Here is a 271,598-nt window from a genome sequence, read left to right as displayed (position 1 = left end):
TTGTTTAGGCTCAGAGTTAGAAAAAACTGCAGGAAAATTAACGCTGATTTCTCACTCTGGGGACAGAGACCCCAGTGGGACCCCTGACTGTGCCCAGTGCCTGCTGTGAGAGGCAGCCACACTGGGCCACGTCACCCAGAACCCGACCAAGCTCCTTTTTGCAGCCACCAGGCTGTCTTCCCAATTCTCCTCTGAAGTCAATCTTGTAGAGCCTCATGGCTCTGATGCTTGGTCAGCATCTCCTCATTTCAGACATGGGGTTTTCCATGGTCTGTGCAGTCCTACTTGTCTTGTACCAAGGTGGTGCCAGGGTGTAGCCTGTGTCCCTCCCTGGTATCTGTCTCTGGTTGTCCACAAACGTGTCTTCTCTCAGCATCCGTTTCTCTGAGATCAGGGAGCTGAGTCATCTCTGTAAGACACTCTCCTCTCTCCTGAACAATCCAGCAAACTCTCTCTGCACTAGTTTCAGGCTAAATTTTCTCAGTATGGCTCACTAGAACCAGGTGGCAGCCCAGAGCATCTCCAGAGCCTTAGTACTTCTCTGTGCCTCCTTTGAAATGACTCTTCCAAGACAACTTGGGATCATTCCCCTTTTCCATCCTGCTGGTGGATCACAGCTATCCAGTTGATGGATCACAGTTCTTCCCTTGGTGGATCACAAATCTCTTGGTGGATCACAGGTCTCCCATCCAGCCTCAGGCAGGTGAACGTCTCAGACACGGACAGAGACACATGGGCTCTCTTTGTGTCTGATGGGAAGAATAAGGCAGTTCCAGTGAGCAACTCATCTCACTCCATGGGGAGTGTTCAGAGCATGGGAATGAATGGTTTCTGGAGGTGCTCATTGTCATACACCGACTGTAGAGGCAGTTGAGACACCCACGTACCTCTGGCTGTCCAGCTGTGAATGACTGAAGTTACAAGAGCCAAACATCATCCATAGTGATTCAATAAGTCCCTCAACATACTCTAACCCTCCCCAAGAAATTACTCCCATCTGCCAGCAAAAGTGATGGTTATTAACTCCTGAGTTCAGTTTGTGTTGCTCGGCACTAGCCAACGTCCATGGATGGGATGGGTGCCCCCATGCCCACCCCTCTGCCTGCCTCTGATCCCACCCAGCAACACTCAGGGGCAGTAGGTAGATAGTTCCAGTTTTGGCTCTATTTGAGTACAAATCCAGGTGTTGAGCAAGGAGATCAGGTGTTCAAGGCCAGGTTGGACGGGGTTTGGAGCAACCTGGTCTAGTAAAAGGTGTCCCTGCACATGGCAGAGGGGTTGGAATTAGATGGTCTTTAAGGTCCCTTCCAACCCAAACCATTTCATGATTCTATGACTTCTCGAGCACCTGATCGGATGTCTCTGGTGGCACAGCAGGATTTCATCCCCTGCTGTACGTTGCAGTTTCTGACCTCTGCAGGTGCCAACTCCTTTGTCCTGTGCATGTCCACTCCCTGGTCCAGCTGAGCATTTTTGTCAGAAGAATAAAAATTTCTTTAGAACAGAACACAACTTGCAGGCAATTAGAAAGGCACTTTAAAGAGAAAAGAGCAGCAGAGCACTCAGGTAAAACCCAAACCCAACCTTTTTTGCATACAGTATAAATAGCTATGGACCTGGAGGCACCACCTGTTTGTCTATAAAAAATTCGTCAGCAGACACCTGGTGCTGAACACACCCAGTACCTGCAGCCAGAACTGACCTATGAAGGTCCAGCGCCACCAAACAATTCCACTTCCTTTTTCCCCCTATCTTTAAGGACAAGAGCAGCCTCAACATCATGCACTCTAATTTGGTGTGTCCTGAGAATGCTCATGCAATGCAAGTTAAATACTCATTGAATCCATGCTGGATTGGGACGTAAAATATTGATCTGAACACTCAGGCTGGTGTGAGTGGTCTGCGCAAAACAGTCACTCAGAGGACATCAGTTCTTGGCATGGCTGGCCTTGCCTTCTCAAACTAGGGAAACTCCTGTCCATGCTCACCAGAGAGGGAGCCTCTGCATTGCTTTCTAAGTGGACCCCAAACCTACCAATGGGTGGGCTGAGGTAGGAGAAGACATCTGCCCATGCCTACAGTGGTGTGAGAGGACATTCCCTTTGCCCTGGCTCCTCAGCAGTTCAACTGCAAGGTGGGGAATTCGGTGGTGACCTCAGCCAGGAGATCTGACCATGGTGAAGAAGGCAGCACCACCCCTGAGCACAGCAACTCCTCAGCAGAAGCAAAACATCCTTTTACTCCTGTCCTCATTCAACGTCTCCTGCAAAGTGTCTGGACTCCAGCAATGAGAACTTCCCTGGCACTCACGGACATCCAACTGTCACCACACCACCCACAACACTGATTCACCAAGTTCTCATAGGATCCCCTCCATGGCTCCCCCTGTACCAGCTGGCTCTGAACACCAGCTCAGCCAGTCACTTTATTTGGGGCAGGTGGATGCCCAGGGGCTGGAGGAGGCTGAGAGCTGAGCCCAACTTCATCCACAAAGTCTTTGTGAGAAAGTTGCCCACTGAACCCAAATTCTGCAGAACATCCTTTTCTTTTCTGCCATTTCTGTCCACTCACTGCTCCTCACAACCAACCCTGGAGAAAGCCATGCTTCCATGGCTGGCTGAGGCTTCAGAGGATGTCCATCCTGTTCATAGTGGTCGCCAGAAATACTGCAGCACAGCAGCAAGTTCCTGTAGGCATCCTGCACAACGTGCCTTGGGGTGAAAATCCACAACGGGAAAGACCCTGTGCACTCCCTGAGTCCCTCTCCAATGGCATCATGTTGGGATCCATGCAAACTGGATGGGGACACTGGGAATTTTTTGAGAGGTGTCCAGACATCCAGTGGGATAGGGAAGGTCAACATGATCTACAGTGGCATATTGCAATAAGTAATGCCAAGGCTCCAGTGTCATGGACATCCCCTGGTTTCACTGTACCATTCTGGTATGGCTAACCTATGGCTCAGCTCCTACAGCGTTCCATTTCCACCTCGAGATCTGTTGGATGGGCACCATGCAACTGGCACAGGGCAAGGGGCAGTGAAGAAAACTGCCCTTCAGCCATGAAGTGCCCTCACCTTCCCCCATGTCTCCAGCTTTGGCATGTGGCACCACGGCCAGCTGTGCCCCGGCTGCTCTGCTGCCACGCCCAGCACCTCCAGCACCAGCCTCTGACAACTCACTGACACATCAAATTCCTCTTCCAGGTTCCCACAGACTCCCAGCCCCTGCTCCTACATCTCATGCCAGCCCTAGCACTCCTGAACACATAGGCAGCCCTCATATGCACCAACTGGGACAGAGCAGGTGTGTGGAACTGCTGAGTGGGCATGGAACACATGTGTGGCACTGCTGAGTGGGCATGGAACACACGTGTGGCACTGCAGGACAGGTAATGGAACACATGTGGCACTGATGGACAGACCAGGAGCACATCCGTGGCACTGCTGGGTGGGCACAGAGCACGTATGTGGCACCAATGGACAGAGTGGGAGCACGCATGTCACTGATGGACAGGGAACACAGGTGTGGGACTGAGGGACAGATGGAGCACACCCATGGTACTGACGGACAGACTGAGACCACAAGTGTGGCATTGATGGACAGACAGGGAACAGGTCCTGGCATCAAGAGACAGACCAGGAGCAGACACATGGCACTGCTGGGCGAGCATGGGACACACATGTGGCACTCATGGACAGACCAGGAGCACATATGTGGCATTGAGGGACAGACAGGGAACACATATGACACCAACAGGCACATCAAGAGCACACACATGTGACACTGTTGGATGGGCACGGAACATGCTTGTGGCACTGATGGACAGACCAGGAGCACACGTATGGCACTGGTGGACAGGGAGCACATGCATGGGACCAAAGAATAGACCGGGACCATAAGTGTGGCATTGATGGGCAGACCAGGAGCACACGCGTGGCGCTGCCGGGTGGGCATGGAGCACACATGTGACACCGATGGACAGACCAGGAGCACACGTGTGGCACCACCAGCATCACGGCACATGCGTGAGAGCGCCGGGCAGAGCCCGAGCCGCAGCCGCCGGCCGGGACGGGCCGCCCCATCTCACCCCCCCGGGGCCCGCCGTGGCCGCCCCTCGCCTCCGCCCCCTCGGGGTCGGAGCAGCGGGATCGTGTCCTGACGCCCCCCGCTCGCCCCGCAGTGGCGGCGCTCGGTCCCGCCGCGGGACAGCCGGGGCTGCGGGGCGGATGCGGAGGGCGGGGGAGCGCAGAGAGGCACCGGGGCCGGGGTCCGGCCTTTGTCTCCCGCTCCAGGGGCCGGCAGGACCGCGGTTGCCCCGGGGCCGGGCTCGGGGCGGGGTGCGGCTCTGCCGGTCCGGCGGGACAAGCCGCAGCCGCTCCGGTCAACCGAGGGCGCTGCGGGACGATCCCGGTCCTCCCGGCGGGTGGCGGACCCCCCCTCACCACCTTCCCCCTGCCGCTCCCGCTGCCCCCGCGGCTCCTCCCCGGCTCTGCGGCGGCTCGGCAGGTGCCCGCCTCCGCCCCCGCCGGCCCGTCCCGCCGCACACGTGCGCCCGCGCCCCGCCGGCCCTTTGTCTGGGACCGGCACCGGGACCCGCGCCCACCGACACCCCCCACCCCGCCCCGGCCGTGCCCCCCGCCCCCCGCTGCCCCGCTGCCCCGCTGTACGGGGCCGTATGGCCGGGGAGCGGGGAAGCGGGGAGGGAGGGGGAAGGCGGCCGAGCCGGGGGAGCGCATCCCACCGGAGCCGGGGCGGGGGGAGAGGCAGCCCCGGGGCGGGGGGTTGGAGGGGGGGCCCGTCGGTGGCGGCGAGGCCGCTCTAACAGGTGGGATCCCGCTGAGAGGAGGAGGCGGCCGGAGGGGGGCGGAGGAGGCAGGGACGGGCGGGCGGGCGGGCGGGCGGAGGGAGGGAGGGAGGGGGACGAGCCGGAGCCGCCTGTGATCCTGTGACAGGAGCGGCTGCTGCTGCTGCTGGCGCCGCCGGTGCCTCCCTCCGGTCGCTGTCCGAGCCCCGGTGCTTCCCCCCCTCCCCGTTACAGCGGCCGCCACCCTCCCTGCGCTTCTTGCTCCCCGCTCCATCCCGCCCGTCGCCCCCGCAGCCCGTCCCAGGAGCGCCGCTGTCCCTCCGCCCGCTCCGGGACAGGGCGCGGGGCCGGGCGCCGCCGCCGCTGCTGCTACCGCCGCCGTTACCGCCGCCGCCGCCGGTCGGGCGATGCCGAAGCCGCCGTTACTGCTGCGGGGGAGCCGCCCCGGGGACAGCGAGCTGGGGCGGCAGTTCCGGGACTGGTGCCTGCGCACCTACGGGGACTCGGCCAAAACCAAGACGGTGACCCGGAGCAAGTACCAGCGCATCGCCGAGGTGCTGCAGGGGGGAACCGGCTCAGGCGGCGGCTCCGGCGGGGGGGAGAAAGGCAAGTTCCAGTTCTGGGTCCGGTCCAAGGGCTTCCGCCTGGGAAACGGCACCAGGGAGGCGACGAAGATGGGTCAAGTGGTGGTTTATGTGCCGGTGAAAACGGGAACGGTTAGTGCGCTCCGTGCCCCGGGGGCTCTGTGTCTGTCTTGTCTGCCTGCCTGTCCGTGTCTGTCTGTCCTCCCCGGGGGTGCGGGCAGGGAGGGGGGGGGTGAATTGCCCGGGGCTGGGGCGGGCACCCCCGGGGCCGCGGTCCCCTCCACCGCCGCGCCGGCCCTGTCCCGTCAGCACCGGGCGGCCCAGCCCCGCCGGCCGCCGGGAGCGCGCATGCCCCATGCGGGGCGCGACGCGGGGCCCGGCCGCTCCCGCAGCCCTCGCCGCTCCCGGGGCAGCCGCCGCGCCCCCGCCGCCCCGACCCGCCCGGGATGCGGATGGGGAGAGGCGCCCGCCCGGAGCCTCGCACCTTCCGCCAACCCCCCCCTCGGTCCCCGTCCCCGTCCCATCCGGTGCTGCTGCCGTCCCCGGGCGCTGCCGGCGCGGGGGAGGAGGGGGCGGCGGTGCCCCGCGCCCGCCGCCGTGCACCTGCCCCCGCGGGGGGGCCGCGCCGCCGCCCGGTGCGGGCCCCGCCGCCCCCCCGCTCTGTCCGATCACGTTCGCCCGGCATTTCCCATCCGCCCCACGGCCGGGGACAGGGCTGCAGTCAAGGGCAGCGGGCGGCGGGGAGGGGGCGCCGGCACCCCCGGCCCCCCCCGCGCCGCCGCCGCGCCCTGCCCGCCCCGCCACCGCGCCGAGCGGAGCGGAGCGGGGCGAGTCCTGCCGAGCGGAGCGGGGCGAGCCCGACCGCCGCGCTGAGCCCGGCCCCGGCGTCCCGCGGCGCTGCCCGCCCGGCGCGGCCGCCGCAGCCGGTGCCCCGGGGGGTGCGGGCAGCGGCAGAGCCCGGATTAGGGCAGCCCCCCCCCCCCCGCCTGCCCGCGGGCCGCCGTCCCGGGAACTCCCCCGCCGGAGCCTCATTGTTCGGCGCCCGGCCGGGCCGGGGCGCGGGGCACCGGCCGCCGCCTCCCTCCCTCCTCCCGCCGCCGCCCGGGGCTGCCCCGCCGCCCCATTGTTCCCGTCCCGAGCGTGTCCCGCTCCCCGGCGCGGGGGGAAACGCGCAACTTTGGCGGCCCCGGCCCCGCGCAGGGAGCGCCCGGCGGGGCTGCCCCGGCCCCGCGCCCCCCGCCATCCCCCGCGCCCCCCGCCGCCCCGCCGGGACCGCGGGCACCGGAGAGCTCCGGCAGGGATTTTTTTTTTTTCCCCTGTCCCTCCCCGCCTCTCCCGCTGCTGCTGCTGCTGCCGCTGCTCTGAAGGGTGCAGTGTTTTCTGTGCACACAGACTCCAGCATTGATGTGGCTGGAGGATGCTTCCATTGAGGGCAGCCCATCTGTGGCAAATGCTTCTAAACGCACTATTTACCTCCCATCTGGTCCGCCTGATTATTGGGGGGAGGGGGAAGGGTCATTATTTCTCCCTCTCCCTTCGTGGTGCTCAGAGGCTCCTTTCTTTCTCCCCTCTCAGCCCCCCTCCCCCATGCCATGCCCCAAAAAAATTCTTTGCGATTTTTTTTTTTTTTGAGACCTTTTAGCAGCCCTTCTCTCCTGCTCCCCCCGCTCCAGGAGCCCCTGTGGAGGGCGGATTAGGAGCGGTACCCCCTTCCACAGAGCCAGCACTCCCCCCGGGTCCTCTCCATCCAGCCGGCGACTCTATCCCAGATCTTCCAAATGCTGCAGAGTCATGGTACCCCAGAGAGGCCGAGCCAGACTCCCTCGACCCTGCTGCTCGCTAGACGCCCCCTCCCCTTTGTCCGGGAGGGAGTCCCAAGGGTCAGGGGCTCAACCAGGCTGGTGCAAGCCCGCATATTCCCAAAGGGCCTCTGCACAGATGAAGTTTCAGCAAGGAGCGTGCCTAGGCCCCCGCATCTTCCCTGGCAGAGTCCCTGCAGGCTACAGGCAGGAGTTACACCCAGGCTCCCCTAAACCAGCAAACACTGACAGGCATGTCCTGGGGGACAACCGAATTTTCCAAGGGGCAGTACAGCTTATTTCCCAGTGCCTGGATGCCTGCTGGACATTAGGGCTGGGAGTGCTTTGCAGAGCCACTGGCTGTAGGGAGACCAGTCATCGTGCTCCCCAAACCCTCCAGTGTGGGGTCTGTAGAAGTTGTTGCCTCCTGGTCCCTTGGTCCCAGCCTCCCTGGCCTCACCATGCCTCTCTCTGCCAGGAATCGCGTGGACCGTTTCAGATGGGTGCAGCTGGAGTTTTGGTTTTGCCTCAAGTGGCTCTTAAATTTAGAGATAACTTGACAGGGATTTTCTTCAGCTCCTCGTAATTCAGTGCTCTCCTCATCCTTGGTGGTTTGGGCTAGGTTTGGGGTGTATTTCATTGCTCTCATGCACACAGTCAAATAATTCACGAAGCTGATACAAGGCTTTTGCTGGACAGTAACACCTGGATTCTGGTTTAATGCCTGTTCAGCTGCTTTTCCCAAATACTTCTGGAGCGGTGCTTCGGTTGCTTTCTCCTGGCTGTGCTCCTCAGCAACCTGATCTGGCTCGTCCTGTCTGCTCACCCTTCTTTGAGCACATCTGCCAGGTGACCACCGTGCTGGGGATGTCCCCTGCTGCAGGGACAGGCAGAGCCCCCAGCCTGGGTGCAGTGGGGGAGATGCTCTGCTCTTGCTGCAGGATGCTACAGGAAATCCAAGGGACTGTGAGGGAAAGCTGGAGGAGAGGTGGTAAAGAGTGTGTAGAGGGCAGCAGTGGGGATAAGATTTCCTTTCCCTGACAGGGCTGGGGCCACTCCTCCTCTGGAAAATAATAATAGTAATAATAATCCCAAATTCCCCAAATTAACCGCCCCCCAGCAAGCCAGTAGAGCTGTTCCTTTTGGCTTATGCACCCTGAGCTGGTTTGTGTATTTTCTGCGGATCTGTAGTGAAAAATTAATTAACATGTGGTTATTATTTTCTCTCCTGAGTAACTTTCCCTTGCCCTCCTCCAGGCCTCTCATCAGAACAGGCCTAATCAGATTTGGGTGGCTTGAGAGCGGGGACTGTGCACTGAGAAGGGGGCATCTGCCTTAGGTGGTGGTCAGAGCAGATGGTGGTCTTCTCAAAGAATGCACTGGGAATAGGAACAGCAGTGCGGACGGATGTCTGGCACAGAGACTGTTCACATTTCTTTTTCCCAGATGAACGTCCCAAAGATGCTGGACATTTAACACATACAATTAAAAAAGCCCTATGCAGATAAACAGAGGCGCATTAGTGGTGTGGGACATTGTTGCCTGACAGCCCTATTCATGCACGGGCTGGATGCTGCATCCTTTAGGTCAGGGAGTTGGAAAAAAAATGCATTTAGGCTGTATTGAGGAGGAAGGTATCTTTGTGTCTGCAGCACAGACAATGGATACCGCCCAAAGTGCCCAGATATGCCCTTCTTTCACGTGGCTGAGGAGCACTAAGGTGTGAAGCCCCTCATTATCTGTGGGCTGGACTGAACCCTGGCACTGGATGTGCAGCCCTCACCCTTCTCCCCAGCTTAGCTAAGAACTGTGGGAGAATTTGCCCATGACAAGGTGCTAAGATGCAGTTCATTATAATCTCATGTCCCTCTTGTCCTAAGCATTTAGCATCATTTAGACAGTCTTTCCCAGACAAACGTGGAGTGAGATGGAGCCACGGTGCAGGGAAATGGGCAGCGCTCAGTGACAACCGGCGGAGCAGATGGCTGTGGCCGGAGCAGCGGGTGTGCAGGGGAGGGTTCTCCTCAGACTTCGGCCCGGGCGTTAGCTGCTCTCTGGATCGATGCTGTACTTGGCCGTGCGTGGTGGGAGCTTGTCACAACTCCGGCGCGGCGGCCAAGCCTCGCAGGACAGATTCATGCTGGCAGGCCGTGGTGCAGGCTGGGGGGCTGCAGGATGACAGGGGAAGCCTGGCGTCAGCCTGGCCCTCTGGGGGCTGCGCGGAGCCGTGGGGACCGGGCAGGCTCTGCAGCGCTGCCCACGTCGGATTCTGCTTCCCTGCTCTCTCCCCGTCCCCCGCAGTGCTGACACGAGGCTTGGGGGCTCGCTGACAGCACGAGGGCATTGCTGGGTGGGTTGCTGCTGTTGTGCAGGTACAGCTCACCTGTACTGGCACTCCCAGAGCCAGATGTTCAAAATTATTTTATGATTGTGCCCGATGAAACTCAGCCGAGGAACGGTGCTGTGCTGTAGTGGGGGGAGCGCTAGAAATAGAATTGGTGAGTCCAAAATGCAAAATGGATGGAGGCTTTTGTCGACAGCAGGAAAACCATCCTATGGGGCAGTGGATGAATCTCACAGTACAGCCTATCCCTAAATATGTTTTAGCTCCAGAGACTGGAGTGTTGTGATGTGAAAGCTGCGGTGCCAGGCCGTGGGACAGCACAGCACAGTGGCAGAATGCCGGAGCTGAGGAGCCAGGCATGTCAGAAAGATGCTGCTCCAACTGCTAATAGAGGCTACATTTTTCCTGGTACAAGTACCCTTCAATGCCCATATTCAGTGCCCCAAAAAGCTGCACATCTATAACCTCTAAGAACATCAGTCAACAGAAGGTTTTCACGGCGTGAATAACCACTCAGACTTTCTGGGGACTTCAAGTGATAAAAAAAAATAAATCAAGACCATTCAGAAGAGCCTTAGACAAGGCAGATGGGCCTGAGGGTATTATCTGAGAAATTGTCTATTACTCCCATTGCACCAGCTTTACTTAGAGCACACAGAGCCTTCACCTGCAGAGACATCCCACTCCCAGCACATGGGGCAGCACCAGCTTTTCCAAGAAGTGGAACTGATGGCAAGTTTACATTTAAATGTGCACTCAGGAGACTGGTACAATGCTGGCCTGGGTGCGTGGTCCCCTCCAACCTATCTAGAGAAAATCCCCCACATTCCACAGTTCCAAGTTTGCACAACACCAGGTGCAGATTTTACTTTTGAAGGTGCTCATGATAAAGAGTCAGAGCAGTGACACCCGGTCCCATGGGCCCAAGAGCTGGCTTAGGCTCACCAGGCAGCAGCAGAAGCTTCCAGTACCTTGGCAAGGTGAATTTAAAGAGCTCTGACGATCCACAGTTACGCAGCCTGGTAGAATGAAGTTCCTCACTGAGCCGGGAGCAGAAGATCTGGCAGCAGAGCCCATTTCCAGCTCCTGCCCACTCCCACCCCTCGGGACAGCCTGCTGAAGCTGCTTCTAGGGATAAGGGGGGAACCAGCATTTAATTCAGTTCTTGCTTTATTTCTGCCAAGTCTGCAAGCCTGATTAAAGGCAGCCCCACTGTGGTCATTAGTACCACAGTAGGGCATGCATGGCACAGCTGCAGCAGGAGATCCCACCATCCCAGCCAGCCTCAGCCTCAGGGACTGACTTTAGTGAGTGGCACTCATGGGACCTGGAGCCCCATCAGCAAAGGTCCCAGTTCCCAACACATGTCTGACCAAACAGTTTTTGAAAAAATAACTCCTTGCCATCTATACTGCTCATCCTACGTGATTCCAGAAACAGGGATGGCATTGCTGATCCGAGAGGAGCAGCATTTTTCGAATAACATTAATCTGATAGTTATCTCCTTCACCCACAGTTGTTTTCAGATTTATGGTTCTTAAAGGGTGCCACTCTGAAGAAGGTCCAAAACCAAACAACCAAAGCACAGCTCTGCCAGGCTTTGGTCAATGAGGCTGAAATGGAAAGGACCCCGGGTCTGACAAGGGGCTGTTGTTTGGACACTCCAGGTTATATCCCACCTTTGCACAGAAAGAGGGTCCAAGCGCTCACGGCTGATTTAATGAGGAGCAGAAAGGACTGGCTGTAAAGACAGTACCTGGCTGTTCTCAGCTCTCCTCGTGGGCCATGGCTGAGAGGGACTTGCTCTGACCACAGGCAGACAGGGGAATTCGGTCACTGACTAAAGACCACAGCAGAGCCCAGAGAGGCAGCCAGACTCCTGTCAGCAAGAATTTTCTCAGGACCATTCTCGGCAGTAATCTCCTGCTGATATAATTTCTTCAGTTTTGGTTTTACCATTATATTAGGCTTGGTATGAGCAGTCTGTGAACTTACACTGTGGACAAGCAAATGGCAGAGAAAGCCCAGAGGTGTGGAGGAGCATTGGTGGGGTGTCCATTCACCTGGCCCCCACAGATGCTCTGGCATTGCTGTGACAGAGGGATGCATATTCATATCGCTTTCTTCAGTGCAAATTAGTAATTATCTTCCCCTGATCTCATATCAGCTGTGCCCACCTCTAAAGAATCACATTGAGATGGGCCAGAGCCACCCCTGAGTTTTGATGTCTGGTTTAATTAGCTGATTGTAGCAAGGGCAGGTACCTGTTGGCCAAAATCACTGTCTTTGTTGGAAAGCCGCTGACTTCCACTTTAATGTCTGGTGCCAAAGAGTAGCAATTTATTTGAGGAGAAATAGCTGCAGACTGACTGTGCAGTGTATGGGAGCAGAGAGCAGAGCAGAGGTTTGGGTAACTGTGTCTTTGCCGCGTGTCTGAGGTTAAGGCAGCAGCATTTGGAAGTGAAGTGGAGGCTGGTTGTGTCTTCCTGGTACAGAATGACCGCCGGGAAGACAATGCTGTGTGAGTGGTTTCTCTCTGTCCTTGCTCTGCTTCGTCTTGGCAGCCCTGGAGGACGTGTTTGCCTTCTGATAGATGGGCATAGGCAACACTGGTGGCTCTGATGGATCCACTCCTCACCAAGAGGGAGGGGGTGCTCTGGGAACGATGGGGTCACTCAGCCTGTGTTTCATGTTTGGGCTCTCTGGTTGGTGGTGGGTGTCTCTTATGGCAGTCTCTGGCCTAAAAATCCAGACTCACCAGCCACCCCCCAGAGAAAAGGAGACTAAAGTTTGAGACTCCTCTCCTGGTTCGCATTTGAAGGAGGGATCTCAAAGCAAACCCCGAGTCATCCCCTCATCCACACTGTGATGACATCCAAAACCTTATGGGTGTCGGTGCTGCGGGTACCACCCGCACCAATGCCCACGGGCCACAGGGTGTGCCAGTTTGCAGTCTCACAGCACTGGGACAAGCAGCCGGTGCAGGGAAGCTGGTCCCTGGGGGATGCTCTGGGGTTTGTCATTCCCATCATCAGATTGAATGCCGGTTGTGTGGCTGCCCCAGCTGGGAGGAGGCTGGGAGGAGGCCTGCCTGCTCCCGCTCACCTGCACCGGGCGTTTGGATCCAGCAGAAAGCCCTTGAGCTGGTGACAAAGGTCTGGATGTGGGCTGGAAAGTACAGTCCTGTCTCTTAGCAACTGGTTCCTACCTCTGAGCTCTCGGAGCCGTGTGTGGGACAGAGAGCATCAGTCACGCTCCCGCTGCCGCAGCAGCGACGCGCCGAGGAGGGGATGGGGGATCAGGCCGGCTCCAGCCACCGCCGAGACGCCTAAAGAAGCTCAGGCATTTCTAGCACAAGCAGTCATCTGTGAGCCCAATCAAAGCTCCGGTTTAATTGCTTTCCTCGTGCCCTTCTCTGCCCGGCCCGCGGGTGCCGATTGGCTGCGGCGGCAGTGCCTGCCGGCACCCAGAGCCTGCTCCCCTCCATTTCGGTCACAGGGTGGGGACAGGGAAGGGCGGGGGAGGAGGAAGAGGGAGGACACGGCCTGTGTATTTCTAGAAAAATTAGATGTCATCGGGTCCTCCCCTGAACTCCTCCACACAGCACCTGGGAATCCCCGTCCCCTCACGGACATTTGCATGGCTGTTTTCTCTCTCAGGGCTCGTTCTGCTGTTTCACCCTCGTGTTTCCTCTCCCAGCCCGAAGCAGCTCCTCTCTGGTGAGCGTTTCTCAGGGGCTCCCTTGCCAAGCGCTGTTTCATAAACATTTTCACGAATCCTCTGCTTTGTCCTCCTAATTAACCATCCAATTGGCCCCCAATGGAGCCTTCACCTCTCCTATGAAGATCCTGCTTGCACAGATTATAACCTGTCAGCTGCCAATTTATTTCTCATGCAGAGGGCAGGTTGTATTAATTGTCTGCCTTCCTTGCCCTGCTCGGTTTGCCCCTCCTTTCTTCTGCTCCCAGAAGCATCCCAGTTTGGAAACACGGACCCACAGAGGACCAGGGGGACCCAGATGTGAGGCCACTCGGAATGACCCACATGTCCAGCCTGCAGTGATGTGGCACTGAGACCAGATGTGATGGGATGATGGGTCACACCTGGGAGAGGGATCTCTGTGGATGGATTACCATGACAGAGCATTTAAGAACATGCTTGACTTCTTCTCCCCTCATGTGTAGTCTCAGTTAAGAGCTCAAAAAAATTCCACTTGGTCATCCCAGGTTAATGGTGAATCCTTCCTGGTCTTACTAAAGTCAGGGCTCGGCTTTTGGAAGAGTTGGGGTCCACCTAGAGTGGTTATGATGGATGTGAGTCAGAATACAGAGGGGAGTTACCTGAATGCAGGGGGAGACCAAACAGATTTCCATCAGCATCTCTTCCCTGTGCCCCCTGCCCCAACTCCCTGCACAGCCCCCTCCAGCCTTGCAGAGCCATATGTGGGCCCAGAATAAATACAAGTACCTGCTCTCACTGAGAGCAGTGGCTGACTGTTTTTCTGGGTTCCCACATTGGTAAAGGGGCTGATGGAGTCCAACATGACCCTCATGGGTTCTGCACTGTCCCCATTTCTTGAAACCAGTATGTGCTCACAGGGAGTTTCCAGACTCTGGTGTCAGGGCTGGGCTGTGCTGAAGCCACTGTGGTGAGGTGCAGCTCGATCTCTGTCGTGCCCTGACCTGGATGAGGAGTCTGGTTTGGGAGGGGAGGGTATGCATCCCCTTAACCCCCCCCCCCAACATCCACTGAGCTGTCAGCATTTCCCTAGAGGCACATCATGCTGTTGCTGTGGGAGTCTCCAACGGTGGCCCACATACTGGGAACTGCCAGAGTACAGGGAGCTGGCACCAGGATGCCACACATCCAGGGCTCAGCCTCTCAGCCCAGCCTGACCTTGATTCACTGTAGCATCATTTGTAACTGATTTGACATAATTTTGCTTACCCCTGACGAGCTGAACTGCCGCTGCTGCTCTGTACCTCCTCCTCAGTTTCATTTTGACATCACCGTGTCCTCGCTGGGTGTGATGATGTCACCTGGCTGCCCTGACACTGCTGGGTCTATTCCCAGGCACAGAGGGGTCACCTTGCTGTGACAGGTCACCTCATCACTTTTTACAGTGCCTTGGCCCCCTCCGACTCAAAGGGATTTTGCTTTGGTGGTGATCTTTATTAGATTAGTGCTCAGTGCTGGGGAGATTGCTCACAGTGATAAGTTACTTCAAGGAAGAGACAGCTCTAGGCATGTTTGGAGTTTGTGCTACAGCTATGTATTATCAATGTTCTTTAGACTTCTAGTTTTACATTTTTTTCTGGATGCTATGGAATATAAACGCTCTTCTGATTGTAAATTCGGTTTCCCGGTTTCCCCCTTTTTTCCACTCCGGTAGCAGGTCCCGTCAAATCACCTAAACCAAGATCCAAATGACATTAAGAAATTGCTACCTGTCTTTGCAGATTTATTAAAAAAAAAAAAAACAACAAAACTCAAACTCACATTTTAGAATCATAGAATACTAGGAGGGTTTGGGTTGGAAGGGTCCTTAAAGATCATCTTGTTCCAACACCCCTGCCTTGGGCAGGGACACCTTCCAGTAGACAAGGTTGCTCCAACCTGGCCTTAAGCACTTCCATGGATGGTGCAGCCATTGGGCAAACCCTGCCTATTTCAAAATAGTAAGAAATACTGCAACTTTATAATAATCCCCAAATAATAATGCCTGTGATCTCTTCCCTGTTAGTGCCCACAGCATGGCCCTTCTGCTCAGGCCCCACATGCAGAGTGTGAGCAGAGTGTGACGCTCACTGGCTGATGGGGAGTGGGAAACCCACAGCCCCAGGGAGTGATTGCCCAGGCAGGTCAGTCGGGTGCTCTGCTCATGCAGCCTTTCTCACCAAACCCAAGCGAAGCAGTGCTCAAACAGCAGCTTGGGCTGCCCCACAGCACCCAGCATTTTGTTACCCCTGAAAGAGCTGGTTCCCCATTGCTCTTGGCTGGAGGGTGTGGGGTCACATTTATTGGGGAGCACCGGGCTCGCCTCTGCCTGCCAGATCCAGCTGCTCCTGTGGCTTCCCCGCCGGCACAGCCCGGTGCTGGCAGGGAGGCAGCTCTGCTCTCCTGCGCCGTGCAAAATGTCCTCTGCCTCCTGGTCAGAGCAGGCATCCGAGGAGCCTCTGAGCAGCCATCAGAGCAAGGCTCTCTGCCTGCTGGGCTTCTCCAGGCAGCCCCAGGATGGATGGCAGCCCCATTCCCCAGCCGCCCAGCAGACCCCACGCCCACCCACCTCCCCTTGGCATCCTGCACCTGGGCCCTCTCCACTGGCTGGAGGCAGGGCTGCCATTTCCAGGCTCGCCCCTCCCAGGCCGCTGTGTTTTCATTCCCAGGCCTGGGAGCTGGGAGAGGAATAAGCCGAGGTCAGAGCAAAGGCCTGGACCTGTCCCCATGGCTCAGCTGCGGCTGCTGAAAGAGTGGCTCTCTCTGAAGAGGCGCCTGAGCCCCGTGAAAGACACACACCTCAGCTGTGTTTGCCGGCTAAAAATAAAGCACCCGGCTCCCCTCACGAGGAAGTATTTACTTTGAGAAAAAAAAAAAAGTATTGTGTACAGTTCTGGGTAGAGAAACAATGTGAATGCCCCCAGTCCCGGCCCGAGTCAGCATGGAGCATGGGGAAAATGACTTCTTCTTTATGCCTCGGTTTCCTCAGGAGAAATGAACCCTCCTGGGCTGGAGCGACTCTCAGCTGCTCAGCAGGGCTGGGGCTGTTTTCACTGCAGTGGGTAGACCTGGAGCTCTAAGTGCAGGATGGAGCTTCATGTTTGCATGGTGCAACATGACACAGAAATGCTCAGTGCAGGGAAACACCATCAGCATTTTAGCAGCTGCTTTTCTCCCATTTTTCAACCAGAAATGATCAGAAAATTTTCCCAGCAAAGTATTTCCAGGAGAAAAAAGAGCAAAATCTGTGAGATCAAGTCCCGTCGTCATCTAGTGGGTTCCTTTATTATGAGCAATACAACTGATACTGTTCTTAGCCCAGCATCTCCCCAGTGCCTATTCCTAAGGCACTCACTGTGCCCATGGCATGAGGGGCAAGAGGAAAAGGGAAGTTCGAGGAATGTAGCTCCTCTTTCTCCTCGCAGCATTAGCAGAGGGAGCCTGCTGTGGTTTAACATATCCCCCGCAAAAGCTGCTTTCATCCTACACCTAAATACCATGAGGAGTGAACTTCCTAAAGCCCTGGAGAAGTCTAAATATAGAAGCCAATCAAGGGCTGACTTCCCAGAGATGCAAAGTACCAAGAACAGTTTCTTGATCAAAAGTTGTAAGAGTCCATATTGAAATAAAACGTCTGTTTTGGTACTGAAGCCTGTGCAGGAGGGGAAGTTGCAGAGGTGGGCTGTGTGCTGATGGTGTCTGCAGCAGGAGGCCAGGGGCTGCCCAGGGAGATTGACTTGAGGAGTCATAGTGTTTGGAGGAAATTCTTCATGGTGAGGGTGGTGAGACACTGGCACAGGTTGCCCAGAGAAGCTGTGGATGTCCCATCTCTGGAAGTGTTCAAGGCCAGGTTGGATGAGGTTTGGAGCAACCTGGGCTAGTGGAAGGTGTCCCTGCCCACAGCAGGGGGTTGGAATGAGGTGGTCTTTAAGGTCCCTTCCAAGCCAAATGATTCCATGATTCTATGATCTCTCAAGCACCTGATGTCTCTGGCAGCATGGCAGACAGAGACATCCTATCCTGTATGTCACAGTTTTGACCTCTGTCCACTCCCTGGTCCAGCTGAGCAGTTTTGCTAGAAGATTGAAAATTTCCTGAGACTAAAACACAACCTGTAGGAAATTAGAAAGGCACCTGAAAGACCAAGGAGCAGCAGAGCACTCTTGGTAAAACCCAAACCCCACTTTTGCTCATCTCAGCACAGGGATGCACCTTTGTGCCTGCACCAAAAGGAACCACCCAGGGTGGTGGAACCAGAAAGGGCAAGAGATGGCTGAGCGCCACAGGGATGGCACTGCCAGTGTGAGCTGTGGAACCTGTGCTCATGCAGAGGGGTGACTCTAGCATGGGACAGGGGAACCCTGATCCTGACCCGGCTGGGGACAGTGGCTGTGTCCCTCAGCCAGCGGGCAGCAGGAGGGCAGGCAGAGCAAACGACACGGCCTGTCTCTGTGTGCAGTGGAGGTGACCTTGAGGGACAGCTCGATACGGCTGGCCCCAAACCTCCTGCTCCGCTGTCCCAGGGACGAGGGTGACAGTGGCCCTTCCAGACAGCAGCAGGAAATTAGAGTTTAACGTGCAAGAGACTCTGTACTGGGGCGGGGAGGTGCTGTGGTTGGGAGATACAGAGGGGAACGCTTTCATGTGGGAAGTGCAAGGAGAGGCGAGGGCAGAGGGTCTGCTCCCAGGCAGAGAGCAGAGTGCAGCCATTATCAGGCAGGGCTCTGCTGGCAGGAAGTGGCTTTTGACTCACAGGAAGCTGAATTTGGCTGGTATCAGCCCCTCGCGCGAGGGCCAGGGCAGTGTTTTATCTGCTGTTGAGCACAGCAGATGGGGAAACAGTCGGCACTCCCTCCCAACCCACTCCTGCTCCAGCAGCCCCTGACTGATGGCCCTCCAGCGTACCCCCCTTGGAAAAGGGATGCTTCCCTGTGGAGCCACGAAGCAGGGGCAGCTTCCCAGGCCCCAGGAGAGCTGCCAGCCCCACTGGAGGAGGCAGAGATTGTCCTGCCAGCTGGTGCAAGGGCAGAGCCAGGACCCTCCTCCCAGATTCTCCCAAATCCAAGTCCAAGACGGGGAAGGGCTTGCAGGGTTGGGGAGCCCTGACCTCTCTAGAGCTGCCCGGGCTGGGAGTCTGGTTTCGCTCGGGGTGGTGGCAGCTCACTGGGGCTCGAGGTGAAGGTCACTGCGGGCAGTGTGGAGGGGATCGGGTGGCAGCTGCCGGCCGTAGACCTGCTGCTCCATGGAGAACACAGTTTGCTCCTTAGTGCTGCAATTTAGCTGCAAAAACATCAAATTGTGGCAGTTTTCACACCCAGGCCAGGCTGCTGAGGAATGGCCACGGGGGCTAGTGGAGACACAGCGGGTTGCTGAGAGCGGAGGGAGCAGGGTAGGTGGAGGAGGCTGATCATGGAGTGGTGCAGGTGCTGCTGCCGGGCTCAAAGGCAGGGCAGGTCCATGTGGGAGCCATGGCAAAGCTATGGGAGCCATGGCAGGGCTGTGTGGGAGCCATGGCAGGTCCGTGTGGGAGCCATGGCAGGTCCGTGTGGGAGCCATGACAGGTCCATGTGGGAGCATGGCAGGACTATGTGGGAGCCATGGCAGGGCTGTGAGAGCCATGGCAGGACTATGTGGGAGCATGGCGGGACTATGTGGGAGCCATGGCAGGGCTGTGAGAGCCATGGCAGGGCTGTGGGAGCATGGCAGGTCCGTGTGGGAGCTATGGCAGGGCTGTGTGGGAGCCATGGCAGGGCTGTGTAGGAGCCATGGCAGGACTATGTGGGAGCCATGGCAGGGTTGTGTGGGAGACATGGCAGGGTTGTGTGGGAGCCATGGCAAGTCCATGTGGGAGCATGGCAGAGCTGTGAGAGCCATGGCAGGGCTGTGAGAGCCACGGCAGGGCTGTGGGAGCATGGCAGGGCTGTGTAGGAGCCATGGCAGGGTTGTGTGGGAGCCATGGCAGGGCTGTGGCAGCCGCGGCAAGGCTGCGGTAGGAGCTGAGCGGAGCACAGCGCTCCAGCGGGATGGCGGTGCCAGGGGGTGGCAGGAGACCGCCCCGCACTCCGCCGCCGCCTCTGCCCGGGTCCCGCCCGCCCCGGGCTCGGTGAGGTCCGGGACCGGCCCTAGCGGGGCCCTGCCCCAGGCCGTGCCTGCCCCGGGCCGGTCCGCGCCGGGCGAGGCGCAGCGGGCGCGGGGCCACCGGGCGCGGGGCGGCGGCGGCGGGCCCGGGGGAGCGGATTACCGCCGGTTGCCGTGGTTACCCGCTACCTGCCGGCGGGCCCCAGCCCGGCCCGGGCGGGGGGGCTCGGCCCGGCCCTCCCTCCTTCTCCCTCTCTCCTTCCCTCCCTCCCTCCCTCCTCGCCGCCGCGGCAGATGTCACCCCGCGCTGCCGCTCCGGGCGGCCCGGGCGCTCCCCGTCCCCTCCCGCCGCACCGCCCCCGTCCCGGGCAGGGCCGCCGAGAACAAAGGTGCCGGGGCTCGGCGCTGGCAGCGCCATGGCCGGTCCGCAGCCCGTGGGAAGCGCTGCCCGGCCCGTGCCGCACCCGGGACAGCGCTGCCTGAAATGGCTGTCGCCGCCCGGTGCCGGGCACGGCTCCCGGCGACCCCGGCCCGCACAGCCGCCCCCGGGCGCTGAGCCCCGGGGTGGGAGGGATGGGGCAGAGGGCAGGAGGTGCCGGGGCGGCGAAGCCCCGAGGGGGCTGCGAAGGGCAGGAGGGGGGTCCCGGCGGGTACGGGCGCTCCGAGATGTGAGGAGGAGGCAGGCAAAGAAACGTGGGACTAGAGGAGATGGGGAAGACAAAGGACACTGGGGAGGGAAAAGACCCGATGGAGGAGAGGAGGTGAGAGCGCTCACAGCGCTGGGAAGGTGGGGAGGAGCTGAGGAGGGGAGGGTGAGAGCTGTGGGACAGGGTACGCAGGGACAGAAAAGGAGGAGAGACCGGGAAGGGGGAGACAAACGAGTGCAGGGCAAATGTAGGAGAAAGGAGGATGGCTGGAAGGTGGCAAAGGGACTCCTCAGCACCTGAAATGCTACCCACTTCTGAGCGCTTATGTCAGGGCTCAGCTTTGCTCCTGAAATCTTTTACGCCTTTTGGGGACAGATGACTTCTAATAAAGCCCCCATGCCAGAACAGGATAAAAGCATCCCTTCTTCCCATATGATTTTTTTATTGCTATTTAAACCTGAAGGGTTTTAAGCCGTTCTGAGATATTATGGGCTCTGACTCATGCCTTGAATACTGGTGAGCAATACTGGGTGTGGAAGGAGGAACCCGAGGGGCGTGGGCCCCTCGGAGAGGTACTCAATAGCACACGTGTCCTCTTAAATCCTCCGTCAACATTTGGGTATATTGCCAGATATAAACCTCTCTAATCCTGGAGGTACTGACTTGATACAGCTTCTTATACCCAGTGCCTTTGATACCGCTTGCATCTCACCTGCTTCCCAGAGCTAAATAATCATCACAGGGAGAGCAGTCACAAGGCTGAGGAGGGGATGGAGAAACGCAAGGAGTCAGGGGAGGATCGCTGCAGGGAGTGGGATGCTGAGGAGGCAGCTCCGGCATCCGGCATCCAGCCTGTGTGGAGAGGAAGGCGCTGCTGGGTGTACAGGGAGGCTGTAGCGATGCCCAGACCCTGAGGTTACCTTCATTCCTTCTGAAATGGGGGAGGAAACACAGACCTGCTGGCTGGCGGTGCAGGGAGGAGGGCATTAGCTGACTGGAAATAGTGATTTGCATACAGGGTTGGTTACAACCTTAATTTTGAGGGCTCTGCTCGTTACATCTGACTGTGCTTTTCTCCTGCTGCATTTTCCTTTGTCCTGTTTCTGTAATTATCCTCATTTCAACCCTGCTCTGAGGATTATTGGTCAGTAGGAAGCCTCCTAATGCCCGCTTCTCCTTGGCAGGGGAATACCCATGCCCTCGATTAAACTGAAACTCTCCGAACGGTGACAGAAGAAATTAGATCTATATTCCTCAAAGACACTCCCTGGGGCGAAGTTTCCCGACCCCCACCATGCAGCCCTGCCACCCTGCCCCTTGTGTTCGCTCTCAATATTCTCTTTGTTACAGCCACCTTCAGACCCGGCTCAGGGCTCCTCGGGGAGGGCAGAGGTGGTTTGTGTTGGAAAATCGTCGTGCCCGTGTCCCGGCTGAGCTCACCAACTGTCCTGCTGTAGCCCCTGCCCAGGACAGGGAGTCTCTGTTCTGAAATTGGGGTGAGGAGCCAACTCTAATAGGCAGCACTGTACCTTAAACTCTGAGATGCTGGGTGGCTTTAGCATAAGGTGGGCCCACTAAGTGATTGATTTTTGAGAGGCCCTTGACTGGTGGCTTAAAGAACAGCATTTATTCAATCTATAGACTGTGTAAGACACATGGACCCCAACCAAGGACAACACAAAATACAGGTTAGGAGACTGGGCGTTCCCTTTGCTTGCAGACCCCTGCCAGCCCCTGCCCACAGGCCCTGCCAGCCCCTGCCTGCCCTCAGGGATGTGTGAATGCACATGACAAAGATAGTTTGCAGGTTGTTTAGATGTGCAGGTTGCCGCTCAGCAGCCTGGTGTGTACCCACTGGACAGCATCCATGTATTCCTTTTGGAAAGCAGGTCTTAAAGGGACATAGTGTGTGTATATATATGTGTGTATATATATATATATATGTCTAAAATATTTTTTTTTGTCTTTGCAAAAATGGCATTTTTTCCTTGAGCAAGCTAAGCGACCTCCCAAAGCCTGGCCCTTTTTTGGTCCCCCCTGCCATTACAGTAGCCACTGACCACCTCCCACTAGCCCTCCCTGCTCCGGTGCTTTGTGCCGAACACTGATAGCAGCTGCTGGGTCCCAAAGGCTGCCTCCCCTTCCCACGGCACTCGCTGCCAGTGTGAGCTGACACCGTTGGTGCCAGTCAGCTCGGAGGAGCACTGCTCCCCACACTTCCCACTCCCATCAGTCTGTCACCACTGCCGTGTGGCAGAATTACTGCCTCCTGCTCTCCAGCACATCCGAACACACAAAGAGCTGTGCTGCTGCTGCCAGCGCTCAGCTGCTCTGCGTCTGTGAGAGGGAGGGAGCCTTGGAAAGGTCAGTGCAGGGAAGGAGGGGATGTTGGCTCCTTCCTTTAGGGGCTGTATCCTGGCATCACAGTGAAACCTTGTCCTGCTGGCTGATCCACGTCTGCAGGGACTGCAGCCACTGAGAGTACCCCACGTCGCAGGGCTTCCCAGGATGGTTTAGCACCATGTACAGGTCCAAAGAGCTTCCCCTTGCCTGTTCCCCGCCTAGCAAAACCATCCCACATTATGGAAATTGAATTTCTTGATCGGTTGTGGCTCCACTCTGGACCCTTCTCTTGTTTTTATTCCTGGCCCAATTTCACTGCCAGCAGCACAACAGCAGCAGCCGCCACTGCCCTGGCTACAGCAGGATGCTCCCTGGAGCGCTGTTTAATTTATCCCCCACATCCCCCGTGCCCAAGGCAGCCCGAGGCGGGAGCACCGCCACTCTGCCCCCTCCAACCGCGTTAGCCCCGGGCCGATCTCGTCACCCCTGTCACCCATCGCTGACACTAACTCAACTTGCCTGCACTGTTGTAGGGGGCAGATGGACTGTCGGAGCCCGAGGGCATCTCTCTGAAACGCGTGGCTGTGGTGGAAGATTTCTTTGACATCATCTACTCGATGCATGTGGAAAGCTCATCGGAGCCGGGCAAAGCACCCAAACATGCCGGGCAGAAGAAAACCTACCGAGCGGTGAGAGTCCCCCCTGTGCCCCGGGCAGTGAGGGGGGACTGGAGCGAAGGGGCTGAGGGGCCGTGGGAGTGAGAGTCCTGTGGGGATGGGGATGAGAGGGCAGGTAGAAGCAGAGGCACTGGCGGAAGGCAGAGGCGAAGGAGAGCCCCGTGTGCCTGTGCGGGGAGGCGTGAGGAAGGAGGGGTTTAAAGGCAGAGCAGCTGTGCTTGGGGACGGGAAACGGGGCTGCAGCGGCAGCACAGCAGCACGGCTGCTGGGAGAGGAGGGACCCATACAAAGACACTACACGTCTGAGGGGAAAAGAAAGAGGAATCCTCAGTATTAGTGATGAGCGAGGGGATGTTTGCTCAGTCCTCTGCATGCTCCAGGCCATCTGCCTCCCTGTCTCCCTTGGCCAGAGGGAAATGTCTCGTGTGGGCCTTGGAGGGCAGGAGCAGCCAGAAAAGGGGACTAGGGCATGGCTGCAGCCCCTCTCCTCCTCCTCCTCAGCCTCCCTGGCAGATGCTCCCACCAGCCCATCCTGGGTTTCCTCAGTAACAAAATGGAGGCAGGCACAGAGCTAAGTCTCATCAGGTGCTCTGTGGATGCTGAGAACCAGCTCTATCCATCCTGAAACCACTCTAGTTAGGTCAGGAATAATTTAGCTTGAAGTGTGCTTCTCCAGGGAGCTTGCTGTTTCTCCTGACTCTGCACAGCCCTTCAATGCAAACATTTGGGCTCTCCTTTTACAAGAAGAGCTGTCCAAAACGAAGCTACTCCCTTGATTCCTACAGCCCTAAGGACCAGGTCGCTTAGAGACAGGAGTGGCTGGCTGGCAGCTCGGCTCTCCAGTGTATATGTCGTCTTAGAGAGGTCTGTGCAGGCTGTCCTGGTCTCTGTGATGATGCCTGAGGTTCTGCAGAGCTCAGTGTGCTGCCAGAGCTGGTGCAGGGCTGGAGTCTGTCCTGACTGTCCTGCCTGCGGATGTCCCTGGTCCAGCCATGCTGTCATGCTGGCAGTGCTGGTGAGACAGCCCAGTGCCCTGCAGCCTCCCACACGTGGTGGGAGCCTCCAGGGAGCAGGACTCTGAACACAGAGCTCACAGCATCGCTCTGTGCCCTGCGCACTCGACTCCTGCCCCTGGGGCAGAGTGTGGGGCCGGGGGCTGGAGAACACACTGACCCTCCCTGGCCAGGGGCAAGTGACCTCTTTATGGTCCAGAGGGGACAGCCCCACCAGCATGACCACAATTCAAAAACTTTCTGCTCATTTCCCCAGCAGACCACTCCGACCCTCCCCTAATTCCTTCAATTCAGCTCTCTGGAGGACTAATCTGTGCCCTGCACAGCCCCAGGGGAGCAGGCTGGATCCGTCTGTTTTCCCAGGCCTGCTCGCAGCAGTCAGAGAGATTCACGCTCCACCCCTCATCTCCCTCTTGAGCTGAGATCATCACATTAGCAGTGTGTATCCCCTCCTGACCTGGCAGGACGCTGCTGGCTGGGCTGCCCGGCCTCACTCCTGCCCTCACTCCCCAGAGCGCCTTTGCAGCCCCGGCTGGAAGGAGAAATGGTGCAGAGCACGCGCCGTGCCTGGCTCGGGTGTACAAAGGGATGCTGCTGGATGGCCAGTTAGGAGGCTCCAGGGTCCCCTGTCTCTTTCTTCCAGCTCCCTTTCCCCACCGCTTCTGATTAGAGGCACTGGAGAGTTTGCCCTTGTCCATGACCTCCGGAGGGAGGCAATCAGAAAGGGAGTTTGGATGGGAGATAACTCATCAAGGAAGCTGTCTGCTCTGCAGAGCATCAAATCAGCTGAGAAATAACAACTGTATCACTAAAATTAGCTGAGCATTTGCAGCAGAGACTGTGGGCTTGCTGGAGCAAAAGAGGCAGGGAGACGGCTGAGCCCGGCGGGCAGCGCGCGGGGACAGTTCCCTGCCTGCGCCACAACACCACGGCTGCCACCAGCAATTTTCAGGCCCCTAATTTCAGCATTTCTGTGGGAGTCCTTCATGCTTGTGCATCAGTAAATATCGCACAGAGGCAAAGACTGAGCTGGCATCCGCTCGGTCACAAGAGAGCTCGCTGGGGCTGCAGCTAAACAGGAGGAGAATCCCATGAGGACCAGGCACTGCAGCCTCCATTTGAGTGCTGGGACAAGGTCCCCGCCTGAACTTTCCACCCATCTGGCATTCTGTGCATGTGAAAGCCCGGGCTCTGCTGCCGCGCAGTGGAGATGGATGCGGATCCCTCCCACCGCAGCGGCTGGGGCTGCCTTAGCCATGATCCCGCCAACCCTCTGCCCCTGCCCTACTGCTCTGCTTCTAGAGCAGGATTTTATCCAAGCTGAAGCATCGCCCTTTCCTGTGGAGTAGAAAAAATGCTTGGAATTTAGGTATTTTTTTAATTTAATACGTATTTGTATAATTTAGGTATTATTTGTGAACAACATAAGGTGGGAGGATGACACCCACCAGCCAGAGGAGGGGGACTGGGACATCCTGGGCCACCCTCCCGGCTCGGCCCCGTCACCAGCCCTCACCCACGAGGTGTCTGGTTGCAGCCCCACTTCCCGTCCTGAGCCCCACTTCTGCCGGGCTCGCAGCCCCGAGGACTGGCACAAACAATTGAATTTCTGTCTGCTTTATGACCCCACTTGTAAGAGCTGTGACCCCTGTGGGGGTCACGGCCCCTGGTTTGGGAACAGCCGTGCTAGGACAAGTCACTTAGACCAAACAGGATGGGTGATTAACCGTAGGAACTAGCCCCAAACTAAGAGGTGGGCTCTCCACCTCTTAATGCCTTCCAATTAAGACCAGATGTCTTCCTGGAAGATGTTTTAGGCAAACCACAGGCCACTGGACTGCAGGAGAACCTGGGTGAACTTGCCTTACATGTGCTACACAGGTCAGACTCCAAGATTTGATGGTCTTTTATGGCCTTAAAAAAGTCGACATTAAAATTGACTAATTCCTTCTCCAAATAACCTTGATCTTTAGAAATACTGTAAAATTGCTGCTGGCAGGGATTCGTTGGAATAATAAGACTCTAGGATTGCCAGGCACCTTCTCTGGGTGCTTAGGTCTGGATCTAGTGTTTTAACTTCAAGCATCCAAGTTTTAAATATTTATCCTTATCTTTTCCTCATCTGTAAAATACAAATATCCCACAAAGGTTCAGGAGACTTAATTCATTACTGTTTGTAAAAATGTTTTCAATTCCCTAGATAAAATATGTCACAGAAGTGCAAAGTATTATTAACAGTAATTGATTGTCATTGTGGGAAAAAGTGACCTGCCCTTACGAAAGATTAATGGATTCTTCAGGTTACTGGTGTGATGATAATTAACAACGCAAACAGAGCTGACAAGACCTTACTTTTGCATTTGATTCTTACACATCTGTAGCTTCACTCTTCCCAGACTCCAAGGGGGAATGGGAAGGAGTTTCTGGGAAGACACGGGTATGCAGGGATTCCAAAGGTCTGTTCAGTTGTGTCTTGGTGCCTCTCTGACGCACCAGTTCCCCTCCCAAAGCATTCCCCCATTAACAGCTGCTCTGGAGGGGGAGATTTGGGGCCGAAGGGAACAATGTGTGGCTATGAGCTGTTGATGTTCCCAGTGGGCTGGGCAGGTGAGGTGGGAGTGTCCCGCACTCCACTGGCCGTTCTCCCTCTCCCAGGACATTTAGCTCTCTTTTGTTTCCCCAGATTGCAGAGACTTATGCTTTCCTCCCGAGAGAGGCTGTGACCAGATTCCTGATGAGTTGCACCGAGTGCCAGAAGAGGATGCATTTCAACTCCAACGGCCTGGAGCCCAAAGGTAAGGGCGAGTGGCTTCTGCCAGCAGAGCTGACACTGCATTTTGTACCAGCGCGGTACCACCGGCAGCTGCCAGATACTGCCCCGACCAGGAGAAACATATCAACTTAAGGATTTTCCCAACCCCCGTTATTTTTCATGCACTTTTATAGCCAAGATGAAAGAATTGCTTAAACCTGCTTTGTCTGTCACTGCTTTCAGCTCAGGGAGCAGAAGCAGCCTGGCTTTCTTTGCCAGCTTCCCCAGTAGGTCAAAAATATCACAGATATGGCTGCAATCAGCCCATAATCATGTGTGGGTGGAAACTTCAACGTCTAAAAAAACCATGACCTAAAGTTTTTCCTTTGAACTGTTAATTTTGTATTGAAAGACACGGAATATATGTGAATGGCTGAAGTTTCTGATAAAGAAGCAATTTACACTAATTAATAGATAAGCACATGATCCCGGGTTTGATAATGGCAAGTGTTTTGGCAATCACAGTTACATTGTGCCTGTGTACCCACCCAATTAGTGTGATGGTTGGCTCGTTATGGTTCAGTGTGCAGCTCTTAGGCCTGAGAGAGAAGCAGGGGGAAGATGATGGGATCGGGTTCTCTTCCAGAGGAGGTGGTTAAAGTTTGTGTGTTTGTGTGTTAATGTGTGTTTGTGTGCTAATGTTTGTGTGTTAATGTTTGTGTGTTAATGTTTGTGTGTTAATGTTTGTGTGTTAATGTTTGTGTGGGTTTTTTTCTGAATTACAAACTTGTGATCAAGTGCAAAGCATCACACTGATGTTGGTTTCACACAACAAAATAATTTCTTTAAAAAAACATAAACAAATTGCAAAGACTTTGGTCTGTTTCAAATCTGGAAAGGCAAACTGGCTCATTTGGCAGCTCTTACCAAGGAGGGAAGCAGAATTTAAGGAACAAAAGGCCCAACAATAGAAAATTTCTAGTATTAAATACTGATTGCCAACTGTTTGCTGCTGGGAGCAGAGCTACAGACATCCCAGAGGTTCAGTGTAAGTGGATTACGTGCCAGTTGTCCAAAGGTAGTGACTGAAATGCTTTGTACTCATTACATTTTTTAGAAACTCTCCCAAATAACCCCATGAGACTTTTACTAGCTGAAGCTCCATTACTGCAGCACTTCCCACTCTGCCAGGTAAGGGCCCGATCCCTGTTTTCCAATTATGTCAGAAGAAGTTCTGGCCTTTGGCCTCGCTGGGAGCAAACCTGACCTTCACACTGATTGCACTGCATCCATCACGGGTGACGTTCCAAGCACTGCGGCTGCAGCGGTCGGCTCAGTGGACGGCAAGGACGATGGGATGAGTCAGGCCAACAAGGATGTTGCCTGTTGGCTTCACCCAAACCAGGACACCTTCCAAAATGCCTGGCACTAGCTGAGCTGCCAGACTCAGAGCTCAGGGTCCTGCTTCAGGAGGCAGCTGATGAAAAGGGTTGTTTCCTTCATAGAATCGCAGACTGGTTTGGGTTGGAAGGAACCTTAAAGTTCATCTCATTCCAACACTATGGGCTATGGGCAGGGACAATAAAGAAGACCAAGCTGATCTTCCTTCAGGGGGTCTCACCCACCATCCTGCATCTCCTGTGCCTCTCCCAGCAGCACACACCCATCCCAGTCCAGACGCAGCTCAGGGAACACCGGGTGCTGGGTATCCTCCCCAGAGCAGTCCTAGCTGTGGGAACCATGATGAGGGCTGAGAGCTGGCTGTCCTGAGCAAATTTATAAATTAATATCAATTATTGATTTATTTTCATAAAGCTTCTCCCCTTAGCAGTTCTTTTAAAAATATATCAGTCAGGAAAACAAAGGATCCCACGTGTAAAAAGTCCCACTTACCCACCAGGAATGAAAGGAGAGAAGTGCTTTTCTGCTCTGAATAGCACCTAAATAGTGACTAAGTATATGTGAAAATGCATTGAGTAGATTAGATAAGGTAACTTTTACTGGGGAAGAGTGTCTGATTTCACTAACACTTATTCAGGAACTTATCAGGAGCAAATCACCTAAAAAAACACTGGGGTTGTAGAAGAACCACTGAGGTGCATGCACATGCATACACACATACAAGCATATACAGGTAAAGTTTAACTCGGTAAGATGACAGAATTTGAGTCATTTCCATCTTTTCCTGCTTCTCTTGTCCATGAAACAAATCTCAACACATTTAATTTGTGATCACAAAAATCCCTAATTAAACATATCTGACATCAAACCCTTCAGGGCACCCACATCATTCATAAAAGCAAATTGTCTTGCTCATGGGAAACTTTGAACGTCACTGGACTTCACTGGGATCTCTTTACAGTGTTACTAAATTAGGATTAATTCCAGTGGAGTTAAACAAATGTGGAATTAGGATCAAAACCATTTTACTTTCAACCATCCTGCTTGTTCCATCTGTATGTCCAACATGTGGGGCATGTGATAGAGATAACTGTTTGAAAAATGAGCTAAAGGATTCCAGGAGCTTCCTCTTGTGACGTAGGATGTAAGGATTGTTCTCGTGGAGCCCCCCAGGCCTTTTAGAACAAAGGTTTTCTTTCTTTTCCAGATAACTTAAAAAAGAGGGAAAAAAAAAGGGTTTGGTTTCTTAGGCTCAAGCCCTTATGTGCTGCAGTTGCACAGATTCACAGTTAATTTTTGGCTGCTAATGGGATTATTCCAGATTTACATCAGGCTTTAGGCAGAATCTAAGCACCAAAGATCATTTACCTCCCTCTTCTTCCCCACCTGAAGTTGCTGAGCTGCTCCTGTTCAGCCTCATTCATCTCCGCAGCGCTGAGCACTGGAGTGGGGGATGTCAGGAGAGCAACTTATCATCCTCAGAGGTCTGAAACACTCTCCTCATCCATGCCTGTGCTTCAGGAGAGAGTAGCTCTATCTGTGTTACTCTTAGCAAATGCTTTTCTAAACTCTTCTTAAGGACTCAGCCAGCTGAGGGAGGTGGCAGATTCTGTCCCTGCAAGAAGGTCCCCTTTTGCTGGGATTTTTGCATCTTTTCATCACAAAACAACATCCTTGTACAGCAGAATAATGGGTTATTTTGGGTGGTTAATATATAGAGGTATAGAAGTGCTCTTAATTAATCTGTAGGTCAAATCATGACAGAGACTGATGACATACAGCCATACAAAAAAAGGAGGAATCAGTTTACAAGGTTCCTAAAAGCTATGGACCTTCATATTTGGGCAAGTTGATGGCCTGAGGGGCTCTGGCTGCCCCTTCCTGCATCCACAGCCAGGAATGCTTCAGCTGCATTCAGGGGTGGACTAGATGGAGCTGGGAAAAAAGCATTATATTGCCATGGACCCAGTCAGTGTCTTGATAGAGAAGATTTGCAAAAACCTGTGTGATGTTAAGTCACTTACAGCTTCGGGGTCAGGTCATTTTGTAATCAGACATGATAGATCTGGTGTTTCCAGAGGTGTGGAGCATCTTCAGGTCTGCTGAGTTTCTCCGGGATTTTTCGACACTCAGCATTTCTGAGCAGCAGGCCCATTACAGTTGGGATGATGGGTTTTCTGAGGTGCTGTAAAACATTTTGTGAAGGCTCTTTTTCAAGGGGCTGTGTCAGAGGTGCCTGTGAAACCAGTGACCCCAGGAAATGCAAGCCAGCCATGGAGATTCCAAACCAGGAATGGAAACCTCCCACCATCAGCTCACCTTCAGCTCCTGGAAATCCTTCTTCCCTGTCCATTGTTGCTTAAGCTTCCTGTCCAGGGGACACCACACATCCTTTCAGCATGTGCTGGAAGGCTGGATTAATTCTCCACACTTGCATCTGCCTGTCCTGAGGACAAAGAAATCTTCCTTGTAGCCAGCAGCCATCCCTGTGGACAACAGCAGCTTTCCTCCTGGGCAAACCCACTGCACGAGCCTGTAAATTCAGTGTTAGAACAGATCATTCTGGCAGCCTTCATGTCCTGCATGGAGAGATCACAGGCTCTCCATTGCTTGTGGCACAGGTGGCAAATCCTTGAGAATTCAGAGAAATCACTGAGAATTTGCTTTGTGGGGTCTCCTTTGGCCTGGCCACACAGAGTGATCTGCAGCAGTGTCCAAACCCAGAGCCATCCCTAGAGCTCAATTTGATGCAGCCAGAGGAATTAACGGGAACAATTTAAATTAAAGATCTTTAAAATTAAGTTTGTGTTTTAATGAGGATGTTAAAAATAATCTTCATCATCAAATACAGATACTTAATATGTTGCCTTAATGTTAACTCCTACCTGAGGGAATCCCAGCAAAATCAGCAAGACTTTGCAATGCTAAAGCAAGCTGCAAATAGATTCTTGTTCATCACCCTCCACATAAATCCCATGTGTATGGAAGCACTTCTGAGGCACAGGCAAGACTCTGCTTCTTCCTCTAGTTTGGGAGACAGTGAAAAATTACACATTATGTGTAGTTTTTTCCACAGGTGACAGCAATGCTTGTTTTCCTTTTTTTTTTTTTTTTCCAAGACAACATCTGTTCTGTAATTATGTTCTTGGTGGGGTCATGTTCTTAGAGGAACCTTCGCTCAGCGGGCAGCGGCTCTCGCCAGGGGTTTGAAGTGCTCCAAGATACACAAGTGTAGAAGTTATGAGAACGTGTCACAGGTCCCTCACCTGAGTAAAGTTTTTCCTCTGTTCTTCAGAGAGCGAGCCACCTTCCTCCTTGGTTTCTGGGATCATTGACTACAACATGCCCCTCACCTCGACTTACCTGAAGCAGATGAAGCTGCGGGTGATGAACTCACAGGAGCAGGTGAGCGGGGCGGCACGAGGGGCACAGTGGGGCTCTGCCCATGCCAAAGGGCTGAACGGAGCAACCGGTCCTGGGCATGTCGGTTTTTGGGAGGATGTGTTTGGGAATGGCCAGTTTGTCCAAGCAGGTCAGGCTCTGACTGACAGATGGTGCATGGAAGCTGAGGGGCAGCGTGTCCTGGATCTGCTGGCCCAGAGGAAGCAAACCAGGCTGTTTCAGGCTCATGTCAGTGGAGAGAGGCAGAGATGGGGTTGATGCAGTTACTGCTTGTAACAGTCTGCTAGTTCTTCAGGCGTATGGTTCTTCTAAGAAATTGTCTTTAAAATAAATATGGCAAATAGGACTTTGTTTCTTTGCCTCCCCCTGGTTGCTTGGGAGCTTTAGCAAACAGGGTCTGAAGCCCAGACCTTGTTTTGGTGCTCTGGTCCTCTCTTAAACTCCTCAGCAACTTGAGGGGGTTCAACCACAGGCACTCAGCTCCCGTGTCAAAGTGGGAGATGGCTCCATTGTTTGATGACAGTGTTAAGCCGCTGGATTTTGCTTTGGGGATGTATGGGGCACCCTGCCACAGGATTATACCCAGGCTGTGCAATTTTCTGGAGTTCTGCAGCTGCAGAATTAGCTATGGGAACCTCTGTGCACCATGGAAACAGTCTATAAAAAGAAAAGTATGTTTTACTTGCTCCCCACAATCTGCACTGGAAGCCAGTGCTGGATTTTCTTTCCAGCACACTGAAACCTGAACCTGATCTCACACATTGCTGCCAGTGGCAAAAAGTGACAGGGTTTGCATCTGCTGTGGTGGAAAACATTGCTGGGAGCTCGAGCTGTGAAGCGGTGCCCAATGTGGGCTTTTATCCAGTGGCTTCCTAAAGGCACATGGGTTAGAGCATCACTGCCAGGGTGTAAAGTGCCAGGTGTGGGTTTGCTGGAGAGATTCCGAGCTCCTCCATTGCTTCCGCTGTGAAACCTTTTTGCTGGAGGACAGAATGGCATCTGGTGAGAAGCATTTCTGTGTCTTGGAGCTTTTTCCTTTGTGCTTGTTGGACACTTGAGTGGGTTTAAGGCTTTGTTTTAGGTTTTGAGAGGCGAAAGGCTGCGATGTGTCAGGTTTTGTACTTGTGGTGGGCTGGGCAGTAGAACAATGAACAGTTTGGGGGGTGACTGGGCTGGGCTGGAGACATGGAGTGGATGGATGTGGCCCTTCATGCCATCTGATGGCTGCTTCAGGACCACTTCTGGATAAACAGGGTTGGGAACTAACATGTTCCAGACACCTCTGGGTTGTGCAGAGTGTTTGCTGGGTCTCGGTGCATCTCCTGGCAGAGCAGCAGTGGGCTGGCAGACCTTGAAATTTTGTTCTTCACCAAGGTCAGAGACTCAGAGGCCATGAAGTCTGGCTGTGCTTTTCAGCATTTGAGGTGGCTGTTTCAAGTTAAGTTTGCTATATACAAAAGGATTGTCTGAGTGGTTTGACTTGTCACCATTTATGCATTTTCAACCAGTTCCTCTTGGCTCTGAAGCTGCTAAAGGGAAGTGTGTTGTGAAGCTTCAATAAACTCCTGTACCCAGTTTCTACAGGTAGAAAACTGGCCTTGCAGTTTGATCTTATTCCCAGAATAACAACCCCCCCCAGAAGCTGGCAGGCATCAGTACTGGATCTTGAGTTTTGGAGCTGCCTGCTTAAGGCTGCTTGTTTTGAGAGCTTTGGTTGGTAATTTAGAGATTTGAGTTTATACCCTGAGTGTTGGTGTAGCAGTTTGCACTGGAACTGTCACTAGATCGATATAACGTGCTGCTAACATGAACGCTCCTGAAGCTTGCAAAGATCGGAGTAGAGGCGTATGTCATGTGGGAACAAAAAGGGACCAGCTGAGGCAACCAGCAGTTGTTGGTTTAGATCATAAATCAAATGGTTTGATGTTATTCTCTGCCTCTAAAGTTTTCCTTCTCCCGCGCTCCTGTCGGTACGTGGTAACGCAGCTTTCGAAGCTTTTCAAGCCGTAGCAGCCGAGGGAAAAAGCCTGTTTGGAAGAAGTAAAATTTGCCATTCAGTGTGTTACTGAAACTGATTCCTGAAAGCAAAATAATAAAAGATCAGTCCTATTGCTCAGACTTCTAAAGTGTTAACGCTTTCCATCATGATGACAGTCTGAAGAGGATGCAGGTGGTTGGACCTGTTGGGGAAAATTCAGCAGGACTTGAGTGCTGTCCATTCCAGTATGGGATACTCCCTGGATTCCCCTGGGGAATCATAGACTCATTTAGGTTGAAAAGATCTCTAAGATCAGCAGTTCTAACTGTTTACCCAGCACTTCCAAGCCCACAACTAAACCTTGTCCCCAAGTGCCACATCTACGTGTCTTTTAAACCCCTCTAGGGGTGGTAGCTCCACCACTGCCCTGGACAGATTGTTCCAGGGCTTTGGACAACCCTTTTGGTGAGAAAACTTTTTCTAATATCCAACCTAAACCTCCCCTGGTTCAACTTAAGTGCCATTGCTCCTGAGGCAGCCGTGGCTGGACCTGGATCTGCTAACACCAAGGGTACGTGAAAAAAATGTGTGTAATAGTGCCAATACCAGGGTTAAGTTCCCTCCACATGCATTCCCCTGCTATTTTTATGCCATCCTCTTTTTTTTTCTGGAGGATCCTGGCAGTCTGTGTGGAGCATGGGCTGTGCAACAGAGGCTGCTGCTCTCCCTTCCCCAGGTTTAGGGTTAGGGTTGCAGAGTTTGGAAGTTGCAGCTTTTGGGGTTCCAGGTGTTTGCCAACTACAAAACCCTTCTAAAGATGATAGAAAAAAAAAATCTAACCTTCCTACAAATGCAAACCAGGCAAAAAATACAACCTGCTTTTAAAGTTTGCACTACACAAATATTCCCTGCATGTTTTTTTCTACCAGCATGTCCTGAATGCTCTCAGCTTGAGTGATGCCACTGTGCCACCTCTCACTAGCATTTGATGGTGATAATAGAAATAAATTAAGCAACGGACTTGTGTTTCACTTGGCTCTGGCCAAAAGCAATTATTTGTATGCAGCAGCACCAGAAGGAACTTGCTTCACTTGGGGTAACAATGAATGAATTTATGCCAAAGTGGCCTTTTAACTTCATTATTCAGGAAAAAAATAGTGTGCATGTAAGTGCAATCTATTAGTGCTGCTAAGCACATCGGTATTAGGGCACCAGTGTCTCCAGAAGGAAGCACAGCCAGAACCTTAGAGAATGCATTTTATCTCTGCTTAGGGACAAAAAACTGTCAGAAGAGAAGCTCTTGTGGTTGCTCACAAAATGAAGAGTTCCTGCAGAATATATTTCTTGGAGTCAGAACATCTGTTCTGTCATGGTGGAAAACAACAGTGACCCATGTTGCTTATATTGGGTTCACTGGGACATGCAGGAGCTTCTGAGTTGGAAGTCTTCCTTTATCCCCATTTCATACCAGTTCTCACATGTGTGAGAAAAATCAGGCCCCTTACCCTTTCCAGAGTGCCGAATTAGCCCCACTTCAGGGTGTCTACCGAGGCATTAAAGCACTTCTGAACTGCTGACCTTCCCAATCTAGCAGCAAAAAGGAATGAAAAGAACATATTTGATATTTATCTGTAATGATCCTTCCACCTCATTTTCAAATGCTAAATATTAGCATTTTTAAATTTTGGTTATTCCATTGCAGTAATTTTCCAGACAATCTTTCCTGTGTTACTCAGCCCCAGCCTCAGATTTATTTTTCATGCCGCACGGTTGGGCAGGACTTCCACTGGTTACTGGAGGAATAGAAAGATTTTGAGAGAACAAAATGAGAACACTGACATGCCAGGCTCTCTCTCTGCTCCAGAGCTGTTGCTGTTACCTTGGCAGACACAGTCCAGGGCCGAGTAACCGGGTTTAAATGATACTGAAACGTTTTCAAAGATTGCTTCAGCGGCTGCTGGCAGAAGGTCACGCAATCAGTGAATGGCAGGAAGCTGCTCTTGGATGGGAAATAAGAAGAGCGTTTTTCTTGTTGCTATGGCTTTGCTGCACTGACTTGTAAGTGTTTGAGAGGGACAGAGCCTTGTCCTGCACCGTCACACATTCCATCCATCCAGTAAATTCCCTGTAAGCCTGGAGTGTGTGATGGTGCGTGGATGTGAAGTGGTTTTCAGAACACAATTTCAAGCAATGTTTTAACCCAGACAGTGGGGTAATCCTGGGAGGGGGGTGGAGGGGTTCAAATCCCGCTGATGTATGAGGAGTTGGCTTTGTCTGGTGCTGGTGAGGATCAAGCCTTTGCAGGATTCGGGAGCTCACGGAGCCTCGTGACCAGAGGCTGGCTGGCAATGTGAAGTCTTCCTTCTTCCACTCTCCCTTTCCTCTGGTCCACCCATTACTGTGCTTGCTCACTTCAGTGTCCCAGAGGCTCTGAGAGCAGCTGAAATGCATCTTCACCTGGCAGCTCATTTGCTTCCTTCTGCTTTGGAGTAATCTCCAGACAATCCTGGGGGTGCAGAAGGCAGAGAAGGGAGCCTGCAGTTGCAGATGAGGACATTTTCAGTCTGTCAGTTCTCTAGTAAGAGTTGCAGACTTCTCATTTCACACAGTCCAGAGACCAGGAGCAAATCTCGCAGAGCTGGCAGCTGCTGAGTGAGCTCTGGGTCCTGGGTTTAGCTGTCTGAGTGTTTCACGAAGGCATCCTGAAGAAATGCTGTATATGTTCACAGAGGTGAGGAAGGCAGAAGCATGCAACCAGTACTTGGAAGGAAGTGGGATGATGTGTTTGCATCACATGAGGATGATAAGGTACTTCCCAGCCCATGAAAGAGGGTGTTAAACATCTCTGTGAATAAATACCTCTAAATCAACCTGACAAGATAGCTCTCATTCAAGAGGCTTTGTCTTGGCTTGGGAAGATTTTTGTTTCCTGCTGTTAATTTTTAAGACGGTTTGGAGCACTAGAGAAGTTCCCTAAATGAACCCTTATGCTCAGGAGGGACCATTGGCCGTAGGCACAAGGAGGCACTGAGTTAGAAAGAGATTTCGTTGCTGCTCTACGGGCTCGGCAGCGCAGCCCTCTAGTGGGGACGGAGCTTCTGCCGCCGGGAGCCGGCTTTACCTGGGAAACTTCAGTTCTGCCCTAAAGGACACAGTTAGTCCAGGCAAAGCCAGGTCCAGCTGTCACAAACAGTGTTTTTTACTGGCAGAGATGGTCTAGCAAAACTTTCATCCTTAGCCTGACGGCTCATGAGATGCAGGAGATCAGATGACCAACACATTTAGCCTGGGTTCAGACTGGTGTGAATGGGTCGCTTTCAGTGAAGGGCAACTCATTTTTCTTACTGGGATTAACTCTGATGTTCCCAGCTAGTAAAAACTTGGGAGCTTTTATTTCCCACTGTGTGGATCTGTCAATACTTTTCCCACCGTTCCAGGTGAGCTCTGTGTTTGTTCAGTGTGACGTGCACAGCGAGCAAACAGTGTGAGACCGACTGGGGTCGGTCCTGCCACTGCAGCTCTTGTCTAAAAATGATATGTGATGCCAGGGCTCTGAATCTTTGCACTTTCGGGGCTAATCACATTATTTTTTGTAAGAAAAAAGGTGGCATTGCCCAATTCCAGCGGTGCTGGGCACAATTCACCCCCTTGAACTGCTCAGGTGTATTTAGTTATTGCACACGGTGGTTCCGCTCCGATCTCCTTTCTGGTAGCTGTGCACTGGTGGGGAGAAGCTGGTCCCTTCCCCACTCTCTTCACTTCCCTGTGATGTTGTGCAGCTCAACTAGGGTCCTGGAGAAGTGGCTGGAGAATGTTTAGAAGTTTCCCTGGCTCTTGGTGGGTCTCTGGTTGTCGTGCTGGCAGCAAGACTGCTCTGTGGCAGGGCTGATCCACCCGTGGGGAATTGGGACTGGTCACCCTCCACCATGCACACCTATCCTGATGCCTGTTACCTGATCTGAGAAGCCTTCTAGAGCCGAGCTGCTTGAGCCTGTGTCTGGGGATGCTGAATGAGTAGGGCCAGAATCCCCACTATGTGTCTTTAATTCCTTATTTCTTCCCAGTACATCCCCTGTTTGGTAAGGAGAGCTGCGGCCCATTCCCTGTGTTTTAACCAGGATCACAGGCAGCCGTTCCCAGTAGAACTGGAAACAAGGTTTTGGTTCAGGGCATGTAAAGTGGGGCTGGAAAACATTCCTAGGGGGAAAAGGAAAGATGTCTAGCTCGGGGTGATGAAAGCACCATTCCAGCATCTATGGAGTAGTCTCCTGGATCCAGTTAGATCTATCCTGTACCTGTGGAAAGCTGTGCACAGTGGACTGTTCTGCATCGTCTCCAAGCTCAGGTGCTGACGTGCTGTACGTTGACTTTGATCAAGTCACACAAATGGCTGTTTCTTAATTGCCTTCTCCCTTTAAAAAGGGAATAATACCTTAGAGAGACTTCTGAGGTCTCGCTCACTAATAAAGCTCTTCAAGAGCTCGGATGGCAACTACTTTGAGAGCGCAAACTGTTATTAATGATTTCCGTTATTACGGAAGATGAAGCTGTGTGGTTCAGCTTTTTAACCTTGAATTGTGTGCTTGCTTTTGTTTCTGCCACTGTTAAACCTGTGTGGCCAGGTTTGCACCTTGCCTGCTGGCACAGACCCCTCAGACCCGCATCAGGGGCCGGGTGTGCGCGGAGGGTGCGGGTGTGTCACTGAGGAGTCAGTTTTGCTCACAGAGATGGGTTCTGCATCACGTGGTATGGCTTGAGAATGGCCAAAAATGGCTTTAGTGGTGGTTCTGTTTATGCTGTCTCAATTCTGATTTGGGGGGCCAAGAGGTAAGCTGTGAAGGTCGTCCTCAGTGCATAGAGCAATGCAGACATTGCAGCCAGTGCTGTGGATTTGGGCTGTGGAAAGGAATGTTAGAGGAGATTTGGCCACCATGGACCTATCTCTTCTAACACCCATTCCCTGTCCTCCAGAGGAAGAAAATCCCGCCCACAGAAACAACTCCTTTCCTGCTCCTTTTTTTTGGCAGTGACTGGTGTACCCTGTGAAGTACAGAGTTGTATTTCCTTTCCTTCTCTTGTCTTGGCTCCTGGGAGAAAAAAAGCCATCTTTTATTCATGCACATGCCAGGTGCTAACTACTGCTGCTTCTAAGGAAGGAGCAACCAGGACAAAGTGTAATACAGCCCTCAGCCCACAATGAATCTGGTCTATAACAAAAGTTTCCCAAATCTTTACTCTCCTTTTTTCCCCCCTGGCTCTGCTTTGAATGGCAAATAATTTAAATTCAGTGTGGATAAAAGCTGTGTCTCCCCCTCATGCCATGCTCTGGGCCCTCCTTTGGTCTCTCTTGCCCCCCTTTCCTTACTGGCCTTGCCCCGGAGAGATTTGCATTTTACTGCTTATTCCTCAGCAGGGTTTGATGGTCACAGAGGACCCAGTGCAAGAGGTCCCGTTTGTTATTTAACCTACTTTTCAGAGGCACAAGAACATCAAGTGACTTGCACAAGGTCGCCCATGAGTCAGTGACTCCTCTGGCATGATGGCCAGACCCTGCAGTCCCTGCTCCCACCACTAGATCCCTGTGCCCACACTCCACAGCACCACAACCATTCAATTAAGCTCCTGCAGCGCCTTAAATGTCGTTTATTCCTGGGTTTGACAGCAGCCGTGGTATTCTTGCGGAGCCTTGCCTTAGGAAATGACAGCGGATGAGGTCAGGGCATCGTTAGTGATGCCCTTGGAAGCATCACTGCCTGGTGCTCTGGCAGGCTGTGTGGTGTGGGTGCTGTCTTAGGCAGGACATGGCTCTTCCCAGGACCTGCAGCTCGGCTCTGGTGGCAATCTGCAAGATCCTGGCTGGACCAGCACAGACTGACAGGGAGCCCCACGTTCTCTGCATGAGCAGATCTGTGTCTGTGTGAAGGGGCTTGCAGGGACCAGAGGTAGTGAACACATTGTGAGGAGAGAGGGAAGGAAGCGACTTATAAATAATATATTTGATGTATATTATATATATAATATAATAACAGCAGCACTGGTTTATTATGGCCTGTGTTTTTTTAAGATGTAATCTCGTAAGGCACTTACCCCTGTTCTGACAACTCGATAAATTATTATTACCAATTCTATATCTAATTGCCAGTTATTTCCCCCTAGACAATTTGAATCCGAAAAATCCCCACTAGAAAGGTGCTTGGCATGCCTTTTCCCAGAGCTTCCCTGGCTGTTTCTGGAGGCAGCCCCTCTTCCGCTGGTGAGCCCCACTTCTGCCAGCCTCGTGACCCCGCGCACTGGCACAAACAATTGCATTGCTGTCGGGCTCATGACCCCACTTGTAACAGCGGTGACCCCCCTTGGGGTCAGGACCCCTCCCCTGCACAGGGAAAAGCTCCTGCCCAGCAGCTCTTGCTGAATGGCTCTTCCTCCCTCGCTGCCTGTGTGGACGCGCCTGTTCCGCACTAAGTTTGCCGATGTGAAATTTAGGTTAATCCATTTCCAAAGTGGATTAGGCTAACCCACACAAAGGCACTTAGTATAAAATAAGAGTGTCCACATGGTGAGGCAGCACGGAATAGTGACTGTGCTTCAAACTCGCATCCTGGCCGCTTTGTGTCCCCTGCGAGCTCTCCAAACGGAGGGGCGGGCGCCTCAGTCCCGTGAGATGTGCTCTCCCAAATGGCTTTAAGCCAATCTAGCTTGAAGCCGAAGGAAGCGCAAGGAGTAAACAAAGCCCAGCAATGGGAAGGGGTTAAAGCCCGCTCCGCTGAGGTCCTCGGCAAGGCTCCTGTTCACCTTAAATGGTCAGGATTTTATTTTAGCTTCAGGGAGGAGCAGCAGCCATGGAGTGGGAAGGGAGTCCTGAACAGGCCCTGGGGGCTCACAGCCTGCTGCCCTCCCAGCCATCCGCTTCCTGCGGAAGGCCCCCAGGGCTCTGCTGTCCCTTCAGCCTCTGGCTCCATGGGTCAGCCTGGAGGAGATGGAAATGCAGCGCAGAGTGATACCCATTTTCACCTCTGGCCTTGGATCTTCCTGAGCCGCCCTTTTCCCTTGTGTGCTTCCCTGGCAGTGAGGTGGTTAATGCTGGAATAGATAACATCATAATTGGCCATCCACACTAACAAGCCATAAACCCCAAACCTGGCAGTTCCCATCCTGGCTCTGGCACCATTTCTGGCACTGGCCTACTGCAGGCTCCACGCGGAACCGCTACACTTGGTTTATTTCATAAAAATTTCCTTTGTAACCATTAAATAGCGAAACATGAGGTGGACTGAGAAGGGGGATGCTGCGATACTGGTGCCAATCACCGGGATGGGGATCACCATCCCCCCCATGGTGATCCCACAGTGGATCAACCACTGACCTGCTGCCCTCAGGGCCCAGCCTGGCAGCAGGTACCAGCCTGGGGGATGCTGGGGCGCAGCATCCCCATCCTCCCGGCCACCTGGCAGCCGCTGCCCTGCCCAGAGGTGTGCAGGGCAAGCCGCTGGTTTCCCAACAGCCAGCTCCAGCGTTCGGAGGCTGCGGCGGGTGGGTGATGATGCTGCCGGCAGCGCGGGGTCCTCCTTCTCCCGCGGAACGAGGGAGAATCATCGGGAACAAAAGGATTCGGCAGCGGCGGCAGCGCGGGGCCCGGCACCGCGGCACCCACCGCGCGGGGAAGGGGCTGCGGGGACCCACCGCGCCCGGGGCTCACTGCGGGGGCCCGGCACTCGCCCCCGCGCACGGGCAGCCCCCGGGACGGAGCTCCTGGTGCTGTGCCGAGCGGAGGGTCCCCGGATGGGCTGCGGCCCCCCGGGCCGTGCGGAGCGGAGGATGCTCGGGCAGGTTGCGGCCCCCCCCGTGCCGTGCCGATCCATACCGTGCCCCGGCCGCGCATTCTCGCGCTCTCCAGCAGGCGCCCGGCCCTGGACATTGTCTCCTCCCGGGGAAGGGCCCTCCCGGCCCTCCACAATGTGCTCTTCCAGGCGCGGCTCCGCGCCCCCCGCCGCGCCCGGCCCGGTGCGCCCGCCCCCCGCGGCCCCGCTCCCCTTCCCCCGCCGCCCCCGCCCCCTCCGCCCGCGGCCGGGCCCCGCTCGCCCCCCTCCGCCTCCCCGGCCCCCCCCGGGAGCCGGGAGTGACGCGCTCCGCAGCGCCGGCCCCTCTCCCCGGGCAGCAGCTGGCTGTCAGCCTCTCCGGAGCGCCGCCAGCCCGGGCCCCCTCCCTCCGTCCCTCCGCCCCGCGCTCCCCGCCGCGCCGCCGGGCTGGCGCAGGCCGGCAGGCCCCGGGCTCCGCTCCAGGTAGGCGCCTGCCCGCGGGGGGGCTCCGGTACCGGCCCCGGGGCGGCGGGCGGGGGGGGGGATGCGCGGGGGCTCCACGCGGCCGCGGCGCTGCGGGGCGGAGGGCGGGGGGGGGGCACCGGCGGGCGGGGCGGGGCGGGGCGGGGGGGGCGCGGCGGCCGCGGGGCCCGGCCCCAACTCCGGGGGGAGCGGCCGCCCCGCGGCCCCGGGAAGTTGCGGGTCGCCCGCCCGGCTGGCCGGCGGCGGGGGGGGGAGGGCGGCGCGTCCTTCCCCGCGCCCGGCGCGGCTTCCCCCGCGCCCGGAAGAGCACAAAAGCGCCGAAGAAAGTGGGAGGAGGCGGCGGCGGGAGCGTTCCGTCCCCGGCTATCCCCGGGCACCGGCCCCAGCCATCTCCCGGGCACCGGCCCCGCGCCGCCATCACCGGCCCCGGCCCCGGGCGGGGATTGTGCTGGAAATAGCCGCCTCCCTGGAGGTAAAGCCCTACTTACGTGTCAATCCTCGCCGCACGCTGAGCCCCGCACACGCGCGGGCAGGGCTCCATCGCGGGTGTATCTATTTACCTGCGGGCGGGGGGCGGGACGGGGACGCTCACCCGGCTCCCGGCATCTCGATACTGCGGGGACACACGCGGGAACCGCGTCCCACCGGGGGAACGCCGGGTCCCGTGGCCGCCGGGGAGGAGGGAGGACACGGGGAACCCCGGCCGCTCAGCCCGCAGCGCTGCCCCCGCCTCCAAAGCCGGGTCCGTCCCCCCCCCCGACACCGCTTCCCGGTGCTGGGGGCAGAGCAAAGTGCCCTTTCACACCGCGCGGTATCAGGCACCGTCCCCGCCTCGCGTGGAAAAGCAAACGCCTGGGAACAAGTTCAGGTGCGGGGGAGGCGGGTGCGGGTCTCCGGGGTGGTGGAGGGAGTCATGCAGCCCGATCCCCCCTGCCCCGCGTTCAGCACCTCCCCGCTGAACAGCAGGAGCGGGGCAGCGGCTGTTGGAAGGGGCTGCGGGGCCACCCCCTGCCCTGGCAGCTCCCTGCTCGGGGCGGTGGGAATGCTGGGTGGGGGGGTTCCCAGAAGAAGAGCTCCCAGAGAAGGGGGAGGGGGAGGAAGGGATGATCCTCCCTTCCTTTTCCATTTGCCGTTTGCCTTTTAAATTAACTCTTTTGGCCGATTTTCGGGAACTGATGAATACTCGGGTTTTGCCGGGTCCCGTAGAAATCAGCAGAAATCGCAGTAAATAAGAACGTAAGTGACCTGACAAAGAGCGCCGGGGATGTTCTCTTTGGTGTGGGAATTGCACACACGAGTAGGCAGCACAGTCACAGCTCACCGCCGCCACAGCCCGCGTACACCCGTGTGCTGTGAGGCTTCCCGGGTCTTTGAAGCAATGACCACCACAGTATTTGTGGCTGCAGTATCAATCTTTGACCTGGAGTGTTTTATCTTCCATTAGTAAGCCTTTCTCTGCGCTGCACTGGTTAAGTTAGGGTCAAATCTGGTTCAATACCTTCTTGGCATGCTCAGAGGGCTGGGTTTAAACAGTGGCTGAGACGAAGATGAGGCTGCCTTCCTCGGAGAGCTCGTCCCCACGCGCCGCTGCTGCCGTGGGTCATGGCACGAGGTGCTTTGCCCTGGTCAGGTTTAGCAGATCTGGGGGCTGCCTGTGCCAGGCAGGTTGTGCATGGCACCGGCATGGCAGTGGAGCAGCTCTGGGGGCTGGCAGTCACGCGTTGCCTTTTGTTGACTCTAAAAACACGGCTGGTTCTGGTGGGAAGCTGAGCGTGGCTGTGTGCTGAGGAGGTTGCACAGCGCACAGCCTCAGTTCCTGCTCCATGGAAGGAAGTCCCATCAGGATAGTAGGCTGTGGCGTGAAAGGACATGTTTTAAAATAAAAGGACTCAAAGAGAGAAAATAAACCGTCCTGAGACTCGGAGCTTGGAATATTAAACGTGAGGCACAGCATGTAAATGATGGGAGAGAGACTTGCAAGGCAGTCCTCGAGAAACTGAGCCTGGCTGTAAAATAAGCAGGTTACTGATAGTCTTGCATATATTTACGAGGTTATAAGAGTAGCCTCCCCCCCTGCCCTGCTCCAGCCTGTACTATGGGAGGTTGTTCTCCAGGAAGGAGTGCACTGGTGAAGAAACATTGTCTAACAATTACAGCCTTGCAGTCCGGAGGGCTTGATTGGGTTCCTGGATCTGCCAGCGACTCCCTGTGTTCTTGGACCAGCCAGGCTGTCAGTACCCGGAGTTTCCAGCTCTATAATAGGAAGAATAGTTTTCTTACTCAGAGCGGAGTTGGGAGGCTCAGTGGACGCGTGCAGGCGTGGTGCTCGAAGATCGTGAATGGAAAGTGGGACAGAAATGTGGAGTGTGAGCCCTACACATGTGAGTGTCTGCCTCTGCTGGGTAGAAAATGTTGGCTGCAAGTGTCTGCAGAGCAGCTGTGAATGTTGGACTGTAGATAAGGAGCGGAGCGAGGATTTTGTTTTCCAAATCCTGCGCGGTGCCGGGAGCCCTGCTCCGATGTTTGGGTGTGCCCTGTGAGTGCAGCAGCAAGATCCGACTTCCCCTTGCAGAGAGGAGCTGCACGCACACTGCCTGACCCTTGATCGCTCAGTCCCTTGAACACTGGAAACAAAGCGATGGGACTTTACTGCGGGGTGAGGAGATCTCTCCGGAGAGCTGGGAAAGGCAGGAAGGAGGAGGGCGGCAGCAACAGTGCTGGGTTTCAGGGTTTGGCTCTGGGCTGGCTGCTTGGGGCGCCACTGGCACTTCCATCTGTACCACGAGTGGTGTGGAACTGGGGAAAAGGCGGCAGGTCCTAAGACAGGCACTTCTAATGGATTGCATTCTGTTTTCTAATGAAAGTTTCATTTGAAGTTTGTTTACAGGAAAGAAGAAATTAGCAGAGAGAATTCTCCTGAGAACCCAGAGAGGAAAAAGAATGAGCTGCCTGACTTGCAAGCCAAAAGAGGGTGGAAGGGTAGATTAGATTTACCGTATTGCTCCGAGTTGTGGCTGTTGCTGCTGTTGAGAAGCGGTTCCTTGTTTGGCTGGGTGGGGAGCCCGCTTTGAGGCTCAGCCTTCAGCCAGATTACTGGCATTCAGGGAGATTCAGAGCTCCCACCCATCCAGAAATTTTGATCCTGCTCTCCTGTCCTGTGGTTTGAGGCTGGATGTGTACTGTGCTGTGCTGTGCTGCTGTCCCCCCGCTCCAGCCCACTGACACAAGGCTGCTCCTGGGCTGTGGCTGGGCAGCCAGTGCTCTGGGCGCTGCTGCCAGGGCCTCCCTCCCTGGGATTGTCCCTGGTATGTGAGGAGGCAGTGCCAGCAGTTGGCAGGCAGTACTAGGAGGTCATAATGCTCAGCCTTTGGTCTCTGAGGGGTGTCCCAAGGAGGGAGCTTGCTGGTGGCCTCTGGTGTCCCAACAAGCAGCGTGGGATGCAGCAGAGGGGCAGTGGAGGATGCCAGAGCTGGGGTGACAGGGGAGGACACAGCCACACTCAAGGTTGAGGCAGGGAGGAGGCACAAAGGTGTAAGCAGCTCCTGGGGCACCACAGTGTGGGCAGAGCAGGGGCTCTGCCCCAAGCCAGCAGGCAGCGGACACTCTCTTGACAGTTCTACCGGCTTTGGTCATTTCCTGCTGCCGTGAAGAATTCACCTGCTTCCACCTGTATTCCCTTGGGATGGGCTGTGTTGTGGGAACTGTGTGATGCTGGGCAGTTCGTCCTGTTGGTGTTTTGGCCAAGGGTATTAGTGCTGGAAAGCAGAAAGCTCTGGTGGAAAGCAGGGGGTGACTTTCTGTTGGTGGCTGGATCCTGGACTAGTGAACGTGTGACAGCCTTGTTTAACTTGAGTCATTTATAGCTTATCAGTTTCTGGTTTGATAGCCAGAGTATTTCTAATAATAGGCGAATGTTATTGAGCCTTGAGAGAATTGTACACATTTATAAAGCACTTTACATCACATGTGCATGCGAGGCATCCTTCGTGTCACTGCTTTTCCCTCTGTGTGAGTGCACAGGGAGTGTGATGCTTCCCAGGCTGTGGTTTGGGTGCTGTGGCCGGGTGTCCTCTGCAGCTGAGCCTGAACCACCCGAAAACATCGTGGGTCACTCCCAGGGCTCCTCCTCCTCACCGGACAGGTGAGAGACTGTGGGCAGCAAGGACCTTGGCATTTGCATTTGTCTCTTAAGCCTGACACTAATCTTGAGTAAGCCTTGTGAAGAAGGCCAGATATTAGGGTGGCTGCCTCCCTGCAAATGCTTACAATAAAGAGACTATTTATAGTTTGCAACAGGGAGACCTTTCCAGTTCTGTTCCTGTACGTACAAGATGGAGTTTCTGGAGAGGTAGAGTTGCTTTGTGGCTGGTGTGGCAGTGGAGCTGTGCTGAGCCAGGGATGCCATGCCTGTCCCTGCCTCCTGCCCTCCTGCTCAGCTTCACCTGGGCACAGGGGGCTGCACAGGGGCACTGGCAGGTCTGGGGTCAGGGTGTCCCTGTGGCAGGCATGCTTGGGGCTGCTGAGCTCTGTCCATCCATCCCTCAGTCCGTCCCTTGGTGCGTGCAGGGTTTCACAAGCTGTAAATTCCAGGAAACTCCCCGGGAGGCACATGGAGGGAGCGGGCTGGGGGCGGCGCGAGCCCTGAGCCAGCAGATGTGTCTGTAGGGACAAGGAGCTGGGAGGAAAAGCACGAACCTGTCTCTAAAGACATTTGTTTGTTCACAATAAAAACTATCAGCCAGCGGCGACCAGACAGGGCTGTTTTTATGAGGCACAGGCGTAGGTTGGAGGGGTGCTGCCAATTGCTGCTTACACGGAAGGGGAGCGGGGATTGTATTTTATCTCAGGACCAGGAGGAGGGAAAAAAAAATAAGAGCAGAGAGTTTACAAGCCTTTGAAATGTTTCAATCAAAGGAAAGCGGAGTTGAAAGCAGTTCTGGAAACATTTTTGGTGTTCCCCTGCACCCCAGGGCTCTGGATGTGGGCTGTGCCCCTGGCTTTGGGAGGGGAGCAGGGAGAGGAAGGGAGATAAAGGGATCACCAGCAGGACCGTGTCCATACGGGAAAATGTATCTGCTTCCTCCCAAGCTGTGTGTTGGGAGCGTTCAGCCCGGGGAGGTCCCGCAGCCCCTCCTCTCATTCAGGATCTCAGTGCTGCCTTTATGATGATGGTTTTGAAATCCTGTGGCTGACCTTTCCGGCGCTGGAAGCGATCCAAGGGCTGTGTCTTGAAGTACTGTAAAGGTTAGTGAGAAGGGAGAGAGGGAGAGAGAAAATGTCCTTTCAGCTGCAGGAGTGGGAGAGAGGAATGTCGTCTATGCCCTTGCTGGGGAGCTGGCAGCTGGCTGGGGTCCCCCAGCCTCAGCTGGGGTGTCCTTGCCTCAGGGGGGACTTCACTCCTCCAGCCCCTTCCCAGAGTGTGTGCTGTCATTTTTGATGAGGGTACAGAGGCAATACCCTTCCAGAGAGGGCTGGAGGAGCAGCTCCTCGAGGCTGGGCTCTGGGAGCCTCCTCTGCAGCATCAGGCAGTGCAGGTCTATGGGGATCCATACCTGTGTCCAGGTCTGTCACAGCAGCCGCTCCTGCTGCTGCCAGTCCCCCGGTGATTCCTCTTGCAGCACATTATTTGAGCTCAAAAAAGTCCAAGATGTTTTATGGAGCCATTTCTCGCCCATCCTCAGCTCCCCCACGCCACTGCCTCACCAGGAGCACACTGGGGTGGATGGAGATTAAAGGGTAAACTCCAGGGCTCAGCCATCCGCTCCTACAGGATGTGAGCTCTTTCTAATTGTCCTCAATTAGAGACAGTGCCATTGCTCAGGCAAGTCTTCAGGCAGGAAGCAGAGCCCTGGTCCCTGCTGGGGCAGCCACCTCACCCTGCACAGGGAAGGGCCGCTCGCTGTGGTCTTGGGGCCAGCAAGCCTTCTCAGGGGACAGGAGCTGCCCAAGGAATTGTTTTTAGGAAGGAGTGTGCTGAGGAGATGTTAAAGCCAGAGAAAGGAGGAAAGGAAATAGCTCAATGAGTTAACCCTTTCCTGCTTGTCTCCAGGATGAGACGTCGGTGAGCAGCGAGGACTTTGATATGAACGACTCCACATGGATCTCAGCTGACCAGCACCTGAACTCCAGCCTGAGCCCCAGCCAGGACGAGAGCATGCGCAGCCCGCAGAACCTGCACGGCCACGAGGACGGTGAGTGCCCCGGCGGGCGGGAAGCGCTCCGCGCCTCTGCCACAGGATGTTTTTGTGGCTTATTAAACATTAACCAGTCCTTTCTGATCAGGTGTCCCACCTGTGGGATGGATTTCATATCAGCTCAGGCTTTGAAGCAGCTCCCAGTCCTTCCCATTTAGCCTCTGGGTTCCTGCTCAGCCAGGGCTCTGTCCAGCTCAGAGCTGATGGTCCTTGTGCCCGGACCTGTCTCCCAGCTCCTCCAGAAAGAAATCATCAAATCCCCTCCTAAGGCATCGGATTTTAGTTTCCCAAGTCCTCTCACCAGGTGATGAGGAAAACCCTTTTAGTTCTGAATGCACAGAGGATGCCAAGGCTTTGCAGCACAGGTCACAGCTTTCTGTGCTTGAAAAGCTGCATCTTCAACGGGTCTTGGATCCCCCAGGCAAGAAGTTGTGAATAATCTGCGACACCTGACAGCAGTGGTGTGAGGGATGATTTGTGGGTGTCTCCTCCCTCAGGGCAGGTGGTTGGAAGGGCTGGGTGGGAGGAAGAGTTTGGTGAAGAGAGGTGGTGTGTTGCATCTGTGAAACATGCAAGTTGAAAATAAAAGAGCAAGTAAATAAGTGGTAGAAGTACAAGTTCGGGTCAGAGTTCGTCTCTGTGATGCTTGGGAGGATTTGGTGGTTGGACTGTTACCGGCTTTTGCTCTGGAGGTTGAATCCCTCCTTGTCCCCAGCCTGGCTGCTGCTGGGAGAGCGGGAAGGGAGCGGAGGAACTGAGGGACAACCCAGGCTGGGTCAGTGCTGCTTTAAGAAAGGGGACTGGAAAACCACCCCAGAGGAAAGAAAGGGCTTTTGTGCTGGCAGGTCTCCATGGGGTGGCTTTTAGCTGGTTGTGTGGCCAGTGGCAGGGACAGCAGGGATGGTAGTGACAGCAGGGACGCTGCTCTCTTAACTCCAGTGCATTGTGGCACTTCAGTTTCCATTGCAAATCTGCAGTTTTGGGAAACTGCTGGTTTTCTCTGAGCAGCCCCAGTGCTGGAGGCAGCCAGCCTTGGTGAGGATGTGAAACCTGCCTGCGCGGCACCGCGTCCTGGCCGTGGGACGGGCAGGGGCACTTCTGCTTGCCCAGGGGCCCCAGTGGGGCTGTGCCACAGCAGGAGGAAGGGCATTTTGGTGGTGACACATCAAAAGCTCTTGGCTCTTCGGGGCCAGGCTGCACCCTCTGCCCCGATGACCCCGGCCTCTCATCCCCACGACCTGGCTGGGTGTCTCCGTACCCCCTGAACTTTGCCATTCTCCCACCGGGACATTTTGGGCTTGTGACTTACCCCCTCACCACTGAATTCCCAAGTCTCATTTACAATCTGGAATGACACAGTTTTGATCCCTTTGCTGAACACTGTAATTCAACAGGACAGTAATTTAATAAGGGACTCACGTATTTAGGCAAATCAAGATGTTCTAGCTAAAGCTAAATCCTTCCTCTCTCTCTGCCCTCTTAGGAATTGCTTCCAATTTTTCATGCTCTGTGGTTTTCCTTCAGAAGCAGGTGTCCTCTTTGGGGCTTTTCTTGACTCCTTTAATTTCTTTTGTGAGAGTCAGTGATGAGCAATAAAGCACAAATAGTCCCTTTCTGTGAGGAATGCAAGTGTCCCAGGCTGTACCTGGCGTTGGCAGAGGCTGAACCAGGTAGACTTTGGTGGATCAGAAGTGATGGAGTTGAAAAGTAAGCAAGCCAAGCCCAGGGTTACGAATGAGACCCATCCAGAAAAAGATAGAGATTGGAATTTTCATCAGGCTGCCATACTTCAGGGGCATTTTATGGACTGAGAGGATGTTTTTGTACCTGTGGTGAATGTCTGTGTTCTGTATTGGAGCTCTAAATACAAACTAATGCCACCTCATGTCAGTCCCTCTGCCAAACCAATGCTCCCACTCAGGACTGAAGCACGCATGAGACTGGGAAGAGAAGAGGGACAGTGGAGCTGGAACAACCCAGGAGGGCAGTGGGTAGTTAAAGGAGAGGAGCATGGAGCAGAGAAGGAGTATGGAGCAGAGGAGCATGTCGTGAGAGGAAAAGCAAATTGCTGGTGTGGGGAAGGGAACGTGCATGAATCAAAGTGTCGACCACTCTTCAGTTTCCTCTTCTCTTGACCTATGGAAGTTCTTTTTATTTTGGAAGCTAATGTGTTTTCTGAGTTCACACAAGCTTAGTAAGGCTGTGCAAAAAATGTGAGTAACCAGCCCACAAGAGCTTGCGTGCTCCTTGGAGCCCAGCTGGCCAAGGTACCTGTGCAGGGTGCTCACACTGGACCAGCCCAAGTACTCACAAGCTGGAAGTTTGTCCACATCTCCCGTGCTCAGCTGTCCACTGTGCTCTGCAGCAGCTCTGCAGAGCTCCAGCTGGTGCCACAGTGAGCCCCACACGTCCCCTGCAGCCAGGCTGGGCTCAACTCTGGATGTCCTGGCGCTGCAGAGGGGTCTGGTTTCCCACAACGTCCTTCAGTTGGAAGCTTGTTCAGAACTGGATACTCTCCTCCCTCAGGAAAACCTTCTGAGTTACTAAATTGCTCCTGCCTGCTGCCATGTGATGGGTGGGATGCTTGGAGTGTGTCTTCTGTGAAAGGCTTCCTAAAGTATAAAGTTTTAATGAACAGTTGCCTGGTAGGAGAGCAGTATCGTCTGACACGCTTGTGAAAAAAGTCTTTTTTAAAGGACCTAAGCACAAGCTCCAGGTCCTTCTGAGGCCTGGGGGTAGCAAGTGCTCTCCTATGATGTAGAGCAGAGTAGTATGAAATCCAGAGAGGTGGTAGAGGAGGGAATTGTCCTCCCATGCTTTGACACACAGGTACCTGCTAAATCTTCAGAGACCTAAAAGCAGCTGGAGCAAAAGCCAGCACCTTCTTTGCTCTTGGTGCCCAGAAGCCTTGGCCCAGTACAACCATGCTGCAACCAGTGTCAACCCCAGAACTGCAGGGTGAGCAAATTACACCTGAAGACTTTGGGGGATCAGGGGCAGGACAGGGACTGTCAGGAGAGCTTTGGCAGCAGAGCCGGGGTTCCTGCTGGGTCGGTGGGCACGTGGTGGGACGTAGGACACACCGGCCAGCTCTGAGCAGCACACACTCGCTCCTTCCATTTTCCTTTGTTACTCATCCTGCGGGCCCCAGCACGGAAAACGTGAAGCTCCCAGCAACATCCCTTCCCAGTCGGATGTTGCTCACAGCGTACGTGCCCACAGGAAGCCGGCGGCTGCCCAGAGCGACAGCAAGATCAACACGAACTCTGCTGCTGGAGCGGAGCTATTGTGCCGGACATCCTGGAGGGACACATCTGTGGAAGCCAGCACACACTGGGAGCAAAGGGACCCTGAATGCTGCGCCGTCCCACTGTCGGTGCCTGTCACCATCCCCACTCCCAGTGCTTGGCCCTGTCTCGAGGCAGCAGTTCGAGCTGAACTCTGTCCATCTCCAAAGCCTGCTTCTACAGGCGAGCGCTGCACTACAAACCTCCCAGTTTGGTCTGGTATGTGGGCTGAGCAGGGTATCCCCCCACAGGGGTGCTGGGGTATCCTGCCATGGTGCTGCTGTGACTTCCTGGCAAGGGCAGTGCCCTTGAAAGTAAAGCAGGTGACAGACCCTAAATCCCAGTGGCAAAGTGCTTGGACTCGTAGAAGATTCTCTGTCTTGCCCTCTAATAGGATGCATCTTGCCTTGTTCCTGGCCATACATCCTACTCCATTACCAGGAGCAGCGCTCAGCCCACAGACAGGGCTTGCTGCTCCCCAGCCCATCCTGTCCCATGCTTCTGAAGAGTAGGGAAAGCTCCTGGGTGTAAGATGTTCTTTCTCTGTGTGGGGGACATGGGATTGCTTCCTGGCACCATGATGGACAGATCCCCTTTGGCTGAGATCCCTAAGTGCAGTCCTCACTTGACTGGCAGCATCCCCACTGAGCCAGTTCTGCCTGGAGCAGCAGTGGCTAATCCAGACCTTGGAGAAAGGACTTTCTTAACCTACTTAACTGTGAAGGCACACGCTTCTCGGGGGCATCCCTTGAGGCAGCTGGTTGGGAAGGCTTCTGGGTGTTGGGGGCATCCCTCAGGAGTGCTCCAAGGAGGGACCTCAAGGACATGCAGGAAAGCATTATTTCAGGGCACTGTCCCAGGGACAGGTAGGGCCCTGTCCCTCCTCTGGACACCCTGCCCTGGGATGGCAGGGACAGCATCCAGCCATCCCCAGCAAGCACAGCAGTGTCTCTCCAGGTATGACACGTGTCCTGCAGCTCCGGGTCACACTGGTGTTATTTGATGAGATGCCCACGACGTGCTGCACATCACCAGCTTCCCTGAGCTGCTGACCTAGCAGAGCACTTTCCAAGGAGGACCAGCCTCTTGCCAAGTGCTGACCAAAAGCCAGGCTCCGTCCGCAGGGCAGCCATGATGTCCTGCTCCACAGCTGCACCTCTGACAGCTGTCACCCAGCCATGGGGCAATGGCTGTGCCCTAACAAGGTCACTCACTGCAGTGGCGTTGGGTCTCATGCAGCTCCCAGTTCCCCTCTGCTGCTGGGGCTTTCCTCAGCCAGCCCATCCCTGCTCCAGGTGAACACAAACACCCTTTACCAGCCACAGGGGAAGCCCAACACACCACAGGCAGCCATCTGGCAGGCAGACCACAGGAGCCAGCCTGCAAGCCCCAAAATACTTGTTTAGCCCAGACTGCAGAACCCTCACTGTTTTCAGGGTTTCTTGCACCACTACTGGGTTTCGTCCACCCAAAGCCCAAGCTCAGAGCCTAAACAAGACTAGGACCAGCAGCCAGGTTTTACTACAGCTGAATCTTATTTTCCTTAGGGATCTATTTCCTCTTCCCCAAGGTGTCCCCACACCATGCTGTCCCTGCAGCAGGAGTCAGCAAGCATGTCCCTGCCTCGCCTGAGTGGTTTGGGCTGGTGACTCTGTTCCCGTCACATCTTCCAGGGGCATCTGCTCCTCCCGAGTGAAGGCCCTGGCCTGTGATAAACACCCTCCTTTCGGCATCCTTTGAAGGCTGTCCTTCCCTGCTGCCAGGCTGGGGAGTGCAGCAAGGACACTGTGAGGCCGCGGTGGCTTTGCCAGCCTGGTGCACTGAGCCTGGCTTGGGGCTCCCTCACGGCTGGTGCAGGCACTGCCGAGCCTCTTGGTTCATCCTGCTGGTGCACGGAGCAGAGTTAGGGGGGTCTCTTCCTTGGTCTGGAGCAGAGAGGATCACCAGGCTGCGAGCAGCCAGCACTGCCTGTGCCCCCACTTCCTCCCCAAATTGAGTACCCTCAACTGAAAGGGGAAGCAGGGATGTCAGGGTGAGCTCCACAGAGCTTGGGGACAGTCCCCAAAGGGCTGGGGGTGAACAGCAGGGTCTCTCTGGTGGCAGGTCTGTGCTGGAGGCTCCAGCTCGGCGCGAATCCGGCCAAAGCCACCAAACCCGTTTGTTTGGCACAGGGAGAGGCAGTGCCCAGGCAGCACAGGGCTGTGGCATGTCCCCTCCCTGCAGTGGGATCCGGGTGGCTGCCAGTGGCAGTGACAAGGAGAGTCTTGGTCTGTGCCACCTCCTTCCTCACTGCGGACAAAGGCCAGCTCCTGGCTCAAGCACTCCTCCAGCAGTGTGATGGGAGGGTCAGGGGCTGGGAGGAGAAGAGAAAACAGAGGGACAGAGCGTGTTTGTGACAAGGCTGCTCTGTGCAGTGGGAGCTGACGAGCTTTGGTGCATGGGAGAATGTCCAGCACAGGCCCGGGGCGGTGAGGTCCCAGTGCTGGAGGGAGCTGCTCCCTCGGGCAGGGCAGTGGAGCTGGGGGGAGACGGCACCGGGGGGCACCTTTCATGGCGAGGGACAGGGAGGCGGCTGCACAGCGCTGCCTTGTCCGGCCAGGCTTGCCTGCAGACGCGCATTGTGTCCGGCCGTGCCAGATGTCTGGCTTGCCAAGGGCTCTGGTCGAGGCAGGGACCCAGGGAGGGAGCGTGGAGGGTGGACACTTTGTCTGGGACATAACGAGGTTTGCGTTAGCGAAGGAAGACAGGAAATAGAGCGTCTTAACTGGACCTTGGCCAGCCCCAGCGCACCGCGGCCCTCAGCCACGTGTCTTTTTTCTTCCTTGTGCATCTTGGAGGCAAATGCTGGGCAGGACCTGGAGTAAACGAGCTCCATGCTCTGGCCACGTGAATGGTGTGGGCCCAGGGCCTCTCCTGCCGCTCACCTCCCTGTCATGGTGGGCCTTGCTTGCCCCTCGTGAGTGCAGCACTAACGCCCGGCCGTGGCCCCCCCCACGGGGCCCCTGTTCCCACTCGGTCTCTCTAATTTGTATTAAGTATCCCTTCCTTGCAGGCTTTCCTCCTCCCCTTCTTCCCCCTTCTCGTCTCTTTTGTGAGTGAATAATTTATGGCACTTTTCATCTTCCTGGCTGTTGTTCCAGGCGGGCGGCAGTGGGATGCTCTGTGCCCTCCTGACGGCCGCTCCCAGGCTGGGTGTATGGCACCATCCCATGACGGTGCCGCAGTGGGCTCCCCCACAGGAGCCATGGGGGGACTCACGTGGGAGCAGAACCCCTGCCATCACCCGTGGAGGCAGAACAGGCAGGGCCATGGCTGGCAGATCCATGGGAGTTCCTGGGGGACCAGGGGTCACTGGTGGGACGTGGAAAGGCAGGTGGGCAGCAGCGAGGGAGGGCCATCCCAGGGCCAACTGGGGGTCCCATGGCAGTGGGGTGTGGGCAAGGCTGGGCAGCCCCTGTCCCACCGCGTGGTGCGGGGCTGTGGCGAGGTTTCCGTGGGCCGCTGGCTCTTACATAAGCTCATTGTTTCCTGAGTCAAAAGAGGTTTTGTCTCCGCTCTGGAGATGTGACAGGAGGAGGAACAATTTGCCCCATTCATCTTTAACTCTGCTCTGGAGAGCGGTGTGGTGGCCTGCGCCGGCAGAGACGTTAAACCCAACCACTTCCCCGCCGTAAAATCTCCCGGGGAGCAGGTGTTGGAAATCGCCCCTTCCCCTCCTGATCTCCTCAAATCCAGCGCCACAGAAATCAAGGATAATCCAGCAGCCTCTTCAAAATGAAAATGCTGAGCCCTGATTAATTCATTTAATAAGTGACTGATCTCCTCCTCCCCCAGCACCGCGGCCCAAGGAGCCATTTTGCTTCTTGCTCTCCTGGGCTGATGCCGGGGAGATGCCGAGGCTGCAGCAGAGGCACGAGGCTGGTACCCCGTGACCTCTTTGCCAACCTGGCTCTGTGCCTTGTCATGGCCTGGCCTCTGCAGTGGGGCTGAGAAGGGCAGTGCTCTGTGGGCTGTGGGGCCAGTGGCCTCCACTGGACTCTCTGGGCTCACTGGCCTCACCCACACGGTGCCAGGGTCTGCTCCACGTCCCATCCAGCCCATGGAGCCCTGGCTCGAGGGGATTAAACAGGAGAACGAAATACTCCGTTTTCCAACCGAAAGATCAAACCAGTTAGAAGTGACATTGTTTTTGCAGTTCCATCTGCTTCAATTAGGGCACGGGGGTGGAGCAGGGGGGCTCCCAATTATCCTCATTAGAGGGGCTCCTCGTGCAGCCAAGCTCCAGCCGCGAGCAGGGAGCTCACCAGGCTCGTGCTGGTTGATAATGAATATATTCATGGCTGCACAGCCTGGCCTTGCTCGCCTGCTGCTGCTGGAGCCCTGCTCCTGACATGTGCTTTGGGCACTGCTGGGAGATGCAGAAAACCTCTCCAAGCTCAGGAGCTTGGCGGGTTTTACTGAAAGAGAGTGTGGCCAGCATGGCCCCATCGCTGCTCAGCACCCTGCCATAGCAGTTCAGGAGCCTAAACCTGGTTCTTGCACTCCAGATGGGAGCACTCCTGCTCCCTCTCCCCTGGGTCCTGCTTTGTTGGGAGGTGTCCCAGCTCCTCTCAGGGCTGGCTGTGGGCTGGAGATACCCCAGCAAAGCTGCCCAGGGAGCAACACTGTCCCGGTCCCTGTCCCTGTCCCTGTCCCAGTCCCATCTGCTCCAACCAGAAGAATGCAGCTCCCTCCCAAGCTCATCTGTTTTCAAGCTGGCTGAGGCCATTCCCGCTCAGACCCAAGCACTCACCAGTCTGAATTTGTGGCCATTTCTCTGCTCACAATACTGAGATTAACCCCCCACTTTGTGTGCAGAGCTTCTGGGAGAGCATAAAGCATAAAAATGTGAAAATAAGAAAATATCTGTAGCCCATGGGTTTACAAACCTCATTATTTACGTATGTCCATCCTTGGTATAAACTAAATTGTTCTTTTAGTAGGTGCTGGTCACTGATATTAAATTCCCATTTCATTTTCTTACCTCACCTGGCAGGTTCCTAGAGACACCTTCCTCTTTGTTTGCAATATTTTTTGCCGGTAGCAAACCCAGGGTTCATAAATGCAGCAGCGTCGGGCAGAAACCTGACGTGCAGCTGCTGTGTGTGCTCTGTGCAACACAAAAGAAAACCTGAGACGTGGAGAAATTGGGGCGGTCCAGACATCACCCCCAGGATCCCGCCTGATGTCAGCAGCCAGGGATGGGGGGCAGAGCTGGGGGGCTGTGGGGAGGCTGGATGTGGGTGGGCAAGGGCAGAGCAGGATGGACAGGGAGGAGTGGGGGTGCTTAAGGCATAATAAGGATGCCCAGGGCAGGTTGGGGTTGTTCGAGGTGGGTTGGGAATGTTCAGGATAGATTGGGGCTGCTCAGGGCAGGTTGAGGATGCTCTCGTCCCTGCAGGGGTGCCCAGAGGAGGTTGAGGATGGCGGGGATGCCCAGGTTTGGAGATGTGCAGGGCAGGTTTGGAGATGCCAAGGGCAAGTTGGGGATGCCCAGGGCACCTGCTTATTCTTCTCCCAGGTGATGTCTCTCCAGGTGCCCTTGCCTGGCAGGGGTTTTGTCACACGGCAGGTCCCTGGCCCCACTGGTGCAGGCAGCCGAGGGGGTTGCTGAGGAGCTGTGGGAGGTCCCTGCCCTCGGCCTGGTCGCGGTGCCGATTGGCCCTGTGGCACAGCGCTGTTGCTGTGGCTGTGCCCAGGCTGATGGCAGGGCCCAGCCTGCAGCTCGTGCCTCCGCGCAAGGGAGTAATTCTCCTTAATCCTTCTGAGAGGCATCGCTGGATGAGACTGGAGCCTCCCTCTGGGAGCCCCATCTCCCCTGGCGCAGAGAACAGAGCTGGGGGAGGGACGGCCGCCATCCTGGGCAGGGAGGCCTCTGTGCCCCCAGCCACCTGCCCTCTGCTGCTGGGGCCACAGCCAAGCAAGCAATGCTCCTGCACCCGTGCCAAGGGACAGCAAAACCCGTGGGGGCTCGGAGCACCAGACCAGTGTCATGGGACAGGAGGTTGTGGGGGCAGGAGGTGGCAGTGCCCCCAAATTCCTGCCCCTCCAGATATAGCTGAGCCAGCAGCAGGAGTGCATGGGGCCATGGTCTGGGATGCAGCCACCCGCTGCAACCCCACCGCCACATCACGGGGAGAGGAGACCAGAGCTCCTCTTGAGGGCTTGGCTTGGAGGGTACCCCTGGATAGTGCTGGTTGGTGAGCCCCTCCAGAGCCCCACACTCCCTGGCATGCAGCGTCCTGGCCCAGAGCAAGGACTTCTGCCAGGAGCCAGCCCTGTGGTGGGGAGGGTGACGCCTGCTGCCGGCCCAGAGCACCCGGCACATAAACACCACCCCGGGGATTAGGTCAGCTCTGGTCATCGCTCAGACGAATAAGTGGATCAGTGCAAGGGAAAGGAGGGGGAGGGAGCTCTGCTGAGCGGGGAGCTCCAGTGGGGACCTTCTAATTTAGGGGCTCGTGGGGCCAGGAGCCGCCTTGGCGCAGGCGCGAGGCAGGGCAGTGAGCGCTGGCGCCCGTGGCAGGGCGGCTGGGGACACGCGGCGGCAACCCCGGCCGGCCCCACGGTCGGCTCCGATGCCCGAGTGTCCTCAAATCTGTTTATTTTAAGGGATACAAAGTCCTGGGCTGCCGCAGGGTCACCGCAGCACTCGCCCAGCCTCGCAGTAAAGTTTCCTGCAGGTGCTGGCAGGGGGAGGAGAAGGAGGGTGAGTGGCAGCAGCCGGGCACTGTCCCGCCGCCCTGTGCCTGCACACCTTTGGACCTGGTGCCCATGCACTGGGAGCTGTCGGCACAATGCCACGGCCACCCCACAGCCCCGGCCCATTGTCCTGCAGCACCCGGGCCGGGTGTGGGGACGGCCATCTGCTCCTCGCTGCTGCCGACAGCTTCTTTGTTCCCCGCCCGGCGCACGCTGGCGCAGGAAGCAGCTCCCACGTGCTTCGCCCTTTCCCTCTCGCGGAGGCACCTAATGAAATAAAGGATTTACTGCAGCGAGGGGGAGGGAGGGGAACGGGCTGAGCAGTTTGAAATGTTGTGCTTGGCCCCAGGGCTGGGCTCTCTGGCAGGGTGCAGGCAAGGTGGGTGCAGGCAGTGCCAGGCTCTCTGCCATTTCTGGGCTGTCCTTGAGGAACCACCACGGTGGGAGTGGGCACAGGCAGGGGGATGGTGCCAGGAGCTCCTGTGTGAGTAGAACTGAGACTGAGCAGAGCCAGGCTGTGCACTGGATGTGCGTGGCACCGCCATTGCCGAGCCCCTGACCTGTCTGAGTGGTGGGGGAAGGCCATGCTGTTGCCATGGGGATGGCTCTGGGACATGTGGAAACAGGGAACAGGAGTGTCCATGTAGGGTGTAGGTCACTTGGGCTTTGAGTGGGACAGGAAGAACATGGTGCAGCCCTGTCCCCTCCCTGCAGCAGTGTGCTGAGGAGGAGCCTTGTTGGGTGGTGTGCCTGCTGTGAGCGGAGCTCCTAATGCTGCTTCCAGACACCGTGGATTCAGCGTTTTCCCACTCAAGCGAGCTTGTCCTTGTGTGTCATCCTTGTACCCCAGAACTCTGTACAGCAGCATGTACCTGAGCCACGAGTGCTGGAACTCGTCACCTGTCACCGCACCCAGCCCCAAACTGGGCCAGGAGGACGGTGAGGGACCTGGCGGGGAGAGGCAATGCCCCTTTCTCCTCCCTGCAATGCAAACAGAAACCTAAAAGGACCAAATTCCAAAGTTCTTATTCAAGCCCAGGCACCGTGGCCGAGGGCGGAGGCGCAGGGACTGTCACCTGCAGAGGGATGGGTGACTCGGGCATGGGGCACGGCAGCGTCCGGTGTGCTTGGAGGGATGAGGGAGTGAATCCATGTGACAGTGGCCCTGCAGCTGTGGGTGCCAGCATCTGTACTTCCAGCTGCTGCGTCCCAGGGCCCAAAGCACAGCAGTGCCAGCCTGGCTTCCAGTGGCACATGTAGTAGCTGAGCCACCAAGTGAGCCCAGAGCAGCCTCAGGAAAGCGGTCACTGGGTGCCACAGGGGTGACCACATGTCCTTCCTTGCAGATGACTCCTCGTCAGAGAGCTGCAGCGGGAATGGCTCCTCCACCCTGAACCCCTCCACTTCCAGCAGCACGCAAGGCGACAGCGCCTTCCCCGAAATGAACGGCAATGGCACCGCGGCCCCCATGGACTTCACCGCCTCCGCTGACGACCAGCCCATCAACCTCTGCGACAAGCTCACCCCTGCCCACGTCACCCCGTCCTACCAGTCCGACAGCTGCAGCGCCGACGGGCTGCGCAGCAGGGTCAAGTACGCGGTGAAGACCACGGCAGAGGTATGGCCTAGGATGGTTTGGGACAGCCACGGACATCCCCCACACCCCACCTGCCCCAGAGCTGGGCGCTGCAGTGGGCTCACCTCACCCTTACCTTATGGCCACCATATGAGGAGAAGCTCGTTCCTGCTGGGTCCAGCAGTGTTTCCCATAGGATGAGGCAGAGTCATGGTCCCACCAGACAGAGCAGCCATTGGACCATCAGGCCATCACAGGCTCCCTTGCCCCAGGCAGGCAGGAGGTGATGCTCAGGGGAGCTTGGCCATGGGTTCATCTTCCCAAGTTGCAGGGGGCCGTCAGGAGAGGGGACAGATGCAGTGAGACAAGGAGAAGGGGCAGGTGCATCGGGCGAGTGCTCTCAATGGTAACCACAGTCTCCTTTCAGTCCCCCCCGTACAGCTCAGGCAGCTACGACTCCATCAAGACTGAGGTGAGTGGCTGCCCCGAGGACCTGACTGTCGGCAGGGCCCCCACGGCTGATGAAGATGACGATGACCACGATGACCATGAAGACAACGATAAGATTAATGACTCGGAGGGGATGGACCCGGAGAGGCTAAAGGCCTTCAATGTAAGAAGGGCTCCGTGGGGAGGATGAGCCTGCCTGCCTCCCATCTCGGGGTTCCCACCGCCTGTCTTCTCCTTTGCAGATGTTCGTGCGCCTTTTTGTGGATGAGAACCTGGACCGGATGGTTCCCATCTCCAAGCAGCCCAAGGAGAAGATCCAGGCCATCATCGAGTCGTGCAGCCGGCAGTTCCCCGAGTTCCAGGAGCGGGCGCGGAAGCGCATCCGCACCTACCTCAAGTCCTGCCGCCGCATGAAGAAGAACGGGATGGAGATGGTCAGTGGCTGCCCCAGTGCCCTCCTGCTCCTCACCACAGCTGGGGCAGCAGGTCCCTGAGCACGCTCTCTGCTTGTGTCCTGCAGACCAGGCCCACGCCGCCTCACCTGACCTCGGCCATGGCAGAGAACATCCTGGCCGCCGCCTGTGAGAGCGAAACGCGGAAAGCAGCCAAGAGGATGCGGCTGGAGATCTACCAGACCTCCCAGGTACGGTGCTGGCAGTTGGAGATGGGCGAGGGACGGAACCGGCTGTGTCCTGTGGTGGGATGAGGGAGAGACACTTGTGTGCAATTTAGAAAAGAGTTTTTAAAAGTCTTATTTCTAAAAGTCAGAGGGGCTGCAGAACAGAGCCCTGTGGTGTGTCCTGAGACTCAGGCCAACAGGGTTGGGGATGCTGGTTTGGAACTGGCCATGCTGCAGCCACAGGAGACCAGGCATCCCTGTGCTGTCCCTCCCACTGGCCACAGAGGAGAGCCAGGTTCCTCACTGGAGTAAGTCTGTGTTTCCCCTGTGCAGGACGAACCGATCGCCCTAGACAAGCAGCACTCCAGAGACTCCACAGCCATCACCCACTCCTCCTACTCACTGCCAGCTTCATCTTACTCCCAAGACCCGGTCTACATCAATGGAAGCCTGAACTACAGCTACCGTGGCTACGGGTCCCTGGGGGGCAGCCTGCAGCCCCCTGCCTCCCTCCAGACAGGCAACCACAGTAATGGTAAGTGGCCATGCTGGGGCCTGCAGGGGCACAGGGAGCCCACCCAGCCATTGCTCTGCCCCATGCCCAGGCAGTGTGCAACAGGCTCCTGGCAGCCCACACTGTGGGGCTGAGCTGGCTGCTGGAGGGGGGGAAGAGCTGCTCTGAAATCCCCTTTTGTCCTGCAGCTGGCAGAGGTCTCTGCCTGGCGGCTCAGCTCACCTCGTCAGCAGACGGTTAATTGTTGAACTGCACTGGGAAGGACGGTCTGAGTGGCACTGGTGGAGGGAAGGAGTGTCACTTAAAAAAAAAAAGAGAATCTGTACCAGCTATTAATCATTAACAGGAGCGGGCGCCTATCACTCCCCTGATCTCCTGCTGGTATGAGCCGTTCCGCTCTCAGGGACGGATGGGGCTGGGGGCTGGGGGCACAGCCAGCTCCTGCCACAGCTCAGGAGGGCTCTGAGGGGCTGGGGACTGCCTGGGAACAACAGCTGGGAAAACAGGACTGATGTGCAGGACAGGAAGGCAGAAGGAGAGCACAGGCAGGCTTAAGGTTAGGAGCAAGTGAACAGAGCGGAATATCCTGGGCCTCAGCAGGGCACACAGGAAGGCTCCTATGTGCCTGATGACTCCCTTGCACCTGGGGAGACAGGTATGGGGTGAGGCCAAATGTTCCTTCTGGTTCTGCCCTGCAGCACTGGTGGCAGGAGGGGCTGGAGTCCTTGCCAGTCCTTCAGCAATCTCCAGGCTGCCATCGCCTGTCCTGGTGCGCTCTGGGCTCCTGCCCTGCCCCTGCCCGCCCCGACGGGAGCCAGGATTTGGAAGGATGTGATTTCCGGAGGCCTGAGAGATGCCTGTCTGGGATTAACTCTTATCATCCCTTCCTAATGCTTCTTAACCCTGAATAAAGATCCCGTCCCGGCCTCCAGCTGCTGAGACCTAATCCTCGCAGCAATGGTTCCTCCCCAGAGGAGCACAGGCACCCCGACCCCCCACTGCTGAGCACCCTCCTCTGGCCTGGCCAAGCCACTGGCTCTGTGAGACAGCAGATGTGCAGGAAGGTCGCTGAGCAGCCTCCAGGAGGAGCAGACAGGCCCTGGGTGCAGCACCCAGCAGCACCTCACCTTGCTTCTTTGTAGTGGATTTTTAAACCTCTGCTTTGCAATTCTTTTTTCCCCAAGCTCTTGCCCAGTCCTTCAGAGGGAAGAGCGCGCTGCAAGGAGCTGCACCTTCTCCTCCCCCTGAGCAGAGGCCTGCAGGGGTTTGCTGCCCAAGAGTGTCTTCTCCCTCCATCCCCCACCTCGGGCAGTTCTTGCTCAAGCCCACATCCCTGCTCCCAGCTCCTTCCCCCTTGGTGAGCCGGGAAATGGGCTCCGTTTACTGCTGCCTTTTCTGTCCAGTGAAATTGCTTTCGCATGAGAGCCTCCTCCTTCTCCTCCTCCTCCGCCTTCTCCTCCTCCTCCCCCACTTCGAAGCACTGGTTCTCCTGGCGTGGAACGCTCCTGCTGGTGCTGCTCCTCCCGCAGCATTTGCTGCTCCAGCATTGCTTTCCTTGGATGCTTTCCATCCCGCCCGGGGCGATGTGCTCCCCTCCCTGCCACCATCACCAGTGGCACCCACCTGGGCTCGGGGGGGCAGCTGAACTCTCCCATCCTGGTCTGAGAATGGCCACAGTGCCCAGTCCTTGCCTTGTGTCCCTGGTGTCCCACGGCTGTGTTGGGCCACCCAGCAGGAGCTCAGCTTCCCTCTCACTTTTCCTTGGCAGGTCCAACCGATCTCAGCATGAAAGGTGGGGCCTCCAGCACAGCCCCCTCCAACAGCACCAGCCGGGGCATGCAGGCGGCCCAGCTCAGCCCCACGGAGATCAGCGCCGTGCGGCAGCTCATCGCCGGATACCGGGAGTCGGCGGCGTTCCTGCTCCGGTCTGCAGACGAACTGGAAAACCTCATTTTACAGCAGAACTGACTCCCCGTGTCTGCGTCGCTCCTCGGTCGAGAAGACAATTTATACCTGCTAGAGAGAGGCTCCCGGCGATGTCCTGCTCAGGACCACCATCGTCCTCCCGCCACGCCGCGGGTACATGTAGTTTTTAGAAGGTGGAATTCAAAAGACCTGTTTTGTTTTACACTCCAAGCACCTGGGACTTCAGGCACAAGGACACGTTTTGGAAGCGTACCAACACCCGTGCGTCCGGCCGACCAGAAGCCAGCCCTGCAGCTTGGAAGGATGTGGGACTTTGAAGGGCAGAAGGGAGCCTGGGGAGGTTTGGGGCTGCAGATGTATTTAGAATAACCTTTGTGGACCCAAATGTTAGATTCCCATCCCCGGATAATTTCCAAGTCTTAGGTGAGCTGAATCACATATTTATTGAGAAATGGACCCTCCTCTCCCCTTAGTAATTTATTTTTCTGAAAATGGATTCTTTTGAGTTTGTACAGATTGCCAGTTTTTTGTCTGTCTGATCAGAAGGAATTTATTCCTGTGAAATAACACATTCCATATCACTACACTACTAATTTCCAGGCAGCTCTGCCTGTTTCTCTGGTGAACCCTTGTCCCACAGGGAGCAAGTTTGCCATCCAGCCTTTGATATCGAGGCTGCTCAGCCTCCAGTGAGCGTAGGTGGGAGCTGAACAGCAGCACAAGCTTAGGCCTTCGTTCTAAAGGGTTCCACAGCACCAGTGGGGTCTGAACCTCCCGCAGAGACTCAGCAAGCTCAGCAGACCTCCGGCTGGAAGGACATCTCGCACTCATTTAAGTCATTGCAGATAAGAGAAGGAAGGAAGGAAGGAGATATCTGAGAAACACTGTCTTGCGGTCACCATCCGTACTCTACCTCACACTCCATTGTGGGCTTCTTCCAGGACTGGCCGTGCTGGTCCTGGGGGACGGTGAGTGTCGCAGACATGGGGATCGTGCTGAGGAGGCTGGAACCTCCGGCTGGGGTCCTGCTGTGCCTGGCCATCCGCTCCGCTCCGTCCCAAACCAGCCCCGGGGTAGCACCGGGAGAGAAACCGCTCGGGACCCACGGGGTGTGAGGCAGGGCAGCGCCAGGGCTCACCCAGAAGGTGAGTTGGTGCCGTGACCACTCACTCCCGCGGGAGAGACGGGCAGCATTGAGCAGCAGAACTGACAAAGTCCTCTCCGGGGCCCAGGAATCTTTCCCTCTCCCTGCTCACAGTCCTGGAACAAGCCCACAGTTCCCGAAGTGTGGAAGAACCGTAGTCCGATGACCATTCTGCCCCGTTTCCACCCCTCTCCCCCACGATGCACTTCGTTTTGCTCAGTGCAATACCTACTGCCAGTGCTGCTAACCCAGGGACCTCGCTCCTGCCAGGGGTGCTGAGCCCAGCCCAGCAATGCCACGTGCTCTGGAGCTGTGCAGAGACCAGCGGGGGTCCTGCTGCTCCCAGACCCCTGCAGCCCCCCCACCCGGCTGGAGTCCGCACCGTGAGGTAGAAATTCGATAAGTGTAAAGCTGTTTTGTAGGCAGAAACTTTCTCTCTTTGGAGCCAGCTTTTAGCTTATTTTTTGGCCGCTTGGAGCTGGCAGACGGGGGCTGCTGCTCCAGGGGCCAACGCCACTGACATGGGCTTGAGCAGCAGCTGGGCTGGCCAGGAGCAGGCCCGGGCAGTTCCCCTGTACCCTCTGTACCCCATGATGCTCCACACACTGGAAGAGAAGCAAAACTTTACCCTGCTCTTAGTCTCAGAACAGAAAAGGTTCTGGCTCCTGATGCCAGGTGTGCCTGGCCCGGCAGCAGAAGGGATCAACCATTGCATTGACTGTTTTCCCCAAACCTTTAACTTTCCGTAGCATTTGGAGAAAAGGGACCCAGCCCCTGGCCACGGGGTGCAGAGACAAGGTGGTGGCTCATTAGACCTGAGCTGGTGCTGGAACCGGGAGCATTGTGACCACACCCATCCCCTCCTGCCCGCAGGGTGGGGGCCCTGGGGATGCCAGCCCCCAGCCAGGGCTCAGACTCACGCTTTCCCCAGCACTTCACAAGCCTGCTTGGTTTGTCCACTGCATCCTCCCATACTTGGAATTTATGTAAATATTTATTTTTGTGTGAATACCATGAAGTAACAAACCTTTGACAAAACCTGTAACCGCAGCCATTTGTGAAAGTCTTACCGTTCAGGCAGGAGAGGCAGAGACAATCGCTGTCCCGGGATTCTCCCTCTCCGCAGTCTCCCACCCGTGCCGGTGCCTCCCTCCCCGGCAGAGGCAGTGGAACCTTTAGCCATAAGTTTGCCATCAGCGTACTGAAGCAGAGGTAACCTGGGAGCTCATGGACAGACCACCAACAGCCACACTGGGGTTAAGTTTTATTTATCCGAGGTTTAGCTGTCGTTCCCGATCGCCTCTGAACCCGTCTCGGCACGCGTGGAAGTTCAGGAGCTCTTACACGTGGTCAAACTGCTGTAGAGGACACCGAGGCTGCGTCGTGTAGGAGGGTGCCCAACACCGCCCTGTCCCAGCACCTGATGTTCATAACCTGCAGCTGAATGGTACAGACTCAGATTCCCAAAGCCCTGGTGACAGCCACATCTGGGACAAGTTATGAAACAAACGGGATTGACTCCGATTTTCTGTCAGGGATCTTTTTCTTTTTTTCTTTCTTTTTTTTTTTTTTGGTGAGCCGCAGCGTTAACGGTTCCTCTGGCATGAGCTCCACAGGCATCTCGGTGCTCTGCAGCTGCTCCATGCTCCGCCACGGCTCCCTGTGCTCCAGGACTGTTCACAGCCACATTCCTGCGCTCTCACTGGGCAGGACGGGGTCAGGAATTGCTAGTCCGGGTTCTCAACGAGAAGGAACAAGCAGGAGCAGAATACACCGGCTTTCCAGATATCTTGAGAGGTGGAAGGAGAATGCTGGGTTAGCAAATGGTCTGGATGGTCTTGGGTTTGGTTAAGAAAAGCTGATCACTGGTCAAGAAAATAGATTTATTAATTATTTTTTTTTTTTTTAATTTTATTTTATTTTAACACACTCACCCTGTCCTGGATGTGCGGTTCCCATGACACTGTTTCTCCATGGGAGAGCGTTCCCGGGGTTGCGAGCAGACATAACTTGTACCTCCCTGATCCCAAGGGCCACTTCCCTCCCGGAGCGGCCGTCGGATTTAGTACCAGTTCATGAAAAAAAAAAAAATGCTGCTTTGAACTCAGAGGGTTAATATACTTTTGATTTGTAATTTTTTGTAAAACTTTTTACAAGGTAGCATAGTATTTCACCAGACACCAACTACAATCCGTCCATGGTCTGATTTTTATATAATTTAGTGGTGCTTTAGAAACTTTCGTTCGGTTGTTTCGGAGCTGCACAGCTCAGTTCTTCGCCTGTATCTACCTAAGACCAATGTGAACCTTTGTATTTTTGCTCCTAATTTTGGACTCAGTGAAAGTGTACTGTTTACATGTACAGAACTCCCGGCCCCCGTGTGTTCTGCCAGACCTGCTGTTGAAGAGGAAGCTGCCCCTCACCCAGTTCGTCTGTTTAACCCAGCCACAGCCTCACCCACCCACCGACACGCGCCCGCCCCGAGGGACACCCCACCAAACCTAGACACCCTTTAAGCAATTTTGGGTTTTTGCACAAGCTGTTGTATTTTTTTTTCTTTCCCAGTAGTCGTATGGATTGGCTGCAATTCCAATCGGGAGCTGATCCGGAGCTCTGAAGCGCCAGATCCTGGCAGTGCTGCTGCCTCCCCATCCTCCTCCTCCTCCCGCCTGGACGCTGCCCAGCTCCTCGCAGGGTCCAGCTGACACAGGGGAACAGGGGGAAAACACTCCTCAGCAGAATTGGGAATACTTTAGGGAAGGGGTGAGCTTGCCCAAGCCTGGACACTGGTCTGGGCTGGGGGGTGGGAGCGCGGTCCTGCAGGAGGCGGGGGGCTCCCAACGAGGCAGAAGAGGCTCTTTGGGAAGCTGGTGCTTTCCCGAGGACTCAGAAAGCGTATGGCACTTAATCCAGCTTTTAAGGTGACACTTTATTGCTTAATCAATTGATTCCTTTGGAAATGATATTTTTGCAGATAGGCACCTATGCAACTTCATGTGGCTCTTAAGCAGATGAGCACTTCCTCCTCAACGAGCTTGATAAGAGTTATTTGTGTTATATACTGTGGATTTTTCCAGTAAATGTGGCTTAATATTTTAATTCTTAGAATGTGTGTCTATTATATATGTGATGCAACTTAATTCTGTTCTGTTTGTGGAATGATTAGCACAGGCCAACTCCCTTGTCCCCTCACTTAACAAAGACCAATGAGCTGTTAATCGAGCTGTTATCTCCATGGTATTACTTGCTAAATGCACTGATTTCATAAGTATGTGGAATCCTTTTTTTTTTTTTTCTTTCGAATCTGTATATCATATATAAGACTGAATCTACTTAATAAACACTGTATAACAAAAAGGGCTTTCTCCTCCACTGTCGAGCCCCGCTGGGTGCTGCTGGCCCCAGCGCTGCCCCTCGCCCCAGCCCCTGTGCGAGAGAGGTCAGTGCCATCAGCCACCAGAGCGGGATCTAAATTTGGGTGTTAAAAGAGGAAAAAAAAAAAAACAACAAAACAAAACTGACAAAAAACCCCCATCTTTCAGTCCTGTTGACATAAGCTGTGCTTTCCATTCCGTAACAGACAGCGCGGGTACCAGAGAGAGCAGCGGTAGCACTCACGTGGGGGGCAAGGCACCAGTTTTATGCTTAACTTATATTTTGACAAAATTAATTTTGTGAAGTGTCTGGTTTTTGTGAGAAAAAAAAAAAAAAAGAAAAAAAAAAAAAAAAGGAGTTTTCATTGAAGTTTGTGGAAAGTTCTCCCTCCCCCTCATGGAAAATACTGATTTTTCGTTATCAGCTTTATTCACTAAGTATAATAAACCTTTGCATCCATGAATGTTCCTCTTCAAGCGCTGTGTAGATGCGATTTGCTAGTTTGACTGTCAGGAGACCCAGAGAGGCAAAGGGGGGGTTTGCACCTTCCTTGGAAGTGCAGCTGCCCACGGGTGTGGGGGTGCTGGTTGGGTGGGAGGGTGGGCAGCCCCTTCCCGGGATTTGCTGCAGCTGGAGCCAAGAGTGAGGCCAGCAGGACCCACCTGAACGTTTGTGCTTGTAAACCATCACCTGGGATGGTGACAGCACGTCCAAATGGAGAATCCCTGGAATTCCTTCATGTCTGGGAGCTCAGTGCTAATGCTCCTGTGTCCGTGACACTGTTGGGTTTATAACTGAGCCTCTGGCTGAGCTTTGCTCCCAAATTTCAAAAGCAGCACAGGAGATGGCTGCAAGCCACAAGGGTGAGCAGTGCTGGGTTCCACCAGTTGCAAACCAGTTGGTGGTACCTGCTGAGGCTTCCATGGCCCCATAACTGGGCTGACTCAGGATGTCCCCTCCATGGAGCCAGGGTGCTCCAGAGCATGGCAGAGCTGGTCCCTAACAGCAGCCAGGCTGTGAGAGAGAAAATCTGTTTCTTAGCACAGAAATATCACAGAGAAAAAAAATAACTGTGTTTGCTCTGTGTGAAATCCTGACATTAATGGGTTTTATTCTTGAAACCCCGTCCTATTCCAGAGGTAACTAATCCTGACACCATCACCTCCCACCCCAATAAAACAGGGAAGGATTGTTTATTAAGTTTTAATGCTTGGCTAAGCAATAACTCTACTCATTTTTTGCATTCCTCATTTTCAGCTTATTTAGATTATCTGGGATCTTTAACCACGCTGTGTGCAAGACAATCTGCCAGAGTCAGAACATCCAGTGAACTACCAAAAACCAAAAAAAGCCTTTTTTTCTCCCCAGAAGCTGGTGTGGGACCACCCACTGTCCCAGCCCTTGCTCTTGTGTGATGGAAGCACTATGAAATGTGAGGAAGTCTGAGATTGTATCACCACATGGATCTCAGGACTCCCACAGCCCCAGTCAGGACATCCCTACTCACTACACAGAATGTCCATGCCCTGAGAACCCAGACACGTAATAATTTGATATTCTGATATTTCCTTACTGCCTAGAAAAGAGAAAGGACACAGCCATAAAGTAATTTCTCAGGTAGTTTCAATAAACTGTAATTGGCATCATGTGTTTATGCTCTTGAGAAACATTTTTAGATTCATTTAATCAACAATGAGGGCAGAAACAGCAGGACCTGCCATGATCCCGGGACCAGTCTCAGTGCTGCTGCCCACAGGCATCACCCCAGGAGGGCAGAGATGCCCATGACTGTGGGGGGCCCCACAGTGTCCCACAGCCACACTGTGGCTTTCAGAGCCTTCAGGGTGTCTGTTCCCCAAGAGCCTCACAGCGTCTCTGCAGCAGCTGCACCATCTTCAGCGTTCTGTAAGTGCATAAAACTGGATTTAATGAAGCCAAGCAGCAACACAGCCCCCTGTTAGTGACCCGAGCAGAGCTCTGGAACACCCCCAGTTAAAAGAGAGGAAAGGAAAAACCACATTGCCTTAGCACAGAGGAGGATTTCAGAAAAAAAGGACCGAAACCACACAAGCAGATTTTACAGTGTTTATTTTTCCAATAGCACAAGGGACAGACACGAGCAGGCCCCCCCCCGAGGGCTCTGCCCCCAGACCAGTCCAAGCTGAACACTGCAGTGGCCCCCCAGGAGGCAGAGCCAGCCCCCCATCTTTGGTAAGCAGGTTCCACACCTCCGCTCGCCCTCACCGACACCGCAGCCCTGCCCGGGCCGGGGTGCCACGGGCACTGGGCTCGCATTCCCATGGGATGAGGCTGTTGGATGCATTAAGGATAAACCATCTCGGGGACTGAACTTGTTGCACCCCTCAGGCTTGTGTCTGAAAGAGGAACTTGCACGCCTGAAAAAAAGTGCATGGTGAAGGGAGGTAGGATGGAGCTGGAAAAGGGACAGGAAGAAACAAAATGAAAATAAAACCCCCTAAAACTCTTGCTACTGCCCACTTAAATAAACCAGCGGCTTCTCCCCCTCACTGAAGCAATTCACTCTTGATTAGGAATTGCTCCGAAGAGGAAGAGGGTTGCAGTTTTGCTCTCCCTCTGTGGATGCACAAGGATGTTCACCTTCCTGCAGCACAGGTACAGCCATTCCCTGGGAGCTCAGGTGCAGCAACAACCACCAAGAGCTTAGAGGAGGAACTGGTGAACTCGCTTGGGTTGGCAAATCCCACCTGGTCATCCTTGAGCCCGCACAGCACAGTCCACCTGGGCACAGGGAGGCTGTAGAAACCCAGATACCTCTGCGTGGTGAGCCTCACGTCAGGCAAGACAGAATACAGTGGCTCTGACAATAACTAACACCACTTTAATGCAATACTGCTGTAGAGCCTGAAAATCCAAGGGGGGAAATAAAAAAAAAGACCCCTTTATGCTCTATGTACATTACATCCATTTACAGAGTTGGCCAGTACTGTGTACAACATATAAATATATGATCAAACAGATGCAGAGAGGATACTTACAGGAGCCAAATAATTCACTTTATACATCCAAGAATGAAAATATAAAAAAAGAAAGTTAAAAAAAAAAAGAGGAAAGAACACTGCTTTAAATGTTAGGTGATGGTCACATAGATGCACAGCTCGATGTCTGCAGGAACTCAGCTGCTGTGGGGTTTCAGGTCCTCACCACAGGGCTGCAGTGCAGAGCTCACTGCCCACATCCCCGAGCTCCAGGGAACCTCCAGCATTCCACAGCAGTTTGTGGAAGTTGGCCAAAGGAGGCAGGCACAGCTGCTGGGCCACGAGTTCAGCCAGGCAGTTCCCCAGTCACACAGCTTCCTGCAGGCCAGCAGAAGGCATTTGCTTGGCACTTGCCCCGAACTTTTTTTCCCTCTTCTTCTTGCATCCTCCACATCAGCTCCATCTGGCACACGGTGGGCTGTACACGGCTCCACAGCCACCTGCAGAGCATGTTCCTGGGCACCATGGTCTGCTGCAGCATCCAAAGACCACACAGGACCATCACTGCAGGGCAGCTCTCTGCTTACGCTCACTGCACAGCAGCACTTCCCACACAAACCAGGAATGGAGATGGCAGAAGGGGAGAGTGGAAGACTGTAGGGCCTCACCTCACACAGCCCTGAAATAGCAAACACCCTCTTCCAGTTCCTTTGGATGTAAGGATTTCCTCCACAGAGGGTCCATGGATTGCCACAGCGAACGGCCTCTCCCCCGGGCATCAGCCTCAGCACGGTACCAGAGCACAGTTGGCAATTCCATGACAGCAGGAAGCAGCAGGATCACTCCCATGGGGCACAGCCCACCCAGACCAGGGTGTCACGGTGAACAGGAACAGGCTCTGCATTGTCGATCTCCACAGGAAGGCAGGTCAACGTTTTCCTCACCAAAACAAAGTGTAACAGCGTTTCTACTATGAAGAGAGAGTACTTTGTGTACTTTTGTGTACAGGCGTTAGGATCAGTCATTATCAAAATACACACACCGAATATACAACCTGTCCCATGGCCATAATTTATTATCTCACCACAAGGCACAATACACAGAGCTTAGAGGGTCCTATACAGTCGTCGTGGCAGAAGGCGCCGCAGCCTTTGCACATGATCATGGCCTTCAGGCTGCACGAGCACTGGAAGGAGATCTCCTCGACGCTGCTGCTGTCAGCAAACATCTGCACAGCCAGGGCCGTGCCCCGGCCCGCAGCAAAGTTCGCTTTGTGGGTGAGCTGCACCACACTCCCAGCAAGGCCTCGGGGGAAAGCCGGAGTGTTGGATGAATAATTAAAGCTGGTGGAATTGAGCTGCAGCTTTGAAAGCTTCCCATAAAATGCTTGCTTGATGTTGAGCTGAGAGGGGATGGACAAAGGCTCCAAAGGGTGACTCTGTCCTTTCCCTGGATCCCTTGAAAACTTAAAGAAAGGCCAGTCCACGACCAGTGGCTCGCTCTGTGTGTGCCCAGCCAGCTCCGTGGGCTGTTGGGCTGCATCCCTCCTGTTCTCTGCATTACTCTTGGCTGGGCTGCCACACACCAGCACGTTCTCATTTCTGATCCCTCCCGGCGTGCTGCTGTGCTGCTTTGAAGTCCATTCCTCCCTGGCAGCTGGGATTCCTTCTCCCAGTGCACAGCCCTTGTCCAAGGGAATCTGTTTGCTGGGTGACAAGGTTCCCATGGTTGAACCCTGATCCAAAGCCCTGGAATGATGCAGCCTCACGCTGGGGTTGGAAGGAAAACCAGAACCAAAGAGCTTTTTGCCTTGAACTCCACTGTAACTTTTATTGACTGATGCACCTCCTGTCTGGTTTGGTCCAAGAGCAGTTACAGCTGGAGATAAAAACAGAGGCTCTGTAGAGGCGTTCAGCTTCTCTGGGCTTTTACCTGCCACGACACTCGTTAAGGGGTTGTGCTGTGGCACCCGGTGGACCTTGGACAACTCCTTCTGCTCCTCAAAGCTACAGGAAGAAAATTGTCTTTCCCGAGGGCCCACATCTTCAGGCTTCGGAGAGGCACTTGCCACATTTGCCAGTTGGTCTTGGCAGCTTAAAGTAGAGCCAACCTTGGAATGTTTTTCTGGAACAGCCTGATCCTCCGCTCTAGGCAATGGTGCTGCCGATCCACAAGTCTTTTCCTGGGGGTCTGTGGAAGATCTCACTGAGTGGATGTCATCGCTCCTGCTTCGGGCACTTGTCTTTATTCCCACCTCTGGAGAAGATTCTTTGCCGAAGTAGCGACTGCTGCCTCTGTCCAAGTGCAGGGAGAGGCTTTCCGACTGCTTCTCCAGCACTGGCTGTGCAATTTCCAGCTTGATGTCGACGTGAGACACTGGGAGAACTTCTTCCAGTGGAAGCTTCCCCTTCAGCAGCTGCATCACCAGGGGGTTGTTGGTCTCGATGGAGGACACGGGCCGAGCAGAGCTGGTCGGACGCTCGGCCTTCTGGGGCAACGGCGCGGGGGGTCCCCACCTCTGGGATGGGGGTGCAGGGGAGTCCCCAACACAGGCCGGACTATCTGCCTCCACAGACGATTTTGACCTAATCCCATCACACCTCTCACTGCTGCTGTGACAGGAAGAGCCTTTCCCAGTCACCTCCCTACAGCTGACACTTCTGAAGCACATCTCCACCTCCACATTCTCATCAGCCACGTCCCCTTCCCAGTCAGAAGCAGTGTCTGTTGTTTCACTGTGTGTACTCTCTATTTCCTCATCTCCACTTGCCTTCAGCTCCTGCGTCTCTCCCAGGGGCTGGTGTGCGTTTCCTGGTTCGGTTCTGAGGCACCTCTCCCTTGGCTGCAGGAGCTTTTCAGAGGTCTCTCTCCTGTTCTGAGAAATAAAGCCACCATGCACAGAGGGCTGCACCAGAGCCTCTGCATTTTGTTCCTCATTACACCGTTTGTCATCACTGCCTTTCCCTGCCTGCAGCTGGGCAGCATCACACGCCACAGGGATCACTTTCTTCACTCCAGCAGTCACTGTTCTGGAGGTATTACTATCAGCACCACATTTTTCCATAAAAGTTTCAGAGCTGTTAAATCTAAACCTAGACACCGTCCCTGGATCATGGCGTTCTGTACCACCCAATGACAACTCTGGTAGAAAAGGATAACTGGAATAATTTTCCTTTACATCAGAAGGATAATCCAGCTGTATGGTGGGAGCACCAACATCTCCAAGTTCCACCACAGCCCTGTCTCCCCTGGGACTGACCCCTGCTCCCTGCCCCCCAGAACACAGACTGGTCACCACAGGAACTGCACATCCCAGCTTTGTGCTCTCCGGAGATGTGGCACAAGGTAGGGGTTCGGTCCTTGGGTCACAGAGGAGCTGCTCAGGGCTCTCCTCCGGCCTCTCAGGAGTCACATTGTCCAAGGATGACTCAGTCACAGCGTCACAGAATGGCCTCCTAGGTGACCCATCACCGGGCTGAGTGTCCCCTGAGCCAGCACCTGCAGCACAGCCTGGAAGGCCACCCCCCTCACTCTTTGAGGAAGAGCAGTCTTGTCTGGAAGAGAGGCAGGAATTCACGTTGGCCTCCCGAGCAGCCCCCCCAGAGTCAGCCTCCCCTCTGCTCAGAGGAACAGGCGACTGTAGTTGTGCTCGTTGTAGATCTGACGCACGCTTTCCATGAGCTCTCTTGGATCTCCTGTGCTGGGAACGCCTGCCGGGTTCTCCTCCACCTCCTCCTTCATCGGTGCTTCTCCCCCCGCCCGGGCCACCCCCTCCTCCGATGGCGGCGGTGGCGGCTTCGCGCTGGGCTCGGGCTTGCAGAGCACGGGCCTTAATGTCTGCGAGGGTCCGGGCCCCGGGGCGGCCCCGGCCGGAGGGCTCCGTGCTGGGGATGATCCGGGGGCAGATCTGGTAAGTGGGCTGACCTTTAACCACCCAGGGTGGTTTAATACGTGAAAGTTGAATCTGAAAGAAAGGGAAGAGCGGTTATAGTTCTAATGCCGGCCACCTCCAGTGAAATGCTTTTTACTGGCATCCGCTCATCACAGATCTTCTCATCGCAACTCCTCTCACGAGAATTCAATAAAAAATTTCAAATTTCAACTTGGGAACTACTTTATACAGAGAAGCAGCACGTTTCTGCAACCTCTGCTCCGTGCTCTGTAAAGCTCAGTTCACACTAATATTGTTTTACCGGAGCCCACAGGCAAATACAGAGCAAGTTATTTACATTCACGTCTTCAGACGTATCAAACTGTTCTCCCCTACACCAGGATGACCACCCTGGAGCCCTGGAGCTACCAAAATGGATATCTCTAGTCAAAACAGGAAAAGTCAGAAGGAATACTGAGATTCTGTCAAAAAAAAAAAAAAAAAAGGAACTGAGGAACTACACAGGATAAAGTACACGATTTGAAGGTCTTTTGCTACAAATCAGCTCATCTCAGGCAAAGTGCTTTCTGTATCCACAGAAATGCCAACCAAGGGAGCAAGTCAAGGTTACCCCGTGCTCTTGTGCGAAGACCTTGGGATGACTTTACATTCTTTGCCTGTCTAAATTTGACAGCAGACTGTGGCAATCAGAGGCACTTCACCAGCTCTACCAATGAAACCCTTCGACTCCTTCCCGTAAGGTGGCAACACTTGACGTTTTAGTAACGTTTTGATGCTGCTGAGCACGGCAGACCTGAGACACCCAGAAGCTCTAAAGCTCTTTCTTACCCGGATGGGTGGGACTTTGGGCTCCTCTTTAGTAGGCTGTGGCTTTTCTGGGTGAACACTTTCAATTGTGTTACGAAAGGACTGACGATCTTCAAGCCGGGGCTTCTTTTCGGGGAAGGACGCGGAGGCAGCCTCCTCAAAGCTTTTCCTCTTCTGCTCCTTGGACTCCTGAGCAGAGTTCTCCTGGGGCAAACTGGGAATTCTGTTCCCAGCTGCCAGCGACGGATCTTCCGATTTGCTGTGTGATTTGGAAGTCTCTGGAGAGAGGTGCAGCTCAGAACTCTCCGCCTTCAGTCCTGCAGCTGAGGGGCTGGTCAGATCATCTTTCTTCAGGTCTGTCTCAGGCTTTGGCTCTTTATGGAGGGAGGAATCCGGCCCCATGGGAGCAGGCTCTTTGGGAGCTTCTGTGTGCTCGGGTTCCCGCAGTCTGTACAGGCTCCTCCTGGCCCGGCACCGCAGGTCGGCCCGGGAGCGTTTCCGGAAGCGTCCGTCCCTCTGCCGCGTGGTCGGCCCGCGGGGCAGCCTCGCCTCTCCTTTAACAGACAGCTCTGTCCTGTTCTCAGCATCTTCCTGCACCGAATTCTGCTCCTGGGATTCTTCCTGGCTCAGGCCCAACCTATGGGGCAAACACAAAAACCAGCTCAGACCCAAAGGCCACCCCAATTTCAGTGTTACTGAATAGCACCACCATGGGCAGAGACTCATCAAACCCTCGTTAACTCACCCTGCAAGGGGAGAACCCGCACATTCACCACATTGCTATCACAGGGGATGAGAAAAATAAGAAAATGTAAATATTTGCAAAGAAAAACAAGTAATATTAACTTGTCTTGGACACAAAATATATAGGTTACAAAATTCTATGACCCAGTCAATTCCACTAAGGATTTTCCCAGAGCAACAGCTGGAACGATTCACCTGATAACCTGTATATTTCGAGGAGTTTATGCTGGCTGCATCTGCTCAGGTATCATCAAACAGAAACACGCTCTGCCACCTGCATAAACATGGATAAAACAGAATAGACAAGGTAAAATTTCTCACTTTTGTCCATAGTAGTCCTCAAAGAACTTCTCTTTCCATTGCTCCACTCTCTTTTCCTTTTCCATCTCCTGCCGGATTCGAACTTGCATCTCATGGGTGAATTCACCTACATGGAAGCAAGAGACTGAAACTCAGTTCCAACAAAACTGATTCTGCAAATGCAACCTCTAGTGTTTGAACAGTATAGCAGCTGTATATACGAAGGACAGGCTGTTACCACCCTGCTCCCCACCCTACTCTGGATCCATGTGCTGCCTGCAGCTCCATAAGGATGGTGGTCACACAGCCTCAAATAAATGTGGAAAAAATCATGTTTAACCAGACACAGGCCACCATTTAAGGAAAGATAAGTCTGGCACTACTTTATACCTTCACCACTTAGCTCTGAAAAGTCCCATGGCACCAAAAGAAATCACATCTTTGATTTTAAAGGAGGGAGGGGGAAAAAAAGAAAAGAAAGAAGAAAAGTTGGGGGTGACATAGTTGCATACGCAGCAAAGCTGGACTAAATTTCTGTTTGTTAACTGCAAAAGAGAAACAAAAATCCTGTAAAATGAGCACCCACTCCCCAGGAAAGCAGAGCCACTCACCGTCAGCGAGCCGCTCTCTCCAGCTCTGTGCAGCGTGGGTGAAGAACTCGTTGTTCAGGGCGCTGCCGCTGAGGCGCATCAGCCCGTCAGCCCCGACCTACCAGGACACACAGGACACATTGCTCCAGCTGTTCCACACTCAAGGGGCAACCAGTGAAGGGAAAACACCCGAGTGCTCATACCTGTCTGTCCACTTCGGGCAGGAGGTAAAGCAGCTGCTGCTGGAAGTGCGACGGGAGCGCGTTAAAGGTCCTGGAGTTGATCAGCGCCCGCAGGTTTGTGTTGACGAGGATGGAGCCAGGGGTCTCAAAGTCAATATCCTCACCCCTGTTCCGTTTCATTTGCCCTGGAGTTTAAGGACAGGCAAATAAAATTAACGTTGTTGTATATAAGTACTTCAGCCTGATAGGTAGGAAATTAAACTACTACAGCGAAAGGAGCAAGAGAGACAAGAAAGACTGCAGTATGCAAGTGTGAAGAATGACTCCAGCCCAGTAATTAATAGACACATCTGGAATTTTAATATTAGGTCACAGTTCTGCCACATTCAGGTACAATTCTCGATGCTTCTCTTCAGACCAGGGAAACTTTTAAGCAACTGCCTCACTAATGTTCAGGGCGGAAACCCTGGCTTGCGACCTCAGATCATCAAATGCCTCCTGAGGGAAGAGATCCTGGCGCTCCTTTCTCAGATTCAACATCACCGATTATTCTTCTACCTGTAACCAGAGGCACATACCAGCCGTGGGCTTTCGGATGCCCCTCAGCAGCTGTGGAGGATCCCTGTTTATCTCTGTCCTACTGCGCAGGCTGGTTTTGCACAAGGCCAAGGAGCTGCTGCTGCTGCTGGATGTGCTGCTGCTCTCTCCGTCAGCGTGCCTTCCTGTGAACCCTAAAAGCAAACCAACTTCATAAAAATACACAAAGAACAGCCAAAGGGAGAGTGGTTGAACATGCAGGAATTATCTGTTACTAACAGATCTGCTATTATGGGGTATTGCCCAACTATTTTGATGGAGTTAAACGTACACACAACTCTCTGCAGTCACACTCATTCTCAGCAGGTGTTACAGAAATCCTCAGGCAAACATGGATGACTGGGAGGTTGAGAGAGATCTGTGAGGTCATTAGGAACCCCCTCCCAAAGCCATGCTCACCCGAGGCAGACTCCATGTGTGCCCCATTTACTTTCAGCGGGGTTAACACCACCCGAGGCAGCATCACACCTGTCTTTTTCTTCTGTTTGGTTGTCTGCAGGCCAGATAGAAACCAAAACAAAGGAATTGAAGGCATTAGGGAAGAGTAAAATGATCTTCTAAACAGCATGTTCTTTGGTTAAAGAACTAACTGCCTGGCTCCTAGGCAAATCTTCAGATGTCACTGTACTCAGGACTAGCAGAGAATTCAACTTTGCCTTCCCGTACATGATCCCTCCCCATCCTGCCAACTCCTCACCCAAGGAAACAGTCCCTCAACTCTGAGGCACCTGTGCACAACTAGACCGGGTCACACCACCCCACCAGCAACGGGTGGTTCACTCTTCCCATTAGTCCCACTTTTTCCTACCTGGGAAGCGGTTCTGTAGCTCTCCCTGGTAGCAGGTCCCTTGCTCTGAGATTCTGTGGAACAGGAGGCGTTAGAGGAGGTTTCATCTAGAGACACTGAAAGAGATGGGCTCTCAGTCAGACACAGGAGTAGGCCCTAGAGTTTAGGGTTAATGCCACCAAACACTTACCATCATTGTCACCACTCACAGTGCTGGCTTCGTTGGACCCACAGCTTTCTGCGTCTGCTGTGTCCTCCAGCTCCTCCCCTTCTGGCACTGACAGGTTCCGAGACCACTGCAAGGCATCCTTCTAGAGGGGAAACACAACTGAGGTGGATACAGCCCTCCCTCCCTCCCAGACTTACACCAGTGGGAGCCTTTAACCTTAATCCTTGATGCAGAAAAGATATTTTGAAGTACATTTGGGCTCACAACAGAACAGAAGTCACCTAAACTACAAGCAGGTCATAGAGCCCTCCTAGACGAGTAACTCACACTCCCAAAATATCAGGTTAATAATAATTAATTCAATAAAAAAAATTAATAATTTGTTAAAATTTTTTGTAAGCAAGGAGATTCTATTAAAAAGAACTACCTCATTCTTGCTAAGAAAGAACAGGTAGCATTAGAGGAGCCAAATACTAAGACAGTAAGATTAGGAGATTTTTCTTCTACTTGTACAAGTAAAGCCATTTCAATGCCACCTATTTTCAGCAAAATAAGGTGATTCAACAAGATTTTCTAACAACAGAAAATAGATGGAAATGAAATACCTGAGATACCTGTTGTCTATCAAGCTGATACTCATCAGGGAAACCAACAGTACAAAACAATGCAAAAGAAAAGCCCAAGACCAGAAACATTTTCAATATTTAAGATTACTGGGACAATAAATAAAAAATTAAAAAACATGTTCCAGAGAGACTTCAAGATTTGAGGAAAATGCTGATGCTAAATAACACTGAATGTGGTGGAACACAAAACAACCAACCAAAAGAATAAATATGCATTTTCCTATCAAGATTTTACTTGTTGCTACAAGCTCTTGGACCAATTTAATTCCTTGGCTGGTTGTTTTCCCTTGTGGCTGGCAGCAAGGGAATGCATGGGACTGTTCCAATAAGCAGCTGCCTGAGTGGACACCAGGTACTGCAATAAGAGGATTTATCTTGCTTGTGCAATTCAAGAAAAAAATAGGGGTTTTTTTAAAGTTATTTATCACAGATGGCTGAATATAGCTGAAAGGTACAAGCTCCAAGGAAATAATGAATTCCAGACTCTGTCTCACATGACAGTCCCACCTGCAGCACACTGATGCTCAGTGGCAGGTAACACTCAGCCCTGCACAGGGAGCAGAACTCACAGCTGGGAGCAGAGCTCAGCATTTACCTTGAGTGTGAAAAGGCTGATGCGTCCAGGCAGTTTGTAAAAGAGCCCGTCCCCTCCCCGGGAATTGGAGTGGAGCATGGCGTTGAGGCAGGCCAGGGGAGACGTGCCACTGGAACACAGGAAGGAAGAGAGGGAACAGTTTAAGAGATGGGTTTATCAAGAAAACAGCCTGAGTGATCTGGTTAAAAGGGCACCATTTAGCTGACAGAGGGGAACAGAGGTGATGTCATAAACTTTATGGGACGGACACTTCAGCCAGAACAGTGTCAGTGCTTTCATTCTGACCTGTACATCAGCCTCAGCACATCACACCCAGCCATCGGCAGCAAACAGGAAATGTGACACCAATTTTAAGCTGCCCTCTCATCTGGTTTTAGACATTTCTAACTTTTATTACCTGTTTCCTCCCCTCCTCTGCTTGAAACCTTCGGTGTTGGATTGACTTTACAAAAACCCCAGATTTATTCAGCGGTAGAAAGACACAAACAAACTGCACACACACGTGTTACTGGAATGTCTCCCCGACATGTCACAGACCAAACTGCATAAGCAGAGCTCGAGATGAAGGCTCTGATGCACTCACTCACTCACTCACTCACAGGTTCTATGTAGCCCCCTGGTTAAAGCCCCATCCTACGCTCACACCAATGGAGCTGCTGTGCCACGTAATATTGTGTTTTCCACTCAGTCCCACATGTACAGGCAGAAAGTTATCTGGAAGAGACATTACAGCAGCACTGACTGCATTTTTAGTAAAAGTGAAACCGAAAACTGGAGCGAGATAAAATACTTCTAAGAAAATCATCCTCAAATTGAAAACTTAGAACGCTCTGTTTGCACCCTGAATGTGTTTGGGTTTTGGACATTCCTTCATAGGCCTTGGCAACAGGCAAAGTTACCCTGTATCACTTTTAGATAACATGTATAAAATTTCCAGCCTGGTGTCCTGTTAGACAGTGCTTTCCCCTCTGTGTTTACCCGATGCTCCAAGCACACTCACCAGCCACAGAGTTCTATTAAAACATCAAAGTGAGTAGTTCTCCCCGAAACAAGAGAAAAGCAAGCAGTTAAAACTCTGTTTAAGTAGCTAAACTCAGTATGGTGCTGGGCCCAAGTGTCCTGGCTCGAGCACCAGCCTCACGGGAACATCAGTGTCCCATATGGAACATGGCCCTCCTGGCAGAGCAGCGTGACCCCTGAACTGGGGAGCCCCACCTCAGGACTGATTCAGAGGGAAAAACATCTCGAGGCACTGAGCTATTTCCTTCAGGAAATGGAGTTTCAGGAAGGGCTTCTATACAAGCACCAGCAAGCCGGCTGCACGATCAACCAGGCAGGCTCACTGCCTTTATTCTGTGAACAATCATGCTCTGAAGAAAACAGTCTTTTCTTACAGCAGAGAATTAATGACTGGGGAAGGAAAAGCAGATATCCCAAGGGAAACCACCGACCTTTAAAGGAATTAGTTAGCTTTGTGGGATTTAACCTGACATATGCTCTGAAGTCTGGTCTTTACTTATACACTGTGACAGGCCACTTGTAAAAAACTGAGAAAGCATAGGATAATTTCTGTGTGTGAAGAGCCCTGCTATTACCTTTGGCAGAGGACAGCCTGTGCACAGAGATCTGCAACCGCCTGCTTAGGTAACAGGACTGATGTGAGAGTTGTAGAGGACTGATTGAAGCAAAACTGTATGAAAGTCCTCATTAAATCGGTCTGAATTCTACTCATGGCTGTGAAACCACTGCCCATATCCAAACCAGTGAAGATCTCCTCAACAAGAATCATAGAATCCGAAGATGGTTTGGGTTGGGAAGGGACCTTAAAGACCATCTCATTCCAACCCCGTGCCATGGGCAGGGACACCTTCCACTATCCCAGGTTGCTCCAAGCCCCGTCCAACCTGGCCTTGGACACTTCCAGGGATGGGGCAGCCACAGCTTCTCTGGGCAACCTGTGCCAGGGCCTCACCATGCTCACAATAAAGAATTCCTTCCTAATATCCAATCTAAATCTACCCTCCTTCACCTTAAGGCCACTCCCCTTTATCCTATCACTATGTGCCCCTGTGAAAAGTCCCTCTCCACCCTTCTGGTAAGCCCTTGGCAGGTGGGCATTCCAACAGCTCCAAATTTGATGCAGGTGCATACACGGGCCCTGCACCTCTCCAAACAAGGGCAGGTCCCACACCCAACACTTCTGTACACGTCACTGATTTTCACTGTTTAAACCACCCCAGCTGTTTCCTGATTTCACACAAATTAGGAGCAGAAACAAGTTAACATTTAGGTCCAAGGAGAAACCCATTTAACTTCTGTAGGTGGGTAAAGTACAGGTTCAGGAAATACAAACATCAGGGTGGAAAACAGTCCACAGAAACAAGGGGAGGGGGAAGCAAGACTAGAAACAGTCCATGTATCTGGATTCCCCAGAAGTCCCTCCCTGGGCAGCAGCTTTTTCTGTCTCTGGTAGTCAAACTTCTTTTTTTTTTTTTTGCCAGGCAGCACTAACTGAGGCATTTGGACTATCACAGTTACCCACTTTCTTTGAGCTGCAAGACACTCTGTATTTCTACTACTGTCATGGAAACAGATGGAGGCTCACAGGAACTTAACCAAGGAAAGCAATCTCCCACTTCTGCCCTTTCCAAGGCTCTATATCAGGTTCTTTTCCATATGAAATCCACCTTGAGATGGGCATCAATGTCAAGAGCCACAACCGTGTGAGCTGCGCTCTCTCAGTGCTCGAGAATCTGAGCAGCAGCCAGTGTAGTGACATAAAGAAGACTGACTTGAGTCTCCTAAAACATAATGTCTGCTCTGGAAATGAAGCATCAGAGGAGACAAAACTTAAACTCGAGTCACAATAGCAGAAACTGCTGGGAGCTACTCATGAGAGAACCACGTGAGTGAGTGGTAAGTACAGCACAATGCAGGGGTCTGATCTGCAAGAGGCGTTTATTTCACAATAGATGGGTGAAGGGACTCTCTGTGTTGTAAAAAAAAAAAATCCACAAACAGCTTCCAGTTATTGTCAAAGAAAAAACCCCACAACCTGTAGATAAATGTCTGTACCGTCATCTGAAATTACCAGGCTGGAAAAAGGGAAGCCAAGTGGGCTGGGGATGAGGCAGAACTGCACGAAGCAACACAAGCCTTCATACGCTGCCTCCCCCATGCTCCATGCTGGTTTAGACAAGATCATCAATACTAACCTCATTTCCTTTAGTCCTTCAGCCTCTATGACCTGCAGAATCTGTTTTGGGGTCATGGGAGCATCAGAGTAATTTTCCAGCACCTGAAAAGACAGAAAGACCATGTGTCATTACAGAATTGGCTTCTGCATTCCCAGAATTACTCCATCAGCTGTGGTCCAGACCCAATAATGTGCCTCTTCAAACCTGATTCATCTGCAAAGACACACAGTAAAATTTCAGGCTACCTCAAGATCCCAGTGAGCATCACAAAAGGCTTTACCTTCATCTGGTCCCTAATGAACTGAAATACAAACATGGAGGAGAAAAAGCAGCAGAATTTGGCCTTGACCCCAGGGGAAGCTTTACTATAGATGTCCAGTAGACTTCAGTATACATTAGACCAAGCTGCTGCCACATAAACCTTCAAAACTGAACATCAGGTCAGTGACCTTTAATGATGCAGAGTGTTCTCCTACCTCTCCACAAAGCATCCAGTATTTTTCTGCCACTAGAAGTATTACTTTTAGTACAGCCATGCAGTCCAATAGTGTACTTTCCATGGATTACTGCATTCATTTCATCTTTACTCCATCCCAAGAAGGGAACCAGAGCTAAGAGTCAGAATTTGTGTCAGAGAAGGACAGAATTCAGAAAAGAACAAAATAACAGTAAAGGATTTGGAAAAAAAATAGGGCTGGAGACACTAAAAAGACTGAGTGCTTGCCTTTGATACAAAACGAGGAAAATCAGATATTAAAAGGCAACAAAATAAATAATAAATCATCCTTCCATATATTATATGAAGAATAGAATTGCCGAAGAACTAAAGAGGTTATTACTTGATTTTCTTTTAAAGCCTGTGGAACTTAAGTGCTCCGAAATGTCTAGAAGCAAGAACTCAAGGATTCAAAGACAGGACCGGACATTTCTGTGGATAAGAAGATTACCCACATAAACAGGAAACAATGAGCAAAAATAAGCTGCAGTAGATGTAAACCACGCTGCTTCTCTGGGAGCAGATTACCCTACAGCTGCCGACCACACGCCGGCTCCCGCCTTCCCCGGCAGCAGACAGTGCTGCTCTCGGAATGCAAAGGCACTGAGCTCAACAGACCTGGGGCTGAGTGAGGAAAGACAGGGTGAGACAGGCACAGGACATGGTCTGGAAAAGCCACAGGACATGGCCTGGAACAGGCCCGAAAAGCAGCAATTCACTCGGGAACTTTTTAATCATAACTCTGGTCGAAATTCCCCCGATGTCGCAGTGTTGTCTGTCCCCATGCTGTAGGAGTCAGCAACATGGTGCTGTCTCTCAGTCTGACTCATGTAGGAACCGACTGGAGAGACCCAAACGCCCCATTTCCATCAGCAACATCTAGAAGTGAGTCACTGTGGCAGCCACGGCAACAGGACACGTGCAAAAACACCCCAAAGCTGTGCAGGGCTCCATTTTCACCTCCAAACCATCCCCACCCTCCACCAGTAAAGAAGAACCCAACCCATGACACTCCAGTTCTGCACCTCAACAATATCTTGTGATAAGGCCAGGCTGGACAGGGCTTGGAGCAACCTGGAGTGGAAGTGGTCCTGTGCCTTGCAAGGGGTTGGAACGGAGATGATCTTTAAGGTCCCTTCCAATCCAAACCATTCTGTGATTCTACAAAAGGAATTTCTTAAATCATATCCACCCAATGGGTATTTTGCAGATGCCCGAAGCTCACAAGCATCTGAGAATGAGGGAAAAATCCAGATGGGGAAGGGAATTTGAGAACTAACCTGAGTTGAAACCCAACGAAAACACAAAGAGTTTAAAGCAAAGATCAAAGCGAGTGATAAGCCACATTCAGAGCCAGTAAACTAATTTAATTCCATACAGCTCCATCACACTTTTTCCTCCTTCCACAGGTCACAAGGTCTCCCTCCTGAGCTGTCACCCCGTCACTCAAAGGCAGCAGACAGCTGACACGGGGAAATGCATCGCTCCCGAGCCCAGCGAGATCCGCCGAACGCAACACGCCTGTTCCAAAAAAAATCAGGGAATTATTCAAACCTCTCTCTAGTGACAGACACAGCAAGCGAAATACGCGGCCTAGAACTGAGCACGAAGGAGCATTTACATACAGATAAAAGAATCTGCACTCAGGGGAACAATTTCCAATCAAGAGCTGTGCTAAGTGTACAGAGCCCTTAATGGAAGAACTGGGGGAGAGAAGATCCTGCAAGCTTTAGGCACCAAACCCCAGCCTCCAGAGCTGGCCCTCCATCCTTCTCCAACCTGACACTTCCACTGCCACATCAACCTTCCCACCCAGAGCTACAACTTCAGCATTAGTTGTTAGCTATTCCTTACCCCCAAAACAGAATTTCCCCCCACCTCCACTGTTTATAGCCAAGGATTCCTGTGCCCCTAATTATGGAAGTTTACATCACTTCCCCAATTAATTTACTGGACATCCAGTTCTGACAGCATTTGTGGGATAGTGCCATGGCTCTGGGCATCCAGATGAATCTTTAAAGGCTTATTTTAGGGAAAGTTGCAGAGCTTTGGCTCTGTAGGAGTAGCAACACTGAAAAGCACTTTTGCCTGCGATTCTCAGAAACGTTGAGAGGAATACAAAATATACCAGTGCACGTCAGAGAGGGAAATTAAAAGCATTTTGACAGGGAGCATGTGTAAGACTAGTGTGAAATAAAGGTCTATTTTTAGTGGATTTACAATCAGTCCTGCAAGCTGGAAGTGCAGCTACGCAACTGTAGGTCCCTCTAAGTGGATAATCTAGTATGAGATCGTTCTATTTCTGGTTCATCAATGGCTCTAAGATGCTGTTGAGGCTTAGACACCTCATGCACCCACTGTGCCTGAGGTTCTGGCCAAAAGACAGGTGAGGGGAACTGTGTGAAGAGTTCCTTTCCCCATCACGAGGAGGTGTATTAGGTGACTGCTTTAAAGTCAGTGTCTCATATGCTGCTTTGGGAAGCCTATAAATACTGATTTTTTTTTCATCTGTCAGGGCTCAGGATGTTTGGATGAGCTGACTTTGTGCAAGGTCACATGGCACAGCCTCTGCCCCTGGGGTCACCTACCAGGAAAGCATCCCTGCCACCTGCAGTGACACACCTGGCTCACAGAACCTGGATCCTAAGGAGAAATGCACAATGGAAAACCAGACCACCAGGCTCCTGCAGTGAAGTTCCACAGAGGCTGCCCTAAGCCCTTCTTTGGTTTTTCAAGCAAAGCCACGTGGGTCTGAAATATTATAATTTACACACAAAAGATGATGCAAGTTGCTGGAAGACAGATGCTTGTCTGATTAGGTTTCTTCCTGGCAGGCAGTAAGAAAACACTCCAATAGCCAAAGAAATCTTACTCAGGAGCACAAAGACTTATCCTTAACATCCTCAGTACCAGACATGAGTCTCCCTGGACTCACCCACATTGTTCCTCTGAATGTTTATATGCTCCAAGCCATAACCTGGGCTGGCAAAACCAAAACACACACACGGCAACAGAAGAAAACAAAGAAAACAACCACCCTCAAACCTTGTAGATCTGTTTCTACAGAAGTCCGTGGGCTACACAGGAGGAACACGTACTGAACACCACTGACAGGGCTACAGGGAGGAAACCAGGGATCTGTTCACCCCAACTACAGGTAGCTGGATCATCCCTTACTCTGTGGACTGGCACTCCTGCACCCACAAAGATCTGTGTCACTGTGTCACCAGGAGAGAACCAGCTCTCTCCAGCCAGCTCTGACCACCCAACTGCCAAGCAACCAGCCTAAACACCTCCACATGCAGCCCTTAAATCAAACCTCTGACCAGCACCTGATCGTTGAACTGAAGTTATTTTTCTTGTCACATTTCCTAGTTCACAACTGGGGTCCAAGACAGATCTGACTCAAACACTTCACAGAGGGAAGTCCAACAACAGCAGCATTCCCACAGACACCACTGGAGCAGGGCAGGGCTTGGAACTTGGAAGACCTCCACAAGGAGATTCCCTAAGACAAAAGGGAATGGCCATGTCTCCCAATCCCAAAAGTGACCAAATACGGGCTGATTCAGGGATGTTCTGTACAGCTGCTTCTCCGGGGCAGCCCAGCACAGGGAGGGAACCCGCACCCCCGCTAATTAAACCAGAAACTTTTGACAGCAGCCGTGCCCGGGCTCCAGGCCGGGCTCTCTCCAGAGGCTCAGGTTCGCTCCACGGAGCCTTAAACCATCCGAAAGGAGGAGAATGGACCAACCCGTCCCCACAACCCTGCCCAGCACACACCGACTCGCTGCGGGACGGTACCTCCCGAGCCCATCCCGGGAGCTGGGACCAGCGGGAGGCGGCGGAGGGCCCCCAGCGGAGGGCGGGCAGCTCGTTCCAGAGCCCCCCCGGCAGGCTGGGAGTCGCGCTCGCACCGCGCCGGGGGCGCATCCCCTTCCCATCGGGCCGGGGAAGGGAAACAAGTGGGAAGGAGACCCCCGGCCCCGGCGGCCGCGGGTCCGGGCCGGGCACGGGCAGCACCGCCCGCAACCCCCTGGGCGGCCCCGGCCCCGGCCCCGGCTCGGCCCCACGGCCGCGATGGCGGCGCCGCCGGCCCCGTTACTCGGGGAGGGGCCGGGCGCGGCGGGGAGGCCCCGGGGCCCGGCCGAGCCCCCGCGCCCCTTCCTCGGAGCGCCCCCACCCCGCGCCTCACCAGGCGGGCGGCCTCGGCCCACGTGCGCTCCTTCTTCCTCCTCTGCTTCATCTCCTTCATCCTCCTCCTCCTCCTCCTCCCGCGCGGGCGGGCGCGGCGGGCGCGGACCGTTGGGCGCGCAGGCGGGCGGGCGGGCGGGCGGGTGGCGGCCGGGCCGGGCCGGACCGGGGCGGGGCAGGGCGGGCGCGGCGGGCGCGGCGGGCGGGGAGCGAGGCGGGGGCGGCTCCGGGCGCTACGGGAGGCGGCGGCGGCGGCGGCGGCGGCTCGGGCCCGGCATAACAACGGGGTCAAAGGGCCGGGAGCGGGGCGGGGCGGCGGGGCCCGGCGACGGTGGCCGCGGCGGGACACGGCGGGAGCCGAGGGGCGGGGACCGGGGGGGCGGTGCCGGGGATGATTTGAAGGAAAACAAACCGCAAGGGCCGCCGGGAGTTGTAGTCCACGCTGGCGGGCTCGCCGTGGGCGTGAGGCGGCCCGCGGACTACAAGTCCCGGCGGGCGCCGCGCGGAATGGCGGGAGAGGCCACTGCCGCCGCATGGCCGCGGTGGGGGGGCGGCACCGCCCGGGCCGGGGGCGGCGGTGGGACCGGGCTGGGGAGGGGGGCCTGGGCCGAGACCCTGCGATAGCCCCCCGGGTGAGAGTCGCGACTGTTCGCGTTCTGGCACCCGGCTTATCACAGGATCAGAATGATTTAGGTTGGGAAGGACCCGAGGTCATCGGGTCCAAGCTGTGACCGAACGCCACCACATCAGCCAGACCATGGCACCGAGTGCCACGTCCACTGTCCTCGCACACCGTCAGGGACGGTGACTCCACTACCGCCCTGATCAGCCCATTCCTATGCCTGAGCACCCCTCCTGTGAAGAAATTCTTCCCGATGTCCAACCTAAACCTCCCCTGGCACAGTTCAAGACTGTGTTCTCCTGTCGCTGGTCACCTGGGAGCAGAGCCCGACTCCCACGTGGATACACCCTCCTGCCAGGGAGCTGTAGAGTGATAAGGCCACCCCTTAACCTCCTTTTCTACAGGCTAAACACCCCCAGTTCCCTCAGCTGTCCCCAGACTTGGGCTCCAGACCCTTCTGGACCTTCTAGCATTTTCTACTCATATTTACATATATATATATACACACACACACGCATTACAAAACTCACTGCAGTTCTGCTCACATTTAACCACTTAGTTTACCCAGAGACTTTTTTTTTAAAGGGAAAAACAACACAAGGCTTTGTAAAACATGGAGTTGCTGAGCCCTGCCCCAAATTAACGATGAAAACCACACGTTTTGATAGATGCAATAAATCTTATTGACTTTATTACATGTCATATTTTAGGATCACTTTACATTCCTAGACAAAAGAGATGATACAAATAAATATAAGCTGTAAAACTATGGACAGAACTATGGACAGGTTCTTTTTTTCTATAGATCACCTAAGAGAAGGCGGAGGTGGGTGTATCTCCAAGGAGCTGAGAGTTCTCATGGACAGCTGTGCCCACGGAGGGGATTCTGGGGCACCTCTTCAAAAAGAAAGGGAGCTGGAGAAGGCAGTAAGTGCCTGGACCCCAGAGAGTCAACCCCCTCCTGCACAGTGCAGCAGGCAGGACCGGTGTTCTCATTTCAGTTCCATCTCCGCAGCTAATTATGGCTTTTGCAGCTTCTCTTTTCCAATTTGTGGAAAAGGCTCCGTGGAGCGAACACAGCACCAACAGACCCCCCAGGAATCACACTGAACTGTTTAAAGCCTGGTGCACGTCAACCAGCACAGACAGGAGAGAGGACAGGTCCAGAGGCGTCTCACTGGAACTCCAGCGCTGCCTGTTCAGCGAGGGCAGAGTTAAACACCTAAAACTGGCTGAACACAGGCCTGCTCTGATCTGTATAAGGCACCGGCGCAGCCCCGGGTGCTCTGGCAGAGGTATGTGTGTTTGAGAAGATTCAAGCAGCATGCAAATGTTTTTAAAAAGGCGCTGGACTTAAGGATTTCAGAAAGTGCTTTAATTCCTATGTGTCAGTGTCACACGGCGCTCGCTCCAGCACCAAGGGCCCACTCCTGCCCCATGCCACTTCTTCAAAAAAAAAAGATCTCATTATACAGATCAGAGCAAAGACAAGGATGTTAAACATTCCTATGAAGAAAGGGTGGCGGTGCACGCTGTCCCAGGGCCTCTTCCAGGAGTCTGGCTGGATTTCCTGCCTTTAGTTAAGCAGCAGGAAGCCCAGATGGTTCAGATATCACCCGGAGAGGGGCAAACTCGGCAGGAATGTTTCTTAAAAGCTTCAACCCAGAGCTCAGTATGTTTCGTACAGCTTAAGACAATGTATCTTAACTTAGTGTCAGTGCCACTGAGCATCTGGTGAGGGTAAACCCATCGGAATGAGAATCCAAAAGCTTCTGTAAAAGGCCCGAGATTGCCAATGAACACACTGACCAAATCTCCACCGCAGCCCCAATTTACATACAATGACTAAATATGCAGATTTATTCTTTTTTCCACCCTACTGAGTTTCTTTCACCTTGCTAATGAATTTCTACAGAGTTAAAAGCAGAGCCTTTCTGACACATCACCAGCTCATCAACATGAAATCAGGTTTGCACTGCAGAGTCCCATGGCACCAGCCCTGCCACGAGGGCAGTTTCCAGCATATGAGTTTAATATAGAATTCCCTATGGAATAGTAGCAACTGAGGAAGAGTGTGCACATGTGCAGACACAGAGGTGTCCGTGTATGCATTATTCACATAAAACATGTGTACACAGGTATGTACATAGACGTGGTTATATACTGTGCTGTTATTTGAAGGTTTTAAACCCCGCTTGTTTCATTTCCATTCTCTGAGCACTTACTCCATACAATCATCTTTTAAAATGTCCCAGCACAGAAGATTATGTGCTGGGGAGAAAGAGGGAGGAGAGGGCAGAGAAGGTGATGTTATATTATGCAACAAAAACCAATTAAAAGGCTCTCTGGATATAAACAGTGCTTTATAAAAAGGAAGATTATGCCGGGATTCCATGTTCAGGTTGAAAGAAATTGGTCATGTGCCTGCTCTCTCAATTATAAGCAAACTCCTCCTTCCTCCACCAAAACTAATATATATATATATTTATATGTGCATATATGTGTATCCATATATTAACCTTGTGGCCCAGGGAAGCAGTCCATGGGTTGCAGCAGCCAAGTTGGTGTTTAGGGGCCCACCTGGGCAGCTGGCTCACCTGGGCACCGTGCCTGCAGGATGCAGAGGTGAGCTGTGCTGAGCGCTCGGTTCCTCCTGCTCAGGGGGTCAGCAGAACAGAGTTCTCCAGCCTGGGTGAAGTCACTCCATGGACACTTAACAAGCACAAGGCAGAGTCCACACATCAGAGCATTTCTACAACCAGGCAAGTCCTCACACACTCACACGTGTCAGTCTGGAGGAAGTCGTCAGTGAGGGGAACAGGTAAAAACGTTCACAGGATGACAGCCAAGAGCAACCAGAAAAAGTAACATCCCAAGTCTCAATATACAGCGAACTAAAACTTACAAATGAGCTGTGGGACACTAGACAGGGACACCTTACTCTGTCCTTAGCGTGGAGTTCCACCTCCCTCTAGCCTGCTACACGAGCCTGCGGCATTACAGGAGGCTGCTTTAGTCATAGGGCAGCTTTGCAAGGAGACCATCAAAAGCAGTTCTTCCTCCCTTGCTTTCAAAGTAAAACCCCTGGAATTAACACCAGCTTCCATCATCCAATCTCAGTTAGATCTGCTTTTACTCCCAGTGGGCTCTGCATGGGCTGGGAGGTGCAGAGGGAAAGCTGCTCAACCCTGGAACAGGTGAGGCACAAGAGGCACCAAATGCTGAACCTCATTAGACACCAAGGGAAGGGACCATACTCCCAGGAGTGCTCTCAAAGGCAGCTACATGTTCCAGTGCTCTGCCCAGCTTACAGGAGAGCCTGAGCCTGGCAGGAAGAGCTCTGAGCCAATGCTACATTTCCCATGAACGGTGAGAGACATGAGAAAATGGCCATATGCCATCAAAGATGTCATATGGACACTGGTTTTAAATGCCAGGGGTAAAGCAGGAGGCAAGAGAGAGGAGGAAAGCTGTGGAGCTGGCACTGGCATGCAGAGGTGTTCCTTGACAAGGTGGTTCCTGTTGGTAGGGGTGAGGTCTGTAGGAGGTCAGCACAGAGGAGCTCTTACTTATGCCTGTAAACAAGGAAAGGACTTCAGATTCTACTGCTTCCTTTCTAGAAAGCACAGAGTTGTTTTCAAGACACCTTTTTGTCCTACAGCTCTAAAGGGAGGCACAGCTGTGTGTTTTTGAGGACACACTGGCTGCTGCCATCCTGCCTGTTCAGACCAACACCTTAACCCCAGATCTCTCAAGCAGGAAGAGGAAGAACTGTGCACCTTGTCAAGTTCGAGCAGATCCTCTGCTTTTTAGCCTCATTTGGTTCTCACTGTGGAGTTCTGGAATGATGGTCCTGTTGAGATGACTTTCAACTCTGTCTTCTTATTGCCCAACAGCCAAAAAGCCCAGTGCAGCAGAAGGGCTGGTGCAGGAGGAGGACGGTGATGCTGTGAGGTGATCCCCATGCTTCCCATTGCTCCTAACACACTTTAACGTACCTCATGCATTTTTGATTTCCTAACTAAAATCCATTTCCCACAGAGGCCAAATGCTGAATTGCAAGCACGGATCTTCCTGTGGCTCAGTGCCCCTGGACTGGCCCGAGTCAGTTAAACAGCAACAAGGCCATCTCCAGGGAAAGGGGCTGGAGGCTGGCCGGGAGCTCTCTCTGCAGGTTTTTATTTGTCTCTGCTCCCAGAAGGCAAAGGCTGTTCCCTCCCTGGAGAGGAGCTGCTGGTTTTACTTTGGAACCAGCCCTCGTGACTGTGGGTAGAGCTGAGAACTGTGGGAGCCTGCTGACGAGGATCCCGACGATTTCCTTCCAGTTTTCGGCCTAAAGAAGTAAAAATGAAAACATAAACAAAAAAAAAGCTCTAACAATGTCACCTGTTACTTTCCAAAATTAATCTTCAAAAAGCCAATTCTTTTACTGGATTTATTCTCTAATCAGTTTTAGCTTTCTCTTCTGTCCCATGTCCTACACAGCTCCCAAAAACGAGGTTGTGGCAAGGTGGGGATTGGCCTCTTTTCCAGGGTAACAAGTGATAGGACAAGGGGAAACTGCCTCAATTTGTACCAGAGGAGGTTCAGTTTGGATATTAGGAAAAACTTCTTCGCTGAAAGAGTGGTTAAGCATTGGAACAGGTCACTCAGGGCAGTGGCGGAGCCACCATCCCTGGAAAATATTCAAAAAACAAGTAGATGTGGCAGCTTGTAATACGGCTTAGTGGGCAGGGTGGGATTTGGTCAAAGGTTGGACTTGAATCTTGAAAGTCTTTTCCAATCTTAATGATTTTTTATGATTCTGTGTTCCTTTTTTTCTCTCTCTCTCTCTTTGCTTTGCAGCCAAGCTTGGCTTCACTTCACTGAGAAGAGGTCCTGACAGACAGCGGCTGTACTCGCACCTCTCCCCCTGGGCCAGTCTGCTCACCGGAGGCCTGACTCACCTGGGTTTTGATTTTTTATTTGAAGTGCTCTCAAAGGTCGAGGCGTCCACCTGAATCTCATCTTCATCCTGCAGAGCTGCTTCTAGAGCTGCCTGAACTTTGGGAGCGATGGCTGGACCTTCGTAGTCCCTCGTCGTTCGGCTGGGCCCGTCCAGTTCCAGTAACACGATGTTCTCTGCCTGAGACAGGAAAAGCAGAATCAAAGTCTCCGTGTTTTCATACAAATTGTAACTTTTCCCTCCAGAAACTTGTTCTGAAGTACGTTATAAATGTATGCAGGACATTTTACATCTCACAGAACAACACACAATCCTCTGGGATTCACCTGATCAGGAGGGTAAAGGCAAAAAGGGGGCTTACCCTGTACCGAGCCTCTGGATGAACCATCATGGATGTCCTGGCATGTTGGCTCAGGGGCCTTTTGTATCCCACAGCAGATACTGGTCTTTTCATCATTTGCTGGTTACTAGAGAAAAATAGAGACTCAGTCTGTTATACTCCAAAAACAAAGGCCCCTCTTGAAGTTTATGGGCTGCAACATCTCCAAATTCCACGCAGAAATCTGTTTCAAGAGAGCAGAAACTACCCAGGCTGCATTTGCAGGAGCAGGAATAGGAATGTACTGCTATTTTAATGGTGAATGTACTGTTATATATATTTTACATATGATTATTGGGCTCATATGGAAGAAAAATCCCAATCTTCCAAGAATTTTCCTAACTGTACATTTCTATTTTACTGAACCTACTAAGAGGAATAAATTGTTTTATTTTATTGTGCAGCAGGAACCTGTAAACTCTAGAGGGCCACTTTAAATCCCAAATTCAATCCCTTGTTCTTGACACAGCTGGAGGGTTTCCTGTCACCTGTAATTGCATTCCAAGAAAAGAGCAGAAGTACACTCACTCCAGACGGGTTATGGGATGCAGTTTCCAGTGATCTTCCTCTTCATCAAAAAATGATCTGTTCATGATCTTATTCTTTTCTTCCAAGGGAATAAAATTTTCAATAATCAGGTGCCTACATGCAACCACAAAAATGAGAAATACACAAGCAACATAATTAGCAGGTGACTTTCCTCACTGCTCCTCTCCTGATGATGTAACACAGCCCTGGAAAAGGAGGAATGGTTTAGTTCCCTTATGTTTAAATCTTGTTCCACAAGTATGTGGAAGGCACTACCTCCACTCCCTGCCCAGGGAAGCCCTCTCTGTTACAGTTAATACAGTGAGGGGACTTACTTTAGCTTTAGTTCCCTGGTAAGTTCATTCTGGGTCTGTTCCAGTTCCTGGCGCTCCTTGATGTGCTCTTCTTGGAGATCGTGGATCTCTGCCTTCACAGCTTGCAGCTTGGAAAATAACTGGAACAGACAACAAGGGCCAAAATTTATCACTTGCCAATGTTGCTCTCACTTTCACACACGAGTTGGTTTTGTTCCCAGCCCTCTAGACAAGGAATAATTTATTTTTTTTCTTACCTTTTTGAGTTTTTTGGTCTTTATGTCCACCTCTTGCTGAAGGGAACTATAGGTCTCCTTCAGCTCTAGTGTTTCCTCGTCCCGACTTTCCATCTGTTGCTGGATTTCTCGCTCCCGACGTTTCTGAAGAACGTGACACAGGGAATTAAAGACCACAATCACCTTGTCACCTCCAGCTGACACACATGAAACCAACACTCAGGGTGGGTTTACTGCCCTGCCTTCCAGGGCTTTTCCTTTGTCTTCCAGTTCTTCCTATCTCTTGCCTTAGAAATACCAGAAGCATTAACAACTCTTCTTTGTCCTTATTTTGCTGCTTAAGTCAGACAGTGTAAATAAGTGCTCAGGCTTCAATTAAAGGAATGTCATCTTTAGATTCTGGGGGTTTTTTAATGTTCTTTTTATCAATTCATACTAGTCATTGCATTTAAAAATCACCAACAGAAACTGCATAAAAAATAGAAAATAAACTTTTTAGCCCAGAGTAAACATCCCTCCTTTGAGCTGATGGCTGAACTGGTACTCTTGGAGGTCTTACAATTATTTCTTCACCTACAGACAGATCCAATCAAGATAGGACACAAGTCTTTAACATGGAAGAGCTAGAAGAAAACTGTCATAAACCTTCTCTACATATTTCAAACAATGACAAACAGGACACAAGCCCTTCCCCCTTCTTTTCAGATAAATGATTGCCATTAAACCAATTTTAGGGTTAACCCTGGGAAAATTTTCTTATAGCTTCCCCTGATACAATGTTTTATAAAGGTTCCACAGCAAGGATTTTTATACAAAATAACAAATCTCCTTCCTTGTACCTGTTCTGCAATTTCCTGTCGTTTCTGTTCCAGGATTTTCTGCTGTTCATTTGTGTGATCCACAATATTTTTCCCTCCCACCAGGAGCTTGCTTTCCATTGTCTGAAAGGAAAAACCAAGGTCAGAAGTTTCTCTCAGTGACCACAGAATGTAACTTTCTCTTCTATGGATACAACTTCTTCAGGGCAGCTCCCTTATTTAACCTTCTCTTTCAAGGCAGCTGCTACAAGAATTGCTATTTCTTAAAATTCCTATAAAACTGTGGGATTAACGAAACAGTAACTTGCTTAGAATTAGGCACTGCTGCAACTGTGTGGCAAAGCTGGAGAACCAAAACGTGTACTCCCCTGTAAAGAACTTCTAAATGATCTGTGACAGAATGAGGCATGTTTTGTGCCACAGCTTGTGAAAAGATGCATCATCACATTCTGTTGTGCCAGTTTCTTAAGACATAAGAACAATGAAACAACTCATGAATATTAAAACATGAAATTAATGGTGGAAATTTCAACTTCTGGCTAGAAAGAGCTTATTTTAAAATCTTCCAATCTAAACACAAAGTGACTATCCTGGAAACTTTTTGTGAAATATATTTCCAAATTGGGAAACCCTCCATTCTCCCCAAAGCCTAGAAAAATTGCTTTCAAGGAAGAATTCTACCTTGATTTTAGCACTCAGCATTTCTGTCGCTTCCTTCTCTCGCTTCAGATCCTCCATTTTCTTCTCCTTCTCTTTCAACAGCCTCATCTTTTCTTCTGCTACCAAGCTGTGATCCTCAACTATAGCTTTCTTCTCAATCTCCAGCTTTTCTTGTTGCTCCCTCCAGTAGTCATCTTTGTCATCTCCTTCATCCTCACCCTCTTCAGTGTCCTCCTCCTCTTCCCCACCATCTCTCCTCCTTTCCCTCCTCTTTCTTTTGCCAATAGACCGTTTTTCCAGCTGTGCCTTGAGTCGAGCAATCTCCTCCTGGAATTCTCGTAGCAGAGCCTCCTTAGGATCCTCATTGACCTGTGGCTTGTTCTTGATGTTTTTGGCACGGTTGGCATATCTCAGTGTGGTCAGTGTCTCCTCCACATTGTAGGAGGCAGGGCCTATATTGGCCACCATCACAGTTTTGGCATTGCCACCTAACGAGTCCTGGAGTAACCTGGTCAGCTTGGAGTCCCGGTACGGAATGTGTGTGCTTTTCCCATCTACCAGGGCAGAGATGACGTTGCCCAAAGCTGAGAGAGAGAGGTTGATTTTAGTAGCTTCCTTTAACCTTTCCCCCTGTGCCCCAGTCTTGGCTTGCCGCTCGCTGCCTGCGAGGTCGACCAGGTTGAGCTTCCCGACACGGATGTGATTCTCTCCATCCAGTCCCAGCTCACTGCACTCAATGGTGATCTGGAAAATGGCATGAGATCGAGAGCTGTGCTCGTTCATGTTGGTGGCACCAACGGAGCGGTTCTGGTTTCCCAAGTTCATGATGTGCTCGATCTCTTTGACGCTTTTCGTAACAACGGTGGTCAAATCCTTAACAAACACCCCTGTGTCTGGTCTCTCCTTCAGCTCCAGCCGCTTGGACTGATCCTTTGATAACAAGTCTCTGATTTCTTCTTGGTATATTTCCAAATAAGACGCTCTAACTAAGTATTGCTGATTTTGAGATCTAGAGATGTGGGTGAAGATGTGATCGAATGAATTGGGGATGACCCCTCTCTTTTCGGGATCACCACGCACCCCTTCCATCGTATACGTTTTCCCTGTCCCAGTCTGCCCATAGGCAAAAATTGTCCCATTAAACCCCTGCAGAACAGAGTCCACAAGAGGTCTGAAGGTCTCATCGTAGAGTTCGACCTGTTTGGAATTCCAGTCATACACGGCATCAAAGGTGAAAGTTTTAGGCAGTTCATGAGATGCTCCCCGTGGATTCTTCACTGAGACCTGCCCTAACTTGACATCCACATTAACAACCTTTTCGTAGGAAGCAGTTTTCTCCTTGCTGTTCATGGGCCGGCAGCGCACCACCACCCGCACGGACTCGGAGCTCTTTGGCTTGGACATGACGGCGGGTCTGTGGCTGGTGTGATCCGAGGGGTGGATGATCCCGTGCTAGAAACCTGAAACAAAAACAAAGCAGGGATGTCTGGAGGCAGTTTTCTGCACAAAGCCGAAGACTCATCTACTCGAGCAGCATTTTGCATTCATTAAGTTGCAAGGGATTTTGGAGAATTAAAATAATGGACACCATGAAAACTCTGTAAAGGCCTGAACTGAAACAGTATTATTTTACCAAAGCTTGTGCATCAAATGGTATCACTTTTACAAGCTCTGCTGCAAAAAAATGGTCATCAAATCACATTTTTACAGCTGGTAAAGATCTCTTTCTTGACCCTTAAAAATAATCATAATGCCATTTAAGCTATTTATAAAGAGAATACTTTGCCATTTATTTTCTTTGCAGTCAGGCCTTTTGTTTTAAATCTCCTGTTTTGAAAATCTAGTACAGCCTTGCTCTCTCTGGCACACAATTCCACTATTATTTTTTCTTTTGGCATTATACTTCTGCCAGGATTCTCCACAAAAGCCAGCCCTGCCCAAGCACACTGACCTATGACATCACTCCACGCTCCTGCTCTGCTGTTCCAACTGCATCAGGTTTACAGAATTCAGCATCAACCTAAATTTACGTTGCATAAACCCAGTTCAAAGATCATAACTCTGGGTAGAGAGAAAGGACACACTTGGTGCATCCCCCAGTCACCAGCACGATGAGCTGCCTTTGAAAATGGAACAAAAAGCCTGTGTTCCTGCTAAAGCAGTCACTGCTAAAGCCTCAGAAGGCAGATCTCAATGGCACAGCTTGGGGAATGCCCCGTGGTTTCTAATAAGCCTTTTTATTTCCAAAACATCTTTCAAGAAGAGCTCTGAGGTCCTTCTGTCAACTGGAACTAAGCGTAAAACCAACACACACTGGGAACCCCAGGTAGAGCTGGCACATGTTCAGGTGTGGCCTCCTCGGGATGTGCTCGCTGTTCCCTTCCCATCTGGATCTGCAGGAAACATGGATTTTGTCCAACTGTTTTTTACTTGATAATTGCACATCTCAGGAGAGCTCCTCAAACAAAGCGACCGGGAACTTCAGAACTAGAGGATGAGAAAAGAACCACAACGATTCTCGCCCAATATCCAGTCTGGCAAAGAGTAACACAGGAATAACAAATAAACATGGCTAAAACCATGTTTAATAAACCTCAGTACAGCTTTGTGAATTTCCTTCAGTTTGTGGGAGGAAACTCCTTGCTCTTCCCAGAGAAGCACACAGTAGCTAACAGGGGGTTGAGGAATATGCATCGAATTGACCAAACTGAACACTCATCCAGAATTCACTTTACACCCTGCACAGTGAATTCACACTGCTGCAGGAATCTTGGGTAGCTACTGAATAAAACCATTTCCCTCCTAAGTGACAGCTCCAGATAAAGGTGACCTTCCTCTCCCACCCACAGCAAACACGAATTCTAGAGCACCAGCACTGAAAGAATATGTTAAACGAGGACAAATCTTGGCAGAATCACAAAAAGCAACTCTCCCTCCTCTCATCCTGAGGATTTGTATACATCAACAAGCACTTCTCCTGCCACAGCTACCAAGGATATTCCTGTAATTCAAGTTCACAAGAGACAATTTTTTTTGGACAAGGTCACATGACAATGGCTGTGTGACGTATCTGCACGTTCACACTGGTAAATACTCAAATTAGGCACCAATTCTGAAAAGCAGAACACAGATTTATTTTATATATTGAATATCCAAAATACTACTCTGATGAGAAGTGCCACTTTTGTAAGCAACTGTGATAAATATTACATGATCAGAATGAAGTTAGCCTTGCCAGAGGTATACATTGAACAAAAATTATGTTGCACATTTGCTGCTCTTCTGGGTGTATCTCCTTAACATGAGCTCGAGCAGCTTTTAACACCTTTCCACATTTCATTTGCAAGTCTCTTTTTATAGTCACAAACAACTGATTTCACCCCTGATTTGGGCTATTTTCATAGCAACCTATCACGAATCATCTCCAATTATTTTAGCTACCACAGTGAAGTTTACTGGAAGCATAACAAATTATGGTTCTTCTCAGACTTACCCAAGTGTGTAACTGGACAGTAAAACCAATTAGTTGGCAGTGTTTGTATTCCCCAGAAACTCTAGGGCAATGTTTGAGCTGGACAGGAATGGCCAGAAAGCTGGGAATGCTGCCGTGCCATCCGCTCTTCTCCATCAAAGAGGGGAATTCCTTCATCAAATTAGTTCAGCCTAAAGTGACCTGGGGCACGTCCCTATGTCAAGGTCAAGCCTGAGGTGGATGCACTTGAAGATGTGCCCCAGGTGCCCAAGAGGGGAGGGTGGGCAGAAATGGAAGTATTTTTATTTCATAAACACAAGGTTGTGCATGAAAAAAAATATAAGCAACGTCACAACCTGAATGCAAGCTGGGGTAGCCACTTCTCCTCAGAAACTTCCAGCACTGGGAGGTGCTGGCTTGGCTGGCTGTGCCCCAGGCACACTGTCCCCAGCCATCTGCCCTGACAAGTCCTGACTTCTCTTCACTTCCTACCTTGAGCTTAAACATCCCAGAAAGATTTCTCTGGAGCTGCCCAAACCCTTCCCTTGCATCTCTGCACATCCCCAGATATACAGCTCAAAACGTCCCATTGCTCCTCGCCTTTAAATCTTTCAAATACTTGTGGGTTCACAACTCCCTGGTTATGGACCCTCCCAACCCAAACCATACTTGTGCTGCTGTTTCTCCTCTCGCCTCCCCACCGAACCCTCCGCAGGCCGGGTGGGACTGCCACGGGCAGGACCCCGGTACTGCCGCGGTGTGTCCCGGTTACACCCAGCACCTGTGGTCACCTGTGGTCACCTGTGGTCACCTCTGGTCACCCCACGGGTGTCCCCTCCCCCGGGGAGCCGGGACCGTGGCGGATCCACCCGAGCATCACCCGCCGCCCTCGCAGCTGCGACACAGGGCGCTGCAGGGAAGAGGCGACCCGAGGGCGCTCGGGGGACGGGGACAGCGCGCAAGGAGGAAACGAACCGCGGGAGGGAAGCACCGCCAGCGCGGGGGGCACCCACCCGAACGCGGCCACCCGCCCGCGGCATCGCCACCGCAGCCCGGCCGCGGGCGAGTCCCGCCGCCTCCCTCGCTCGCTGCCCGGGCCGCGGCGGCGGGGGCGGCCCAAAGGGCCCGGGTTGTGCCCCCACGGGCCGGGCCGGGGGGTGTCGGGCGCTCGGGGCGCGGCGCGGGGCCGGGCCGGACTCACCTGCGCCGTCACCATGGAGCCGCCCGGCCGCGGGCCCGGAAGCGGCGCGGCCGCCCCGCCCGCCCGTGACGCGCTTCCCTGGCAACGGCCGCGCCCGCCCCGCTCCCGCCGGGAACCGGGACAAAGGGGCCGCTGACCCCCCTCCTCCCCGCGCCGCGGGCAATTCCAACAACCCCCAAAGTGCCGGGGCTTGCCCCCGACCCGGCGCGTCCCGCAGGAGCCTCCAAGCTCCTTCAGAGCTCAGGGATGTTTCCGAGGAGGAAAAGACCACCGCAAATAGAAGGCATTTAGAGTGAAGCCTCCTCGCCCTCGCCCGTAACAGCGCTGTCTGGACCGCAGCAGTGCCTCCAGTGCACTGCCACCACAGACTCCCGTGATGGAGGAAGGAATGTCGGGGCACTACCAGTGAATACAAAATCAAGTTTTTATTAGTACAAAAAATACCTTTTTTTTCTTTTTTAATTATTTTCTAAAAATACCCCAGCCCTAACGTTTTAATACTTCGCCTTCCCAACAGTGCAGGGAAAGGCTCCCCTTGCTCTGCAGCAAGGCATGGCAGCCCTGAGGGCATCACTCAAGATCAGTAAACTGTATGAAACACCAAGGAGGAGCAAGGCCTCCAGAAGCCCGGCTCCCAGAGGCCCCCAAACCCAATGATTTTCCCCCAAATCCCATGATTTTTGAACCCAGCCCTGAGGAAATAAGAGATGAGTCTTTGCCACCCTGACACCTGGGGGATCATCTCAGTTAGCCCTTTTTTTCCTCCCTTCCTTCAGCCTTCAAACTCCTTAATGCTCAAGAGTGACTCCAAGGAGGAAAAGACCACCATAAAAAAAGATATGTAGAGTTAAACCCCCGTAACAGCACTGTCTGGACTGCAGCAGGGCACTGGAGGCAGCAGCTCTAGTACCACAGACTCACACAAGCGGCATTTTTAAAAAAGGAACAGTTCTGTATTCAGTCTTTGGACCAAAAAATGAAGTCACAGAAGCACCAAAAGGCATCGGTCAAGTTGAGTCTCACCATGTTGGGACTGTCAGTGTTACCAGCACCAAACCGTACTGGGCCAAACGGAGAGGTCTGGGCTGCTGCTTCCCCATCAACAAACAGTAACATTCCAGAGTTATCTCCCCTGGGAACTGCGCCCCAGACAAGGGTGATGCTCTCAGAGGAGTTATTTTATAAAGTACAAAACCAAACAGAAATCACTACCATAGACCCAAGTACATCATACCCAACCCAACTACAGCTACTTTAATAATCCTGGCTCAAAGTTTTGCTCCTCCTGCAGACCTCACCGACATCAACAGCTACAAAGCTACAAGCCCTAAATCTCCACCTCTGGCCTGGCTGTGACAGATCTCCTGTGTCCCTGCATGTGCCTTCCCCCATGTCGACGTAGAGGCTGAACAGGCAGCTGCCACTGTGCCCCACTGTGCTCCTCCAGCACTGCTGAAGGGATCCAGGGCCCCCCAGCACTGGGAATGGAATCTCTTTGGACAGGGAAAGGGACACTGAGGCACTAAAGTGACACATGTCTGGTAAGGCAACAGCTGCCCTCAAAAAACTCAGAGCTTTTTCAGCTCTGAGCTTCACCTTGCACACCCTTTCCAGGGATCCTGATATGCCTGACAATACTTTTGCAATTAAAAGAACCAATTATGGTCAGTTTTGAGCAAGAAGCTTCAAAACATCTCCAGGTAAGAGTTAAGATTTAACGTTAAAAAAAAGAAGAGGAAATCTGAGCAGCTGCTTCATCATGATCGCTGGTGAGCCCCAAAGAGTGAGAATGGAGAGCTATAAAAAACTACATCTTAAAAAACTATATGTAGTTTACAGTTCCCTATAAACTATAGGATTTAAAACTTCTACCTGACCTCACGTTGGAAATACAGGAGATGTCAGAGAGAACAGTCTAGAAATGACCGTGAGGAGCGTCAGAGGGCGGGAGCAGGTGTGGGCAGCCCGGCAGTGACTGCACACGGGGGAGCCTGCAGCACCAAGGGCTGAGCTCACAGCCCTGAGAACCACAGAGCCTGTTCCTCCTTTGCTCAGAACTCATCCCGTAGCCTGGGGGGGTGGTCCATGCCAAAAAACGAGGAGGGTTTCCCGTGGATGTCGCGCTCTCTTTTCACAAAGGCGGTGAAGGAAGAGACGCAGTTCCCGATGAAGTGATCGGACTGGCCAAGGATGTACAGATCAACCTGAGGCACTTCTGGCTGCAAGCTGACAACCTTGAGCTGCAGAGAAACGAGGTAAGCAGATAAATCCAGTCAGCTATTGTTACAATCCAATGTCTTGGCGTAATAGATTGTATTAGAAATGGGAATACACAACAGAAAGAGAGGGGTTTGTCTTATGCTGCCCTATAACTCATTTATGATTAGATCAGTGTCAGAACATTTTTGAAAATCACTTAGGTTTATTTAATTTAAGCCCTTCTCAAGGAGATATTTACTACCATGCCAGATAATGCTCTTCAACCTCGGGGAAACAAAGAGTTTTACATGATAATTTTTATTGCTATGAGTCAAATTCACTTTGAGATGGCAATGTTTGGCTGTGCATAACCTATTACACACAGCAGCCACGGGCCAGAATCCCAGGGAGATTTTTGCCAAAGCAATCCTGCCAGAATGGGTTTCTGGAAGACTCACCTTTCCTTGGAAGAACTGCTGTATTTCCGTTGTGTAGGGCTCGGAATCGGTAGCGATATAAATGGATTTAGCTTCAATCTTTGTCACCCAGACCTTGAGAGCACGTTTGATCTCCCTGAGGTCTGGCAGGCACATGTCCATGGTGAGAGGCACCGCAGCGCTCCGGTCGTAGCCCACACATTGGGGTGAAGCCATGAAGTGAGGCCCGGCTGTCCCGTCCTTCAACATGTTGCAGGCGTTTTTCTGTTGGAAGAGGAAAAGAGAATCATAGAATTATTAAGGTTGGAGAAGGCCTCCAAGATCATCGAGTCCAAACTTTGAATGAAATACCCCCAACGCCCACTAAACCATATTGCAAAGTGCCACGTCTTCTTGGTTTTTTGGGCACTTCCAGGGTCACTCCATCAGTGCCCTGAGCAGCCTGTGCCAGTGCTTAACCACTCTTTCAGTGAAGAATTTTCCCCTGATATCCAACCTGAACCTCCTCTGGTGCAATTTGAGGCTATTTCCCCTTTTCTTGTCACTGAGAGAAGAGGCTGAACCCCATCTCACAACAACCTCCTTTCAGGTTCAAAGTACCATATTTAAGTGGCAAGTGTGAGAAAATACCACCACATTCCCAACCTCTGTGTGTATGAAAGAATCCCAATGGCACTGCCAACACACAGGGAGCTCCTGAATGCCAGCAGGGATCAGGTGGCTGTCTCAGCACAGCTCCTTTCTGGTCAGCTTTGTCCCCACCCCAGTAGCCACCAGCCCATGTTGGAGCCGTACCCAGTCCGAGCCGATCCTCAGGTGAATCCCAACGTAGGGCCGGACCAGCAGAGACTGGATATAGGCTTCTCCCTTCTTCACCATTCCATCAGACCACTCCATGTACTTCTGGAGGGGCCGGTGCTCCTCCAAGACAGGGAACTGGGCTGGAGCTCCAGGTAAGGCAAGAACAGGGTGCTCAGAGGGTGGAAACCTGTGGAAAACCAAATCCCAGCAGTCTGAAACACGGCATAATCCTGGACACTCCGTCCTGCATTAAGACTGAGGTGAAGGTTAGATTGGAAACCAGGAACATCCCAAAATATGCACCATCTATTGCTCCAAATTTAGACCAATTTTAACCATTTTGCCATCTGACAAAGCCCACTGACATTGAAGAAATTTGGGTTGCTGTGTTTTACCTCAGACTTTTTAATCAGACAGACAAAAAGTTAAGAACCTCATTGACTCAGTGAGGAGCTACCAAGAAATGGGAGGTCATATTTTCCTCCCAGACTAGAGCAATTCTTTCACCCAAACTTACTGATAACCACTAAAGTCGCTGATATCTCTGACAACACAAAGTAACCAGCAAAATGATGATCAGCAAATGAGAACCAAATTAGTTTTGAAGATTAATTACATATGAACAATAATGAATAAACACTGTAATTAAATATTACTGGCTCAGAAATCAATCTGATTTGGTGCAATCACACCTAATAGTGCCCACAGGAAGAGCTCAGCAAATATTTAATGGAAAAAACATTAAGATTTTTAATTACATCGTTAACTAAGCACTTCAGTCTCTCCCCCAAAATGTAAATTCACAATACACAGTCACAACTGTTTTCATGAGTGACACTAAATGCCCACAGTGGCCTATCAGCACTTTTCCATCTTCTTGCTACCTTTGGATCCAATGGTCCTTGTAAGCAGGACTGAAGGAAATTCCCTTGAAGAGCTCAGACTTATCAAAATCCACTTGGAACTGATCCCAAAACGGACCGAATGGGTTTCCATCCTGCAAAGGAAAGACAAGTGTTTGTTCAGTGCATTCACAGAGCCTGCAAGGCAGATCTAGCAAGATCCTGGAGTGCAAAGCTGGAGTTTTTCTGTTCTGGGAGGAAAGAAGCCGGAATACAACAGCCTGTCTGTCATAGGTCAGGGCACAGAAAGGAAAATTACCTGAGAACTATTGCAAAGGCTGTTTTAAAGAAGGACACTACAGCCTTGTAGTTAAGAGAGGTTGCTTTAACACTGGCTAGAAAACTCTACCACAGCTGGGAAACAGAGAGCAGTCACAGTCAAGTCTGAAGTGATAAAATCTAATCGCACAGACCATCTTCCCGATCCCCAAACACTGGGAGACAAAGAAAAGGATGAAGGATGAAAAGAAAAGCATGCCTCTCCAAAAGCGGTGAAAGGAACACCACAAAGACCCATTTGCGGTGGGTTAACTCCCAAATTTACAAATCAACGGCGACCTGAATGTGTCAGTCTTTTCCTTTGGAAAAGCAGCAGAGATAAGCCTCGCCCGCGGGGCCGAGGAATAACTCACCTTCATGGGACAAGTGCTTTTGTCCGCGCTCCTCTGCGCCGCCGCCTCGAAGCAATAAGCCACCCGCCGTCCGGGCGGCCAGTGCAGGGGGGCCAGGTGCTCCATGAACTGCTCCAGGCTGAGGACGCGGTGGTACCGCTGGAGCGGCTCCAGCCTGAAGTGCTCCGAGTAGGGGACATGCAGCTGCGGGGGAGGACAGAGCCCGTGAACCGGGGGCTCGGGGAGCCGCCGAGCCTTCCCTGGCGCCCGCAGCTCATCCCCGGGAGTCCCTCCCCTGGTGCCCCGGGAGAGGTCCCGGCTCTGCCCTCCGCCCCCCCCCGCTCCCTCCCTGCGCCCGCCGGGGGCTCACGTTGGTGTAGGGCGGGCGGTGGTGCCGGTACTCGATCCAGGGCGGCACGGCCAGGGTCCGGTTGAGGGCGCGGGCGAAGGCCAGGGCTCCCAAAAAGTGCTCGGCCTGGTTCCCGAAGCGACCTGCGGGAGGGACGAGAGCGGGGATGGAGCGGGGGATGGAGCACCGGGGAGATGCAACCGGGGGATGGGGACCGGGGACCGCAGCGGAGGATGAACCAGGGAACGCACCGAGGTATGCAACGCGGGATGCGCCGGGAAAGGAACCCGGGGGGATGCACCGGGTGAGGCACCGTGGGGATGCACAGGGGAGACACCTCGGGGACCGCGCCGCGGGGATGAAGCGGGAGACCCTCACCCATGCAGGGGCAGTAGAGCAGGTAACCGGCCGGGTCCCAGGCGGGCGTCGCGCCGCTCCCCGCCGCCGTCACCGGGAGGAGCAGCAGGATAAGAACGAGCAGCCCCAGCAGCGGCGGCGCCGCCATCGCAGCTCCCCCTCGCCGGCGGCCGCCAATTCCCGGCGCCACCATCCCGTCGTGCCCCGCGGGCGCGGCGCTCTGGCGGCCACCACCGAGGCGTGACGTCACTCCCAGAAGGCCCCGCGCAATGGCGCCGCCGGGGCCGGGGCCGGAGCCGCGCTTGGCGGGGCCCGGGGGAACGGGGTGAGCGCGGGGAGGGGGTGGGCGAGAGAGGGGGGCGGCACCGCGGCGAGGGGCGGCGGCACGGCCGCACCCTCCCCTGGGCGGCGGGGTGCCTTCAGGGGCAGGGGGGCGTGTGAGGAGGAGGAGGAGGATGCGGGGCGGGGTGGGGGGGCGTAGGCCGGGCCCGCCTCCCTCCCCTCAGGGCTGGGGGTGAGAGGGGCGATGTGTTCGCGTTCCACGGGGGTTGCTTCGTCCACGGGTCGCTCCGGGGGGTGTGCGTCTCCCGTTTGGCTCCCGAGGCAAACGGCGGAGGCGGCGGGGGGGGGGGCGGGGGCAACTCGCGGGCCCCCCCCCGCCGCCTCCGCCGTTTGCATGGCGGTTGCGACAGCACCTTAAACCTCCATATAATTTACTCGGAAACACACCAAAACCCCAACTCCGTCTTCTTCCAGGTAGCTTTGAAGCTGGCCCAGATGGCCGAGCTAGTTCGGAGGGAAAGGAGCAACGACCTGGCGAGAGTGGTGGAGACTCCCCGGAGACCTGTGGAGCAGGAGGTAGAGAAACGCTCGTTTTTGTTTTTTTTTTTTTCACAGAGGTGGAAATATTCGTGGTTGCAGCACCTAGAAAGGCCAGGCTGCTCTTGAGCCACAGGGGCTGAGGAGGGTAAGGGGGCAGTTTGTCACATTACGGTGGCTCGTCCCACAGTGGCACCTCAGCAATTCTGGGTCCTTTGTTGTTCTGCTCTGCCCACGTAGGTTGAGTGTGCACAAAACCATAGCTCTGTTCTTAGTGGGCATTCCCAAACCTCATGGCAACACCTTTTCTTGTAGTCATCCCACTTCCCAGTGTTTCTCACCCCATATTGGGGCTGATGTTTCACTCACACTAATTCTTATTTCAGCTCTCCACAACGTTCCCTGAGCACTTTCTTACCAGGGGTTGGTTTGTTCCGTCGCAGTTGCACATCCTGCCCACAACTGGCACTCGTGCTGATGTGCAGCAGGAAGTTCCTCCTCTGAAGCAATCCTGGAGTGAGAAAGAGCTTGAGGGTTTGATGCTATTTTAAGAAGAGTTTCTCGGGCAGCCAAATTAAGTGAAAGATCGTTTTTATTTCAGCTGGCTGTTTAACAGTCGAGGTGGTGGTAGAACTGTTCAAAAACGTTGTACTTCTCCAACAAGACACACACAGCTCAAGAAAAACCTGCTAAGAGATGTTAATGTAGATCTTCATCAACATGAAAGCCAGCAGGGCTCACAGGAACCTGTTATTTTTTGAACAGGAAACAGTTTGAGCTTCCATTATTAATGGAAGAGAGTGTCAAAGAAAAAAAAGAAAGGATTAAGAATTGCTCATTCCTGTAGAAAACTTGCTAATCCAGAGAGGCAGAATCTGCCTCAGAGTCGAGAAGTGAAAATGCAGTGAGTAATCCCACCCTGAAGAGGAGCAGCATCTGTTGCCTTCCTGGAAAAGGTGTGATGTTGCTGGCAATCGTGAGTTTTCTTCCCCAGCCCTGTTCACTCACGTGTGATGGTTCAGGTTGGTTTGCTCAGAGCAGCAAGCTGGCAGCAGAATGGATGTGAAAAAAAGAAAAAAATACAAGAGAACCTTTGTTTCTCTGAGAAGCTCTAGGAGGGGATTCTGTGTAAGCAGAGACCAAGAGCAAGTGAGAATATGAAAAAATGGGATGAGCAGCGATCCAAAAAACACATGGGGGAAGGTATTTAGAGCTACAAGGAGACAACTCTCTACAGTGTTTCAGGAGAAAATACATGTAACAGGTAACACTGGCTTTTAATAGTTGCAAAAACGCCATAATTCAGAAAAAGCTTAACATGCTTTTATTCAGGTAACAGGTTAAGGGAAAAAAGAAAGAAAAACATAGTGGAGACCGTGTCGTGTTCATAATGCTTGTTAAATGCTTCTCACACGTGTCTGTGTGCAGGGGTGAAGGATGCAGTTTCTTAACACCAGCCTTCTGTGATTTCAGATGAAGAAGTTTGGCTGTTAAAGCAGTTTGGTCACAGAGGGCTCCAACAGAAAACTGCACCGGGACAACACCCCAGCGAGCCGCCCGCAGGCTCGAGTTCTGCTTGACATGGCCCTGCTCTACTAGACCTGCCATGACGGCATTTTTTCCCAGTGTTCCCAACTGGATTCAAGATGCAAAGCAGGAGGAGGAAGAGACAGCCTGGAAATTAGTCCCCAGACCAAGAGGTGAAGAGACCGAAAGTCAGGGAAAATGCCAGTGTGAACTATCGGAGCCCTCCTTCCCTCACGTGGACAAGCTGAGAACTCACACGCTTTCCCATTCGGAGCAGAGACCCTACAACTGCCCCCAGCTGCACTGTGGCAAGGCCTTTGCTTCCAAGTACAAGCTCTATAGGTAGGTACCTGTGAGTGCCTCTGCCCAACACTGCCAGAAGACAGGGGAAAACCCCTCCCTCGTGTGTCTTTGCTTGAATTTCTGAGAAGCTGGAGGAGGGGAAATGCCCTTTTACCTTGCAAAGCAGTTGAGTCCCAGACATTACCATACTTGGCATCTCTTTAAGCGCCTTCCAGAGAACCTCAGATAACTCTTTATCCCGAGCTTGAGCTGTTTTCTGTTTTACTAAAGAGGAAATTGAAGCAAAAAGTGAAGTTCACAGATTAAAAAACAAAATGAAAAGCAAGAATAGCATTTGCGTTCTTAAGCCCCACCTCTGAGTTTAACCACAGGGATAATTCCATGGCACCTGTTGCTCCAGCATGAAGAAGTAGAGTTGCCATTTATGTACTGAAGTAGAACATAGAATAATTAAACTGTGATCAGTGGGAACTTGAAACTAGATGAACCACAGTGTCAGAAAGTGTGAGATCTCAAGGTGAAATCAGAGCACAGTGGCTGTCAGCAGACCTGGCCACAGCCTGATCCTCCTGATGAGCTGAAGTCGTTCAGAACCTGCAGACGAGCATTTTGTGTCACAAACTACTGAGGTTTTCTTTGCCAGTTGCCCTTTGGCAGCCTCAGCAGAGGGCAGGAGCTGAGGAGAGGCGGCCGCAGTGCCCCTGTGCAGAGGTGATGCGTTCTGGGGAGGGCGGGCACTGCTGGGACAGACTCTGTACCTGTTGCCTGAAATGTTGTGCTCCTGTGCCTGACCTTTAGTGGTGGTAAAATGCCATCTGGGATTTTTGTGGCATAAAGTGTAGGATGCGAGGAAAATTTTGGAGAAGTAGCCTGTGTCCCCCCTCAGGGGCTGGACGCTTGCCTAACCTTTCCTGCTTTTCTCCCCAAAGGCATATGGCCACGCACTCTGCTCAGAAGCCTCACCAGTGCATGTACTGTGAGAAGATGTTTCACCGGAAGGACCACCTTCGGAACCACCTCCAGACCCACGATCCCAACAAGGAGGCCCTGCACTGCCCCGAGTGCGGCAAGAACTACAACACCAAGCTGGGCTTCAGGCGACACCTGGCCATGCACGCGGCTGCCAGCGGCGATCTCAGCTGCAAGGTGTGCCTGCAGACCTTTGAGAGCACCCAGGTCCTGCTGGAGCACCTCAAAGCTCACTCCAGGCGGGCGTCCGGCGGGGCGAAGGAAAAGAAGCATCCGTGTGACCACTGCGACCGGCGCTTCTACACCCGGAAGGACGTGCGGAGACACTTGGTGGTGCACACGGGCAGGAAGGACTTCTTGTGCCAGTACTGTGCCCAGAGGTTTGGGAGGAAAGATCACTTGACCAGGCACATGAAGAAAAGCCACTCCCAGGAACTGCTGAAGATTAAGACGGAGCCAGTTGACATGTTGGGTCTGCTCAGCTGCAGCTCCTCTGTCGCAGTGAAGGAAGAGCTGAGCCCCGTCCTGTGTATGGCATCCAGAGACATGATGGGTGGTAAGAGCTTCCCTGGCATGCTGCCTGTGGGCATGTACAGCACGCATCTTCAAACCATGCCAAGCTCAGGCATGCCCCATTCTTTGGTTCCTAATTCTCTTCCAATGGGAATGAGCTATCCTCTGGAGTCTTCTTCTCCCATCTCCTCCCCACCGCAACCTCCTCCAAAGTATCAGCTTGGATCTACCTCATATTTGCCTGAGAAACTACCCAAAGTAGAGGTGGACAGCTTTTTGTCAGACTTCCCTGGCAGCCTGTCTCTCTCATCTGGTGAGCCTCAGTCCTCTTCGCCTCAGCCACCTGCCCTGGACGAGGCTTTGCTTTCCAAGAGCCCTGCTAACCTCTCAGAGGCTCTCTGTGCTGCTAACATGGACTTTTCTCATCTTCTTGGCTTCCTCCCCCTAAATCTTCCTCCTTGCAATCCACCTGTATCATCGGGGGGATTGGTCATGGGCTACTCGCAGGGGGAGGCGCAGCCACTGCTCACCACTTTGCAACATCAACCTCAAGAGTCTCCCGGAGCCGGGGCCTCGCTGAACTTTGGGCCCCTTCATTCACTGCCCCCCGTCTTCACCTCCAGCTTGAGCACAACCACGCTGCCACGGTTCCACCAGGCATTCCAATGAGCTGGAAATAGCACTGGAGAACAGGTCTTTCAGCCACCCTTTTGTGGAGATGGAGAGCCTTAAAAACGCACAACTCTTCCTTCCCTGGGGGTGTGAAAGCTCTGCAGAGCTGGGTCAGACGGGAGGTTTCTGATCTCGGAGGGAGCACTTGTAGACTGGAACAGCTGATATCCCATGTGAGTCCCAGTCCTGTACAGAGGAAAGATTTCAGCTAATAGACTGGATATATTTTATCTAATTTTTAATCTGTGAATCAGGAGCCGCGCTTAGCACTGACCTTCCCTGAGAATCCTGGAGCTATGTTCCTCTCTGGGAAGGGACTGTCCCTGAGAAGGAGCTGAGGCTCTTTCATCTTGGGCTAAACTTTTGGAGAGTCCAGCTTCCATTTCATGTTATCACACTGCAATTCTGGCAAACCAGCCAACACCTCCACATGGAGAAGAAGTCAGGATACCCTCTCTGTATGAAGCCAATGGGGAAGAGGCTGTCCTTCCCCACTACCTCTCATCCCATCACCCAACACAGCTTACTCCACATCAGTGTTAAGCAACAAGCCCGTTTACATAGTGAATTCAGCGTGGTCACCTCATTTTTCTTCAGGAGCCATTAGGTTAAACTCGTTACAGTGAACATTGTTTACACAATACAAATCTGTTTCTGTCAGCCATTACAAAAATAGGAGGCACCAGAATACACTGGGTTCATCTCTGGTGTAGCTAGAACACTGTTTACACAACGAAGTCAGGTTGCACTGATTTCTCTTCACTTACCATGTTCTTCCCCCATGGGGAAATACACTGCTTTTGGACCACTTCAGCCTCTACCCCTGTAGGCAGCAGCTTCCCACCTTTTCATGCTGGCTGTTCCATGTGAAGGGGATGGAGCAGCTCTCACAGCTTAGCTTGGTGTGTGGTGTATGGACAGAGCCCTCTTAAATATCTCCTCCAGGAAAAGAGATCTGGAAACCAAAGCATGTGAGAGAGCTGGGTGAGGAGCTCAGGACATGGAGCACTGGCAGACCAGGCGTGGGTGAGAACAGGCTGCAGGCCCTGCTCCCTGGGTTCCCTTGGATGAGGAACAGAGTATGAGCTTCTGGGGTTTGGGGTTATTTACCATAACCATTCAGCGAGGTCAGCACCCTTTTTGGCTTATCCCGGAAGCAGTCTCGAGGTGTATTTTGACCTCAATGGTGGTAACATCCAGAAATCGAGGAAAAATTGATCCCACCTTCATGTACACTGTCAGTGTATCTGAAGCATTTTCCCCAACACCAGTAGTTCTAACAGATGCTAAGGGTTTTGGCCTGCAGTCACCCTTTCACTTTGCATTTGGTTCCACTGGCCTTTTTTGTTCTCCTTCTCGAGCCTTCCCTCCTGAAGTTAAAAGTCCTCTATCCCTTGCTCCCTGCCCCACCTCTTAAACTCTTCCACGGGCTGACTGCCTACCAGGGCAGAAGGGTTACACTGGGAAGTGGCAGCCAGCTACTGATGTCCTTTAACATCTGTATTGTCTCCTGCTCCCCTTTTCCTGGGCACTTGTACTGCAGATGGGGACATACGGAGGTCACTCACTGTGCATTGATGCATGTTGATGTCTATGGACAGGGAGATCTTCATACCTCAGCATGGGGGAACCATTGTAGGTCAATATAAACCAGGAAATCTGTCAATATTGTTCTCCATAAATCTAGAAGATGCAAAATCTACCTCTACTCTGTTAGCTCCTTGGGCAAAGCCAGATGCTGTCCTCCCTCACCTCCCCAGAGAACATCCCCTTCAGTAGATGCAGATTCCTTCCTGCTGAGCCATGATCCCACCGTGTGACATCAGCCAGGCCTCATTCGGTCACAGGCTTGTCCCTCTTCTGTTTTACTCCAGAATTTTATTTTTAATTTAGCTTAGTAATTCTTCCCAGAATGACTCTTTAGCGATCCATTGATTCTCCAGAACATAGATCGGTTGTTTTAGGTTAGCCAGCAATGCTGCAAATAAGACTTTTGTATCAAAATGTAATATAAGATTTATTTACCTCAGCAATATCCTGTGGCAATGATCTCCCCGAGTTGAATGCAGTACTTTTTTCCTTTTCTCCACTGGAAAATGTTGCCTTTCCAAGTCCAATGAGTGCCTTCTTGTTCTCTAACCTAGCAAAGGTAAACAGGGCATTGCAGCCAGTCTGTTTACCGGCATTGAATACCTCAGGCCTGTCTTCTATTGCTTTGCTCTTTGCAAATTAAAAGAGTTTCACACTGTTACCAATTATATGCAAGCCTTATCCCTGTCTTGAGTTGAGAGGATTATTTTTTTGAGAAATAAATGGTCAGAACTGATCACTCACTGCCAGTGAGGATTATCAGATTTATGCAATGCCATCACACACCTTCTCCCATGCAGAACATTCAGCTTTCTTGCTTTCTGCCTGCATTGTACTCTGAACAGATGTCATCACTGGAATTCCTTTAGCAGTGGTAGCTAAACTTAGAGCCAGGCATCTTTTTCCTACCAGTAGTCTGTCAAAGAATAAATGGAATTCATTTTGCTATGATTTGCACGTGTGATTTGCTTTCCACAGCTACTCTAACAAGCAGAACTGCCATAACCTTTGTCAATGCAAGGAGAGTCTAACCCAGCAAAGGCAGCGTGTCAGATACAGCACTGGAGCTGATTTCCAGGAACACGAATTCCAAGTTCCTGTTCCACAACAGAGTTTAATCTGCACGTATTTTATCAGCCAGCCTAAAACCAATGAGACTAATTCCATTTGAAATAGTGACTGTGCAATTCACAGAACAGATTATATTATAATTAACTTTTACCTGTTCATAAGAGAAAACTGAGCATAAAAGCTACAGCACTTGAGAATCCCAGTCCATTAGGAGGTATGTACCAAGCTATTAGGAAAACCAGTGGAAGTCAGCTTAGCCAAGCTCCTGCCAGTGCAACTGGAGGTAAGGGACAAGGGTAACCTTGGCATGCTGTGAGGGGGATTGCTGCAGCACAGCCTGCAATCTGTTCTGTGGTGTTATGTGCAGGGCTTTGTGCATGAGGCAATGGCAGACACTGTGCTGGTTATGTGATATAAAAAAAAGCTTCATCCCACGAAGAGTTTGGTTTTGGTTTTTGTTTGGTTTGGGGCCAGGACGTGGCTGTGAGTCAGCCCAGCAGAGCCCTGTGAACCACTGCACTGTGATCTCTCTGTTCCTGGCACACCTGTATCACAGGTGGCATCAGACTGAGCACAAGAGGAGTGACTACAGCAAGTAATTGGTCAGGAGGGTTCAGTTAAATAAATATTTTAGTGTGGCTGACTTGGGGGATGTCCAAGAGCGATATGAACCATCAAGACTGCACTATATTTATATTTATAATATATAAACCCATAGAGCTTCAGTCAGCAAAAGGACAGCATATGAACTTGCCAGCCTTTATAAATCAGACCCCAGATTCTCAAAAAGCCAAGGACTTAATGTCCCACTACTAATAATGATTCCAGCTCGCTCACTAGCAAATAGCCAAGCCAAGCCATTCCCTGGCAGCAGAGGGTTAACTCACCTCACCTGTCCTTCCAGGCTCAGATTGCCAGAGCTCTGTGAAAGGTTGAAGATCTTTTCCCCCACGGGATTACAGCTCACTCAAAATCCATTTGTAGGAAGGCACAGCATGTTATCTTGCATTTTCTTCCACTGAATTTCACTTGACAGAATACCCACACACCGTGTTGTGACAGAGCCCGTTCTGTGTCTCACAACAGCACTGCTCTTTACCCTCAGTGTTGAAAAATGGTGTCACTTCAACTGGAATCCCTTTTCTCCCTCCAGTAGATTGATGATTTCAGTACTTTTGTTGTGAGCTCAGCTCTTTGTTCTTTAATTCCTTCCGTGCTGACAGGTGAATAGCAGCTGCTGGGAAGATTTCCTGCAGTTCACTGAAAAAAAATCCCCGTTTCTTTTCTCTGCCACTGCACCACCTTTGCTGGCGGGACAGAACAACCCTGAGGAGGCATTTTCTGCTGCCTGCAATTAAAATTTCCACAAAGAAATCTTCAAAGATGCTTTTCCCATCACCCGACCTTCTTGCTTATCCTCTCTAATCCCGGTTAGTCAGGCTGACTGAATTCTCCCTCAGGTGCCTATTTTTAGTTAATTGCCTGCCCAAGCCCTGGAGATATTCTGCCACCAGAGTGAGGTGGATGAATGGCTCAAATAGAACCACTTTAGGTTTCCAACCTCATCCAAAATTTGCTTCTTTTCCATAACTTATTTCTCGTATTTTTCCCAGTTCTCAGAGATGGGCATTGCCTTGTGAAGCTCTGAATTCCATCCCATCCAACACTGGCGTGGTAGGAGAAGGCAGTTTGGTTTAGCCTGATCTACTGGACTAGGACTGGCAAAACCTGGGCTCTGTTTTCACCCTGATCCCCAGCCCTGGCACCTCTCACCCTTTCTGTGCCTGTTTCCCTGTAACAGGCCACAGCCATACCAAGCCACCCTTGGAAGCAGCTGGAAGCTGCCCAGGGGGGCACCACTACCACTGACCCAGCTTCCTTACAGGACCACTGTTCCTGCTCCCCACCATCACCACGTCCCTGGTGTGAGCAGACCCCTCTCAGGTTCTGCCATCCCTGCTGCACAATCCATGCACACATCAGGCTCACCTCTGGCTATTCCCTGCACCCAGGGGCAGACTCGCTTCATTCTGCTGAATAACTGGAATCCTTTAGGAATCCTTCCACATGTTTCAGCCATTCCTGTGGCTCCAGGTAAGGAGTCTTCTCCCAGAGTGCACTCTGCAATCTGCCAGCTCCACATGTTCCCACAGACCACTCGCCACTAAACGCTTCAGACTGGCACAGGAAAAAAAATGGAACTGGTGATCAGAAACGAGACCAGAAAACAGACCACATTCTGCTTCTCACAAATCCACACCAGGAGATGAGCTCGGCTTTCTATCCAAAGTACATTCTATTTCCATGTGCACAGGGAGGCTCCAGGAGGAGGCTCAAACACCTTCTTCACTGTGTGCTCATGGCTGAACCTTGGTCTGTGCTGTCTTTTCCACCAGTGCCTAAGTATGAGCATGCACAAAGTACATACATGACACAGAGGGAGCTTCTCTGTATCAGGAGATCACAGTGACAAGGAAAGTTAAAGGCACTGGCAAATGATTAAAAAATAGGGAATTTGGAATCTGGGGTTTTTTATACTATTAAATAGGTCAGTTCTTCATTTCCAGTTAGGGGAAGAACCCCCAACATTAAAGTGTCTCATTAAAAACCAGCTGTCCCTCACTTTCACAGCTCTCTTCACCTTCAGTCTCACCCTCTGATCACAAACTGTGTCTTTGTTTTAAACTACTATGCAAGTGGATAACCAGCTCTACCACAGAATGTACTGAGTGGGCAGGGGATGGCTCCAAAGCCTGTGGGACAGGGACAGACACATCTCTGTCATCCAGGTGAACAGACCACAGACCTGCCTGCAGCCCTTTTCCCTCTGTAGTCAGTGTCTTGCACTTGAAGGTAACACAAGCTTTGCTCATGGTCTTCAGCAGCAGCCACTTCAGGGTCAGCAGAAGGGTGCAGGAGCCTGCAAACTCCAGCACATCCCATAACTTCTGCTAGAAGCCTCTCTGGAGTTTGTGAGATCTCCTCACCCTGCTGAGTGCCTCAGCCTTGATGCGTCATGGGATTTTCCCACTCATACCTAGGAACAATTTTTAGAAAGGTTGTTTTGTAACATGTCTACCAGTGTTTTTCTTAAATGAGGATACTGATGAAGAACACAAGAGCTGTCTGCTGAGGTGCTCCAGGAGGCACAAAAAGGAACCTGTGGAACCACGAAGACTCACCCCTGGAGCAGCTGAGCTCCAAAACTGCTGCTGGAGGAAAAGCTACTGAGCGACCTTTGCAACCACAAGTCATTTTGAGAACTCTCTCCCAGGCACAAGCTCTGCCATCTGCCCCAGGAGCCAGTGGACATGCCCTTGGAAGGTGAAGGGTTTGGGGATTAGCCCTGGGACTGGGTGGAAGAGCCATGGTCTCCCTCCCAGAGGCTGCTGTTCATGCTGTCCCTTCTTGTGCTGGATCTGGACAGGCCCTGTGCCTGACCTCCCTCCCTGCAGCTACAGCTGCCAAAGCCAGAAACTTCCCATTGTTAAAGCTCAATTGGTTTTCTAAAAACAAACTTTCTAGCACTTTTACACACAGTGAATAACCTCTTTTAATGGAGTATTTTGGGGGCTGTAAACAAGGTTTTTAAATTGTAATTAAGTGCCATTAGGAAATGTACAGTTCATCACTAAAATTAGCTCTTGCAAATGAAGCTCAAATTGAAAGCATTTTTTTATAATGAAGTTGTTTATTAAAAGCATTTGGATGATCTGCCCAGGGCATCTTCTTGGGGAGGAATTGGGATTTGGTTGGTTTAAATAAAGACAGAATGGTAAAGCAGGTCAAAGACCCAGTTCCCTGCATGAAGCCACATGGGTTTGTCATTCAAGCAAAGAATTACACCCCTGCAAAAAAAGACCCAGCACCCCCCTGGGGATGCAGCCACAGCCAACAAACACCATAATCCCCTGTCAGGAGAACAATGTTTGTTAGACAGAAAGTTCTGGTCACTTGGTTTCACTAGAATTTCCAGCCCATGTGGCAGCATTTCAGACGAGTCCAGCCCACACCCCCTCCCAAATAACCCCCACGTGCTCCACTCCCCAAGGGCAGCAGAACCAGGACCAAACCTTAAGCTATGAGCAGCTGCAGGCACCAGCAAGCATTTGGAGATGAAAAAGGGTGAAGCACACCCTCCCCTCTTGGGATTCTCCTTCAGAACAGAGATTAAAAGCTGACAGCCACGATCAGTGTTCAGGTGCTTTTCTCTAGGTATGATCTGGTTTTCATTCCTAAAGCAGCTGCCAGTGAAACGTGCCCTTTCCTCAGCAGCTTTCCCCCGGAGCTGAGGGCTGTGACAGGACATGAATACACTCAATCTGCCAAAAAATAAGAAAGAAGTTCAGCACAGATCATCCTGTTGGTGGAGCTGAAGCTTCCTTTGCCTTTTTTAAAGGGAAAAGGGACTATTCTGATGATTTCCAAGTTTTGATTCAAGCATTTGCCTGCTCTGATCTCGGTCACAGACATTGAGCAGCCCCTGACACTGGCACCTCCATAACCTGGGGGAAGCACATTCATTGCTCTGCTGGGCAGAACGTCTCAGGAAAGGGGATTTCACTTTCCCTCCCTCAGGCAGCATTCCAATGGATGCTGGCTGCTCTCCTGCCATGCATTCCCCCAGCAAAACACACAAGCTCTGGGAAGCCATGGACGACAATGTTGAAGGCTCTGCTTCCACAGCACCAGCACAAGTCCAAACTCCTGTTTGGAAGGAAATGGCAGCTCCATTCTGAGCTGTCCTCTCACTTCTGCTGCTCAAAAGCACCATGTATCTGTCCAGCACTGCCATCCAACAGTCCTGCTGCTCTTCCCATCACTGCTACACACATCAAAAAAGGTATCTCACACGAGAGACAAGTTGCTCAAGGGATCTTACCCTGCAGCACATCCAAACGCCTCAACTGGTGGCACAATTACAATATATGGCAGCATTCAGGACATGCCACACTGGGAGAAACATACTGCTCAGTCAAGTTTACCAGGAGAAAAATATTGCAAAGAAAACTGAAGTATTCCAAGCTCTGCTTTTGTCTGAAGCCACACGTCACAGACCACGCGGGTGTCGAACAGGCCAAGTGTTACAAAAGGAAATTCTCCAGAGGTGGCTTAGGAGAACCCAGGAGAGCAGGATGACAGGACAATGGCAGATTTATTTACAATAGGACACAAAGAATACATACATTAATTAAAAATTACAAAGAATACAGAGAAAACAGTTCAGGAAAGGGAGAGAAATCAATGCTGGCTGAGCCTCTCCACTGGGGCAGGGGCAGAAGAAAAAAAAAAGGAAACAAAAAACAACAAACCAATCAAAATCTCAGAAAAGGACCTCAAATCAGAACTGACACAGGACTCCACAGCACAGCTGGCTCACGCATACCCTGCGCCCTTTTTCCATCCATGATTCCTGGCTGATTGGACTTTGGCATGATGAGCAAGGCTGATGGGAAGGGACGTGGGCCCTTGCATGGACCTGGTGGAAACTTATGGCAATTAGGGTTAAAAAGAGTCCCAAAGCCCTCAAGGGTGCACATCAGTGCTGGGAGCAGGGAGGGCTTTGGACAGTTCTGGGTAGAAAGAGTGTGACCTGTGGCAGCTGGTCATCAGGAGACCTTACTACAAGAAGCAAAACTTTCTTAGATCTCACTAAAAAAACCTCTCCCCTGTAGCCCTGACTGAATCCAGCTAGTCTGGGGATGTAAGGAGTCTGCACTGCAATGTGGAACCTTTTTTACTGATAAACATCATTGAAGTGACCAAAATAAAAAACAACTTTAACCTCTTTTAAAAAGAGCTTCCTGTGGGCCAGTTCAGGCATCAAGCCATGTGAAAAGAGCCCACCTCAGCTGTCCTGGAGGGCTTGGACTGGTTTTTGTGGAGAAGAACAAAGTACAGCTTAGGGGCATACACTTTTCCTGTTCCCTGGAGGTAGAGAATTTCAGAGGAGGAGCAGAGAGCAGCGAGGGTGGCCGGCCCCAGAGGGAGGGCTGGCAGGGAGACAGCCCCACTCTCAGGCCATAGGAGAGCTCCACAGGGCCACCTGCTCTGTGCTCAGCCCCTTCAGCAGGGCCTGCACACCCTCGGGCAGCTCAGGCCCAGCACTGCCTCAGATTGCTTGGCACTGACCCTGCAGAAGTGTCTCCGCAGGCTCTGCGTGATTCCGGCAGCGTTCCCAGGATGGAGCCTGCCCCATTCCTCATGCATATGGAGCAGAACTATTGACAGAAAAAACCCTTGTAGGTACCTCACACATCCTTCCAGTCCTGTATTCCAGCACAACCATGGACATTATATCCTGCCTTCTGAAGGAGAGGCAATCCCACCCTCCCCTCAGCCCTTCCAGCAGAGGCATCCGCAGCGGCCCGTGCTGTCCGAGGCTGGAGGGAGGGAGCAGCGATGCCGAGGGTTGCAGTTGTCAAGCTCTCTCAGGGTGAAATTGCACTTCCCAGGCTCCAAATGGCACCTCCAGCAAATTGTAAACAAGCCGAAGCCAGGACTTCGGTGGTCGGAGCACACCGGACTCCCGCTGGGTGAGCCTTTAGGCTCCGGTTATTTTGCCATAGTCAAGCTCCCTCTTCTGTGCAGACACGAAGGCAGGAGAAAAACGCAGTCTGATGCTCATCTGAAGAGTCTCCCTGAATCCTAGAGCACCCCAGGGGCTGGAAGAAAACGTTTTCACAAGTGTTTCTACTGCTGTTTCAAATCCATTCGTCATCAACATAAAAAAAAAAAAGGATGAATTAGCAAAAAGGGGGTTTTACTTATACAGAGGGATATTTCTCTGCTAAAAAACTCCCTCAAATATGGAACAGGATAATAAAGTTAAAATGTAAGGTATCTACAGACCCCTTTTCCCCCAGAAGTAGCCCAGAATCCATGTACACTGTGCCAAAGTTACATTCCAAATCGAGGAGTTAACTGTTTCTCTTGTCACTCTCCCACTGGATTTCGTTTCCTTAAAAGAGCTGGGAGATGATGTCCACGTCACTCCCGGGAGGACACGCGTTCGGAGGCGTCTGATTCCTGCTGGGGCTCTGCAGCTTCAGTCGATCTTCACGGCGGCGTAGATCTTCCGGACGAACATGTAGGCTGCGTAGAAGCCGATGGTGCCCGTGAGGAGCCAGAAGGACAGGACCATGAGGGCGGTGTAGCCAAAGTACAGCAAGGAGGGAATGAACTCAACAATATCCAGCTAAAACAGAAGAGGAGGGGAAAAATGAGCAAAATAATGCACAGAGGCGACACGAGTCCCCAACCCAGCGCAGTGCCCTCTGCGAGGGGACCTTTGTGCCAAAGGGAGGATTCGTTTTCATCCAGCTGAACAGATTCCCTTCGAGGTGGGGTTGGGAACAGTGCTCCGCACAGGTGATCTGGGCAGGGTCCCAGGGCACCTACACCTTCCTCTCCCCTCTGGCAGGGCTGTCAGCACCACTGGCTGCTCAGCTGCCTTGGGCTGGCACGGGACAGACTAGGACTCTGCAGTCCCACCATTTCCTTTCCCAAATCCCACAGTCTTCCCCAGAAAGGCGGCACTTTCATACAGGAGGAATAACAATACCTTGTTCACAAAGTAGAATACAGCGTAGATCAGCACATAGAAGGCAGATCCCCCTGACACCAGGAAGGTCCTCCACCACCAGCGGTAATCCTGAGGATAAAAAACCTTATTACCCCACAGGCTTTCTTCTTCTGTGGGATGATAATCCTTCTCCTGTCTCAGGGGAGCTGTGACCATTCCAGGACAGGGAGAATATCACACATTTTCCTTCAAAGGAAACCCACAGTTTGGGGTGGGGAACTGTTTTGTCACAAAAGTGTCTCCAAACCAAGAGGACATGAAGCTGACAGTGAAGCAAAGCCAGGTCAGCTCACAGCACCTCTGGCCCTGCATTTGTTTTTTATGTGCATGGAATGAACCAGTTTCTTTGAGAAGAGACATCAGCTGAAAACACCCCACACCCAGCAGAATTCCTGGTATGAAACCACAGTTCCCAGCCTAACAGATAATCAAGGAGCTTCAATTCCCCTTGAAGCCAAGAGGTGTTGGGAGCAATCCCACCTGTGAAGCTGGGCCACACTAATTTCTGCTGAGCAGCAGCAACAACACGACCTGTGCTTTTCCAGAAGCAGGCACCCTGAGCTACCCAAACTACAAACATGGAAATCTCACCTCAGCACAGAGCTGGAAGTACACCATGACAATGCTGATCTGGGAGCAGGATACCACCAGAATTATAAACACCAGGAAGAGAAAGCCAAAAAGGTAATAGAACTGGTTCTCCCAGATTGCCTGAAACAAAGACACAGCAGGAATTTGTTTCTGTGCTACTGTGATCAATCACTTGAACATGGGACTAACTTCTGGCAGCCAACCAAGGGAAAATGAGAAGCCCCTCAGCTTCATGGAGATGAAAACACAGATCTAATGTGTCTCACAACATCACTTCAGAGGATTCAGGTTGCAAAAAGGTGCACAAGGACAGCTCTGAGGTAGCTTTTCATTCCCCTACACCTCCCAAGCAATGGAACAGCAAATTCCTCCCTGTCCATACAAGGTGAAAAATGGGCAGCAGCTGAAATAGTGACTGTATTAAGACCAGGACTCCTCCTTGATGTAATGTTACAGTAAATTTCATCTTTAGCACAATCCTTCAAACCACCAGGCGTGTCCCACAGCTCTCTCTGGAAACTACTGAATGGCCTGGAGGGAACAGCTACCCCCCTTCAGTGAGTACAGGAATAGGGCACTGCTTCAGTGGAAGCCCCTTCCATTTCAAAAGCTTTGGCATGAGAGGAATCCTATTCAGGAGCAAAGTGGGTTAAATGCTTACACTGAAAATGAAGAACAGTTCGATGAACATGGCTCCGAAAGGCAGAATACCAGCCATGAGGATCCTACAGAGCCAGAAACAAAAACCATAAGCAGCACAATAAAACTGTTCAGACATTAAAAATTCCTTGTAACCACATAGCACACGCTCCAGAGGATCTACAGCTCCAGATTACTAAAACAAATTTCACAGGCAATGGCCTAGCTGCTCCCACTGCTGAGCACATACCACTGCTACAAGCACCCCTCACACCACATCCAAATTACCAGTATTGTCTCAAGGAACCCCATCTGTCCATGTCCAGAGACCAGCAGAAAGTGATGTTCAGCAACCCAGGGAGACAAAGGGGAGGGGGCTTAACTCACCATATTTCCCAGACATTCATCACTCACCCCACAAATTTATTCATGTACCACCTCTGCTCCGGGATCTGCCTGGGAATCTGATTTGTCCGTACAGGATTGTCATACGGCTGCTTGCGAAATCCAAAGTAGTAACCCAAGTAGACCAAGGGCAAGGAGATCCCAAACCACATGCAGAGCAAGGCCACCATGGTAGGGAAAGGCACCTGGAATTACAAGAGTCACAGAAGTGAGGCTGACAGCTCACCTGCCCTGGAGACTGATGTCATCAACCACGCAAACCCTCCAGTCACCCACTACAAGGATATCCACATTTGGAAAGGTCTGGGAAGACAAGTAAGGCCCTGCCAGCCCAGTCACCCCCTCCCACCCAGCAGGCCCCAGGCCGAGGGTGGTACCTACCGCACCAGAGGAGTGTTTCCCCCAGATGAAACAGTTCAGGACGAAGCAGATGCCGAAGACGACGCCCGGGTACAGGGTCGCTGTCTGCAAGAGCAACCACAGCACAAGAGAAGACACATGACTCCATCAGCCAGATGTTCCTCTGTAATGAGTCCATGCCTGGGATAAGGCACATGTGGAGTAATGTCCCTTTTTGCTACAGCACGAGGACACAGGGCTGGGCTGTGGGGAGGATCTTGGACAATCCTCTCTGCTCTAGTACGTGCTCTTGTGTTTGCTCTTTTCTGTAGAGCTACAAGGACTCAACCCAGAGCAAATCTGAAGCACAGTCAGGCTGTGTCCAGCTGCCACAAACATGTGGAGCTTATCCACAGATCTTGCCATCAGCAAACCTGGATAAACAGCACGGAACATCCAAGACTCACACAAAAGGCTCCCTTCTTCCACCGATGGCCTTTCAGAGTCCGGTACAAGCGGCCAGCAAAGAATCCACCAAAAACCCTGGGCAGAAACAAGCCAAGACAAAGAGAATGAGCTGTTCTGCTGGGGAGGTGCAGGACAGCACTGGGGGGAAGCCGTGGAGGCACCTACCCCATGAACATGAAGAGGAAGCAGGCAGTTGTCATCAGCGCGCCCCGGCTCGAAGGTGACAGCATCCCCAGCATAGCAACAACTGCAGAGGGAAACAGGACAAGGAACAGCAGCTCTGAGGTACATGGGACAGGGGCCTGTCCCATCCACAGGCCACAGCTGCCTGGAATCTCTGCACAGGCCTCATTTCCTTCACAGCATAACACATCCACAGCCTCCAGCACGGGCCAGAGAGAGGAAGCTTTGATCTCAGCTACAGACCATGCTCCAGCCTCAGCTTCCCCAGGGATGGGAGCAGGTGCAGCTCAGCAGGCAAGGCACACCTGTGCAAAGGCCTCTCAGCACACTGTCACCCAGGGCTCACAGCTTGGCACACAAAATATAATCACACAAAGCTGCCTTCAGCTGGGAAATGCCATCGAGCAGCTCAGCAATGCTGAGCCCGGGCCAATGGAAGCAGCTTTATGGGCCTCACTCCAGCCAAAGTGAGCACAGGGTGAAGACAAACATCCTCAAGCATCATCTTTATTACAGCCATCCCCATGCAGCATGTGCCACTTACAGATGACAATCAGGATCATACAAAAGAGCTGAATTCCAGAACCCAGGAGAGAGCTGAGGATCATAGGATACTGTGGAGGCCTGAAGACATCCCCATGCACAAGTTTCCAACCTGATTCCTCCATGGTATCTTCCTGTAGCAATAACAGAAAAAGAAGATTAGTTAGATATGATATGCCAGTGGAAACTGAAGTCCTACCACAGCCAGTCTAAGAGGGTAACTTCCCTGGATGCAGGTCTTCTCCAGAATTTTACCACTCTAGCCAAGAAACTTCTTTCCTCTTGGGCAGACACAGCTGAGGCGTGAACTGCCAGTGCCAGGGCACACATTTCCAGAGCTGTCTGCAGTCATTACTCAGGTCTGAAGACATCTGAACTAGTAATGTGCCATTGTACACTGACAGCCAGAGATGTGTGACAGAACAGCCCCTCCCACGGCCAGGGCTCAAAGCAAAACAGAGGCAAGGGAAGAGATTGCACAAGAGATCCCTCCTGGTCTGTGCTTCCCTCCCTCTCTGATCCCAGCCTCAAGAACAAATACATACAATGTCATCTTCCTTGTTGTAGTTGGCAATGTCCTTCCGCAGAGTCCGGATGATGATCATGCTGAGAATCCCTGAAAACAAGCACAAACTGTGTTCAGCTCAGAGGCTCCTACATGGCTGTGCTGCTCTCACACTGTGCAACTACATGGCTCCCACTAACACACTGTTCTGTCTGGGAGAGGAGGCCTTGAGTCATCAGCAAAGACAGAAACAAAACCCCAGGGGAGTAGGGGAGGCAGTATTCCAGCAGGAACAGGGCACTGTGGCTTTCCTGTGGCTTTTTTGTTTTTTATTTAAATATGGACATGGAAGATGTGCATTCACCACATACTCCCTCAGTGACCCCAGCCAGGCGGGTAACTGCCTGACCCCACAGGGCACTGTCTGAGGGTTTAAGTGCTGTGTTGGTTTCCTGCCCCGTCTGACCAGGTTCAGACGTGGCCTCATCCTCCTCGAGCCACCTGCAGCTGAGGCTCAAAGCAAATTCCTTGCAGACACCCGTAAAGGCCTCCCCACCCCACACATCCCCTCACCTGAAAGGAAAAACACGACCACAACTGAGTTGATGATAGAAAACCAGTGGATCTGCACGTCACTCATGGTCAGGTACGTGTCCCAGCGGGAAGCCCACTTGATGTCACTTTCCTGAAAGAGGAGGGGAGTTCTTCTCACATCAGCACATTCCCAATGTCTTCCACAACACCTGTGACACACCTGGAGCATCACTGCCAGCTCCCCAGTACTGCCTTACCTCCCAGTGCACAGAGTAGGTGAAGAGCAACTGGTTCTCTTTAGTGGGATCTATCTCCTGAGGGGCAGAGCCCGTGGCTTCAGGCAGGGTACACATGCTCTTCTCATCAGCCTTCAAGTCTGTAAGGGAAAACATGGCACACACAGTCAGCCCTTCCCTCAGGCACCACCTCTCCCACGGAGCATCACCCTTAGGGCACTGGGCTGCAGTTATTCCAGGTACTGTGGGGAGCCACTCCCTCCTTGCTCACCTGCTCTGCAGTTTGCAAAACTATTCTCCTGACCAGCAGTGGAGCACGATTAACAAACTTTCAGGAAAGCTATGCACAGGGCTCTCCTTAACTGGAAGGATAAAAGCCAGAGGTTCTGAAGCCAAGGATCTAGACCATGAACAAATCCTCTATTCCACATGACATGCTGAGAAAAAAAGACCTTTGCAGCAGAGCCTGCTCTGCCAGAGGAGAGCTGCACAGGGTGATACACACCATAAGCAACTGCCCTTTGAGACCCTTCACTGATGTAGGAGTGTTTTCCCCTAACCATTATTTTTAAAATTCAATCCCCCTGGAACTGTTCCAAACATCCTGGACAAGCACACAGTGTCCCAGTCAGGGAGATCAGCACCACAACAAGAGCTACATGCCCTGCATGCTTCATGCTAGATGATACAGTGCAAAAAAATGCAACCCCAAAACCTCAGACTCAGGTCTTTTTACAGGAAACGATTTTTCCATGGATTGCACTGCAAGGATATCTCTCCATTGTTGGTACTTCCTTAACAACAAAGGGGTTTATTCTTAAAATTCAGACTCTTTCATTTCTGTGCCCTGTGAAGCAACAACTGCCATCCTGATACATCAACGACATCCAACTCTTGTTCCTACAGGAGACTCTTCCCCCTTGCTCCTCCCCAAGAGTCTCTTACCTTCTAGTTTAATGCTTTGGGGAATCACCTCAAAGCGCACCACCCTGTAGGTGTGCTCCTGGCTCTCTTCCACATCCTCTCTGTGGTAGTAAAGGATGAAGGAGAGGTGGTTGTGCAGGTAGAACTGAAAGAGTGACATGAAATAAAGTGTCAGCACCCCAGGGCAGGAACAGGCAAAGCTGAGAAGCAACAGCTGCAGAAAACAGCTCCAGTGAGGAAAACTAAAGACACTCCAACATCAGAGATCAGCCAGTCTTGGAGGCACAGTGCTTTTGCTCTGCTGAGGGGAAGCCACTGCATGAGCATGTTCAAAGTTACACAGTGAGTCAAAGGAAGGACTCCTGGCTATTGTACCAACAGTCCAGCACCCATCCCCTGCTTCCCACCAGAGACCCCTCTCTCATATTTCCACTCTTTATAAAACCTTTTGGTTGCATTCCCAATTCTGACACTCTCTGGCAGACCTCTAACACCCTCTGACAGACACCCAGATCTCCTCCAGGCACCCTGAGACAGCACCTCAATGCTCTACCTTGTTACCGTCCATAAACCCAAGCCTATATCCGTGCTCGAACTGCACATCCTTCTCCTTCTTCTTCTCCTCTTCCTCACGATTGGAATAAAACTCCAGCCGTGTTGCCACAGGGAGGTTATCAGCAATGCTGAAAACACAGATTTCAGATCAAATTTGTCCACAGCACCAAATCCCCTCTGACACAAACCCACGCCAGAGGTGACTCACAGGTGGACGTAGTAATCCTCCCTGATGCGCTCGGCGATCAGCTTGCTCTGCTCCACTGTCAGAATGACTGGCTTGTTGGGAAAGTTACACAGAACTTCACATTTCTTCTCCATGTTCATGGAAACCTGGAAAGGCGTATTTACAATTCGGTCCCCACGAAGAACCTCACCTGGAAAACAGGAAAATAGGGGCAGGGTTGGAGACTGCCAGGCTTCCTGCCAACCAAGCACTGTGCAGCTGGAGGGACCACAGCAAGTCTCCTTTGCTGCCATGGATCAGACTGAAGGACAGTTTAGCTACTTTGTTGGAAGTATCAAGCACTACTTATGAGGCAGGTTATATGCCCTCCTTCAGTAAAGGCATTTCCTCTGTCTGACACACGGACCCCCCCGTTTGCAAACAGCCAGACATAGTGAATCAAAGGAATCAGGTTCTCCTCACAGCTCAGCAGAGGTGACATTTCCAATTGCTTTTGGCCCTGTAAACATCCCCCCACGCTGTGGGACTGCTGTCTGACAGGTTACACACCGAGGTTCTCAGCCTTGTAGGTTATCTTGCTGGGCTGGCAGAAGGGCAGCGAGTAGTACTCGTAGGGCAGCTGGGTCCGGGAGCTGGTGAGCTTCACAGCCTGCAGGAAGAACAGAAGGATCAACCCCAGGAAAGGACTCAGGATAATTTCCTGAACTCTCAGCATCAGCCAGAAGCTGACACTTGAACTTCAAGACCATAAAGCTCACTTTTGGAAGATACTACTACTAATATTAAAAAATAATAATAGAGACAGATGTTCCTGAGAGACCTCCGGCTTGCTTCCCTTTTGCACCATTCCCAGATGTACATTCCCTACATTACGATTTAGCAGAAATTCATTCACAGAGAAACACTGGTGGTTTTGCAAATTCATGTCCCAGTGGAGTCCTAAGAGCTCAAAAAAGATTCAAGAATCGCAATTCATACAAGATTTCCTCAAAAAAAAAAATAATTCATGTCCCACTGGACCTCCTGGGCCCTGTCTGGCCTCCAGGGCTATGAAGAGTTCAGCAATTTTAATCCTGCAAGGAAAGCCAGAGAGCCATCAGACTGGGGAGAAAAAGGGTTGGTGACAAACCCCAAACATTCCTGGAGGGTTTCCACAAATCATAGGGCACAAGGGAAGTGCAGAGACACACCACAATAGCCAAGGCCACAGTTGCTCCAAAAAACAGAAGTGTTCTGTAACACAGCCAAGCTCGTTTATTGGAAGAGCACTGGCAAACACACCGACTTGCCTTAGCAAGGAGGGAGCATTTGGCTCCTGAAATCCCTTTGAGAACAGCCATTCCAATACCCCCTTCTTCTGGGAAGCTTACTGTAGCCACAGGCAAGTCTCATTTGCTTAAAAATAGCCTATGTCTGGCAGCCTGTAGCCAAAGAGAAAAGTGTGCTGTGCTTCACGTGGGAGCAGCCAACCTCAGCAGCCCCCAGGGTGCTGGATTTGCTGAGACAGAGGCCACAGCTTTAGAAAAATAAATGAAATGGGCTACAAATCACTGATGTCTGGAAGCAAAGCCTGGCTTCCTCCTGGATGGGTGTAGCAGCTCTGTCATTCAGTACCAGCAATGCTGCATGGAAACAGCTCCCAGCAAGGCTGGGCTCTAAGCTCTGCAAGGCTCAAGGACAAGCACCTCCACTTGGGAAGGGCTTATCACAGATTTCCCTAGTCCTGAAGATACAACATGAGCAAACCAGGTAGAAGAGAAAATTAAGAAGGTCTGATTTAAACCACTACTTTATTGCATACCTTCCACCTTCTACCTTCCACCCCAAGGCCCACCTCTGTAAGCACTTTGAGAGTCAGTATCACGTTAGAGAAACTGAATTCACTTCAAAGCCACAGTGAAAAAGGGGCTCTTTTCCCACATGGAGCAACATCTCAGGGACTTTGTGCAAATGCTGAAGGAATTTGGTAGAAGGTATCAGGGGCAAGAACAAGAATCATGTTGGGAACCGAGTGTAAGACGAGGACAGTGATCACTTGAGTGTGGTCCCAACCACCTGATTCGAATGCTGTGAAACAGAGAAAATATCTGACCCCAAAATTTTAGCAACAGGATCCCCAAATTTGACTTTCCAGCCCCCCTTAGCTGCTATGATATAAAAAAGAAAAAAAAACAAAAGATAAAGTACTCCCAAATCAAATGGACTAAGAGCACCAAGTTCATCCTACCTTTATTTCTACGGGATCATTGCGGTGGAAGTTGATAGGAGCCACCCCAGGTACATAGAATGACTCTGTACCGTGCAGCAACAACAGCAAGACCAGCATATACCTTAGCCTTTCCTGAAAAAAGGAGAAGAAACAGTAAGATATAACAGAAAAGGCAGGAACAACATCAGAGATGGGCAACAACACTGGAAGAACTCGTCCCAGACATTAGAGGCTGCACTGTCAGGTGATTAAACAGAAACTAAATTCACAAAAGCAATTAGTAGCTTTGTTTTGTGACTCTCACCAGGTCACTTTCTGCTCTAGGTGTCTCTGCCTCTTCATCTGCAATTAGGAAAACTCTGGCTTTGCTAAACCACAAGAAAAACTCACTTTTTAGCTGCACCACGGGGCACTGAGCAGGCTGTCACCTGACTTTTCTGCTCCCACCCATCTGAGCTCCCTGTGTTGGAAAACTCCATGGATTAGTAGAGAAGAGGGCTGTAGCCCTGGCACTGGATGCCTGACAGCTCTGCATGGCAGCAAATGGAGCCAATTACAGGTGGATGCTCACGTGCTGCTACCTGCAGCACAGTAGTTATTGTGGGCTCAGGTGTGACACCAAAGCACCCAAAGGGACGGTTACATCATGCTCCCTCCTTTCCTCACCCCTCCAGGCCACAACACAACTCAGTAACACAGCAAAAAGCTTTTTCAACCCTTTTTCAGGCAGCAGGAGGACAGGTCAGGCTGGAAGGCTCAGTCTCCACAAGGGCTCCAACAGAACCCAGACCCTGCCAGCAGCAGCAAACCTTTTATTTAACACTCCTTGCTGCCTCCTCAGCCCCTCCCATCACCTCAGGTGACCCAGCTCTGGCACAGGCAGGAAGGCTGTGAAATGAAAATCGAGCTTTAAAGAGTATTAGCCAGCAGCAGCTTGCCTGGATTAAGACACCAGTGTAATCTCACAGCACTGCTGCCTTAAGCCCCTCCTCCCAAACTCCCTGCGTGTACCAGCACCACTGGAAAACCACACAAAACCTGGAGCTTGGTTTGGGACAACTCTTGAGCTAATGCTGCAGCTGTAACAAACCAAATCCCTGCTGTCCCTGTCCTCAGCACAATCAGGCTGGCACACAGCACCAGAGAGAACACTCCAGAGCTTGGCATCCACAGGCCAGGTGTGGATAAACAGCATCCTTATCCTGGGGATCCTTCCTCAGGTTTTGGAAAAAAAAAATATTAAAAAAAAATATCTGTGTTTATTGCCCTCACATCCCTTCCTCTTCATCACCTCCCTTATTCTGAGGTGAGGAAGGTACATTTGGCCCAGACACCAGCAAGGGCCAACAGAATTACTGGAACTGAACAGGATGAAAGAAAAAGCCATAAATATTGGTGGGTTTAAAATCTAAAATGTATTTAAAATGCAATTGCTAAGCACCTACAGAAGATTTTAGTACTGAATCATCAGATACATGTGGCCTTTCAGTACCTGAAGGGAGCCTAAAAGGAAGATTGAGAGAGAATATTTACAAGAGCAGGACAAGGAGGAATGGCTTCAAACTGACAGAGATTAGGTTTAGATTAGATATTACAAAGAAATTTTTAATTCATTTCTTCATTGAGGGTGGTGAAGCACTGGCACAGGTTGCCCAGAGAAGCTGTGGCTGCCCCATCCCTGGAAGTGTTCAAGGCCAGGTTGGACAGGGCTTGGAGCAACCTGGGATAGGAGAAGGTGTCCCTGCCCATGGCAGGGGGTTGGAACTAGGTGAGCTTTAAGGTCCTTCCAACCTAAACCACTCTGCAATTCTGAGATCTTTTATGTTGTTACTTGTAAACCAAAACCATACAGGTGCCACCCTTGCCCCAGAGGGCTTGGAGGTGACAAGACCAGGACAGAACTTCAGCAGATGCTCAGGAGACACGTGAGCACATAGAATATGAAATTTTTGATGACAAAAATTTTGCAGAAATCAGGCTCTTTGCATACAGGTGATGATGACTCAGGCAGCACCAGGCAACAGAAAAGACAAGAGGGCGACTCTGGAAGGCTGTGCCAGGAAAGAACAGTTGGTAGCAAGGCACGGGAATGCTGCTATGCAACAGGTGGGGCAGCTCTGGAAGTGAAATTTGAAGGAAATGCCCAGTGCAGGTTCCTGAGCTGGCAGAGCACAGGGAAGCTGATGCTGAGGTTCTTTCTTGTCAGGATGTTTGCTCTTGTACTCACAGATGTGCTTCATCTTCTCCAAACAAAGGCATCAGCTTTAGCAATGGCAACTAGGACACCACCCAAAACATCTGTGTAACTTATGGGCCTGGCCAGGTGATCATCTCACCTGGGGGACATCTGGAAGCTGAGTTCTCTCCTATGCAAGGTAAGAACTTCCAGGATGGAGCTGTGCTTTTGTTCAGTCATGGAGCCCTGGTGAGGCCCCCCAGCAGACAGGACACACACCTTTGCAGCCTTTACCAATTATTTATGTTTCAAAACACATGCACGAAACAGTTGTGCATCTGAGGTGCCAGGAAATCATATAACGAAGAAACAAGTAGCACAACAAACAGGCACAACTCCAGACTGAGAAAAACCCAGCTGCATGTAGGCAAAAATAGTTTGGATTGACTAAGCCTGATTATTTTCCCATATGCAGACATGCAGACAGACCCTTTCTTAGGAGAATATGGTCTAAATAAGAGAACTGCAGAAGTAAAATGACCCCCTCCTGTCCCCCAAATCAGAGCACTGCTCAGACTGAAAAGATCCATCACAAGCAAAAATCCTGCGGAAGGAAAGCAAATCCCTGCCTTAAAAAAGGGGAAAAACCCAAATCTATTTCAAATGTCACTATATTCTGTCTGCACACAGGCCCCTGACAGGAGCCACACTCTGACTTCTCTCTCCCACGGGCAGAATGTATCCTGGGGAAGTCATGGCATGAGCCCAGGCAAAGCATGTCACTCTGGGAGCAGCTGGCACAGTGCAGGCAGGACCCTGCCAGAGCTGCCAGCACAGCTCACCAAACACCCCCACAGCCCAGCACACCCTCCTCCAAGGGCAGCTTCCTCAAGCCTGTGGGATCTCTCTAGAAAGATACTGAAAACATATTCCTGTAATTAACTTCAGAACAAAGCACTTGGCTGTAAGAAGCAACTAACTCAAACTCCTTGCAGCAACTCTAACAGTATTTCCTGCCCTGTTCACACACCACCTCTCTCCAAGAAGGCACTCCTGGATAATTACCACTAGACTTGGGATTTGCAGACAACTCCAGGACACAGTTTCTTTAATTTATCCCACTCAGAAAGACTGAAACAACACTGCCACTTTCTGTGAATGCACAGAAGCCATGCTGCCTCAATAGAGGAATTATTCACTAAGCCCCAGCCTGACCCTGCACGACGAGACCCTAAAACGTGCAGTTATCACCACGTGCTTCCCTACAGCCAGCACTGCCAGAGTCTGAACTCCAGCATTTATCTAAGAGAAAGGGAAAACAGCAGCTTTTCCCTGGGGCACTCCAACAGCTCCAAGGTGCCCCAGAGGGTCTGTGGCCGGGTCACGACTGCCCAGGATGTCCCTGCCCAAGCCAAGAGACCCTCAAGCAATTTCAACCATCCTGCAAACATTTGAATCGGGCTGGTGCTGTACCAGTGATGGTTTAGGTCTTAAAGAGTTTCACAATCCAACAACTTCAGAACACAGTATTTGCTCTAAGTGAGGAAGAGGAAGTAGTAAGTGACAATGATGGATGTTGTGAATGAAATGATGGACATTGTCCCACCTCTTTTGGGCAGAGAAGGACAAGAGGGGTATCAAACAGCCATAATCAAGGGCTGTTAACTTTCAGCACTGAAGAAAACTCGGGAAAACCTGTCCAGATGGATTCACAAAGCTTTGCTATCCCATTCCACTTACTGAAACTTTGGAATGTGGTGACAGAAAGGGAGGAAAGGCACGACCCCACTGCTCTGTGGGAGGAAAAGAAAAATCCACCAAAGGATTACACATGCAACCTTCATTCTGCCCTCAGGCACATCAACAGGACATTCACAGTGGTAATGGCACTCTCTCCATGAGTCACCTCACAGCCCAGCCCCGGCCAGCAGCGACCTTTCTATCAGCACACATCCTTTATCCACACTGTCATGGAAATATTCTTCTGGGAAAGCCATGAGGAAGTCTGTTTTACTCCTACAAGACTCCAAGGCAGGTAAGTAACGTCCCAGCAGCTCGTTTTCTCCTCCGTGAGGTGGCACTGATGCTCAGCTACCTTAGCAAAGTCCCACTAGGAACATATGCAGCTCTCTGAGGATTCAGGGAATAATTCAGTAATAATAACAGGGATGTTGGGACGACGAGAAGATGAAGCAGTTGCTCGCACCCCGGCCCGACAATTACCACCGAACACCTGTGAAAATCACACACAGCGCAACAGCCGCTTTGCTTGGCACCAGCACCGGGTCCAGGGCGACGCCTTCCTTCCAGAGAGCGGCACAGCGAGGGGAAGGGAATGGGAAAGGAAAAGAAGCGCCAGTACTCCCTACAACCCACAATGGCCCGGCCCGGCCCCTCCTGCCCAGACAACGCCGTGCCCCGCGACACGGTGCCAAGTTTGCTGCCGCGGGAGCGCGGGGCCGGCACCCGCCCCGCTCCTCCGGGCCCGTCGGCACCGAGCGGCGGCCTGAGCTCTGCCCCGCGCCGGTGACACCGCCGAGGGACGCGGCACGGCTGCAAGGCCCCAGGAGACACCGGGGAGCCTCCTGAGGACAGCGGCCGGGCCTGTGACCCTCCCAGACCCTCCCGGAGCGCCCTCCCCGCGCCCCGCGACGGAGCCGGTGGCGGTGCGGGCCGGGGGTCCGCTGGCGGGACGCGGGACCGGGCCGGGCCCCCCCGCACTCACCATCGCCGCCGACGCCGCCATCTTGCATCCACGTGTCGGCGCTGACGCCACCGGAAGCGGCGCGCGGTTGGCTGCGGGGCAGATCGCCATGGCGACCGCGGCGGCCGGGCAGGGCCGCACCGGGAGGTTGCGCTCCACACCGCCGGGGCCGCACCCGCCTCACCCCCGGCTCCTCCCGGCTCCTCCATGCTAGACGGGGCGGGGTAGGGGTCGTTGCTCAGTCCCCAGTGGGTCTCCGGCCTCGTGGAGGCGGTTGGGGACAGGGGGCAGCCTGCGCCGCCATCTTTGTTGAGGGCAGGAGACTTGGCGTAGGGGGCGGGCGCGACGCCGCCGACGCCATGTTTGGTGCGGGCGGGGCCGGGGCCATGCGGTTTCGAAGCTCCCGGTCCGTCCCCGCCGCTCCGGGAGAACGGGGTCCGCTCCCAGGGGCGCCCGGGCCTGCGGCCCGCTCCGAGGGGTACTTCGGACGCGCCTGGGCCTGGGGCTCGCCCTGAGGGGCTCTGCGGACCCCAACTTGCCCCATCCACGTCCCCCAACCCTTGTCCCATTCGCATCCTCCCGCCCGGGCTCCGGAGCGGGAGGAACGGCCATGCGAGGAGAGGTTGATAAATACTTTAATGATTACAAAAATAAGCTCACAAAGCAGATAGAAAAGAGCTGAAGCATTGGCATTTGCGTCTTGGTATTGAAAATATAATCACAGGCCCTGATCTCCCTGCTGTAAGAGGTACAGGGCTATCTTAAAAATATATTTATTGCTTCCTTCCTTTCCCCAAATAACCTGTCATTAAATACTAAAAATAAACAACAACATTAAGTGAGTGTGCAGGGAGCACCGGGCCCTTGCTGACTCTGCAAATGCCCCAGCAGACATCAAATCCTGCCTGTGAGCTTTGCCACGGGGAGAGGCTTCCTTGGGCCACGACTTTGGGCTCCAGAGGTTCCTCCCAAGGCAAGTAGAAGGGGATCCATTCAGGGACAGCCTGGAAAAGCGCTGGCTGTCTGTCTGTCTGTCTGCCCACCCTCCTGCACAGCCTCACCAAACCTGTGCTCTGCACAGGAGGTGCTGTGAAAATACTGAGGAATGAAACCCAGGAGGGAGAGAGCAGGACACGTGTCTGTGACACTTGACATCCAAACTCCAGGATCCTGCGCTGAGGATGAGTCAAAGTGCTGCATCACCTGGGAATGCCCTGGGATCTCTGGGACACAAAGGAACCAGGTGGGGCACGGGCACTGCAGGGCATTTCACCAAGGCCAGTGCAGCTAAAGCACCTGGAGAATGGCAGGATAAGATCTCAGAAGAATTAAAAAAAAAAAACTAATCTGGGTTTTTTACTTTGTAGCAGAAGCAGGGCCAACCCCATCCCTGTCCCTGCTCCTTTGGAGATGCAGGCGTGGCAACCACTGTCCAGCCAGTGCTTCCCACAGGCACTCAGGCTCCTGGGAAAGGCACAGGGTACAGCCACACATTGCTTCTCTCTCCATCCATCCCCAGCATGGCTCCCTCCGGCTCTGCTTCCAGCCCAGCTGCTCCGGGAAGGCTGTGGCTCCTGGGCCACGATGTATCCTGGGGAAATCCGGGGCCACGCTGGCGGGAGAAGCAGGGCACGGGTGGGACAGGGAAGAGCGGGATGCGTGGTCACTGGCAGTGTCTGTCCCGCGCGTCCTGCGCTACAGCTGCTGCTGGTACTGGCTCTCTGTGGCAGTGAAGAAATCCTCCAGAACGCTCTGTGTGTACTCAAAGGTGGGACGGTCCTCGGGCCTGGCCTTCCAGCACCTCATCATGATGTCGTACAGCTCCTCGGGGCAGTTCTCCGTGCGGGGCATCCGGTACCCGCGCTCCAGCGCCCTGATCACCTCCACGTTCGACATCCCTGGAGAAACAAGGGGGAAAGGTGGATGCCACACACATGGATTTCTTTAAAAGGTGTACAAACCCCACGCCCAAACCTGCTCACCCTGCGGGCAATGCCACCAGGAAGGAAAAAGAGTGGTTAGAGGGGTTGGGAAGGGGGAACTGCTGCTCCAGGTCAGGAAAACATGCGGACAACCGAGACGCTGGGTTAGTTGTGGCATAGAGCTCTGTACCCCAGAGCAGATGGGACTTATAATCACTTTGTATAAATTAAAAAAAAAAATAAATAAAGGCTCCATGTCTCCCTGTGCTGAGTCTGTAACGAGCCATTGCTTCCAATGAAAACAGGTCAGTGGGGGGGCAGAGCTGCTCCTCAGAACAGCCATTTGTGCTACGCCAGATCTTTCCTGGCTCATTTGCAGCAGGATTTACAGACTAATTTCCTGTTGAAAAAAGATACCAAAGTAACAATTAGTATAAAATAGAGAGTGGTCCCTACTGATAAGGGCTTACAGAGGTTTCCCATGGTGCTGGAGGAGCTTAGATGCCATGGGTGGGGCCCAAAAAGTGGAGTGTGTCTTTTGGAACCAGATTAGAGGAGGCATTTCACCTCCCTACCTGGGTAGGGGATGCGTCCATAGGTAATGATCTCGGTCAGGAGGATCCCAAAGGACCAGACATCAGATTTTATAGAGAAAGATCCGTAGTTGATGGCTTCTGGTGCAGTCCATTTAATGGGAAACTTGGCACCTGGACAAAGAGATACAACAGGAAACGTGAACTCGGACCCAAATGCTGAGAAACGGGTGGTGAAATTTGGGGAACAAGAAACAAACACAAGAGGAGGAAGTGAAGTGATGCAAATGAGAGGAGCTTCCCTCCCCTGTCCACACACCCAGCACACACTGGTCAGTGGCTCTGAGGGAGCCCTCCAACCCTTCACCCCCCAGCAGCTCCCCACCTTCCCGGGCCGTGTACTCGCTGTCCTCGATGACTCTGGCCAGCCCAAAGTCTGCGATCTTGCACACCAGCATTGCTGACACCAGGATGTTGGCAGCTCTCAGGTCTCTGTGGATGTAGTTCCTCTTCTCAATGAAAGCCATTCCTTCTGCAATCTGCCACAGGGTAACGAGGGAAATGCAAAGAGGCTGCTTGAAATAACACCCCCCGACACACCCAGCGCTGAAGAAGTCAACAGCTTCTGGGCAGTGCTCAGAAAGGGGTGAGAGGGGGCTGAGCCACAGCAGGAGATGGTTGTCCCATCTCTGGAAGTGTCCAAGGCCAGGTTGGATGGGGCTTGGAGCAACCTGGTCTAGTGGAAGGTGTCCCTGCCCATGGCAGGGGGGTTGGAATGAGATGAGCTCTAAAGTCCTTTCCAACCCAAACCATTCTGTGATTCTGTGGGACCAACTCCTGCGTGGGAACCGTGCTCCGAGCAAGGAATCCCTTGCAGGAGAGGTCAGGGTTTGAGTGACCAGCACAACATGACACCTTTAAGCTGCTGTGTGAAAAAGGCCGTGAGAAATGACACCCAGGGAGCTCCTGTGCTCACGAGCAAGTGACTGTGGGTCTCTGCAGGGCAACGTGTAACCGCTTCATCCACAGCCGTGCGGATGTGGAGGCAAGCATGTCACTCTCTGCTCAGGGAAGATGTGAGGCCAATCTCCAAACACATCCACAGAGGGAAGCAGGGAGTCAACTGTTCCCCCTCCACAAAGGGATCAACAAATGGACTATGATTGCTGCAGGAAGGGTTTGCATTGCAGAACTTCCCTGGCCAGGGCAGAAAACCACAGGGGTGGCTTTCCTGGGTAGGGTGGGGAGATGCCTGGAGTCTTCCAGACTAGTTTGTGAAGAGTCAGCCTTGCCTGGGAGCTATATGGCTGTCCAGGCCCCCAGTAATCCCCCCCACCTCCATCTTCAGAAGTCTCTGCACTCAGTGTGTGCAGCTGATCATGCAGAGGTGACCTGGTGTGTGCACAACCAACCCTCAAATTTGTACCTGGTTACCCCATACCTGGATGTGACCAGCATCCAGAAGGTGAAGGGGCTGAAGCAGCCAGAGGGGACACCCACCCATCCCCACCACACCAGCACAAGCCAGCCCAGTGTGAGGTGCAGCTCTCACACAGCTCTCCCCACAAAATACAGAAGTAAAGAGGCAGTGCAAGAGCGGAAGGATCATTTCCATGACCACAGATGCAGTTCTGCCGCAGTGACTCAGCCCCAGCAAAGTGCAAGGCTGCTGCCTGCTCATGGCAGCACATCAGCCTTTGCTCCCCAGTGCTGCTCCAAGCAGCTCCTCAGAGCTGTGGGCCAAGCTGGGGGTTGGCATGATCCAGCTTGCTGGGAACAGATGGTGTGCAGGAGTGCACAGCTGATCCACAGACCCCAGCAAGCCCGCTCCAGCAGCCAGTGACCTGGTCTAAACCCCCGGGGTCTGGGCTCCCATCTTGCCTTTCCTGTTACTCAGGTGCCTCTTGGAAATGTTTCATAGAGGTACCAAGCTCAGCTCAGAGGGTCCCCAGATTCAGCCCTCAATGGGAGGCACTGGAGAAGCAGCCGGGACTCAGTGGTTGTACAAATGGTTACACACATGGAACGAGGTGTATGACAGAAAATTCTGCAGTGTTCAAAATCAGGTCCTGAAAATATTCCTGAAATAATTATCACTGAGTGCTCCTGCCTCTCCAGCTGCCTCCCTCTGCCCGTGACAGTCCTTTGGTGACTTTAGAGAACCACAAACCTCCCATAGACATTCCTGTGGGCCAACACAGTACTGGAGTACTCCTAGAGAGTACTCCTAGTCCCTCCTAGAGACCAGGAACTGCGGCTGGCTCAGCCTCCCAGGCACTGGGAGCACACAGGATCGTGCTGCAGGGGTCCTGTTAAACCCACGTGGCTCCACACCCCCACAGCTGAGCTGGATCCTGCCCAAGGCAAGGCTGTGCCAGGGTAAAGCCTCAGAGCACCTTGCGGGGGACATGGGTGGGATGGGGTGGGCATGTGGCCACACTGGGTTTGTGGGCCGAGTTGGGAGGCGAGGTTTGCAGGTAAACTGTCACAGCAATAGAAACCAATAGCTTAGCCCTGGGCTTGAATGGGCCACATCGACCAGCACCAGCACGTCCCAGAGAAGGGGCTGTGCAAATGTGAGCTGTGAAAACACAACCATCCCTCACCCCTGGAACATCCACAAAGCACAGCAGCCCCTGCGTGGGCTGCAGGAACCACAGCAGCCTTAGAAGTCGCAGGTTTCCTGGCCCCTTGGAAGGATCAGCCTGTCCAACCCCCCTCCCAGGCTCTGTGCAGCTCTGGTGGGCACTGCCTGGATGCAGGGGGGCTGGCTGTGTGCTGCAGATACCAGGCTGGGTGGGGGGAAGCTGCCACTTCTCCTTTCACACACACCTGCTCCTGCACAGGTGGCGGGATGGGGATGGTGAGCAGGCAGCAGCTGCCCACAGGGGAACCTCACTGCATCCCCAGCACTCCCAGTGTCTGCCTGGTCAGACCCAGGCTTGTGGCTGGTGCTGCTCAAGCCCCAGGTAAGTTCAATCCCATCGTTCATCCTTCTCAGGGGCACCAGGGGGAGCAGGAGCCAGGGAAGGTCCTCACCTGGGCAGAGAAGTCGATCAGCTTCGGGAGCGGCAGCTTGTTCCCCTCATTGGTCTTCAGGAAATCCAGCAAGCTCCCTGCAGACAGAGAATAGTGCCAGGGCTGATGGCTCAGCTGGAGCCTGAGGCCATCCTCAGGGTGGCACAGTGTCCCAGGGAGCCGAGCAGGACAAGGGGACTCAGGAAACACATTTGATCTCCCACCCTGCTCCCATGGATTGGCCAAGGGGCAAACACTGCTGCAGGTTCCTTCCTGCCTTGCTGAGTGCTCCTCCTCATCTCTCCCCTGTCGGGGGTCCCTCCTCTCCCAGCGCTGTCACCACGTCCCCCCACCCAGCACCCTGCCCCACTGGGTAAGGCACACAGTGGCTGGAGCCAGACCTGCTCCCAGTGTCCCAGGAGCTGGTGCAGAGCCCAGGGATGCAGGATTGCTCCTGCACCATCCCAGGTGCTGCCACTTGGCCCAGCCCACAGGCACCACTCAGGGATGTGGGTGGCACCTTTCTCCATGAACTCAGTGATGATGTAGATGGGCTCCTCCCTGGTGACCACCGCGTGCAGCTTCACCAGCTTGTCGTGCTGCAGCGTCTTCATCAGGTTTGCCTCCTCCAGGAAGGCTTCCACGGACATGCTGCCCGGCTTCATCGTCTTCACTGCCACCTTGGTGTGCTTGTTGTAGGTAGCTGGGGGGTGGCACAACAGACCATTCCCAGGCTGCACTGGGAGCACTGGGTTTTGGAGTCAAACTCCCCACCCCTGCAGACATAGCTGCTGTGTGAGGGCTGGAAATTGTGCACAGCCCAGGGCTGTCCCCACACACCCAGCCCTGAGCAGCCCCTGCATTAAGGCAGGGCCACCTCCATGTCCCCCTGCTCCTCTCCCTCTCTGCTTTTTTCATCCCACCATCCCTCCACCTCCTCTCCCATCCCTCACCCTTCCTCCTTCACCATCACCTTCATCTTCCTCCCAGCTGCCTCCCCCTCACTCTCACCCATCCACACTTCTCCAAACTGCCCGGCTCCCAGCTTCTTCTCCAGCCTCAGTGAATCCCGAGGGATCTCCCAAGCATCCTTCTCCCAGGGCTTCTGTGGTTTGGGCACGTGGCAGGGGTGTTTGAGCTTCTGGCACAGCCCATCGCTCTGACCTGCAGGGAGCAGCCAGGACCATTAGCTGGCCTGTCTCACCGGCCACACTGTGCTTCAAGGGGGAGTCCATGAGTATTCAGGGACACCAACACCCACAGCAGTGACAGCCAGCAAGCCACAACACCAGGGGAAGGCCTGGGAATTGCTGCATGTCTCAGCCAGGGCCACGGCAGAAGCCCAGCAGTGTCAGGCAGGAGCCCCTCAGCATCTGCACACCCCTGTCTGCCTGGTGACTGTTTGGCTCAGGGACAAAGCCCCACCTGCAGTGGTGGGGCCGGGCATGCCAGGGCTCACCCTTGTAGTGCTGGACCAGCTCCTGCAGCGTGTTGAAGTTGTTGCGCGCAGAGATGTAGAAGCCGCCGCTGTCCAAGGTTCGGATCTTGTAATGCTTCACTGCCCCGCCCTGCATCTCGTCCCCGTCCCGCACCGACAGCGAGTAGCAGCCTGGTTGGGGAGGGGTGAGCTGGCAGCCCCCACAGGGACATATCCCTGCTGTGCCCGGACATCCCATGCTCCCAGCACTCACGGAGCCGTTGCCCAGCAGAGCCAGCAGCGCCCGTCCCACCGTGCTGCCACCACCCCTTCAGCCCCAGGTCAGCTATGTCTGTGCCCCAAACACCCAAAGCAGCCTCCAAGGGGTGCATCCCCCTGTCCCTGCCACGGGGCTCGGACACGTGGCAGCGCCATGGGCTCTTGCAGGGACATGGGCCCTCCAGTCCCTGCACACAGCACAGCAGATCCCCCAGCCTGGGGAAGGATCTCCTGAGCTCCTCTGCCAGGCAAATGTGGGTGAGGGAGGCTCCCTGGGCAGGTGTTTCCCACCACTGAGCTCCAAACACCCCTCTGCACCTTTGGTCGTCTCGCTGTCCCTTATCATGAAGGACCCGATCATGTTCCCGGGGCCAAGGAGCTGCCGCTCCGCGTCCTTCCGGCTGATGCCTTTGAAAAACCACCTGCAGCAGAACCAAAGGAACCAAGGAATGCTGCCGGGGAGCCCAGGCTGGTGTGGGGCAGGGCTGGGGGCAGGACGTGGGTGAGAATAGGGACAGTTGAGGTGAGGGAGTGTAGCATCCCATGGGACCAGGATCTGCCACAGAGGGATGGACTCACTCCTCTGTCTCCAAGGAGTCAGCTCGGGCAACATAGTTGCTGGGGATGAAGCCTTCACGTCCTGTCACCAGCGACCGTGCTTGCCACCAGGCCCCTGACCTGTGACAGAAACACTGTTGGTTGGGTCATGGCACCTGGCAGCTCCTCCAGGAGCAAGTTCCAGAAAAAAGTCCTGACAGGGCCATGCAAGCCTTCAGGAAACCCTAGGTGGGGGAATGCCAGCAGCACTTACTCCTCCAGCACCTTCAGCCGCTCTCCTTTCTGGAAGCTGAGGTCCCCAGCGTTCATTGCCTCGTAGTCGTAGAGTGCCAGCACCACACAGTCCCCTGAGCCTGCAGCAAGGGAGCTCCCTGGGCACCCCTCCCCATGCTGGGATGGCTGCCTGGCCACTCCTGCCATGAACACTGGGCAGGACCCCGGCAGCACCCAGCACCTCCATCTTCATCATGTCACAGCTGGCCTTCGAGGGGCCCAGAGTTCCCATCCCACAGGGATCAGCAGTGTTCCCCCCAGGTTGGAGAGGACCTGGCCACACTGCCCCCACATGCTCCCACCTCCTGCACCCACTTGCAGCCCCCTTGTACCTACCATCCTCAGGCAGGGGCACAGCCACACTGGGGACATGAGTGTTCTGGAAAGTGGGACAAAACCAGAGAGTGACATTGCAGGTGTCAGAGAACTGTTTCCCATGGAGGTCTTGGCCCCCAACAGCAGTGGCAGGGACAGGAGGGCACCAAGGGGCATCACCAGCGTCACCTGACACAAGAACCCACACAGCACCAGCATTTCCATCCCTTCCCAACACCTTCGTTTTTCTTTCCCTTTCTCCATAATTCCTGGATTCCCATAATGTCTTTTCTGTGCTTTGTTCCAGTGTGGCCTGGGCTCCTACCCCACAGCCAAGTCCTTGCCCCAGTGCACAGGCACTGCCAGTACCCGCAGTTGGCCCCACTGTCAGTGCTGGCAGCTCCATGGAGGAGAGGGGCTGAGCCCCCCGTGATGGCTCAGCCCTGAACCCCCAGCTCACTCAGCAGCTCCCACTCACCCTCCTGTTGGCGGCCGTGGGGTCCCTCACATAGTGGCCCTGCTGGACACTGGGGCCGGGATCAGGGTCAGGATCAGTTTTTGTCATCTTCCCTTGGACATCAGCTGTCTTCGACTTCACACAGCCCATGCTGCAGCCGAGGGAGGGGAAGTGAGGCCATTGCGACAGAGGTGAAAGCCCTGCTCCAGCCCCGTTCTGTCACAGCAGGCAAATTTTGGGCAGACAACAGCAGCTGCCATGGAGCAGCTTCCCAGCCCTTCCCCACTTCAGGACAGGCTGCAGCCGCTGGTCACCGTGGCAGCAGAGAGCCACTTGGTGTCTTCTGCAAAGTGGGACCCTCATCACGGTGGTCTCCCCCGCAGCTCGGGACTCCCCACACAGCACTGCTGGTGCCTGTGGCCCCCCCCCGCCACGGGTCACTGCTCCCCACCACGCTCCCCTGCTCTCTACTGGGTGGAGCTGCCTCGAACAGCCAGCCCAGGGTGAAGGGAAATTCTCAACTTTCTCCAGCTCCCCAAGAAACTCAGTGGGAAAAAAGTGCTGCAGGAAGCAGCAAGAGTGGGAAACCCCTCGCAAATGAACTTCCCTTGACCGGAGAGACCTGGGTGCTGAGAAAGGAGAAGGTGCTGGTGGTGACAGTGAAGGAGGAAGCTCAGGGCTGAGCACTCGATGTGCACAGCACAGTTGCACTTCCACGACTCTCCAGGGACATCACTGTCACCTCAACACCCCCATTCCTCATCCTTCCCCGTGTGCCAAAACCCAGGGCAGAGCAGGAGCAGCAGTGGCAGCCGTGAAACTTGTCCCCCTCACTGGGCACAGGACTGTGCCTGATCCATCTTGGCAAACCCACACGGCACCTGGGTTAAACTCAGCCATGCCCCACACCAGCGCCACAGCCAGTGCTTGCTGTGTTTGTCCCACACCGGGTCAGGGCATCATGAAACACAACCATCCCCGAGGGTTCAAGGGTCCTGCTGGTACCCAGTCTGCACCAAACGTGTGGCCGTGCCAATCCCACTGGCTCATGTGGCACAGCTGGCGTTCCTGGTGTATCCCATTCCCGAGAGCCATGTCCTGTGCAATGTCCCCAGTCACAGGGGGAGGACCAGGTTGGATGCGAGTGCCCATCACTCCGGGAGAACGGCTGCCTGCAGCCCCCTGCCCTTGCTGCCCCTTGCCCTCAGTCGGGGAGGGCAGCAGCAGGTTCTCGGCAGCCCCTGCAAGGCCACTAAAAGGGACCCCCTCGTCGGGGCTACACCGTGCCCAGCCGAGACCCCCTGGATTCCCTGCCATCGCCCCAACCCTGTCACCCAGGGACCACCGCTCTGAGCGGGACCGTCCCGGAGCAGGGACGGACCCAACGGGTTGCCTGTGCCTGGTCCCGGGGCTCCTCCGCCCTGTCCCACCTCCCTCGGGGCTCCGCTCCCCGAGCTCTTACCTCTGCCGCCGTCCTGGGGTACGTCCCCGTCCCCCTTCTGCTCCCAGTCCCGGTCCCGGAGCCCGGGCTGCAGCCGCCGCTTTGCTCTGCCCGGCTCTGCTCCCACCTCTCCCCATAAGACCGCGCCCCTCACGGAGCGGCCCCGCCCCGACACCGCCGGTGCTGCCGGACGGGGCGGACGCGGCCGATTGCTCCTGTACCGAGGAGACAGCGGGGACCCCCCTAATAGCACTGCAAGGACATCCCAGCCTCTCGTGACCTCGCTGTCCTTGGGGTCCCCCCGACGGGTGTCAGAGCCCTTCTCCCCACCACTGCCGCCGGGACCCTGCGCGGGTTTGAGTCCTGGCAACGCAGAGTAGCCCCCAGGATGTTTCCTCACCTGGCGGGCAGTGGGGGGCATGGGTGGATCACAGACCACGGAGTCAGCCTGGGTCTCCATCCCCAGGAAGAAGAAAAGACACCCTTGAGCATCCCATGATGGGGTGCAGGACATGGGAGGTGGGGGGCATCGGGTTTGTGAAGCCCAGCTCAGAGGGGTGGAGGTGCCCCAGGTTCCCTGCTGGCCCTGGTATTACCATGCCTAAACTCCTCTTGGTGCCCTATCCAGCCCCAGAGCATTCCAGCCTTTGCTCTGCCCAGAGCACCCCTGAATTTGGGATGGGGACAGAATCAGCAAGGGGACCCACGGCTCTGCCATGCCCCTGACCAGGGCACTGCTTGGGCTTGGGGTGTCAGAGGAAGCAGCCAGGGTGCAAGAGCAACTCACCTCATGGGGGTTTGCATATGTAAATTTTTTAAGAGAAAAAATAATTTGCTGTGGTAGCCCTGGCATCTGCTGCCCACACACCAGACTGGGGCTGCAGCGCCGTCCTATAGTCCCCTGCCAAAGAACTTCGGCTCGGGGCCATCAGCCAAGGGCCATCAGCCATGGGACATTAGCTGGGGTAGAGAGGCCGGGGGACATCAGCTGAGGTCCATCAGCCAGCGGGGAGCATGGCCCTGTCCCTCGGCGGCGGAGGGGCTGCAGGGCGGTGCTGCAGGAAGCCGGGTCCCGGGGCAGGAACTTCCTTTTGTGAAACACCCGCAGCCGGCGGCTGGACGAGTGTCACACAGGCGTCACAGGCAGCAGCAGGCCAGCTGTGGCCCCTTCTCGTCCCAGCACACTCTCGCTGGCCCCTCATATTGCTGGGGCGAGCCTGGAACAGCCAGGAGCACCCCGACTCTGGGAGTGACCTGCATGTGGTGCTGGAGTGGACAGGTGCCCCAGCCCAGCCCAGCCTCAGCACAGCCCCCACCACAGCAGCCCCTGCACCCCGATACAGCCTTCACTTGGGGAAGAACCTGCTCTGCTTCCAGCCCCAACATTTAATTGAAATCTGCAGAAATTACAGGATACGTGGCTCCCCTACAGCCACAGCTGCCCTGTGATTCCAACAGCCCTGCTGAGAGCTGACAGGGCAGTGCAGAGCCCTGTCCCCTCCCATGGTGACAAATGTGGGGACAATGTCCCCCCTCCCACGTGCTGAGGCAAAGCTGGGCGCCTTCCAAGTCTCAGCTTGAAGTCACATTGGTGACTGCTGCGTTTTGGCAGCGGCTCACAGGTAGTTGTCCTCCTCCTCCTCCTCCTCCTCCTCCTCCTCATCCCGCACCAGCGCCTCGATGTCGTGGGTGATGTCTGTGATCATGCGGTTGAAGGACTCGGACTCGGAGCGCAGGGACCAGCTGTCATAGCTGCGCACAGCCGAGGCCGACGTGTTGCTCATGCTGCGCTTGATGCGGCCAAAGCTGTCGGTGAGGATCCCACCCTCCCGGATCCCGATGCTCTCTAGGAAGGTCTCAAAGTATCCGATGTCTTGGTCAGGGATGAAGGGCCTCATTCCTGTCATGGGCACCACGAGCCTCAGGAGGCTGCCCCTGTCAGGGGAACCCCACAGGCTGCTGGCAGGGGGTCATCCCATCCTGTCCCCTGCAAGCACTGGGGTCCTGACACCCCCTGGAGCACACCCAGCACCAACACCCCACCCCGAGGGCTGCACAGACATCAGCAGGGTAACACAGCGTGGCTGCAGACACTCACCCAGGAGGAGGAACTTCCTGCGGTCCCCGTAGAGGCGCAGGAGCTCAGTGCAGTACTCCCGCACCGGTGTGCCCAGCCGGTACTCACGGAGCAGGAGGGCAAACTGCTGGATCTCCTGCGATGACAGCTTGTTGCGCAGCTGCAGTGACATGGAGACGGGTCAGGGTTGGAGACACTGGCAGCACACAGTCCCGTCCCCCCCACCTGTTCTCTGGCGCAGGGGGCTCAGACCTGCCTGCTGCCCCCCGCCCCAACTGCTGGCATTGCTGGCCTGCTGCCCATCCCCGTGCCCATCCCTGTGCCCTCACCGTCATCATGTAGTCCTGCAGCTGCTCCAGCCCTGCGCCGCTCTGGTCGCTGCCGCTGCAAGCAGTGGCCAGGCTGTGGTGGGAGCGGTGGAAGGAGGGCGAGGAGGTGCCGCTGTAATACGCCTCAAAGGTCTCGTGGGAGCCATTGCTGTGGGAAGATGAGGATCAGCGAGTCCCTGAACCCCCAGTGTGCCTGGCTGCACTCCATCCACTGCACAGCACCCACCGTGGGACAGGGTTGGGGCACCACTGCAGCTGGGACAGGCAGCCACCCAGAGCAGGGGAACCCACCCAAGGGCAAGGGCACCTCTCCCCAGTCCAGGGGCACCCCCGGGGCGGGCCAGACTCACAAGGAGCTGCAGCAGCTGTAGTCGGCATCGTAGCCGTACGTCCCATCTGTGCGGCAGCTCTCGCCTGGGGAGGGAGAGCCGAGATCTCATAGTGAGGCCAAACCCCACATGCTGTGCCCATGCACCCTGATCCGTCAGCCCCATACAGTGCCCATGAACGCCCATTCATCAGTCCCATGCCACCCCACTTGGTGCCCCCACTCCTGCCCCCAGCCACTCACTCCTGCTGGAGAGCCAGGGCCGTGTGGGTGTGGAGGTGTAGTGGTACCCGGCACGGTCCACGCACTCAATGCTCTGGTCCCCGTAGATGATCTGGAACACCTGGCAGATGAGTGCACAGGACTCCTCGCCAGCATCCTGCAGCAGGGAGGAGGAGGGCAGTGAGTGCTGCTGGATGGGGGATCAGGCAGTGGGTGGCGGGTGGCACACACCGGGGCTGCTCACCCTGTTGGGCACGGCGAGGATGATGAGGTTGGAGTAGGCGTCGGGGCAGGGCTCCTGGGGGTCCAGGGGGTTGCTGCCGGTGTGCCGCCGCTCCCAGCTGCCGAAGCCGGTGCCGCGCTCCCAGCTGCCGCCGGCGGTGCCGGCCCGCCGCCGCTCCCAGCTGCCGCCGCACGGCTGCCGCCGCTCCCAGCTGCCCGAGGGCCGCCCGCGCTGCCGCCGCTCCCAGCTGCCGCCCCGCCGCCGCTCCAGGCTGCCGCCCTGCCGGGCCTCCTGCCCGCCCCGCGCCGCCCGCCAGTCCAGGCTGCAGATGGTGTGCCGCCGCTCCATCGCACCCCCCAGCCGGCCCCCCTCCGGCCACGAGCCCCCCGGGCGCTTCTCAGGGGGAAACGCCTCCGGCACGCCGGCCGGGGCCGCCTCGGGGTGCGCTCCGGCCGGGACCGGGTCCACTCCCAGGCCTGGGGCGGTGGGGAGAGACGGGAGGGGTGTCACGGTGGGGAGGCTGCGCTGCCCACCCTGCCTGGCCCCCAGCCCCTGCCCTGGCGCCCCTGTCCCACCAGCCCAGTGCAGAGGGATGGGGGCACGGGTTCGGATTGTGAGAGTCCCAGTGGTTTGTGGGGGCAGTAGGGCAGGAGATTAGGGGCCGCTCCTCGGCTGGAGCACAGCCCCCTCCCCGGGGACCCTTCTCCCGGCTGGCAGCTGAGCCGGGGTTTGCTGATCAAAGAGCCGGAGCCCCTGTCTGTGTGGGACGGGACGGGGGGGCACTCCCAGCCCTCTGCCTCCTGCCGTTAAAGCAAACAGAGCTGGCAGCACAGCTGGGACCTGCCTGGCAGAGAGTCCCAGGCAGTGCTCCCTCCAGCCTCCGAGTGCGGGGACACCCCGGATTTTGTGCTTAGCCCATGCTGCTGCCCTGGAGAGATCCCGACCCCCATCAGCCCCCAGGCTCCAGCCCCCCATGCCCTGGGTACACCAGGCACTCAAGGCCAGCTGTGCCATGGCCGGTGACCCCCTGGGCCGGACCCCCACACCGGTTTTGAGAATGAGGAGGTGCAGGGCGTCATCTCGCAGGTAGGAGGCCGCGGCGATCTCGTGGGTGGGGATGCGCAGGATCAGCTCCTCGTTGTCGCGCCAGGTGAGCAGGAGGCAGCGCGCAGAGAGGCTGAGGATGCTGTCCTGCTCCGGGGTCGTCTGCAGCGGCAGCTCCTTCAGCTGCTGCAGGGGCAGAGTGTGGGGGGGGAACATGGGGCACTGGGCAGAGTGGGGCACCCGGTGCCCACCCTTTGGGCAGCACTGGGGAGCACCCTGGGGAGTGGTGATCCGTCTTACCCTGGCTGTGTCCAGCAGCTGCAGCACCTCATCCCGGCTGGAGGGGTTCAGGGACGATGTCACCCATGTCAGGTGGCCTAAAAACTGGGGGAGGATAAAATGCAGGGCAGCCTGGGGAGGCCTGGGTACACACCTTCCCCCCTGCCTCAGCCCCCAGCCACCTCCCCAAGGACAGGACACATGTCCCTGGGGTGCAGAGAGACTTTGCAGCGGGGGGTCCTTCCTGCATCCCCAACCCACCCTTCCCCTCCCTGGCTGTTTGCTTGGGGTGACCTCATGTCCCCACCCCAAGCAGGCAGTGATACCAGGCATCTCTGAGGACCCCTTTACCTTCACCTCCTTCTCCACGTAGTCGTGCAGCAGGATCTGGGGGTCGATCAGGTAGTCGGGGGGATAGAGGGGCACGGAGTGCAGCGGGCGCCGGTAGACGCTGCTGCGGAGCGCTGCCCTCCGCGCAGCCTTTGGGAAAACCAGCCGCTTGATGGGCGACACAAAGCCCTGGCGGGGGAACGGGCACAGGGAGGAGTCAGCACCGGGCACCCGACCCTGGCACCCACACACAGGGTCCGTGGCACCCAGCACCTGGGGACGGGCTGGGCACCTCTCTGCTCGCTGACGCCAGGTTTGCATTATTTGTGTGGTCTGGGGGGCAGTGAGTGGGGACCCCACTCCTCCCTGCTGCGCTGTGGGAGGAGTGCAGGGCCTCTCAAACCCGTGCATCTCGCCCGCTCCCACTCTCCCGTCAGTCCCCCGGGACACCAGCCCCAGCCCCACGCACCTTCTTTCCCTTCTTGGCCTCGCAGTCCATGGCTGGACTCGGAGCTGTGGCCGCCCCCACCGCCCCGCTCGGCGCCGCGGTGCTTTCCTGTGTCGGAAACTCCACCAGGATGGCTGGGATGTGAGTTCCTGCCTCTCCTGGGGGGTGCTGGGACTGGGCTGGGCTGGGCCGTCCTGGGCTGGGCTGACACTGGGACCGGGTCAGGACTGAGCCTGGGAGTGGGATTGGGACTTGGCTGGTACTTGAGCAGAAGCAGGGGCTGAAGCGGGCTGGGATGGGACCGGAGCAGGCACTGGGACCTGAGCAGGTGGTGGGGGTGCCCTGGGGACCCTGCTACAGAGCAGCCCTTGCCCCTCAGTGCCACGGGGCTCCTCTCTGGGGCTGGTTCTGCTTCCCCATGGAGTCTGAGCTCCCCGTGGGTCTGGGGTTCAGCTGCCTCTGGCAGGGAGGAGGTTGGCCCAGCAGTGGCCATGTCCAGCAGCTTCCTCTCCAGGAAGCTGCATCCTGCTGGTACCCCCCCCTTCCCTCCTGGCTGCCACACCAGGGCCAGCACCACCACAGCCACCCTGCTCTGTTTCTGGAGTCCCCAAGAACCCCATGGCAGAGATGCATCATCCTGCCCCACGTCAGACCCCACCCGTGAGCTGGAGGTGCCAGCAAGGACAGGATCCCACAGGCAGGGCTTATTGAAATGAATTTAATATCTCATGTTGCAGCAAAATTAAAAATATACAAAAAGTTTGTGGTATACAAAAAAGTCTCGGGACGGACCCCGGCCTCCCGCTCACCCCTGCCCGTGCCGAGGGTCCCAGAGAAGAAGGTGGCACACAGAGTATTTACAGTACATGACAGCAGCTGCCGGGTCCCAGCGCCGGAGGAGGGCCAAGGATGTGGCTGAGACCCCGCGGCAGCCCCTGCCAGAACGAACTTCCCTCACTCCCTGAAGCTGGAGCAGCCCTGGAGCTGTGCCCATCCTGTAGCTGCTTGGCCCCCAGTCGTGCCCCCCTTGCTGTGGTCCTGGTGGGCCGGTGCTGCCATCCCGGTGCTACCGCTGGCAGCAGGGCGCTGGGTTTGGCTGCCCCTGTGGCACAAGCTGGGAGGGGGGCAAAGGGGCAGCCTGGACGAGCCCTAGGGCAGCAGCAGGATCCAGGGGCTCCCCCTAAGCCCCAGGCATGGCCGGAATGCCCTGCCTGGAGCAGTCCAGGGCTGAGGGTACCGTGGCTTGAGTGCATAGAAAAGTGTCCCTCTGTCCCGCCAGCGCGGCCCTGGGGTCCCCACACAAACCCCGGGGTGAAGGGTATGGGGGGTCCAGGTCACCCTGAACAGTGTCTCTGTCCTGCAGGGGACAGGGAGAGGGGCTGGGGCAGGGGGAGCCCAGAAGCGCTGCCCCATGCTGGCTCATCCCCATCTCTGGTGGAGTGGGACCCAGCAAGGAGCTGCCACCACCTGGGCACTGCACAGGGGCTGCAGCGATGCTGCTCAACACCCACAGGAATGAGCCCCTGGCCCCTCCTGGCTACTGCCCCCCACCTTCCCTGAGGAAAAGAGACCCCCCCACAGAGCCACCCCATGCCTGGGGCTTCCCCAGCACAAACAGCCCCCACTACAGGGGTCTGCCCGTGATGGTGGTGAAGGAGGGGTGCAGGTGCTGGGGGGCCCAGCCCCCTGGTCAGCCCCAGCCATGCTCTGCAACCTCCTCCTAAAGGGTTTCCAAGGCTTCCAGTTAGCACCAGTTAGCACCAGTGACCCCATCGATGGCCAGCCCAGCCGGCTGTCACCCCAGCTACTGAGAAATGGGAAACAAAAGAAACGTGATGCCACCACTACTGCACATCCACCCACCCACCCCGGCCATGGCACAGGGCCAGGCACACACACCAGCCCTCGGGGACCCCACGTTCCAGCCATTCCCAGGTGCAGCTCTCCCATCCCAACCCTCCTATCCTCTGGTGCCTCACATGGTGCCCCATGGCATGGAGGGGCTGTCAGTGCTGCCTATGCTCCCCAGCCCAGGCAGGGCTTGGCACAGTGGCTCAGGGCAGCCAGAGGCCAGGACCCTGCAGGGCTGTTGTGGGGGGCACAGGAGGTGTGGGGAAGGCACAGGGGCCTTGGGTGCAGGAGGTGAGGGGCTGGGGTGGAGCACGGCTGGGGGGTCCGACAGCTCCCCTCCCCTGCAAACCCCTGCCAGCCCCTGCACACACTTACACACACACACAGACACACAGAGAGACACACACATGCACCCCACTGGGACAGTCCCGGCCCGGGGCGGGGCACAGGGTACATTCAGCACAGCCCCTCGGTGGGGGCTGACGGATCCGGGCAGGACCAGGGACACATTCAAACCCGGAGCCCAGGGCAGTCCCACTCCTCTGGGGAGGCAGGAGCAGGCAGGGTCAGGCAAGGCGGGGACAGGGAGGAGGCTGGGTGGACACGGGGTGAGGCCAAGGGAGGGAGGATCCCAGCTCAGGTTTATACTGAGGCTCTGGAGGGGGCTGATGCCAATGGGGGAGTAAATGGAAAAGCTCCCGGGTGGGAAGTGGTGCCAAACCCGAGAGAGGAGAATGGCTGGGTGTGAATCCCACTTTAGGGAACCCAGGGAACGCCAGCGGCCCCACACACACTCCTCAGCAGTGCCAGCCAGGCCCTGCAACCCCCGGCCCCAGCGGAGGTAGAAAATGTCACACAAAACGTCACCAGGTGAAAACAAACCCGATGAGATGAAGAAGTTCCTGTGGGAATGGTGGGGAGGATGAGGCGCAGCCATCCCAGCCACAGCTGGGATGCCAGCTCAGAAACAGGGGGGCAGGGTTCGTGCCCACCCCAGGCCAGGGTTTGTGCCCCACAGGAGAGTGGGGTTGGGAACATGGCTCAACCCTGAGCCAGGGGGAACTGAGGATGGAGATGAAGGGGCTCCCCAAAGGTTGGTGCTGCAGGGTGTGGGGGAATTGTGAGACATTGGGAGGGCTGGACAGACCGCAGTTGTCCCTGTCTCAGCTTCCTGTGGGTGACAAGCCCCACGCACACCCCAGTGCAGCCACGTCCCAGCCCCGTGGCTCTGCCATGGCACAGGCACCAGTGTCCCCATGTGCTGCCCACCACGCCCCACTGTGCCTCACTGTGCCCCCAGCCCAGGGTGCCCCCAGTCCCCATCCTGCACCACTAACACGGGCCACAGCACCCTCTGCCTGGGGCTCAGGCACCGGTGAGGTATTTTGGCAAGGATGAGCCCTGGGGGGTGCAGGGGCAGCCCACGTTAGGCAGGATGGGGGTTTGGGCTGCAGGAGGGCGGCGCGAGAGGGGGGATAGCACCAAGAGACCTCCCCGGCCACTGCCCGCGGGGCGCTCGGCACGGCGACACGGCAGAGCCGGCAAACCCAACGGAAGGCAAACGGCTGCGGAGATGCAGGCTGGCCGGGGTGGCACCAGGGGTCCCGCCACAGCCCCGTGCCCCGCCACCCTACACGGTGGTCTCATACTCCAGCAGCTCCTGGGGGGCGCCGGGGGTGCGGTACTGCAGGGTAGGGGTGATGGGCGACGCGTACTCCAGCGCCAGGATGGTCTTCCTCAGGCGCCGGTCGATGAAGTGGGCATCCCAGGCCGGGTACTTCTTCCTGGGCAGGTCAATGCGGATGACGGGCCTCTCTGTCCGCGGGGCGCGGGCGGCCGCCGCCGGTAGGGTGCGGGGTCTCACCTGGAAGACAGGCACGCAACTGTCCCGCTCCCCTGGAGCCCCTTCCCGCTCCCCCCCTGTAGTCCGCGGCAGCGAGCGCGGGGGGCTGGTGACGGCGTCCGTGGGGGACCCCGGCACTGGAGGCGGCTCCTGCCGGAAGATGCAGCCCACGTTGCGGTGGCGGAAGATGGGGCCGTTGGGGTGCAAGAGGCAGTAGTAGATGAACATGAAGAAGATGCCGAGGGCGAAGCTGGAGCTGACCACGCAGACGAGGATTAAGGCGTCGAAGTCGGAGATGGTCTCGCGGTCATAGTAGAGGAACCAGAGGATGGTGAGGGCGGCGTTCTCTGACAGCGTGATGATGTAGTAGATGCACATGCGGTAGCGGCTCCTTCCCTCCTTGACGTTGAACCAGCAGAAGATGTAGATGATGCCCACCACCATGTTGTAGATGATCTCCTCCCACTTGGACATGCAGAAATCCGTCTCGCCCTGGATGATCCAGAAGGTCATGATGCACCAGTGGGTGACTATGAAGATGCCGAAGTAGAGCTGGAACACGGAGGCGAAGAGGGCAAAGGCGATGGCACGGGCGGCGATGGTGAAGAGGTGCCAGAGGATCTGCACCACGGCACCCTTGTAGGACATGGGCATCTTGTCCTCCCGCGAGTCCCGCAGCACCTTCTGGTAGGACGCGATCATCCAGGCCAGCGAGACCAGCGAGGCCGAGGCCGAGAGCCCTGCGGGGAGCAGCTGTGAGAGCCCGCAGAGGCCGGGGACCCCCCTCCCGCTGCCCCGTTCCCCCTCAATGGGGTGTGTCCCTTACCCTGCAGCGGCTCGATGCTCTTCTGCTGCACCATGATGCTGAGCTGCAGCACGAGCTGGGGTGCGCTCTTGAGGAAGGCCTCCAGCAGCCTCAGCATGCTGATGTCCGCGCTCTCGAACATCATCCGCCAGTAGTAGTGGCGGCGGCGGTGCTCGGCCTGCCACCGGCTCTGCAGCCCCAGGTACAGCGTGCGGAGGTACCTGTGCGAGGTTGGGAAGGGTGAGACAAGCCCCAACTGCCCAGACAGTGGAGCTCACTTTGCCCTGCCCACGCCAGGACTGTTCTGTGACCGCTGTTCCCTTGATTTGGGGCCCTGGAAATCTCCCTAGGCCAGGGGTGCCGGGGGCTGTGGGGTAGCAGCGATGCTGAGCATGTCTCTGTCTTACCCTAGGGCTCCAATTTGGGAAGGGGCAGCTTGTACAAAGCCAGCTAAACACTCCTCTGCCCTGGGCCATCACCCCACTACCCAGCTGAACATCACGGTGCCTACCCAGCCACCACCCCAGCCCTTCCTCCCTCATGCAGGGTCTGGATCCCCCTCCAAACCAGGAATCCTCCCCACAGCCCCACCCATAGATTTGGGTTGTCCCAGCCTAGCACCAACATCCGACTACTTCTCAAAAGGGACATTTTGGTCCCAGCTGGCGCAGAGCCCACCCTGCTTCCCCCCGACCCGGCCAGGATGGAGGCACCAGCTGGTTGTGCTGTGCTGCCTGCGGGAAGCTCCCGGCGCTCGTGGCGGCGCTGCCTCGGCTCTTGGCAGGGCTACGGGCGCGGCCACACACTGGCCCCGGCCATCTGGTTGTCGGCCGGGGGTCAGCGGAGGTGTGCGTGGCACCGACGCACGCCCGGCTGAGTCACCACCACCAGGGACCCTCCCCATGACACTGGGCCAGATCCGGCACTGCAGGAGGGGACAAGGGGCCGGCCAGGCAGGGCATCCCCGGGCAGCCCTGCCTGCACCACGGCCAGGGCTGTGCTGACGAGGAGGAGGGAGCCAGGTGAGGAGGGGAACAGAAAGGTGCAGAGGGAGGATGTCAGACCATAGATTCCTCCCAATGAGTAAAATCCTCTGGCAGAGCAACGGCTTCTCCATCAGCTCCAGAATGTGCTGCCAGCCAACTCCATCAGCCCAGAGCACGGGAGAAAGCCTGATCCCAGCACTTTCAGCTCATCCGTCAGCAGGAAGAGGCAGGAGCCAGCCCTGCTTCCACTGCAGGGACAGCCGAGTGCTCCCACCCCTGGGCTGCACAGCCCTGAGAGCACAGTGAGGGCCATCAGCTGGGGCCACCAAGCCCCCGTGTCACTCTGCTGCCATCTGCTCTGCCCTGGCCAGCTCCACTCCCAGCCCCTCCCTTCTCTGTGCTGGTTTCAAAGTGACGCTTTAACCTCCACCTTGAGGGCAGCACCTAATTTTAGCCTTTGCTGCAGCCTGTCCCTCACCGCTCAGGGGGAAGAGGCTGCGGCCACCCGGCTCCTGGCTCCCAGCACAGATCTGCATGCTGCTGCCACCTGCTCACAGCCAGCCAGGCCAGTGCTGCCATTGCACCACCACAGCCACTGCCTTACAGAAGGGCAGTGACACTACTTGTGGGGGAACAAACCTTGCTGGTGGGGGAACAAACCAGAGGACAGCCCAGAAAGGGAAGGCATGGAGTAGCAGGAAACAACAATAGAAGTGATGTAGAGCCCGGTGTGCTGTAGGGCATCACTGCTGTCCTGGGGCACCCATGCATGAACCAGGCTTGGGCACTGGTGACCTCATCCTGTCCCCGTAATTAGCCTCGATAATTGGGCTCATCAGAGCCACAGTCTCACTGTCTATGGTGCAGAGCAGCCCCCACACATGGACCCCAGAGCCCCCAGCCTTGTCTCCTCCACTGCTCAACAAGTGACCTGCAGCCTCCCCAGCTTTCAGCGAGGGCACAATTATCCTCCTGTCTCCCTGCCAGCTCCATGGGTCTCATTAAAATGAGATTTCATCTCCCATCAACTCGCCCGAATGAAATGTTGATTCTTATTTGTTCTGCATTTGATCATCCCGTGGTGTTTTCAGCCCAGAGAATGATCCCGGCGCTGCCAGCGTGGCGGGCGCTCCCCAGCCCCGCGCCGCGGCAGCTGCACGGGAAACACAGAATCAATCACTTGAAAAAAAAAAAAATCATTTAATTTTCAAAAAAACTGATGATGAGGCAGAAACCGACAGCGAGAGCTCTCAGGGCTAATTGCTCCCTCCTTTGTATTGCGAAGAGTCATCCAATGAAATCCCTGCAGCAGGAAGGTGGTGGCTTGGGTGGGTGCTGGGTTTACCAGAGCCTCACCACAGCTGGGTCTGTCACCAGCGTCACCATTTGCCCCCAACTCCCAGATACCAACTCCAGTTATCAGGTGTTGGGAAAAAAGGATGAGGAAAAAACCCAGACTCTAGTTATAAAAAAATCTGCTAATCATCATCCTCAGATGGAAAAGGATGAGGGACCCTCCAGTCCCAGAGTGAGCAACAGGGAATGCAATTTTCCTAGAAGGTAATTTGGGATCTCATCCCTTAATCCTGTATTTAAACAAGGAGAAAATTGCTTCCCTGTTACAGCCATTTTAATCCCTTACACATCCCACCAAGTCAGATCATCAGGGAGAGCTGCACATGCACCCACATCACCTCACTGACAAAGCCTCTGTGTCCCACCAGCACCACACCCCAAGGTGTCCTGGGTACCCAGGAAGCAGCTGATGGCACTCCTGCTCGGGGAAAGGCTTGGTCTGGCCCCAAAAAGCCCCTTGTCCTATGCACCAGGGCCATGTGGGGACTCCCAGAACTGGGTCCTGCCACGGGACAAGCTGATATCCCAAAGCTGGGGCTGGGAGAGCTCCTGCCTACATGCGGACAGAGCAAAGCCCTGGGACCACATGATGGTAGTTGGGGAGAAAACCTGCATTCCTAGCTCTGCCACCCCCTGTGAGCCCACCCAGGATGTCCTTGCCCTCCAGGGCTGCCACCAGGACTGAGAGGTGGCACTGGCTCCCCAAGCCAGCAGAGGATGCGGGGGCATGGGTTGATGGGAGCTTTTGGGAAGGACCTGCACATGGAGAGGGCATCCCGGGCCTGGCCCCAGTGACCCCCAGGCAGCCAATCCATGTGTGGCCCTGGGCTGACACAGACATGGGCACAGGCATGTGCCCAGGCTGTGGGTCTCACAGAGACACCCTGGCCAGCTGCCAGCCCACAGAGGTGACAGGGGACCCTGGCAGGCTGCTGGGAGGGAGGCACACTGGCACACGCAGCATCCCCCCTGCAGAACTGCTTTAGTGAAGAAGCTGGCGACTCTTTGTGAGCAGATAAAAATTCCCGAGCTGCCAAACCATCCAAGCACAACCCATGAGCATGGTGATGGCGTGGGACTGGCTGAGGACAGGCCCACGCTGCTGCTCCTTACACGAGCACATGGTCATGCTGCCGACACTGTCTCTGGAGACCACCCGTGACAGGGGATGTGCATGTGCATTGTGAACATACTGAGGACAACTAACTTTGGGATAACCTCAGAGCCAGTGCACAGAGCTGCCTTTGCAGCTGGGAAGCAGCTGTATTCTTGGGGCTGGGGGGTCTTTGTCACAGGTGGGACTCGGGGCTGTGCAGTGAGACCTGCGGGTTGGTAGAGGTGAGACCTGCAGACGTGAGGGAGAAGGCAGGTAAATCAGGAAAGGGGAGATCTTTGGCAAGAAATACAGTGCTCTGACCAGGGAAAAGCCTTGCCTTTAGCATTTATCCAACACTGTTCTAACTGCCACATCCACCTGTACCGGATCCAACCTCGCTAATGGGTTTAACAAACTGCATTTAACTGGTCACCAGAGCTAATCCCAAATCCTGAGATTAGAAAGAGCCTCAGCTGCAGCTTGAGACCAACATGTCCTGGAGGGTGAGTGCTGAGAGTTACCGCTTTAATTGGCTTAGGAGTCTCCGTGGTGCAGCCGATCCGAGAGCGGGGCTGACACCCCTGGGAGCAAAGCCCCCAGCCACGGCTCTGCTCCAGCTCGGGTGGGGATCAGGTGTGTCAGGGCCGAGGCTGACTGCAGACAGGGCCAGAGAGCTCCTGTCCTCTCCCTCATCATCTCCTCCCGCACACTGAGGCAGGGTGTACAGCCAGTGTACCCCCAGAGTGGCCCCAGGGATTGGGGGATCTGGGAGGGCAGGCGTGTTGGTGAGGGAAGGGGCAGGAGCCCCCTGAGCATGGCACATGCTGCACTGTCAAACAAAGTTGCACACCCCAGAGCCTCCCAGGAAGAGCAGCAAAGGAATGAGCATGCAGACGCCGACAGGGAGTGGGGAGCCTCTACTACAGCACTCAGGAGAGGAAACAGGATGGAAACCCGAGCCGGGAGCCCTGTGTGCTCCATGCATTGTTCCGGGAATTTGCCATTGTCTGCCCTCCCGGCACCAGCTCCTTGAGAGCCACTCGGTGCCAGCACCCGGCTCTTCCCCAGCACCCAGGGATGGAGCTCAGCAGAGCTGCGAAGGTGCAGGGCTGGCTCCATGGCACAGGACAGGAAGGTATCAAGAAACCATCAGCTCAGGCTTCTGAGGGGTCTGCAGGGAGGTACTGAGCTGCTCCAGCCTGCCTGGCTGCCACTTGCCCTGCCTGTTCATTGGCCTGTCCCCAGGGTTGGGATGGGGCAGCAGAGGAGCCTGACAGGTTGGGGACCACCTGCACCTCCCCACCCACCACTCCACAGATACAGTGAGATCAGAGCAGGATCCCCGAGGTGTTCAGGGCCCAGCAGAAGCACTTCACACCCCCAGAACCCCACTGCCATGGCCACGCAGGTCCACAGCAGGCCCAGCACCACCCAGCAGTGGGGACGGCAGGGCTGTGGCATCGAGCTGGGCTGCAGCTCCTCACCCACACCCACACCCACAGCTCCTATCCACACCCACGTGTGCCCACAGCTGGTGGCTCTCCCCCACCACCCCTCCTGCTGGGGCTGTGGAGGGATTGATCGCTGTGCCCTCCCCGTGCCTGGGCCCCTGCTGCACCTCGCTATCCCCACCCACTTACCCCCATGCCCTGCCATCCCCTCCTGTGGCTTCAATGCTGTTACCCCCACCCATATCCCTGCTGCACCTGCTGCTCCCTCCAGCCCCGCCTGGCTCCATGACCCCCATTTCACCCCTCCCCTCGTACCTCCAGACATGCCCCAGCTGTAGCAGGTGAATCAGGCCCTGTAGCAGCCCCATCTCAGCCTCCTGTACCTCCATCCCCCGGGTACCCCCATACCTCCAGAGCTGCCCCAGGTGCAGCAGGTGGGTCAGTCCCAAAAACATCTCCATCCCCCCCGGTACCCCCATCCTCCAGGTACTCCCATCCCCCCCGTACACCCACACCCCCTCCACCCCCACAACCTCCCCGTACCTCCAGACCTGCCCCAGCTGCAGCAGGTGGATCAGGCCCTGCAGCAGCCAGACGCAGAGGCGGCAGCAGCCGCGGGGGCCGCTGTCCTTGGTGCCGGCGCCGCTGTCCTTGGTGCTGGCGGCGAAGTCGTAGACGAACCACCTGAGGCTGAGCATCTGCACCACGAGCGAGGGCAGCAGCACGAACAGCAGCGTCAGCCCGAACCACCACCGCTGCCCCCGCACGTAGTAATGGGCCGCCAGCCACAGGTCCGAGGCGCCGTCCGCGAAGCAGACGAGCAGCGCGCAGAACACCCAGCACCCGTCCCGCAGCCGGTACCGCCGCGCCGGGGGCGCCGCGCCCGCCGCCCGCCGCTCGCCGCCGTCCTCGGGGCTCTCCAGCAGCACGGCCGGGCCGCCGCCGCCGCCGTCCGACTTCGCGGCCATGTTGTCGGGGGAAAGGAGGAGAAAGGAGGGAGCGGGAGAGACTTCCGGAGGGATGGAGCCCGCCCCGGCAGCGCCCGCCCCCGCCGGCCTCGCCCCGCGCCCGCCGCCGACACCGGCTCCCCCCCCGGCCGGCGCCGGGAGCCCGCGGCGGGTCCCGCCGCTCCCCGCCACCCCCCCCGGAAGGGGCGGCCGCCCCGCCCGCCAGCGCCGCGGGGTCCCGGGGGAGCACTCGGTGCCGGTGGGCGCCGCCCCGCGCTGGGAAGGGCGACCGGCCCCTCCCCCGAGCGGCACCGACCCACCCGGGTCCCCGCTGGGAACAGCCGCGCGGACCCGCCGAGCACCGCGCGGTGCCAGCGGGGACCCCCCTGCACCCCACCCCGGAGCCGGTGGAAACCCCCGGGGCAGCGGCCGAGCTGTCAGACCACCCCCTCCCCGGCCCAACGAGGGTCGGAGCTCCCCGGGCAGCTGCTGGGCGGCCCCGGGCTCCCCCGGTCACCAAGGCTCAGCCTGCCCGTGGGACCAGCCCCGGCGTGGGCCAGGGTGGGATGAACCTCCCAAGGTCTCCGTGGGTGGAGGGGAGCCTCTGATCCCCCAGGGCTGGGTCAGGGCCACAGACCACCAGGGTCGTGCCTGAGGCAGGGGAGTCCCAGCAGGGGCTGGCTGGGCTGGACCTGAGCCCTGCTTTAGAGAGAGAGTCATGGAATGGTTTGGGTTGGAAGGGACCTCAGAGCTCATCTCATTCCAACTGCCTGCCATGGGCAGGGTCACCTTCCACTAGACCAGGTTGCTCAAAGAAGGTGTATTGCCTTTGAAAAAACCAAAGATGGGGTTTACTAGCAGGCTTTTGTTATTCTTGAAATGAAACTGCTGAAAGAGTTACACGTTATTCCCCAGCCTTGGGGACACCCCCGAGGGCGAAGTGCCAAGGTCCGGGTGGACCCAGGGCACTGGGGTTTGGGTGCATGAGTGCTCCAATGCTGCCCCACCACCTCTCCCCCCCTTGCTGCCCATCGGGGTTTGGACACAACGTGTCTGGCAGAGCAAAGGGCTGTACCCCCCAAGGACACGTGCTCGCACAAGGAGCAGCAGCACTGTGCCGGCATCTCTGGCACTGCTGGGAGGGAAAGGGCTTTCTCTCCTTTGTGGTGGGTCTCCAGGGAGGGTGACTGCATGCAGGCAGCTGCCTTCTGAAGGCAGCTCCAGCCCCCAGCCCATGGAGACCGGCTCTGGCTCGCTGAGGCTCAGTCCCCAAGGTTCAGCCCCGTTTATCTGCCTGCAGAGGAGCCCCACGCGTGGCTGGAGCCTGGCCCACAGTCAGCACAACACAGCACACAGCGAGAGGAGTCACGTTTGATCTGGGGAAACACAGCCAGCTTCCAAATTCTGCCTTGCAGGGCAGCAAGGGGGATCAGCACAAAGAGGGGTGTGGTGAGTCTGGGCTCCTGGGGCACATTCCAGTGTGGTGAAGGTGTTACTCAGTACAAGGGAGTAGCCTCGGCGAGGCTTTCCCTGTGCTGCATGTATTACCATGGGTAACGTGACTGAAACACCTCACCTTGAGATGCTCCTGACAGATCCCCTCCACAAATGCCTGCCTGGGGGAGGGGATGCTCCCAGCATCCCAGAGCCTGAAGAAAGGAGCTTTTCATCAGCTACCAGACAGGGCAGGGCCCCTGTGACAAGGATGGGGTCTGCTGGCCAGAGCCCCTGCCAATGCCTGGCCACCCCAGACTTCTTTGGGATCAGTCCCTGGGGACTCTGTCTTGGCTGGGTGACGGAGCAGAGCCCATGTTGCTGTGATGGTGGCACAGTGCCAGGGAGAAGGGATCTGGAAATCAGGGAGAGACAGATCCACCTTTCTTCCCTGAACCTGAAACACCCCCTCTGAAACAGCAGTTAAAGATCCACAGCCTGAAAACATGGAGACCGTGGTTTGAAGTCTGATTTATCTTAACAACAGGCCCCAGCAGCCACATGAAAAGAGAAGAGAGAAAAAAAAAACCCTATAAACATCCCTGAAGCTTCCTGTGCAGCTGCCAGCAGGCAGGGAGGGTTTCTGGCTGCATACAGAAAAGGGCTGCAAGGAAGAAAAAGGAACATGCTGAAACCAAACCTGCTCTTTCCACAAAACACACAGCAAAGCAAAGCAGACCCCAGCAGTGGGCGGGTGGCTGCTTCCTCTGGCTGTCCAGCTCCCAGGGGAACTGGTCCAAATGGACCTCTAGTCCCGGTCTGAGTCCAGCTTCCAAGCAGAAGGTCTGCCCCTGGTGCTGGCTCCAGGAGGAGAAATCCATAATGATTGGTGGCTGGCTCAGAGCTTGGCTGGGGAGAGGCCGCAGCACACAGCACCAGCTGCTGCTTGCTGCCCTGGAAATGTTTTCCAAATGTCCGTGGCTCTGTGATCCCTCAGCTGCAGCTTCCCCCATGCCTGTGCTGAGCTGGGCCCCACCTTTTCAGGGAGAGCAGGCCCTACCCCTCCCTGCAGCTCAGCATTCCCAGCAAAACCCTGCCTTCATTGCACTGTCATTGGCAACCCCAGAGTCACTGTGCTTCCTTCTGCTTCTGCCAGGACACAGTCAGCCTGTTCCCACCCCCATCCCCACCTCCATCTCATCCCATTCCCATCCCCATCCCATCCCTCCTGCCCAGACTCAGAAAGCTCTCCCTCTTCCCAGCTTTCCTGAGCAGTACGAGGGCTGCTGGGAAGGTGGTGGGAGAAGGTCTGCAGCTGCTGAAGGGGACAGCCACCACCCAGCCAAGCCACACTACCCAAGCACCACATCCAGCTTCCAGCCCTGCAGCCGAACCCCAGCCTCGAGAGGCTGTGTCTGTGCACATGCAGCAAGACAGACGGATGGGCTTTCACTGCCCAGGGAGCCTTTTGTCACCTGCCTGGAAACTGTATCCCCTGGGAGGTGAATGTAGCTCCACCTCTGGTTAGGATCCCAGCACGTGTCATGGGAATCAGGAGCTCTTCTCTTGATCCCATCAAAGCAACAAGGAACAAGTGCTGCCGTCACACCCAGCAGGAAGCTGAAGCCAGTTGCTCCATGGTGGATGCTGTGGGATGAGGCTGCAGGAAAGGAGCAGACCCGTGTCCCACATCCTGCATCCCATATACCTGTCCTATGTCCTGCATCCCACTCTGCAACCTGCCCCACTGCCCTCTCCTGCTGGCACTCCAAGGGAGCCAGCCCTGAGAGGGTGGATGGAAGAAACTGGTCCCTGATCCAGCCTGCAGATCTCCAGCCAGCTGCCCCTACTGACAAAGGGGCATTTTCCAGCATTGGCATCCAGCTCCAATCCCATTGCATTTTCTGACTGATGTCAGGATTGATGTGAGTGTGGATCACTCCCAGCCCATGGTTCCCGTGTGTGCACCAGTTCCCACCACTGCCCTGAAGCCGCCGTACTTCAGCCAACGCTGCCTCCGCAGGCAGAGGAGATCTCCTCAGTTTACTGGAGCAAATGACCTTATGGGATTAGGGCCAGTAATCTTCCTGGGATCTGGGTAATCTCCCTTAAGGGATTATTTGCCCACAGAAATGTGGTGACCACCCGCCAGCCACCACCTCGCTCCCTCCACCCCTGCGCTCCCTGTCCCTGACAGCCTGGAGGGGCCACAGCACTGGGGTCACCACACACCCTTTGGGGAGCTTCTTGTCGAAGGAGTCCAGGAAGGACACGTGCTAACAAGCCAGGGCCCCCAGCACTGGGACTTCTTTCTGCCAGCCTGTGCTCACTGCCTTGGGCAGGTCACTGGGGCTCCCTCCCATCAAAGCATCGATCCAGGACAGATTAGAGGTCTCTCCACCATCACCAGGGAAGTAGCAGCTGAGCAGGTGACAGAGGTGACTGCTTGGAGAGAGGGCTGCATTTGGAAACCCAAGATGCTGTTCCAGGGCTTTGTCCAGAGCAGGGACACAGGACATGAAGATCAGTGTCCCCTGTTACCCACCAGCCCTGGGTGGGTTGTTGGGGCCCCTCTCCCACCAGAGAGCTCACCCAGTGAAGGTCTGCTGGTCCTTCACCCATCAGTGCTGGGTTTTCCTGCATCTCCCACACCCCATTACTCCAGCTCCTCTTGCTCACGGATGTGTGGGGCAGAAAGAAGGGGACAAAAACCATTTTGAGGGGCAATATGTTTCCCTTCCCTCAGGCAGGATTGTTCAGGGTAGCAGATGGATGCAGTGCCCTGACAGGGCATTCCCAAGACTGGTCCCTGCCTAGCACAAACTGGAAGACACTGGGGCTGGCTGAGGGTGAGTCAAGCTGCTGGGACCATAGCTGGTTGCACTCCCTGGGGATGGCAGGTCCTGGATGTTGAGCTCCGGATGAGCCACCAGCTGCACGAGAGGAAACTTGAGCTCGCCGCCCCACGCTCTGAGTGCCCATTATGGCGATCTGGGGGGAAAAGAGGACAGAGAGGCCACCTGATGCTCCAAGGGTCCAGCTGCCAACAGCGGCACCGCGCTGGGAAGCGGCGGGGAAGAGGAGACAGACGGTGGTGGGAGAGGGGACGGGCTGTGACAAGTCATAAATAATTCACGCGCAGCGGGACCAAGCAGGGCAGAGGCTCTCACCCCCACGCCCACCCGGGCTGCGGGGAGCAGGGTGCGCTGGGGGCCGGCTGAGGGGCCAGGACCCCCTAGACCGGGGCTCAGCGCCGCTGGACCCTCCATCCTTTCTCCGGGCGGTGAGATCCGTCGGGTTGGGACCATCCCCACCCCGGGGCACGGAGCCAGTCCGGGGATCGCTAGTCCACACCGGCAGGCGCCGGCAGTCCACACCGGCAGATCCCACGCCGGCAGGCGCCTCCCTTCCAGCCCACGGCCACTGTTCCCCGTCCCGGCGGGTCCCGCCCGCCCCGGGGCCACCGCGACCCCCGGGGGTCCCCGAGCCCCGCAGCGCTCCCGCCGGCGGCCGCCAGGGGGCGCGCGGTCCCCCCGGCCCCTCCCGCCGCGGAACCCGCGGGCGCGGCTGCGGCTGCGCCCGGAGCGGAACGGCGGCGGACCCGGCTTGGCCCCGGTGGCGGTCCCGGTCCCGCCATGGCCCGGGATCCCGCCTTCGTGCTGCGCTACCTGGCCGAGGTGGAGGAGCTGGCCGAGGACGTGCTGGCGTCACGGCAGCAGGTAGGGCCCGGCCTCGGCCTTCCCCGCCCCGCCCGCCGCCGGTAGCCCCGAGCTCCGGCCGGCCCTGCCCCTCTCTCTCCCTCTCCCGCTGCAGATCGTGGACCTGGACGTGAAGCGGAACCGGAACCGCGAGGCCCTGCGGGCGCTGCAGAAGGACCCGGAGCCCGAGGGTGAGGCCGGGCTGGCGATGCTTGCCGTGCCCTCGCGTGTCCGGGACAGGCTCCGCTGACAGCCCGGTCCCGGTCCCTTTGCTCTTCTCCCCACAGAGAAGGCCATGGTTTGCTTTGGGAACATGTTCATCGAGCTGCCGAAGGCGAAGACCCGGGAGATGCTGCGGCAGGGTGAGGCAGCCCCGAGGGCTCCATGTAGCCCCTCAACCATTTTAACAGGAACCGTCATCAACAAGATGTTAGAAAAGTCATAAGGTCGTAGAATGGCTTGGGTTGGAAGGGACCTTCAAGATTCAATCTCGTTGCAATCCCCTGTCATGGGCAGGGACACCTCCCACTGTCCCAGGTTGCTCCAAGCCCCATCCAGCCTGGCCTTGGATACTTCCAGGAATGGGGCAGCCACAGCTTCTCTGGGCAACCTGTGCCAGGGCCTCACCACCCACAGTAATTAATTGTTTCCTAATATCTAATCTTAACCTACTCTCTTTCAGTTTGAACCCTTGTCCTGTCACTCCATGCTCTTGTAAATAGTCTTGCCCCATCTTTCCTGGAAGTTCCCTTCAGGTACTGGAAGGCTGCAATTAGGTCATCCCAGAGCCTTTTCCAGGCTGAACAATCCCACTTCTCTCGGCCTTTCCTCACAGGAGAGGTGCTCCTGAAAAATAAACAGGGTTCTCTCCAGGGTTGAGCTTTGAGGTGGGCAGTCACAGGCTGATCCTGGCCCATGCTGTGCCCTGGGAAGCACATCCAGCATGAAGCCACTCGCGGGTGTTGAGGGCAGGGTGGGATCCCCAGGGTGGGCTCCTGCACTGAGTGTCCTGTGGCAGGTTGAGTTTCCACCCCAGAGCCCACTGCAGTCCTCCTCACTCTCACTCTCTCATCTCAGACCAGGAAGAGCTGGATGAGGAGATAAACAAGCTCCGGAAAGATCTGCGTGTGAAGGTCAACCGCCTCTACGAGGCTCAAGGTAAATGCTCCTGCTCTGGACCCTTCTCAGGGCCTGGGAGCAGACACACATCAGGAGGGGCCAGAAATTCCCAAGCTCTGTGTGTTCCTGCAGCTGCTTGCCCACTGGGTTTGCAATTCCCTCCCTGCCCCAGCAGCCTTGTCCAGCTCCATGAGGAGCCATCACCCACCAGCACCTTAAACCACCTCCCACAGTGCGCTGGGGTGACCCCACTTCAGCTTTTAGGGCTGTCCCTGCCCTCCCTGCAGCCCCACTTGAGTTTAACATGAACTGCTTCGCTTCTTTTCTGACAAAATCCTGATTTTTGTGTGCATTCTCCCAGGTAAACCTGAGCTGAAGGGGTTTAACCTGAATCCAATGTCTGCCGAGGAGATGAAGCTCATCAACCGCATCCTGGAGGGCTGAGGTGGCCGTGCCATTGTCACAGCACGTGTTTGAACTGTAACCAGGGGGCTCACACTGCAAAAGCCACAGCCCTCAGGGTTTGCAGGACATTGTGGGGCCCTGGGAAACATTTGTCTCCTCAGCTACAACGTTGCAGTTTCCTTGGATCACGAACCCTTTCCTGCTCTGTGCTGGAACTCGAGTGTCAGGGACGTGCTGGACACAGCGCCGGGCAAATGCCCGTGGCTGGGGTGGAGGTGGGATCATTAAAATCAGAGCAGTGGGACATTCCTGATTCCATGTGTATGTTCCTTGTTGGGGGCTCATGTGAGCGCTTCTGGGGTTTGGCTTCGGAGCTGGTTCATTGTCACACTGGGAACAGGAGTAGGAGGGATTGGGAATCCACTGCATGCCTGAAGCACAGCAGAGGAGTTGAGCTGTGCACGCCCATGGCATTCAAACAAAGCAAAGTTGTAAATCTGAGGCACGTCAGGAATCTCTCTAAGATGTGGAGGGAGGGGCAGGAGGAGACAGCATCCTTTTAGTCTTGCTGGGAAAACATATTCCTCTGTTGGAAGGCAAGAGACAACAGAAACGAGGCTTTCAGGACTAGATAAAGTGATAAAACTTAGGTATATTTTAAAAAGCAGCCTGAGGAGGGCTGAGCAGAGATTGTCACCAGGTTTGTCTTGTAGTAAACGGGCAATTGATGTAACCAGTAATAGTTTCTTCAAAGGTTTTTAGATTTACTGTTTTCTGCACTCCCTGCTCTGGCCTGAATACGCTCCCCCAGCACTACTCACTTAAGAGCATAAGAAGATTTTTGAAAACTAATCATATTTAGTGTCGGACTTCAGCGAGTTTGATTTTTTTCTGTCTACAGGGAAGTGTCTGGGTCCAGCCAAGCCTTTTATTTTTTTGAACTTCTGTAAAGATATTCCTAGATAGAATTTAAAAACTCTAAACGTGGCTGTTGTCCTTCTTTCTCCAGCTCTGGAAGTGGCTCTCCTCTTCTGTCAAACCTTGCTCAGGTGACAGGGCTGGGCCTGGTCCTTTGCTTTCTTTCCTTCTGCACAACCGTGATGACTTCAAACGTGGCACCACCATTTCCCTGGCTCTCTGGCCACCTTCCAGCTTAGCAGGGCCTTCTCCTGCCCTGTCCAGTTCCACACACGCTTCAGATTATGCAGAGTTACAAAAAATACCCTGTTTCACATCCATTAAAACCGAGGGGTGATTTCTTTTAACCTAAAAACCCAACCATTGCTTGGTCTTACACCATGTACCTAAATGTGCCTCTGTCCACTTCAGGCTTACGTTTCAGATGCACAGACTAAAAATAACACAGACTTACTACCTGGACTGCCTTGCCTGTGGGTTTTTCAGAAGATTGCCTGTCTCCTGGGAGCAAGAGCCAGCTCACATCCCAATGGCAGTGCCACATCCCAGTGTCAGAGCAGCTCTTACATAACCCATGTGGTGCAGCCAGTCCGTGGCTCCATAACGTGATGGTGAGGTTATTTTTACAGTCTCATGGCAACAGGTTTTCTGCTCTGACATGTTTCCATAGTAGTAGCAGGAGGAGGATCAAGTGCCTGCCTGCCCTGAAAGCTTTGTTTTGCTGTGAAGAATGTGTTTAACCCCTTTGTTTTCTTACACGGAACAGAACTAAGCTCTGCAGTGCAGAGGGCTGGCTGAGCAGCCAAGCATCCCCGTGTCAGCTAAAATGCCTCATTTAAGCCCACTGCAGCTTCCAAACTGGGAAATCCTCAGAAACAAGGCAGCCAGTGCCTTGTGCTGAGCCAGTGGTGTCTGGAGAGAAGTGGGAACTGCTGCTGCCCGACATGAGGGGAGAGTGAACTTCATGTCTCTCCCACCCCAAGCTCGGGGGGTGTTGCACTTTGTGTTGTGCAGGGAAATTCCTGAAAAGCTGCTTCATTTGTCTCTTCCTGGCATCACAGCAGCCTGCCAGGAAAATGTTAACAGGGGAGTTACACATCACCTGCCTCTTCCTGCCTGTAGAGGCGAGGTGATGTTTCGCTTTCAGGTGATGCTGCCCTCGTGTTTTGTTAGTTAGACACCACAGCCAGAGATGACTGTAGGCACATTGAGATGTGCATGGCAAAAGGTTACAATGCCTGTCAGCACGGACAAACAAAGTACTACTTCCCAACAATAAAATACACAACCAGCTTCAGGTAAGCGCCCAATAAACAGTCACCACAGCGACTGCAGGGTGTTTTCTTTTTTGAAAGCATTTACTCCTTTTGGTCTCTTAATCCCCTAAGGGCTTACACTTCTCCTGTTGCCCAGCAAAGGTGTGTGCTCTCCTGCTGACATGCAGACAGCTTCAGGACTGAGCAGGGCACCTGCCAGCATTGGGTGAGTTCTGCACCGAAATGTGTGTTTGCCGTGATGTTCTCATTCACCAGAGCACACAGATCTCCCCCTCTGCTGACAGGCCTGTCATTCCAGATCAGGTCAAAGCCTCCAACATGCTCCTCCTTCCGTGTCAGCCTACAACAAACCCATGGACTGAAGTACCTGAGCAAAGACAGTTCCCTGTCTGCACGCAGGAATCAGCTCTCAGACAACCAGCGACACAGCTGAACAGCTGAAAGCACTGGACATCTCTCTGCTATTAATATCTGGGGTTTGCACAGTTGTAAAGTCAATCAAAAAACGCTGTAAGACCAGCTGCTGGGAACAGAGTGCTCCAGCAGTGGCATGAGTGGGAGGCACAGTGCACAGGGACCTCTGATAGAGAGCTCTTGTACAAGTCCCAGCTCTGACATGGACTCCAGTCCCTTGGCAGCCCCGTGCTGCCTTGTTTTCCCACTCTGAAGGGGCAGAATGCTTCTTTACTTTGCTCTGCTTCTGGATATTCATCATTTAATCACTATAAAGGTTAGAGGATTATGATCAGTTGCCAAGAAAGTTGTGGAACCAGACCATCCATCCCAAACATTCTAATAAAACTCCTCAGAAAGTGATAAACATCTTCACCTCCCCGCTCTTCCTGTCTGCAAAACAAAGTGTGTCTTTGAAAAGATGACACTGGAGTTCAGTCTTCCTGGTTACTGGCAGGAGGGAAGGTGAAGCATTTACCTCCAGAAACCAGCAGAGATTACAACAGTAAATTAGGGGGAAACAGGTCATTTTGTCAATGGCTCATTAAGAGAAATGCCTGCCCAAAATCATTACCCTGCTAGCAGGCAGGAATGAGTGTGAAGCAATAGGAAATCCAACCCTAAATCTCTTTCCCATGTTCTGAGCCAAAGAACATTCTGAGCTTATTGCAAAGTTTCTATTCCTGTTCTTGACGGTACTAAAGACAAAAAAAAATCCCTTTGCCTTCCAGAAAGAAAAGTGAAAACCAAAGTCATGCTGAAGCAGTAAATGCTGAGAAGGATTCACAGAATGAGCATTAACCCTTTTTAATTGCAGATGTGGGTGTCTGTGGGGAACAGGTTCCCAGCATGGTGTTCAAATATCTCTCTGAGAGCCCAGCAGCACTGTGATGACATCAAGGACTTTCATTCCAATTAATTTCTTTCCTAACCAACTGAGGTTACTCCAGCTCTTTACCTGGAGGCTGCCTAAGCAGTAATGTTGTTTGAGGTTGTGAATGGAGTAGATTGTCCATGTTAGAGTTATCCCTGACCAAAGCTGAGCTGCATTTATTCGCTCATTTGAAATAAAGCTGTCCCCAGTGGCACCATGTGAAATATTGGGCTGAAGCTGACAGGACACAGAGCTGTAACAGATAACACCAGTGACCATGTCTCTTTAGAGGAAAGAGTTAAAAAAAGAAATTAGAGGCAACATTTCATCAGAGAGCACCATCAACGTAAATCATATCTAAGGGAAATTGCCTTACCTACGGTACTGCTTGCACTTTACATGATTAAGGCTGAAAGAATAATAATCCTATTTTTGCTTGTCATTTCTGTAGTACTATTTGCTATTTCTGTTTCTCTCAGCTCCTGTAATGACAAGGCAGTTGCACTCTTGGGTTCCTGCTGTTGCAATGCTTGGGTTGTGTAAGCAGCAAGATAAAATTCAGAGGATTTCAGCTGAACTGTCATTATGAATATTTTTTGCTTAGTCAGGGAGAAAACCTGTATTAAAAAAAAAAAAAAAAGTAAAATTTTGTTTTCAAGGAGTTTTTCTTGTTGTTTTGTCACTTAGGCGCTGAGCGCTGTCTGAGCTGCTCCATCACCCACCTGCAGCCCTGAGACATCCAAACAATTATACAAAGCTATTCCCAACAGATGACCACACATTTAGTCCACGTGATTTGTTTTCAACCACAGCCTCCACAGCCCAGTGAGAATTCTGAGTGAAAGGCCAGAGACCAGAAGGTTGGGGCCACCAAGCCCACATGCCACATAAACTCTCCAGGCTTACCTCCTGTACAGCTGCAGGAGAACACAGTCCCCAGGCCCCCATCAGAAGTTCCCCAGCAGCACTCGACATCTTCTCTGCTCTCAGGGTACTGCAAAGACTCTCCTTTCCCTACTGACAAGAGGGATTTATAGAAGGGAGCAGCCCATAAAATGGGAAGTTCAAGACCATCCTCTAACACCGATTTCCATCTCAGATTCATGAGGAATCTGACATCCCATTTAATATTTTCCCCTCTTTTTTCTCTCTCTCTCTTCCTCTCAGCTGTCACCTCTTGAGAGAGGCAGCTTCACAGTGACAGCTGTGTGCAGCAGTGCCAGCCTTGCTGTACTTCTGAGGCCTCAGAGACGAAGAGCTAAGCTGTGTCTGCCTCTCAGAAGTGCATTAACCAGAAAGGTATTGGGTTTAAAGTCAAAAAGCTCCACCTTTATAAATGCACATTAAAGCAGAACACTGGCCCAGCCTCACTCCTAATGCTGCTGCCGAGGAAATCACACGGATGGGTGTCAGGAGAGGAGGTAGCACAGTTAAGTGGCTGCAGCACACGTGGCAGCTGGCAGGGTGAGGTCACCTTGCCTGCACCTGCCAGAGATCACAGCAGCAGGCAGCAGGGAATAGCCTGCAGGCAGCATGTACCCCTCACCTGCCCTGGATCAGTCAGGTGCAGTCTTTTGTGATGCCACCTTTGTGACTGGAACATCTGGGATGAAGTAGAGATAAGGATCCAAGGCAAACAAACACTGCTCAGGCAAATGCACAATTCTCACTCTAACAGTCCTTGTGTGCCTCAGCACCAATTAATTATTTTCCCTGTCTTCAGACACCTGAGCTGAAATCCAACGCTCCATTATGCTATCTGACCAAAAATTGCAGAAAAAAACCTTAAAAATCAGAAGTAATCAAGAAGGGTAACTAGAAAAGGAAAGAGCAGTTGCCCTGAGCTAGTACTGTACCTCATGGTGAGGCACTGGCACAGGTTGCCCAGAGAAGCTGTGAACGCCCGGAATGCCCCGTTGTGATAAACCAAACTTTGCTTACATAAATTGGTTGAGCCCTTTGATCTCTTATTTCCCTGATAACCTGGGACTGATGTCTTCAACAGAGTGTTTCCAGATAAAGGAAAAGGCTGATAAGGAGCAGATCCTGCAGAGGTGGGGTAATATTTGTTTTCATGCCAATTTCCTCCTGCCGATAAGGCACAGCTGCATCTTACAGTGTAAAATTCCCCTGCTAGGGGAGCTATCAAGGCATTCCCCCCTGAGACTGAACATATATAACCGGTGAAAATCCTTGACACATGAGCCCCCACTCCCAAAAGGTCAAGACTGTGACCATCACTCTGATCACGGACATCGAAATTGCAATGATCAAGTCATTGCTGGATCCATGGGAGGTGACATCTTTCCTTGCCACTATCTACTCTTGCCCTTTCCTTCTCTTTCTTTCTTAATTATTTTCTCCGTGATATCTTTATATTTTTGTAGAAAAGAACCAAAATGGCTGCACTTCTCCTTTCTGCTGCAATTAAATTGTTCTAATATAAACCTGCCTCGTAGATGTACACGGGTCATTCAGTGTTGTTTCACTCCGATTCACCCTGAGGGTGAATTATTATTATTCTATTAACAAGAACCTCAGTTACCACCTCAGAGGTGGGTTGTGTAACACCCATCCCTGGAAGTGTCCAAGGCCAGGTTGGGTGGGGCTCGGAGCAACCCAGGCTAGTGGAAGGTGTCCCTGCCTGTGGCAAGGGGTTGGAATGAGATGAGCTTTAAGAACCCTCCCAAAACAAGCCATTCCATGATTTTCCATGAAACTCTTCATGCCACCTTGTCTCCAAACCTCAGCGTACCTTCCCCCTAAGGCAGCCTGCTGCACCCCCACTCTGTAAAGGCTTTTGATCATTCAGAGCAAGCATGAACTCTGCTGAACCTTCTCAGAGAGAAGTGATGGATTTTCCTGTCTCCTAAGCCATCAAATTGAGGTGGCATACCTTTTGGGAAGACATGTTAATCAAATGAAAGCTATCAAACTCAATACAGCAGCAAGTGTGACACACTGGAAATCAAATAGTTCTCCCCCGTGAATCACCTTGTCCTTACGTTCTGTGAACCCGAGGAAGAAGAAAGGCTGCCAAAATTCAACCACTAACAATAAAACCAGGAGTGACATTTCAGCTTTGTTCCAAGCTGATTTGTCAAACTGACGTTTCCAGTGATCTGGTGACACCAGTTTTCCAGTGAAAAAGGACTGGAGAGAGACAGGGTGACAACAGCAGCGATGGGACAGCCGAGTCCTGTAGGTGTTTGCAGGAGCTGGAAGTGACAAAGTTCATCTGATGTATCTAATACCAGGCAGCAGAACTGTACAGTCCTTTTCTTACCCTTCTGTACGGCACAGGCAGGATACAGCGATCACCTCTGCTATTCTGAGCAAATCCTGCATCAGAAAAGCAAGCAAATCCACCTCGGTATAACCAGGCCTTCAGAGGAGTGCACTGGGAGAAGAGGAAAAGAGCAACTGGGGATTAAGTGAAGGAAATCCATTTCTGGCATAATAATGATGGTTTGCACTTACAGCTGTTGCTGGAACATAGAGTCTCATGTCAAACTTCCAACCTGTGAAGTGGAGAGAAATCTTAGAATCACAGAAAATCCCGAGTTGAAAAGGACCTACAAGAATCAAAGTCCAGCTCTTGGTGCTGTGCACGACCACCCCAAGAATGTACAGAACAAATACATTATAAAATATATGTATATTATATAAAAAATACATTTATATATATAAATGTAGAATATAACCCAGTTTCTGCCTGGTGTTGGATGTACCTGAGATTGAAAGTTTGTATCTAAATATGTACACGAAGTGTAAGAAGTAGATCCCAGAGCAAGTATCCATTTTGCAAAATCCACTGTAAAAGCCTTTGTCGTTGCCCTGGGGAATGGTGACGGAATATTGCAGGAGAAGGGCACAGGAAAACAGACCAAGTCACTGGCAGAAGGAGAAAATGAAATAAAAGCAAAAATAACAAAATGCCCTTCAGATATTCCCGAAGAAGAGACAAAGTCATTCTCACCTTCTTCAATCAATTACATCCTTCAGTTTTCAGGAACATTTCCTCACCTTGTGACTTGCCAACCTACAGATGGAAGAGCAGAGTTAGTGGCATGAACATTAGCAATTCCTGCGGTTTCCCGGAATTTCAGTGCAGAAGCCCTGCATAACCTGATTCATCAGCTGTTTGTGTGCAAGCACATTTATTTAAGTTTATGGGGGCAGGGGAATCCAACAAAAAAAGCTCAGACTTGTGTTTGGAGGATTCCTGGAGGAAAGGCAGCCTATGGGGAAGTCCCACAGCACCGAATAAACAAACTCTGTCACGCGCTTCCAGAAATACACGTAACGCAACATATGTTGTTGGGAATTTTAAGTCCCATTTTAAGTTTGTGTATGTTATAGAAGAACTTAATTAAACAGGAAAGTCAAGAAAGATATCGGGGAACTATGGCAAACAAGAGCAGAAAAATCCTGAAGACAGCCTTGACTGCACGTTGTACAAAAGGGGGTGAGCAGTGGCCCGGATAAGGCACCCGAGGAGCAGCTCCCCAGGAACATCTTCCAAAGCAGGTCCTGCTTCCTGCAGCCCCAGGATGCAACTCTGGGCATGTCCTGACCTACTACTGCCTCCGAGGGTGGGAGTGAGCAACTCGGGACGTCACAACACCAGAAGGAGTAACATGAGGTTTATTTTTACTTGCCTGCAAGTTTTGAGGTCAGCCACAAACTGCTTATGTTGTTGGTATAATTTCAGTAATCACAGGCTTTTCATATATCCTTGTTTACTGTGTTCTGGTTATTTACCGTGTTAATTGAGGTTGTGGGGCATAACATCAGCTTAATATAAGGGTTTTGTTGCCAATTAACACATTCCCATTTGTAGAGTTAGATAATCACTAGCTGCTATCCTCCCGGCTGTAATTCACATGTTAGTTTGCATAATTACCTCCCAGTCACTTCTCACAAGGGTAAGACAAATCCTCCTGTCCCAGCCTCCTCGCCAGACCTGCTGCACAAAGCACAGGGGTTGCTCACTCGCAGGGCTCATGGATGGGTGTGTTTTAAATTAGGCACCACGGCACAACACTCAAGACATTAAATGGCTTGAAGCCTCCAGCAGAAGCAAAGGCATTTCTCAGTGTCACTTTGTACTGTCGGAATTTCTAAAGGAAGCACAATTTTTCCTTAATCCCCAGGTCACTGGCTGAAGTGGAGCTTGGTGTGTTCAGCACAGCTCCAGGCAGCTGTAGGTGTGGGGGGGGACAAACATGATTCAGAGCACAAGGCTGCCCTTCATGTCTCTAACTTCAGAGCAGAGAGAAGCTCATTCCAACCAAATCTACCCCAGCTTGTGCTCCAGGCTGCTAATGGATGTCCCATCCCTGGAAGTGTCCAAGGCCAGGTTGGACAGGGCTTGGAGCAACCTGGTCTAGTGGAAGGAGGTTGGTACAAGATGGTTTTTAAGGTCCCTTCCAACCCAAACCTTTCTGAGATTCTCTGATAATGAGTCTCCTGTAATGTCTTCACATTCTCAGGATAGAATTCCACTCAGTGAGCTTACGCCAGACTTACACTGGCTGACATCTAATGCAGCGGGATTTCCCTAAAACCAAACAGATGTTTTCATAGATCCCTCTTTAGGGGCTAATGCTCATTAACCAGAAGCCAAATTAACCACCTGCCCTGCACCCCCCCCACACACACACACTTTCTTGCACACCTGCAGCAGAACTGAAAGATTTCAGAGCATGAACTCGGCCAGAACCTCTGGGAGCACACTCTGTTCCCCCACACCGAGCTCTGCACTTTATACCCTCACCACTGAGTTAACTTTGGCTCTACAAATAAACCGAGATGACTTTCCGCTGCCGAAATAAACTGTTACACAAGAAGCAGTGTTTTGGTGGTACATGTTGACCAGGAACCTGGCCAGGAGCACTGCTGCTCCATGGCACCTTGCTTTGCCCAATTCTTCCTGCGGGTTTCCTGCATATTTTCCTCTCCCTCCGCAGAACGAAGGCAACCATTCATCTCTCACTTTCCTTGGGAAAGCACACACTTACCAGCTTCATAACACGAGTGATGCCAGGGTTCTTGCAAAATGCTTCCACAAACAAGTAGTACTCTGAAGGCATTTTGAGGGTCTTCAGAATAAAGGCACATTTTCTTGCCTCAGGCTTTCCTGCTTCTTTTTCTAACTGCTTCCAAAACCTCTTCAGATCTTTTGCTAAGCAGCTGTTCTGACTCAGCTGGGTAGAAAGAGAAATATAAGATTCAGCACAACAAATGCTCCCACAGTCTGACTCACTTTAATTACCCTCGAGAAGTTTCTGGGGACCAACTGCACCACATACTCTGAGGGGAAAAATAAATAAATAGGGATACCATTGAGAACTGCTTTTTCTTTGTGAAGGAGGACGGTCAATTTGGATTTTCTGTCTCTCTGCATGAACATGGGGAGCTAGAATAGAGCAGGTCTTACAGTCTGTGTTCTACTATTCCTACTGTAGCTTTTCCATGCAGTCAGCACCCACCTCTCCAGGGCAGGCAGTTGCCCACAGGAACCCTACAGCAGCTCAGCCCCATCACTCCTGAACCACTGCAGGTGTCAGCCCAGCATTACAAACCACCCTCAGACTCCATTCACAGAGTCACAGACAGTTTGGGCTGGAAGGGACCTTGAAGACCATCCCCCTCCAACCCCCTGCCACAGGCAGGGACACCTTCCACTAGACCAGGTTGCTCAAATGCCATGGCTGGTGAGGGTAAGGGCTCCTAGTGGGATCACATCCTGCTCAGCTGCCGTGCTGCATGGACACAACACCCAGGACAGGACAGGGCTGCACCAGGGGAGGTTTAGGTTGGACATTAGGAGGAATTTCTTCACAGAAAAGGCGATTAGACATTGGAATGGGCTGCCCATGGAGGTGGTGGAGCTGCCGTCCTTGAAGGCGTCTAAGGAAAGACTGGACATGGCACTGAGTGCCACGGTCTAGCTGACATGGTGGTGTTTGGTCATAGGTTGGGCTCGACGATCTCAGAAGCCTTTTCCAACCTGATTAATTCTGTGATTCTGTGTTACGTGTTGCACCTAAACTTGCCCATAGCTCTCAAGGGGAAGGAAGGGGTAGGGGGGGCTGTGCTGCACAGGGAGCGGCTGGGCCTTACCACGCTGCCCGGGGGATGTGCAGGAGCGGGGATACAGCGCTGGGAGCCCCTCGGGCTGGGCTGCGACCCCCGACACATCCATCATCCCCCCCACGCCGTCCCGTCCCCATGGCAACCGCGCCGCCGTGCACCAGGGGGCGCGCGCGGCACCCGAACCCCGACACCGCCCCCCCAAAACCGGCCCGAACCCCCCGGTCCGCCCCGAGCCCCCCGGGGCACCCTCGGCCCGACCCTCCCTGAGCGCTGCGGCGGCTGGTGACGGGCAGCGGGAACCCCTCGCCCCTGGCCCCCGCTGGCACTGCCCGTCCCGCTGCCCTGCAAAGTCGCCGGGACGGTCGCGCAGCGCCCCGGGCAAGGCAGGGACTCTGCGGCACCTGCCTGCAGGTGGGCACGGGCAGGGTGGGCACGGAGCGGGCAGGGGTGGGCACGGAGCGGGCAGGACAAGGGTAGGTATGGCGCAGGCAGGGGTGGGCGCGATGCGGGCAGGGCAGGGGTAGGTATGGCGCAGGCAGGGGTGGGCACGGCGTGGGCAGGGGTGGGCATGCTGCCGGGCGCTTCGCCGCGTGGCCGCACAGACCTTCCTTGATGGAGCAGGACAAAGGTTTTGTTCTTCTCCCAACAGTGCAGCCTTGTGCGGCCGCGGGCAGCGGCGACAGGCAGCAGCCAGCGCGGCCCCGTGCTCCCACGCCACGGCGCAGGGGGGGAGTTTCTCCTCCTTTGTCTGCTCCCGGCCAGGCAGCAGCCGGTGCGCGGCAGCGGCGGAGCAGCCGGGGAAGGGCCTCGGCAGGATCCGCGGAGCACGGCGGCCGCGGTCCCCTCCGCCCCGGCACAGCCACCGGCCCGGCCCCGCCGCGCTGGCAACGAGCAGCGATCCCGGAGGAACCGAGCTCTTCATGACGGAAACCCGACCAGGGAGCGGGGACGGCAGCCGCGCCCGGGGACGGGGAGGACGGCAGCACTGGGGACAAGGACACTCGCGCCCCGTGCCCTCCCCCGGCGCCCGCGGTCGGCCATGGGGAACGGCATGAGCCAGGTAACGGGGGGCGCGGGGGCGGCTGCTCCGCCGTCCGGCCGGGGCCGGAGGTGGGAGACCCTCACCTGGCGGCTGCCCCTGCCGTGCCGAGCGGCGCTTCACCTCCCGGCACGGGATCCGGCACAGAGCTCGGCTCTCAGGCAGCTTGTTTACCTGCCAACAGAGCGGGTAAAACCGGAGGAGAAACAGACCGGGACGCTGCGCAAGGGCCCGTCCCGACCGCTGCTTAGGGGGTGTGGAGGGCAGGGGTCACAGCGAGCCCCTTCGAGGGAGGGGGGAACCTTTCCCAACAGCCGTAACCCCAAGGAACAGCTCCAAGCACACACCGGGAGCCCTGGGAGACCCCGAGCCTGGTGGTCCCACACCCCCTGCTTAGTGGGGCTGGGCTGTGCACGGGGCTTGGCGTCACTGGGCAGAGGGGCTGGGCACTATTTTATTTATGTGCTGCCCCGTTTTCTCCTGCGAGGAGTGGGTCAGCAGGGTGCTGGGGACAGACACGTGCTGTTTATTCATGGTTCAGTGCCCTGCCCTTGGGAGCTGCCCTTGCTAACTGGCTCTCTCCCACCCGCTCCTCTCAGTGCTGCAGCTGCGAGTTAAAGGCACCCAGTCGGTAGAAAATGGATCTAAAATCTTAGGAATCATAAAAAACCCCAAACCTCTTTAAGCTGTTCAACCAAGAGAAGCATTTCCAAATGTGAGCAATGGGACAAGTGTGAACCCAGCTGTGCTGATGGAAATCACCTCCACCTGCCCTGGGCACCAAACATTGCTGCAGGGAGAAGCTGGGGGAGAACCAGCTGGATACAGGATTGAACAGCCCTTCACTGCCCAGGCTGTGAGTGAGGGAGAATATAAAACAGCTCTGTGTCAGAAGGGTTGCAAGGTGTCCTGCTTCTGCATCTGCAATGCTGTTAATAGAGGCCTTGTCAAGTAATTATCCTTTCATTATGAGAAGTGGAATTTCCCAGGGGAAAATGAGCTGAAGGCACGGTGTCCAGAGCAATCTGTGCCTGGGCTGTGAGAAGTGGGCTCTCTGCAGTGCAGAGTGTGGGGTACAGGGCTGGGAGGGGGACAGCCAAATCCCCCCAAGCTTCTCTGTGCCTGTTGCTTTCCTGTCTCTCAGGTAGCAGGACTTATACAGGTCATGGGTATAGTCCAAGGCTGTACAGAGGTGTATGCAACTTGCTGAGCTCAGGTAATAAACCCCAACGGTGGATTTATTGATGATAAACAAGAAGAGCAATAAAAAACTCCGTGTCTGACTGCCAGCACCCATGAGGGTGCAGCATCAGATGGTTGCAGGTGCCAGGGTTACATCCAGCCCCGTGTCCTGGATGCCAGGGCAGCATCAGCCCTGGGAATGCACCAGCACCAGTCCTGCCCTGGGGCTGGTGATGGTCACCTCAAACACCAGAACTTTGGCTCCTCCAGCCAAGGTTGCTGTTTCCCAGAGGGGGTCCCAGCACACTGGGTACCTCAGCACAAGGTCACTACTCACGCTGCCACTTCCCCTTGTGTTCCACAGATCCTTCCTGGCCTCTACCTTGGGAACTTTGTCGGTAAGCGGAACCCAGATGCTGCAGAGATGTCCTCCAGCTGGGGAGTGGGGCTTGCTTGAGTTGGTGTCTCCCTGCAAACTCTGCCTGACACCCTGCCTGCTCCCACTGCCCTGCCTGCTCCTGCTGCCCCTGCCTGTGCCCACCACGCGCTCTGCTCTGCCACCTGGTTTGGGGTGGCAGCAGTGGATTGGAGGCATCGTGGGGAATGCAAAGCAGAGACCCTCTGTATGGTTTCCTGATTTAAAGGCTGCCCTGAGCTCTTCGGACACACAGAGTGAAGGGGCCAAAGTGGAGGGAAATGGATCCTGTGCTGGGAGCAGAGGAGCTGGTGGTGCCACACCAGTGCAAAGAAGCAGGACTAGGGCACCTCGGGGTGATGCTCCCCAGTTTCACAGCTATAGGAGGCAGGAGGGAGCTGCCCACCCTCAGGAGGGAATTTCTCCCAGAGGCAGAATCACCCCTTCTCACACCAAGTTACTGTTTTAAGGGGTTTTCATTACCAGGGAACAATTCATGACCAAGGCTTGGCATCTGCCATGAAAAACCAGCATTTATTAGTACTTCCACCTCCCTCATGGGTCCTTTGGCAGCTTGATTCCTTGATTTCCCAGTAAGCTCTGGGAAAGTTTAAAACCACTGGTGTGAATTGCTAAGGAAATGTCACTGGAATGGCAGCCCTGTACTCCCTGCACCCCATGGAGCACCTTGGGGTGGGCTGGGGGGGGCTGTGGCTTGCTGGGAGCAGAGGGACAAGGGTACCCAGCTCCCAAGTTCATCATGGGGGTTCCTGTGAGCAGCTCTGCTGTGGGGTCTTGGTCTGATGCTATCTGAGCATCGCTTTGCCAAGCAATCCAGAGTGACAACAAAATTCCAGGCCTGTAACCTTAAGCTCACAGAGGTGTTTTTTCTAACTGGAACTTTTCCAGCCCCTGTAAGCCTTGATTCCACCATCACTACTTGCCATCACTGCCTCCCAAGGAAGATGGGAAGATGGTGGGTGCTGTGTGAGTCCCCACAAGGGTCCCCACGTCCCTCCCCACATGCACAGCACAGCTCCCCCACAGAGCATCTCCCTTGAGACTCACTCCTATTAAAATTCACATCATGCTGTTAGCACATCACAGTCTGGATTCCTGAGCCAAGGTTTTACACCACGTGAAAGTTCAGAAACCCAAAGGAATGAGATGGGCAAATGTTCCTCCTCCTCTCCCGCCACTCTTGCAGCATCATGGCATGAAAGGGAGACACTTGGAAGTTGCCTGGGAAGATGAGCATGCTCCCCTCTCAGCACAACTGTTGTGCTGCACCAGAGACCAGGATCATGGCCAGGGTGCTGAAGGGTTACTGAGGGGCAGGGCATATTCCCCCCAGACAGCTGAGGACACCCCACTTCTGTCCTTATGGCTGCAGAGAGGATGCACCAGAGCACTGCGAGTCACTGCTCATGTGTTTTCTACAGAAAACCAAGAGTTGATATGAATTGCTGCAGCTCCACTTCCATAATTCACAAGACAAAGCAGATCCCTCAGGCTGCAGCAAGTGCCACTGCCGGGTGTGTCTGCCCAGGGAGGTGCAGGCAGGGCACGAGTCTCCTCCCAAACTGGGGACAAGTACAGGCAGGAGGGACACTGCCACAGAGTGTTTCTCTGCAGGTGTGAATGCTTCCCCCAGCATGAGCAGCGAGGGCAAGTGCCTTTACAGGGAGAGGTCTGTGGTTTGGGATCATGGGGTTTGCATTCCAGATTTCCATGTTTGCCCATGTCTGTGCTGCTGCACGTGGGGGTGGGATGTAGTTGATCTGCTGCAGAAAGGCTCTGAGTGCTGTCTGGCTGCAGGAGCACGGTGGGTGCACTGTGGGAAGAGAAGGGTAAGAAATGAATACATGTTGGTATCTAATTTTATCCTTCAGATGCCAAAGACTTGGAGCAGCTAAGCCGGAACAAGATCACCCACATTGTTTCGATCCATGAATCCCCCCAGCCCTTGCTGAAGGTAGGATCCTGCACCTGATACCACCGTGTAGATCCCTGCAGCTCCTTCCATGCTGCATCTTCCTTCCCTCTCTGAGCATCGCATGGCATGTACACCTCTCCATGGTCACTGGAGAGGACAGCTGGACAGCTGGACAGCCCCCTCGGCATGGGAAACTGGCTTGTGACTATAACCCAGCCTTGAACACTGACAGGAAACAATTTCCAGCTTTCCAGCCTCATCTTGTTTCCCATCCCCTCCCACGAGTTGCCAGTGTCCCCCTGCCCTCCCCTTCACCCAAGGGAGAGTGTGGCCCCATCCCCACGTAGGGGGATGCTGTGCAGGGGGAGTGAAACTCCACAGGCAGCTCTGGGTGAGGAGCAAAGGTGCTGCCAGCCCAGCTGTGAGCATATATGACACCCTGACTACAGTGCCTGAGCTTTTCCTCTTCCTGTTGTATCTTCCAGGATATTACCTACCTCCGCATCCCCCTGCCTGACACCCCTGAGGCCAACATGTGAGTACCCCAGGAGGCCAAGGAATGTTCAAGGGCTGGGGTCTGCAGGGCAACCAGGGATGAGGGCTCACAGCACCCCAAGCCCTTGAGGTGCTGCCTCCAGCTCCTCAAGCATAGCGACCCACAGGCTAAAGGTGTGATGCTGCAGTGCTGGGGACCACCCCTGGACCCCAACAGTTCAGTGACCACTGTGAATGGCTCCAAGCCCTGTGGTGAGGCAATGGGCAGTCCCTCTGCAGCACCCATGGACAGGAGCAGCAAGCACCCTCCTGGTTGTTGCCTGGAGGGGGAAGAGCAGGTAAAGGGTAAGGAGCCAGCCAAGGCTGCTGGAGTGGCTGAAGGTGTGAGCAGCCAACATCCCACTGCCCCAGCAGGAGTCACATGAGTCACAGGGCAGCCCCGTCCCCAGCACAGTGTCCCCTGCTGCGTTCCCAGCATGGCATGAGCTGGCAGATCCACCTTCCCTTGGGAATCAACAGCACTGAGCTGCTCAGGTCTCAGCAGTGGCTGGCAGAGCCCCTAAAGCAACTCAAACACACAGGGCTGCTCTGCCTGTGGCCAAAAATCCTGTTCCACCCCTGAAGTTCTTATTCTGTCTGGTTTATTTTTCCTGCTAGCAAGAGGCACTTCAAGGAATGCATCAGTTTTATCCACCAGTGTCGCCTGCATGGAGGGAACTGCCTCGTCCACTGGTAATGCTTCTTCCCCCATGCCTGCTGCTGTGTTTCCTCAGCTCAGCAGAGATCCAGCCCCTCACTTGGGCTGCAAACCCCTGATCAGAGCCAGCCTGTGCCAGAGGGCTCCGTGCCCACAGATCCACCCAGGATCCACCCTCGTCTGCAGCTTGTGACTCAAATCCAGTGGGATGCAGGCAGTCCTGGAGCCAGGGCAGTTTCTTGCTGCAGCTGAGCATGTGGGATGAGCGAGGTTTGGGGCAGGCAGCCAGGCAGCGGCCACTGCTCCCATTCCCTGGGGAGGAGTGGGTATTTATAGGCACTGATGGCCAGGACCTTGGAAGGGCTCAGACCTCTGGGAGAGCAAGTCCTTGGAAAAGAGGAACTGCAATAACTGAGGCACAGGGGTGGAGGAAGAGGGGAGTGTGGGTTCAGGGTGTGCCACCAACCCAAGCCGTTCTGCACTTTCCCTCGCCAGCCTCGCTGGCATCTCCCGCAGTACCACCGTGGTCGTTGCGTACGTCATGGTCGTCACGGAGCTGAGCTGCCAGGAGGTGCTGGATGCCATCAGAACCATCCGGCCCGTCGCCAACCCCAACCCTGGCTTCAGGCAGCAGCTGTCTGAGTTTGGTGGCAGCGCAGCCCGCAAGGTGGGACCGGCCTCTGCCACCTGTGCTCTGCTCTGCTGAGCCTGCCATGGGCCTCAGAGCAAGGACAGGTCCTGAGGGGACTCCGTTTCTTCCCCGCTCCCTTTTCTGGCAGGCTTGGACCTGCCCTTGGAAACTGGCACCTTATTTTGCTTCTCACTCCTTCCCCAGGTCCGCAGGCACCTGAAGCAGAGGTATGGGACATCCCCTTTCAATGATGAGGAAGAAATAAAGGCCTTGCTGCCAGCAGGGAGAGAAGGAACATCCAGGACAGAGGGAGCTCAGCAAGGACTGGTCCCAAGAGCCAGAGACATCAGAAGCACAAGTCCCTTCCTGCTGCGGGTGAAGAGGACGTTCTCCTGCATCCCAGCCTGTCTGAAGTGACCCCAGCCAAGGGAGAGCAGCGAGAATCACCCAACAGCCTGGGAGAGATGAAGGACACAACGCAGTGGGATGAGGAGCGCTGGGCAGGGACCTGCACCAAGTCCATCTCCTTCTTCTCTTCTGGGCTGGGAGCATGCCACCCTCTGTGTGGGTGGGATTCATGGGCACTGCTGGACTTTGCAGCACATGCTGGGCTCATCCTCTTTGCATCTGGCATGCTGGGGACGCGGGTCTCTGCCCCCAAGTCACTGCAGGCTCGGGCCAGAACACAGAGGGGGTCTCTCCTGCCACAGGCCAGCACCCAGGTGTTGCCAGCAGCAGCTTTAGCACTTGGGTACCCACTGCACAGGCCTCAGGGTGCACAGGGTGCAGGAGAGCTGGCTCTCCCCTCAGAGCAGTTTTCCCACCAGCAGCACAAGCTCCCAGCACCCAGGGGGCTGCGGAGCAGGGACACACCGGTGTGTCAGCAGGTAATGCCACCACACTGGCTCCTAGGCGAGGGTCCGGCTCCAACCTGGCCAAGCACAAGCCCTGAGCAAGCACTGTAGCTTTAGGAATCCATTGCACCCCATTCCTGCCCATTCCAGGGCACAATCTGCAACAGGTGGGAACCAAGCGTTTAACCTGGCCAGACCTCACTAGAGCCTTAAGCCATTTTGCTTAAAGACTTTCTATGTCCCTGAGTAATAAACGCCCCTTCTCTGCAGTCTGACTCCCCTGTGGTGGCTGGGTTGGAACAGGGATGCTGAGGAGGAAGGTCCTGGTGTGGGGTCCCCCTCTCCTCCCAGCTCCTGCCAGGCTGCTATTCCAATTCCCTCACTTCCAGGCCAGGGCTCTCTGGCACCCTTTGGCCCTCCAGCACCCAGCAGGGTGGTAGCCCTGCACCCCAGGACCACACACCTGGGATGGATGTGTGCCTCATGCACAGCTGCACCCTCCCATGCCAAGGTGTTTACACGCAGGGATTCCCCTGTTCCCACTGTAAGCCACACAAGGCTGTGGCCCCTCCAGCCCAGCTCAGCAGCGCAGCAAAATGTATTTATTTTGGCAGATCTGGTTTGCACAACTTGGAAAACCCCGGGCGAGGGCAGGGTTAGCCATGAGTTAATGTTTGACTCCTTTTTGAAGCTCATTTCTGCTTGAAAAGTTTAAGGGTTAAGCAGCCTCACCTTCCCCGCGCAGGGAGCAGCACAGTGGGGAATCCGGTGTGGAATCCGGCTGCTGATCCTCCTCGCTGATGCCCGGGTAATTAGATCCCCCGGGTCCCGCGTCACCACGCGGCTGTCACAGCACATGAAATCCCCGGCCGATAAAGCTTATCCCAGGGGGCCGGGGCTGGCAAAAGAGCCGGCGGCTGCGATTATCTCCCGGCCTTGAATGTAATCTGTGCAAGCCACTGAGAGGCTGTGCAATGACCCCTTGCCATTGCTCCACTTCCCAAGGCAGAAAGGGGACGTGTGGGTTCTCTGGCCGTCAGTCCCAGGCCCTTTTCCCGGAATGTGGCCCCCGGGCACGCCCAGCAGAGAGGTGCAGGGGCTGCCTGGGCTTTGCTCTGCATCAGAGGGGCCCCGGACAGGCTCAGTAAGGAGAGAAAACCCCTGCCTGTGTGGCTGGGCCATACACCCGCCGTGGCCCCATGTGCCCTCTGTGCCACGTGGCCATGTCCCATCCCCACGTCCTTTTGGAAAGCCCGAGCCGGGGCGCTCTGCTGCTAATTATTCATTTGGAGACTTTGCAGCCCCAGCAGCTCTCAGGAGCCTCGTTTCTCCTCCCTGCGAGAGGTGAATTTCTCTGACTCAGAGCTGGAAAAGGGACCTGAGGGGCTGCAAAAGGTGGCCTGGGGGGCTGCAGCAGGGCAGAGGAGCTGGGTTTTGCTGTACAGTGACATGGGGCTCTGCAGCAGTGATGGAGGAGCCAAGACTAGTGTCACTCCAGGGTGGTCCAGTGACCCAGCCCGTGCCCCGCTGGGGGCCAGCGGGGAGCTGGTGCAGGATGAGTCAGGCTTCCTCCCCGGCCCCGGCAGCCCTTGGTGCAGCTCATCCGCCCTTCCCACCCTGTTCCTGTTCCACTCAGGGCACAGAGCCCCGCGAGACAGACGTTAGCAGAGACAGATAAGAACAGAGGAGAGATCTGAGAGATGGGAACATGTGACTGCTCACACCACCCTGGAAACCCCGTGCTGTTCCCACAGCTCCCCACACCCGCGGGATGACCTGCTGGTCCCGGCGAGGACACAGTCCCTGGGTCTGGGAGGTGTTTGGATCCTCAAAGCAGGAGGATGGGGGAGCAGGGTCCCTTGCCCTCTTTGGGGAGCAAGTGAGAGTCCTAAAAGTCTAAGGAAAGGCACTCGAGAGGGGTACAGGGGAGTTCCACGTGCTTTCTAGTGCCCTATCCTCTCTCTCATGGATGCAATGTGCCTGTCCCCTCCTCTGTGGGTGCAGGGTGCCTGTGTTGAGAAATACACCTAGTGCGAGTATCTAGGTATGTAAACTACAAGTGCGAGCTGCACATTGTGTTCTGGGTGACAGGAAAAGGCTGAGCCTTAGGCAACAGCAGGGAATGGGCGCCCACCCCTTCCCTCCACCTGCGGCACAGGCTGGGCTGGAGGCTGATCACCCAGGACTCTGCAGGAACCAATGAGCAACAGAAAGAGCCTAAAATCTCCATTGGTGTACATGGGTGCACTGACTGCGAGGGCATGAAACCCCGGGGATACCTTTGTTGGGGGTCCCTCCCGGAGTCCCACCGCTGTACTGCTCAATTACTGCACCACTTGTTCCTGAACTCGGATGTCAGACACCGCTGCGGGAAACCTGAGGCAAAGGAAAAATTTAAGAACCGTCCCCTCTGTCGTGGAGCAGCCAGAGCCGGCAGCGTGGGCCGGGAAAAGGAAAGTGAAAGCCGGAGCCGCTTTCGGTTTCGCCGCCGGGCCGCGATGGCGGAGCCGGGGGCGCCCATGCGGCTGAAGGAGTGGCTGATCGCGCAGATCGACAGCGGCCGGTACCCGGGGCTGCGCTGGGAGAACCGGCACCGGACGCTCTTCCGCATCCCCTGGAAGCACGCGGCCAAACAGGATTACCGGCAGCAGCAGGACGCTGCACTCTTCAAGGTACCCCGGGCTCCCCGCGATCGCCACCTGGCCCTGGGAGCGCCCCCGGGACTCGCTCCCCGGGGCTCCGTGCGCACCCCCGGAGCTCATCATTGCCTGGGGCTCCCCGCTGCTCAGCTCCGTGTGCTCCCCTGGGACCCCACAGCACCCAGCTCCCCACAGCCCCCCAGGACACATAGCCCCTGTTCCCCACGGTCCCCCCCAGCCCTGGTGCATTCGTACCCCGGAGGGCCCCCTGGGGCAGTGGAGCGGGGGGCCAGCGTGTGGGCAGCCCCCGCAGCACAGGGCACCCTCTGTCCCTCAGGCTTGGGCCATCTACAAAGGGAAGTACCAGGAAGGGACGGACAAGGCTGATCCCTCCACCTGGAAGACTCGTCTCCGCTGTGCCCTCAACAAGAGCACCGACTTCCAGGAGGTGCCTGAGCGGAGCCAGCTGGATATCTCTGAGCCTTACAAGGTGTACCAGATCGTGACTGACAGAGCCTGTGATGCAGGTACGTCCCTGTTGTCCCTCCTCTTGTGCCAGATGTGGGGTTGCTGCCTGCACCATGACTGTACGAGCCCCGTGTCCTGCAGACATCACCCTTCCCTCCTACTCCTCTTCCTCTCTGGGTGTCCTGGGCAACCAGCTGTCTTCCCTGGGGCTGTTCCTGCTGTTTGCCAGGGGCTCATCGGTTTTTCCTTGCTCTCTGCAGAGGACAGTAACACACAGTCCCCAGGCAGTGAGGACCAGCAGGTGAGCTCACCCAGTGCCATCCGGGCAGGGGAGAAGGTGGGACCCCCAAAACTCCCCCCGTCTGTCAGCTGCTCTCCTGGCTGCACACTGCCCGTGTCTGTCCCATGGGGCATTGCTGAGAGTCCCTTTTACCATGCAGCTGCCAGACTCTGGCAGGGGATCTGCTGGTACATGGGGTCCATGGCAGAGGCAGGAGCCAGCTCAGGGACCCCTGCTGCCAGCTCAGCCCTCACTGAAGCCACTCCTACCCCCAGGGCAGCACTGCAGGGAGTCCAAAGAAGGAGGAAAGCCAGAAAGACACACTAGAGACAGACCATGGATCTCCACAGCCCCTGCTCTCTGCTCATCCAACTGAGAGAGGTGAGGAGGGTCCCCGTTGATGGGATGGGGCTGGGGGCAGGGAGCACACACTTCCCAGCAGGAGAGATCCTGCTCTCCTGCTCTGTGCAGGCAACACCTGTGGGGATGAAGACAGGGGCTGGGGACTCCCTTCTGGCCCCAGCAAAGCCACTTAATCAGGTACTCAGGGGCTCTTATGAAGCCCAGTAATGAGCAAACACAGTGCAAAGGACCCTGCTGCCCACCAGGCCAGGAGACCACCTGGGAGTCCTCGAGGACAACTGCCCACATCCCTTTACCCCCTCATCTCTGCCCTGGTCCAGGGTACCTCGTGAGGGGAGTCTTCTACGGCTGGAACCCAACCCATGGCCAGTTCCTCCCCAGACCCCAGTCCTACCTCCCTGTGGAAGATGTCAACAACTCAGGTAGGAGCCACACTGGTGGGCAGTGCCTTGGGTGGCCCCCACAGCCCGGGCTGCCCACGGGCTGACTCTCCCCTTGCCCCAGATTGCTGGCTCCACATCCGCCTCTACTACTGCGACGTGCTGGTGAAGGAGGTGACCACCCGCACGGCCGAGGGCTGTCGCATCACCAGCCGGGCCGTGCCGGCCGACAGCGAGCGCCTCTACGGCCCCTCCTGCATGGAGCAGATCGAGTTCCCCCCGCCGCAGGCACTCAGCGGCCACGGCCACGGCCACGCGGCCGCCATGGCCAACGTGCTGGAGCGGCTCCTGCCCCACCTGGAGCGCGGGGTGCTGCTGTGGGTAGCGCCCGAGGGGGTCTTCATGAAGCGCCAGTGCCAGGGCAGGGTGTACTGGAACGGGCCACTGGCCCCACACAGGAACTGGCCTAACAAGCTGGAGAGGGAGAGGACCTACAAGCTGCTGGACACACAGCAGTACCTGCAGCGTAAGTCCCACCCGCCACCCCAGGAGACCCCGATCCCCTTGGGAAACAGGGCAGGTCCTGCCCTGGCATGGCTGCTCGAGGCCGTGGGGACCCCCTGTCCCCTGACAGGGTTGGTGTCTTGCAGAGCTGCGGGAGTACCTGAGCAACGGGCAGCTCATGCCACAGTACCAGATCCACCTGTGCTTCGGGGAGGAATACCCCACCAGAGCTGGGCACCCCCTCCAGAAGCTCATCATGGCCCACGTGAGTACACACCGGGGCTGGTGACCCTGAGCCAGGCACCAGGACCGTTGCAGTGGGGGATACAGACCTGTGCCTATTCCATCCCTCTGTGCCTCTGCAGGTGGAGCCGGTGTTCGCACGGGAGCTCTTCCATCACGCCCAGCGCTTGAGGCCAACGCTGCTCCACAACTCCCCCCAGCCCTGTGCCCCTGGCACCTCCAGCCATGTTATTCATGTTCTCAAACAGCTCTGCCAGCCCTGAGCTGGGCAGGAGAGGAGAGCTCAGTCACCATAAAGTCTCAGAGCAGGAGGCTCTGAGCCCCACGGCCTTACTCCAGCTGCGTGTCCTGAGGCAGAGTGCACAGGGTGCTCAGCGTGAGGAACCAGATGCAGGCAGGTTCTGGCCAGGGTGGGCGGGCACTGCTGCCCTCGTGAGTGCTGTATTTATTGCCCAGGAGGTCCCCAGGTGGGATTTGCTGTGTGCCTGTTCAGCCAGTCGGGGCAGAGCCGACTCCATCCTTGCACCGCCCGGACTTGCCATTTGTGAAACTTAGAAATAAAGGTTGTGTTTTGCTACCAGTGTCAGGGGCTGGCTCTGGTGTGGGGGACTGGTGCCAGTATGAGGGGAGCACAGGTAGCTGGGGAAGCCAAGTCTGCATAGTGTGGGCAAAGCCAACTCAGCCCCAGCCACAAGGGAACAGCCCTGTTCATGTGGTGGCTCCAGACCCATCCTGCCCCTCATGCGAGCACCTTGGCAGGGCTGAAGGCAGCAGCGAGGTGCCCGTTAGCTGCTCTACTGAACTGGCAACATGGGAGCCTGTCCCAAAGGCACTCCCTGCCTGTGCCTCAGTTTCCCCTGGTGAGTGGAGTGAGTGGGTTCCTGAGGGCCATTCTGCACCCTGAGGGTTGGGAATGGTGCAGGGACCTGGCACAGCACAGGATCTGGCACAAAGCCCAGGCTGAGAGCAGGGGCTGAGGCACTGGGGTAGGCAGGGGGCAGATGGGCATCTGAGGGCAGGCAGCACCCTCAGCTCTGCCAGCATCCCCCCACTGAGCCCTGCTCCAGGCCCAGCTGGAGCCCGGCGGTGCACTGTGAGCAGGGCAGGATGAGAAACAGGTCGTGGGAACCTTCCGTGGGAAAAGGGGCTGGGGGAGCCGGGGGCTGTGCCCGCCTCTACCCTGGGGAGGCTGCGGCTGTGCCAGCCCCAGGGCCACTGGCTGCCGGCCGCAGGTCTTGGCGGCGCATCCGTCCGTCTGTCCACAGGGACCAGTGCTGGACGGCGGAGCCCCGCTCCGCCCTGGGCGGCCCCTCAGAGGAGGGGCCCGCCGCCCCCTCGCCGGCCGGCGAGTTTTAACGGGCCGTGCTGGGGCCGTGCGGCAGAGCGGGATCAGCGGGATCGGCGGCAGGGCTGGAACGGCAGCGCCTGGCCGGGAGGATGCAGCCGGACCTCCCCGTCAGCGACGCGGTGCTGCGCAGCCCACCAGCCCCCGAGCCAGTCAGTGGCCCCTTCCCCAGCACCGAGGCCACCAAGCCACCCTACAGCTACATTGCCCTCATCACCATGGCCATCCAGAGCGCGCCCGAGCAGCGCATCACCCTCAGTGGCATCTACCGCTACATCATGGGCCGCTTCACCTTCTACCGCGAGAACAAGCAGGGCTGGCAGAACAGCATCCGCCACAACCTGTCCCTCAACGAGTGCTTCGTCAAGGTGCCCCGCGATGACAAGAAGCCAGGCAAGGGCAACTACTGGACCCTGGACCCGGACTGCTACAACATGTTTGAGAATGGCAGCTTCTTGCGGCGCCGCCGGCGCTTCACCAGGAAGAGGGGCCTCCGGGATGCCCCAGGCACTGAGGGGGATGAGGGGCGTGGGAAGACCCCCAGGCAACGGGCAAGGGGGCTGCCTGCTGCCCTGCTGTCTGAGGAGGGGAAGGCAGAGGGAGGCTACAAGTCACCAGCAGCCACGGGGCGCCTGCCGAGCCCTGCCACACCGTCCGAGGGTACCGGGGTGCCGGGGTGCTCTGAGCCCTCTGCCCGGCGTCAGCCACCCAAGGCCACGCAGCCTTGCCTGTACCTGCCGGACACGCCACAGCCCAAGGGGCCATTCTTTGCACCCCCCGAGAGCCGCCCACCCAAGGAGACTGTCTTCGGGGGGCTCCCGGCAGCACTGCAACTGCCCCGTCCAGGTCAGTACCCGCTGCCCGGCGAGCACCCGGCCCAGCACCCTGCCCTGCTGCCCGCCCTGCTGCCCACCCAGCACAGGGACCCCCCGCAGGACTCGCCGGCCACACCAGGCACCCCCCCAGGGCAGCTGGAGGGTGAGGAGCCAGCTGCCCCCGGGCTGGGGACGGGCCAGCCATTTGGGCAGGTACCACCTGCATTCCCTGGCACTCTCCTGGGCACAGGCAAACCCCCTCCATCCTGCTTCTTGGAGGGAGAGGGCTATGTGCAGCCCTCCCTGCCCGTGTTCGGCTCCTTCGGCCGGCCGGGGCCCGAGGTGCTGGGCAGCAGCTACCAGTGCCGGGTGCAGGCGCTGAGCTTCTGCATGAAGGAGCGGCCGTGCGGCACAGCGCTGGAGCATCTCCTGGCTACAGCCCCCCCGGCCCCTGCCACCCCCCGCCAGCCACCCTTTGGGGCCGTGGGGCCACGGGCAGGCGAGCAGAAGGAGCCGTGGGGGACGGGGGCTGCGATCCCACTGCAGGGGGGTAACGGCTACCCCCTGGGACTGCCCCCCTGCCTCTACCGGACACCCGGCATGTTCTTCTTCGAGTGAGGGACTCCCCACCCTGGTACATGCCAGCACCCAATAAAACACATTCCCCAATGCTGCCTTTGTGGTCTCTGTGCCCCGCTCGAGGTGGGCAGTGGGCAGGGGCAAGCTGGGGACCCTCTGCCTCAGCCCAGGCGCTGGCTGGGGGACACATATCCCCAAGGCCACCCAGCACACCCCCCGTCCCTGCTGGCCCCTCCACTGGCTGGACAGTGAGGCCATGGGGACACAGGGCATGGCCTGGTCAGGGCACCTACATCCAGGTCGTGTGTCCTTGGGAGACACTGGGGAAAAGGTCCTGACACAATCTGGGGCCAGGAGCCCCTGAAGCCCCATCCCCTGGTAGCATGAAGGAACCTTGTCCCTGGGGGTAAGGGGGTTCTGCTGCAACAGAAGTTATTCCTCAATGGAGCCTCGCTATCACTTCCCCATGCCTGGCACCCTTCCAGGTGGCTGGCTTCACCCCAGGTGCCACACACAGCACAAGTGGCACCAGCCCCACTGTGAGGCCCCGCTCATGTACCAGTGTGACTCTAGAGAGATGCCAGGGAGACTCTGGGGGTTGTGGCACATTGTGGGGGCTCTGCTGTGGGGGGTCAGGGTTTCCTCCCCTCTCTCTCCCTGCTTCTGGCTGAGCCAGTGCCTGGCTGGGATCCCAACTAGTCCCTGCAGACCTCAAGGCCAGGACACCCCCAGAGATGGGCTGTGCCAGGGGCTGCAGCTCTGGTGGGAACGACCAGGAAAGTGGATTCCTCTGACCTGAATCACGCCGGGCGGCTGCCAGTGAGGAGGTACCAACTGAGTCACTGCTGTTGACACCGGGCTGGGCACAGGGACCTGCCCCTGTGAGTCAGGCTGTGGGACAAAAGCATGGGCAGGGGTCCCCATACAGCCCCAGGATGGGACCTGGCCACCAGCCCCTTCCCACACGCTGCTGGAACATCCAAGTCAGCAGCTCTGCAGCACTGGAGCGAAGCCAGAGTGATGCTGGCAAAGTGAGGGGCTGTACTTGTGCACTCCTTCCAGGTTGGGACAGGGAGCTCCCCAGGAGCAGCAATGCCTGGACCCCACAGCACAGCCACCCTCAGGATGTAGGGCTGACAAGAGCTCTCCATGCTGCTGTGGGGAGCAGATTTGTGGCAGAGTTCCCCCGGCCCCCCAAGGCTGGTGGGACCCCGGCTTGGCCAATCTTAAGGGTCTCCGTGGGGGCCATGCTGGCACGGAGGCACAACACTGCCGTCACTCGGGGACTGGGAGCACCGCGGCCGCGTCAGCCCTGTTATCAGCCCCCAGACGGCTGCTGCTGGGCCGTGGCTGTGTCCCAGCCCCGGGCAGGGCAGAGGGGGGGGCCGCCCTTCGTCATCGAGGACGGCCACTCAACCCTGGGCCTCTCTTTTCTCCCTTTTATTTTTTTTCCTACCCAGTGGAAAACAATATTTGAGCGGCTACATCATGCTGGCGTCTCTGGAGCGGCCGGCGGCAAGCGCGGCTGACCTCAGCCCCCTCCTTTGCGCGGTCCCCGGGGGCGCGGGAGGAAGCGAACGCCGCAGCCGTGCCCAGGGGCCGTCTGGTTCCCACGCAGCGTGGCCGGGCCCATCGCCCGCCCCGGCTGGGAACACACAGCCCCGGCCTCACGCGGTGCCCAGGACGGGGTGCCTGTGCTGGGAGCAGTGTGGTGCATCCCACTGCCCACCCCGGACTGGGGGATGGGGACCCCCGTTCCTCACAGCCTGCACCGCCCGGGCGTGCAGATCAGAGCCATGTGCTCTCCCGGTGCTCCCCTTCCCCACGCCCACCCTGACTCCTGCTCATGGACCTGCTGCTCCCCCAGCTCTGCCTCCTCCCTGGCTCGCTCCTGGCTCGCAGTGGGTGGCCTGGCCCTCTGCCCGCTCGCCCGCTCCCATCCTGGGCTGTGCCGTGGCCAGGACTGCGCTGCACCCAGTCACGGGGAGAACCTGCTGCTGCTGCTGCTGCTGCCAGGTGCCAGTGCCGAGGACTGCCCACTCCCCCTCCCTCCCCGTGCTGCCTGCAGGGCCCCTTGTTTCTGCTGGCAGTGTGGGTGCCACAGGGGTGGGGTAGAGGCCCACATGGGGAATGTGTGCTGCTCCAGGCTCTGGGGATGGATGCTGTGGACACACACGTGCACACCCAGACTGTGCTGTGCATTCATAGAGTGACAAGGACCCCATGCAGGAGGGATGGAACTGGCTGCCATGGCCTGTGCTGGACCAGGAGCAGCCCTGTCTCTGTGTCCCTTGGCCCTGGCAGGGCCAATCCACTCCCCAGAGTTTTGGGTCCTTACGAACTGTCCTACCTTTCAGCTGGGAGCAGGGGATGGGATCACATCTACTTCCATGGGTGTCAGAACTGTGGCCCCACTCATCCCACCTCAATGGGTGTCCCTGTGTGGTCCCATGATAGGAAAGAAGGGGCTGGAGCTGCCAAACTGGGCTGTGGGGTAGAGTCACTCACCCTGGGATGTGCTGGTGCCTGCGCATCCCTGTGCTGCAGACGTGCACACGCAGGGCTCTGTGCAGGAACTGATCCCCCAGAGCAGCTTGGGGTGCCAGGAGTGTCCAGGGCTGACGGTCCATCTGGGAACCCCACGGCCACCCTGCAGCAGGGCCCTGCAGGCCCTGTGACCAGCCAGGGCCAGGGCCGGGACCGGGCGACGCGCAGCTCCTGGGGCCAGACAGGAAGGAGACGTCACCGCCGCAGAGCGTAACTCAAACCAGATGGGGCTGCGCTGGCGTCCAGGCCTGCGGGGTGGTCACCGACAGGAACCGGTCAAAGGCTGCCGGCAGGAAGCGGCTGGGAGGGACGCCCGCAGTGGGAGCCGGAGTCCGGGCTCTGGCAGCCTTAACCACTTCAGGGCCAGCCACAGACCCCCTGGGCAGAGGGGCACCAGCACCCACCAGCCCTTGCCTGGGCATCCCACCCCATGTGGGCAGATGCTGAAGCTGTGAGGACATCTCTGACTGATGACTGACTATCCATCCACCTGTCCACCCATCCATCCATTTCCCCTTCTCCCAGCACAGCTCAGGGCTGGGGAGTGCAGAGACCAGAACCCCTTGGCTCTGTGCCTGCACAACCCTGCCTGGGATGTACCAGGTGGTTCCCATTCCCACCGTACCCTCTCCACACCCTCTACCCCATGGATGCTGCTTCCCATCCTCATCTCACTTATCCTGTGGCTGCAGGGCCCCTGCGGGTGGGAGTGGGGTATCCTCAGCCCCCAGAACGGCAGGTGTGGGCTGTGGGCAGACCTGTACATTTATTTACAAGAAGGGAAGCGCCGAGCAGGGCTCCATCGTGGGGCAGGGTCCTGCCAGCTGTGGCCTCTGCCCGATGGGGACAAGCCTGAAGCCCCTTCCCCTGCTGCAGCCAGTGGGGCTGGGGGGCTGTTGTCTCCCTGTGTCTCTCCCCACGGTTTTTCCAGCAGGCACAGAGGACACAGGTGGCCCCAGAGCAAACACACAGCCCTTGCTTTGGTGAGCTCAGCTGTGGTGAAAGCCAAAACTGAGGCACCTCTTGCCAGCCCCCCATCCACTCCCGCCGTGGCCCAAGGCTGGATTCTGCAAATCCCAGGGGATGCCCATCCTCTGGGAGCACCGGGGGAGCCCTGAGGGGTGCAGGCAGAGGGGACGGGGGTCAGGGTGAGGCGGGGGAGCAGGGGCAGCACCCCTGTCCCCCATCCCGGCAGGTCCCGGGGAGCCCCCGCCCGCGGCGGGGGGAGCTGGCGGCCGCAGCCGGAGCGGCGGAGCGGTTCCGGTGTGTTGGTGGTCGGGTGAGCGGCGCTGGCCGGAGCGGGGAGCGCGGGCCAGCTGCTCTGCATTAGCCCGCCTCGCTCATCGCGATCTGGCGGGGACGGGTGAAGCAGAGGTTGTGTTTTTCCCCCGCTGGCAGAGTCGAAGGGCAGGGAGGGCAGGAGGAACACAAAGCCTCCTTCTTCTCTCGCTAGCTCCCAGCTGGGGACGCCTCTGGAAGTGTGCTTGCTGCTTCCTCCCTTCCTGTGCGAGCAGCAGCTCAGGGCCAGCTCCGCTCCCACATGCCCAGCCGGCCAGGGAGGAGGTGCTTCAGCCTTGGCTCCGGTGCCAAGGCACCAGGGTGAGGATCCACGGTTCCCTCCAGCGTCATTGCCGAGCCACAGAGCTGGGAAGGGAGGTCAGGCAGCACGGGGGCCAGCGGCAGTGAAGGCAGGGCAGGGCTGCAGCATTTACAGGCAGAGAGGGCACGTTTTGGGTCCAAGAGCAGCAAGTACCAGGTGGCCGAGGCAGAGGGATCACACCGGAATGACCTTCCTCCTCCAAGGGCACGGGAAGGAAGCGTGAGCAGAGCAGAGACGCTGAGGGTCAGGCATCACACAGCCAGGCCAGGGGTGAGATCAGAAACCTCCTCTCCAGAGCAGCCTCACAGTCCGAGGACATATCAATGGGGCCATTGGCTCGATGGGAACGGCGTAGGCTGGAGCCTCAGGAGCCCCAGAGGTCCTGAGCCTGAGCCCTCAGCAGAGGGTCCTGAGTTCAGAAATGCCGCCCGGAGTGGGACAAGCTCGGCAGAGCTGCTGCAGGTGAGGATCCCAGCGGGGTCCAGGCCCCCAAGCAGTCCCACAGCTGCTGGATGCCAGGCAGGGGCAGCCCCAGGGATGCAGCAGAGCAGCCTCGTGGTGGCAGTGGCACAGAGCAGAGGTGTGATGTGGGCATCAGAGCAGCATCCGGCACAGCACGGGCAGGGAGGGCGCAGTGCAGCTCCAGCTCCTGGCCCCTCAGTGGGCAGCTGGGACCCCAGAGAGGTTCTGCTGCTGTCCAAAAGCAAGACTGATGTGGGACTCTCTCAAACGCTTCCTCTCTGGCCTCGACCCCCCTGGGAGCCCCAGCTCAGACACCCAGCGCCGTCAGGGACCCTGAGCTGGTGATCTTCCTGAAGCGGTTGGCAGCACACACCCCGATGAAGTTTTTCTGTAAAAGGGAAGAGGAAAGGTGCTCATCCTATTGCGAAGGCTGTGGCCCTGGAGGCTGAGCCAGACCCCGTTCTGGGGCCTGACACCACTCCTGCCCCTAAAAGCAGGTCTTGGGATCCACTCAGGAGAGACCACCACAAAGGGATCTATGCTTGGTTCGGGGTCTCACCTCGTGGGCACCCACACAAGCACTCTGGAGCTGGGAAGCCCTCCCTCCAGGCTGCCAGCAGCACAGCAAGACAGAGCCACTCTCCATGTGCCAGATGCCATCCACCAGGACAGACAGAGGCTGGCAGCCCCTCTACCATCCCCCTCAGAAGGTGTTGACCCTCATCCCCATTTCTGCCCCCTCTGCACCTTCCAGCGCCGTCGCATGACATATTTCTTGAGCAGCACCTGGGACTTGAGGCGCCGGTTGCAGCGTTTGGCCTTTTCTGCCAGATTTTTGAGCCAGGGGTGCTGCAGGCACTGGTCAGCGCTCATCCGGGCACTGAGGGTGAGAGGAGCCATGTCATCCCTGCTCGAGCCCCCCCCCCCCCCTTCAACCCCCCCTTTCTCCAGCTTCCCCGGAGCCCCAAAAATCCAGAGGGAGGAAAAACCTGCAGGGAGGAACCAGCCAAAAGGCTGCAGAAGCAGTGCATGGTACCCAGGGCAGCTCTGGGGATGCCCACCCTAGGACCCCAGTGGCCACTGCCAAGTTCACACCTTTTATCCTTGATGATGAGGTTTGAGACAAAATCCTTGGCCTCATCGGAGACGCTCTCAAAGGTCTCCTCATCGAAGTACCAGTTGGCAGCCAGGACGTTGTTGAGAGTTTCAGTGTCGTCATCACCCAAGAAGGGGGAGAGGCCACTGAGCCTGGAGGTGCAGGAGGGTGAGAAGCTGGGTGCTTTCAGGCTTCAGCACCTTCCAGACTCCCAGAATGGAGCCGGTCTGGCCCGGGCTGCCCCAGGGAGGTCATGTGGGGCTGTTGGCACTGTCTTGTGCTCCTGCCTGCAGCCAGGCTGAGCCTCTTCCTACCCTCCCACAACCCCATCTGCCATTCTCCCTATCCAGCACCCCCACCTGCCCACCAAGCAGCTGAGTGCTTGGGGACAGCTCTGCACCCCAGGCAGCTCTGTCCCAGCACCCCGGCCACCCAGTCCAGCCCTGGCAGCCCCCACCCAGCCCTGACGTACAGCATGTAGGTGATGACCCCCATGCTCCACATGTCTGTGGTGTAGGAGACCTGCTCGTAGTTGACCACCTCAGGGGAGAGGAATTCAGGGGTGCCAAAGTTCACCTTCAATTTCTCATTAGGGTTGTACCTGCAGCCGGGGGGGGGAAAGTCAGCAGGAGGGGGACAGGCTGCTCCCTCAAACCACTGTTCCTCTCCAGCAGATGTTGCCCTCCCCAACCCTCCCATGCCAGCCAGGGAGAGCTGTGGTCAAAGCAATGGCCTAGGGTGTGTCCTGGGGCTCCCGGTACCCCAAGGGCACAGGGAGAGGTGTGGGACAGGAGGAGGGAGGGAGCTGAGGGGGAAAATCTCACCTTCGAGCCAGCCCAAAGTCGATGATCTTCACCATGTGTCCGGTGGCAGAGACACAGAGGATGTTCTCAGGCTGTGGGAACAGGGTGACCATTGTCCCCCCACCAAGAGGGGACATCCCCACTGCACAGGTCCTGTGGCTGACCCGCACCAGAGCGATGCTGACCCACAGGCATCCCTCCCACAGCTGGCCGGTGTCCTGCTGTCCCCCCGGCCCCTGTCACCGTCACCACCCAGCCCTGCACCTTGAGGTCGAGGTGGAGGACGTGCATGTGGTGCATGAAGCGGATGCCCTCGCAGATCTGCCGGACGAACACCATGCAGTCCACCTCCGTCAGGTGGTAGTCGTCGTCGATGATCCGCTCGAAGAGCTCACCACCCTCCACGCTGTGTGGGGAAGGATCATGAGGTCACCTTAGGGGGGCTCTCTGCCCCCAAACTGTCCTCCTGCAGAGCCCCCTGTCCCCCCCCGGGACCCTGACCCAGCCCCACCATGGAGATGCTGAGCAGAGCCACAGTGGGATGTGTGCGTGCTGGGGTTGGACACCCCCAAGGCAGGCACGGGGGGGTTACCCCAGGACACCTCAGCTGCCCTGCGGTTTGTAGAGTAGAACAGCCCCAGCACAGCTTCAGCCTCCTTGGGGCAAGTGGGCAGAGGAAAAGGAGCTGTGCCAGAAGGACCTGGCTCATCTCCAACCTCAACCCAACTATGATGGAGGGAGATGCTGTCCCGGCCGGGCAGAGTCCGAGCCTGTCTCTCAGCCTGGAGCAGGGAGGTGCCCAAGAAGGGATGGGCAAGGAGAGGATATTCCTTGGGGCCAACCTTCTGCTTGGTCAGGGGCTGGCACATCTGCTCTAACTCTGATGCATCCCCCATAATGGTGCCCCTCAGCCAGGCATCAGGTCTCATGGGACACTGCCCCAGCACTCACAATTCCATGAAGAGGATGATCTCCCGGGGTGTCTCGATGGCGTCGTAGAGCTGGATGAGGTTGTGGTGGTTCAGCTGGTTCATCACGTCGATCTCCAGCAGCACCATCTCCTGTGGAAGGAGCCCCATGGTGGTGTGGGGTGTCAGCCCTGGCAGTGCCACCAGGACAGGCTGTCACAGCACCAGGGGCACACAGGGCACAACGCTGCCAGCCCCCACCTCGGCCATGCCACCATGGCCAGGAGGAACCCCCTGCCCAGCATCTTTAAGACCTTGTCCTTGGGTCCCTGCTTCCGGATCACTTTGGCTGCCAACTTGAGCCCCGTCTCCTTCTCCGTGCACGTGTGGACTTCACCAAACTTGCCCCTGGGGAGGGAGAGAGGGAGAGGTGCCCACACCATTGGCCACCCAGGGTTCTGGGGACCCCAGTGCTGGGTTCTGCCCAGTGCTCCCCTCTGCACCCATCCTGCCCCATGTACCCACCCCACCACAACCAGAGGAGTCCCATCAACCCAGAGCTAGTGCCCAAGGCTGGAGGGCAACCTGGGGCAGTGCCGGGGGAAACTGGGCATCCTTCCCCCTTCTGGGGCCCCTCCTTACCCGCCCAGGATGTCCTTGGAGTTGAGGCTGAACTGGGAGCTGACGCTGCCAGAGTGCAGGGTGACAGTGCGATGCTCGAAGGGCGCTGGTGGTGGAGGGACATCGTCTGTCCAGAGAGGAGGGATGGGATGAGAAGGGAGTCTGCTGTCCTGGAGACCCCACTGCTGAGCACCCCAGGGTGCCCTGGTGTGGAGTGAAGGCAGACACCCAGCCAAGCCCGTGGGTGCAGAATGGAGCTGGGTAGAGTGCTGGGCTGCAAACCAGGGGCTCCTGGCTGGGGCTGCACTGGGGACAGAGCATCCCCCAAAGGGTCCCTTGCTACTACCCACAGCATGGCCCTGCTGCATGGCACCCACCCTGCTCTATGGCACTCACCCCACCACATGGTACCCATCCTGCTCTGTGGCACCCACCCTACTCCATGGCAACCACTCCCACCATCCCACATGTCACGTTTGCCCTCTCCAGGCCACTCTGCTGCCTGCCACCCGCTCTAGGCTGCTCGTCCTCCACATCACCACCTCCTGCTCGCCCTCCTAAGACAGACTCCACACACAGGGCACCCCATGCACTCATTCCTGAGCCCCCCTTTCCCAGGCGAGTCCAGGAGCTGGCCTCACAGGGATCCCACCAAGCACTCACTGCCCCCAAGCCCTGCCATCCCCACAAGGACAGTGGTGCAGACGCAGGGACACGCTGTGCCCTGCACTGACCAGAAGGTCACTGTCACTCCCCAGGCTCCTCTTCTTCACAGTCAGTGTGGCTGGACAGCCCGGGAGGGGACACGACACATTTAGCCCTGTTTACAGTGAAAGGGGAGCTCGAAGGCCACCAGGCAGGTGACAAGCCAAGGGCAGGAGCTGGCAGCATGGAGGGCCGTGCAGAGAGCAGGCAGGGCCATGGGGTCCCCCGTCTGTCATCCCACAGAGGGTCCAGGGGGGCAAGGACAAGGCAGGCAACCTCATGTCCTTACCCAGTATTTCAAAAGGGTCTTCCTTCCCAAAATCAGGGGTGAGGTAGGGGCTGGGGGGCGGCTTTCCCTCTGTCGAGGGTGGTTGCCTTTCAGGTCCAGGTTGCTCCACAACCCCAGAGGGATCCGGGGGCTGCCCTGTGGCACTGGGCAATGTCCTCTCCTGGGGGGTGCCATGGGGCTGCAGCTCCTCCATGGCTGGCGGGGCAGGGCCAGGCTCTGTCAGACCCTCTTTTGGCTCCAACGCCGTGGTTTCCTCTGGAATCGTCTCCATCTCTGCCACCTCTGCCCAGGGCTGCTCCTCCCTGGAAGCAGGAGAGGGAGGTGAGCAGAGCCCAGCCAGCAGCCCCCGAGCCCCGCACCCACCTCTGCCTGGAGGGACCCATGGCTCCCTGGAGCAGCGAGGGGGATCCTCCCATCCCAGGAGGGTGTGGGTACCTGTGGCAAGCGGCCGGGCAGCTCAGGCTCTGCAGCAGAGCCGGGCGGGGGGGCTCAGGGACCTTTGGTGGCTGTTTCTCCGTCCCCTTTGGTTCTTCCTCCCCTTCACCCTGAGCCTTCACAGTAACCATGGCTGCTGACTCTGTGGGCTCCTCAGCCCCATCTCCAGCCTCTGCTGCAGCTGCAGGGGCCTCCACCTCAGCAGCTTTCTTCCCTCCATCCCGAGCCTTTGCAGCCACTGGGACCTTCTCCTTTGCAGGATCTTTCCCTTCATCCTCAGCCTTTGATGCAACTGTGTTTTTTTCTACCTTTGCAGTTTTCTTCCCTCCATCCTGCACCTTCACTGCTGCCGGGGCTTTCTCCTTTGCAGGCTCTTTTTTACCTCCACCTTGAGCCATTTTAGCAGCTGAATTTTTTTCTGTCTTTGCTGCTGCCTTGTCTCCGTCCTGAGCCATGGCACCATCTGGGGCTTTCTCCTTTGCAGGAATTATGGCTTTCTCCTTCACTGGAGCTGGGGCTTTCTCCTTCTCAGGAGCTGGAGCTTTCTCCTTCTCAGGAGCTGGAGCTTTCTCCTTCTCAGGAGCTGGAGCCTTGTCCTTTGTGGGAGCTGGAGTCTTGTCCTTCACAGGCTCTTCTTTGCCTCCATCTGGAGTCTTTTTTACTGCTGGGGCTTTTTCTGCCTTTATCACTTTATTCTCCCCACACTGAGCCTTTGCAGAAGCTGGAGCCTTCTCTTTCACAGATGCTGTAATTTTCTCCTTTGGAGCCTTGTTATCAGCTGGGGCTTGCTCTGCCTTTGCAGCTTGCTTCCCTCCATTTGAAGATTTAGCAGTGGCTGGGACCTGCTCCTTTGCAACTGCTGTGGTTTCCTCATTTGCGAGCTCTCCTTTGCCTCCATCCTGAGTCTGAGCTGCAGCCAAGGCTGTCTCCTCTGTGGATTTTGCCTTCCCTCCTTCAGAGTTTGCTGCAGCTGGAACCTTCTTCTCTGTGGGCTCTGCTTTCCCACCACCCTCAGGCCCTGAGCCCCCAGGGGCTTGCTCTTTCCTGAGCTTGTCCTTTTCTCCATCCTGAGCCTCAGTTACAGCCGGGCCCTTTACCTCCATGGATGCTGCCTGCCCTCCTTCGGGCTCTCCCAGAGCTGGAGCCTTCTCCTCCCTGGGCTCATCCTTTTCTCTATCCTTCTCCTTGGCAGCAGCTGGAGCCTTTTCTCCTTTGAGCTCCCCTGCAGCTGGAGTTTTCTTCTTCCCAGGCTCATCCTTCTCACCCTTCCCCCTGTCCTGAGCCTTGGCAGCAGCTGGAGCCTTCCCCTCTATGGGTGCTGTCTTCTCTCCTTTAGGTTCTTCTACAGCTGGAGTTTTTGTCTTCCCAGGCTCATCCTTCTTCTCCTTCTCTACTCCCTGGGCCTCGGTGGCAGCCAGGACCTTCTCCCCCACGGATGCTGCCTGTTCTCCATTGTGCTGCGCAGTCGGAGCCTCCTCTCCTGGCACTGCTTCCCGTCCATCCCGGGGCTCTGGAGCAGGCAGGGCTGTCCCCTGCTCAGGTTCTGATTTCCCTTCTCCAGCCTCTCCTGCCGCCTTCTCCTGTCCAGGGTCATCTGTCCCTCTGTCCTGCGCCGTGGTGGCAGCCGGCACCGTCCCCCCTTGGGGCTGAGCAGCCGGGGGGGCGGCGGGGGCTGTGCTGCCCTCTGCTTCAGGGGGGGCCGTGCTACCAGTCCCCCCCCCGGTGTCGGCACCATCCACCCCACCGCCCTGCTCCATGGGGGCTCTCCGGGCAGGAGGCGGCTGCCCTGCGGTGCTCCCGGTTCGGAGAGGCTCCTGCGGGAGAGAAAGCAGCAGCTGAGGGTTCCCCAGACCCGACTCCCCGCAGAGGGGCACGGACCTGCTTCTGCAAGGATGAGCTGCTGCCACCCAGCCGGGAACCGTGTCCCCACTGCCCGGCCGGCGGCTCCCGGGCTGGTGGCACAGAGCCAGGAGCCCCACGTGGCCACCAGTCCCGGCACCGTCCCATTGTGCCCCGATATCTGCCCCGCGGTGACTGATCGATGGCCTGACACCGGCACCTGTCACCGGGTGCCTGGGGCCCCTGATGTGCGAACAGCCAGCGCGGCGCAGCCAGGGTGACAATTTAAGGCCATATCCCACCGTGGCGGGGCAGGAGACGGCGGCTCCGGTCCCAGGCTGGCGGGTGAGGAGCAGGAGAGGTGAGCATTCCCAGCACGGCCCCAGCACTGCTGGCCCCCAAACCACACAGCCACGCAGGCAAAGCCCATCTGCTCAGGGGCTATGTGGGCCCCCAGACCCAGCAGCCACCAGCACTGCTCATCCCCCTGCCCTGGGGTAACCAGGTCCCCCAAGGGGACCTGTTGGTGCCCATGTATCTGTGTGGGGCTCCAGCCCAACACCTGATCCCCAAATCTCCGCTCTGCCCTGGGCTTCACTGCCCTTCCCTGCCCGGTCACCTCCCCTCACCTTGTCCTAAAACACCCACTCTGTGCAGCCATCCAGATGCCAGGACAGCCCAGCCCCAGAATAAACCCACCAGCAACCATCCCAGTAACAGGGAAGTTGCTTGCTAGTCTTACTGGAGCAGTCCCTGGGAGAGCATTCCTACGTCCCACAGCTGAGCATGGGGAGCCCGTGGGGTCGAAGGTGTTCCTCTCAAGCCTGGGGGCTTCACTATCCCCCGGACTCCCCACCACCATACCCCAAGTGAGCAGCCACAGAGACCCCCCCAGCCCCTTTACCTGGGTCGTGGTGCAGCGGGCAGTCAGAGGGGCAGCATCTGCACTGTGGCAGCGCCGGAGGGAGCAGCCTCTTCTATCCCGGGTGTAACGGAGCTGGATTAGTGCGGGCAGAGGAGGATCCTTTACAGCAGCAGGAGCCGTCCCGCTTCGCCTTTCCCAGCACCTGTTGCTGCTGGAGCCCGTTCAAAGGACACGCCACTCTCGCCTGTCCCTCGTGGGCTGGGGACACGCAGACACAGGGCAGGGGATGGGGACGGACCTCCCTCCTGCCCCAGCACAGCACCACAGGGAGGGCTGGCACTGGACACAGTGGCAGCCCAAAACCATCCTGTGAGTGTGGCCTGGGCAATCTGGACAGGGGCAAAGGTGGCCAAGGTCTTCCAAGGTGCTCACAGGTAGCACAAGGCAGCCACAGGCCAACCTATGGGGGTGGTGGCTGCAAGCAGCTGGTGATGGTGCTGGTCCTCTGTGCTCACCTTGCCTGCAGCACCTCTCAGGAGGATGTGACCCTGGCCAGGCAGGGGAAAGGACAGTGCTGCTGCTCCACATTGCCAAATCCCAGCTCCCAGTGAGCCAGCAGCATCTATGAACCATGGGCTGGGATCAGGCTTTGCCAGAGGAGCTGTGGTTCATACGTGGCATTGAGAGTGACACAAGTCAGGATGGAGTCATGACTGTCCCCATGTCCCAAAGGCGCTACTGTCCCATCTGTCCCTGCCCTGGCCTCAGGCATCCACCATTGCCACCTTGATACAAGAGCAACACTTGCTCAGGGGGATGCAGCCAGAGGCTCCTGAGCAGATATGGTGCTCTCCCGGTCCAGCCTTCACAGCTTGGATTTGTTGCTTTACTGAGCCCAGCTCCTTTCCCAAAATCCAGGACAGGACCTGGAATGTGATGAGGACCAGCAGGGATGATGGAAGAGCAGGTGCACAGCTCCAACCCACAGTGCTGATGCAGTCGTGTACATGCAGAGGTTGGAGCATCACCACACCCACAGCTCTCGGGGGCTGTGACACCCACACTGCCCATTCCCGTGGTGAACATGAGTCCCCCCACCTCAGCCTCCACAGGGCACACTGTCAGGAATAACTGTGCCTGGACAGCAGGGACTCTGCCCACCGACTGTCATCGCCAAAGTACAGTTTGGAATTGCCCTCCTCCGGCCAAGGGCTGCCAGACACCTGGTGGCCACCAGTGTCACTTCAGGCACGTACTGCCACCAGCCCGCCAGCCTTCGGCTCTGCACCCTCCCGGCAAACCCTGGATGGAAGGAGCACATCCCCACAGCTGCTCCACAGGCACGGGGCAGGAGCCCAAGTGCCACAGCCGTGCCCCACAGCTCCCTCGAGCTGTTGGTGCAGTGAACGCCGGGATAAAAAACCTCTCCAAGGAGAGGAGCACCCACCTGGACACCAGCCAGCCTTCCCAGGATGCTTGCAATCTTACAAGTTCCCTGGAAGCAAGGTTGGTGTCTGGTGAGGAAACCTAGGGACAAGTTGAGGAAGCAAAGCCCTGGGAGCAGGCACTGGTGGCCATGGAAATGGTTCTCCAAAGGTCATTGGTGACCAGGTTTGGCATTATTACAGTCAAAATTCGTTTGTGGGCAGAGGGAAATAAGCTGAAATCAGACCCCTCAGCAGAAGGAAGTGTAGAATTGAAGAATAGGAGGTGTTACACCCCAGGATTTTGGATGCCTTGGTCCAAAATCCCACACCCCAGGGAGCGGCACAATGATCTGTCTCTCTGCAAACCAGTCACCACCCAGGGTTCCCAGCCTGGGCTTGGCTTTTTTTTTTTTTTTCCTCCTTCCCATTCAGGAATTTAAGCCAGAGCCTACATTGGCTGCAGCTGGAAAACAGCCTGTCCTGGGGATATCTGGCAGTGCCTCAAGCACGCTGTTCCTTAGCGACGCCGTTGTCACAACTGCAGCAGCACACTTTAACCTTTATGCTTTCCACAGGAAGGGAGGCTCTGAGGGGCCAAAGCCGGCCTGTTCCCTAGGAAACCCTACACCCTGGCTAAATCGAGCAGCAGGGCAGGCTGAACAACATCCCCACCTGAATCCCAGCCATGCCACTGTAACACAAACCAGTCAGGCTGTCCGGCCTGGCGGGCACAGCTTAACTGCTTCCATCAGCGCCCAGGGCTTCCACAACGCGCTGCCAGCGTGCCATGACAGGTGCCATCAAGGTGACGGGGAAAGACAAGGAAAAATCCCATCAGCAGCAGAAGGGCACCCAGAGCTAGGCAGCACCCTGAGGACAGGAATGCAGCTGCTGGTGGCAGCACCAGGGAACACCAGTGGGGGCTTGAAGCACCAGGACATACCCGCATGCAGAGGGTCCTCGCCCCACCAGCAGCCAACAAACTTTCCTAGTGGAGAGGGAAGAGAGAAGCAAAGCTGTGATTTGAGAGCAGCATCAAGCCTTTTCATAAAAACTTTATTCACTAGATAATCAGATCTTGCAATTCAACATAAAAGTCCAGGAAAACATTGCCTTTTAGTTACAGCTCTAGTCTGAGTTCAGCAAATTACTTTGATAAGAAATTATTTTGGGTACAGCTCAACTAGAAATGCATCAGAGGAAGATTTTGTATCCAGCTCTCCTCCCCTCCTGTCCTCCCACTCCTTGCTCTCAAGGACCAAGGTGATGGGTTTTGAGTTCTGGAATACAAGAATGCTTTTGCAAAATCCATGCAGAGAGAATATAGATTTTACATCAGTTTCTCAACCTACCCCAACTCTAAAGGTAGGTGCTGGAACAGTATTCAGTCAAATCTTGCTCCAATCTTGTCTCTTGCTCCAGTCCTGTAACTTTATTCTCCCTGACACTGGGAAAATCACCTGCCCCCATTTCCCTGATGAAGCCTTGACCAAACCCCATCCTCTCCAACATCCAGCGCTCCTCCAGGACACCCATCTCTTACACACTTTCTACACTAGAGCACTTCTTTCACCATGTCAACACCTCCCTCCTAATTAAGGGGGCAGGTCCCACCCATTGGCCTGTGGGAACGTGGTGGGTGACTCCAGCTCAGCCCAACACCCCAGATCCTTGCAGGCACAGCTGTCTGAGGTTCTTTCCACTCTTTGTAGTGCCTGGGGAATACAAGAGGCCACGTCTGGGGGAAGATGTAATGTCTTTTATTAGACCCAAATGATACCGTTGGGGGAAAAAACTGCCAAGCTGTCAGGCACACAATGCCTTCCTCAGGGCAGGAGCAGAGGCCATATAGGGCCATCAGGGAAATCCAGCTGGTCCATCCTTCAGGGATCATTGGCTGCTCCAGCTCCATAGCCTCATTATCCTGTTTGCCTTTACATTCTTCAGCAGCTCATCATCATTCCAGCTTTCTCCTGACTCATCATAAATATTTTCTGCTCCTGCTGCCCACACGCTGCTGGCTCCAGAGCTGGCACTCGAGGAAGCAGCAAGAATTCCCTGACTGCACATCTGAAGTTCAGCCATGTCCCTGTCCAGTAGATTGCAGGGAACAGTTCCACTGCAACAGAAATGGGGTTAAGGCAGACTGGCCAGATCCACACTGATCCTAGTTTTCAAGAAGAGGATGCTGACACATCCCTCTTGCTCCAGTCACTCCTGTAAATTGTCACAGCAGCAGTGACAGGAGCTGTTCTGGCCATCCTGTTACCCTGAGCTCAGCAACATGGGGCTACCAGCAAAGTCAGAAACATATGGCTGAAGGTATCCTGGGTGACTGGGTCAACCCTTTCAGGTGCAGCTCTGCCACACCTACGCAAAAATCCTCAAGGGAAGGAAAAGTGTAACTTGAGCAAAAAGGAGCCAGAGCTGAGTTCACTATTTCCAAGAGGCCACACTGCTCCAGAGTCATTCATCTTCAGTACCAACACATTTCCTCAGCCCTCTGGTTCTCCAGAGTTCCTTAGTTACTAACTGCAAAAAACCTTTAATTTTTTAAAGAACCCTTATATTTCAGCAGGGGGGGGTTTTTTCCTCTTTTAATCCAAGCAGAGAATTTTGAGGCTGGTGCTCTTTGAAACACTCCCATAGAGACTCCAGCTGTTCTGCCATGGTATCCCTTCAGCATCACACTTTTTAGAATTCCTGCAGAAACATAATCCCTCAGGTACAACAAATGTTCATCTTGGAATTTAGCTCTCTGAGGAATTTCTCCCTCTGTTACCTCCCCTAGTTTAGGAGTAAAACAGCAATTGCTTGATGTTCTTTGGCAAGGATGAGATGGCACCTCTAACCATCCCCTCAGCTGGAGTCTGACACCTCAAGTTTGAGCTCCTTCTCTTCTCCACCCAAAAATCTGAATAAAAGGCCACACTCTAAGAATACTTCTCCAATAGTATCTGAATTCAGAGGAAATGAAAGCAAGTGTTTGCCATAACCCCCAAACAAGGAAGTTTGTCCTACCTGGACACATTAATTCTAAGTTTTCCTTTTTTTCCTCTGTTCTGAACAGCACAACAGCAGCAGGCAGTCCTGCTCACGTGTATACCAGCAAGATACAAAGGCAAGAAATCAGAGCACAATACCAAGGTAAGAAATAATTATTAAATTTTTAATCTAAATGTGACTTCACAATGCTGGCAGTTTTGTTCTCTGGCACATTTGAGCACTTGGGCTATATTTAACTCTGCTTGCTGCCCAGACTGGCCAGAGACACTGATGTCTCTGTAGCCAAGAGACCTGCACTGGCAGGAGCTGGGGCAGCAGCTCACAGCAAGTCATTTGTCAGTTAAATGGTTCCCCAAATAGAAGGACTTCAGCTATAAAAGAGCAAGAAGGTTTAATGCTCTAATGTACACAGAGAATTACTTTAAAGCATGAGCAAGATTTATATTGTTCATCTAAACATCATGAGAAAGGTCTGACCCGCACTGTGTTGGCTTGCGGGAGCCTCACATTATTTAACACAATTCAAGCTTAATACAGATTTAAAAGCTAAAAACCAGACACTTGAAAACAACACTTAGTGTACAAAGATTAGACAGCTCTGCCAGATGCACACATCTGTACAGTCAGCCTTTATCAAAAACTCTTCTGCAGGAAAGGGCCTCAGCCCACTAGCCAGAGACAGCGATCATATTAGGAAACTTTATTTAGTTAGGTGGGATGCCACGGGCTCAGGTGGAGTTAAACTATTCAGTACAAAGGAACCAAGGGTATGAGTTCAGGCAGAGTCACAGAAAAACAACTGCTCTCTCTCTCCTACCAAGGGAGTAGAGAGGGATGGGATCTCCCTCCTAATATCACGTGGGTGCTCATCAGCACCGGAATCTATCTGAGAAGTTGGGAGACTTTGGCAAAGTCAGTAACTGATCACTGGGCTTCACTTCTATGCCGCGGTATTTGCGTATTGGGTTTGCCTTGTGAACCTGTAAAAAAATAAATATAATCAAGGACACAATGAAGCAAATGGTTGCAGTTATGATGAAGCTAAAACTTGCAGGTGAGCCACAGGTGGGATGAAGGCAGGTGTCTGAGACCAGCACACTGCCCCAGGCACTGGAGATAGGTACTGGGAATACACAGCACACGTTGGGGTTGTGGGTTTTACAAAGATCATTCTGCTCTGATAGCTACACATGTACAGCTCCAAAACTCAGCCACTCAGCAGAGCTGCCTTCTTTGTTTGGGTCATTTTGCAGGTTTTGGTTTTTGTTTTTAAAGCAGTTTCCTAATGAGGAATTAGTTTGCAACAGGGAACCTTGAAAAGACAATCTTAATGCAGCTCAGCAGTGACATGAGCTCCTTGAGAATATTCCCACATTCCTTCGGGTTGCTTTACAGCCCTTGCTCAGAAACAGCTCACTTACCATTTCTTGCCTTAGCTTAGCAACTTCTTCCTTTTCACGCTCCTCTTGTTCCTGCCTGATCTGCTCCTGATACCTCTCCCTTACAGCTTCTGCGTCTGCCAATCGCTTTTCAAATTCTTGACGTTCTTTTGCTCTTCTTTCCGTTGCCAGCTCAAAGCTTTCAGGAACTACAGAACCAGAAAGGCTCTCTAAGTTAGAAACAGAGGAGACAACATTGGTTCAAAGACAGTCAGGTAAAGCAGAGAGGTACTAGTGTCAGCGGAAGCCTCCCTTTGGAGAGCTTCCCTTGGCAAGGGTGGTTAGGAGATACCTCCAGGCTTCAGGAAAAGAGAAAACCTTGCTCCCAGACGTGAGCAGTGTTAATGCAGACGTCACCCCGCCACGGGTGTTCTCATGGGAGGGAGCAAGCACACAATTGTTAGTACAAACAAGTTTTTGGTTTGGTCTTATGCTCTACAAAGCTCAGTCTACCCAAGCAGTAGATGCCTTCATCTCATTAGAAATGGGAGGAAAAGAGTGACAGCTCTGCAGAAATGCCAGCTGTCTCTGCAGGGAGCTCCTCACATTCTCTGTACCCTTATCCTGAGCTGGCAGACATCAATCATCTGCCAATTGCAGCAGAGCTGCTAAATACAGCTGCCATGCTGGAGCAGGATGGGGGGGGAGAGGAAACCCGCCTGCTCCCAGGGGACACAAGCTGTTAGGCAATTAGTTGATTAAATGCAAAGCACTATTGGCTGTGCTGATGAAGAAGAGGCAACAGCCAGAAAAAACACCACTTAATTGCATCAGTTCTGAGCTACCTGCCAAGCCCATGTAGCGAGTACTTGTAACTCCACCTGATAGTACTTTGTGCTCCTTTTTGGGCACAAAAGGCTCCTGGTACACCACTGTGTTGGGACGAGCTTTAAAACATGCTGCCTCTTTCTGCTTTTTCAAATCTTCTTCAAGCTGCAGGAGAAGAAAGCACATCAATGCCAGGCATAAAGAGACCATCTCCCCCTGACACAGATTCCAGCACTCCCAACACTGAAAGAGCCAGGTTGACTTAGTCAAATCATTTCCATACAAAATCATATTAAAGCCAGAAAGATGTGTCACTTGTTGCCTGACAGTTACTTCGCCAAAAATAGCTTGAAGAAAGCTTCAGGTGTCCACTGCAGACTTCACACGAGAAAAGCAGTATATTATTTATGTGTCAATAAATCCCCAAGCAGAGAGATGGTCAGCAAAGGGATCCAGCTGCACAGAGTTGCTGCTTAGAAATCACCCCACGGCTGTTCATGCAGTTGTGGTAAATCCAGTGATGTACCATAAAGTGAGAAAAATAAAAAACCCCAATCCACCAGTCTTTAATCCACAGCTCGACTCTTGTGCCAAGGACAGAATAATTCATTGCTCAAACTCAGCTCCTGATACAACTACTCAAGCAGGACACTTTTCAGAGTTGACCACAACTCCATCAGCTGCTTTAAATCCAGTCTTTTCCATTATACTTTTTATCCTACCTGATGTTTCCAGCTCTCGAGCTTGGCAGCTCCCCGCTCATCCACCTGCAGATGGAATGGTTCAGGCTGGGTTGGGGCTTTGACCTTCTTTTCTGGCAGTTTAACTTGGTCAAAGTAAGGCAGAGGCTGCGCTTTGAACTTCGGCACCTGAAACAAACAACTTGAAATATTTCTTGTCCTCTCCTTGGATGTCTAACAGACAACAGCAAGAGGCAGATCCTGCCACACTCCTTTTACTGAAGGAGTGGAATCCAAGGCAGCTTTAGTTCTTACCTCTTCCTTCTGAAATTCTTCTATTTTTTTCTCTTTTTGTATTTGCCGCTCTTTGTCCCGGGCATCAAAAGAGAAGGGGCAAACTTCCACGTGCCTCTGCTCTGGCATTTTGGGTTTGAAGGGCACTCCGTAATGTGGCATAGGGTTAGCTTTGATCACAGGCACCACCCCCTTTTCCTAAAGAGATATTAGTGTTAGGATCCGATTTTTTATTTTTGTAGAGACCACAACTCCTGCCAAACAAAGCCATGAAGAGCTTTGAATGAGCTCCTTTGATAAGGGGAACAGCAGGGTCAAGTAAACACTGGACACTGCAAAAATTAGCAATCCAAGAAGTGCCTATTTACTGGCATCCTGACCCACAGGCCAGTTCTTCCTCTTTCTAAACCACTCTCATTTCTAGTACTCATCCAAATTAGACTTTAATGTCCTCTTCACAAGAGGGAAAGGAAGAAGCACATGATGCATTCAGAATCCTGCTCCCCACCTCGGGGAGAAGAGTCATGTGCAATATTTGCCCTCCATGACAGAATAGGGAAGGGCAATGTCCTGAGAAATCTAAGCAGTTCACTTTCCTCCTTCATAGCAGCAACACTTCAGAAACCCCCACTTTCAGAATGGCACAGACAAAGGTGACCAGTGGAGGAACTGCTCACAGGAGGGCAGAGGCTCCCCAGCCCAGAGCATCTCACCCACAGCCAGAAGCACTGTGGTGGGACCTGGGCCTGGCTCCAGCCTAGTCACAACTGTTACCTTTTCTTCCTCTCTGCCAGACACGCGGGTTCTGCTTTTCAAGGCGAAGGCTGGAGACTTGGGGACTGTACAAGGAAGTTCTTTCTTCTCCGGAACACCCTGTTCAGAAGAGCCAGTAAGGAGTTACCCAAGGCCGAGTGCCAGGAAAACATAAGACAGAGCACAGGACGTACCTGTTGCAGTTCTTACCTAATGGCAGACACTGTTTACTAAAGATTATCAAAATACATAATGCAACACAGCTACAGGCATTCTGAAGCTAATTGCCACCTCAGTCCTAATTCCCAGGTCTGGGTATTACCAAACTTCTTACCACAACATCCTCTAGGATTTTTGTGGGACACGGCCTGGAATGGAATTCGAAGCGCTCTTCCTCCTGCCGCTTCTTACTCTCACGCTCCTGAATCCTTTTTTCTGTTTCCAACTCGAAGCCAATGGGTTGTGTGACGTTCCTCACACGGGGTTTCTTGGGCAGGAGTGGCCCACCCTCAAAGATTTTGTAATTGAGTTCTCGCGCTTTGAATTTGTACCTACACAGCAGAGATGGAGGCAGTCACCTACACACTGTACATTACTGTGCAGCTCTAGTTAGCAACTCTTCCTTTGGTTTTGAAACAGCAAGATTAATAAGGAAAACATTACGAATTGCTTTCCTAAAAATACAAACCTTTGGCCACCAGGAGAGTTTTGAAGCGCATGCAGGGTGTATACTGCTATACTGGGTTTGCTTTACTCATCATAAGCTGTACTGAACTCAAGATCAGCTCTCCTAAGAGCACTTTCTTCAAAATGAATTGGCTACTTTTCACTTTCCTACAATCAGAGCCATAGAATCATGCACAAGCTAAAGGAATATCAGTGGTTTTATGCTACTCATTCTTTTACACAAAGAGGGTATTCCTGAGAAGCGATATTTTGGTATCTGAAAGATATTTCCAGTGTGGTACATTCCTCCCTTGGAGGACTAGAGTAAACATTTACTTACTGTTGAATTCTCTCTACTTCCTCTGCTTCTAACTCTGCTGCAGTTTTGCAGGTGACAGGTCTCGAGCGCTGCTTTGTTCGGAGCACTGGTGTTTTGGCACAGGTGAGATGAGGCTTCACAGACTTTCCTGAAACGTGGCCTGTAAATTCAAGTCAGAGACCAGCAGTTAATGGCAAGGCCTACAACAGACACAGACTGCTTGCTCAGAGCAGTCAAAGCATCTCTGTTGTTCTACCATCATCTCTGTGGACACAGGCAGGACCACTCACCTTCTTCCTCAGGTTTCCTGCTCCTCAAATGGTAACGAGAGGGTGTGCGTTTTTGGAATGCTTCTACCTGCTCAGCAAAGGACACGTATTCTGATGTGGTTTCAAGTTTTCTTTTGTTTCCCTGGGACAGGTTGAAAGGTTTGGGGACAGTGGGTCCCTTTGGCACTCGCATCTGGAGACAGAAAACCACAGACAGTACAGCCATGGCCAAGAGGCTTCAACAACATTTCCTTCCCCTCACTGAAAAGAAGGTAACACTTTAACATTAAGCATACGTGTTAATACTCTGAACACACAGAAGTCATATTGGGAAACTGTTCAAAGCAGAAGATTAAAGCATGGAGTGGAATGACTGGAAGATCTGACATTAAAGAGCTCCTTTTTCCACAAGGTTTCTTTGGAGTCTTGTGGCAACGAGACACACGGCAAGTTCTCAGGTTTGCACAACACCTGCCCCTCCTGTGGTAACCCCTCTGTGGGTCACCAGCATGGGTGTTGCACAAGCAGCAAGGAGGTGATGTCAAGAATCAGCCAGCCAAGTGCTGGCAACACTCTGGCTCTCACCGGAGAAGGGGGATGCTTCCTGAGTACTGCTGCAAAATCCAGCTCCTTGTACTCATTCTCAGGCTGGCTTCCCACATTCTGTTTAATCCTATTGTCTGTGCAGAAGTGGAAATCAATTGGCTTTGTTACTTGACCAACGGGTCTCTTCAGGGGTTGTCCTAAAGAAAAAGAACACTTAAGAACTGGAAGCCTTTTGGAGTGGGGTGGGGGTGTAGGATTTGTGGGGTAAAAAAAAAGCATTTAATATCTAATAACTAGACAAAGTTTTAGAAAACTCATCTTTAACCCTTCAAAACATGACAAAACCCAAACACTTTTTTCCAGGCAGTTTAGGGGTTGATCTACATTAAAAGCCTCCTAATATTTATCACAAAGTCTGGCATGTTTGTTTCCAGAGGTACTTGCACAGCTCTGTGCAGCACTCTCCAGCTGAGCCCAGTACAGCTTCAATCTGCAATCCAGGCAGAGCCCACCTGCTCCAGCAATAGCTGCTTTCAGAGACTCCTCGTTCTTCTTCCGCAGCTCCATAACCTCCTGCTGCAACTGCTGCATCTTTTCAAGTTCCTGCTCCTCTGTACTCTTCAGCTTGCTAGAAGGTTTGGTCCTCCTGCAGAAGCACATTAAAGGCTGAGATCTTCCTTCCTGCTTCCCTGGTTATTAGCATGTTAGTGCAAGGAACATGCTTATTTCTGACCTCACTGCAGGAGCATTCCTTGTTATAAAATCATACTCTTTAGAAGATCTGCTGGGATTTTGTTTGCTCAAGAAATCTCACAGCTAGCTGCTATTCTGCAGAGCCATTTGCTGTGTGCATGCTCAATCCACCAGCAAGAACAACTTGTTCCTCAAAAGAAAAGCAAAAGCTTTCCAGTGCACAGGTTCAGCTGGTGAAGTACATTTCATCCTAATATTGTTGCCTTAACCTAGTGTTTACTAAATGTGATACCATCACATGCTAAGTTGAAGCTGGAAACACTCAGCCAGGACTGTCACCTAAATCAACCATGATTAGCAGACAAGTCACAAGAAAGCCACGTACTTCAACACTGTTGGTGTGGAGGGCATGGGTGGTTTGCTTTTCTCTCTCTCTGGGGACAGGGCAGGATCCTGTGAGGGCTCTGCCTTTGTGGATTCTTCCGTCTCCTTTCTGCTGCCAGAACTAAGAAAACGACTTGTTAGAGCAAACCACTCCAATTAACTGTGTTCTAAATGAAAGATCACCTGCAGTTCTCACCACCATGTATAACATCCCAACACCTGGTGAGGTCTAAGGTATGCCAGGCTGGCCTTACCTCACCATAGGCCCAGGCATAGACTGTCCAGTTTTCCCCTGGTATCTAAGGCTGCAGAAGGGAAGATGAATTACTGAGTTTTTGGAACTTTCCTAGAGGAAGGAGTACTGTACTGTGCTACAGCAGCATTTCAAAGATCACACTTTAATTTCCTGACCTCAAGCTTATCACCATATGATACCTTAGTGGTTAAGCTAATTTGAGAAATATTTGAGCTGTGACTCTTTCATAACTTATGACTAACTGCCTGATGACTTCCTGATGGATAAGTTAAGACAAATTTAAAACTAACTGACTGACACTGAGTAAGGAGTAAGAAGCTGAAGAAACCCACGCTCATTTCATTCACATCTCTACTTCCAAACAGAGCAATTCCTTCAGCTCTTACAGCCATTTCTTGTTTATGAAACCAGTATCAGGAATCAGTTCCAGTCATCACCCCCTAACCTTTGTGTGAGAACCCTCTCAGCCTTTGGAAATCCTTTCCAAAGGAACAGTTGTATCCCCCTTCCCAGCCTCAAACAGAAGAACTTTGATGACGTACATTCTCATTTTCTTCAGAGGTGGAACCTCTTCCTTATTATCCAGGGCATTAGCAATTCTCTCTGCTTTGATTCTCCCTGGCTGCTTGCGCTGGTGGGTTTTTCTTGGCTTTGCAGCTGGTCTCTTGCTCGTTCTAAAGTAGAACAGAAAACAGGGGTCAGCTTTCCTGCAGATCTGAGGAGACACACGACCTGGATAACACTTTTTATGTCAGTGCACCACCTAACTCCACCATTCCCACCATGCAAATTGCATTTAAAACAACAATCCAAATGCAGCATGATTTATTAAAGTTTAGCAATCCATAAACTTAGTATTCTTTGGTATATACAAGCATACAGAACCCCTTGCATTCATATGAAGAATGAGTTCTGCCCAAGTCAGACAGATATAAACAAAGAAACTTTATAAGCCACCTCAGTTTCAGATGTCCTCACATTCCAGAAGCTCCTGGTGCTACCAAGTCTCATTTGACAAGTATGTGAGACACTGCATTACATTTCCACCCTAGAGACTGTCCCTCCAGCTTAGCCAGCAGATCAGCTGTCCCAGTACACAATCTCCATGCTGGAGAACTCCAGCCCCACAGGATGACCCAAGAACAGCTAGAACTGCAGATCCTGAGAGCAGAGACCTAGTTGGTTACACCATCATCAATCATTTTGCAAACTGAACACAAGAATTTCACCTTTGAGGGGCCTCTGCAGGGGCAGCAGCTCTCCAGGTTGCCAGGGACCCAATGATGTTCTGAGAGATCACGTGGGTCTGTGCACCCTCTGCTTCACCATCGCTTTCACCTGAGAAGGGGGACAAGTGTCAGCTCATCCATATACACACATAAAGAACACCTCAAATTAAAACCATGTGAGACCTTGCAGACAACAGTTTATGAAGATGGTCCCAGAAAAGCCAGACAGAGGCCTTTCCATTTTGCCAGCAAAAAGCAGGTAAAATTAAATTCCCTGCCCCCCATACTATGCCAGCTTACTCATTGCTACTCCTTGTGATGTGAAGACAGAGAGAACATCAGGCTTTGTATAAGCAGGGCTGCTGTGTGAGACCTTTGCCACATTTTCTGCAGGAGGGATATTCTCCATATTGGCTTTTTGGTCTGTAAGGAGAAAAAGATGTTCACTATACATAGTATGTTAGGAATTTTTAACAATACATCAGAATATCATTATGAGGTTAATGAAGTCACCTGTCAAGTTACAGACATTAAAGTTTAAATTAAAAAAAAAAAACAAAACAACTAAAAAAAACCCAAACCCCCATGCATAATGGATGATGCAGCTAAAAACATGAATAACCAATTGGCACAGAAGCCACACCCAAAACAAGGATAACACTGAGGCCTCATCCAATGAGAAAGCAAATCAAGGAGTTGGAAGCAACTTACCAAACCAGGAGTCTGCGTTGTGTATATCAGCATCATCCTCACTCAGAGTTGCAAAGTTGATGCAGGTGTTTGGGACGTCAAAGGAATAGCGGGATTCTGATCTAGCCATCTTCGCTGTCACACTGTCCCCACGAGTCCTCTGCCTGTACCACTACAGTTCTTTAGACAACAACAGGGTGTCAGTGGAATCATCCCCCATCTCTCTTCCTCCTCAGGGTTTCTAGGAAGAGGCACTGGGACAGCCTTTGGTACAACCCCCTTTCTTGCACTTCACACCTTTGGGCAGAATGCCTCTTGAGCAATGCAGGGGTTTATTCTACTGCTGATTGGCAAAGCTAAGGAGACCTCAATCACTGTTGACATTTGCAGGTTCAAAACCATCAGGAAGATCGAGTTTTGAGGGTTTTCTTTGTACCTGTAGGTGCTAGAATTGTATTTCTAAGACAAAGTAAAGTACAAGTCTTTTCCAGAGAGCAACTGATTTGCATTTCCTTCCCTCACCACTGCACAGAGTTCTTACCCTTACAAGATTTACAAAATTGATGAGCTTCACTCCAGAGCACTGCAAAGCACAGCCTTTCTCCCTCTGAAGAGCTACAAACAAGAACTAATGACACAAAGGTGCTCTTCTAGAGAGTAAATTGATTTTCAAAGCAGGAAAATGGTTCTGTAGAGCATTGTTACCAGGCAAAAAGTCAGAAGGAGGGCAGTGTCAGGCCCTCCTGCATTCCACAGCACTAGCCCAAGGCTGGCCAGGCTATAAACAAACCGAGCACTGTGACCATGTCAAACAGTCCCTGCAGTTAATTAATGGAGCACTGACAGCAAGAGGAGTCCCTGTGTCAACAGGTGATATTAAACTCAACGGAACAGGAACAAAGCCAGCGACAAAGTTATAAACCCTGAAATTACATCAAAACCTTTTTGCAAAGGTGCTTTCCAGTGCCTCACACAGCTGCAAGGCAAAGCCCACGAGGATGTTTTAAAACCCTCCCCGAGGAAATCACCTGAACTTTGCTTTTATGAGCCCAAGCAACTCCAAAGCAGCATATTCCTAATCCACACAGCCTCAGCCCTAAACCATCTGTCTAGGCAGACCACACATGGTTCAACCCAGATGGTGTGTGCTCCATAAATAAGGAAATGCAGTGTTTAGGGGGTACCACGGCTGGTCACAACCTGAGGATGGCTGCACTGAGAAACCTTCAGCTCCCCTGAGAAGAACTGTGATAGTCAAAGGGAAGAATGTCACTAGAGAAGCACCAGCTACACGGCTGTGAAGATGTCAAGGTAGGGCCCAAAGAAGGCAAATAGAAGAATCAGAGCCAAAACCAACTGTAACTGAGCTGGAGACATGGCTGGAATCAAATGCTTTCCTACTGCCCTTAATCAAGATAGAGTTTCTGTCAACACGTTCCACTTTTTTTAAAAATCAAATGCGTCATCTGCATTCTCCCCTCACCCTCCCCAGTCAGTTCACCAAGTCAGAGCTCTGGGCATCATGTTTCACAGCTACTTGTGCCCACTGCTACACTGCTGTGGTTCCCAGCTTTTTACTGTGTAAGGTCCTTATTCTCCCAGTGTCAGCACTCTCATCGCTGACCCCTTCTCTCTTCCCTTCCCTCCATCCCAGATGGAAGAGAATAGTCAGGAAAAGAAAGGGATTGTATCAGTGCCTCAGGTTCATACTCCAAGGTTTTTGAAATAGACAACAGGGAGGTAAAAGTTATTGTGACTCCAGAGGGTCCATTTCAGTCAGATGAAGTCATGGTATCCACTTTTCAAATCCCTAGGTATCCTCCAAGTCCTGCCCAGCACAGGATTGACAGTGAAGCAGCAGTTCACTGAAAGGCATCTCCCTCCTCCACCCACCGACTCAGCTCCCATCAGTCAGGAATGTTCCAGTGATTTATCGCTCCAATGTGCCACCACAAGGCTCCTGCAATCCCCACAGGCTCGGTTGGGCACAGCCCGACCCCCGCTGCCCACTCCCTGCAGGCGTTTTAAAACACCTGGGCAGGATTCTGACACCACAACCACATTGATCTCAACCCAAAATTCTTTCTCTCTGCTGTGGCACTCATCCACCTGAAGTGCGCTCAGGAAATTTCTTCTCATTAATAGGGCCATTCCCCTAATTAGCAGGCACTGTGTGCATTTCCCTGAGCGTGACTGCAGGCACACTGCAACCCTACACAGCTCCGGCGTGGATTTAAAGCCTGACCCTGCTCTCCCCCACATCCATCACCTCCTGTGTCGACATAGGTGTCCCCAGCCAGCTGGGGAACCCTCACCCCCGTTCTGCAGGATCAGCTTTCACCTGGTTCACGGAGCTGCTGGGGCAGGAAAAGAGTATCTGTTCTTCTCACTTTCAAAACCACCTCAAATTCTTTTTATAAAGCAACTACATCATTAAAACCTTAATTTTCTTTCTAGGTCTGCTCTCTCACTGAGCTAAACGTGCCTCCAGAGCAGCAGAGCCATATCCACACAGAGGAATAGGCAGTGGGTTCCTCTGGATGTCAGGTTTCTTTTGAGTAACTACACTTTGGCACGTTCCAGAAGAGTGCCTTGGCATGGTTTAGATTAGTTAGCTTTGAAAAAGGATTAAGTTAAATTGGAACAAGCATTCCTATCCCAGAATAAGACTGATCCAACAGCAAGCACAGTAGGTATTCTGGAATAACTTCACACCTCACTCTAATCCAAATTAGCTTTAAAATACCGACACGATTCCATCACAGATGTGATCAGTATCTTTTTCTCAATGTAGTCGTGAATTTTGTGCCAAAAGCAGGAACAGCAGACCCTGCCTGGACAAAGGACCTCCCAGCTGTGGAGGACATTGTGTCAGAGAAAGGATGCAGCATTCCAAGATGAGAAATTGAGGTCAGAAGCAGAGAGAACAGAGGAGTCTGAGTTTGGGGGAGTAGCAATGGCCAGACAGGCTATTGATAGGGATATTAGTGAGAAAGCCTTCCCTGTGAGGGTAGTGAGGCACAGATTACCCAAAGAAGCTGTGGCTGCCTCATCTCTGCAAGTGTTCAAGGCCAGCTTGGACAGGGGTTGGAGCAACCTGGGATAGTGGAAGGTGACCCTGCCCATGGCAGGGGGGTGGAACGAGATGAGCCTTAAGGACCCTTCCAACCCAAACCAGTCTGGATTCTAAGGAGGGCACAGAGAGGGCACTTTCCTGCCACCTCACAGTGCAATTAGATAAATCACCTGGGGATGACACCTCATCACAACACAGCAGTGGAGCTTCACAAGCTACAGATGTTACTTATGGCAAATCCCAACAGGATCAGAAAGCAGAAAGAAAATAAGAGCAGACACAAACAGGATATTCCAAATTATTTCAGCAGATAAGTGCAGAACCAGTTGATCCACATGCCTCAAAACCCAAGATGGGCAACCAGGAACAAGCAACAGAAGCTTCCCCAAGGCTGAGGCAGCTGCACAGCAACATGCTGAGGCAATTCCAGTGCCTTTTGCTGGGCTCCAACACCAGCTGCTGCTTCAACACAGGACAATGCACTAACCAGGCAGCTTCTTTATTGTCCTTGAACCCTGAGCTTTCCATCCGTTTTTAAGGGATAATAACACATACAAAGCTCCCGGATGCTTTTCAGTGGTTAATGTGTAAATTGGACCATTAGAAAGGGCTGGAAATTGCCTCTCTGTAGCTACAGACCCATCACCACAGCCTGGTAGGAACCATCCCACCCACCACCTGAACTGCTTCCATATGATGCCAGAAGCTTTGGAAAGTCATCCTTCATCCTTGCTTTTCCCTGAGCAGGGTGAACACTTCTAACACACTCTGGATCTACAGCTTCTCCCTCCTCTCTAGTGCCCCCCACTCAGTGTTCAGCTGTGCTTCTCTGTAGCACAGAATCAACACTGGATTCACCATCCCGGGTACAGAACTGCGGCAACGCCGCTGTTCCGTCACGCAACGCCCAAATTAGGAGACAAACCCTTTATCTCTCTCCAGCTGAGAGCGGAGCCCGCAGGGAGCTCCGGGTACCACCCCGACTCACAGCGAAAGGAGGGGCGAGGTGCTGGCACAGCCTTCGCCGTACTAACGGCCCGGACCCGCCCTCGCCCCCAAAAATAAACAGCCCTGACAGCTCGAGCTCCCTAAATGAGATCCCACAAGTTTCAGAAGACACGAAGACGGGGCCGTCTAAGAATAGCAGTTCAAGGAAAAGTAAATTATTTTTAGCCAGTATAACCTCACCTTATTGTTAGATTAAGTTGAAGGTCTTCTAGCTTTAAAAAAGCACCGCACAAAAATAGCTCCCTTAATGCTTTTTCTGTTACTTGAGCCCGGCTTCGCCTGATTAGCTTCCCTTCTTTTCCTGTAAAGCAGAATTTTGCATGAGAAGAAGTAAGAGAGTGAAATCGTGAAATACACCTTTCCATCAGATTTTGTGATATTTTTAAGGACTCGGAACTTCACTTCTGAGGAACCCACCCAAGCCCAAGGCTTGTTCCAGCACCGCGATGCCACAGGGAGAGCGAGAACCCTCCGGCTCGGCCCTTTCGCGACAGCGGTTTCGGCCACGGGCTGAGCGGCCCGAGCCACCTCCCACCGCCCCTTACAGAGTCGCGCCTTCGGCCCCGTTACCGATACATGGGCTCGGGGCAGTGCCGCGTCCTCACAACCAGAGCAGATCTGGAGAAGAAGTGCCAAGGCCGGAGTTGGGGGTTTTCGACCCAGACCCCCTCGCTCACCCCAACGCCGCCGCCCCGCGCGGCGCCGCCGTTAACGGATTTCAAACAGGGCCCGCCCGCCCAAACCCACCAATCAGCGCCCGCGGTGCGCCCCCGCCGCGAGCCAATTTGCTGGACCCACCAGAGGACCCGGATGAGACAACCAGGGCGGTGGAGTTGAGCTATGAGCGCAAAGGCCTATGGGAAATGTAGTGCTCATTCGAACCACGACACCGAAGAACGGCGAGCTGCGAACCGCAACTCCCATAACGCACTGCGGGGCGCGCTTGGCCAATTAGGCGATGTGGTGTTTTGAGTGACATTCGGGATGCCCTATCAGCGGCTAGTGGGCGGGTCCCGGGGCCGGTGCCAGCAGGGCCGGGCAAGAGCTAACCGCAGCCAGGCCTTGGTACGACGGCTGTGCTAGTGTTCACTGCCCGGCTTTCACCCGTTGTTCCTCACCAAATCAACCCCTCTGACCCCTGGGCACGGGGAATGCGGCTTCCACCGCCTGGTGACCCAGATTCCCGATGCTGCCGGGGTAAAGTGCCCCTATGCACAGCGGCGTTATCGACCCCGAATCCTGCGTAAAGCTCCCCATGGCACTTGGAGAAGGATGGGCAGCCGGCTGCTAAGGGCAGGGCCGGCCCTGGATGCCACAGCCGCTTGCACTACTCGCATCAGCCTCCTCTTACAGCCCCGCCGCGGGCTCCTGGAGCACTGTGGAGACACAGGACACCCAGGCTAAGCCCGGACTGCAGTGAGGAGCCGGGGCCCGTGCCCGCAGGCGGTTCCGTGCCCGCGGAGCTCCAGGGGCACCAGGCCTGGAGCTGCGCCCTGCGCGACCGGCAGGGGACGCTACACCCCCGCCCTGCACCCGACACCTCCGCGCCTGCGCACTGTGCCCGCCGGCCCCGCGCGTGCGCTCCGCGCCGCCGCGCCGTCCAACCGACGCTCCCCGCCCAGCCTCGCGGCACCGTGCGCATGCGCACCGCACCCTCTCCCGCCCCCGCCCACTCTGCCGCACCCCCCCGGCCGCTCGGCGGGCGATGCGGAAGGAGCCCCGAGATTGCTGAACTGGGCCGAGGCCCGGCGGGGCTCCTGGCGACCCCCGCGGCGTCGCTGCCAGCCGGGCCCGCGGGGCAGGGCTGGGAAGGACGGGGACCCTCCGCCGGCCGCTGAGGTAAGGGGCGGGGTAGGGCAGGCCGTGAGTGACGGGCGGCTCAGCCAACGGGGAGGGCGCGCTGCCGGGGCCCCGCCCTTGCGGGGGCTCTCGCCAGCGATGATTGGCTGGCGGGCCGTGCGCCGTGTCGGGCCTCGTGCGCGGGCCCCGCCCCCCGGGTACGGCGGCCGGGGGGGGCGGCCCGGGACTGGCCCGGGCACCGGGGGGGGGCGGCCCGGGGACTTGAGGGGTGGCCCGGCAGTGGTGGGGGCCGTTCGGTGGCCTGGGGGTCCGGCTCCCCCCTGCGGCGCCCCCCGCCTGCCGCTGCCCGGCGTGTCACCGTCCCGGTGGCCGCGCGCTGCTGGCGGTGACTGGGATCGCTCCCGTAAGAGCACACGGTCGGGCGGCGGCGGCCCCCAGGCGGGCCGTGCCTTGCGAGCCCCGCTGGCGAGCGCTCGCCCGCCGGTTTTCAGCGGTTTATCCCCTCCGCCCGCCAGGACCGAGGGGCGGCGAGGGCTGCGGTTACCATCAAAGCCGTGACCCTTGGGCAGCGCTGCCCGCCCGCTGCCGCCGCCGTTGGGCAACGTTGGGCCGGCGGAGGGGGCGGGGGCACCGGGCCCTTTAACGGGCGGGGCGGGGCGGGGGCGGGCAGGGGCGGTGCCGCCGCCGCGGCGCTCCGGGACTGGCGGAGCGCGGCCGGGCCGGCCCGCAGCTCCAGCACAACGAGAACCGCCTTCGCCCCGGCCCGGCCCGCTGCCGGCCTGCCAAGGCGCTGCCCGCACCCGGTGAGATCTGGGGGCTGCTCGGAGCTAGCCGGGGGGGTGGCCCGGGACCTCGGGATGGTGTCCCAGGAGGGGGGTCTAACGGTGGGTTCTTCGATGCGGTGGCCCCCGGAGCCTCGGCGTAGAGCTGCGGGGGTGAGCTCGGTCTAAGGATAAGCTGTCGGTGGTAATGGCGCGGGCGCATCTAAGAGCTGTGGCATTAACCGTTTCGGTGCCTCTCTCCTCCTCTGTGCGAAGGTCAGATGTTGCCATCGGTCTCGAGGAAGAGGAGCATAGCCGGGACCTGCTAAGCGCTGATCTGCTTGTGCCCCGGACCATGGACTCATTGAGGGTGCCCCAGGTGTGAAAATGTCCAGCAGTAACCGGGAGTTGGTGATTGACTTTGTTTCCTACAAGCTCTCGCAGAAGGGGTACAGCTGGAGCCAGCTGGAGGAGGAGGATGATGAGAACAGGACTGACTTTGCGGCGGCGGGGGAGGACGAGATGGACGGCGTCCTCAACGGGAGCCCCTCCTGGCATGCGCCCGCCGCCGGCCACGTAGTGAACGGGGCCACCGTGCACCGGAGCAGCCTGGAAGTGCACGAGATCCGGCGGGCGGCCGACGTGAGGCAGGCGCTGAGGGAGGCGGGGGACGAGTTCGAGCTGAGGTACCGGCGGGCGTTCAGCGACCTCACCTCCCAGCTCCACATCACCCCCGGCACGGCCTACCAGAGCTTCGAGCAGGTGGTGAACGAACTGTTCCGCGACGGGGTGAACTGGGGCCGCATCGTGGCTTTCTTCTCCTTCGGGGGGGCCCTGTGCGTGGAGAGCGTTGACAAGGAGATGCGGGTACTGGTGAAGCGCATTGTGTCGTGGATGACCACGTACTTGACCGACCACCTAGATCCCTGGATCCAGGAGAATGGCGGATGGGTAAGAGCTCCTCTCTGCAGCGCTGGGGGGGTGGCTGCCCGTGGCCTCCCTCGTTTCAGGCTGGCAGTGGGGCCGGTCAGACCGGAGCAATGTTTGTGCTGCTGCTTGTCCTGGCCCTTGCAGGGAGATAAAGGGGCGTGTGTGGCCTTTCCCTCTCTGTTCTTAACACTCTGTCCCAAGAGGGTCAGTCCACCACAGTGACACAAGCAGTTTGTGCTCAGACGTGTCCTTCTCCCTGTTTCTTCTTCATTTCCCTGGATGTTATGTAAAAGACCTGTTTTCCTTTGGAAATCTAATGTTATCCGAGCTTATTCTTCAAGCAGAGCCCTTGCTCTGGGGTATATTCCTGGTGTCATTAACAGCAGGGAGTGGAGCTTCCTCCTCTCCAAGGCAGTGCTGTGGTGGGCTGGCTGGTGGTTTCCCGAGGTAACAGCTACTTCTTCATTCTGGAGACAGCATTGTGCCTTGCTCATGGTGAAGTGAATCCCACAGCAGATCCCAGCAGGTGGGTGGGCTTCTGGGACTGTCTGAGCTGGTGTGGTGGGAGCCAGAGCTGAGGTGGGGGCAACCTCTGTGCTGAGGAGCTGCTAAACCTGCAGCTGCTTCTCCCTTGGCAGGGAGCAGTGCTCCCAGCTGCCCCAGCAGCAAACCCCGGGAGCTCTCAGTAGTGAGGTATTAACATGAATAAGCATTTCTTCAGGAAGCATTCTTGAAATGCCGGGTCCGGCTGTGCGGTGCAGCCTGGGACTGCCGGCGGGAGGTATATGACCTACAGATGTCTGAGTTTTCATTTGGCTTCTGCATCCCAGTGGTTCCCTGCTGGTGTAACCTTTACCGGTTCCCACTGGAAAGAGTTCATGCTGTCAGGCATCGGCATCTAAATGGTGGGGAATCGCCTCCTTGCTGGGAGCTGAGGCCTCTTGGCCCCCTTTAGCTCACGGTCCATCAGCAGAACCCCATATTTTGGGAAGGGGATGGGAGCCTTGGAGCTCAGCATTGTGCTCTGCATCCTCCTGACAGAGGAAAGGCTCTCTCCAATTCCCTGTGCCTAGCCAGCAATGCTGGGGACCCTGGAGAAGAGGGGGAGCCGGTGCACCCAGGGAGAGGGAGCCAGTTTGTGAAGGGTGCAGGAATTCCAAGAATGTGGCCGCCCTGGGGCACTGCCTGGGTGGGGCTGCTCAGGCAAGGAGAGGAGCTTGGTTTCGATTAATAACCCGGGATCTGCTGACCATTTCATCTGGCTGTATCTGGCCCATTAGCTCTCTCATCCTGCAGATAACCCTGGCCAAATTCAGAGGTCCTTCCCCCTCCCTCTGGCCTTGGCTTTTAAAGCCACAGATTAGTCTTGGAATTGAGTGATCAAATTGAGGTTTCCAAGCTAGTGTGGCTGTTGCTGTTAGTGACGGATTGGGCTGTATCCTGGAGACCTAGGCGATAATGCAATCTGATTTTTTGTAAATGAACTCTCTGGGGGATTTAGATTAAATCACTGGTGGAAAATCACTGGTCCCTGCTTGCAGGGAATGAAATACCTCCTCCCTCTGTTCCCCACCCCCAACCATGACGATTCAGACTCTTCAATTTTTTTGTGTCTGTCTCTAAATTAATTGTTTGGAGCAAATATTTGTTCAACAGATTGCGGAAGGGTCAGGACTCCTCTCTATCTGACCCGCCCACCAGCTCTCGCTTTGAAAATCGCCGTTTCCCACTCAGGGGACAGCCTTGCTCTCTTGTTCTAACCTTGAACCAAGCTTCTAACTTCCCTCCCCTGGCTGTGCTGCTCTGCTGAGAGCTGAAGAGGAGCTGGGCAGGGTGATGAAGGCCAAAGTGGGGGGGATCCACCTCACCAGCCACCTAAAAAACAGGACCGGGCCTGCGGCTGCTGCCAGCCTGTTGCAAACCCCCACCGGTGCCTGTTTGAGGTCTCAGCCATAGCTTTCCCCCACACTGAGGTTTTACCGTGTCCCTTCTCGGGGGCATCCATCCCAGTCCATGCCAAGGGGCAGAGGCCATAAGAGCTCCCGGGTGCCTCATGTGTGGGGTGTGCTTGGGGATGCTTCACTTCCCTTTGCTCTCGCGCGATTCCAGCTGCAGGGAGAAAGCCGCTGGCCCGCTGCCAGCTCTCCCTTGCAAGAGCAGTGCCACCCTCCTGCTCTGGCTGTGCTGGAGCCGTCCCTCTCCCGCCGCCCTGTTTGCACAGGGAATTCCGTTTGGTGCATCGGAGCTGTTAGAGCCTGTCCCATGCAAACAAAGCGCTCCCGAGAGGTGCAGCAGGCAGGTCCCGGTGAGACGGATGCAAGTTCTGGCAGGCCTGCTTGGCAGGGCCCAGGTGGTTTGTGCTTTGGAGAGCTGCAGCACTGCTCTTCCTGAAAAGCCCCTCTGAAAGAGGGAAGGAGCGTGGCTCCGTCACAAGTGCCGCACAGCACCGTTGTGTAGGAAGCTCTGTTTCATTCACCACCAGTGGAACAAAGGCAGCATAGGGTGGCTGCGGGGTGCAGGTGCCTTTGGAGGCTGCTGCATGCTGGGCTGTAGCAGTTCTCTTGAGAAATCATTTTTTGAGGCAAGGGGGAAATGGTAAATCTCACTCCACAGCGTTAACATGGGAGTGTTTTGTCGCTGCCTTGGTTTGCCCTCCTCTCTGCAATCTGGCACTGGGAAAACAAACAAACGAGAGCAACCCAAGGGGAATGTTTAATAACCAGTCAGAAGAGAGCTGCTGCCTTGGCAAGCCATCAGATCCATAGAAGAAGCTTTCCTGGGGCAGTTGCTTTGGCCAGGACCAGATCCCACTAGCCATGAAGTTCAAATGGTGATCCCAGTGGGTATCAGGAGTCATGGAGGGAGAAATCTGGTGAGTGGAAAGGCAGGAGGGGGAAGCGCACAGCAAGCAGGAAAGAGCCTGGCAGGCAGAGATGTACTGACCGTGCTTAATCTGTTTGAGAAAGGAAAGTGAGCAGTAGTTCCTGCCTGGCTGTGACCCTCCAGTGCATGACAGCTCTTGCTTAAAGGCTAAACCCACATTCAGAGTGGGATTTAAGGAGGGTGTTCTGGAGGGGCTTGGAGGTATATCTGTGGATGGCAAGTCAAAGGTTTCCTGTTTGTGGGGCCAATGGTGGGAACTAGTATGAGGGGGCTGTGAAAGCAAACAGCATCTTTGTCACCAGTCACATCTGAATCCCAACAAACTGGGCTAGGCTGAAGGAGGATGGACTACTTCCTGCAACTGCGTGGTGCTTCCTGGGCTCTCAGCTGGCCCTGGCCACACAGGACTTTGTGTGCTGGGGCATGTGTTGTGTTGCTCTGCAGTGGCCTGGAAGCTTGTGGTTCTCTTTGGGGAAAACCCTTTGAAGATTTCAATATAGCAAACTCATTTTCTATCTTTTTAGTTTTTTCTGAATGGTAGGAAATGACTCAGCCTGTGTCATATGACAGAGTGCAGCTGGGATTTCGTCCTGTGCTCTGGCTCCAGGCTCCTCAATGGTTTCAGGTTGAGAGCTACACTTTGATTCTCAGCTTTTGGGAAACACTTCTTGGCTTTGTGCCATCACCCAGGTATCCTGCACAAGCTGTCCCTGCCACCACCATGTTACCTGGGAGTGTCATTTTCCAAAGCTCTGCCCTTCTGAGCATTGAACATGTTGGTTTTCGGGGATGTCCCAGCACTTCTAATCCTGTTTGAGATCCCAGCACTTCTAATCCTGTTTGAGATTGGTTTCACGTGCTGGCCACACCACCACCCAGCAGAGCTGACTGTGGAGGTGACTGAGCATAGCCAAGGCCACACTTTGCAGTCTTGGAGATGAATTCTATGGAGACAGACTGTGAGAGTTGGGGTTGTTCAGCTTGGAGAAGAGAAGGTTCCAGGGAGACCTTAGAGCCCCTTCCAATGCCCAAAGGGGTTCCAAGAGAGCTGGAGGGGGATTTTGGACAAGAGGATAGAGTGACAGGACAAGGGGCAATGGTTTCACACTGGCAGAGGGCAGAGTCAGATTGTATGTTAGGAAGGAATTTTTCACTATGGGGGTCCTGAGGCCCTGGCACAGGTTGCCCAGAGAAGCTGTGGCTGCCCCATCCCCGCAAGTGTTCACAGCCAGGTTGGGCAGGGCTTGGAGCAACCAGGGCTAGTGGAAGGTGTCCCTCCCCATGGCAGAGAGGTTGGAACAAGATGAGCTTTAAGGTCCCTTCCAGCCCAAACCATTCTGTGAATCCCCTTCAGTGGCCTGTGGAGCTCAGCTGGGCTGTCGCTTTGCACTTTGGCCTCTGTAATTATTTTACAGCCTTGATCCCTTGCAGCTGAGACCATGGCCCCATTGTCATCATCTGCTTGGGGTGAAAAAAATACTGTCCTTCTGCCAGCAGGGTCTCCCCAGTCCCTTCACATTCCTCTGTATTCCTCCCTAGCTTTGGGAGCTGCTGGCAGGGTCTTGGCTCAGACTGTCCTGCCTGGAGTGAGCAGCCCATGTAGCTGTATCCTCACTGACGGCTGGAGAACCGGGCTCGACAGAGCCCTGGCAGCTCCTCACCCTGCCTGCGACCTGGGAGGCTTTTCTGCAGTGCTCTCCAGGAAATGCCATTGGAATGACTTCCACTGCAGCTTCCTGCCCGGCCCGCAGCAGCATTCCTGCCACTAGACTGAGAGCGATGCAAAGGCTGATTTCAGAGCTTTGCTCTTCACCCCCTTTACTCGTTTTCCTTCTCTGGGGCCCTGCCTGTTTTCTGTGCTGCCTCTCGGTGTGCGGTGCAGTTTGATTACGTTCCTTAGATGTGTGATTAGAGCAGGCGCCTGGAAAGCCAAGCTCCTGCCTGTGGCTGGCTGTGGCTCAGAGCAGCCCACTTAACCCCAGGGTCCTTCAGCGAAAGGGATAACGTTTCCTTCCCTCCCAGGGGAGCCACTGGCAACTCGGATTCGTAAAGCACTCTGAGTTCTTTAATCCGAAGAGCTGAGTGTCATTTAAAAAAAGACCTGTGAAATAATTAACAAACTGTTTCTTGCTGCTCTGTGTTCACAGCTGCTCTCAGCAATGTCATTCCGCCTGCTCATCCTGCTCCTCCCTGACGCCGGAGCCGGGTCCCCAGAGCGTTGCCTGGGGTCTCTCGCCGTTTCAGCAGCAATGGGGTGTCCCAGTGTAGCAGAAGGGGTGGATGGGAGCAACGTGCTCTCTTTTCCCCAGTGGAAGCTGCAGCTTTCTGTACATGTCTGGGGTGCTGTGCCTGATTTCTCTGGAACTTCTGTACAGTTTGTGTACGTGGTTTCCACCTGGTAGCAGTGACACTCCCATGGCACACACCGGGTGCAGATGAATGGTGATGTGGTGCTCTGAGACCTTTGCTTAAGCTTCTCTCTCCTTGGGTTTTTAGCAAGCAGCTGACGGCTGTGAGCACAGTCCCATCTTGACATTACAAGTAGTATTTCTCTAGCAGCTCTTTCCCCACTAGCTGTAAAGCCAGAGTATTCCCAGGAGGAGCTGGGGGAAGGGAGGGGATGGATATCAGTTGAAGAAGTGTTGCAGACCTGCTGAACCGAGAGGCGAGGAATTAATGGTGGCTTCTGCTGTGGGAGCAGAAGGGGGCTGGGGGCAGCTGCTCTGTCACCCCTGGGGATCCTGAGAGCAGCCGGGATGTTGACTCAGAGCACAGGTATTCGCTGCGGGTGGCTCTGCCTTGTGGTGGCAGGAGAGCAGCCACGCTCTCCTCCACCCTCTGCTCTCCTCCTCCACCCTCCCGCGTGGGATGTTGCCCTTAAACACTATTGTTCTGAGCCACTAAAGATTAACACACAGAGTGGAGGCATGAAAGGGAAGCGGCGTCCCTCGATGCCAGGGCACTCCTTGCTTTACTGCCCTGGCCTTGGACAGGGAAACTTCCTCCTCCCTGCTCCTCACCTGGAAGGATGTGCGGAGGGGTGCTTGGTACAGGATCTCTCTGAAGTCCTGCTCCTAATCATCCTTGGGATACCAAGAGCTAAAGTTAGGGAACATGCATTCCAGAGGTGTGGGAGAGGTGCGCCCACGGAGCGGGGCAGCAGTCTCAGGGCACAGGCTGGCCCTGCCATGTTCAGGTGGGGAGAAGGGTTACTCTTTGCTGCAGCAGCTGAACAACCCTGTGCTCTGGAGCGAGGGTGCCGAGGGCTGCCGGGAGGCAGAGCCGTTAGCAGATGGCTCCAGCTGGCCTTACCGGGGAGCAGGTGTGGGTTTCGGGGGCAGCCTTTTAAGAGAGATGTCAGTTTTGAACCCGGGAGGCTCAAGGGGCTGAGCCGTGGCTGCCACGACTCGCATGCTGGGGAGCTGTGACCTAGTTGTGCTGTAGAAATGCTCGGTTTATTTTTTATTTTTAGGTATTTTTGCTTATTTTATCCTCATGTTTAATTTAGTTAGCAAAAGAAAAAAAAAAAAAAAGAATCGGGAGGGCTGAGCAGTGCTGGGAAGGACTGCCTGCAGGCGGGAACGCCCGCTGCAGCTCCAGCATCTCTCTCCAGCCGCCCGTGTCTTCTCTCGGACACGTGCTCACGTGTACCAGCCCAGTGCTGTCTCTCAGGATCTCTTTAATGGGAAACCCAGTGCACTCAGCGCTGCTGCCTGCCTGCCTGCCTGCCTGCCTGCCTCCGGGGTAGCGAGGGAGGGAGGGAGGAGCGGGATTCGGAGTGTTAACCAGAGAGGCTCCCGCGGCCACGGGGACTGTTTGAGCGTTGTGCTGTAACTGGTCTACCTTCCCTCTGCTGCTGGGAGCAGGGAGCTGGGGGAGCTTGGTGTTTCAGGGGGCTTTGGGCTGGTTATTCTTTCAACGGCTGCTTGCCCCTGCAGTGGCACAGTGTGCCCAGGGAAGGGTAATAGGCTGTATCTGCAAAGAGGGAAGTTTCAGGGGTCTGTGCAATTCCCTTGGGGAGAGCTGCTTGAATTTATTGCATTATCCTCCTTCCTGCTCAAGCTTGTGTTTCAGCTGTGTCTGCAGACGTAGCTGCTGATTTAAGTAGATCCAATTAGTAGCTAGCTCCTGGCATCAGTATCCTGCTCTGGGAGATGAGCCCTGGAGATGAGGAGCCTCTGGTGGGAGCGGGGCTGGGCTCGGCTCTTGAGCCCCCACTCCTGATCTAAGATGGACCTGGAGGTCCCTGGCTCACAGCCCTGCACCTGAGCTCAGAGGGACACCGAGGCAGGTGTCCTGCTCTGTGCTCCGCCTGGCCAAGAACAAAGAGCGGGCAGGTTCTCCCTGCCTCTACCGCTGCCAGACAGGTGCTCTTAAGACTGAAATCAAACACTCCAAAACATGACAAGTTGGCAGCAGGCAGGGCTTGGAGCAGGAGATGGAGCTGCTCACACCAGGAGTGTGAGGGGCCATGGGGCAGAGGCATGCAGTGACCTGGCTCCTGGGGTAGGACTTGAAAGGGAGCTGCTGGAGCTGGCTGCTTCCTGAAGGAGCATGGAAGGGTTTTCTTCTCTGCTGGAGGGTGAGGGGCTCTTTGGAAAGCTCAGAGAAGTGGTCTGGGCTGGCACAGAGCTGGTTTGGTTTGAATGCAGCTGATGTCAGGCTCAGGTGGAGCAGGACAGCTGTCTGCCTGCATCACTTCTCCAAATGATACCAGTCCCATTTGCCCATCTCTCTGGTTTGTGCCACCACTGAGACTGAGGAAAACTGGGGACACTATGAGAGTTGTGCAGGGACACGGCTGGTGGCTGTATGTGACATTACTCTGTGTGTGTGACTCGTGGTGAGCTGGCTTGGGGTTTGGGCTGGGATTTGGGAGCTGGGTGTGTACGTGGCCCTGGGTAGTGCCTGGGTGACATATGGCTTACGTATGGAGAAAATGAGGTGTTGCTACCTGTAAATGGGCCATAATGGAGTGTTGCAAGTGCCTCCATCCTGTGCTGGTATGGCTCACCAGCGTATTAAACTTGCTGGAGAGCTAATATCTTTTAATAGAGCAACTGACCTCATTTAGAAGCTTCCAGTGCACCAGCCAGTGATTATTTCATGCAACAACATGCATGGAGGAGCCCAGGGCAGAGCACAAAGTCTCCTTCTCATGCTGCACCACTCTCTCCCACGTTTGCTGCATCAGCTGCCTACTGTGCTTCCTGCCCTCAAGTCAGCAAGGATTTTGCTAAAAGGGACTTTGTGGCCTGAATCATTTGAGATTTCATGTGGAGTAACAGGAAGTGAAAACAGAATGAGCACATCTTCCTCCCCTTCCTGCACCTCCACCCTTTCCCCTTTTTTCATTCAAGTGGCACATAAGAATTACAGCAGCCTCCTGAGGTCCTGGGGCTGACATGGGAAGTGGTGAAGTTTGGCTGTCGCTCCTCCAGGATGCTGGAGGACGAGTGGCTGAGGCAGAAGTGGGCAGCCATTCCCCAGGGCCCATCTCCCCTGAGGACTGTCCCTGCGTCCCTGCCCATTATCCGTGGGCCCTGGTAACGCTGCCATTCCCTTTGGGATGAGGCTTGCAGTGAGGGTGAGGGCCAGGGAGAGCTGTCAGCATCGCCCACTCATCCCCTGGCAGGAGGGAACGTGGCTCAGCAGCCGGGCACACGTGAGCATGGCACATCTCCTCGGCACAGGTTTCCCCACGGTTACACAAGGGCACGATTGCACAGGAGCTGTGACGTCCGGGAAGAGCAATGACAAGGTGAAAACTGAGCTCGGTTCCCCGGGTGTGGGTGACCCTGCCGAGGTGCTGTCCGGCACAGCGAGCTGCCCGTGGCACGAGCTGCCCATGGCACTCGTGCTCCCGGCCCGCGGGGCCGGCAGATAACCGGGACATGAAAGCAGGAGCCTTCCCTGCCCCCCGAGCGCGCCCCTCGCACAAAGGCTGCTCTGCTGCGGGGCTCAGACACCATCTGTCCGGTGGGGAGAAGCATCAGAGAGACCGTCTTTCCTCGGACTATTCCACTTAATGCCCTTTGGAAAACAATCCCATTCCCAGCAGGTGCTAATCTCTTGAGTGGATCCGGCTCAGCCAATGTGTTCTTCGCTGTGCCTTTGTACCAGAGCCGTGTTGCCTGCCAGCCGTCCCGCTGCCGAGCGGGACCGATGCCGGCCGGGGCTGCGGCACCTTCGGGAGCCCTCAGCCCTGTTAGCTCTGGGAGAAACACTGATGAAAGATGGATGCAAGTGGATTAGTCATTCACATCGTCTCCGGCTTTAATACACATGAATGTTTCAGCAGATTTCTGGAACGGAGAGCGCAATTCCCTGCTCTCCATCTCGTGCTGTGCACAGCAGTCTCCCGGGGCAGGGACGGGGGTTACAGCTGTCACCGTAGCCTCTTTCATGTATTTGGAAAACGCTGAAATTGTGCTGAATGGTGTGGGGTTATTGCAGGTTCCCTGGAGCCGGTGATGAAACCAGTTTGACAGGAGGCTGCCACGGCAAGGATTAGGGCTGGAATGTGCTAGTGAGGGTTTGTTTCTGGTTAGAAAAGAGCTGGCTTTGGCCCGGGCTAGGCTGGAGCCCCGAAGGTCTGTTGGGCTTTGGCCCCGGGGGCATCCTGCCTGCCGGTCCCCCCACCCTGCAGCCCCACAGTGAAGCCCCTCTAGCTCAGTGGGAGGAGAATGAGGAGGGGATGTGCTTGTTTAATTGACCCTTTTGAATTTATGGCTGCCTCCTTCAGAGCTGCAGGTTTCAATGAATGGAGAACCCTGGGGTTTGGGCAGGGACAGCACCCCAGCACCCACAACACCCCAGTGCCACCGGCTCCCGGGGCAGGAGAGGCAGGAGAGGCAGTGGGTGGGTGGCATTCCCTGCCATTGTCATGGAGATCAGCAGCTGCTTCCCTGGAGGTCACCATTTGCATAACAGTTAGAGCTGAGTCTCTGGAGTATTTGCACCTGCAGTGTGTCGTCCCCAGAGCCCCTTCCTCTCCCTGTGTCCCCAGAGCCCCTTCCCCACCCCATTCCAAGCCTGCCCAGGGTTGCTGGTGGGGGCCAGGGGGATGAACTATAGATCTTCCCTGCCCATAGAAGGGGATTGGAACTAGATGGTCTCTTTAAGGTCTCTTTCAACCATTCTAGGATTCACTGTTTCTGTGGAGAGGTCTGAGACTTCAGCCTTGGATGGCAGGTTCCCTTGGCATGCTCCTGTGTCTGAGGCTTACCTTGACCTCAAGCCCTGATACTGCAGGCAGGGCTGTGACTGATGCAGTCACACTTTCCAGGCTGGAGGTGGTGGGGGCCACACAGGGATATGGTGTCAGGGGAAGCAGGGCAGAGGGAGAGCCTCCAGGATGTCTCTTCCACTCATATCACATAGGGACCCACAGAGATGCGTTTACAGGATCCTCGTGGCATCCTTTGGGAATACTTATGTTTTCTTTTGTTCTTAAAACTCTCAGCTGCCTTTTACCCCCTGTGTTTCACCTCCAGGTTCACATATGCCAGTCCCATGTGGTGAGCTGGCAGCTCACGGGGGCTCTGGGAGCAGGTTGCTGTCGATGCAGGGCTTTGTTGTGGTCTGTGCTGAGCTGCTGCCTTTCTTTTTCCGTCCTTGTCTCTCTGCTCAGCACAAAACTGTTCCCAGCATCTCATTAACAAATGTCTGGTCATCCAGATGACTCCGCTCCTGGCCGGCGGTTTCTTAGACCTCTGAGCAGGAACACAGCTGTACTTACGGGGAAGGTAAAACAGAAACAGCCTTGTTTTCAAGGGAAACATTGCCTCGTGATGAGAATGCCTGGGTTGGGAGTCAGATGCTGTGGCTCACGCTGCTGGCTTGCATACAGCTCTGGGGAAGGCATTTAACCTCCCTGCATCTCTGTTGATCCATCTGGGAACAGTGCTGACTTATCCCACGGGAGGTTTTGGAGGATCAACTCATTTTTTATAAAAGACATGAGGATCCTTGAGTGGGAAAGGTTGCTGTGCATGCTGAGGTGGTTGCTGTGGGTGTCTGGCTGGGTATCAGGACTGTGGGGAAGCTCCAGAGCTCCTACTGGGGGCTGAGCCTCCGTGTCAAAGTCTGACCAAGTGCTACCAGTTCACCTGAATACTCCCAGCAGTGCCTGGCTCTTCCCTACTGGTTTTCAGAGCTTTGTACTGGTGTTCCTGATTACCTTCATACCCTTCAGTGTCTTGTGCTAGGCAAGCTTTGAGCCCCCAAACTCAGAGCCCTCCCCTCTCTGCTCTCCCGCCTCACCAGAGGCCAGATGGGGATTCACTGCCCACATCTGCTTCCTTCACCTGCCCTCATGGCTTGATGTCACCGAATCCTCTTTCCCCAAGTGTTGGGGCTTATCTTGAAAGAGGAACCTGCTCTGCTCTGCTCACTCTGAATGGGATCCAGCAACTGTTCTCCCTCCCGTGCAGGCAGCACTGGTGAATGAAACCAACAAAACCGGTGAGAGCCTCGCATTTTGGGTGTTCCACTTCCCAGGCCAGGATGTGAGTGCTGTCTCAGCCAGATCTCATGCTTTGTTGATCTGCTCTCCCACCCGAGACAGAGCACTTTAGGTTAGACCTGCTTCTCTTGCCTCTCTTGTGCATTGGCACTGGGCAGTGTTTAAATGGCTGCTGCACCCCTGTGGTGCTGGGTTGCAGTTTGGGGCACTGCAAGTGTCCAGAGAACCTTTGGCACTGCAGAACCTTCCTGCCCCACCTCTGTGGGGTGGTGGAGCCTGACTCTCCGGGTCCTCTGCCTTGTGCAGGAAGCACATGGAGCAAGGAGGGAAGCCCCCCTCACCCCAATTCCCCCAGCAAGTGCTGGTTTAGGCTCCAGCAAGAAAACGGTGCTTCCTTCCCCAGCTCTGGGGAGGAGAGGCCAAGGCAAGGGATGGCCTCTTGCGTAGGAATAACGTCTCTGCTTCCTCATGGCCTGCCCCAGAGCGTCCTCCTCCGGGACGTGTCAGTCACCCGGAGTGGGAAGGGGATGTGACGGGTGTTCAGCAGTGGAACAGGGTGTTCAGCAGTGGAACAGCCCATCCCCTTGGGTGAAGAGGCCCACTGGCACAGGGAGAGAGAGCGGCTGGGACACTGACGTGCTGTTGCTACCATAGTCCTTGTGATTGACTCAGGAATTCCAAATATTTCCTCTCAGATAAAGGTGACTGGGGGGAGGCCAGAAATATCTGGACGTGTCTGGGCTAGCCTGAGATCCCAAGCACCAGGACAGAGAGGTCAGGATCGGTCCTGGGAGTGCTGGGCTTCAGGTGTGGAGCAGTCAAGGCCTGGGCTGGTGTGGGAACAGAGCAAGCTGCCTTTCCCTAACCTTCAACCCCCTCCCTGAACAGGCAGGGAGGATACTCCTGCCTGTTTTCCCACTCCCTCCGATCTGGGATCTGGTTCCCAGGGGACACATCTGGGATCGTAGTTGTGCAGGGGCTGAGCTATCGCAGCTCCTGGGGCGTTTTCCCCGAGGAAGGGCAAGGCGCTCTCCTCGGGTGCCCTGCAGCCCCCAGCTGTGGATCCAGCAGCTGCTGCTCCCTTCCCAAGGGAAGGAGAAGGGCTCATGCCCCCTCCCTGCCCGTGCTGGGCTCTGGCCGTGCTCCCCTCCGTCTGTAGCACCCGATAGCTCTGCGTCCACCATGCGCCATTTATCTCTCCTCCAGCAAACACTTCCTTTTCTTAGAAGTAAGGGCTTCAAAACACACTTCTTGGAACTGCCTTTCCACAAGCTTGGCGGCACATGCCATGGAAAAAGCAGCAGGGAGAGCAGGCTGCCAGCCCTCCCTGGCTCCCTGCCTGGCCAAGGGAGGCCCTCTCCTGGTGCCTGTCCCATGGAGAGGCCAGGTGGCTGTGTGGCCCTGCCCTCTAAGGGGAGAACCATCCCTGGGGCAAGGACCCTGGCACAGAGAGAAGGGACCCACAAGGATTGTTGAGTCCAATTCCTGGCCCTGCACAGGACAGCCCAACAATCCCACCCTGTCCCTGAGAGCATTGTCCAAATGCTCCTTGAACTCTGTTTCAGGCTTGGTGCCAGGGTCAATTCCCTGGGGACCCTGTACCAGTGCCCAGTCACTCTCTGGGTGAAGAACCTTTTCTTACTGTGCAGCTTAAACCTCCCCTGGCACAGATGTTATAAGGGTGGTGGTTTTGGACAAGGCTGTGCCTTCTACCCCAGTTCCCTGTGCCCTCCATCCCTGCCAGCCTGCTCTCAGTTTGCTGCTGCTTTCCCTGCTCTGTCACAGCTCCATGCTCATCACCACCTGTCAGCAGAGAGACTTCCTGTGCCAGAATTTAAGATACCCCCTCCTTGAGTTTGAGCTTTCCTCCCATCCCTCTCCTGCAGCACTGTCACTGGCTGTTCCCTGGGTGAGGGGCCGGGCAGAGGGGCTGGCAGCTGGCAGCAGCCTTCACCTTTCTCCCTGGACAGCACCTGCCTGTGAGCTGCCTGTTCCTGTGGGGCTGGGACACAGTACAACACCTCCACGGATCCCATGCCAGCTGGCAGGCATGGTGGGAAGCGAGCTGCCTTCTGCCACTTCATGTGTGTGGTGTGAGTCATGGGGATGATTGTCACATCCCTGAAGAGGACTCTGAGTGAGGCGGCAGCGGTGTCATGCCCTGGGGTGAGTTAGCAAAGTCCCAAAGTCCCCGTTGTCCCAACACCCTGCCCTTGAGTCTGTGGGTACCTCCTCATGGTCACAGGGTGTGGAAGGCAGACGGGGGAGGTGGAGATGCTGGTGTTTGGTGAGAGGTGGAGAAGAGCCTTGGTGGCAGAGGTGGGTGCTGAGGTGCAGCCCATCAAGGACTGGATCGCCTGTGGTGGGGAGGCCTGTGGCCATGGAGAGGGACACAGCCTGGCTCCCTGGGAGCGAGCGTGCAGGTCTGCTGCACACCTTGCTGTGAAAAGCTGTGTGAGCTTGACTGAAGGTGTGTGGCAAGGTGAGGAGGTACCCTACAAGCTGTGACCGTGCTGGGGCTGTTTTGTGGGAGCTGGGAAACTGGCACCATGTTCCATGAGTAACATGGGTGCCAACCATGACCTGGGCACCAAACCCCTGCAGTCCTGTGGCCACAGGCTGTGGGCAGATGTGGGAAGCAGCGTGCAGGCAGAGCTGCCAGACTGGGAGGGCAGGCAGGGATGCTGCTCCAGTCTTCGTGGAGCCCGTGGTGAGGCGTGACATGATCACAGCGTCAGCTGGGCTTATCTCTGCTTTCCCAGAGCAGCCGGGTTACTGGAACTGCCTTCACTTATCAGGGAACAGGGGACCTTGTTGGGAAGATGGACTCAAGGTGCGACAGCATCAAGCCCCTGCTGACGCCAGGCTGCTGGCAATCCCTGAGCCTGGAGCTCGCAGCTCCCTCTCCCTCTGGCCCTGTGGCTCCTGCTCAGCCCTGATAAACCTGGGAGATCCTGGGCCATATGTTTCCCTGCTTCCTGCAGCCTGCCCAGGGACCCCTCCTGCCCTTCTGTGTGCGGCCCATGGACCCCAGCAGCTCTCCTCACAGTGGGCCAAGGTTCCTGGTGCCTGGAGCAGCAGGAGGGTTGGCAGCATGCCATGGGCGGGCTGCCTGGGCACAGACGTGCCTGTTTTCAGGAGCAGTTCAACTCTGGTGGTCTCTCTCTGCCCTCCGTCTCCCCCAGTCCAGGCCATGGCCACCTATCCCCAGCCCCAGGGAGAGGGGCTGTGGTTCTTCTTAAATCTTCCCAGCTCTTGCTGCTGCTGGAGATGAAGGGTTGGAGGCGGCCGGCTTGGACGAGCTGGGCCGGAGTGACTGCATTCCTGGCCAAGCCTCATGCTTGGCCTGCTCTCCTGAAGCCGTGGGAAGGCAGTAGTTTGGCGACCCAGTGTCTGCCTTTGCCACAGGGATTCATGCAATCCAGCTTGTGTTATGGAGTAACCTGTGAGGGCCAGGATGTAGGAGTGCTTGTCGTGCCGAGATGCAGCAATGTGGTGATGAAATCAGTGGTGGGATACATGGTATGGGCTCACAACTGTGGGCATCAGCCCTGGTGCTGCTTCCCCAGGCCTCAGCCAGGGAATGGAGCCCAATGTGTTCCTGCTGCAATGATTTCTATCACACTTCAATGCTAATTTTAGAGAGCCAAGAGCACGTGATGCATCCCCTGCCCTGCCTGCGTGGTGTTCTCCTCACAAATCCTTTCTGGCATCCTCTTCTCTCATGACTGGTCCTGTGCTTCCCCCATTGCCCTCTGTGCATGATTCAGAGCGAGGAAGCACAAGGCATCTGTCATCTGCCCGCTCCACACCACAGCTTTCCTGCCAGCAGGAGCCCGCCAGCCTCCCTGCCCCTTCCCTCCGTGCTCCTCGCCCGCCCCTCTGCTCACTATTCCCTCTTCCCGCAGGAACGCTTTGTGGACCTCTACGGGAACGATGCTGCTGCCGAGGTGAGGAAGGGCCAGGAGACCTTCAACAAATGGCTCCTGACCGGGGCGACGGTGGCCGGAGTGCTTCTGCTGGGATCCCTGCTGAGCCGCAAGTGACCCGCCGCGAGCCCCCCGTCGCCAGGACGGCTGCGCCTTCACCGCCACATCCACTACACTCCGCTCCCAAGCACCGGCACCGGCGCGGGGGAGCAGCTCCTGGGTCCCGGCTGAGCACCACCCTGCTCCACGGAGTTGTCTCCCTCGTGCCGCCCAGCTCCTTTTATCGTAGCCCGTCTTATTTACTGTTCCGTTGTGTTTTAAAGGCGCTGAGGCCAATGCAGCACTTCAGCCACCGGCTCCCAGCGCTGGGGAGATCCAGGCAGCTGTGGGGCACAGGCTAGAAGGTGTCCCAGCCCTGCAGGGTCCTCCAGATCACGTGGAAGAAAATAAACAGACTTATTTTTGCATGTGTGAGTGCGTGCGTGTGTGTAGATGTGTCACTAATATAAGGTTCCCCAGCCAGAGCAAGGGTCAGGCTCCATGCCCCCATCTCCATGCTTAGGCACCGGGAAGAGGCAGGCTGCACAGCGGGATGGAGCTTCCCTGCATCCCTGTCCCGTCCTTGCTTTTCCAGGCAGAGCTCATCCCTGTGGTGGGGGAGCAGGAGGAAGAGGCAGAGGCCGGGGCGAGGAGCTCTGCCCTCAGTTAGTCCCCCAAGCCCTCTTCTCCCTGGACATCAGCTGCTGGGAGCAGCATCCAGTCCCGGATTGGGATGGTGTACCAGGCCCGGGGCTGTGTCTTGTTGGAAGGGTTCCTTGTCCTCTTCCTTCTCCTCCTCCTTCCGAATGTAGATGGCTGTGGGGCCGTGCTCATCTGTCCCCAGCCTGCTCCTCTGGGCTGGCAAAGGAGGGAGACAGGCAAGGGGGAGAGCGCTTGTCCCTGGCACAAGGAGCTCTGCAGAGAGCTGGGACTGTGGTGTCCAGGAATGCAGAGCCAGGGATTGGAAAGGGCAGGGGGAGCGACGTCCTTCACAGAGGTGGCAAAGCCCAGGGAGCAGCCGACCCATGGGACCAGCAGGGAAGCAAGCCCAGAGGAGGTGAGAGAGAGAGGGCTGGCACTGGCTCAGAGCCGTGCCAGCCTCTGGGAAGCCTCTTTGGGGACAGTGGGAGCCTCTCCAGTGCTGTCCCATTTGCTCGCAGTCCCATAGCGCAGGCAGATCCCTGGCAGATCCGTGCGTGGCTGTTACGGGTGCATGCAGTGACTGAGGTGTCTGGCTTCCCTCCCCGTCATCCCTCCCTTGCTCCTGCTGCTGCTGCTGGAGCAGGGAACCTCCAGCCTTTAATAGCTTCCAGAATAAACCCCCTCATCCCTCAGAGCCCACCACTGGCGCACACAGCTCTCCACGCGGGCCTGTCGACGTACATACGCCCGCGCTCCGCTCTGTACAGGTCGAGTAGTTTTTAATTCATTTGTGAATACTCAATGCTATTTTTGTTATCTTGTCTGTCCGTATTTATGTGTGGGGCCATGCTCCCTGAAGAGGCCAAGGTGGGATGGAGGTGGGGAGGGAGAACCAGACGCTCCAGGGGGGGCTCACTTGGCCACTGAGCACAGACTTGCGCTCCCCATGTAGGATCCGCTCAGATCCCACACAGGGAGCACAAGGACTAACATTAGCCCAAACATTGAACGCTTCGGATTGCAGGTGGAGGTGATCCACTAATAAAGTTGTCATTGGAGCTGCTGGTGGTGCTGTGGTCTTTGCAAACATTGGGAATTTGGGCAACTTTGGACCCAAAGGAGTTGCCTTCAGCAGAATGGATAGATGGGGACGGGGTCCTCTCCGTGCCCAGGGAAAGGGTGGGATGCTCCAAGGAGAGCTTGCTGTGATCCCGAGGGGATGGGGGGGGGGAGGGATGGTACTAAGGGGTGATAGGGGCAGGAGAGCCCAAGATAGTCTCTTATCTGGGCTGGAGGTGGTGGTTTTGGGGACATGGGCTCAGCACCCATAGTCATGTTGGGGTGAGGACGGCAGGGAGCTCACAGCCTTACTGGGACCGACAACCCTCCCTGCATTCCCGGGGCTGTATGTCAAAAGGGGGAAACCTCCTCTCCAGCACCACCCTCCCTTTGTGGGGGGCTCATTCTGGCACAGTTTGAACCCCACGCGGGTAGGACCCCACAAACACTGGGGCTTTTTCGGGGTGTCACAAGCGTGGGGGGACACCGAGCCAATCCCATATCCCTCCCACCGCAGGACGCTCCCTGTGCAGTTCAGCCTTCCCCAGACCCTCCTGTCGCTTCCGGAGGACCCCTGGAGCGTGGGGGGCAGCGGCCCGGCCCTGACGGGCTCCATGGGCCGGCGGGATGCGGTGGGAGCCCACGGACACGAGCACCATCCCGTGGGCAGCGGGAGAAGCTGCGCGGAGCTGCAGCCGCAGCTGATGCGCCGGGCGGGGGCAGAGGGGACCTCCATGGCCAAACACAGCCGCGAGGATTAGGGGGAACCCCGGTCCTCGAGGACCACCAGCCCCCTTCCCAGTCACCGTGAGCCCCCACAGAGGATGGGACCCCCACCCCGGCACTGCCGGAGCCCCACAGCCACGGACAAGGCGATGCCCCATCCCAGAGCTGGGAATGGGACCTGGGGGACATGGCTGAGGAAGCTCCCCAAGACACCCCACAGCACACCGGGCTGAGCCATGCTCCCAGTTTTAATCCCTGCCAAGGAGGGGGGGTGTCTTTGAGTCCCACGGGCAGGCGGCTCTGCCAGCCACAGGGTCACAAAGGCGCCGGGATGGTGACAGGGACACGGCTGGAGGGTTCCCACGAGGCAGGCGGTCTCATGGCTCATATTGCAGGTCCGTGGCGATGAGCACGAAGTCCTGCAGGGAGTCAGGGTGAGAGAGGGGACGTGGGGGACACGGGGGACACCGGGCAGAGGGGACAGTGGTGGCACTCACCTCTTGCAGCGAGACTCGGGGCCTGAGCAGGCTGAGGCCATGTGGGAGAGGCAGAGGGATGCCAGCCTGGAGCCACTCTGTGGGGAGACAAAGGCATAAGGGGAGGCGGCCCTGGCACAGCTGGGGAAAGTGGGGTGGGGACAGGATGGGAACAGCACTCACTGTTTGCTCGGGGCACCCCAAAAAGCCACAGCCCAAACTTCAGCAGAGTCTCCAGGCGCTTCACCTGCAGGACAGGTAGAGGGGTCCATGGTGCAGGCAGGGCTCAGCCCCCTGCCAGGCTTGCCTTGCACAGGGTCCACTGCCCCCCCCCAGACCCTTCAGACCCTGCTCCCAAGGTGATGTGGAATCCAAGGCTCCCCTTGGCTTCCCTGGCACAGCCACTCACCTCCACAGGGCCCACGTTTGATGCCACCTGTGTCACGCTGAGCCTGAAGGAAAAGATCAGGGTCAGAGCCAGGCACAGGGACGGGAACTGTCCCTTCCCAGGGTAGGGAGAGGCTGAGCTCCATGGTGGGACTGGGAGCCCAGCAGAGTGGGTTCAGCCTAGGACCTAGTGCCAGCACAGCTGGCATGGGTGAGAGCCAGGGGTAGGATGGAGTCTGAGCAAGCAATACGGGACTCAGGGAGGCAAATGGCCAGAGATGGGGAATGGGGAGCTCCCCAGGTACGTCCCAGGGGAGTCCAGACCCAGCTCAGGATCAGACACTCACCCTGTCAATTTCACAGTCCCCCCAAGCCTGTTCCTGGTGATGGTCGGCTTTCCTGTCACATTGGCATCCTGTGGCAAGAAGAGGTGTTGGAGAGATCACGGCAGTGTCTGCAACCCATCATCACCCAATATCCCTCCAGCATCACCCAGTATGGCCCCTGCCAGGAGCAGAGGCAGGCCAGCCCCAGCCCAGCCCTTTGGAGTCCCCTGGCTCCCCGAGCCGTGGCAGCAGCAGCCACTCACGATGTTCAGCAGGAAGACGGGGACACGGCTGGTGTTGGGCAGCACCACAAAGGCCTCTGCAGAGCTGAAGAGGGTCCCATGCAGGGCGTTGGGGTGGCAGGAGAGCAGGGGCTGCCGGCGGGCCCAGAGGTGCAGCTCCATTGGCTGGTCCCCGTAGCGTTCCTGCAGCTGGAGGGGACAGGGCTGGGATGGCACAGTGCCACACTGGCACTGCCACCACCACGGGCCCCAACCCAAGCTCCACCATTGCCTTGCCCTGGTCAGGGTGTGGGCAGGGTGGGCAATGTGTCCTGCCCCTCACACGTCCATGTCCTGTCCTGTCCATGTCCCATTCTGTCTGCATCTCATCCTGCCTGAATCCCATCCCATGTCCCATCTCCCCTCCACCCCGTGTCCCTGTGTCTCATGCTGCCCACGTGCCATCCCATCTCCCACCTCCCCTACACCCCAACCCCTGTCCTGTCCCTCCCGCATCCCTTCCCACCTGTGTCCCATCCTCCTGCATCCCATCACATGTTCCGTTCCTCCTGCAATCCACTTGTGTGGATTTCCCATGTCCCACCCACTCTGCATCCTGTCCTATAAAATATCCCATCTGTGCCCCCTTCTCCCTGTGCCCTGTTTCCACTCACCTGTGGGGAGAAGACCCCCATGCTCTTGGTCCTCAGCTGGAATGGGAACCTCTGTGGGAGCTGGAAGGCAAGGAAGGGTCAGGGTACTGAGGTCGAGGCACAGGTGGGTGCAGGGACACCCCAGTGGGGACAGTTCTGCCCTCCAGATGTCCCTACCATGTCACTGGAGATGTTCCTGCGCAGGGCCCCCGCCGTGAAGTACGTGAAGGCGGCTGAGTTGGCAACGAACTCGGTGACAGCCATCAGCAGCATGGGCTCTTGTGCCACGGGCAGTGCCTTGGGTGTCAGTGTGGGCAGTGCCATGGGCAGTGCCACGGGCAGTGCCACGGGTAGAGACATGGGCAGTGCCACAGGCAGTGCCACCGGCAGTGCTGAGCGTCTCTGCTGGTACATGCCCACCCTGAAGATCTCCCCCTGTGCAGACAGACAGATTGATGTGAGGCTCGGCCAGGCTTCCCCGTTCCCTGTTCCCAAATCTGCTCCAGGGATGCCCAGGGTGGTATTACCTTGAGGGCAATGTCCCCGTGCTCTGCTGTGAAGGCTGGCGGTCCCAGCAGGGAGTAGTCAATGGCAGCAAAGGCGTCCAGTTGGGTGGACACTGCAGGGATGGGGAGGAGTTGGGGGGGGAGTGGGACCACCAGCCCCCTCCCACAGCCCCAGCACCATCAGCACAGGATCCAGTCCCACAGTGGGGCTGTCCATGGCCCCTGGGATCACCCCTGGTCCTGGGGTCCTCTCACCCACCTTTAATGTGCTTCAGGGCAGCATCCAGCTTGTCAATGCCCCTCTGGAGCTCAAGGCAGAGCTGGAAGCAGAGCAGGGTGTCAGCAAGCCCAGGAATGGGGGTGCCCAAGCCTCTTGCTGGGCCGAGGGGAAACAGGGACACCGACACCCCTTGGCACAGGGGCCAAGCACCCACCTGCTTGTTCAGCTGCTGCCGTAGGGTTCTCTGGAGCAGTGGTGCCAGCAGGTTGTAGATCCAGCTGTGGGGCAGAGTGGGGTGATCAGATCACCCCTGACACCCCCCAGCTCACCACCCTGGCTGGGGCATTGGGAGTCCCCACATTCCAGGGACAGGAGAGAGTGGGGGTCTTGGCATCACCTGTATCCACGGTGAAACTCCATGTGCAGGTTGGTGCCATGGGTGTCACATCCAGCGCTCCACACCGTGGGGCGGCCGCCGCCGTCCTCGCTCACCCCCAGCACCGCTGCCACGGCCAGGTCCTGCATGCGGAGCTCCACGGAGCCGCTGTCCTGGCTGGGGACAGAGTAGGTGAGCACAGGGACAGCAGTGACATCAAGCCACCCTGAGCCAGCCAGGTCCCCGTCCCTGTCCCCAGGAGGACTCACATGGCGCCCAGCTGGGCTGCCCAGTCGGCGCTGAGCTGGATTTGGGCACGCTGCACCATCAGCCTCACCCCCACGTCCTCTGCAAAGTCCAGTGTGGAGTCGTTCATCTGCAGCTCATGGATGTGGATCCTGCATGACACGGGAACACTGGGCTGATGGCTGTGTCCAGGACAGGGATGGGGACAGGGATGGGGACAGGGACCCCAGGGGTAGCTCTTACCGTGGCACAGCGTAGGTGAGGTTCCCCAGGAGCGGGATGTTGTAGGATCCTGTCAGGTTCAGTTCATGCTCCTTCTGCAGCGTCGACTGGAACAGCTCCAGCCCAAAGCGGCGGCCTGGGGCAAAGTGGGAATTTATGGTGACACCAAGGAAGGGGATGGGGTCCCCAGGGTGCCAGGAGGGCAAGAAGACAGGTCCAGGGTGGCTCCTCCATCCTCCATCCCTGGCAGGCTTGGTATCATTCCTGGAGGTGCCCACTGGTCCCCTCCATCCCCCATCCTCACTGGTCCGGGCATCACCTCCCACTGGTCTCCCCCACCCCTGCCCAGTCAGGAGCACACACCCACCAAACTCCAGCGAACTTCGGGTCAGCCAGGCCTTGATACCAGGGTTGGTGGCAGTGGCAGGGACACAGACAGGCAGCAGGAGCAGGAGGCAGAGCCACGCGACACCTTGAGGACGGTGCTGGTACCTGAAGGCTGGAGCAGAGGACATGGCTTGGGGACACACAGCTGGTGCAGACCCCTTCCCTCTGCACCAGCAAAGCCAAGACTTATATCGGGGACAGGGAGTCCCAGGTGACATCAGCACATGTGGGGACACCACAGAACTCCAGCCACCGAAAGCCCGGCCTTGCCCAACCCGTGACTCAAAGGGGAAGCTGGTTCTGCCCTTGTTCCCTACTCGCACCCACCGTGGGAGAGGAGGAACAGGGGGTCCCCCACTGCCTGCTGCTGACCCACCACCACAGGGATGCACAGGAGCCAGGGGAACCCACCAGGGCTCCCCACAGGGGCATGTGACTGGCATGTGGGGACACACAGAGACACGGTTGGGCCAGGGTCACCAGGGGCTTCGTCTGTGCCCTGCCTGGGGGCACAGGAGTGGGGGCACACGGTGAGCTGGTCCTGGGACAGGGGGGCTGCGCTGGGGCAAACAGGGCTAGACCCACTTGCACTGGGGAACAGCAGCTGTTCCCACTTTGGGAAGGGCTCTGGGAACACTGTGTAGGGTCACCCAATCTTCAATGGGGACCAGAGTGGCCGAAGTGCAGTGGCAGCTCCAAGGGAAGTGGTGGGAAGGTCAGGGCAGTCAGAGTAAGAGCAGAACTGTGCAATCCCCTCTGAAAGCCCCTGGCTGCAGGGAAGGAGCAGCCCATCAGTGGGACCATTCCCCAGCTGGAGTGAATCCTTCCAGCTGGACAGAGCCATGGGCTATGACTGACAGGGGTCCAGTTGCCCTCCTGGATCCAGCCTGGGGGACCCAGAAACCCCTCTAGGAGGGCCAGAACCTCATCCCAGCACCATAAGAGAATGTAGAGCCCATGGTCAACCTCCCAAAAGAGACCACAACCCCCTCCATAACGTACCTTATGCAGCCCTTGAGAGTAATTCCACTTGCCTGAGACCCCCAGTGCCACCACCCATGGCTGCAGTGATGGCCATGGCCCCCAACAGCATCCCAAAGGCCAGCACTGACCCTGACCCCCAGCCCTATGCCCACCACAGCCCCTCTATCCCCAGGTGCCTCTTCTCTGTGCCAACACTCACCATGGCAGGCGGGCAGGGTGTCCCACATCACGGGGACCGCAGGTCCCACCATGGGTCCCAGCTACGCTGTATCCCCAGGACCGTACGTGGCAGCAAACAACAGGGACAGGCTCTGTCACCACTGTCCATCCAGGGTCCTGGTCAGACCAGAACGTCACCCTGTTCCCCAGTTCCTAATCCCTTCCGGGATGAATCAGGTCCCACGAAAACACCGAGGGACCGGTTGGGGCGCAGGTGCCCGCGGGCTGGGCACTCCCTGGGGCTCTCTGGTGCATCCTGGTGCTGCCGCATCCGGCATCCCGGCACGTGTGAGGCGGATCAGCCGCGCCGGCACCGCTCCGAGCCTGGGCTGGCTCTGGCAGCCCTTTCCTCAGCTCCCGGTCGTAGCCACACCGTGTTGTCCCCGTGCCCTGAGGGGGAGGTGATGATCGGGGCTGCATCGCAAGGGCTCGGTCGTGGTGCACGCGGGGCTTGGGCAGAGGGTCAGGCAGAGACGTGGGGACACACAGAGCCACACACGGAGCCCGTCTCGCCCCGGCTCCAGCTGGAGATTCCACGTCTGCCAGCAACGAACAGGTAAGGACGGCACTGAGGAACACGGCACGGGACGAGCCCCAGCGCCTCCCGCACCGCCCCCGGGCCGAGAAGAGCCCCCGCCACCGGTTCTCCCTGTCCCGGCGTCCTCTGGACTCTTCTGGAGTCCAGTCCAGGCCGTGCAGTGCGAGCGGACACCAGGAGAGGGACCCACCGCCCCGACAGTGCCGCGCTCTGGGACAGGGACGGAGCTCTGGGACAGAGGGGACTTCAGTGGGGGTGATAAAGAGGACCTGGAGGGTGATGGAGGGGACACCAGTGGGGGTGACAGAGGGGACCCATCCGATGATGGACAGGTTCATCCGCGGGAACCCCAAACCCCTGACACCCCACTAAGTGTCTCCCACAGCTGTGTCACCACCAGGACAGGGCTGGTTGGGCCAGGCAGTGTCCGGGTTCCCCAAGTCACAACTCCCTGCCAGGGGATCTGCTGGACTGGGGAACCATGAGCGGGCATGGATGGGCATGGACACACATGGACACAGAGCTGTGACTGTGAACATGCAAACACACACAAATGCTTGTGCAGAGGCTCACACATAAACACACCTGTGCCCCGGGCTGCTCAACCCCTTCCAGCACCAAACCCCTGGCTGCAGAACCCTGGGGGGTTTAAAGGGTCCCCCTAGAGCAACAAGAGCCCCTCCAGGCACTCCAATTTTCTCCCATCAGGCTTGTAGGGATCTGGTACAGGAGGCTGTGTGGTCCTTGAGGTGTTTGTGAGTCATGGGGAAGCTCAGGCCAGTGCTGCTGCCAGGGGCATCCCCCAGCCCGCAGGGTTGCACAACCCTTGATGCAATTTCCTTGTCCCAAAAGGTTTCTGTCTCCACAGGCAGGGGTTGCACCAGGAAGAGCTGGAACCACTGGGGCAGCACCAGTGGGGCCACAGAGAGCAGCACTCCAGGACTTGTTCCCCACTCCCCCAGGACGCTGCAGTGCAAAGAATCCCCTACAGCACCACCCCTGCATCCCAGTCCTGACACAGCAGCAACTGTAGGAGCCACGGGAAGGCTGCTGGGTGCAGGTGGCCTGGCTGGGAAACGGAGTGAGGGAACCCCACCGGGCAAACTCACCACTGCCCAGGGAGATGGGGACCCCCATACTCCCCATCTGGACACAGAGGCCCACACCTGGCTCCCAGCACTGTCCCCCTCCGTGTCATCATCCCAGCAAGGTACCTGACCAGGAGAAGATGCATTCCAGTGCTGCTGCTTTATCCCACCACAGAAACTGGTGTGCAGTCTTTCCTCCTGTGTCTGCCCCAAATACCACATGTCTGAGCCCAAGGAGTGAAGGAAGGAGTGAGATATGGACCCCACGGGAGCCACTAGGAGAGGCTCTGTAGGCTCTGGGAAAGGCCAGCACACAGGGAATTGGGACCAACCCATGAGCGACCCCCTCCCCAGCACCACCACAGGGACCCAGTCCCTGTACCCCACAGCACACCCACCCAGCCCACACTGGCCTGCACAAGCCCCCCCAACTTGATGGAGGCTCACATCCCCAGGGCTGAGCACCCCCAAACCCCAGGGGAGGGGTGTGAGGGGTAGGAAGAAGAGGCATGCGTGGTCATCAGGGCTTGTTTAATAACAAAACTCCAGCTATTGTAGAACAATATTCTCCAGCATCATTGTAATATACAATACGGGGAATGCTCTCAGCAATCTGAGAAGGAAGGATTACGGCCCGCGGCACCCCCTGCCCAGACTGCGGGGGGATCCCCAGGGCAGCGCTGCCGGGGGCCAGGGATGCAGGCGAGCCGTGGCGCTCGGGGCCGGGATCCCAGGGACGAACGAGGTCCGTGGTGGGGCCGGGGTCCCGAGGATGTCGTCCGTAGCGGGTCCCGAGCAGTCTCAGCGGCAGAGGATCCGGTCAGCAGCGGGAATGCACGGAGCCTGCGGGAAAGGGGAACGAAGCTGCCGGTCAATACTTGCCCGAGGGGTTTCGGGGACGACGGGGGTGGAAGGGGGGCAGGAAGAAAGGACATCCCCGGGAAAGAAAGGAGGCGGTGCGGATCGTGGGAAGGAGGGTCCGGGGGACGCCGGTGCTGCCCGGCGAGAGCGCGGGACCGGGTCGGTGCCGGAGGGTCCGCACTCACCTCGGGGGGGTCCCCGGCGGCGGCGGGGCGTGGGGGACCGCACTGCAGCGCCAGCTGCAGGTCCCAGATGTAATCGATAACGTGCTGCAGCAGCTCCACCTTGGAGACCCGCCGGTGCCGCGGCAGCGTCGGCACCAGCGCCCGTAGCCGCGAGTAGCAGCCCTTCATGTCGTACAGCAGCGCGGCGGCCGCCTGCTCCGCCGCCCCCGGGGACACCCCCGGCACCGGCCCGCAGTGGGCGGCCTCCCCGGGCCGCACGGCCTTCAGCGCGCCGCCGACGCCCGCGGGCAGCGGCGAAGGGGCGACAGCAGCGACCTTCATGTCTCGGGGCGGCGGGGCCAAGCGGGACGGTCGGCGCTGGGACCCTGCGGTGGAACAGCCGAGCGCGCACCTCGCCGCGCCAATTATAGAGCGCCGCCGAACGGGGGGCGGGGCCGCGAGGAGTGCCTCGACCAATGGCGGCGCGGAGCGGGCGGGGACGGCCCCGCCCACCCCATTCACGCGCCCGGGAAGGGCAGCGTCTTAAAGGGGCAATGGAGAGGAGAAGGCGGTGGCGGACTTGGGCTGTGGGGGCTACGGAGCGCGGAGCGCCCGCTCTACCCCGCCATTAGCGCGGGTAATTGCCCCGCGGGCTCCTGGTGTCGGGCTCCCCGCAGTCCCGCTCGCCCCTCGCCCCCTCCAGGCCCCCGGTGCCCCTCCGGGATCTCGGTCCCCCCGCACTCCCCGCCGCCCCCCCGCCCTCCCCGGCGGCTCAGACCGTGAGACGCCAGGGCCGTGACGTCACCCATTCATAAAACCCCGCGCGCTGTCAGCGCGGCGCCGGGCGGGCGGTGCCCATGGCGACGGGGGCGGGGCGGGGACACACACCTGCAGCCCCCGCGGGGGGCTCCGGGACCCCCACGGAGACAGCGCCGCCCCCACGGGGACACGGGGGCACCAGAACCCTCGCGGGGGCACCGGGACCCCACCGGGGGAACCGGGACCCCGAAGTGACGCGGGCACACGGGCATCCCCACCGGGGACACCCTGTGCCGTGCTGCGCCCCCCCCTCCCCGGTTCGGTGTCTCCCGCTCGCAGCCCAGTCCCGGCGCTCAAACCTCCGTGGAGCTGCTCGGTGGCGGGGTCGCCAGGTTTGGGTTCACCGGGGAGCAGGCAGGAGAGTCAGGCGCTGGGTGCTTGGGGCAGCGCGGGCACGATCCTGCTGCCGGGGAAACCGGCGGAGGTCCCGCTGGTGCGGCTGCAGCCTCCACACGAGAGACAACCAGTCCCTGCCCCGAAGGGCTCCCGGTCCGGGATGTAATTAGGGTTACTGCTAATTAGCCCGCACCTGCGGGGAGGGCAGGCAGCGCTCCGGGACGGCCCCGAGCAGGACCCCGGCACACGCCGAGCAGCGTGAAACGGTGCGGAGGGTAAAGCAGGCAAAGCTGCAGCCTGTACGCTCACGGGCGTGTGCACAGTGACACGCGGGTGTGGGTGCACGTGTGTGCAGACACACAGGGGGTGAGTGTGCGCGTGCTCACACGCGTGCACGCACACACAGATGTGTGTGGAACATACCCAAACACATGCACAGGAAAATTCACGCACATAAACCTATGGAGCACAAACGCAGCCACAAGTGCACACACACGAACACAGAAAGATGGATGCACGTGCAGGTACACACATACACGTGTGCGTGTGTATGCACTCTTATGCACACATACACTCCACCTTGCACACTGTGTGTGTGCCCAGGTGCCAGAGCAGCCCCCCTGCCCTTTGTGGGGGTGGGTTTGGGGGTAAACTCTCCCGTGCCTGCCTTTGCCTCCCCAAGCATGCAGGGAGCCGAGGGCCTCCCCCTCTTTTTCCTCCTCTGGGGGGAACAGCAATCCTGGGGAGCATGGATGGATTTCAACCAGGCCAGTCTGGCTGGGGGGGAGCTGGATCACTCTGTCCCTCCCTGTGTCCCTCCTCCCTGTGTCCCCCAGCCCGGTGCGGTGGCGGTTCCCAGGGTGGGCACGGCGCTGGGGTCGCCCCCTCCATTCAGGGCTCGGCGGAGGGCCCGGTGCTGCCCGGTTCCCACCGCGGCTCTCAAAGCTGCTAATTAGCCCCCATCTGGCGGCAGTGGCCGGGCCGCGGCGGGAGGCCGGGGACATTGTGCGCAGGAATGTCTTTCAGGGCCGCCGGCCGGCCGCCGCCACCGCCAGCTGCGCCGCCAACAATGCCGGGACGGGTCGGACCCTGCGGCCCCGGGCACCGGCCACCCCGGGCGGTGCGGGGACCGGGGACGGCCTTCCCGGCCGTGGTGGGTGTCACGTCACGCGTGGCACAGCCGCCCTGGCACATGTGGCACAGCCACTCCGGCTGCCCCGGCCCATGGGATGCCCCCGGGCAGCAGGACACCCTCGCCCCATCCCTCCTGCGTGTGTTGGGGTGCTGGGGATGAGGTGCTGGGGTTGGGTCTGCTGGTGTGGCTCCGGGACGCTGCTCTGTCCACAGCTGGCCGCGGGGTCCCGGCGTGGCACAGCGCAGCAGTGTTGTCCGGCAGAACACAGAGCTTCATTTCCATCTCAATTCTGGGAACCGGGCGTGCAGAGCGGTAACAGCGGCCTCGGCCATATGGCGCTGGCGGGGCTCAGCCCGGCCGGGGGGGCAGCCGGGGGGCGGCTGCTTTGCGCCGAGCAGGGGTTGCCCGGCAGCCGAGCACATCAAAGCCCCCGGCCGCCCCCTCCTCGCCACGCCGGGACCACACAGGGCACGGCCGCGCCAGGCCAGCGAGGGGCCGCGGAGCTGCCTGTGCTGCTGTGACAGTGGGGACAGGGTACAATCAGCACCCCAGGACCGGCAGCACTCAGTTCTGGCAGTACCCAGCCCCGCACTCTGGCCCGCAGGGCTGGGAGCAGGAGCAGGGAAGGCAGCACAGACAGCACAGGTCAGGCTGGGGGACCCCCCCAGTGACCAGGACCCCCAAACTGGGGCTGTTCCTGCCCTGGCTGGGGTTGAGCTGTATCCAGGTCCCCTCTCCCGGTGCCATCCGCAGGTCAGCCCTGGGGCTGCACTGAGCCTCCAGCCCCCCATGTCCACAGGAGGATGCTGAGCCAGGGTTGCAGATGTGCTGGGGCTGCCAGCACAGCTGGAGCAGGGCCGAGGCCTGAGAAAGCCCCTGCGCATTCCCCTCCCGCCTTCTCCCTTCCCGTTCCCAGCTCCATCCGCTGCAGCCCAGACCAGCTGGAGCCAGGCAGCCCTTCCTGGGATTTATTCCAGCTTCCTGCCCCTCCTCGCCGGCAGGCTGGGGCTGGGGCTGCTCTTGGCTGCTTCCTCTCCCACTCGCAGCCGCCGTCCGGGCGCCACTGCTGGCACCCACCACCCCCTGGGACCCTGGGTCTCATCACCAGCACCCACTGCCCCCTGGGACCCTGGATCTCACTAGCAGCACCCATCACCCCGTGGGACCCTGGCTGTCACCACCATGGCCAGGCATCCCCAGCTCTGCCTCATGGGGCATGAGGTGCAACTGCAGAACCCCATCACCCATCATCTCCCATCCCACCAGCTGCATCCCTGCTGCAGTGGGGAGGCTCCACAGGGCTCTTGGGACAAGCAGCCCCAGCGTGTCCCCCCCTCACCTCAGCACCCCTCCAAACATGAAACAACCATCCCCCTGCCTGGTGTCTGCACCCAGGTGTGCCCCCTGTGCACCCCTAGCTCAGCCCCTACCACCCCATTGCAATTCCCGATGGGAGCTTGGCATGAGGGGAGGGCGCCCAGGGGCTCACTCCCCTGGCCGGTGGGCACCTACACCACTGCCCCGAGGGGAGGTGAGTGGGTGGGTGAGGATCATCCCAAACCCCACAGCTGCTGGCAGCAGAACAGGCAGCTCTAGCCCTTGCCGTGGCTGGGTGCAGATAAGTAGATGGAGGTTTCCTGCTGGAGCCAGCACATCCATGTTTCCGCAGCCCCCTCCCTGAGCCAGAAGGATCCTGCAGAGAGGGGAAGGTGGCCCAGTGGAGGTCCAGACTCAGTGGAGCCGTGTGGCCGCGGCAGTGCCGGGAGCGGAGGTGCCACAGCCCCAGGTGCAGCAGGCGAGGGAACCGGGGACTGCCACGGCGCCGGCTCTGCTGGCGGCTCCTTCCAGAGCCCAACACACTTCCTTCCTCCTGGCCAGCCCCAGCTTATCGGCCAGGCAGGGCAAAGGGTGACCCTGCTCTCCCCTCCCCAGGCCTTCCGCTTCCCCGCAGCCCCAGGAAAGCTCCTGACCACACTCCCACCACACCTACTGTGGGCACAAGCTCCCCCTCCCCCCTGCCGAGTTTTGGAGGGTAGCAGGGAGGCAGGAGAGTGAGCAATGCTGGCGCTGGTGACCTTGTGCACCCCCCAACCTGCTCCTGCAGCCCTGGGGGGCTCTGGAGGCTGCGTGCGAGGCCATGGGGACAGCAGCTCACACCACCCGAAGCCAGGGAGGATGCAGAGCCTCACAGGATGCATTGCCAGCCCCACACCAGGGGACGCACACCCTCATGCCGTGGTGGGGAGGGGGTCCTGGCTTGGGGCAGGGTGCTGAGCCCCACGGCAGAGCCAGAGTCCTTTTCCACAGAACACTGGAGGCTGGTGAAATCACATCTGGAGTCTAGACTCAGCGACTCGGTGGGCCGGGCCTGGCGGCCGTGCTGTGCCCAGGCCCTGCTGCACACTGTTTGCTTAGCTGGAGGTATTTAATTGGAATTAAAGTGGCCCCTCTTGTTTTTGCGGACAGGGCTGTTGGAAAAGGAGCTGTAAGTCATAGAAAACATCTGTAGGAGCCTGCGAAGGGTCATTAGATGGCAGAACGCAAGGCGCCACTTTTAGTGCTCGCAGCCGGCGCGGGGAATAATGGTTCAATACGGCTTTTGTGGAGGGGCTGCCAAGCCAGCAAACACTTTCTATTTATTCTGGCAGTGGGCATGGCCAGAGGGATGCAGGATCCTCCACATGCGGGCCCCAAGGACGGGCAGGGAGGACACTGCCAGTGCTGCAGGACACAGGGCAGCTGGTCCCAGTGGGAGCCGAGGCGGCTGCTGGAGCTGCCCCTGCCTGCAGCTGCCTGAACCATCCCCAGACCCTGACTGCAGCCCCTCTAGCCCCCATGCCTGCACCAGCATCCCCTGCCCATTCCAGCCCCAGGGGCTGCAGAATGGTGTCTGGCTCCCTGCAAGGAAGGGGGGACAACCCATCCTCTCTTCATCCCACTCTGGGGCTGAGTTTGGGGTCTCCCACCTCTATCCCACATGTGTGCGCTCCCCCAGGCCGTGGGGGCTCAGCCCCAGCTCACTGAGCCCCCCCACATCTGAGGCAGAGCACGTCCCCACCCTGTGGGGTTCCTGCACCCCGATCCCTGCTCAGCCAGCCCTGCTCCAGGGCCAGACCCGGCTCAAACCAATCTTGGGAGTCAGAGACTGTGGTCCTAAATCTGGGTGCTGCAGAGTGGGGGCCAGGCTGGGGGAAGGCCGAGTGCCAGAGGATTGGGAGGGGGAAGGGGACGGTCACTTGGAAACAGCCAGACAATGGCCACTGGCCCCACTGGGGGGAGGCAGGTGAGCCGGACACTGATCCCGGTGCCAGCTGAGTGAGGGCACGACCAGCACTCCTTCCTTCAACATGGTTTAATATGAGAGAAAGCAAATGCACAATACAAAATTTAAAAACTGGCGTACATCGATACCCCACCTGGGTGGCTGCTCCGACACACACAACACGATGCTCTTGCACAATTGTTTCATCGCCTGTCACTTGCAGAGGGTCTGGAAGGGCCCCAGCCCAGTGGTGCCGGGCATGGCCCACGGGCAAGGTCACTTCTCCTTCTTGGAGGCTTCTGTCAGCTCTTCTTTGGAGGCCCCCGGCGCCTCCTTGGGGATTGAGCTCTCCTCGTAGCTGGGGATGAGAAGGACAAGAGGAAGGAATGAGTGGGGCCAGCCCCTCCCTGGGGACAGAGCTCTGTGCCACATTGGGACAGCCCAGGCCATGGCCTCCTTGGGGTCTGTTCTGCTGCCGTGGCTGTGCCAAGGAAGGGGTGGCTCCAGCCAACGGCCCCCAGTGTGGGAACCCCTATGGGGCAGAGCCCAGGCAGAGAGACGAGTGATGTGACCCTCCTGGACATGTCCAGGGATGGGGTGGTCCCAGCCAGGGACCAGCTCTGTACCCGGGGTCTGTCCTTGCTCCCAAGAGCACCACTGGATATTCTGGATAGCACACACTTTCCCTGGTTGAGCCCTGGTGCCAGCGGGGCCAGTTAATGGGGGAGCTGCAGCAAGACCAACAGCAGCGATCCCCCCGGAGTCTCGCTCCTCTGGCTGCAAACTCCCTCCAGCAACGGCCCCAGGGCTCTGGCAAAGAAAACCCAGGAATGCTGCTTTCAGCAGAAAGGAAAACCAGGGCAGAGATGTCGAATCCTCTCGCCCTTCCCAGTCTCCTATCTCAGACTGGGAGAGAATCCGGCCCACAGCAGCAAGGCGACAGCTCCAGCTTCTGCCCAGGGAGCGGGGAGAGCTGGGAATGGGCAGAGCTGGGACCTGCCCCTACCTGGCCAGAGCGACAGACAGGGGGCCCCAGCGGCAGCGGCTACATGGCACTGGGGCTCTGCTGCCGGCGTCGGCGGGGACAGGACAGTTTCTGCTGCATGGAATCAGCCAGGCTGGCAGGCGAGCCAGACACCGTGGGGAAGTGGGTAAGTCTTGGTGTGTGTGGCAAGATTTCAGCAGAGGATTCGTAGCTGCAGGAGAGAGGAAGCAGGAGGGGAAAGACAAGGACAGAAAGGAGAGGGGGAGAGAGAGAAAAGCAGAAGAGTTCTGGAGTGAAAGCACTGAGGACCCACCACCCTGTGCAGGCAGCCTGGCATCCCCCCTCCAGCTGCTGGCACCTGCTGGTTCGGGCTGGGGACTCTCCTTGCCTGCAGATCCCAGGGCAGGGCTGCAGAATGGAAAAGTGAGCACTGAGACTTGGGGTTAAGGCATCTTCCACTGGCATGAGCTGAGCCAGGCAGCTGGAGCCCATGGAAGGCAGGCCTGGGCAGTGGGGAGGCAGCAGTGGGCAGGAGGCAGAGCAATGCAGCAGAGCCTGCCCTGCTGCTCGAGGACACCGTGTCCCCAGACGTGAGGGGCAGGAGGGGTTCCCACTGCCAAGGGAGGCAGAGCAGAGCTTGCTGCCTAGCCTAGGGAGGCTTGGAAAGGCTGGGAGCCATGGAGTTGATCCCAGTGTCACCCACCTCTGCTCCATCAGCACCTCTTCCCCTGCTCGCTCCCACCCTGCCTGCAGACCCTCACTGCTGCAAGACACCATGTGCAAGCAGAGACCACAGGGAGCTGCCAGCTCCAGGGAGGATCAGGGTGCACCGAAGCACACAGGGGAGCTACACCTGGTGGGATTCCTGCGGTGAGAGCCACTGCCCTCCAGGCACCAGTCCCATGGAATCCCACTTCCTCTGCCTGCAACTGGAGCCACTTCAAGGGAGGTCTGGACCCCAGGGGCAGTCAAGGTTGCAACCTCCCAGCATCCTGCCTTGCCCTGGCAGCACTTTGCTGCTGGAGCAGCTCGTGCAACTGCTCTGGGGGGCACTAGCCTCTGGCTGCCAGGCTCCCCGGGTGCAGGCCGGCCTTGCAGCTCGCCTCTCCCCAGTTTCCTGGCAGGAGGTGCTGCTGCTGTCAGCTGATGAGTCACGGCGCTGGGGAGAGCGGCTGCAGGATCCCAGGTGCACAGGAAGGACGATCCCAGGACACTCAGCGCCTGCAGCAGCGTTGTCAGAAGCAAGCAAACATCAAAGGAGGGGCAGGTGCGGCAGGGCTGGGGACCAGCCCAGCTGAGAGCCGCTGGGAACACACATACCTGCATCTCCCAGGGGAGGGGAGAGGAGGGGAGGGAGGGCAGCTGGCTCCCTGCTGCGCCCAGTTTCCCTCTGAGCAGGCTGGGAGCTCAGGAAGGCTCCCCAGGCAGGGGCACTGGGGAGGCTAAAGGGTATGTGGCCTTACTTTAGGATGTTCCCTTCCCTCCTCTGCCTCCAGCTGCTCTGAGCCACCACCGAGCCTTGAGCACAGCAGAGAAACAGCTCTCAGGCAGGGCAGGCCATGCTCTGTGTGACTCAGAGGGAAAGCCCAGGCAGGAGGCCAGAGCTGCCCACTGACAGCAACAGGCAAATGCCTGGACAGGCTGAGAGAACAGCTGGAGCACAACAGCACAGCACAGGCCCCCTTCCTCTTCACCCACAGTCCCCAGAGCAGGAAGACTGCTGTGAACCAGGAGACTTGAGCCGAGTGGGGAGTGTGGGATGTGCTTGAACCAGCCCTGGCTGCTCTCACAGCTGGCTCTGGCTCCGCTCTTCCCCACCCACGGGCCCTGGGACACAATGACCGAGTATCTCCACACCAGGTGTGCAGTCCCACCCTCCCCTGCCTGCCAGCGCACGGGAAGGGTTTGTCACTGGGGCGTAAAGCAATACCAGGTGCTGCCTGCCCGCCTGCTGGTACCGCACCACAGCTCCCACCCAGCTCCTGGGAGAGGGCTGGAGCCAGGACTGGCGTGTACGAACACAGACCCGCTCCCTCCACCCACGCACGTGCCGGCGCACACCCAGAGCACGCCCCGGGTGAACCCGCCCCTCCAGCTGTGCCCGGGCGTGGGAACATCTGCACGCTCGGTGTGCTCCAGTGCCGCCGGCAAAACAGCTCCGTCCCCAGCTGAGGCTCACCTGAACATTTCGGTTACTTCTCCCTTTGCCAAGGCCACGAGGAGTGGGAATCCGATGCAGGCGGGGACCAGGTACAGCAGAGCAGGCTGAGGGGGAGGAAAACAACTGTTAAACCAAACCACAAATCACCCCTCGGGAGAAGTGTGAGGCAAGCTGGCCTTGTCCCCTCTGCACCCACTGTGTTTGTCATGGCACTGCACAGAATGTAAACACCCCAAAAAGCAGCCTTGAGAGCCAAGTTAGAGCTGCACCAGCCCAAAATTAGATTGGATATTAGGAGAAAATTCTTCCCTGTGATGGCAATGAAGCACTGGCACAGGTTGCCCAGAGAAGCTGTGGCTGCTGCATCTCTGGAAGTGTTCAAGCCTAAGCTGGACAGGGCTTGGAGCAGCCTAGCCTACTGGAATGTGTCCCTGTCCATGGCAGGGGGTTGGAATGAGATGGTCTTTGAGGTCCCTTCCAACCCAAACCATTCTGGGATTCTGTGGAAATCCTTGCCATGAGGTCCCACTGGGCTACCAATACACCCAGGGCCCCTGTGCAGACCACGCCATACAGGCTCCCAGGGCCCCCTGCAGCACAGCCAGGAGGTGCTCAGGGCAGCTTGGCTGCAAAGAGCCATAAACCACAGGGCAGCCTGGCTGAGGGGCTGCTGTTGAAAACGCAGGATCTGTGCCCCGAACAGGTCTCTGCTCCAGCCAGGCACACAAGCTTTGGGCAGGGAAAAGTACAGGCAGGCACTGGAAAAATCAAACCCAAGAGAAGGAACACATTCTACTTTTTCCTGGCAGGATGCAGGAACCTCGTGGCCAAGCTGGCCTGACCCTCTTGGACGTGCATCTGTGGGGCACAGCACGGCAGAGCTCACCTGGGCGTGCTTGAAGATGTGCATGATGAATATGGTGAGGCCCAGCCCGAAGATGTAGGCCACAAAGCTGGTGTAGAAATACGTGTGCGTGTTCTTCTTCAGGCTATAGGGAAAGGGAAGAGCCCAGTGACCTCAGGTCTGGAATGCCAGTGGCCAAAAATGGAGTTGGCCCAGTGCTCTCATCCATCTGCCACCAACGCTGGGGTGTGGGGAGCAATGCTCTGCCTCTACAGCCCCCGGTGCTGTGGGGGCACTGTGGGATTTGAGGGGGTGACATCCAAGTTAGGGGCTGGAGAAGGGAAGGAGACAAGCAATCCTGCTGCTGGATGGTGACTGGGAGGAGAGGAATTGGTGCTGGGACCCAGGGAGAGGGTCCCACTTTCTTGAGGGAGACCGGGCTGTCCCTGGCTCTCAGCAGGTGCTGTTTTATCACAGGGCAGGCCACGGGAACTGGGATTCCCAGCAGGTGCAGGCAGGATGTGGGTGGCAACACCTGGAAGAGCTGGCACAGACCAGAGGGTCTGTGCAACGGGAGCGGGGCCACATCACCACAGTCACACGGAGCGCCCCGTTCCCTGGAGCCTTTCCGTGTGGGACAACTGCTCCAGCTTGGCCGTAGGTGCAGCTCCCCTGTGTGGGAAGGAGCTGCTTCCTCCAACGTCAGTGGCAACCTGGAGGCAGCCAGCGCTGCCAGGCACTGATTTGCATCCACGCGAGCACCTCCCAGGTGCCAGCACGCCCGGCTGTTTCCCACGCTGTCCTGGCTTCCTCTTGCTGCCCTCCCCTCCTCAGTTCCAGGCAGCTGGGGAGCCTCCCCAGAGCTGTTACGTGCTGCTGCCCCGACCCCCATCCCTGTGCTGCCTGTCCTACAGCAATGTCTGAACTCAAACCACTCACCCCAAGCACTCAGGATGTACCCACAGAGCCAGCACGGCTCAACTCTGCCCTTCCAAAAGCTTCTCCTTACACTCCCCTCATCCCAGGTCCCCACGCTCAGCCCTGGAGGGGAGCACACGAGTGCACTCCTGGCTCACCCTTCCCCTTTTTCCTCTACAAGAGCAGCTCAAATATGCTGGAAGACCCAACCTGCCGGAGACCCTTCCCTGCCGCCCACTCACCTGATGTCAAACCGCAGCAGCAAGGCAATGAAGATCCCTGTGGGGAGAAGGGAACAATGAGGGGCTGGAGGCAGCAGGGAAGGGGCAGCGAGGGGCTGGAGGAGCAGAGAAGGCTGAGGCAGGGCAGGACCCGCGGTGGTGCTCCAGTGCTGTGCCTGGGCTGACAGTGCCCTCTCGTGGCACAGGGCACCGGGACAGCACCAGGATCTGCTGGGAGCTCCATCAGGAGACCCCCAGGGCTCCGGTGTGGCCAAGGGCAGAGTGAGGCACCCGCTGAGCTCCCCACAGCCCCCTCAAGGGATCCCAGTCCCATCCTCCCTCTTCTGCCCTTACCTGGAATGACAATGTCTCCCAGTCCCAGCATGGCAAAGTTGTCAGCTTCCAGTCCCTTCTCCAGCAGGTCCTGAGGGAAAACCACTGCAAGGAGCAGACAGAGTCACAGTGAGTGGGAGTGTCTCTGCTGAGCAGACCCCAGGCCCAGTGGTCCTGGCAAATAAGGACCAGAGCAGGATAGGACCCCTGTTCCTGTACTCAGCCCCCTCCTCCCTTTGTTCTCCTTCCTGGGACAACTCCAGGATGAGAAACCATTGGGTTCACAGTCAGTCCTGTGTGCAGGTTTCAACCCCAGCTCCCAAGACTCAAACTACTGTGTGCTCCACTGCAGTACAAGTTCACCTTTCCAGCTCTTTTGTGGATCTGTGGGGCTTTTTTTGAGGTGCGGGAGTTTTTTTTGTTGCTGTGTTTTGGATTTTTTTTACGAGCAGGTGAAATTGTCCACTCTGGAGGTGCAGACTGACCCAGACAGATCAGGGCTCTGCAAATCATCCCTCTCCAGAGACCTGGCCTGGCTTGGGGCTGGTCAGTGACAGGGAGTCTGAGGGGTCATTAGCAGAAAAGCTTCCTGCACACCCCCCCCACTCTGAGCCATCTCCAGGGGTGGAGGGCAGACAGGGCAGGGACAGCAGCAGAATGGACTCCAGGGAAGATCTACTCACGTTTTATTGGGGCCTCAAATGATTTGGCAACCGTCACCATCACATTGGTGCCAAAGACCTAGGGGCAAGCAGAGGAGTCCAGGGTGACCACAGCTGCACAGGAGCACACACACACACACTCAGCTACACCCTCACCCCAGGGCCAGGAGTGGCCTCAGCGGCAGAAAATAGCTAAAAGATACCAAAATGCGGGCAGAGGAGCCCTGCAAGTGAGCCCACTGCCCAGGGGAGGGGGCACAAGGTGGCACTTGGGGAGGTGGGCACGTCACAGCTGTCCTGCTCTCAGAGCAGCACGGGGAGAGCACTCACATTGCAGAGCTGCTGCCCACCCCCCAGCCCTGTGCCTCAGTTCAGCTCTAATTTGTGGGCTCTGTCAAAAGTCCAAAAGGAGGGTCCCAGCTCAGGAGCTTCCAGCAGGGACAGGAACAAGTGTCAGATCTGCTGTAGTTTGCTCTGAGGTCATTTACTTGCACAGCCCTATCAGCTGTAAATACTGGCAGCGTTTGGGGGGTGGACTGTAAACACCAAGGGCAGCCACCCTGATCTCTGCTCCTCTCCACCTCCAAGCCTCCAGTCCAGCAGGCACAAAAAACAGGTTAGCAGTGGGTGAACAAGATCCTAGAGCCAGGGATTAAAGGGAAACCTTAAAGCATCAGATTAAGCCCCGTAAGGTGCAGCAAGCTCTGGGCATTGCTGTGGAGCGACAAGGACTCCACAGTGGGACTAGGGAAAACCACCACATGCAAATTCACCCCAAGACTATGTGGGGGCAATAGCATCGACCCACTGAGCAGATCTCCTTCCTTCTTGAAACCTTCCCGGCATCTCACTGTGATTGAATCCATGCTAAGATCCAAGTGACTGGTCCCTGCAGAGGGGCACAGCAAGAGGGTCTCCACTTCAAGACAGCCCCTCCATAAAGCTCTGACAACACTCTGATCTCCAGGGAAGCCGAGGTGGGAGACAGCCAGCAAGTGGAAACCAGCGAGGGGTGAACTCATTGTCTCCAAAGCATTGGGAAGACACTCACATACCAAGCAGGGCATGAGACTCCAGGTGTGCTAAGGCAGAAGGCTGAGTCCTCTCCAGCTGAGAGTTGTGTGGAGGAAGTGGCCCACAGGCTAAAAAACCACAGAGCCCAGACTGTTAACGAGCCTGTGAAACAGGGGCAGTACCAACCAGTAGCCAGGCTTAAATAGGGATTACTCAGGCAGCTGCAGAGCTGCTGGACAGACCTCAAGGTATACAAGGCTCTCAGACATTTGGAAACATGGTGATTCAGAAGGCGGAGGCAGCAGGAAGGACTGGGGAATATGGATGTTACAAGGACAAATATTCACCCATGGCTGGAGGGGAGCACACGACTGCACTCCTCCCTTCCCCTTCCCCTTTTCCTCTACAAAAGCAGCTCAAATACACTGCAGGAAATAAGGAAAACCTCAAAATGAAGAAGTCAGGGTGCTGCACTGGCTGAGGGAAAGAGACTGGAAGCATTCCAGGGTCTGATCTCCTCCGTGCAAGGGAACAGAAGGACACTAACAAAACTGGCAGATGACAGAGCCGGGGCACAGCTCATACAAGCAGGATCAGTGTGCCCCAGAGCAGCCTCCAGCCCACTCAACAGCTCTGTCAGGCATTGGGAAGACCACAGTGGGGAACTCAGAACCGGATATGACACACATCAAGTACACCACAACAACCCTGACGAGGTCCCCGCCAGCCCTGGGCTCTCTGAGCCAGAGATTAAAAGAAAACCCATTTGCTGAGCCACGTTCTGCCACTGTGGATTCTGTCATCAACCCCACCACACTCCTCTGGGCTGAGAAAGTGGAAATCCTGACTGCAAACGTGTGTCCAGCCAGCGTGGTGCCTCCCCCAGCCAGCGGAGAGGCGTAATGCCAGGCTTGTGCTTCCGACAACGGCCTGTGGAACGCGCCCGTTTACCCAGAACACATCGTAGATGAAGAGGCCCCCAAGCAAGATGCAGCCGGTGCTGACGTTGTTCAGGTGCAGCAGCTCCACCCCGTTGAGGGAGAACGCCAGCCCGAAGAGATTGTTGGCAATCCAGTGCTGAGAAGGACAGGAAAAGGAGATTTGGGTCCCACTGCTCACGGGACCCCCACCTAGAATGGGAAGGGGTCCGTGCCTGATCCAGCCCCGTCCCCAGCTCTGCCTTGCTTACCTTTCTCAGCAGGTACCAGACCCCCACAACACTGCTCAGGGCCAGGCACACGAGATCCTTGGTGTCAAACTCGTAATTCACTATTTCTGCAATAAAACAGAGAAGTCAGATTTTGGGCAGGAAGGGCAGCTCCCCTTCCCACGCAGGGCCGAGATCAGCCACTCCACAGCTGGGGAGCACAGTGCTCACATCCCAGAGTGCTCACGTCCCAAACAAGGGGACTGTACCCATGGGACACACGTGCAAACCACCTGTGAGTGAGCAGCTAGGCCCTGGAAAGCCCAGACCTTCTCCTTCAGCCAGACTCTGCACATGGACAACATCCATGATCCTGCTGTCAATAAGGAAATTGGATTCAGGCACTGCCTTAAGCAGTGAGAGGCAAATCTTCTCCCTCTTCCTGTGCCAGTTAACTCCTGGTGGTATTACCAGAGGTATTCCCTTGCCAGTAAAGCTACTGGGCAAGATACTTATCGAAACACCTTCTACCAGTGCAAAGATCTCAATCAGACTAAGGCAGCACAAAAGAGTCAGCACTGTGCTATCCAAGGAGCTTAAATAGAGGCTGTGCATTTAACAGCAGCCACAGCTCCATCCCTACATCACTGCAAGAGGTGTTTCTGGGGTCTTGCTGCCAGCCAGAGGCAGCACAGAGGCAGAGTGCCATCCCAGCTCTGCAGGGACACACAGGGCTCACACTGGCTATGGAAGCACAGTGGGGAGCAAGAGGAGAGTCTCTGAGAAGGTTGTTTCAATTAACTGAAAGTCAGAAGACCAAAAAAAAAAGAAAAAAACCCAACGACCCCAACAGTAAAGGCAGAAAACATTCAGGCTCCCCTGAGAGACCGGTGAGCCAACGTACCCTCCTTGCTCTCCCCGGAGCCCTGGGTGAAGAGGAGCTGGTACTGTTTGTTGGGGAAATTTGCAGGGAAGAATCTGTTCATCATGGGGCTGAAACGAGAGGTGTAGAGAAGGGCAGTTCGACAGAAACCCTGCAGGACACACTGCCCAGCACCTCTCCATGTGAGGGGGCCCCACCCCCCCCCCCAGATGGGGAAATGCCAAATTCTGCCCCATCAGGGATGGGCAGAAGCCACAGCCATACACACGAACTCCTCCTCCCCAGAGGCCTGATCTGCCCATAAATACTCCAGGGTAACAGGACAGAGCAGCACCTGCAGAAAGGGAGGGCCCACCCCAGACCCCACGAGTGCCCCCTGGGCAACCAGAACTGCTTGGGCCACCACTGAACAGTTCTGCCAGAGCACAGCAAAGCTCTTGCCCAGCGCCTGTCTAGGGAAAGCACCTGGTCCCCAACACCCCAGAGCTCAGGAAACAGGAAACCAGTTTGACTTTTTCAGTTACTGAAACAGCCTGAGCTTTCAACACCTCATGCCACACATCAGTGTGAGAGGCCAGGGACGTTCCTGTGAGCTCTGGCTGCCTGTGTCACCCATCCCATAAAGGGCACACGGGTGCTGAGGAGCTCTCCCCTCCACAGGGCAGCAAGGACTGTGCCAAGGGAGGGCTAGGTTGGATATTAGGTCGGGCACTGGAACAAGATTCCCAGGGAAGTGATCACGGCCCCAAGCCCGCCAGAGCAAAAAGAGCATTTGAACAACGCTGTCAGGGACACGGTGGGATTTTTTGCATTGTCTTCTGCAAGGTCAGAAGATGGACTACATCCCTGTGGGTCCCTTCCAACTCAGGATATTTTATGACTCTAAGCCACAGCAGCTCCTCAGGGTGAGCTGGCCTTGTCCCATGATGGTAGCCACTCACACCTCCACAAACTCTCCCAGTGATGCGTACAAAGCACCAGCTCACCGGGACCCCAGGGCTCTGGTTCCCCCACAAGGAAGGGTTCACAGCATGATCTGGCCCTTCCCACCACTAAGGGACAATACCCTAAGAGGCTGTGACAATACCCTAAAGACCTGGCTCTGCTGCAGGGCAACGGTGCTCAAAAACCCCACAATAAACTGAACTGAAGCCTTGGGCAGCCCTGCCCCAGTTACACCCATCCCTGTGCTGTACCTGATGGTGTGGGACAGGGCCAGGATCCCCAGCACGAAGAAATACATGGAAAGCAGAAGATTGATGTACTCTTGAGAGAATATCTGCAAGACAAACCCAGAGAGGGGTTAGTTACCGCAGCATCCTCCCCATCTTCATGCTTCTATCAGCAGCTGCTGTGTCAGTGCTCCAGGGAGATGAGAAGAATAGCTGGAATAACCCAAATTCCTGTGCGCTGAGGGGAAATTTGTTGGAAATAGCCATGTGGTCACAGAACAAGCACAATGGGCCTGCGAGCTATGGTGCATCTGTGAGCTGCTCAGGTCAAAAAATAACTCCAGTGCCGCAGAAAGGAGGCCAGAGCTTCCCCCACGGAGCAGGAAGCGAGGCACTGCTCCTGGGGGCTGCCTCATCCGGGGGGAGCAGCAGCATCCCCTGCCCTAATTAAATTGGGTGTTATTAAAACTTCTGCCCTCCAACACACAGGCTTCCTTACTGAAACACACCCCTACAACCCATCATGGGGGGACCGTGGGGCCCTCTGTGCTCTCCTGGAAGGGAGATCCTGGAATAGGAGAGCACATGGTACGTCAAAGATATGAAAAGGAAGAGCTGCTGATCAGAGCAACTTTAGCAGGGCCACACTGCACATTCAGTGTCTCCATCCCAGCCAGGAGTAACAGGCAGAAAAGGCACTTGAGGAGGTGGGCCTCGAGTTGTGGGCTGCAGGATCCTTACAGCAGCCAGAGGGGCCTGCCAGCAGGATCTAGTGGCTGCTCCATCAGGAGAGACTCAGCAGATGCTTGGCTTTGCTACCGGTGACCTAAGAGGAACAGCAGCCCAGGTGAGCACACAGGCCAACCTGCATTCCTGGGAAAGCAGGGCATGGTGCTATAGAGGCCTAAGCCTGGCTGCTGCAGCAGAGCTGAGCTCTGTGGCTGTGCAGGCTGTGGCATGACCTCACCTTCCAGAGCAGTGGCCACCCAGGAACACCCTGGAATGGACCTGCACAGCACAGCCATCAGCCCACGAGGCTGCTCAAAGCAGGGCAGGAGCCCACAGCTGCTGTGTGGTCACTGCCATTGGCAGAGGAAGGAATGAACTGCACCATTCCCAACTCTGCACCTTAACCCTCACTTCCTGGGCAGCCAGGAGCACCCTGGCACCTTGCAGGCATCCCAGGACAGCCCAGCTGGAAGCTGCCGCTCTGTGCTGCAGCCCCGTGGCTCCTCAGGCCCCTCTGGGAGCTCAGCCACATGCCAGACCTGCATGGGCAGCCCAAGTGCTTCAGGCCAAGACACCTCCACAGGGCCAAAAGCACCTGCTGCTGGGAGCTCCCACCCGTGACTCAGGTCGCCAGACTCTGCCTGTGGGCTCTGCACGTCTAAAAGACCTCACCTGGTCACACAGGGGCTCCCCCAGCCTGCAGCAGACACAGCTCCAGGAGCACAGCACAGAGGCAGCAGCATTCAGCCCTCAGACTCCCCTGGCACCCTCTGTCTCCAGCTTGTGCCCCATCAGGTTGGCCCACGGAGGCAGGAAGAGCTTGGGGCTGTGTTTGCTTCCCGGCAGCTCTCCAGAACCAACCTGTGCACAAACAGGCTCCCATTTCCTCCAAGCTGTGACAATTCATGCAAGAACTGACATCCTCCTGCATGGTGACACCAGAGAGCTCGAGCTGTGCAGCCACTACAGGTTCCCATGCTGGGAGCTCCTGCCAGGCACAGCAGCACGGCTGGCCCTGGCTCCAGTGCCACTCACTTACTTTAAAGAAGAGGTAGAGCCCAAGGAGGGTGCAACTGGCAACAATTGGAAAGCGAGCAGCGTCTCGGCTGGTAATGGTCTCTGGCATCTCCGAGGAGTTCTGGGGAGAGAAGGACAGGACAGCAGTGGATCAGCCCCTGCTCTGGCTTCACACCTAACACAACAAGAGGGGCTCTGTGGGGGTTTCAAGAGGAACAAGGCACCCGCTGGCCCCTGCTGTACCCAGAGGTGAGGCTGTGCCACAGGCAGCGCCTGAGACAGAAGACGCAAACCTCGCACTTTTGCTTCCCAGGGCGACCACAATTCACTGCTTTTGTCCTCTTGGAGAAGGGAAAAAAACCTGTGCTGGGTTGCTCCTTTCTCCCCTGCCCAGAGGGCAGCTGGGCTCCCTATCTGCTCACGCCCAGCCAGCCCCATCTGTGCCACCATCTGTGATCACCCTCTGCATGACGCGTCTCTCCAGCCACCCTCCATCCCTCACCCTGCTCTCGGGACACTCCTCGTGCTCAAAAGCCCCAGATTTATAAGCCTCTTCCAAGACATCTTTGCACCAGCTGAAACAGCCCCTTCCAAGCCACTTCCCACAGGAGACCTTCAGCTCTCAAAGGAGGTGGAGGGCCTGCTCCCTGCCTGCTCTCAGCCCAGCTGGCAGCTGCTCAGAGATTTAATCTCGCCCAGGCAAACACCTGAGGCCGACACAGACCGAGTGCACCTCAGCAGAAGCCCTTGTGCAGCTTGTCATACTGTGCCCAAATTCCAGCTGCATGAGATGAGAACCCCTCCAAACCCCAGCCAGGCCCTGCTCACAGTCCCCAGCTGCCTGGGCTGCCAGGAGCTCCCCTAATATCAGCTGAACCCCATGATGTGAGGCTTAAGGGCACACAAAGAGCTTTTAAAAATACCAGCAGAACAGATTGTGTAGAACAGTCCTTCCTCCTGAGCTGCAGGAGCCCGAGGTTGGGGATTTAAGTCCAGCACAGCGCAGCAGGAGGGGCTGCAGGGACAGCACAGGGTGTGCGGGCAGGAGGGCACGCCCGGACCAGCCCCGATGCTGCGGGGCGGGGGGGGGGGGCAAAGCCATACACGAGACCCCACAGCACAGCTCCTCTTGCGGGGGGACAAGGGACGGTTGTGTTTTGCACCACTTGAATTTATCAGGGCAGTGAGGACGCGCCCCGGGGCACGCCAGCTCCCTCCCCGGGGGTCCCCCGCCTCTCCAGGCCCACCGACGGCTCCAGGGCGAGCGACATGCAGCTGCCCTTCCGCCCGAGGGGGGACCTTGAGGGAGGGGAGGGGTGGGGGGGCGAGGCCTATAGGCCCGTCCGCCCCCCGGGGGCCGAGGGGGTACCTTGCTCTTGGCGCAGCTGACGGAGCGCAGCGCCCCGAAGAAGATGGGCAGCAGCGCCATGAGGACGAGGCTGCCGTAGGCCAGCGCCATGCCCTCGGGGGTGGCGGGCGGGCGGGCGGCGGCGCCGGCCCCGGGCGCGGCCCCGGCGGCGCTGCCGTTGTGCGCCGCGGGCTCCTCCATGGCGGCTGCTCCCACCGCGGTCCGCGCCGACACGTCCCCCTTACCGGCCGGAAGTGCGTCACGACGCAGCGGCGCTGAAGCCGGACACGCCCCTTTCCCCTTTGCCAGGAGAAGGGCAGCGCCCGCGGCACCGCCGGGACCCCCCTGAGACCCCCGGGACTCCCCCGGCACCTCCGCTCCCAACGGGGCTCTGCCTCCCGGCCCGACCCTCCCTGACCACGCCCCGCTGTGTGACGATAGCCGGGGGGTCCCGGCTCCCCAGAGCCCCCCCCGGAGCGCGAGCGGGGAGGTGGCACCTCGAGGCCACCCCTGGAGTGCTGTGTCCAGTTCTGGCCCCTCAGTTCAGGAAGGACATGGAGGGGCTGGAGCAGGTCCAGAGAAGAGCAACAAGGCTGGTGAAGGGACTTAAACACAAGTCCTATGAGGAGAGGCTGAGTGAGCTGGGGTTGTTGAGCTTGGAGAAGAGGAGGCTCAGGGGAGACCTCATCACTCTCAACAACTCCCTGACAGGAGGGGGGAGCCAGGTGGGGGTCGATCTCTTCTCCCAGGCAACTATCAGTAAGACAAGAGGGCATGGTCTTAAGCTCTGCCAGGGGAGGTTTGAGTTAGATATTAGGAAGAAATTCTTTACAGAGAGGGTAATCAGGCATTGGAATGGGCTGCCCAGGGAGGTGGTGGATTCTCCGTCCATGGAGGTTTTTAAAAAGCGACTGGATGTGGCATCAGTGCCATGGTCTGGTAACCACGGCGGTGTTGGATCAAGGGTTGGACTTGATCTCAGAGGTCTTTTCCAACCCAG

The 271,598-nt window shown here is 55.5% G+C and overlaps 18 protein-coding genes and 2 long non-coding RNA genes across 46 annotated transcripts; 6 read left to right on the top strand and 14 right to left on the bottom strand.

Annotated features, from left to right (window-relative positions):
- Nucleotides 1–5,144: 5,144 nt before the first annotated feature.
- NOL4L (nucleolar protein 4 like) lies at nt 5,145–68,105 on the top strand. 7 transcript variants are annotated; one of them, XM_032704748.1, is made up of 12 exons: nt 19,573–19,717; nt 21,326–21,471; nt 22,852–23,007; nt 26,692–26,803; nt 31,457–31,566; nt 47,870–48,011; nt 59,389–59,660; nt 60,046–60,231; nt 60,311–60,502; nt 60,589–60,711; nt 61,021–61,222; nt 62,970–68,105. In XM_032704748.1, the coding sequence occupies exons 3-12, from the start codon at nt 22,936–22,938 to the stop codon at nt 63,167–63,169; spliced, it is 1,611 nt and encodes a 536-aa protein (XP_032560639.1). In that variant the 5' UTR covers nt 19,573–19,717; nt 21,326–21,471; nt 22,852–22,935; the 3' UTR covers nt 63,170–68,105. The 7 variants fall into 7 exon arrangements, with proteins under 7 accessions (XP_032560637.1, XP_032560639.1, XP_032560638.1 ...); XM_032704746.1 differs by lacking the exons at nt 19,573–19,717; nt 21,326–21,471 and adding an exon at nt 5,145–5,522; XM_032704747.1 differs by lacking the exon at nt 19,573–19,717 and having other exon boundaries at nt 19,752–21,471.
- A 1,612-nt stretch (nt 68,106–69,717) lies between these two features.
- Nucleotides 69,718–87,886, bottom strand: ASXL1 (ASXL transcriptional regulator 1). Of its 4 annotated transcripts, none has more exons than XM_032704742.1 (12): nt 87,781–87,886; nt 83,108–83,190; nt 79,893–80,001; nt 78,693–78,813; nt 78,524–78,618; nt 78,115–78,208; nt 77,697–77,849; nt 77,140–77,303; nt 76,958–77,054; nt 76,368–76,473; nt 75,324–75,939; nt 69,718–74,567 (listed from the first exon to the last, which is right to left on the bottom strand). In XM_032704742.1, exons 1-12 carry the CDS (start codon nt 87,838–87,840, stop codon nt 71,679–71,681), a joined length of 4,587 nt encoding a protein of 1,528 aa, XP_032560633.1. In that variant the 5' UTR covers nt 87,841–87,886; the 3' UTR covers nt 69,718–71,678. The 4 variants fall into 4 exon arrangements, with proteins under 4 accessions (XP_032560633.1, XP_032560635.1, XP_032560634.1 ...); XM_032704744.1 differs by having other exon boundaries at nt 78,524–78,576; XM_032704743.1 differs by having other exon boundaries at nt 78,693–78,810.
- A 2,861-nt stretch (nt 87,887–90,747) lies between these two features.
- On the bottom strand, nt 90,748–101,019 carry KIF3B (kinesin family member 3B). 3 transcript variants are annotated; one of them, XM_032705049.1, is made up of 9 exons: nt 100,955–101,019; nt 96,303–97,741; nt 95,643–95,744; nt 94,825–94,947; nt 94,589–94,707; nt 94,254–94,367; nt 93,708–93,813; nt 93,348–93,526; nt 90,748–92,734 (listed from the first exon to the last, which is right to left on the bottom strand). In XM_032705049.1, the coding sequence occupies exons 2-9, from the start codon at nt 97,683–97,685 to the stop codon at nt 92,641–92,643; spliced, it is 2,220 nt and encodes a 739-aa protein (XP_032560940.1). In that variant the 5' UTR covers nt 97,686–97,741; nt 100,955–101,019; the 3' UTR covers nt 90,748–92,640. The 3 variants fall into 3 exon arrangements, with proteins under 3 accessions (XP_032560940.1, XP_032560941.1, XP_032560942.1); XM_032705050.1 differs by lacking the exon at nt 100,955–101,019 and adding an exon at nt 100,767–100,844 and having other exon boundaries at nt 92,185–92,734; XM_032705051.1 differs by lacking the exon at nt 100,955–101,019 and adding an exon at nt 99,775–100,029 and having other exon boundaries at nt 92,185–92,734.
- Nucleotides 101,020–101,414: 395 nt separating this feature from the next.
- On the bottom strand, nt 101,415–106,830 carry POFUT1 (protein O-fucosyltransferase 1). Its single transcript, XM_032704598.1, has 7 exons — nt 106,632–106,830; nt 106,275–106,396; nt 105,926–106,108; nt 105,276–105,388; nt 104,386–104,578; nt 103,612–103,854; nt 101,415–103,194 (listed from the first exon to the last, which is right to left on the bottom strand). The coding sequence occupies exons 1-7, from the start codon at nt 106,801–106,803 to the stop codon at nt 103,006–103,008; spliced, it is 1,215 nt and encodes a 404-aa protein (XP_032560489.1). The 5' UTR covers nt 106,804–106,830; the 3' UTR covers nt 101,415–103,005.
- A 38-nt stretch (nt 106,831–106,868) lies between these two features.
- Nucleotides 106,869–113,954, top strand: PLAGL2 (PLAG1 like zinc finger 2). Its single transcript, XM_032704597.1, has 4 exons — nt 106,869–106,935; nt 107,367–107,468; nt 108,903–109,298; nt 110,189–113,954. Exons 3-4 carry the CDS (start codon nt 109,036–109,038, stop codon nt 111,408–111,410), a joined length of 1,485 nt encoding a protein of 494 aa, XP_032560488.1. The 5' UTR covers nt 106,869–106,935; nt 107,367–107,468; nt 108,903–109,035; the 3' UTR covers nt 111,411–113,954.
- On the bottom strand, nt 113,451–117,231 carry LOC116795174. The gene is made up of 4 exons (XR_004359980.1): nt 116,881–117,231; nt 116,064–116,252; nt 114,962–115,422; nt 113,451–113,553 (listed from the first exon to the last, which is right to left on the bottom strand). It is a non-coding gene; the product is annotated as an uncharacterized LOC116795174 (long non-coding RNA).
- A 402-nt stretch (nt 117,232–117,633) lies between these two features.
- On the bottom strand, nt 117,634–134,983 carry TM9SF4 (transmembrane 9 superfamily member 4). 2 transcript variants are annotated; one of them, XR_004359979.1, is made up of 19 exons: nt 134,879–134,968; nt 129,996–130,109; nt 128,318–128,417; nt 127,790–127,958; nt 127,580–127,709; nt 127,048–127,171; nt 126,124–126,242; nt 125,906–126,017; nt 125,373–125,443; nt 124,829–124,961; nt 124,267–124,348; nt 124,101–124,176; nt 123,676–123,759; nt 123,304–123,479; nt 122,912–122,975; nt 122,251–122,370; nt 121,639–121,728; nt 120,325–121,272; nt 117,634–118,396 (listed from the first exon to the last, which is right to left on the bottom strand). XR_004359979.1 is itself a non-coding variant. In XM_032704596.1 (18 exons), exons 1-18 carry the CDS (start codon nt 134,966–134,968, stop codon nt 121,123–121,125), a joined length of 2,004 nt encoding a protein of 667 aa, XP_032560487.1. In that variant the 5' UTR covers nt 134,969–134,983; the 3' UTR covers nt 119,211–121,122. The 2 variants fall into 2 exon arrangements, 1 of the variants encoding a protein (XP_032560487.1); XM_032704596.1 differs by lacking the exon at nt 117,634–118,396 and having other exon boundaries at nt 119,211–121,272; nt 134,879–134,983.
- A 492-nt stretch (nt 134,984–135,475) lies between these two features.
- On the bottom strand, nt 135,476–145,911 carry HCK (HCK proto-oncogene, Src family tyrosine kinase). Of its 2 annotated transcripts, none has more exons than XM_032705227.1 (13): nt 145,858–145,911; nt 143,651–143,780; nt 143,194–143,236; nt 142,838–142,937; nt 142,606–142,704; nt 142,345–142,448; nt 141,790–141,939; nt 141,342–141,494; nt 140,851–141,033; nt 140,352–140,428; nt 137,698–137,851; nt 137,355–137,486; nt 135,476–136,755 (listed from the first exon to the last, which is right to left on the bottom strand). In XM_032705227.1, the coding sequence occupies exons 1-13, from the start codon at nt 145,872–145,874 to the stop codon at nt 136,553–136,555; spliced, it is 1,545 nt and encodes a 514-aa protein (XP_032561118.1). In that variant the 5' UTR covers nt 145,875–145,911; the 3' UTR covers nt 135,476–136,552. The 2 variants fall into 2 exon arrangements, with proteins under 2 accessions (XP_032561118.1, XP_032561119.1); XM_032705228.1 differs by lacking the exon at nt 145,858–145,911 and adding an exon at nt 145,092–145,189.
- A 507-nt stretch (nt 145,912–146,418) lies between these two features.
- CCM2L (CCM2 like scaffold protein) lies at nt 146,419–150,470 on the bottom strand. Its single transcript, XM_032705225.1, has 10 exons — nt 150,372–150,470; nt 149,924–150,091; nt 149,594–149,677; nt 149,296–149,479; nt 148,271–148,725; nt 148,048–148,183; nt 147,827–147,890; nt 147,477–147,624; nt 147,169–147,307; nt 146,419–146,970 (listed from the first exon to the last, which is right to left on the bottom strand). The coding sequence occupies exons 1-10, from the start codon at nt 150,399–150,401 to the stop codon at nt 146,687–146,689; spliced, it is 1,692 nt and encodes a 563-aa protein (XP_032561116.1). The 5' UTR covers nt 150,402–150,470; the 3' UTR covers nt 146,419–146,686.
- Nucleotides 150,471–151,047: 577 nt separating this feature from the next.
- On the bottom strand, nt 151,048–160,706 carry XKR7 (XK related 7). The gene is made up of 3 exons (XM_032704831.1): nt 160,282–160,706; nt 154,871–155,070; nt 151,048–154,784 (listed from the first exon to the last, which is right to left on the bottom strand). The coding sequence occupies exons 1-3, from the start codon at nt 160,704–160,706 to the stop codon at nt 153,832–153,834; spliced, it is 1,578 nt and encodes a 525-aa protein (XP_032560722.1). The 3' UTR covers nt 151,048–153,831.
- A 4,994-nt stretch (nt 160,707–165,700) lies between these two features.
- PDRG1 (p53 and DNA damage regulated 1) lies at nt 165,701–167,654 on the top strand. Its single transcript, XM_032704832.1, has 5 exons — nt 165,701–165,838; nt 165,933–166,008; nt 166,105–166,179; nt 166,895–166,975; nt 167,298–167,654. Exons 1-5 carry the CDS (start codon nt 165,755–165,757, stop codon nt 167,378–167,380), a joined length of 399 nt encoding a protein of 132 aa, XP_032560723.1. The 5' UTR covers nt 165,701–165,754; the 3' UTR covers nt 167,381–167,654.
- Nucleotides 167,655–173,953: 6,299 nt separating this feature from the next.
- Nucleotides 173,954–175,719, bottom strand: LOC116795268. The gene is made up of 2 exons (XR_004360003.1): nt 174,843–175,719; nt 173,954–174,384 (listed from the first exon to the last, which is right to left on the bottom strand). It is a non-coding gene; the product is annotated as an uncharacterized LOC116795268 (long non-coding RNA).
- Nucleotides 175,720–178,180: 2,461 nt separating this feature from the next.
- Nucleotides 178,181–190,735, top strand: DUSP15 (dual specificity phosphatase 15). The gene is made up of 16 exons (XM_032705308.1): nt 178,181–178,375; nt 178,614–179,024; nt 180,550–180,583; nt 182,493–182,575; nt 183,022–183,071; nt 183,689–183,763; nt 184,224–184,395; nt 184,564–184,774; nt 187,323–187,885; nt 188,190–188,379; nt 188,581–188,621; nt 188,876–188,981; nt 189,209–189,385; nt 189,468–189,869; nt 189,994–190,112; nt 190,213–190,735. The coding sequence occupies exons 2-16, from the start codon at nt 179,004–179,006 to the stop codon at nt 190,351–190,353; spliced, it is 2,385 nt and encodes a 794-aa protein (XP_032561199.1). The 5' UTR covers nt 178,181–178,375; nt 178,614–179,003; the 3' UTR covers nt 190,354–190,735.
- Nucleotides 190,736–191,476: 741 nt separating this feature from the next.
- On the top strand, nt 191,477–192,919 carry FOXS1 (forkhead box S1). The gene has a single exon (XM_032705059.1). The coding sequence runs from the start codon at nt 191,528–191,530 to the stop codon at nt 192,866–192,868; it is 1,341 nt and encodes a 446-aa protein (XP_032560950.1). The 5' UTR covers nt 191,477–191,527; the 3' UTR covers nt 192,869–192,919.
- A 4,328-nt stretch (nt 192,920–197,247) lies between these two features.
- On the bottom strand, nt 197,248–205,102 carry MYLK2 (myosin light chain kinase 2). 3 transcript variants are annotated; one of them, XM_032705267.1, is made up of 13 exons: nt 205,039–205,102; nt 202,868–204,109; nt 202,296–202,819; nt 201,861–202,162; nt 200,888–200,993; nt 200,560–200,653; nt 200,289–200,398; nt 199,602–199,743; nt 199,359–199,429; nt 199,007–199,135; nt 198,534–198,686; nt 198,186–198,318; nt 197,248–197,826 (listed from the first exon to the last, which is right to left on the bottom strand). In XM_032705267.1, exons 2-13 carry the CDS (start codon nt 204,050–204,052, stop codon nt 197,746–197,748), a joined length of 3,030 nt encoding a protein of 1,009 aa, XP_032561158.1. In that variant the 5' UTR covers nt 204,053–204,109; nt 205,039–205,102; the 3' UTR covers nt 197,248–197,745. The 3 variants fall into 3 exon arrangements, with proteins under 3 accessions (XP_032561158.1, XP_032561160.1, XP_032561157.1); XM_032705269.1 differs by having other exon boundaries at nt 202,296–202,795; XM_032705266.1 differs by having other exon boundaries at nt 202,296–204,109.
- Nucleotides 205,103–207,468: 2,366 nt separating this feature from the next.
- On the bottom strand, nt 207,469–223,313 carry TPX2 (TPX2 microtubule nucleation factor). 7 transcript variants are annotated; one of them, XM_032704725.1, is made up of 19 exons: nt 223,180–223,313; nt 222,683–222,803; nt 218,440–218,598; nt 218,029–218,151; nt 217,729–217,837; nt 217,042–217,173; nt 216,498–216,548; nt 216,245–216,364; nt 215,679–215,812; nt 215,206–215,363; nt 214,642–214,813; nt 214,373–214,511; nt 213,701–213,917; nt 213,388–213,486; nt 212,635–212,811; nt 212,362–212,508; nt 211,693–211,804; nt 210,854–211,041; nt 207,469–210,412 (listed from the first exon to the last, which is right to left on the bottom strand). In XM_032704725.1, the coding sequence occupies exons 3-19, from the start codon at nt 218,546–218,548 to the stop codon at nt 210,302–210,304; spliced, it is 2,298 nt and encodes a 765-aa protein (XP_032560616.1). In that variant the 5' UTR covers nt 218,549–218,598; nt 222,683–222,803; nt 223,180–223,313; the 3' UTR covers nt 207,469–210,301. The 7 variants fall into 7 exon arrangements, with proteins under 7 accessions (XP_032560616.1, XP_032560615.1, XP_032560614.1 ...); XM_032704724.1 differs by having other exon boundaries at nt 223,079–223,196; XM_032704723.1 differs by having other exon boundaries at nt 223,073–223,185.
- A 789-nt stretch (nt 223,314–224,102) lies between these two features.
- On the top strand, nt 224,103–243,011 carry BCL2L1 (BCL2 like 1). Of its 4 annotated transcripts, none has more exons than XM_032704732.1 (3): nt 224,103–224,341; nt 225,340–226,014; nt 241,252–243,011. In XM_032704732.1, exons 2-3 carry the CDS (start codon nt 225,451–225,453, stop codon nt 241,387–241,389), a joined length of 702 nt encoding a protein of 233 aa, XP_032560623.1. In that variant the 5' UTR covers nt 224,103–224,341; nt 225,340–225,450; the 3' UTR covers nt 241,390–243,011. The 4 variants fall into 4 exon arrangements, with proteins under 4 accessions (XP_032560623.1, XP_032560625.1, XP_032560624.1 ...); XM_032704734.1 differs by lacking the exon at nt 224,103–224,341 and adding an exon at nt 224,472–224,499; XM_032704733.1 differs by lacking the exon at nt 224,103–224,341 and adding an exon at nt 224,978–225,105 and having other exon boundaries at nt 225,345–226,014.
- Nucleotides 243,012–244,062: 1,051 nt separating this feature from the next.
- Nucleotides 244,063–247,886, bottom strand: LOC116795417 (bactericidal permeability-increasing protein-like). The gene is made up of 15 exons (XM_032705118.1): nt 247,739–247,886; nt 247,393–247,507; nt 247,173–247,301; nt 246,925–247,080; nt 246,742–246,805; nt 246,567–246,627; nt 246,329–246,420; nt 245,979–246,236; nt 245,823–245,882; nt 245,191–245,358; nt 244,949–245,016; nt 244,624–244,666; nt 244,398–244,461; nt 244,236–244,312; nt 244,063–244,157 (listed from the first exon to the last, which is right to left on the bottom strand). Exons 1-15 carry the CDS (start codon nt 247,884–247,886, stop codon nt 244,116–244,118), a joined length of 1,545 nt encoding a protein of 514 aa, XP_032561009.1. The 3' UTR covers nt 244,063–244,115.
- A 3,215-nt stretch (nt 247,887–251,101) lies between these two features.
- Nucleotides 251,102–251,986, bottom strand: ID1 (inhibitor of DNA binding 1, HLH protein). The gene is made up of 2 exons (XM_032705061.1): nt 251,634–251,986; nt 251,102–251,430 (listed from the first exon to the last, which is right to left on the bottom strand). The coding sequence occupies exons 1-2, from the start codon at nt 251,952–251,954 to the stop codon at nt 251,389–251,391; spliced, it is 363 nt and encodes a 120-aa protein (XP_032560952.1). The 5' UTR covers nt 251,955–251,986; the 3' UTR covers nt 251,102–251,388.
- A 5,250-nt stretch (nt 251,987–257,236) lies between these two features.
- On the bottom strand, nt 257,237–270,835 carry HM13 (histocompatibility minor 13). 3 transcript variants are annotated; one of them, XM_032705095.1, is made up of 13 exons: nt 270,620–270,835; nt 269,273–269,371; nt 267,529–267,611; nt 266,354–266,442; nt 265,492–265,577; nt 265,254–265,379; nt 263,310–263,367; nt 262,648–262,731; nt 262,315–262,351; nt 261,197–261,299; nt 260,329–260,414; nt 258,463–258,557; nt 257,237–257,522 (listed from the first exon to the last, which is right to left on the bottom strand). In XM_032705095.1, exons 1-13 carry the CDS (start codon nt 270,797–270,799, stop codon nt 257,467–257,469), a joined length of 1,182 nt encoding a protein of 393 aa, XP_032560986.1. In that variant the 5' UTR covers nt 270,800–270,835; the 3' UTR covers nt 257,237–257,466. The 3 variants fall into 3 exon arrangements, with proteins under 3 accessions (XP_032560986.1, XP_032560985.1, XP_032560987.1); XM_032705094.1 differs by lacking the exon at nt 258,463–258,557 and adding an exon at nt 258,171–258,360; XM_032705096.1 differs by lacking the exon at nt 258,463–258,557.
- Nucleotides 270,836–271,598: the final 763 nt, after the last annotated feature.

Source organism: Chiroxiphia lanceolata, chromosome 17 (genome assembly GCF_009829145.1).
Source record: "Chiroxiphia lanceolata isolate bChiLan1 chromosome 17, bChiLan1.pri, whole genome shotgun sequence".
NCBI lineage: Eukaryota > Metazoa > Chordata > Aves > Passeriformes > Pipridae > Chiroxiphia > Chiroxiphia lanceolata.
This window is presented reverse-complemented; position numbering and strand designations above follow the sequence as displayed.

Bases quoted from the DNA above. Each gene is read 5' to 3' on its own strand.
- NOL4L (XM_032704746.1), top strand. From the start codon at position 5,214: ATGCCGAAGCCGCCGTTACTGCTGCGGGGGAGCCGCCCCGGGGACAGC. The intron at 23,008-26,691 runs GTGAGAGTCCCC...TTGTTTCCCCAG, and splicing joins AGAAGAAAACCTACCGAGCG to ATTGCAGAGACTTATGCTTT. The intron at 59,661-60,045 runs GTATGGCCTAGG...GTCTCCTTTCAG, and splicing joins CGGTGAAGACCACGGCAGAG to TCCCCCCCGTACAGCTCAGG.
- ASXL1 (XM_032704742.1), bottom strand. From the start codon at position 87,840: ATGAAGGAGATGAAGCAGAGGAGGAAGAAGGAGCGCACGTGGGCCGAG. The intron at 83,191-87,780 runs GTGAGGCGCGGG...CTGTCTTTTCAG, and splicing joins GGGCCGAGGCCGCCCGCCTG to GTGCTGGAAAATTACTCTGA. The intron at 78,619-78,692 runs GTAAGTGTTTGG...CATCTCTTTCAG, and splicing joins TGTGAGTGGTGACAATGATG to TGTCTCTAGATGAAACCTCC.
- KIF3B (XM_032705049.1), bottom strand. From the start codon at position 97,685: ATGTCCAAGCCAAAGAGCTCCGAGTCCGTGCGGGTGGTGGTGCGCTGC. The intron at 95,745-96,302 runs GTAGAATTCTTC...TTTTCCTTTCAG, and splicing joins TGCTGAGTGCTAAAATCAAG to ACAATGGAAAGCAAGCTCCT. The intron at 93,527-93,707 runs GTAAGCCCCCTT...TTCCTGTCTCAG, and splicing joins ATCCAGAGGCTCGGTACAGG to GCAGAGAACATCGTGTTACT.
- POFUT1 (XM_032704598.1), bottom strand. From the start codon at position 106,803: ATGGTGGCGCCGGGAATTGGCGGCCGCCGGCGAGGGGGAGCTGCGATG. The intron at 106,109-106,274 runs GTGAGCCCCCGG...CCTCCCCCGCAG, and splicing joins ACCGCCCGCCCTACACCAAC to CTGCATGTCCCCTACTCGGA. The intron at 103,855-104,385 runs GTACGGCTCCAA...CTCTTCCAACAG, and splicing joins TGAGGATCGGCTCGGACTGG to AAAAACGCCTGCAACATGTT.
- PLAGL2 (XM_032704597.1), top strand. From the start codon at position 109,036: ATGACGGCATTTTTTCCCAGTGTTCCCAACTGGATTCAAGATGCAAAG. The intron at 109,299-110,188 runs GTAGGTACCTGT...TTCTCCCCAAAG, and splicing joins TCCAAGTACAAGCTCTATAG to GCATATGGCCACGCACTCTG.
- TM9SF4 (XM_032704596.1), bottom strand. From the start codon at position 134,968: ATGGCGATCTGCCCCGCAGCCAACCGCGCGCCGCTTCCGGTGGCGTCA. The intron at 127,959-128,317 runs GTGTGTAACCTG...CCTGTTTTCCAG, and splicing joins CTACAAGGCTGAGAACCTCG to GTGAGGTTCTTCGTGGGGAC. The intron at 124,177-124,266 runs GTAGGTGCCTCC...GTTTCTGCCCAG, and splicing joins TTCCTCTTCATGTTCATGGG to GGTTTTTGGTGGATTCTTTG.
- HCK (XM_032705227.1), bottom strand. The intron at 141,940-142,344 runs GTGCAGAGGGGT...CTCCCCAACCAG, and splicing joins GGACAGCGAGACGACCAAAG to GCTGCTACTCGCTGTCGGTG. The intron at 137,487-137,697 runs GTGGGGAGCTGC...CTCTTTGTCCAG, and splicing joins CGAGTACACGGCCCGGGAAG to GTGCCAAGTTTCCCATTAAA.
- CCM2L (XM_032705225.1), bottom strand. From the start codon at position 150,401: ATGGACTGCGAGGCCAAGAAGGGAAAGAAG. The intron at 147,891-148,047 runs GTGAGTGGCTGG...CTCCCTCCCCAG, and splicing joins GCCCTGGCTCTCCAGCAGGA to GCGAGAGCTGCCGCACAGAT. The intron at 146,971-147,168 runs GTGAGTGTCTGC...TGCCCATGACAG, and splicing joins CAGGAAGTTCCTCCTCCTGG to GAATGAGGCCCTTCATCCCT.
- XKR7 (XM_032704831.1), bottom strand. From the start codon at position 160,706: ATGGCCGCGAAGTCGGACGGCGGCGGCGGCGGCCCGGCCGTGCTGCTG. The intron at 155,071-160,281 runs GTACGGGGAGGT...AACCTCGCACAG, and splicing joins CAGCTGGGGCAGGTCTGGAG to GTACCTCCGCACGCTGTACC. The intron at 154,785-154,870 runs GTAAGGGACACA...TGCTCCCCGCAG, and splicing joins GAGCATCGAGCCGCTGCAGG to GGCTCTCGGCCTCGGCCTCG.
- PDRG1 (XM_032704832.1), top strand. From the start codon at position 165,755: ATGGCCCGGGATCCCGCCTTCGTGCTGCGCTACCTGGCCGAGGTGGAG. The intron at 165,839-165,932 runs GTAGGGCCCGGC...CTCCCGCTGCAG, and splicing joins TGCTGGCGTCACGGCAGCAG to ATCGTGGACCTGGACGTGAA. The intron at 166,009-166,104 runs GTGAGGCCGGGC...TTCTCCCCACAG, and splicing joins GAAGGACCCGGAGCCCGAGG to AGAAGGCCATGGTTTGCTTT.
- DUSP15 (XM_032705308.1), top strand. From the start codon at position 179,004: ATGGGGAACGGCATGAGCCAG. The intron at 183,072-183,688 runs GTGAGTACCCCA...TTTTCCTGCTAG, and splicing joins GACACCCCTGAGGCCAACAT to CAAGAGGCACTTCAAGGAAT. The intron at 184,775-187,322 runs GACCCCAGCCAA...GCTGAGCCTTAG, and splicing joins CATCCCAGCCTGTCTGAAGT to GCAACAGCAGGGAATGGGCG.
- FOXS1 (XM_032705059.1), top strand. From the start codon at position 191,528: ATGCAGCCGGACCTCCCCGTCAGCGACGCGGTGCTGCGCAGCCCACCA.
- MYLK2 (XM_032705266.1), bottom strand. From the start codon at position 204,052: ATGGAGCAGGGCGGTGGGGTGGATGGTGCCGACACCGGGGGGGGGACT. The intron at 199,744-200,288 runs GTGAGTGCTGGG...TTCCCCACACAG, and splicing joins ATCATCCTCTTCATGGAATT to CGTGGAGGGTGGTGAGCTCT. The intron at 198,687-199,006 runs GTACGTCAGGGC...CTGCACCTCCAG, and splicing joins GGGGTCATCACCTACATGCT to GCTCAGTGGCCTCTCCCCCT.
- TPX2 (XM_032704725.1), bottom strand. From the start codon at position 218,548: ATGGCTAGATCAGAATCCCGCTATTCCTTTGACGTCCCAAACACCTGC. The intron at 218,152-218,439 runs GTAAGTTGCTTC...TTCTCCTTACAG, and splicing joins CAACGCAGACTCCTGGTTTG to ACCAAAAAGCCAATATGGAG. The intron at 212,509-212,634 runs GTAAGAACTAAA...TGTTTGTTTCAG, and splicing joins AAGAATTTCAGAAGGAAGAG to GTGCCGAAGTTCAAAGCGCA.
- BCL2L1 (XM_032704732.1), top strand. From the start codon at position 225,451: ATGTCCAGCAGTAACCGGGAGTTGGTGATTGACTTTGTTTCCTACAAG. The intron at 226,015-241,251 runs GTAAGAGCTCCT...CTCTTCCCGCAG, and splicing joins TCCAGGAGAATGGCGGATGG to GAACGCTTTGTGGACCTCTA.
- LOC116795417 (XM_032705118.1), bottom strand. From the start codon at position 247,886: ATGTCCTCTGCTCCAGCCTTCAGGTACCAGCACCGTCCTCAAGGTGTC. The intron at 247,081-247,172 runs GTGAGTCCTCCT...CTCTGTCCCCAG, and splicing joins GCAGCCCAGCTGGGCGCCAT to CCAGGACAGCGGCTCCGTGG. The intron at 244,462-244,623 runs GTGAGTGGCTGT...CCTGTCCTGCAG, and splicing joins CAAACGTGGGCCCTGTGGAG to GTGAAGCGCCTGGAGACTCT.
- ID1 (XM_032705061.1), bottom strand. From the start codon at position 251,954: ATGAAGGTCGCTGCTGTCGCCCCTTCGCCGCTGCCCGCGGGCGTCGGC. The intron at 251,431-251,633 runs GTGAGTGCGGAC...CCTTTCCCGCAG, and splicing joins CCGCCGGGGACCCCCCCGAG to GCTCCGTGCATTCCCGCTGC.
- HM13 (XM_032705095.1), bottom strand. From the start codon at position 270,799: ATGGAGGAGCCCGCGGCGCACAACGGCAGCGCCGCCGGGGCCGCGCCC. The intron at 265,380-265,491 runs GTAAGCAAGGCA...TGTCCTTCTCAG, and splicing joins TCTGGTACCTGCTGAGAAAG to CACTGGATTGCCAACAATCT. The intron at 257,523-258,462 runs GTGGGTCCTCAG...TCTCATCCCCAG, and splicing joins CAGGCTGCCTGCACAGGGTG to CTACGAGGAGAGCTCAATCC.